The following is a 288358-nucleotide window of genomic DNA, read 5'->3' on the forward strand; positions in this document are numbered from 1 at the left end:
ACGGGAGTCCAGTCTTTACCTGTGACTCCAGGAGAAACACGGAGGGAATCTTCTTTATAACCCCCAGAAAAATTTCTCTGACATGCTTCCAAACTTTCTAGCCTCTTCAAATTTCTCTACATGTTCCTTCTTAACATGGTCTCCTAAAACTCCCTTTCTACTCCCTCAAACCTATCAACTTTTTTCTTTCTCTACTCCTTATTCTGTGCACTTTGCTTCTCCCACCAAGAATCTCGGCCCTTTTCACCGCAGAGTTCCTGTTGAAGACCCCTCCTACGGCCGAGGAGTTTACACAGTGCACGGAAGCACCCAGCTCAAGGATTAAGTAGATGCTAATAGCAAACTTGGGTTCTTCTTACACCCACATGGCTGCTGGTATCCCCCACGCCAGCGGGGCTTCCCCCATCTTGGTGTCTTTTGCCAGGTGTCTGCTCAGAAGCAGACCCTCCTCTGGAGTGTAAGGAAGGGTAGGGAGCAGGAGCAAATAGTTTTCCCTTTTGGGGGTGGACAGAAGAAGAGCTGGGCATACTCACAGGTGAATCACTTTGTACATAAAATTAAGTGTAGGGACACCTGGGTGACTTTGTCCTTAAGCATCCGACTCTTGATTTCCGGTTCAGGTCATGATTTCACGGTTCGTGAGTTTGAGCCCCAAATCGGGGTCTGTGCTAAGTGTGGAGCCTGCTTGAGATTCTCTCTTTCTCCCTCTCAAAAATAAATAAATAAACATTAAAAAAAAAAAACTGCTTGAGATTCTCTCTCTCTTTCTTTCTCTCTTCCAAAAATAAATAAACATGAAAAAAAAAACCTGCTTGAGATTCTCTCTCTCTTTCTTTCTCTCTTCCAAAAATAAATAAACATGAAAAAAAAACCTGCTTGAGATTCTCTCTCTCTTTCTTTCTCTCTTCCAAAAATAAATAAACATGAAAAAAAAAACCTGCTTGAGATTCTCTCTCTCTTTCTTTCTCTTTCAAAAATAAATAAATAAACATTAAAAAAAAACAACTAAGTATAGATTCCTTAAGCTCATACACTTTATATCATAAGGCCACATCAAACTTACAAATTCTATCTTAAACACTAAAAAGCGCTAAATTCAAATTTACACATCAATTTAATACGAAAATTAAAATCATTTTACTCAATCTAAGTTGCCACATCTCATCTATTAGTACATGATGGCTTTGAGTTTGTGATATATATATATATATATATATATATATATATAGTTCTGTGCTAGGTGATGGCTCAGTTTTGTCATTTGTCATCACTCTACTCAAACTACTGTTCTGCAAAATGATCTGATCGGTTCTTCAGTGCCCAAATGACGCTACTTGGCCTTGACAAGAGTGCTTCATTTACATAGAAGTCTGCTTCCGTTTTTTCTCAGCCTGTGATGATTTAAAGGGTACTGTTGGGGGCCAGCATAATTATGAACACAAACAGAAGCAAAGAAATGGAGACAGCCCTCATTTAGAAGGTGATCCAGGGGATCTCAAGTGTATGAAAATACTAATTTCTTAGATTAGCGTCAAAATGGGGGCGGGGAGCGTATTTTTCAATTTGTTATAGATTGTTATGATTTCTCGGAGGTCTTGAGACCCCATTGGAGAAACACAGCTCTAAGGGTATTGCTTGATGACTGTCTGTCCCAATATTCATATAACCACTCTCTTTCAGCCTTTTACATTATCACTTCCCCATAAGGGAAGCAACCAGCTCTTATCCACTTATGAGATCCAGCTTTTAGAAAGGAAGTCTATCTTAAATCTTCCCCAAAAGTTCTAAAATTCCAAGTGGCCTCTCCCTCCTGTTTCTGCACTCAAAGTATTTATTAAACTTAACAATTGGCAATCCATCACTAAAACCTTTTCTGTGTATTGCATTATCTACTGTTATTATTTAATGGGTGAATGTCTGGTCTCTACTAGATTTGATCTCCACTACAACTCCCAAAGAGCAGTAACCAGAATCTTTTTTTTATTTTTCAGTTTATTTTTTTATTTTGAAAGAGAGAGAGCCAGAGGAAGAGGAGGAGGAGGAGGGGAGAGAGAGAGAGAGAGAGAGAGAGAGAGTGAGAGAGAGAGAAAACACCAAGCAGGCTCCACGCTGTCAACACAGAGCCTACCATGGAGTTTAAACCCACAAATCATGAGATCGTGACCTGAGCTGAGATCAAGAGTCAGATGCTTAACCAACTGAGCCACCCGGGTGCCCACAATAACCAGAATCTTGTTTTGAAATTTATTTGGATCCTTACACTATGTGGAGACGTAATATTCATGCTGACTGATAAGAAAGGTTATCATTTTTATAATTTTGTGCTCTTTTTAAGACACCCACACAGGTCCTCCTGTGATGTTTATAATTCCTCTTGACTCTGCCAATAATAATCAGTCATTTACAGTGCGTCAGTTTGGATCTTCTGAGAAACAGATGCCAAAACAAGATGAGAGATGCAAGAGATTTATTGGAGGAAATGTCTGAAGGGAAACAAGCAAGAGAAGGCAGGGAGAGCCTTCAGCCCATGATAGAGGTCTGCCATCTGCAGAAAGAGAAGAAAGAAGGGATCGGGCAGGAAGAGCCTCAGAGAGAAACATGATTCTTAGAAAGTCTTAACCACCCACTGCCGGGGTAGCTCAGCTGGTAAAGTGTCAGACTCTTGATTTAGGCTCTGGTCATGATCTCACAGTTCATGGGATCAAGCTCCACATGGAGCTCTCTCTCTCTCTCCCTTTACCTCTCTCTCTCTCTCTCTCTCTCAAAATAAATAAACACCAAAAAGAGAAAAAGAAAATCTCATCTAGCCAATGAGGCATCCCCACACCAAATGTGAGCTGGCTCTGGCATCCCCACAGTGATCAGTGATTGCCTGGGAGCAGCTGGGGGAAGTGTGACCTCACGTCTTAGCAGGGATGAATCCGAGGGGACAATGGCTGACCTGTCAGTTCACTGTGTCTCCCACTGCAGATTCTCTGCAGAGATACTGGCGGGGGCACCTGGATGGCTCAGTCAGCTGAGCAGATGCTAACTCTTGATCTCAGTTCAGGTCTCGATCTCAGGGTAGTGAGTTCAAGGCCCATACTGGGTGTGAAGCCTAGTTTTTAAAAAGTACCCCCACGGCTGCTACGTATAGCTTATTGTGAGTGGTATATTTTGAAGTGTGGATGCCTCTGAGGATGTTCGCGTACAAACTCTTGCTCAGATATCTGCATTTTAAACTTGATGGCAAATTATGAGATAAACCTTGCATTGCACATGTGAGAGATTTGGACAGAGGAGGAATTAGGGGCCTCTGATAAACGCATAAGACTCTAAAGACTTCCAAGGAAGAAAGAAAACAGTCTCCCACCTTTCCCTTCCCAGTCCTGAAGCATCTCCTCATAAAGCTCTTCATTAAGTCAAAGTATGTCACATGACAGTCAGGTAACTCTTAACTAAACAGTGCCATTCCTACAGAGAATGAAGTTTGGGAATAGAGTATCCAACTTTTTCCCATACCAACCAATTTTACAGAGTAAGTTCCATGTCTCAACTCAGTCTTGCTGCACTGTTCGGGTACAACCACAATGTGTTCCCGATGGAGGGGGCACTCAACAACTTGAGAAAACTCAAACTTTCCGTTCGAGCCAGCCTCAAATAAAAGTAGGATGTCTCTGGAAAATTTATTTATGTGTGTGGTATGTATGTATGTAAGTATGTGTGGAGTCAGGCTACATTATAAATAATAAGCGTTTTTGAATAAATGCTTGAGAAAAATACATTAGAAATACGCGGGGTTTTTTTTGTTTTCTGTGGTGTGTATGTTTTCTGATCATAGCCCCAGGGGAGAAGGCGAGCCGTGTCTAAATCAGTTAGGCTGCTGTGAAAACACACCGTAGGCCGGATGGCTTAAACAATAAATACTTATTTCTCACAGTGCTAGAGTCTGGAAGTCTGAAATCGGGATGCCATCATGGTAGAGCTCTTGGTGAGGACGTCCTCCCTGGTTTCTAGACAACAGGCACCTTCTTGCTGTATCCTCACACAGCAGAGAAAGCGAGCTAGCTCTCTGGTCTCTTCTAAGGACAGTAATCCCGTCATGAGGGCCTCACGTAAACCTAATCACCTTCCAAACGTCCCATCTCCAAACACCATCACATTGGAGGTTAGAGTTTCAACACATAAACCTGAGGGGTGTGGGAGACAACATTCGGTCCATAGCAGGCGGGAACAACGGAAGAGAAGGGGCATGGAAATGTCTTAGTGTTCTTAAGGGTATCTTAGAGAAGAAGGCACACCTGAGGGGACGCCTTGTCTTCAGCCTCCGAATTGTCACAATTACTGAAGCTCACTCTGTTTTTGGTTTTGTTTGTTTGTTTGTTTGTTTTTTCTTTAACCTACAGGAGCCAAGGGTGTGAAGTAAATGAGCAAGGGAGACCTGAAGAAGCATTGCTGAATACATGTGGAGGGATGGACACTGTGACAAATTTGAGAGGACTTGGCCCATTTAAATAGGACAGTGGCAGTGTAGCTTCTGTCTCATGAGAATGTAGTTTTGCCATATCCCGTAGTGCTTAAAGGTGATAGAGTAGCGTAGGTTCTCATGTGATGTCTTCTTATGATTGAATGTTGGCTTAAAAAGATCTAGAAAACACTCTTTAGTCCAAACAAACAGGGCTACAAACCAGTCTTATTTCACAGGCCACTAAATATCAGCCTTTCCTCTGCTGTGATGACTTTCCCAAAGATATTTATAGTACAATGGCTTGGAAACATTTAAAGGGAAAAACTCTGGCAAGTTAAATTTTCAGACTAAAGAAAGGGGAAGATATTGGACACTGTGCCTCCTCGGTGCCCCCCAAATGTCAAAGGTACACTAGGCCCCGTTTCGACTACGTCCAAGACTAATTCTGATTAGAAAACACGGTCTAAATGAACACTTTGATTTTCTGCAAGAAGCACGTCCATCTTCTGTAATAATTTTATTTCGCAACACATACAAAAGCGCACAGTTGTTCTTTTGGTAAGTACTCCAATTTTATTTAAGAAGTAAACCTCTTGGCTTAGAGGAGCTTTTCCCCAGCTGATGTATTATAAGAATGACAAGCCTTCCGGGCTCACCTTGGACCTCACATTTGGCTGGTCATGGACTGCATGCGCTGTCAGTCACCACCCCTAATTTGAGAGCGACCAGTATAAAGGAAAAAAGTAATTATCTGTTCGGGGCCTGATTCTATTGCTTAACTGCTTGAATGGCTCCAGAAAATTCCACCGGGAACCACAGGCACAGAGTGCGAGAGCATCTCGTCTTTTCTGTTGAAAAGTTAAAATAGGGCATCTTATCACCATGGTTACAGAGTTCTGGGGGTAGTCCTGGTCCCTTACTAACCAAAAAGATCAGTTAAGTGACCAACAGGGAATCTGAACGGCGGCTGCACTGACATGCCGGTAACAGCAAAGGAGCCCACAGGCAACCTGAGGCATCTCGGAACTGACATGTGCCTTCACATATCAGGGGAAAAAGTCTTAAATGTGTTTTCCACTGTGTCTAAATGTAAATAGTGGTGGGAATTTGTGTGTGCTTTAGCAACGAATTCGAAGTTACAAGACTCATTATAAATAGATGGAAGGATAATTTGCATTAATACTCATTACGTGAATTTAAGATTAACAAAATTAAATTGAATCTGAGAGAAGCAAAATGTACAGTCTTCCCGAAAAAGTAGAAACGAAAACAAATGTGCCTATTCCGTTAACACCGAATATCGGGTGTTAGTGTTGGGTATCTTCTACGCAATAGACCTAGTGTTGGATGTGGTGGCTCATACAGCCATGAGAGGCAATATCCTCACTGCAAATTGCTCCTAAGCTAATCAGAGATTTGTGATGGAAAAATTATTAGCCAGCATAACAAGTGCTAGGTAAATGTTATCTATAAATTGTTAGAGGGCCCAAGAGGCAAGAATAATTGTTTGGGGGAATGCAGGGAAGCTTCCAAGTGGAAAGGGCATTGGGGCAGGTTGTAGATGGTGGGCAGGTGAGAGCCTGTGCAAAGGTCCAGCTATGAAAGGGCGCCACCTATAGGCAGTGACAGTAAGAACCCCGTTGCAACTAGAGTTCTGGAAGTCCATGAGGAGGGCAGGGGAAGTCATTTGAAGCCAGAATCGGCAAAGCCTTTCATACTAGATTTAATACTGTAGGCGACAAGGAGCCAGTTGGACTTTAGTCGGAAAGCAAGATGATCAGACTTGATCTCAAAAGTCTCCCCAGCCGCCATAGGGAGAACCAGAATAGTTACAAACCTATAGGAAATATAAAATGAGCATACTGCCCTGATGTGATGTGCCAGCTTTTGTGTTGTTCAAAGCATTCTTCTTTTATTATATATGTATTCGTAAGAAAAATTTCTGAAAATATACAGATCAATTTTACAGTAGACTGTATCCATATCCCCAAGGATTTTGTGTATCACATCTCATGTGATACCATTGTATAGTCTCTAATAAGAGAATGGGCTTAATTAATCACGTTTTCAGAATTCAGAGACCCAAAGATTTGTTCATTTGACTCTCATGCGTTTTGCATTTCAGAACTTTGAAACTATGTCCCTGCACAGAGCTCAAAGAAGTTTGGGATTATTTTAAAAACTGACAAAAGAAAAAAAAAATATCCACAGCATTCACTTGGAAAGAAATTAATTCTGGCATCCATAATGTATTCTTAGGAAAAAAATTGCAGAAAAAGAAAAGCTATGCTATAGAATAAAAAGAGGATAAATTCAACAACAACAAAAGGGACTCCTGTATTGTACCTCATTCCCTGGGTAACAGGAAATATTTCTTACCTTCCTCCTCTACCACCCTGACGAGTCATGAAATCCAGACACGAAACCTAGACATTTAATCACAGCTACATTCACCACTAATCATCAATAGACGCAATCCCGGTAGCTTGTGTCAACCATGGGAGCCCCGGGCAAAAAGAATCCTCAAGAGTAACAGGAATAAGACTTCACTCAGAGCCCTGTAATAATTTCCTGCTGAGTCCACAAGAGAAGGTAACTGAATTTAATTTGTGAAAAAAGACGACTGTGACCATATATCCAAGAAACGTGCTAATCATCCACATTATCTATTGTATCTATTGTAATAATACAATACCCCATACTCCCCATTTTACAGGTGAGAGAACAGCCCTAGAGAAACTAATGTTCCTTAAGTCACATAGCTGGTAAGTAGCCCAAATAGGATTGGACCCATGACTTCTTGATTCTAAAGCTGGTGCTCTCATTTGAGGAGAGCTACAAGGAGGAATTCAAGTGCCAGCTGAGTAAGACGAGTGAATTCCATAGTTTTTAGGAGACAGAGTCCCCCCTGTCTGGGCTGAAGGGTCCAGGAAGACTTCCTGGTGAGGGTGGCATTTGACCTGAGTCTTATGTACTGGACAAGTCAAAAGATGATGGAAACCCATTCCAGGTTTGAATTTAATAGCAAACGTGAAAAGATATAAATCTATAAGTGACATTAAGACATAAATTTGTACCTAATTATCCGCTCAGTAAACGTATTATGCACCCATTATACGTCAGATACAAATAGTGGAGATCGGGTGGTGAACAAGAAGGTTGTGTGAGGACAACTATGTTCCTTTAAAAAATTTTTTATTTTTTTATTTTTTTATTTTATTTTATTTTTTTATTTTTGGGACAGAGACAGAGCATGACCAGGGGAGGGTCAGAGAGAGGGAGACACAGAATCAGAAACAGGCTCCAGGCTCTGAGCCATCAGCCCAGAGCCCGACGCGGGGCTCGAACTCACGGACCGCGAGATCGTGACCTGGCTGAAGTCGGACGCTTAACCGACTGCGCCACCCAGGCGCCCCCCTTTAAAAATTGTTTTAAGCATCCCTGCCTTTCAGGGTTACTAGGTTAACTAATATAACTACAGCAAGGAGTTGGTAGAGAAGAAAAATAAGACAAGGCTGTCAATGCAATTTAGAGTGAAAGTTGTGGGATAACAAATTTGTAATTATGATGGCTCTTTTCATGTCACACCTCAATATAAAACAATTTTGATGTGGCTTACAAAGATACTATGGTAAACAGAATGAAATGTAAAACTCTGAGGAAATTGGGATGAAGAAAGAAACGTATAAAAAATAAGATGAAGTCGGAGTAAAGTCAGTCAAAAAGTTGAATACTTACTGGAAAGGGCTATACATTTGGCTTCATATTTTCTATACTTTCTAAACTCCCCCTCCCCAAATCATCAGTTATGATTCCATAAGACAAAACAACTATTCAATTAAAAAATGAAACTTAAGGGCACCTGGATGGCTCAGTAGGTTAAGCATCCGACTCTTGATATCAGCTCAGGTCACCATCTTGGCTCAGTTCATGATCTCGCTTTTGTGAGATCAAACCCCATGTTAGGCTCCATGCTCTGTGTGAAGCCTGTTTGGGATTTTCTCTCCTTCTCTCTGCTCCTCCCCAGCTCCCACACACACCCTCTCCCTCTCTCTCTCTCTCTCAAAATAAATAAGCATTAAAAAAAAATAATGAAATTTAATTTAATTTCTGATAGCAGGAATAAGACTAGCTAACCTTTATTGCTTATCATTTGCAATTAGAATATGGGGCTTAATTAATTTATATGTATTTTCTTGCTTGGTGATCATAAAAACTTCAGGCAATAGGTACTATCGTAGTCTGCATTTTATAGAGAAGAAACTATGCCTTAGGGAAATTAAATAAATTTCCCCAAAGCACCTAACCAATACGTGAGACTGGCAGTCTCGGGTCGAGCAAACTCTTTATTACCCCAGACCCAGGAACTGAACTGCTAGGTCATATCTGAAATAAGTTTTCCGCGTAAGTCATCAAGAAAATAGAGCAAGCAGTGAAGCACAGTGCATCTCATTTTTCAGTGAGCATATAAACCACCTGGGGATTTTAAGCTACAGATTTTGATTCCACAGATCTGGGGTGGGTCTTGGGGTTTCTAACCAGCTCTCCAGAGATATTCATGTCGTTGGTGCAGACCACACTGCGACTCGCAAAGCTGTAGCAAATAATATTTCTACAGGTTCCGGGGGGTTATATATTACAGCATCTCTCAAAGGAAATGGATGGCCTATAACCAAAGCATTTCAAGAAAAGCATCATTTTTAAAAAGCAAAATTAGGGGCGCCTTGGTGAATCAGTTGGTTAAGTGTCTGACCCTTGATGTCAGCTCAGGTCATGATCTCGTAATTCTTGGGGTCAAGCCACATGTCGGGCTCTGTGCTAACAGCATGGAGCCTACTTGGAATTCTCTCTCTCCCTCTCTCTCTCTGCCCCTCCCCTGCTTGTGCTCTCTCTCTCTCTCAAAATACATAAACATTAAAAAAAAAAAAAAAAAGCAAAATTATGCAAGGAATGTACTACTGGAACGGTTTGGCCTAACCAAGAAATTTAAAGTATCTACAGAAAAAAAAAAATGCGTATTCTATTAATAATATACCTTATGGTCATACTAGTCTGTATTTAGTTGCAACAAAACTGTAATGAATCCCTGCAACTAGAGACAGGTACTGATGACTAGATCTCAAGGAGATGGGTGTTCAGTGCTAATTACACATATGGCTCTGGTTTACTTCGAGAAAGCAAAAAGGGCCAAAGCAGAGGGAGGCTCAAAAGGGAAATGGCCTCAGATTTTCGGGCCTAGAAAACTGATTTTGGTAAAATAACTGCTACATGGCAACATCCAACATCAAGAACCTCTCTTTTTCAATTAACAAAGGATGGGAGAGAGCTTCTGAGACGACTGTTTCACAGCCTACCATTTTATAACAAAATTGCATCCGTTCAATTGCTATTTTGCTTTTAAGTTCAAACCTGTTGCCAAGGAAACGTCAATATCTAAGCACGTTCAAGGCAAATCTTTCTTCCTGTTTTTGAAGTGCATCAGTAGCAAGGTAACAGCAAGTTATAGCGTTTCACTAATCCAGGAGTTAGTTGGATTTAATCCCAATCACTGTAGCCTTGATAAATCAGGTGGACCTTCTCCTGCCTCCGTTTCTTTACCCATAAAGTGACTATGATTATACTGTTGTACTCTCTCACAACTTACTTCTGTGGCATAGTCCCTTTATCTAACGGACGCTTTGTCATCTTACGATGCGTGGTCAGGAATCTCCAGATTCAAAGGCTTCTGTGTGTTTACGCTGGGAAGGAAGGGGACTAAGAACCCGCATTTTCTCTTCAGGAACGCAAAGTCAATACTCAACTTGCCAAAAGGAACTAAAGCAATGTGAGAGCAGAAGGAAATGTTTATTGTTTTTCTTCCAAGTTTTACTTAAATTCCAGTTAGTTAACATACAGTTGCAGGTATAAGATTTAGTGATTCATGACTTCCTTACAAAACCCAGTGCTCATAACAAGTGTCCTCCTTAATGCCCATCACCCATCTAGCTCAACACCCTCCAGCAACCTTCAGTTTGTTCTCTGTAGTTTAGAGTCCGGTTTTTGGTGTGCCTCCCTCTTTCCCCCCACCCCCCATGTTCACCTGTTACATAGAATGAAGTTTTTAAAAATCCCATCCCTGCAACCATTACGTGGTTCAGGTTTCTCAGTTTCATGGCGCTTCAGAACTAAAAGCCAAGGAAAGCCTCAAGCTGAGGTGTGTCTAACAAGGTTCTTCTGGGTCACTGGTTCCTAGGTGGAAATTCTCATGAATGGACAGATTCAGGTAGCATGCCTCGGAAGCTTATGCAATTTGAAGGCTCTTTCTAGAAACAAATGCAAACTTGTGACTCCCAAAACAAGTACAAGTGTATCAAGGAATAAGAAAAGAAGTCACAACAAATAACGAATTGAAAACTGACAAACACTGTCAACATCCAGAAAAATAACGTAATTTTATTAACTTCCTGACACACCTTCTATTAGCCTTTTTTTTTTTTTACTGTTCTTTGCACTTCATGCCCTTTGAGCAACTTTTTGTATGACAATTATTTTATAATTTCCATAGAGAGAATGGACTTCAGTATCTCCGGAAGCAAGTTTGTTCAAAATATATCGATAGTGTAGAGAAGCCTCTTTCAACGTCACGGCTCCTTACTCATAACTTCATATAAATTTTTAAGATTGTGGTCAGTACTGGGAAGGCTTTTATCAAGTGTTTCAACATGTGAGTTCTAGGGCTTGGGGAAATTTTCTACCAGTTACATCGAGTTGAGTACCCAGCCACATGCCTCTGACGCTGGGTACAATGCACACATTCAGCAGCTTGACCACACCTCTGACCTCGCACCTAAGCAAATCACCGTGGGAGCTGCTTTTTCTAGAAGTCATTCCAACACCAAGACAGCTAGCGAGCAGTAACCCACTTGTGTAGAAGTGTGAGTCAAATGTATCCCATAAACCCAAACAAAACAGATTCCCAGACTCAACGTTCCCATCACTGAAACCCAAAAATGCCTCCAGTGCCCCCATGCCAGTTGATGGGAGGGCATGCGATAGAAAGCAAGTCAAAATGGGAGAAAGTGATCCTAGCCAACTGCAGTTAAAATATCTTATTGTGACTACAAAATATCTTCCTTTGACTCCCTGCTAGTGAGGCCCTGAAGCGTAAACAGCATTTGCTTCATTGTAAGTCCACTTCTGACAGAAAATGGCTCTTCTCTCATTTTCTCATGCCAGGCAACTTTAATATACTCACCATCAGTTTGGCACTTCGTGCAAAGAGTTGTGCCAGGTGCCTTTTTGTTTTTAAGTTTATTTATTTTGAGAGGGAGAGTGAGAGCATGAGCAGGGGATGGGGTACAGAAAGAGGGAGGGAGAGAAAGAATCCCAAGCAGGCTCCACACTGTCAGTGCGGAGCCTGATGCAGGGCTCGATCCCATGACCATGAGATCATGACCTGAACTGAAATCAAGAGTCAGACACTTAACCGACTGAGCCATCCAGGTGCCCCTGTGCTATGTGATGTTTTAAACATTAGTTCATGATGAGGCGCCTGGGTGGCTCAGTCAGTCAAGTATCTGACTTTGGCTCAGGTCATGATCTCGAAGGATCTCGCGGTCTGTGAGTTCGAGCCCCAAGTCAGGCTCTGTGCTGACACTTCAGAGCCTGGAGCCTGCTTCGGATTCTGTGTCTCCCTCTCTCTCTGCCCCTGCCCCGCTCATGCTCTGTCTCTCTCTCTCTCTCTCTCTGTCAACAATAAGTAAACATTAAAAAAAAAAAAAATTAGGTCTCTTGCTGCAGCAACGGGAGTGGGAGCACCAGTCGCCGGGCTCGAGGTGGAACTCCACAGATCCCTTTAAGAAAAGGGCAGACAAGCCAGACATGGGGGAAATCGCCAGCTTGGATAAGGCCAAGCTGAAGAAAAGGGAGACGCAGGAGAAGAACACCCTGCCGACCAAAGGGACCATTGAGCAGGAGAAGCGGAGCAAAATTTCCTAAGAACCTAAAGGATTCCCCACCCCCGTCATCTTTGAGACACCCTCGTCGTGGAGGAAGAAGAGCCACCTGCAAGGTGGACACGAGCGACAAGCTGCACCGTGAACCCGGGCCCTCCGTGCCGATGCCACCGGCCTGCGGGTCTCTGCGGCCACCGGCCCCAATCGGACTGCCAAATTCTCCAGTTTGCCCTGGGATATCATAGCAAATTATTTGTATGATTCGTGAAATTAAAACACAACTCGTGGCAAAAAAAAAAATTAAACATTAGCTGCTGTCACCCTCACAACAAACTGGGGGCCAGTTATTGCACAGCTGAGGAAACTTGGGCTCTGAAAGGTGAAGCCATTTTGTTCAAGGTTGCAAAACTAGCACAATCCTTGCCAAAGCCGGTACACGTGCAAGTGTGCGATCTTGTTTTCCTGAGAGAAAAGCATGAGCTTAAGGCAGAAGAACAAGAGGGTTTACTATGCTTTCTTTAGCACCAGCAAAACAAACAAAAAAACATGGAGAGATCTCAAAGTCTCATCAAGAAGTTCAAGTGCTGCGTCAATACCTTCTAGTAGTAAGTTGGACCCTAGGCTGAGAATCCAAACAATTCACTCAGGGGCACCAGGGTGGCTCAGTCGGTTCAGCGTCTGACCCTTGATTTCAACTCTGGTCAAGATCTCAGGGTTTGTGAGTGCCAGCGCCCCCCATCCCAGGAGACCCCACGTTGAGCTCCAGGTTGACAGTGGGGAGCCTGCTTGGGATTCTCTGTCTCTCTGCCTCTCTCTCTCTCTCAAAAATTAATAAGTAAACATTAATTTTTTTTTCAAAAAAATAGTTCATTCAGACATTAGTGCTGCCTTTGGGTAACTTGTGTAAACCATTCACCAACAGTTGAACTCCGTTTTTATCATATGCCAAATAACACTTTCCAGTAAATTTTAAAGTACCTTATTTTCATCTTTGAATCAAGATCCAATGAACCTTACTAAATAACATATATAAGGCCTGATTTGATATTTCTTACCAGAGCTGTCTATATAGATTGTACCCTAGAAGAATCTGGGTAAGTAAAGCATGATTATAATAAAATTATTCTGCTTAAACTACCGGTTATAATTCTCTTCGGTTTCCTGGCTAAGCTTACATCCATTATCCCAGGAAATCCTAGAGTGACGTCTTCCCACCAAAACCCTGGCTCTACTCAGACCACTGAAAGCCACTTACTCATTATTTAGGTTTGCAGTATTAGTCTATCCCAAATCCCTCTGAGAATGTGGCCGCACTAGAAAGTTCAACTCCAGAAGGGGCGCCTGGGTGGCGTAGTCGGTTAAGCGTCCGACTTCAGCCAGGTCACGATCTCACGGTCCGTGAGTTCGAGCCCCGAGTCGGGCTCTGGGCTGATGGCTCAGAGCCTGGAGCCTGTTTCCGATTCTGTGTCTCCCTCTCTCTCTGCCCCTCCCCCGTTCATGCTCTGCCTCTCTGTCCCAAAAATAAATAAACGTTGAAAAAAAAAAATGAAAATGAAAATGAAAGTTCAACTCCAGGAAACCGTAGAACGACTCTTTTGGGGGGGATCTTAAATGCAATACGTGCTGCGTTTATGACCCAACCTCCCTCCATCACAAACACTTTCCAACGGATGTGCTCCCCATGATTACTCATCAGAGAAATGCAAATTGAAACTACAATAAGATACCACTCTGCAGTGACCAGAAGAGCTTACATTTAAAGACTGACGTATCCAAATGTTGGCAAGGATGTGGAAAAAAACTGGAACTCTCAAAAACTGATGGTGGGAATGTAAAATGGCACAACCACATGGCAGAAATATTTGGTAGAACAAACTAAAGCTGAACCTACGTATACCATATATAGCCCAGCAACTCTATGCCTGGGAATGTATCCAAAAGAAATGAGTGCATATCCCCGCCGAAAGACATGTACATGGAGCACCTGGGTGGCTCAGTGGTTAAGCATCTGACTCTTGATTTCAGCTCAGGTCATGATCTCACGGTTCAAGAGTTCGAGCCCCACGTCGGGCTCTGCGCTGACAGCATGGAATAAAGTGAAATAAAGTGGTAATTTAAGTTATTGAAAAAGCCTAACTGCAATTAGAAACGCCATATAAGGACCCACTATAAAACCCCTTCAATTTTGACTTTCTTACTCCTTGAGGGCTAAATAAGGCATGACCTGTCCATCCATTGAACCGGTTGAAGCCAAACCCTTCATGCAAAAGGGTTGGGATTCATGCTGAGATTCCATCTCTCTCCCTTTTTCTGTGCCCCTCCTGTGTGCACTCTCTCTCTCTCTCAAAAGAAATAAGTAAACTTAAGAAATAAAAAGACATGTACAAGAATGTTCACAGGTATTCTTTTGTAATCGCCAAAGACTGCAAACAACCTAAATGCACACCAAAAGTAGAAAGGGTATATTGTGGTGTAACCACACTCTGGAATACTATGCAGAAAAGACAATGAACTAACTTCAACTGTAGGCAACAAGGATAAATTTCACAAACAAGCATGAGTGAAAGAATACAAATACAACAGGCTAAATAGGATAACTTTTATTTTTTTTTAATTTAATGTTTTTATTTATTTTTGAGAGAGAAAGAGAGAGAAAGAGAGACAGAGCACCAGCAGGGGAGGGGCAGAAAGAGAGGGAGACACAGAATCCAAAACAGGCTCCAGGCTCTGAGCTGTCAGCACAGAGTCTGACACAGGGCTCGAACCCACAAACCGTGAGATCATGACCTGAGCCGAAGTCAGGCACTTAATCTACTGAGCCACCCAGGCACCCCATGTATAGGACAGTTTTTATAACCAAATTCACACACACATATGACAACATTCACAAGCAGGCAAAACTAATCCATAGTGATAGATAACAGGAGAGTGGTTACTTGGGGGTATCGACTAGGAAGGAATATTGGAAATCAAAATCCTCCGAGTGGTGGCTATGTGATATATGTGCAAAATTCATTGAGTTACAGGCTTAAGATCTGTGTACCATAAATCTATACCCGGATGTAAAATATTTTTTTAGGGGCGCCTGGGTGGCTCAGTCAGTTGGGCGTCTGACTTCGGCTGAGGTCATGATCTCGCAGTTTGTGAGTTCGAGCCCCGCATCGGGCTCTGTGCTGACAGCTCGGAGCCTGGAGCCTGCTTCCACCTGAGGATCTGGGTGGGGAAAAACACACATTGTAAATCAATGCTGGGAGTGTCTGACCATAGCAAACTCCCTCCAGCAAAAGTTTCCACTTAAGAGCATAACAGACACACCTACTCCCCCTCAGGTTTCCCTCAGGAATCTGACACAAGACCTGACTAAAAATAAGTAGCAGACCATGGAACGTATGACCCACGAGGAATGATATGGCCACAGGCCACCCTTCATACGCTGGAAATGAGCCAATCAAAAAAGGGATGAGTAGGCATTTAGAGTCACCTAGCCAGGAAAGGCAGAACCTGAGAAGGAACAAGGGAGAAGGAAGAGGGAAGGTAGAGACCATATAAAACAAAGTCCCTTGCCAATTGTCGCAGGCATTCATTTTCGAATGCCCCATCTGTATAAAGAGAGTGTTCATACTATTCTTACTTTCTAATCTTATCTTATACTCTAGTAAGCTCTTGCCTGCTGCTCATATTATTTTGTGTCCACCTCTTCATTCTTTGAAGCGTCAAGAGAATGAATCCTGGGTACTGAGGTAAAAAAAAAAAAAAAAAAATTCTGCAACATTAGCATCCCAAAACACCTAAAATCAATGTTAGTTCGTTGGAGATATTTGCAGACGTCACCTAAAGGATTTTTTGTTTTGTTTTTAATAAAGACATTGAACATCATTTAGTGGTCATTCTAGGGTAGATTCACAATGGCAGGCTTTGGTTATCACGGTAAACAAGACTTTGAAACACTACTTTAAAATGCACTATAGAAAAGTGGTATCATTGTGAAGAGGCGCCTGGGTGGCTCCGTCGGTTGGGTGTCCGACTTCGGCTCAGGTCATGATCTCGCAGTCCGTGGATTCAAGCCCGCGTCGGGCTCTGTGCTGACAGCTCTGAGCCTGGAGCGTGTTTCAGATTCTGTGTCTCCCTCTCTCTCAGACCTTCCCCCATTCATACTCTGTCTCTCTCTGTCTCAAAAATGAATAAACGTTAAAAAATTTTTTTTTTTTAAATGCGTATTTACATGATGATCAAAATGATTGCCCTAGTATCACGCAAATGGCTATTCAAGGCTCAGGATACATTTTCCCAAGCTTTATCTCAAACAGCATCGACTGAAATGAAGACCATGTCCTCTGAGAAAATGTAAGAGACTTTAAAGTGGTTCTGGGGATGATGAACATCTTACCAACGTTTCAAGTGAATAATTGAGCTTATGGATTTTGGTTTTTCTATGTTGCAAAGTTTTTAATCGCTCCATAAAATATGAACGCAGAATAAAAATCAAAACAAAACAGTCTTGGACCATTTCATCTATATCCTTAAGTTTGAGCACTTGTGGGCAAAAACTGTTACTGAAAACCAACCTCCATGCTTTGGAGTCAAAATACAACGTAAAGAGTTTGAGATAAAAAGGAGCAATAGCTTTCTTGCTTTGCCAGGCAAAGGAGGCTGCAGCAGACTCTGTCCTTCCAAACCTGCAAGCCCTCCTTGAAGGAAAGGACTGCGGAGGGGGGAGCTTAGAGGGAAATACAGGCCCTAACCGTGTTTTTAACCAGAATCATACATGCTACCAGTCTCCTTCATCTTGTCTTTAGGGGGGTACCAGGTTGCTGACACAAAAGGCAAAGAAGGGGGTGGGGGGGAGAAGAGGATTGGGGAAGAGAGGGAAAAGGCTACTTTAAAAAAACAAGCTTTGCTGAAGCATTAGGGCAGCCATTTTGATTTTTGTTCAACTTTATGGTTTGAAGCAGTTTCATAAGAAGACTGCCTGAGATTCAGTCATCTTGCATATATATATGGACGGTATAAAGGCACTCAAACTTAAAAGTGAAAAAAGTATTTGAAAGACAGAGCTGAATCATTTTACTGAATTCTAGTTTGACACTCTTTTCATCCTCACATGTTTCTGATTTTGTATTCCCAGGAGAGAGTTGCGTTATAATCTAAATGCAATAAATAAAGGTAACTTTATTTATGGTTAAAAGTGCTATTTTGGAAGTTTAGGAATATGTGGCTCATGCTCAAAACAAAAAAAGAAAGAAAAAAGAAAAAGACACAGAAAATGTGGCTGAGTATTGATAAGCTAATGTAAGTTCTCACTATATACTAGTAATAAACCAAGTACCTGCTCTTAAGGAATCTTTGAAATTGTTAGGAAAAAGATTGGGGAGTGTAATGTTGTAGAATTAGTTAAGAAGTTCGAAATCCTATCCTGCCACTCACTCCATGACCCTGCACCTATTACTTAATCTCTACACCTTTATTTCCACATCTGTAAAATGGGAATGATAATAGTATGATAGGCAAAAATAAATAAATAAATTAGAGAGGGAAAGGATTAGGACCTGAGGTCCTGGAGTGAGGAAAGACATATTTTAGAACAATGCTGGGATTGGTGACTACAGCAAACACCCTCAGGTGTAAGGCTTCTCTTAAGAATGTAACAGGGCGCCTGGGTGGCTCAGTCAAGCATCTGACTCTTGATTTCAGCTCAGGTCATGATCTCACGGTTTGTGAGTTTGAGCCCCATGCCGGGCTCTGTGCTGAGAGTGCATAGCCTGCTTGGGATTCTCTCCCCCGCCTCTCTCTCTACCCCTCGGCCACTCACGCTGTCTCTGTCTCCCTCAAAATAAATAAATAAACTTAAAAAAAAAAAAAAAAAGAAATGTAGCAGACTTATTCCCCCTCAGGTATCCCTCAGGAATGTAACAAAAGACCTGACTAAAAATAAGTAGTAGACCGTAAAATGTATAACCCACAAGGTAGGATATGGCCACAGATCACCCCTCATACGATGGAAATGAGCCAATCGGGAATGGACGACCCAGCACCTAGAGCTACCAAGCCAAGGGGGGTAGGACCTGAGAAGGAACGAGAGGGAAGGGAAAGGAAGGGGGGCTACCAGAACCTGATAAAAGAAGGACCCTTGCCTCTCCAGCATTCACCTTCAAATTTCCCCTCTCTGTAAAGAGAGGTTTCCTACTATTCTTACTTTCTAATCTTACACTCTATTAAACTTTTGCCTGCTGCTCATTCTGTGTCCACCTCTACATTCTTCAAAGCAGCGAGACAACCATTCCCAGGTATTGAGGTAAAAAATCCTGCAACAATACTACCCACCTTCATAAGGCTTTTATAACTAGTAAATGCCAAAATACTTAAAAGCAGTTAGGATGAAACCTTACAACATGGCAGGTGCTCAATAAATGTGAGCTCTTATACTTTATCCTTTTGTCTTTTGTTGGCAATATTCACAGCCTTTTTATTCCCCCTCCCCCCCATAAAGGACTTTTTATAAAAAGTAGTACAAAAAGCAAATACAATAAAACACCCTAGAACCCTAATGCCACAGCAAATTGAAAGGTAGGGCCATGAAAACAAGTTTATTTTAAGCAGAACACCACATGTCAGAGATTAGGTGAATGACGAGTTCAGCTCCTTCAGTGATCTGTGGGTGCCAACTAACACCTCCATGAAGCCAGATCCCTGGTGACAGGTTTCTTCCTTCTTTCCCTCCCACCACTTCATATACTGCTCGCTGACTTGAAACTAAGCTGAGGTGAGCAGCGATGAAATCCAAATAAAATACTGCTCCATCCAGAAGAGGTCACACTTGGATCCCAGGAGAATACAAGCAACGCCTTGCTGAAAGGATTTAGGCTAATTGATAACACAGCAGCACAGGAAACTATAACTACAAGCCACTTGCACTGATAGCTGCACCAAGCCTTGCGAGGCCACAGTGAGTGAGGGAGAGTGAAGCATCCCCATCCAGGCAGGGCAAGCAGCACATGGGCTAAAAGACCCTCATTTTTTTAGTCGGCGAGAGCTTGCTTCTGGTCCAGATAACATTCTCCAGAAGTTCCTGGGCTTCTTGGACCCCCTGTCTTGCAGCAACGTTAAGGAGTATCTCTACATCCCTAAAAGAAGCAGTTATTTAGTACAAAGAAAAAGTAAAGCTTTTAACTTTAAGAAAAAGCAAACCAAAAGCACCTGCACATCCAGTGTTTAGGCTAAGGGCCTGGTTAACACCTGTTGGGACTCGTTCTAAGGCACTGAGGGAAACACGTGCCATTTCATCTGCGTTTTATCTTGAGTGTCTTCATAATCAAATCAAAGCCACCCACAGCAATCGTGTCACAACATTAGAGTCCAGCTGGATTTTTTTGCCCTGTTTAGAAGAGTTTTTCTAGCCAAGACTCTTAGGTAATGTCTGAGACCCCTCTCTTGCCAGAAAATTCTGTATTTTGGTTTGGAAATGGTAACTGGAGAGGGGCCCCTTTTGACATGCCTGCCCATCAGCTGTGAAACTACCAACCATCAGTCATAACAAGAACATACTGACTATACCATTTTGACTTGGCTGCTTCAAAAGGGTCATTTCAAAATTTCATTACCAATAATACATGCAACCGATATCCCTGAGCATTTTATCAATTCCCAAGGCTCACCCTACCCATCAGTGCCTCACTGAGACGCCCTCTTTCTGGACCTTGCCCACCCATCAGTCGGAGGTCGATTAAGGGATGGAATTTGGAGGAGGGGGTTGGTTGTACACATTTCTTGGTAATGGAATATATGTCAGTTACGTTAGTTAAAAAAAAAAGCTGAAAGTTTAATGGTTTATTTTTGGTGCCCTATCAAAATAGGGTCTTTTGGGGGTCTTTGCCTCAAAATAGCTGTATAATAACCATCCCAGTCTGTGAACTATTCACAAACATTAAGAACTTCTCCAGAGAGAATAGCAGTACTTCTCTTGATGACTGTGAGTAACCAAAAGAGGATTGGTACAATAGACACCAGAAGAATTGGTGCCCAGATAGAGCTATCTACCTTATATTCTTGCATGTTCCATTCTGTTTAAAAGAAAATGCTACAAGGCCGTAAACACGGTACATCCAGGGTATGGGAGATTGTAAGGACCATGAGATAATCTGGCCTTTCATCTCAAGCTCATAGAATGCCTTAACAGTATAATCAATGAATCTGTGCAAAGATTTGAATGTTGGATTCCCTGGCTTTGTGACTTTTATCATAACTCATAGCAATGTAAGCACATAAAAAGGCAAGAGTAGGAAGCGAACTATATATAAAAAGCTTTTGTCTGTCAATTGCAGGTAATATATGGGGGCAGGTTTAGGACGAATGACGTCTCAGCTAGAAGGGAAAAGACAGTTCATTTCATTACCCTACTTCCATGGACCCAGTCATGTTTTTCAGTTTTCCTACTGCAAGGTTAAAGGAAGCACGGGGATGGCCTTGCTCGGAGGCTTGTCTAAAAAAAGAAAGGAAGAGAAAAGGGGACTGGTGATATGGGCTGGAAAGGTAACGGGGAATGAGTATGCAATAAAAAAATGAAAAATGAAAAACAGTCCCTTGAAAAAGCATCTGCTTGGGCAGTGCCAATACAAATATGTAACCATTACTGGAAACCATCACTTCCATCTTATAGATCTAGATCAAATGTTAGTAAGTCTCTTTCATCAAAAATGTCTCTTATTTGAAACATGTACAGTACTTAAAAAAAAAAAAGTAAGAATATTTAAATCACTTATTTGCTCCAAACCCATTCAACAGCTTTTTCAAAGATCAAAATAATTATACTCTTATCTCCAAAATATACAGGAAATCAAAATACAGGAAAAAAACATCTGGGAATGTTGCGAATTCAGTACAATGTAAGCTGATCCTTAAGCACTATTTCCAATTGCTATAATATAAATGCAATATGCCAGTACTTTCCAATAGAAATTTCTCCAAAGATAGAAATGTTCTATATCTACTCTGTCCAATACAGTAGCTACTAGTCATGCGTGACTATTAAATACTTGAAATGTATAGTGCAACTGAAGAACTGAATTTTTAATTTTAATTCATTTAAATTAAAATGGCCACATGTGGCTGATAGTCACCATATTGGACAATACAGATTATATAATTATTACCTTCTTACCTTGCAGGGTTTTTTTTTCAAATTATTAGGATGGGGGCAGGGGGAAGGTGTCAGAAATACAATACAAGGAAATGTACAAAAGTTGGCTATTTTTAATGCATAAAAATTTTGGAAAATTAGTAGGAAAATAAATCCAAAGGAAAAATGGGCAGACAACATGAACAGGCAATTTGCAGAAAAAGAAATAAAAATTACAACAGACGTTTTTTAAAAATGTTCAACTTCACAATTGATAAAAATAAAAAAAATTTTAAATGAGACCTCTTATGGTGCTATTCAAGTTGGCAAAGATTAGCAAATGATCAAAAACAATATTGATAAGTCTATAAGTATATACTAGAGTGGACTTGGGCAATCTTTCAGAATAGTTTTACAATACATATAAAAGCTTTAGGAATGATAATTCTGATAATTCTGTTTTTAGTGATTTTTTTAAATTTTTGTTTTTTTGGTAAGGAAATCAGGTGTGCAAAAAGGTACGTATGAATGGCTCTTTCCAATGACAGTTTGTGATAGTAAGAAACTAGGAAAAGGGCTAAACATAAAATAGTGAAATCTTCAATTAATTAAGGAATATTATAAATACATTAATTGAAAAAAGTCTAGAAGAATACCCATCAAAATGTTTATAACATAGTTTTACTATGCTATATGATATAGGTGATTTTTGTTTTTCCAATGTTTTTCACATCAGGCATAAATTTATTTTTATAAGTTATAAACTATAAATTCTGTTTTAAAAGTATATGAGTGGAAATCTTGCTCTTGTAATGCTTTTCCCACCCCGTTCCTGGCAGGAGAAGCCATCACTGAAAGATGGAAAGGTTTTTCAAACTGGCCTTTAATTGTATGGTCCCAAGCAAGAAAGGACCTAGCTTCCAAAATGTTGTTTAGGGCAACTTTAATGTACTTACTTGTCACCCCCAGAAACTTGTTAAAGTGAAGTTTCTGCTTTAGTAGGGTTGGGTTAGGGCTTCAGATGCTGTATTTATAACAAGTGCCCACCGGGTGATGCCAAAGCTACAGGTGTGTGGCCTACACTCCCAGTACCAGGGGCTTCAGCCTCCTATAGTCAGTCACCAACCACATTTGGTGACTCTAGAGCCATGTCATTCTCCTCCTGATTCTCAAAGTTATTTGGCAGGTGAACTTTATCAGAACATCCAGTTTAAACTTTGTGGTGAAATGGGTTACTGAAATGACTTCCCATGCTGGTTCGTGTTTACTTTATAACCACTGTAGATTTCTAGAGTAGTGGTTTGATCTGGTCATACATTTACAGTCACTCGGGGCTTTTTCTGCTCACTTAAGTCAATCTGGAGCTAAGCCTCACTATGTTTCAAAGCTCCCCAGGGGATGGATTCTAATAAGTAGCCAACTTGGTCAACCACTATTCTAGAGAGAAGAAAGGAAACCTCTGAGATGCATGAGCTCATCGGTTCATGGGTAATGGCAAAGTCATAAATGTGTTCACTTTTCTCTAAGATAACCGAACATTTCTCAGGATCATGAGAGACTGCACTTCAGCATTATCTAATAGAAATATAATGCAAGTTGTGCATACTTTTGAATTTCCTGGTGACCATATTAAAAGTTCTCAAAGAAATAGGTAAAGTTAATTTAAACATTTTCTTTAACCCTGTCACACATTATCATTCAACATATAATCAATATAAAGAATTATTAATGAGATGATCTATATTCCTTTCTTCACATTAAATCTTGGGGATCCATTGTGTATTTTATATCTCCATTCAAACTAGCCACATTTTGTGCTCAATAATCTTTGTGGCTAGTGGATGCCATATTGGACAATACAGCTTAAAGAGTACCATAACAAACTTCTACTTTCAGATAAATTGAGACTGTATGAATTCAAAGCCAGTTCTCTATATTAAGTGACTCTTGCTTTGTACCTAACTTGTCCTTATTTTCTACCACAGTCTCCATATAAAATAGAGTTTCTAACATCTCAGAGCCAACTTATTTCCATTTTTTAACCTCTAGAGTGTGAGGTGGGGTGTTCAAGTGTATGTTTCCAAAGTTATTTTTGTTTTCTCAAACTGAAAATATAATAACATGGGATATTTTTCTTTGAGGATTCATCGGGCCAAGACTACGCAATCAAAATCAAGAAAGCTGCCTGTGAAAAATTTAGAACACTGAATATAAAACAGTTGAATAAAATTTGGACCAAAAAAATGGACTAAACAATAAGTAATATGTATTTCTACTTTTAAATTGCAAATTAATGTGTCTTTTACAGTCAAGAGCTCAAAATTTTAATAAGCAAGACAGTGCTAACATAGAACACTGTTAATAAAATTACTGGTGTTCTGAATCTTGACCTAGAAAGTTACATGTGCTCCAAGTTAGCTCTTTTAAAGTTAACCTAAATAGAACTACCCTATAACCCAGCAACTGCACTACCAGGCATTTATCCACAGGATACAGGTGTGCTGTTTCGAAGGGGCACATGCATCCCAGTGTTTACAGCTGCACTATCAACAATAGCTAAAGTATGGAAAGAGCCTAAATGCCCATCTATGGATGAATGGATAAAGAAGATGTGGTGTATATATACAATGGAGTATTACTCGGCAATCAAAAAGAATGAAATCTTGCCATTTGCAACTACGTGGATGGAACCGGAGGGTATTACACTAAGCAAAATTAGTCCGTCAGAGAAAGACAAATTTCATATGACTTCACTCATATAAGGAATTTCAGATACAAAACAGATGAACATAAGGGAGGGGGAGCAAAAATAATGTAAAAACAGGGAGAGGGACAAAACAGAAGAGACTCATAAATATGGAGAACAAACTGAGGGTTGCTGGAGGGGTTGTGGGGGGGGTGATGGGCTAAATGGGTAAAGGGCATTAAGGAATCTACTCGTGAAATCATTGTTGCACTATATGCTAACTAATTTAGATGTAAATTAAAAAGAAATGTAATTAATTAATTAAAAAAATAATAATAAAATAAAAAAACAATAAAGTTAACCTAGCATTTGCTTACATTGTGAAGACTATTTTTAAGTGCATCAGCCCCATCATCATGCTTCACTGCAAAGTGGAAAAAGTAGAGAAGGTACCAAGACTTTGACATTAAGAGAGTTTATATCTCCATCTTATTTATGTTCTAGGGAAAAAAGCAACAAAAATCATAAAGTTTTATATTTCAGCACTTCCTGAATAACTTGCAGTTTTGCTGTTGGTAGATATCATCTTTCTTACCTAAACCAATGCATTGCCATTTCTTCATCCTTCACCACACCAGCTCCTGGGTATAAAACCAAAAAGCAGGAAAAAAAAAGGGGGGGGGGGGGAGTCTGTTAACTGCTTGGTGCTAAAATCCTCTATAAACCTACAGATACAGAAATCCAATGAGCAAGTTGCCTCCCGCCCAGTCCCCAGGAAAATGAGCACCAGAGGAACAAAGAAGCTACCTTTCAGGTATCTCTGGCCAACAATAAGCTGGGCACTGGAATACCCGAAGCGTGCATAAACATGTGCCACATGGAAATGGAAGCTCTGGGAATACAGCCACATATAAAACAGAGAGATCATGGTTCCCATTATGACCAGGATCTGCAAAAAGAAAAAAAAAAAAGAGGAACAGGAAGAATAATGTGAGGATCTACTTCAGATATGGTTCAGACGTGGAAGCAATGAGTATATTCCATAAGAAAGGTATTTCAGGATGAGAGGCATATGATTTAAAGATAAGGTGTGCCCTTAGTAGGTCTCTGTTGGGAAAAAATATTTACTATCACTAGTGTTTTAACATGTTTTTAGTCATTCTGACAGTACATTCCTTGGGTGATGCAAGATAACTAGATTGGGTAATTAACTGGGATTGGATGCTGACCAATAGGATTTTGGCAATTTATAAAAGGGGAAAATGGAGGCAGAAACAAAAGAGGAAGAGAGAAAAAAAAGAATTAATGTTTGTTCTTTGGACAGAAACATGGTAGGGAGCTAAGATGGGGAGGGAGTTTCCTGACCTGCTCTACCACAGTCTGGGGAAGTCATAGCCTTGCTTTGTTCTTCTCATACCATCAGCTGCTTCTACAGAAATAGGAGACCTTCTGACCACACTTTCAGCTTCCTCCCTGAAAAGATCCAGGTAAGTCAGTAGCATCCAGAAGGCAAAGGAAGATGAGAATTACAGTTTGTTAGGGCTGCCATTACCAAAGTACAATAGAGTGGGTGGCTTACACAACAGAAATTTCTCTCCTCACAATCCAGATCAAGGTGTCAGCAGGGTTGCTTTCTTTAGATGACTGTCTTCTTCCTGTATCTTCACATCATCTTTCCTCTGTACATTTCTGTGGTCAAATTTCCTACTCTTATAAGGACATTGGTCATGTTGGATCAGGGTCCACCCTAATGACCTTATTTTAACTAAATTACCTCTCTGAAGATCCTGTATCAAATACAGTCATATTCTGAGGTACTGGGGGTTAGGACTTTAACATATGAATTTGGGATTGAGGGACACAATTCAGCCCATACCAGTAGCCTAAGTTGACAGTATAAGGATCCTTCCTAAAAGAACCAGTGAACTGGCAGGAACTTTGGAATCACCCTTCTCTAGCTTGAATGTGCTACTCACTTCTCTTCAAGAAGTCCTTCTAAGTGAGGTCCTTTCCCATTATGAGAAGCTGGTACCTCAGCAACGGATTCATGCCCAGAGAAAGTTTACATTGTCCAATAACCAAATCAGCACAGCCATGGCTATTTCCAGAGACAGAGCAAAATGCCGTCTGAGATGTCAATTCATGCAGGTTCGGTGGCTGACAGGAAACTGGGGAAGGAAGTGCAGCAAGACCACAAACTGCTCCCTAGACAGTTCAGGGGCCTTGGATCCATTCCCTGGTTGTCCTCAGCCAGCTTGTAAGGAGGAGTTCATACTCTGAAGAAAATGCAATGGGATTGACATCTTCCCTTTTGGGTGCGACCCTACTTCTAGGAGAAGATAGGAATGCAGCTTCTAACCTAAAAACCCAACTCTCAGTGGCTGGAATGAAAGGTAAAAATGAATTACTGATTCCTATACCAAGAACTGAACTTGAACACAGACTATTTTAACTCAAGTCTTTTGCCAAACAAATCAATCAGGAATTGAAAACTCGGAGAATAACAGAGGAGTTTCGCAGACTTTAATTCAGAATTATTATAAGTGCAAAACATGGATCAGTAAACATTTTTAATGGTCATACTGAAGATACAAGAGAGAAGAATATGATAACCTTACCGTAATACAATATGGGCAAAATTATAAGTTATAATTATAACTATTTAAATTTATATTATAAATATATGTTGCTTATAAATTATGTGTTACTCTAAATAATTTCCATAATATAACTTCAAATTTGATGATATATTTCCCTTCTCATTAGGGAATTGTTGGTTATTCACAACAATGAATGACAAAGTCTATGTCAATCTGTGTGTGTGTGTATGTGTGTGTGACATTAGTGGTGTTCTTTGTTGTTGGAGATGCGTTTTGTCTTTTCTGGGTGTTGTGAAGGAGGTATTTTATTTTAATTTTTTATCCTCTTATCAGGACATCCAAACTCATCTCTATTGATTCTTCTTCATGAACAGGTGGCCTTTCACATATTTCTGTATGTTATAATGTTTCACAAAAGATGAATGTTTTAAAACTCTTGAAATCCTTTTTGAAATTATTTTATTTATTCAGTATTTGTCTTGAAGGTGTCTGACATTATTCTAACCACTGTGGGTAAACTAATAAACAAAACAAGCAAAATTCACTGCCCTGTGGTAGCTTACATTATAACTGGACAAAAAAATGAGGAAACAGATAATAAATAAAACAAATAAGTAAAACATATGATATATTGAATGGTAATAAATGCCATAAAGAATAGGAGAGTAGAGAATAATTTGAGCTAAAGTTTACAAATTTTAAAAGGATGGGAGCACTGGCTCTTGATCTCAAGGTTGTGAGTTTGAGTCCCACGCTGTGTGTAGAGATTACTTAAAAAAATGTTAAGTTAAAAAATTGAAAATAAATAAAAGGACGAAGGACCTGGGTGTCTCAGTTGGTTGAGCATCCGACTCTTTTTTTTTAATTTCTACTTTTTTTTAAGTTTATCTATTTATTTCGAGACAAACAGAGATAGCACAAGTGAGGAAGGGGCAGAGAGAGAGAGAGAGAGAGAAGAAGACAGAGAATCCCAAGTAGGCTCCACATTGTCAGCGCAGAGCCTGATGCAAGACTAGAACCCACGAAACTGTGAGATCAGGACCCGAGCCAAAACCAAGAGTCAGATGCCTAACAGACTGAGACACCCAGGCGGCCCAACATCTGACTCTTGATTTCCACTCAGGTCATGATCCCAGGGTCTTAAGATCAGGCCCTGAGTGGAGCTCCATGCTGAGCATGAAGCCTGCTTAAGATTCTCTCTCTTTTTCTCTCTCTCCCTCTACCTCCTCCCCTGCTTGTGCTCATTCTCTCTCTTTCTAAAATATATATATATGTATATATATATATATATATATATATATATATGTGTGTGTGTGTGTGTGTATACACACCTGTATGTGTATATATACATATATATATGTAAAAGGATGAATAGAAAGGATGGGCAAAGAAAAGTAAAGAAGGGCTTATCTCAAAAAGACATGTGGTTGTGGCTTTGTCTAATAGAGTAAAACCCAAAGAATTTCAGAGCACCTGGCTCAGGGTGGCTCAGTAGGTTAAGCATCTGAAGCACTTAAGTACATATCAGCCCACAGCTTACAATCTCATAGCTTCATGGGTTCGAGTCCCCACTGGGCTCTGCACTGGCACTGTGGACCCTGCTTGGGATTCTCTCTCTCTTTCTCTCTCTGCCCCTCCCCCACTTGTACTGTCTCTGTCTCTCTCAAACTTAAAAACAACAACAACAACAACAACAACAACGAGTTTCACAGGAAACCCAGAAAGATTTGAGAGAATTATATCAGCAGAACACGTCCAGCCTTAACTTAAAGGGACAGATAGTACAAAATGAGAAGAGGTCATTGGATCCCCAAATTTCTACTTCCAGCAAGTGGATTAAGAAAAGTACTCAGCTGCAAACACATGCTACCTTTTATGAAGAAAGGAAGGGATAGAACAGAGAGTGGAGCCAACAGCTCAGAGGGTGGAACCAAAAGCCAAGAAGAATTATTCCCAGAACTTGAGACCCAATCAAAGAACTTTGAACCTTTGCCTGACTGGATTTCAGAACTGCTGTGGATTGAACACTCCTTTGTGACTCCCATTTTCCTCTAATTGAACTGATATGTCTAGGGCAGTTTTCCTAAGCCTGTCTTACCATTGTATGTTGGGTGTATGGAGTAAAATAACTTGTCTCTTTAGTCTCTCAGGTCACAGATAGAAAAAAAAAACTATATTCAAAGAGTTTAGATGCTGAGATTCTACGTGTTCAGGTAATACCATATTCAGATGAGAATTTGGGGCATCTGGGGAGAGGGCGAGGAATACATTTTGCACAGAAGTGGAAGATGAATTATTGGAGCCACTGAACAGAATGTGATAGACAAACTCTAAAATGGCTTCCAATGTTCACTGCCTACTGGTGTTGACATCTCATATAAGCCCTTCCCCTTGAGTACTGGCTGAATCTAGAGACTCACTTCTAGCCAATAGAATACAAGAGTAATAGGATGTCACCAGCTATGTCATTTGTAGGGCCTACTACAAAATGAACTCATAGAACCCTTGGTTCAAGAATTATTAGGAATATTCAGAAACCAGAGAATTAAGCCAAGTGTGGGCTTTTTTTTTTTTTTTCAAAGCACAGAGCTCTATGCAAATGCATAAGTCACACAACCATGAAGCCATCCCCTGATATCACCTCTGTGACTAGATTATAAAAAGACTGTGACAGGGCACCTGGGTGGCTCAACTAGTTCAGCGTCTGACTTCAGCTAAGGTCATGATCTTCAGCTAATGGTTTGTGAGTTCAAGCCCCATATCAGGCTCTCAGCTGTCAGCTCAGAGCCTGCTTCAGATCCTCTGTCCTGCTCTTTCTCTGCCTCTCTGCTGCTCATGCTCTCTCTCTCTCTCTCTCCCTCAAAAAAAAAAAAAAAGAAAAAAAAAAGACTGTGACATTTGTCCTTCCCTCTCTCTCTCTACCAGGACCTCAAAATATGACCTTCTTATTTGGAAACAGGGTATTTGCAGATATAATGAGTTAAGATGACATTATACTGGGTTAGGGGGGGCCCTAAACCTAATGACTGCTGGACTTATAAAAAGGCCACGTGAACACTCAGAGACATATAAGGAAGAATCCCATGTGACAATGGAAGCAGAAATTGGAGTGATGCATCTGCAAACCAGGGAACCCCAGATTACCAGACCCACCGGAAGCGAGGAGAAAGGTGTGGAACAGATTCTCCTTCCGAGGTTCCAGAAAGAACCAAACCTGCCAACAACTGGATTTTGGACTTCTGGCCCCCCAAACTGTGAGAGAATAAACTTCTGTTGTTTATCACCCAGTTATAGTACTTCACAAAGTTACAGTACTGTGCTATGAGAGCCCTGGAAAACAAGTATACCCTTCAAAGCAAACGCTACACAGGCTTACTGTCTATTATAAAAGATTTGAATTTCCAAACATCGGAGTCCCTGTGCCGTAATTCAACCCACTGCATGTGCAGGTATCACTTGACTCTCTTGGCATCACCCTGTGGGCATCGGGCTCAGAGAACTGTCACAAATGCTGAAGTTCTGGCTACTTCTATTGCTGTAATAAACCATCCTTTGTCTCTGAGCCAGCGGTCTCACATGTCCCACCAACATCCCTGAAACCATGGCAGGTGATTCGTTAGCTTCTGTGCAGGTAAAAATCTCAGACTCTTCATCGTTCGTGACAGGGCTGACAGGACTTGGTGAATCAGATATGAAGAGTTAGGTAAAGAGAAGAAGCAAAGATAACCTCAAGGCTCATGACCTGAGCAATAGGGTGAATAGTAGTTTTCTTTCCTGAGACGGGGCAGACTGTGGCAGAAAAAGGGATTTCATTCTTTGCATTCTGTGCCTTGATCATACCCCGAACTTACTGAAAATTCCATACAGTTAAATCAGCACCAGCCGTTCACCTAATTGTTCTAACACTCCGCTTAAATTTTTCTAGTTTTGTCTTCCAAACATCATGAGATATTTTGCTAAAATTCACAAACAACATATCTACATCATCGCTATTAATATCTATATCATAGCTGGGGCGCCTGGGCGGCTAGGTTGCTTAAACATCCTACTTCAGCTCAGGTCATGATCTCGCAGTTTGTGAGTTCAAGCCCCGTGTTGGGCTCTGTGCCAACAGCTCGGAGCCTGGAGCCTACTTCAGATTCTATGTCTCCCCCTCTCTCTACCCCTCCCCTGCTCACGCTCTGTGTCTCTCGATAATAAATAAACATGAAAAAAATGTTTTTTTAAATATCTATATCACAGCTATTGATTCCATTTAAAAAGACAATGAGGTTTGTTTGTAATTTTGTTTGGAAGCATTGCTGGCTCATAAGGATCATCACACTCCTTTTCCTGAGCATTTACGCCCATGTCTGTTACCACTCTTTCTGGCTCTCTGATCATGAAATATCAGATCAATACAATAGAAATTCACTTAGAGTTGCTGTGGGCGAGTGGCTAAGGCTTTCTTACCTTCAGCAACAGTGTTAGTTGTCAATGAGTCAAGGTAGTTTGAGATCCAGTAAGGATAGATCATGTTATATTCAAAAACTGGCAAGAACTGTGTGAATTCTCAAATATCCTGTTGAGGAGCGCCTGGATGGCTCAGCCAGTTAAGCATCTGACTCTCGATTTCAGCTCAGGTCATGCTCCTATGGTTCATAAATTCGAGCCCCGCGTCAGGCTCTGTATTATGAGTGAAGAGAGCCTGCTTGGGATTCTCTTGCTCTGTCTCTGCCCCTCCCTGCTCTCTCTCTCTCTCTCTCTCAAAATAAATAAACTTTTAAAAATATATATCTTGTTGGGATTTTCCAACTTCTCATCTTTTCTTTTCTTCCCATCTTTTTTCCCGTCCTTCCATTTTTGCCCACCATGGAGATGTCAGTGAACCCAGGTCCAAGTAAGACCGGTGTGGTAAGGAGGTGATATGCAGAGGAAGCTACTGAGTGGCTGGAAAATTTATTACAATGAGAAAACGAGTTAATTGTTAAGCATATAGGGAGATATATTGACGTTAATAAAGCCACATTTCTATCTGAGAAGGAATTTGCAACATATACAGAATCTTCAAGAAAGAACCCCAAGGCATAGGAGGAAAATAGGATGATTTCACCATGAAATCAAATTTAAAACACACACACGGGTAGATATAATTGGATATGTGTGTATACATCCATGCATGCATATATATATATATATATGTGTGTGTGTGTGTGTGTGTATATATATATATATATACACACACACACACACACACATATATACAATACACATAGATTTCTAACTTTCTTCACTGAAAAGTTCTAGATGCAATAACAGTTCAGTAACAATGATGATACTGAGAACCCAGACTTTTATTTCTAAATATTATCCTCTGCCAAAAGAAACCAAGGCTCCTTTAAGAAATGGCTCTTCCAGGGCTAGAGTATGGAATGAACAAAATGTGCCTGGAGCATCTTATCTCTGAAAGTAATGTTCAATGAATGATGGGGACATGTCAAGAGGATTCAGAAGCCAGCGTGAAAGAGCTCCCACAGGCTAAATCTGTGACAATTTCTGCATCACAATAACTAATGAGATTATCAGATTATAAACCATTAAATAAAACTGGAATCCATGAGTCTATCCTGAAACAAACAAAAAGAGGGAGAAGGGAAAGTTCTTCCTTACAGTGGAATGGAAATTACTAAATGTAAAATGAATGATGCAAATGAGGAATCACCATTTGACAGCCTTCAGTATGATGGTTGATTCAGATGGGAGTTATCAATGAATACTAAGGCTGATGTAGAAAACTTGATGAGAAACAAGACATGAGAGTAAAACCTTAGAAGCCCTGCCTCCAAATGTTGATTGATAATTAAAGGAGAATTGAGGAACTTACAGTGACAAGCTGGTAGACAAAAATGGGGGGGGAAACATTGTCGGGACAGTTGGCAAAATGTGAATGAAGTCACATTTCCATGGTAGTGTTCTATCAGTGTTAATTTTCTTTTGCTTTTACTTTTTTTTCTTTTCTTCTTTTTTTTTTTTTTTTTTGAGAGAGAGAGAGAGAGCACAAACAGGGGAAAGGCAGAGAGAGAGAGAGAGAGAGGGAGAATCCCAAGCAGTCCCCTTCTGTCAGAGTGGAGCCTAATGCAGGACTTAAACTCACAAACCAAGAGATCATGACCTGGGCCAAAACCAAGAGTTGGACACTTAACCGACTCAGCCACCCAGGTGCCCCAATATTGATTTTCTTATTGATCATTGTGTCTGTTGTTACATATTCCAATTTGGGGGTATAACTGGAGCATGTAGGGGATGATAGGCATCATGCTGAGTGGGGAGAGAAAGGAAAGAGAACAAATGAAGTGAAATGCTAATTGGCCACCCACACAGATGATGAAGATGTAAAAGTTGTTGGTCTGTTCTGGTAACATTAATGTACATTTGAAACTAGTTCAAAAAAATGTTTTTAACATAAAAAGCAATATCATATGTATACATTTATATACGTATATGGGATTATTAACCATATATATACATATATATATATGGTTAATAATCCCATCAGCGACCTTTTGTTTTTTATTTTTTTTTTAATGTTTTTTTTTTCTTTTTTTTGAGAGAGAGAGAGAGTGCGAGCAGGGGAAGGCAGAGAGAGAGGGAGACCCAGAATCCGAAGCAGGCTTCAGCCTCCGAGCTGTCAGCACAGAGCCCAATGTGGGGCTTAAACTCATGAACTATGAGATCATGACCTGAGCAGATGTCGGATGCTTAATGAACTGAACCACCCAGGCGCCCCCCATCAGTCACCTTTTTCTGTTTCTAGGTATATAATTCATTTGGACCAAAAAAATATATAGGTTAACCTAAGAGAATAATTAGGCCATTTTCCACAATCTGCAAACCCAAATGGCAATACTGATAAAGAAATAAAAACCCAATGGTCAATGTTTTGTCACTGTCATCTCCAAAATAAATGTATTACCATTTTTATTGTCTTTTCTAATCTTAAAAAGCCTCCATTTTCTTCTCATAAGAACAAAAACGTTACTTACTTATATTCCCCCTTTATTGTTTGAGCCTTGAGTTTTTACACATCCTTCTTTTATTGGGTTCATTGACAAATGCCCTATGTAAATATTAATCTTTTGAGAGAATGCTTTATCTTCTTTCTCTTTGGATCATTTTTTCAATTAAAAAAAAATGAGCCAGGCCCTATGCTAGATATTACAGAATGAACAAAAACAGATCAAAACCAAACAAGAATGAAAACATATATAACTTTTGGTATGGGAGAGAAACAGTTTATTGTGATTATTTTTAATGTTTATTCATTTCTTTTTTGAGAGAAAGAGAGAGAACAAGCTGGGAAGGGGCCAAGAGAGAGTGAGAGAGAAATCCCAAGCAGGCTCAGAGCTCTCAGCTCAGAGCCAGATGCAGGTCTAGAACTCACAAATTGTGAGATCGTGACCTAAGCCAAAACCAATCGTCGGACGCTTAACCAACTGAGCCACCCAGATGCCCTGGGAGATAAATACTTTAAACAAATAATAAAATATGCAAGGAAAAGTACAACTGAGGTTAGTACTAGCATGAAGAGGGAGTTTCATTTCTTCATTTTTCTGTATCCAAGAGCTACGGGTTCATTTTGGTAAGACGATGCTGGGGAGGGAGACAGAGGACAAATTATGAAAAGCTTTGCTCAAAGGCCACGTAAAGGATTTTTGTCTTCATTTTAAGAGCAATAAGAAAACTCTGGAATGTTAATAGGTATGTGGTACAGGGAGACGACGAGTTGGTGAGGAACATAACCACTTCTGAGTTTCAACAATATCACTCTGACTGCAGTATGGAACTACAGCTGCCAAAGCGAAGCACACAGGATGTTTCACTGGGGAGCGAGGAAAATATTTCAACTTGTTTTCATATATTGTATTAAAAACGTAAACTTTCCGGGGCGCCTGGGTGGCGCAGTCGGTTAAGCGTCCGACTTCAGCCAGGTCACGATCTCGCGGTCCCGGAGTTCGAGCCCCGCGTCGGGCTCTGGGCTGATGGCTCAGAGCCTGGAGCCTGTTTCCGATTCTGTGTCTCCCTCTCTCTCTGCCCTTCCCCCGTTCATGCTCTGTCTCTCTCTGTCCCAAAAATAAATAAACGTTGAAAAAAAATTTTTTAAAAACTTAAACTTTCCTGAGAGCCCAGGGATTCACTCAGTGTATATGTCTGGTGATCATATGTCACTTAGGGAACTTGAGGTAATGTGAGGAAGCATGACTATTCCCTGGGGTCTGTTCATGACTTGCACATACTGGCTGTGTTTCAGTTTGTGTATCAGGTCAAGTGTATTTATGGACAAAATGCTAGGTTAACTGAAATAAGCTTCATAAAGTGGACGCGATCTTAAAAAGATTCCTGTAAAAAAACCAAAAACCATGGAATGAAGTAAATACTAATGTCGTAAGTGTCTGTGACGAAGAAATTTCGTGGGTGTCTGACTTGCATGACTCCAGTCAATGGGCTAAGAGGACGAGGTTCCGATGTGTCGAGGAGGGAGGGTGCAGGGGTTCATGATTTTTGTTTGGATTGTATCTGGCTCAAAGACGTGCTGTAAAGCAGACTGTTGGATACGGGTGTTGAGAATTTTACAGATGTCTAGACTAAACATTGGAGCCACCTGAATAAAGGTGGTAATTTCAGCTATACAGACTTAATGACATAGTCACTTTAAGTAGCAAAATTTTAGTTTCTGAAAGCTTCATATCTTTTGTGATCTCTCTTCCTCTATCATCAATAATTAGAATTCTATATATATTCTAATGTTTTTAAAGTTATGCCTTCTAAAGTTAAGGGCAAATATTTCGTATCTGGGTTCTTAGAAGAGAAGTTCACAGTATTTTTTTTTTCCATGAGTAAATACATCAACAACTTTTTATAGGAGTTGTTTAAAAGAGCTATTTGAAATCAGCTGTTTCATCTTTTAAAGCATGTAATTTTCAAACATACAGAACATAAATTAGATTATTCATGCACCCACCGGCCATATATGGTTGGTTTATATTTTGCCATATTTGCTCCAGAGTTTTTGTTTTTGTTTTTGTTTTTTTTTAATAAAAGAAATACAACATTGTAGAAATAATGACACATCCACTCTCACCTCTTACCTGCTCTTTTCCTAGAGGTAACCACCAAGGCTGTGTTAAGGTTGCAACATTCTTTTTTTTTTTTAATTTTTTTAATGCTTTTATTTATTTTTTAGAGAGAGACAGAGAGAACACAAGCCAGGGAGAGGCAGAAAGAGAGGGAGACACAGAATCTGAGGCAGGCTCCAGGTTCCACGCTGTCAACACAGAGCCTGATGCAGGGCTCAAACTCATGAACTGTGAGATCGTGACCTGAGCTGAAGTCGGACCCTTAACTGACTGAGCCACCCAGACCCCCAGGTTGCAACATTCTAATGAATGTTTCTAGGCAAGAATGGGCTTAAGTTGGATATATCAACAGGGACAAATCTCAAAAATAAATGTTAAGGAGAATAAAAGGAAGCCTCAAGCTATTTCAGTGAAGATAATATTCAACTACAATAGTATTGCTAAAGCTAAAACATCAAATTGCTTTACTCTTGGTTGGAATTTGTTTTTAGCCAGTATAGTGTTTATATCAACAGTGATCAGGAGCCAGAGATTATTTTTAAATTGCAGTTTGTTTGAGAGAGATCTGCTAAGACACAAAATTCATTAAGGAGGAAACTAGTTTTAAATGGGTCCTTATGTGATGACAAGACTGGAATCAAGATTTCAGTCCCTGACTATGGCCAATTCTGTAAGTTTGAGGATGTAATTTGTGCTACACTCTGTGGTCACAAAGATAAACATATGACCCAGACCTTGCTCTCAAGCATTTCAAAGTGGTGGAGCAGAGATATAAGCAAATTGCAAAACAGCACGATGAGCTCCTTAATAAAGATGCAAAATGTACCAAATTCCAAGGATGAGAGGATGGTATCTAATTCTGCTTCGTGGATTTCTTCCAAAACTTCTGCCACTGATGCGACCAACATTTTTTGACCCAGAGAAGAGTAAACACTGTTCAACTCGTCCAAAATTAAATTCCCTATTTTCTGCCTCACAACTGACCCCCTTCTCATTTCCTCTGCATTCAGTCAGTTACTAGTCCCTCCTGATCAGACCCCTGGTGTCTCTCATGTGACACGTTATCCTCCCCGCTATCACAGACTTGACTTAGCCAGCACCATCTCACCCAGAGTTATTCAGCAGTCTTTAGCTCATCTCCAGGCCCTGCCTTGGGCCCCCCTGTCCATCTGTAAATGACAGCCAGTGGATTAGGTGATCCTCCTTTTCCTCCATAGCACTGCCTTGCAGTTGAAAAGCAGCAACACCCCTCTGTGAAACAGTTTCCCACATCTCTATCTTTTGAAGACAGCTTTGCCCTATTGATGGTCAATATTCACCTTTGTATTGTGAGGGGCATTTTTCTATGATGTGTTCATAACAAGGTTAATTTCAATAAAATGAATGATATCCACACAACAATTAAAAAACACACACCCACATTCTGTAAGTTCCACAAAGGAAACAGTGTTTTGTGTATTGTCATTTACTTTTGTATTCTGGGGCACCTGGGTGGTTCAGTCGGTTAAGCGTCCAACTCTCAGTTTTGGCTCAGGTCATGATCCCATGCTTTCGTGGATTCGAGCCCCGCATCGAGATTCTCTGTCTCCCTCTCTTTCTACCCCTCCCCTACTCACGCTGTCTCTGTCTCTCTCAAAATAAATAAATTTAAAAAACTTTAAAAAAAAATTTATTTTTGTATTCCTACTGCCTGGCTAACTGCCTCATATACTATGGTTCGTGTAATATTTGAATGAGTGAGTTTGAGTGGAGTATTCCTTGAACTGAATTTACAGAATTTACTGGTTATCTGTCTTTGTTCTTAGCTTCAATTCTTAAGAAAAACCAGTTTAGAACATTCAAGTACTTATTGAGAAATATAAAAACATGACATACATTGGTAATTTATAAAATGGAAATAGCTTGAGTTACTAAAAAACCAAACCAAACCAAACCAAAAACGCAAAAATAACCTGAGATAACAGTTTTGAATTCACCTTGGAGGTGCTGCAATGGCCGTTACTAATCCAAACTGACAATCAGACTCACAAGCCACCAATAGGCTTTAGTCTCACACCATGTTAGCTGAGCTTTGTAGAGGGAAATGGGACAGGAAATACAGTAAGTGCAGTCCCCGCATGTCATCAGGAGCCACCCACCATCCACAGCTCGTGGGGCGGCCACAGAGCACATGTGTGGTCACTGGCCACAGGGAAGCCACCCTCCGCTTCCCCGCTATCTTTTAAACTCTTCCAGTCAAATCATCCTGAGACCTGCATACCAACTCACAGAACCCCTAGCCCACATGCGGTTTGCACAGAGAAGGGTAAATAAAGCACAGGAGACACAACATTCCACAGTTTATCTTAACTCTGCAGTGGCCAAGGCAATCTTACCCAGAGAGAGGAGGCGGTCCTTCCTCTTGCATCAGCCCAATCCTGGTGTTAACCCTTTACTCACAGCCCATGATTTTTTCATGTCCTCAGTGCTGATAAATAACTCATCAGCAGGCAGGTAACTTGGGACGGAAAAAATAATCTTGAGTTAAACTGCAAGATAAAGAAGACCTGTGACTTCTCCAATTACATGTGTGTCTCCTACATTATCCTACATATTTATTCTTCTTGAGAGTGCTTAGCCAGTAGTAGTGGGAGAAATTCTGCAAATACTTCCTGAATGACAGACTTGGTCTTCAGGTTGGAAGAGGAAGCCCCCAGCAGTGCCTGTAATCCATGGGTGTGCCTGTGTTATCAGGCACATTTTCTCTGTGTCAGAAAATATTGGTCCTGGGTGGCTCAGTTGGTTAAGCATCCAACTCTTGGTTTTGGCTCAGGTTATGATCTCATGGTTCGTGAGTTCAAGTCCCACGTGACAGTGAGGAGCCTGCTTGGGATTCTCTCCTTCTCTCTGCCCCTCCTTCCCTCACTCGCGCACACTCTCTCTCAAAATAAATTTAAAAACTTTCAAAAAAAAAATACTGGTCCTGATTAACATGGGGGTGGGTGGGTATGTTGAAAACTACTGTTAGCTAAGAAAGAGCTACAATAATTAGTTATGGGAACATTAATTTTTTTTTGTTTATTTATTTATTTTGAAAGAGATCGAGCAAGCGAGGGGCAGAGAGTGGAGAGAGAGAGAATCCCAAGCAGGTTCTGCTCATGAACCTAACTCAACCATGAGATCACAACCTGAGCCAAAATCAAGAGTCAGACACTAAACCAACTGAGCCACCCAGGCACCCCGAGCATTAATTCTTAAATGTCCCTCAAATCAAAATTATATGGACAGAACGCTACAAAAATTGAGTCCAAACTAGAATGAAATTAGACTTTTCTTCTCTTCCCTATAAATTAAAAAGAAAATTCTAATGACTCTAGCGTTTTTTATTTTTTTTTTATTTTTTATTTTTTTTCAACGTTTATTTATTTTTGGGACAGAGAGAGACAGAGCATGAACGGGGGAGGGGCAGAGAGAGAGGGAGACACAGAATCGGAAACAGGCTCCAGGCTCTGAGCCATCAGCCCAGAGCCCGACGCGGGGCTCGAACTCACGGACCGCGAGATCGTGACCTGGCTGAAGTCGGACGCTCAACCGACTGCGCCACCCAGGCGCCCCATCTCTAGCGTTTTTTAAATCAGGTCAGTAGTAAAAAGGACATGTCTGGATTCTGTTCGTTGCATGTTTTATGGCCACAAGAGTGCCGCTAATATTTAAGAGAAGTTTTTTTATTTATTTTTTCTAATGTTTATTTATTTATTTTTGAGAAAAAGAGAGAGCAGTGGAGGGGTAGAGAGAGAGGGAGACAGAATCCCGAGCAGGCTCCATGCCATCAGCACAGAGCCAGATATGGGGCTCAAACCCACAAACCGTGAGATCATGACCTGAGCCCAAACCAAGAGTCAGACGCTTAACGAACTGAGCCACCCAGGTGCTCTAAGACCAGTTTAATCTTAGGGACAAGGTAGAGATTCCACACAAGTGATTGATTTTGTTTTCCTTTCTCTCCCTTGAGAATTGAAATAACTTCCCTATTCTAAACTGTGTGAATGCCTTTCTAGACTATTTAATAAGTATTTTGTCAGTCAGCCTCACAGAAATTTTCATGTGAGATCATTTCATATTTGAATTAAAAAAGGATAATCCTGTACCAATTGTCTGTTTAGTCACTGGCCTTTTATAATCTGGTTAGCAACTAGTTTTTAGGGAGTAGTTAGTTCTCTGCAAAACTTTAGCTTCTTCATGATTGTCAGACTGCGGTTATATATGGTGCAATAAAAATATATTTATGTTCTCTCCTAAAATATATTATGTCCTAAAACTTCACTAAATTGGCAGGAAGCCAATGAGAGATAGAGAGGGAGATACAGAGAACAAGAAGACAAAAAAATAAAAGAGAATTAGAGCACCTTTTCAGGAAATCTGACTTCCAAATAATAAGAGGTCCATGAAGAAATCAGAAAAAATGAAAAGAAAATGATCAAAAAATGATTCAAGAAAATCTTCTCAAACTGAAAAACAGTTTTCAGACTAAAAGGTCACAACATGAGGAAAGGTGTATAATACAATAAGGGAAGTAAAAACATAAACACATATCACTAAGAAACTTCACAACATTGGCTGTAGAAAATAAGACTTTAATAGCTTCCATGGGGGGATGGGAGAAAGGAAAAGAAAAGGAAAAAGATTTCACATACTAAGAAGCATGAATCAGAATATACCAATGTATAGTATCAAAACTATATTACCTAGAACACAGTAGAACAATCGCTCCAAATCTGAAGAATAAAGTATTTCAAATCTAGAATTCTACACCCAGTCTAACTGGAAAATATATCTGATGATAGAATTAGAATGTTTCCATTTGCAGATATGCAAAGGTCTCCAGGTTTGAGTGCTCCACAAGAATAGGAAAGTGAACTAAGAAGAAGGGGGGGTTCAGGGATCCAAGAATGAGGAATCTAGAACAGGAGGAAGGCAAAGGGAATTTCCAGGATGATGTGATGGGAAATCCCAGGAAGGCAGCGGGGAAGCAGGTGGCGAGGACAAAGAGCCCAAGAAAATGGGGCTTCAAGAAAATGGGGAAACTGGGGCGCCTGGGTGGCTCAGTCGGTTGGGCTTGGGCGTCTGACTTTGGCTCAGGTCATGATCTCATGGCATGTGAGTTTGCACCCCACGTCGGGCTCTGTGCCTAAGGCTTGCAGCCTGGGGCCTGCCTCCGATTCTGTGTCTCCCTCTCTGTCTCTTTCGCTCCCCCGCTCCCACTCTGTCTCTCTCTGTCTCTCAAAAATGAATAAATGTTAAAAAAAAAAGGGGGGGCGGAAACTGAGAGGTTACCCAAAGTGCTAGAATATATTAGGAGGTTGCTTTGTGAAGCAACACAGAATAAATTAGATATCAGCACATAGAAAACTAACAACAACAACAAAAAAAGGAATTGTGAGTACCTAGAAAACAAAGCTATAGAAGAAAGTAATTATAAGCATGATAATCATGAGGTTCAAAACAGGATACCCAAAATATGGCACCTTGGCCTATTCAATATTTTAAGCTGAAAGAGTTTGAGGAAACCGCAGAAGCAGGAAGATTTCTCTGATCTTCTCCCGTCCTTCTCCCCTGAAGCAGTTCATAAGACCCTCATCTGACAGCTACCCTCTCTCTACCCCCAGGAAAGGGTCATCCTTGTCTCTGAGACCCAGAATCCAAATGGAGAAGCTTGCTGAGTTTGTCCCAGGTGGCTACACTTAGCTCATAGTTTTTGTCCTGTTTGTCCGTGAAGTCCAACGCTTCATCAAAGCCTGCACAGAAACACTCAGATTCAGTAATTTTTTCAGGTTGTCATTTCCTTATGAAGATCCCCACGTCACGTGAAACTTTTATAGTAAGTACACGTGTATGCTTTTCTCCTGTTGTTGTTAGTTTGATTTTTCAGACTCGACCAAGGATCCTAAGAGGGCCAAGGAAAACGTTTTCCTCCCCTACACTATATTACTATTTAAATGGTCATAATAACGAAAACGGAATATTTAGCCAAAAATGAAGTTGTGGCTATACTAGAAAGAGGAGAGGAGAATTCTGTGTTTTTTTTTTTGTTTTTTTTTTGTTTTTTTTAATTTTTTTCAACGTTTATTTATTTTTGGGACAGAGAGAGACAGAGCATGAACAGGGGAGGGGCAGAGAGAGAGGGAGACACAGAATTGGAAGCAGGCTCCAGGCTCTGAGCCATCAGCCCAGAGCCTGACGCGGGGCTCGAACTCACGGACCACGAGATCGTGACCTGGCTGAAGCCGGACGCTTAACCGACTGCGCCACCCAGGCGCCCCGAGAATTCTGTGTTTGAGGGGAAAGAGAGCAGGGGTTAGAAATAGAGAATTGATCAATAGCACACAAATTGAACAAAATAGCATGAAATGAATGTTATTTAGAAAGATGGCAGTGGACACCAGGAAAAAGCCTAAACGTTGAAAGTGGTTTTCTCTGAGGGGCAATAATCAGGAGAAGGAAGGAGGCGAAGAGTGCTAGTATTAAATTACGGGCCTTATGAAATACTGGGCTTTTTCAACTACGTCTGCATATAGCTTTGAAGATTAAAATTTAGTTTAGAGGAGCACACGGGTGGCTCAGTCGGTTAGGTGACCGACTCTTGGTTGCTTAAGATCACTTATATAAATAAACTTTTTTTTTTTCAACGTTTATTTATTTTTGGGACAGAGAGAGACAGAGCATGAACGGGGGAGGGGCAGAGAGAGAGGGAGACACAGAATCGGAAACAGGCTCCAGGCTCTGAGCCATCAGCCCAGAGCCTGACGCGGGGCTCGAACTCCCAGACCGCGAGATCGTGACCTGGCTGAAGTCGGACGCTTAACCGACTGCGCCACCCAGGCGCCCCAAAACTTTAAAAGATTAGTTTAGAAAGTAGAAAAAAATATATGACTGCTTTATCATCAGACATCCAAATTTAATTTATAAATAAAGACAAATATAGATGGATGACCTAAGAAAATAAATATTAAACAGGTTTAGACACCCTTGTGACTTTCTGCTGAGGGTGTAGTAACTCATAGATGGCGATACTATTAGAATCCTTCCCAAGATGTGGCATTCCCATCTTGAATCCCATCGGTGGATAACTGTCCTGCCAAAACTCAACAGAGCTCCTAGAGGCAGAGTCCTATTTTTTTTTTAAGTTTACTTATTTATTTTGAGAGACAAAGAGTGCGGAGGAGGGGCAGACAGGGAGAGAGAGAGAATCCCAAGCACGGTCAGCACAGAATCTGATGTAGGGCTCAAACTCTCAAACTGCGAGAACTGCGAGATCATGACCAGAGTCGAAACCAAGAGTCCCATGCTCAACCGACCGAACCATCCAGGTGCCCCTGCAGAGTCCTATTTGCACCCAGTGTTCCACCTCTCCCGCTGCTAAATGGACCAATTTAGGTGTGAACAGGGAATAAAAACAGTGATGTCATTATTCCTTGTCACAATTGTTCCCATTTTAGCTCATATTTATAGCTCGAAGAACTAACACAGCACCAGCATTTAGTTAACTCTACTATACGTGCCAAAAAATGAAAAATAAAACGTTGGCATTGTAAGAGCCAAAGTGGGTATTTTAGGTATTTTGATGGGGACTTTCTGCTGTACCATCCTGGTAAGTCTTCAGTGGTCTCAAATTATAAATATTTTGGAGACATTATTGATTTTAAAGCACTTGGAACCCTGAAGATCTATTGTTGAATTATTAATAATCGGCATTTTCTACGGACAAAATAGCCATATAACTTTATCAGCACTCCGCACAAGAGGAAGATGTGCACCTTCTCCCGGTCTTTTTTTAGTCAGTGTATTTTCATGTGGCTGGCGATAATTCACCCAAAGTAGATAGGAAACCCTAGATATAACAACAAAAAAACCCGAGAGTGACATGTCTCCTTTCACAGTCCAAGGCCACCCGTATCATTCAACCTATGTAAGTAAATAATATTCATTTTATGTTTTTATTCGGACTCGGCTGTAATTAGGTGGCAATGAACTAATGAAACGGGGTGCATTAAGGGAGGACAGCATCCTGGGGGTGACTATTTAACTTGTCCCTAGAGAAAAGATCTCACTCCTAAAGCAGAATCAGGACCATTCCTGGTAATCTTCTTGTAATCTCCTTCCCTAGGGCATTAGTGTTGCTTGTTAGCACAGCGGTTACAATAGTTTTTGTTCAAGAATATTCTGTAAAACTGACTTCTACATTAATAAATCCCCTAGCTTCTTTTCCTTAGGAGTACATCATGACTTCTTCCTAGCTTCTTTGGTTTCTGGTGGGTGTGTGTGTGTGTGTGTGTGTGTGTGTGTAGCTGGAAGCTGAATTTCTTGCTCCCTGAAAGTGCTTCTCACTTCCTGTCTTTGGAGTGCTATGTCTGTTAGCCAGCAAGCAAGAGAAAAATGCAGAGAGATAGATGCAGCTGGAAGGAGTAATATAAATCAAGACTGGCCTCCTTAAAGGGCCCCAAGTTGTATTTCTAGCTGCAAGATCTAAAATAAGAATGAACTTGTACTTTTTCCTCTCCTGATTTGCCATCCCAAAATTGCTGACATATCCCCATCCACCACCTCTGCAGCCCCGTCCCCTTTATTTACTTGGGTTTTATATAATCCACTCTCTATTAACTTAACGTAAGAGCATATTAAAATATGAGGGGTCTGAAAATACTGATAGCAAACAGATCTGGTAGCAGATTTTTATTCTTTCCCCACAGAATTGCTTTAAAAAAAAAAAAAGCTCTAAATCTTCAGTACGAAGCTAATTTTCAAACGATGGACACCTTAAGTGAAATTGATGTGAGTCGTCCAATTTTCCAGCTAAGTTGGCATAAATTAAGCCGTGTTTATACAATTCCTAGAGGCAGGCTGAGAGGAGAGAAGAGAGAAGAGGGGGTGTGGGGGGAGGAAGAGGGGAGGAAAGAAGAGAGGGGAGGAGAGGAAAGAAAAATGTAAAGCTAGCAATCTGGTGTCAAATAATTATTCTCGCCATATTTTAATGAGGTGGTTTTTTTTTCCTCTTGCGAATTGCTTTTAAAGAAATTAACGGGTTAATTCAGGAATCCCAGACTCGTGTGTAATCTTGAATAAATCTTTCTTCCATATATTTTCCAAGAAAACTGACCTCCTTCGGTAATCTCTGAACTCCAGCGCGGTTCCTACTGCACGTGACTAGGACTTACAACTGGTAACATCCTGTCCATTTCCCCAGGTGCCTCCAGCCTGGGTCGCGGAATTTGAGCACCTACCTCCCATTTACTCCAAGAAGGCAGAGGAAGCGCCTTATACTTCCAGGGCGAATTGGCTTCCAAGGCAGAGGTGTCACTTGCCCGGGGTCTTCTTTTCTGCTTCTGAGGCATCCGGGGCTTCATCTCGTTCTTCTCAGGTTGGCTTCTCTGCTGGCCCGGGCTCCTCGGAAGGGTAGAGGACTTCCGCGTGCAGGGTTTGGCCCAGCGCGGACTCTCCAGGGGTCCTTCATTCTTCCCCTCCCCTCTCGCAACTTTTATCCCCTTTCATCCTCCCTCCAGGCCCAGGCTGTTCTCCGGGAGCCGCTTTTGCTTTTCTGATTTATGCCCGAGGTAAAGCAGCTGTCTTTTAAAGATAAGAACCGGAGAACAGAGATATCAAGCGCCCATAAAAAATAACATAGGAAAAGACAAAAAGCCCCATCCCTAAAAATAGCTTTGTCATTAGCTCTTTTTATGCTGAGCATCCAGATTTATTTCCCCTTGTCCCTCTGTTTGCACAGATCAAGTCAGTCAAACTACCTCACCTGAAGAAAAACATAGCTGTACAGAGGAAATCCTTGACTCCAGGCTATTTTTTTTTTCCAAAGTAGTACAATATAAAGGTGGTGAATTTGAATCTTCTTTATTTTTAGTAACTGTTAGAATTCCAGTTTTATAAAAAGGAAGTCTTTTTTTGGATGAAAAGACAGTATAGGACAAAAAGATGAATCAGAAGAAAATGAACTATGAAAACAAAGTAAAATGAAAAGCGAGGTAAGCTAGAAATCATGAGGCAAATGAAATAGGTGGATTATGTTGATCAAGTTAATTCATACGTCAGGCCCCACAAAATGAAGGCCACCCCAGTGGCCGGGCCTACAGCACACATCTAAGCTTAAGCCAGCCTGCACTTACAGAAAACACCTCACTGTCAAGGAAATCTAACACACACAAATCACAATCCTCCAATTTATCTTTATCTTACCCTAGCTCTTCTTACCCTAGGAGACAGGACCTGCTAGCCTTACAAGGAAATCCTGACCTCGTAGCCAATCAAGCCCTGTTTCTACCTTGCTGCTTGCTTGCTTGCTTGTTCTTTCTTTCTTTCTTTCTTTCTTTCTTTCTTTCTTTCTTTCTTTTCTTCCTTTCTTTCTGTCTTTCTGTCTTTCTGTCTTTTTTCTTCCTTCCTTCCTTCTTCCTTCCTTCCTTCCTTCCTTTCTTTTCTTTCTTTCTTTTTCTTTCTTCCTTCCTTCCTTCCTTCCTTTCTTTCTTTTCTTTCTTTATTTTCTTCCTTCCTTTCTTTCTTTCTTTTCTTTCTCTCTTCCTTCCTTTCTTTCTTTTCTTTCTTTCTAACCTCTCTTTCTCTTTCCTTTTTTTTTATACAGATGTAGGTTTAAAATTGATTATAAACCAGAGGAAGACACATTGCAAACATCAATTATTTTTACATTAATTGCATAAATTTCTAAGGTGATCTACTAGTTTTACTTACCTAAGCTTATTTGCACGACAGTAAAAATTGCATACAACAATAAGAGTGAAGCTTATAGTAGGAATTGCTTGGATAACATAGATCACTTTTTATAGGCAACTGTGTAAAGCACATTGTCTCTATTTAAGACTTTTAAGACATTTTGTTTTATTGCCCATCAAAATACATTTACAAATGGAAAGAATATTACAATTAACAGAATATATGATATAACCTTAATGGAAACTTCCAAAATTAATTACAACATGATGCCGCGGAGTCAGCAATTAATGAAGACTAAATTGTGTTGCACATTTTCCTTTCATTTTTTAAAACAATTATATAACAATGAGAATGAAAAGTTACAGTGAACTTTTATTTCCAAAATAAAAACCAATTTGAATTACAGCAATGCCATATAATACAAGGCATTTGTTGGCATATATCATCTTTAAACTGCATTCCACAGTCTATATAGTTCTTTTATAACATGCGATAGAGTAACAAACTCTTTCTCTTTTTCTGTTTCTTTAAAAAAAGAGGTGAGTTTCCAAAGATCGGTGTGGAGTGTTATAGAAGTAATTAAAGGAGGTAATAATAATCACAGAAGTTATAATGTTTGTTTGAGGCTCCAGAATAATAATTTTTAAAAAAATCACTGGTATCATGCTTAATGGTACAGACCTTGATATACCCCGTGAACACAGATTTTAATTTTTAATATCAAATAATCCTTGATGCTTCACCTGGAGCTGCCAGTTTGTAAAACAGAGTAAACATTTAGTGCATTCTGTGTTATCATTTCTCGACTTCCCTGTTTGTGCAAGTTTCTGAAGAGTCATTGGCCAAACAATGAACAGACGTTTTCTGAGCCACCTTGCTGCTTCTAAAGCCCTATGAAACTGGCTCTTTCCCCAAATCCCTCTGGAACAGCACTCTATTGCTTATGAGGTATTATATTCCCCAAATCCATGGAGTATATTCCTTGAAAAAAGGGCATCAAACTCATTATTAAGGTGTTTTAGTTTTGTCATTTGACAACATAGATCTTCCTCAACTTATAATGGGGTTACGTCCCAATAAACCCAATGTAAGTTGATAATATTGTTAAGTCAAAAATGCATTTAATACATCTAACCTATGGAACATGATAGCTTAGCCTGGCCTACCTTGAGCATGCTCAGAACACTTACATTAGCCTACAGTGGGCAAAATCATCTAACACAAAGCCTATTTTGCAATAAGGTGTTGACTATTTCATGTAATTTATTGAATACTATACAGAAAGTGAGAAAGAGAATGGTTACATAGATACAAATAATTGTAAATGTATTGGCTATTTACCCTCATGATCATGTAGCAGCCACCCCAAAACAGGCAGATGTAGAAGAGATACCATCTGGAGTGAGGATGGTCCTGGTAGGCTTTTTCTTGGATATTCCTCAAGGATAAAGTTACATCCCAAATGAACATTCAGCAAGAACTGGCCGCACTCCTCTATCTGTAGGATGTAATGAAGAGAAAGGTCAACACATTCTCTCCATAGGGGTTAAATACTCAGGCTTCAGTGTCAGATAGCCAGGGTTAAGACACTGACTGCTTACTGCGTACTATTTCATGATCTAAGACCTTGCTACTCAATATATGATCAGCAAGCCAACAATGTTGGCTTTCACCTGTGAGCTGGTTAAAGATACAGAATCTCAGGTCCTGTCTCAGACCTCCTGAATCAGAATTTGCACATTAACACTCCCAAGTCACTCTTTTGCTCATACAAGTTGGAGAAACACTGATCTAGGGTGAGTCACCTGATCTATGCGCGTCCCAGCTTCCTCATGTATAAAATGGGCACACTAGTACTTACTCTTAGCATTGTAGGGACTAAATGAGGAGTACATGTAGAGGGATAGCAAATGTCTCGTAACTATTAATAAAGACATATTATAAAATATGGCTCAGGGTTCTGAAATTGAATTCTATGCTCTAGTGCACACACAATTAAATGTAACGAAAGCTGGGTTTTAATTCTAAATGCTAACTGACTTTTATGACCATTTCTCCAAATGAAATAGTCATTTAAAATGAATGGTTTCAAAAGGGTCATCCATATTAATTGCCTAGCTAAGCAAGTCACTTTACTTTTCTGGAAGTCAGTTTCCTTATCTGAGTATAAGAGCAGTTAGTTCAGCTAAGGTCCTTTCTAATTCTAAATTTTTATTTTAAGGTATTTGCTATGAAAACTAATAGCCTTATCAGTGATTAATTTGGGATGCTACAAATTAGATGTAATATTGGTATATAAATCTCAGCCTTTCTTATTTATGAACATTTCAACTTTTTTTTAAAGTAGGTTTTACACCCAGCATGGACCCCAGTGTAGGACTTGAACTCACAACAGTGAGATCAAGACCCAAGCTGAGATCAGGAGTTGGATGCTTAACCAACTGAGCCACTAGGTGCCCCAAGTATTTCAACTTTGAAGAAAGAGAAAAGAACCAAAAAAGATGACCAGAGTAAGAGCCAAAACTTGAAGAAAGGACTGAAAGGAATCTTGTGGATCTCTGATTTCTTCTTTTCTATAGATATGCAATCTCTAGGGCTACTACAGTTAAATATGTTAAACCAGATATTTTAAAAATCACAATGCATAAGAATTATGTAAGCCTCTTGTTTAGAAATACGACTTCCTAGGACCCCATCTCTTGAGATTCTGATTCAGGAAGTCTAAAGGATGAAGCTCTGGAATTTGTATTTATAGCAGATACCCCAGGAAAGTATGACATGGGCAGACTACAATTTGAGAAATTCTGGCTAGGTGATTTTTCTTATGGCCGAACATAGCTTGATTATTGCATATTAGATCACATAATATAAACCTATTTGTTACTTGCAAATACTTATAAGCACTCCATACTGTTGTACACGGGGAAAACCGCTGACATTTGGGAAAGAGGCATATGAGTTTCAACTTTGATATAAGTTCTATATTGAGCATGATAAGCAGCAATTAAGCAAACAATTTAATGTCTGTTTCTCTTATGTTGTTAGTGGGGAGGAAAGTGGTTCTGTGTGGGTTCAGCCATCTGCCTGTGATCGGCCTAGCAAATCAGAACACTCCATTCTTCCTTGTCACTTTGATTGGCTCAGGAATTTGTAAGTAACCCAAGCCCAGCCAATGGGAAGCAGCCCTGGAACTTTTGCTGAAACCTTTGGGGAAAGAATTCTCTTTCTGAAGTAAGTAAACCTCCAGCTAAACATGATCTAGAGTCTGCTTTGCCATCACCAAAGAAAGGCTGGCTGAAAACGATACCTATGCAAAAGAAAACAACAGCAAGAGTTTAACTAAGAAAGACGATGACATTGTTTAGGGCTCTGAATTAGTCACACCTTAGAACGGCTCTTTCACTCTCTCTGACTCTGTCTGACCATGACAATTGTCATGTAGTTGGAGGTTTTCAACAAATGTTGACTAACCTGTTTGCTAATGAAACAAAAATCTTTAGTCACAGATGACAAGGCAAGGAGGTTATTCAAATGCATCACTGCAATGCTTTGGTAATTCATTTAAAAATACATAGCACATACATGCATGTGACTTTTTAAAATTTAATCTCCAGAGTAACCAAAAACATCTGTATGACTACTAGACATTAAAATTAGGCACTGTCCATAAATTATCATTCTTCTTTGTACAATCTGCCAAATAGTTCCCTTACTTGTAACCAAAAACCATTCAGCCTGAAGCATGAGTCACATCCTGATTGTCTGGTCCTAGTTTAAAATCTCAGTACTCAGAGCTCTCAGTTCTCTGGCTCCTTATTGTTTTTTGAGATCTGGGAACCCATTTCTTACCCTCAGCTCCTGCCTCTGGAAGAATCAGTGAGAATGAGGGGTTCGCTAAGTTGGCAGATTTGAAGTTTTCCTCTTTGTTGATATAAATTTTTAAAGATTAAAAGTATGGCTTCAAGTGAACAATCCTTATTCTTTTAACATGCTGCCATCATGTGGTTGCTTTGCTCATTCACATTCAAATATTTCACAAAGACTACAATGTTTATAGTGACTCCTTACTTTCAGCAAGGTGCAAAGGGGGAAGCCCCAAAGAAAATGAAAGTGAGTAGAATACATTCTTACTGTAAGCTTCGTGCACAGTATGGTAGGAATCATGTATGATCTGCCAAAGTTAGGAAATACAGGTGTCATTTGCCAAAATGCAAGACAGAATGTATAGGAACCTAAATAAGCTTAAACTAAGTGCAAAGGAGACCCAGAGGGGAGAGTCAACTATCTTAGACACCAGCCTATTTTTAAAATCTTAAGGCTGTAATTTTAATAAGGCTATTTAATAAAAGTTGGCAGTATTTGCTTATGCTCTTAATTCCTTGCAACATCTCATCAGTCATCTCCATTTTAATTCTAAGGTGCTTGCGACCAATAGAGAATTTGCCATATGTCTCAGTAACCTAAAAGCAAAGTGAGGTTCTCTGTTCATACTTTGTTACAAAAGTACCTTGGACTTATAGAGCTTTATAAAGTTTATGCTATTGGTTTTGAGTCCTGTGAGGTAGAGAAGGCAGATGGATAAGAGAAGATTCATCACAATTTTCTGAATCTAGCACATTTTTTACTACATTCTGTTTTATATATAGGTACTCAAAAAAATGTGGTTTCAACTGATTGGAAGAATCCATCTGAACACCCATGAGTCTTGAGATTTTTGTATATGATTTCTTGTAATCAAAGAAAAATGGAATGAAATTAGTAGGACTAAGTTCTGTTGCAATATTGTTAAATCGTTTCCAAGATAAATTGTAACACCTTAGAATTAGAGAAGAGAAAGAAGTTTAGCACCTTAGAATTTGAGAAGTGCTTTTTTTTTTAATGTTTATTTTTGAGAGAGAGACAGAGAGCACGAGTTGGGGAGGAGCAGAGAGAGGGAGACACAGAATCTGAAACAGGCTCCAGGCTCCAAGCTGTCAGCACAGAGTCCATCGCAGGGCTCGAACTCACAGACGGTGAGATCATGACCTGAACTGAAGTTGGATGCTCAACCGACTGAGCCACCCAGGTGCCTGAGAAGTTGTGCTTTTTAATTTTTCATGTTTTGTTGTTGTTGTTGTTGTTTTTAGAATAAGCTCTACACCCAACATGGGGCTTGAACTCACCACCCTGAGATCAAGAGTCACATGCTCCATCAACTGAGTCAGCCAGGTGCCACAAAGTTGTGCTTTTTTAAATTGCAAACAAACAAACAAAAAAGATTTTAGGGTTGTATATAGGACATATATGAACCAAATTCTACTTACATTTAATCGCCTAGATCATGCCTGCAAATTATTATTTTAAAATACTGCAAACATAGATTGTGTACCGAGACGTCTGCTCGAGCCTTCCCACATTTGGAAATGCCATTATCTCAGACTCCTGACCCCCAGCACTACTTTCTTCCCAAACTAGAAAGCAGTACAGCCAATAGAGTCTTTTACAGTCTTTTTTCCTCCTCTCCTAAACACAAATTTTATTAAGATTAGCAATAAGATTAATGATTGCACCCCCCTAGAAATTCATATGTTGAAATCCTAATCTGTAGTACCTCAGAACATGACCTTATTTGGAAATAGAAGTAAGCAAGTTAAAATGAGATCATTTGGATGGGCCCTAATCCAACATGACCCGTGCCCTTATAAAAATGATAAATGTGGACACAGAGACACGTATAGAGGGAAGACAGTTCGCAAACACGGGGAGAAGATGGCCATCTACAAGCCAAGGAGGGAAGCCCGAAACATCCCTTCCTCGCTGACCTGAGAAGAAGACAACTCCACTGGCACCTTGACCCTGGATTTATAGTCTTCTCAATGGTGGGACATTAAATTTCTGTTGTTGAAGCCACCCAGTCTGTGGCATTTTGTTACAGCAGCTCTAACAAACTAATACAATTAGCCTGGAGAAAAGAAGTTAAGTCACGTGTGTATCTTTGTGGCCAGGCCTGACTTAACTGTTGTAATTCTAGAAAATACAACAACAGTAAGTTGTTATTTTTATTCAGAAAGTGTTAGGGTGAAATCATTTTTGAGAAAAAGTAAGCATATGGAAAAAGCTCAGATAATTTAAAAATCAGAATAAAGGATGAAAAATTGGTAATTCCAGGCATAAATTTTGGCTTAGGCAGCTATTTCTCCAACTGCATTCTCCTATTTCCTGTCCCAGACAAGCACTGATCAGGCTATGTGAAGAGAGGACCAATTATTTTTTTTCTCCTTAACCCTCGGTATTGTAGGCCAAGAGAATAAATAGACTATTAGTCTTGATTCTCGAGTGGCAGTCTTTTGTTTATTTTTTTTTTTTAATTTTAATGTTCACTTATTTTTGAGAGACAGAGAGACAGACAGAGAGCAAGCAGGGGAGGGGCAGAGAGAGGAGACACAGAATCTGAAGCAGGCTCCAGGCTCCAAGCTGTCAGCACAGAGCCCGATGCGGGGCTCGAACTCATGAGCTGCGAGATCATGACCTGAGCTGAAGTTGGACACTTAACCGACTGTGCCATCAGGTGCCCCTCAAGTGGCAGTCTTCTAAAGATAACTGCCTAGAGAAGATTAGTTGGGAACTGCTGATGACAATTGTCCATCCTTTTGTCCATCCAGAATCTAAAAGCCCTTCCAATGATGGAGCCTCCCTATCTAACGAGGCAGAGCCTGCCTCCAACTCCGTACACTGGAAATGCCTGATACTGGTTTCCAAAGTGTTCCTGCAGGTAGGGGGTGAACGCCTCACCTGGGCCACAGACCAGACATAGCCTAGACTAATCAAATCAAATGCTATGGATTCAAAGAAGCAGGGACTGCTCTGAACCCACGGGGGAGAAGCCAATAGCAGTCACATCCAGTTTCTAAGGTAACAGGAGCAGCCGTGTTAGCAACAGCCCCTGGAGTCCACTAGCAGTAGGGATCAGGCCATAGGAAATAGCGCCCGACAACTGTGATGGGCTCGTGACTCTGTAACATGACTCTAACCACTACTCACGGATGACTAGCCTGGTTACCTGCCGGCTGGGGATTTTAGAGCTACCCCACTTGTCTTTAAAACCTCCATAGTTTCCATTGCTTCTAACTAAGAAAGACATAAAGAAGGTAAAAGGCATAAAAACATGCGCATTTTAAATTTATCTCTTTTTTGTTAGTGTTTATTTATCTTTAAGGGAGAGAGAGAGAGAGACTGAGCGCAAGCGTTGGGGGGGGGGGGTGTGCAAAGAGAGAGGGGGAGACCAGAATCTAAAACAGGCTCCAGTCTCCAAGCTGTCAGCACAGAGCCTGACCCTAGAACTAACAGCAAGATCATGACCTAAGTGAAAGTCGGATGCTTAACCGACTGAGCCACCCAGGCACCCCTATCTTTTAATAAATATATATTTTAGGGGCACCTGGGTGGCTCAGTCAATTAAGCCACTGACTTTAGCTCAGGTCATGATCTTGAGGTTCATGAGTTCGAGCCCTGTATCAGGCTCTGTGCTGACAGCTCGCCTAGAGCCTGCTTCAGATTCTGTCTCCCTCTCTCGCTTTCTCTCCTCTGCTTGCACTCTCTCTCAAAAATAAATAAACATTTTAAAAATGAAAAACAAATAGATATAGAATTTTGTAACTATTTTTTGTTGTTACACAATTGAGAAACAGATCACAAAACTTAACTCAGTAAATAGAAATACTGAGTGTATATCTAAATGTATATTTAAATTCTTTACGAATACTTGAGAGAGGAGAGGTAGAGGTAAATAGGAAAGGGAAGACAGAAAATGAAATGCAAAAGGAAACATGATGATTAAGAATTGCCGGGGCAGGGGCGCCTGGGTGGCTCGGTCGGTTAGGCGTCCGACTTCGGCTCAGGTCATGATCTCGCGGTCCGTGAGTTCGAGCCCCGCGTCGGGCTCTGTGCTGACAGCTCAGAGCCTGGAGCCTGTTTCAGATTCTGTGTCTCCCTCTCTCTGACCCTCCCCTGTTCATGCTCTGTCTCTCTCTGTCTCAAAAATAAATAAACGTTAAAAAAAAAAAATTAAAAAAAAAAAAAGAATTGCCGGGGCAGTGGGAGGGAGACACCTGGGTGGATCAGTCGGTTAAGTCTGACTTGGGCTCAGGTCATGATCTCACAGTTCGTGAGTTCGAGCCCCACATCGGGCTCTGTGCTGATAGTGCAGAGCCTGCCTGGGACTCTCTCTTCCTCTCTCTCTGCTCCTGTCCCACTCTCTCTCTGTCTTTCAAAATAAATAAACTTAAAAAAAAAAAAGAATTCCTCCAAATTTTTATTTTTATTTTCAGATTAAAAACCTTCTGTCCTGATTTTTGACCATTACTTGTTCCTTATTTTAGTTAAGTTTAAAAACCTGTGTCAAACTTATCTTTAGGATACGTAAATAGCAGCATTAATATCATTGGCAAATGATACTAGCAGATAACTTACAAAAATGGAAAGACAAATAGCCTTAAAACACGTGAAAAGATACTCAACTTCACTCACAATACAAGAATACAATTTAAATCAATAGTGAGATATTGTCTTTTACCTGTCAAGTTGGAAAACCCAAAAAGCCCATCATACATTGTGTTGGAATAAATGTCGAGAACAGGCCCTTTTATGTTGCTTGTGGGAATATAAGTTGGGACAGGCACTTTTGGGAAGGGAGAATCAGAAGTATCCATCAAGATCACACATACATCTGCCTTTTAACCCAGTAATTCCATCTCTAGGACTTGGTCCTGCAGGTCCTGCAGACATAAACAAAACCACAAAGGCAAAGGATATTAATTGCAACTGCGGTAGAGAACTAATCAGATAGATTCTGATACATCTAAATGAGGAAATACTACGAAGCTGTTAAAATTAATTGGGAAACTCTTCAAATGCTGCTACGGCAATCAGAGCCAAAGTTATTGGTAACTGGGGGGAAATGGTATATTACAGCAACCCTAGATGTCACCATAGGCCAGGAAGATTTGACAAAATCCAGAAATGGACTCATCCAAAGTCTAAGAACAGAGGAAGAAGGCTTATGCGTATCCAGGGAAGAAAGGAGAGAGGGATACAGGTTAGAGAGGGGAAGAAGGCTCTTGAATCCATAACCCATGGTTACACACCTGTGGTAGTCCTGGCTGTCTCCAGGAATCGGGGAGAAATAACTTTCAGACACAGAAAGCAAAGCAAGACTAAAGAGGATTGTCCCCAGGAGATGACAAAGTGGTGCTGTGCGTGCAAAGCCAGAGGGACACTGAAGCTGACATTTCAAGCTGAAAGGGCCTGAGATTTTATATGGAATCCATCCAACCCTTTAATTTTTACATATGAAGAAACTGAACCCTAGAAAAGTTGTGACCAGCCAAAAGTCCCACGACCTGAACATAGCAGAATTAGGATCGTAATCAGCATCTCCTAACTCCAAGGCCAGTGCGTTTTCTACATATAGGCATTCATTGCCTCCCTCCCCATAAATGAGCCTTTTATACAGCCACTTTTTCCATTTTCAGTACGAGAGAGATACGGTATGGAGGACTATTTTCTTCTTGTTCTGGCAATTGTAGAGTCAAGGCTGCTACAATTCTTGGTCTTTCAGTTTCGGATGACTTCGTAGGGTGGCCTCCCAAGAGGAGCAAAGTGAGCCCCAGCTGGGTTAATGCTGTGCTGTAGTCAAGGCCGTTTTTTTGAGTGTAAAGATCAGAAACCCATTTGAATTAGTTCAGGTACAAGAAGAGCCAATCCTGGGGGTACGGGAGCACTGTTCTTGGAGTTTATACATAGTCCAAGGACAGGAAAGAAGTTAGGATGGGTTTCATATGAAGTAGAAAGTTGGGAAGCAAAAATGTTTTCTACACTCTCACTTTTGCATCTGACAGGACAAAAATCTATAAAGAACGGACTCAGTTCTGCAGCTTTATTTTTAAAAGCCATTGTAGGAGGGGCGCCTGGGTGGCTCAATGGGTTAAGCGTCCAACTTCAACTCAGGTCACGATCTCGCGGTCCGTGAGTTCGAGCCCCGCGTCGGGCTCTGGGCTGATGGCTCAGAGCCTGGAGCCTGCTTCCGATTCTGTGTCTCCCTCTCTCTCTGCCCCTCCCCCGTTCATGCTCTGTCTCTCTCTGTCTCAAAAATAAATAAACGTTAAAAAAAAATTTTTTAAAGACATTATAGGAAAATGGAATGACTAAAATATGGCTTAAGCATCCGCTATTGTAAAAACAAGAAACAAAAACAAAACACTCTAATGTGAACTTAGAACATATTAACAGAAGCACAGGGCCTAGGATACAAAAAGTATTTTTTTCTGTATTATTCATACAGTATCTGGAATATTGTGCTCCATTCTAGGCACCATGAGAGAAATACAGAAACAAACAATATCAGTAGTCAGACTGGCAAAAATTCTGAAAACCTAGTCTAGAGGAAAGACGGCATCAAAAGGAATGGGATGCTCTTTTTAAATGCTTGAAACATTGCCTGAAACTAATATAACACAGTATGTTAACTATACTGGGATTAAAATTCTTCAAAATAAAAATAAGTAAAATTGGGGGCACGTTGGTTGGTTAAGCGTCCACCTCTTGATTCACAGTCAGGAGATCAAGCCCCGCGTCAGGCTCTGTGCTGACTGCTTGGAATTGTCCCTCTTCCTCTCTCTCTCTCTGCCCCTTCCCTTCTCTCTCTCTCTCTCTCTCTCTCTCTCTCTCTCTCTCAAAGTAAATGAATAAACATTTTAAAAAATATGGGGCGCCTGGGTGGCGCAGTCGGTTAAGCGTCCGACTTCAGCCAGGTCACGACCTCGCGGTCCGTGAGTTCGAGCTCCGCGTCAGGCTCTGGGCTGATGGCTCAGAGCCTGGAGCCTGTTTCCGATTCTGTGTCTCCCTCTCTCTCTGCCCCTCCCCCGTTCATGCTCTGTCTCTCTCTGTCCCAAAAATAAATAAACGTTGAAAAAAAAAAATTAAAAAAAAAAATAATAATAATAAATAGGTTACCACTATATTGTACACCTGAAATTAATATAAAAATTTATGTCAGCTATATGGAATTACAATGAAAAATAATTAAAATATTAATAGATATAGATAAATAAATGTTTGAGGAGCATTTACGTGGGGATATTGTGTGTGGCTGCGGGAAACCAGGACGGGCTAGTGAGAGGTGTGGAAATCGAATGATCTGTGGGGCCAGCATTCAATGAGAGGGAAGAGTCCAGAGCAAGCTGACTGCCATGGATGCCACCTGCTTGGCTGGGTCCTTTTAGCACATGGCCCAATTCAGGCAAAGAAAATATTTGTGGAAAACATTTTTTTTTCTTCAATTCAAAGGAGCTTTCTTGAATTCCATTGGGGAAAAGGTTTTACAACTGAGGTTACGTTTTTTTTAACAAACAGCAGAATGTTGGGACATGTTAGCACATCTTTGTAACCATTAAAATGTTAATATATGGATGGACAGGTTTACAAAACAGCAACTTTTTAAACTCTGCATTGGTATAGTGCTTGAACGCACAAAACGCTTTTCCACGAATTCTTTCATTTCATTCTTGAAACATCTCTACAAAATAAATATTACTATCCTCAGGAAACAAATGCAGAGAGGCAAAATCATTTGCCAAAGATCCTAGCAAATGAGGACGATGCTCAGGCAATACTTAGTTTTTCCATTCAGTGCAAACTCTAATGATCAAGATGGTTCCCTGGAGATTTTTTTTTTTATTCACTGCTTAGTAGAATGCTAAAAAAGAACAAACCACTCCATTTCAAGCTAGATATGCCTAGTCTTTCTATTCCCCAGAGAATTTTCAAATGACATTGCATTTATTGAAACAAATGAAACATACTTTATGCAACTTTTTAAAAAGTAGCATACTCACTTACCACGTTAAACAAAATTTCTGTAATATTGTGATTCTTTCCAATATTTTTTGAGAAAATGTTTCCTGTATACTCTACCGTTAGTCCCCAAATATGTGAATATTGGCATTATGCATTTGGACTGCTGATAGCAATGACATCACCAACTGTTGATTAGTTTTTTACTACCCTGGGCTGCAAGAATATGGGGACTGTACATCCAAGAAATAAAGAGGCATCATGATGAGCTCAAAGATCACGGGGGTGTACCTAGCACCTAGCATAATTCCTAGCAAGTATTAGTCACTTTATAATTATTCATTTAGTAAAAGGACTTTTTCTTTTCTTGTTTAAATTTTAGTTAGTTAACATACAGTGTGATATTGGTTTTAGTAGAATTCAGTGATTCATCACTTACATACAACACCCACTGCTGATCACAAGTGCCCTCCTTAATACCCATCACCCATCTATCCCATCCCCCACCCACCCCTCTCCATCAGCCTTCAATTTGTTCTCTATCATTAAGTCTCTTGTGGTCTGTTTCTCTTTCTCTTTCCCCACCCTTCCCAAATGTTCATCTGTTTTGTTTCTTAAATTCTACATATGAGTGAAATCATGTGGTATTTGTCTTTCTTTGATTAACTTATTTTGTTTAGCATAGTACGTTCTAGCTCCATTTACATTGTTGCAAATGGCAAGATTTCATTCTTTTTGACGGCTGAGTAATATTCCATTGTGTGTGTGTGTGTGTGTGTGTGTGTGTGTGTGTGTGTACACATGCCACATCTTCTTTATCCATTCACCTGTTGATGGACATTTGGGCTCTTTCCATAATTTGCCTATTGTTGGTAATGCTGCTATAAACATTGTGTGCATGTACCCCTTTGAATCTGTATTTTTTTATCCTTTGGGTAAATACCTAACAGTTCAATTGTTGGATTGTAGGGTAGTTCTATTTTTAGTTTTTGGAAGAATCTTCATGCTGTTTTCCAGAGTGGCTACACCAGTTTGCATCCCCATCAATAGTGCAAGAGGGTTCCCCTTTCTCTGGATCCACACCAACATTTGTTTCTTGTGTTGTTAATTTTCGCCATTCTGACAGGTATGAGGTGGTATCTCATCATCGTTTTGGTTTGTATTTTCCTGATGATGAGTGATGTTGAGCATCTTTTCATGTGTCTTACAGCCATGTCTTCTTTGGGAAAATGTCTATTCATGTCTTCTGCCCATTTCTTAACTGGGTTATTTATTTTTGGGGGTGTTGGGTTTGATAAGTTCTTTATAGATTTTGGATACTAACCCTTTATCTAAAATGTCATTTGCAAATATCTTCTCCCATCCCATCATTTACCTTTTAGCTCTGCTGATTATTTCCTTCATTGTGCAGAAGCTTTTCATCTTGATGAAGTCCCAATAGTTCATGCTTTTTTTTTGTTTGTTTGTTTCCCTTGATTCTGGCAATCTGCGGAGTAAGAAGTTGCTATGGCTGAGGTCTAAGAGGTTACTGCCTCTGTTCTCTTCTAGGATTTTGATGCTTTCCTGTCTCACATTTAGGTCTTTCATCCATTTTGAATTTATTTTTGTGTATGGTGTAAGAAAGTGGTCCACGTTCATTCTTCTGCATGTCGCTGTCCAGTTTCCCCGGCACCATTTGTTGAAGAGACTGTCTTTTTTGTAAAAGGACTTTTTCTAAGGAAAAAAAAATCAGACTTGAACACAGTCTGTACACCAATATTCATAACAGTGTTATTCAAAATAGCCAAAAGGGACAAACAACCCAATGTCCATCAACAGATGAATGGATAAACTGGAATATCCATATAATGAAATATTATTCAACCTTAAAAAAGAATGGAATTCTGACACATTACAACATGAATGAACCTTGAAGACACCATGCTAAGTGAAACAAGCCAAACACCAAAGAATAAGTATTGTACAATTCTACTTGTATGAGGTCTAGGGTAGGCGAATTCCTAGAGAGAGAAAGTAGAATAGTGGTTTGGAGGGGCCGATGGGACAGAGGAATGGAAAGCTATTGTTTAACAAGTACAGCATTTCACTTTGGGAAGATAAAGAAAATTCCAGAGGATGGATGGCAGTGATGGTTGCACAGAAATGTGAGTATACTTAATGCCATGTAACTATATACTTAAAAATGGTTGAAATGGCGAGCACCTGGGTGGCTCAGTCAGTTAAGCATTGACTTTGGCTCAGGTCATGATTTCACAGCCTGTGGGTTCAAGCCCTGTGGGGGGCTCTGTGCTGACAGCTCAGAGCCTGGAGCCTGCTTCAGATTCTGTCTCCCTCTCTCTCTGCCCCTCCCCCACTTGCACTCTGTCTCTCTCTCTCTCTCTCTTTCTCTCTCTTTCTCTCTCTCAAAAATAAAGATTAAAAAATGTTTTAAAAATTAAAAAAATGGTTAGAATGGTAAGTTTTATGTTATATACACTCTACCACAATTTTTAAAGTTAAAAAACACCAATTATTTACTTTAGTATTATGTAATTAGAAGTTATCCTACTATTCTACGCTGATGTCTTTGAGATTTAATGTAACTTAGATTTCTAAATAATATTTTCTTTAAAAAACCATTTGGACTGTAGGTTCCCAGTTGAGCATGTAAGAAACTTAGAGGTCATCCCTCTGTCCTAACAAAAGATACAAAGCTGAACAAACAAAAAAATCGACGACTTTTCTTGGATGTAGTAAAAAGCAAATGAGATCCCAGGGCAAACCTCTGTCCTCAGAACTGGAGAGACAGCAGGCAAATACAGGGAATCCCAACTTACCAGAGCAGAAGCCTTTGTGGGAACCAGTGCTGGGGTAGGAAAACCTGAACCATATTTGACTAATTGCTAGAGGTTGAGTATGGGCAATTTTGAGTGTTAAAGACTCCAGGGGGATGAAGTCATAGGGAAGCCCCCTTCCCCCTCAACCCTCCCCCCGTCCCCTGCCCACTATACATTTTTGTAAGTATTCCCTCTAGGAACTTGATCTTGTTCTCACAGTGACAACCAGAGAAAAATTCCCTCAAGCTTCAAGGAGGAGGAAGAGGAGGAGGAGGAAAGAAATCATTTTGAAATACAACATAGCACTTTTTCTTCTTAACATAATCTGCCTTCAGGAGAAACTATTTAACCAGAATCTTACCTGTTGGGGTTTTATCAGAGCTTAAACAAACTGAAGGAAAGGAGGTACCTGACTCTAACTCTATCCATCCTCTCCTACCAAAAATGGGAGGAAAAAAAACCCTGAAAAACACTTGTAAAGTTCACAGTACAGACACAGGCTCACTAAAAGCATAAGACCCAATCATAGGACAATAGAACATTTCCCTTATCCCAACACCTTGCCGCCATATTCTACTTTTTTAATTTTTTCAAGTTTATTTATTTTGAGAGAGAGAATGTGTGTGTGCACATGCAGGGGAAGGTCAGAGAGAGAGAGGGAGAAAGAGAATATCAAATGACCCATGCAGTCAGTGCAGAGCCCAGTGTGGGGCTCGAAATCACAAACCGTGAGATCATGACCTGATCTGAGATCAAGAGTCAGGTGCTTGACCAACGGAGCCACCCAGGCGCCCTGCTGCCAATAGTCTTAAAGGCCTATTTTAAGCATTTCCTTTTACCCAGTACATTATGCTCAGTGATTAAAAACAAACAAAAAAAAATTACAAGGCATGCTAACAAAAACACAAGTTGAAGCAATAGAGCCAACATCAGAATCAAAGATATGGCAAAGAAGTTGGAATCATCAGATGGGGATAATAACTAAATAAACAGTATTTTAAACAACAACAACAACGAGACACCATTCCCCGTGTATTAGAATGGCCAAAATCCAGAACTCTGACAATATCTAAATGCTTTCGAGCACCGGGCACTCTCATTCACCCCTGGTAGGAATGCAAAGTAGTGCAGCCATTTTGAAACACAGTTGTCTGTTTCTTACAAAACTAAACAAACTCACCCTATGATTCAGCAATTGCACTTTTTGGTATTTACCCAATATATAAGGCTGAATGAAACCTTACATCCACACAAAACTCTACACACAGATGTTTACAGCAGGTTTATTCATAATTGCCCAAACTTGGAAGCAGCTACGATGTCCTTCAGTAGGTGAATGGATAAATAAAGTGTGGTACATTCAACAAGAGTGTATTATTCAGCACTAAAAAGAAATGAGCTATCAAGGCATGAAAAGACATGGAGGAAACTCAGATGCACATTACCAAGTGAAAGAAGCCCATCTTTTCAGGCTCCGTGCAGTATGATTAGAAGGGAGGGAGGGATAAGTAGGTGGAGCACAGAGGATTTTAACAGCAGTGGAACTACTCTGTATGATACTGTACTTGTGGGTACATTATACATGTTTCTAAACCCATAACATGCATAATATCGAGAATGAACCCCGATGTAAACTATGCTCTTTGAGCAATAATGATGCATCAACGTAGGTTCGTCAGTTGTAACAAATGTGACATTATGCTATGGGATATTGATAATGGGGACAGCTATGCATGTGTAAGGGCAGAAGGGGTATATGGGAAATCTCTGGGCCTTCCTCTCAATTTTGCCGTGAACCTAAAATTCTCTTTAAAAAATTAAGTATACTAAAAAAATCAGTTGCATTTGAAATAACTTATTACTAGATAAGAAGTAGAAAGATTAGGGGTGCCTGGGTGGCTCAGTGGGTTGGGCATCCGACTTCGGCTCAGGTCATGATCTCACGGTTTGTGGGTTCGAGCCCTGCATTGGGCTCTGTGCTGACAGCTTGGAGCCTGGAGGCTGCTTCGGATTCTGTGTGTGTGTGTGTGTGTGTGTGTGTGTGTGTCTGCCCCCCCCCCCCCAAGGAATGGATAAACATTAAAAAAAAAAATTAAAGAAGTAGAAAGATTAGAGGCACCTGGGTGGCTTAGTCAGTTGCGTGTCTGACTTCAGCTCAGGTCATGATCTGCCAGTTCATGGGCCCAAGTCCCAAGTTGGGCTCTGTGTTGGCAGCTGGGAGCCTGGAGCCTGTTTCTCCCTCTCTCTCTGCCCCTCCCCCACTCATGCTATCTCCTTCTCTCTCAGAAATAAACATTTAAAAAAATTTTTAAAAAATGACAATGTGGATGGTAGACGTATGTGACATTGTTCATAGCCTTAAATAGATTGGCATAGGGGCACCTGAGTGGCTTAGTCAGTTGAGATCCGACTCTTGATTTTGGCTCAGATCATGATCCCAGGATCATGGGATCAAGTCCCAGGAAGGCCTCCAAGCTGAGCGTGGAGACTGCTGAAGATTCTTTCTCTCTCTCTCTCTCTCTCTCTCTGTCTCAAACTCTCTCTCTCTCTTCCCCTGCCTCTTTCCCCAGCTCATGCATGCTCTCTCTGTTAAGAAAATAAATAAATAAATTTGTATAGTTGGACAAATATAGCCAACAGAGGAAAACTAAAGAGAACAAGCAGTACAGAGACCAGTGCTTCTCAGCTGGTGCCACTCAAAGCCATGAACAGGTGTTCTCCACGTAAGGTAGTGCTTTGGTAACAATTCATCAGCAACTGCTCCTCTTTAACGTTCCTGTTCGCCACAAATGACATGTGCATTTTCTGCAGATTCTGCCAGCCAGCCATCTATTATCCACCCGTGACTTTGTGACTTGCTTTGGAGTAACAGTGAACACTAGGTTGTTGTCATGATCCTTAGCTTTCTTTGTCCAGAAGGTATCTTTGATGGGGTCCCTCCCAGCCTAAGCTTCCTGCTAAGGATTATCTTTTGCTATCTACCTTTCCTCGGTTACCTTAGCTACCTGTTGTTATTATATTTCATAGTATGTGTTTAATATTATTTGGCTTTAGTGCTCTGTCATTGCCATGACACTAAAATACATTTATTATTTTCATCTTATAATTGAATTTCTAAGTTGTGTTTTACTCATGTAAAAATAAAACATGCATTCAATATACTATTGTAATTCTGATGCCATTAAAAATTACTATTAAAAAATAAATAATTTCAGGGAAAAAAATGAGCTCTTCCCATCATGCCAGATCCAGGTTTTTCCATGGGTAAGTGAAATTTGCTATAGGCTAAGGATTGGCAAACACTTTCTATAAAGGGCCAGATAGTATCCTTTAGTACTAGATAGATAATAAATAGGTAGTATAGATAGAAAGTAAATATTAAAGGCTTTAGGTGCCATATGGTCTCTGTTATAACTACTCAGCTTTGCCTTTATGGCCAATCATATGCTGAGTTCCAAGACAACTTTATTTACAAAAACAGATTGTGGTCATAGTTTGCAGACCCTGCTATAGACAATACGAACCAATAGCAATTGGAGAATAAAACTCATATATTTAGACTATATATGGAAGGATAGACAATAAATAGTGTGTTCTAGGGAGGGGAAACCGAACGTGAGGCAAGACACAGGCATAGAATTGACCATTAGTAGAACAGGTAGGCACAGCGAAAGAATTCATTTAGGCCTGGGGATAGCAAAGTTGGAAGGTGTTTACATGAATGTTGTAAGTCATAGTGAACAGATTATTAATGGCCCTGAATGGCTATTTGAAGAATGTGGACATTATAGGTTACGAAATTATTATTTATGCCTTTATTTCATTTTAAGCATTATCAAAGGCTATGGCATCTATTTGAAATGTGTCACTGGACAACCTGCAAATCATAAGTAAAATCTCAAGAATTTCAATAGCGTCAGTGATGGGGAGTAGTAGCTGGAAACAGAAGCAGGTGATAATCGCAGTACAAAGACTTTCACACGCATTTTCATTTGATTTTCACAGCCCTGTGGGAGAATTAACTGTATAAAATCATGTATCAGTGTCCCTTTTATAAACTATCCAGCATAATAAGAAAGATATTTAGCTATATAGTATTAACACAACCCTATTAACTAAGGTAAGGCTGTGCGGTGACTCCACTGGACTGACCTGGAAGCTGAGACTCAGAATGATTGAGTTTTCCAAGGTCACAAGACCAATGCAGAGACCGTACTGGCAGTACGGGGTAGCAGCAAAGTTGGGTGGTATTTACATGAAGGTTAGAAGAGTCAAGAGTCAGGTCATTAGTGAGGTTTAAAAATAACTGCTGTTGTAATTAGCCGTGTGATCTTTGGAAAATGAGTCACTTATCCTTCTGAGTATGCTTTTTTTTTCTTTCTTTTTTTTTTTTTTTTTTGAGGTTGGGGGGGGGCGGGTAGGGGCAGAGAGAGAGGGAGAGAGAAAAACCCCAAGCAGGCTCCATGCTCAGGGAAAAGCCCCAAGGTGGGGCTCGATCTCACAACCGTGAGATCATGATCTGAGCTGACATCAAGTTGGAGTTCAATCAGCTGAGCCACCCAGGCACCCCTGAGTATTATTCTTTTAATTTATGAATTGCAGTTGGTAATGACGATATGACACTACCACAGTAGCTGTGAAAGTAAATTAAGATGATGTATGTCTTAGCTCTTCTAGGCTTTCTCTTTCTTCTCTCTTCACCTTTTCAACTTCTTTATTTTTTATTTTTTTTAAGTAGGCTTCATGCCCAGTGTGGGGCTTGACCTCATGATTCTGAGATCAAGAGTTGCATGCTCTACCTACTGAGCCAGCCAGGCCCCCCTCAACTTATTTGTACCCCAATAATCTGACAGGAATGTGGTCTATCACTTTCTAGTGGTACCTCTTGGGATCTCCTGGTGTAGTCCTTCTTTTTCAATTTCCGCTTATATCTAAATCAGCTTTGATATTCTTCAGTTCAACATCCCAAGTGAGGAAATACAATTGGTCTCAGGGGGAAAATGTGCCAAAAAGACCTTAAAGCCGAGCAGTCAGACTGACAAAATGAACTCCAAAAAAAAAACAAAACAAAACAAAAAAAAAACAAAAAAACAAGGGGAAGGGGCGCCTGGGTGGCTCAGTTACTTGAGCCTTGGACTCTTGATTTTGACTCAGATCATGAACCCAGGGTCGTGGGTCAATCCCCACAGAGGGCTCCTTACTGAGTGTACACCCTGCTTGGGATTCTCTCCCTCTCTCCCTCTGCCCCCTTCTGGAGCTCTCTCTCTCTCTCTCTCTCTCTCTCTCTCTCTCTCTCCCCCTCTCTCTCAAACCAAAAATAAATACATCAATTTATTTAAATAATAAATTAAGAAAATAAAATGAAAAGAAAACAGGGGGGAATTGTGGCTAGAGGTACAGGTTTCCCCCACTTTCTGAAGGCAGAACATTCCTAAAACCTTTCATAGGCTGCGATGGAGACGCCATTACCATTAATTTATATGGAAAACTTTTTCGGTGCTCCCAGACCATAAAAAACAACCTCTCTTAGGCTTTTATGATACCTTAGGACACGTGTTGCCAACAGATGCACAAGATAAATTGAGATAAAACACAGACGCTCACAGACACAGTTCAGGGTTGTGGTGGCTTCATAATGAGGTGCTTGAGTGTACTTTCCCCCAGAAGGACTTGGCGGGACCACCCTCACTGCTCAGGCTGCATATTGCCTCTGTGACGGCTGCTGTGAGATGAGCGCTGAATGCTATGTTCATGTTTTGCCTTTTTCTTAAAAACTAAAATCCTCTTCAAATTTCTTTTGGTTAGTGAAAACAGGGACTAATAGAGGTCTTCTGTAAAAACAAAAAGCAAAATAAAAATAAAAAACAAAACAACAACAACAACAAAACACAGCGGGGGTAAAGCAAACTTCCAAAGAGCGGGGAATACCTGTACTTATAGTGGAAGTACTAAAATATGAAATATTTTGTTATTGTTGTGATTCATATTCTAGGGTGCCTTCTAATGTTCCACACATTGAGAAAGACACGCTGTAGTGGGGAATTACCTCCTGGGAAATTCCAACGACCGATTTTTTTTAATGTAAATCTCAAATGGTAAATTAGTTACTTATGGACTTCATACTTCATTATTCAAATTTTCGACCAGTGGAGAGAAAACCACACCTTATTCTTAGACTTATGTGGGTGTTTTGTAAGTGAATATTTCATTTCTAATCAGCCATTTTTGCTCCATTGGGCAATTCCCAATGCAAAATACTTTATCCTTTAATGACTTACATAAACCTAAAGCTCTTTTTAGGAGATAAAAATCCCCTCTCGGAGCGCCTGGGTGGTTCATTTGGTTAAGTGTCAGCCTCTTGATTTCAGCTCAGGTCATGATCTCATGGTTCGTGAGTTCGAGCCCCACTGCACTGGACTCCATGCTGTCAGTGCAGGATTTGCTTGGGATTCTCTCTCTCCCTCTCTCTCTCTGTCCTTCCCCCTTCTCATGAGCTCTCTCTCTCTCTCTCAAAATAATTGAATAAAGTTAAAAAAAATCTTCTTTAAGATACAGAATGTTAGAGTTGGCAATCATCTTTGAGTTAATTTAGACCAACTGTCTTATTTCATAGATGACTAAACAGAAGGTCCTAAGAGATACAATGACTATCCCAAAGTCTAGAAGCTGGCTGGAGGCAATGACTGTGTAGAACCTTGAGTTTGGATTAGCTCTAGTACAAACAATAGCACTTTACTTTCCAATGATACTATATAAATGAAATGGAGTTTTCCCACATGTATACTTTCCAGGTAACTAAAATTTAAGCACTAACTAAATAATTGTCAGCCATTTTTTTAAGTGTCCTGATGTGTCCTAATTTGAAATGTCCTAATGTACTTTTCTGCCTTTAAAAACAAAGTAAATTGACCTTCACTTTGCTTTTTATGGATGACTCATTCAGCTTTATGAACATTAATTGCTGTGTTACTATATAAGGAAATCATAAGAGACTACTGAAATACAAAAAGGTTGATCAATAGTGATTATCTATGTCATAAATTTTTTTTAAAGTATGTTTACTTATTTTGAGAGGGAGAGAGAGTGAGCAGGGGAGGGGCAGAGAGAAAGGGAGAGAGAGAACTCCAAGCCAGCTCTGCACTGTCAGCACAGATCCCGACACGTGGCTCAAACTCACAAACTGCGAGTCCACGACATGAGCCGAAACCAAGAGTTGAACATTTAACCGACTGAGCCACCCAGGTGCCCAGTGATTATCTATGTCTTAGTAGAAACTCCATGAATATATGACAGTGGATTGCCTCTACGCTGTTGTCTCTTATTCTTTACTTGTTAGTAAACATTACTTTTCGGTGATTCAGTTTTTCCTCATCCTCCCTCACACCCCTACTTTTTCAGATGCATGATCTAAAGCTTCCTAAATCATAAACCTGATTTTACCTGAAAATGTCATTCCTGTGGCCTTAGGGCAACTTTAGTCCTCCTTTTTAGAGAAGAAGATTGGGGTTCATGGCAACTATTTTTCCCAGGCACTTCAAAAGACAAGTTGAAATCTGGTTCAAATCGAAGGCTAATTCCAGATTGGCGTGGGCTATGTTCTGAATGTTTATTTCCCTCCCAAATTCATGAAATCCTAATCCCTAAGGTAAATACAATTAGGAAGTGGAGACTTTGGGAGATGATTAGGTCGTGAAGGCAGGCCCTGGTGAGCGGGAATCACTCTCCTTGTAAAAGAGGCTCCAGAAAGATCATGGATTCCTTTCTACTATATGAGGAGGACACTGTGAGAAATCAGTGTTCACAGCCCAAAAGACAGTCTTCACCAAAACCTGATCGTGTGGGTGCCCTGACCATAGACTTCCAGCCCCCAGAACTGGGAGAAATAATGTTTGTTGTTTTGAGCCACCTAGGCTGTGTTCTGTTTTGTTTGTTGTTGTTGTTGTTGTTGTTTTATAGCAAATGAACTAAGACAGCATGGTACCATAACATACATGTATTATTTTTTGTTTATCAAAAAACAATTACTCAAATTTCTTTTCTCCATCCTCTTTCCTTCACTTGAACTTTCCCTTCCATTCCCCTTCCTCTTTCTGAACAATTCGGTCGAAAAGACATTAGGTGAAGAGATCGAGGCAGAAATCCACCTGAAGGGGCTGAACTGCATGAGGAGTCAGAGCCCACAAGGAACGAGAAGGGGACCCACACTGGGAACAGGGTCCAGTTCGTGGGGTCAGGGTATGAGAAGGGTCGGGAGGGCACCCATTCAGGGAAAGGGGCCTCGAGGGAGATGCCAGCTCCCAAGTGGAGAGAGAGAGGCCTCCATACAGGAATGGAACTTGGGTATGGAGACTTGGAGCCCAAAGGAGTGAGGATGGCATGCTTGAGTGAGAGCAAACTGGCATCAGGTGTCAAAGCCAGAGCTGGATAAGGAGGGCTTTCAAATGGAGTGGGATGGAGGGAGGAGTAGAGCCTGAGCAGGGTAAGGAGGTGTTATACAAGGGAAATGTGTGGGATGGAGTATCAGAGCTTGAGCAGAATGAGGATGACATTGACCTGGGGGGCAGCCTGTGCAGGGAATCAGAGCCTGAGAAGGATGTCCTTCCTCGGGGACAACTTGGAATGGGGATTCAGAGATGGAGTGGATTGAGAAGGGAGTCCACATGGGAGAAAGCCCAACTTGCAGTGTCAAGCAGAACAAAGAGGCCATTCATGCAAGGAAAGGCCCAATGCAGGGTGTTAGAGCCTAAGGGAAGCCGGGGGGGGGGGGGGGGGGGGGGAGTGGTGAGGAGATCATGCACACAAGCAGAGTGACCTGCAGTGGTGCATAAGAATAAGAGCCTGAGTGAGCAGGGGGCGCCTGGGTGACTCAGTGGATTGAGCGCCCGACTTCCACTCAGGTCATGATCTCAGGGTCCTTGAGTTCAAGCCCCACATCGGGCTCTGTGCTGACAGCTCAGAGCCTGGAGCCTGCTTCGGATTCTGTGTCTCCCTCTCTCTCTGCCCCTCCCCAGCTTGCTCTGTGTCTCTCTCTCAAAAAATAAATAAATAACTAAAAAATTAAAAAAAAAAAAAAAAAAAGAGCCCGAGTGAGGAAGGTGCACACACAGTGGGGAGGAAGGTACCCAGTGAAGGGAGTCAAAGCCTAGGCTCCAGGGTGGAATGGAGGAGCTCCTACACGGGGAAGGGCTGCAGCAGATTGACCAAATAAACATAAAAAGGGAGAAAACTATTAACTGACTGAATCTACCCTGTGTATAATGCATCTTTCAAGTAATATCTTCATTTATTAAAGTTTGTGAACTTCTGTGTAGAAGGGCACCAAGGGGCGCCTGGGTGGCTCAGTCGGTTGAACATCCGACTTCGGCTGGGGTCGTGATCTTGTGGTTCATGGGTTCGAGCCCCGCCGCAGGCTCTCTGCTGACAATTCGGAGCCTGGAGCCTGTTTTGGATTCTGTGTCTCCCCCTCGCTCTCTGCCCCTCCCCCACTTGTGCTGTCTCTCTCAAAAATAAATAAACATTAAAAAAATTTAGAAGCATATGGAAATAAATGTATGCTTAACTCATTGAAAAAAAGAAGAGAGAAAACTAGAATGGAAGCTCATAGTTTTCAATACTTAGAGATGGATGTGGAAATTAATTCAGTTGTAAATGTGTGCACACGTGTGCATACACACACATGTATACATATATCCTTACCTCTTAACCACTGATAAGGCTTTGAAGCAGTCACTATCCCCATCTTCATCCCTGCTCCCAATGTCAGTGATTTCAGGTCTCCCTGAAACCAATGTAACATTGTATGTTAACTATACTCAAGTTTAAAAATTTAAAAAAAAAAAAAAAAGCCTGGGAATCTTGTGCCCCCAAACAAGGGAATGTTCCAGAATGATAGGGACATGTCAAAAACACACCAGTATCAGCTTGAAAGGGCTCCTACCAGCCAAATCTGGGACCATTGAGAATGATAGGAATAGTGGTTAAAATTATAATGCACTGATTAAATGGGAAGTCACGGGTCAATGATTAGATAGATAGATAAATAGACAAGTAAATGAATAAATAGAAAGCTTAATGAGAAATAGAATGAGAAACAGTTTTGAAGTACCTCTCTACAAAACACATATTAATCACACAAAAAGAAAAGAAATAACTCTCAGAGGAGAAACCTGGCAGATTATACCTTAATCACGTTATTCAAGTTAATAGGATCAATAATGGGAAAAATTAAAATCATGAGCCATTAGATAGAATGCAATGAGAAGAAAAGAGCATTATTTCTATGATATTCTTACCGAAGGTGCAAAATCCGAACGTGCTCATGAGGGAAGATCAGACAAACTCAAACTGAGAGGCATTTTACAAAATAAGAATTTCAGGGTCATGAAAGTCAAAAAAAAGGCTGATGGATTACTCCAGACTGAGGATGAAAAAGACAAGGCACCTAAATGCAATCCACGATCCTGAACTGGAGCTGGCTGCGATAAAGGGCATAATTGGGACAAATGGAGAAGCTTGCATGGGGTCTATGCACCTGATGTGGACTTGATGGTAGCAATGTGAGAATGGCAATTTATTGATTTTGATGGTTATATTATGTTTATGTAGGAGAATGTCCGTGTTCATAAAGAATATACCCCAAAGTGTTTAGAGGATATGGATATCAGGTCAGGTACTTACTGTCCAATGGTTTAGGGAGGAAAAAGGAGTTGTTTGTATTGAACCTTTAACTTTGTGTAAGTTTGAGATTTTTTTTAATTTTTTTTAATTTTTTTTTTTTTTTTTTGAGACAGAGCACGAGCGGGGGAGGGGCAGAGAGAGAGGGAGACACAGAATCCAAAGCAGGCTCCAGGCTCTGAGCTGTCAGCACAGAGCCCCATCAGGAGCTTGAACCCATGAACCCTGAGATCATGACCTGAGCCGAAGTCGGACGCCCAACCGACTGAGCCACCCAGGCGCCCCGAGATTTTTTTTTTAAGTATGTGTTTGCATGACTCTTGATCTAGGGGTTGTGAGTTTGAGCACCGTGTCGTGTATAGAGATCACTTAAATAAATACAAGTTTTAAAATAAATAAATGTGTTTGTATTTTAATGCTTCTTTAATGATCCAAAGGTCATCTTCTCAGTGAGGTCCTCCGTGACAACCCTTTTAAAACTGCAACTTCGAACAGCACAACTTATTCCCCTACTCTGATTTTTCTTCACTGTACTATCCTCAAATATCAATATTTGTTCTATTCATTTGTTCTCTGTGTCCCCATACTCCATCCCATTACTAGAATGTGAGTTCCTTGAAGCAGGACTCTGTTTTTATTCACTCTTGCAAGTGAGTATCTAGTGGCTGTTATGTTGGGTACTCAATGGATACTTATTAAGTTACTGAATATAGTTGGTTATTCAAGGACAGGTTCTATTTTCACTCTGTAAATTGATGGCTCTTTGATCATCAAAACCCCCAAAGGCATTTTGTTACATTAAGTTTAGGTCCAAGTACGTTAAATAAGGTAAGGGGTTAAGAATTCTTAGAATTCAATTAATTGCCTCATCCCAACTTCTAATTAAAAAAAAAAAGTGAACATGAGTACATATCAATAAAGCAATAAAATAGATCTCACAAGTGGGTAATAAGATACATTGCTACATCTCACGCATTACTATGTGGTTCATTTAAAATCATTCTTCTCGCACATGGATGAAAAAATGCATAAAGAAAATGTGGTATACACATCCAATGGAAATATTACTCAGTCTTTAAAAAGGCGATCCTGTCATTTGCAGCAACAGTGATGAACCTGGAGGTCGTTTTGATAAGGAAAATAAGCCAGTGACAGAAGGACAAGTACTATTCAGTTCCACTTATATGAAGTATCTAAAACAGTTAAACTCATAGAAGCAGAGAGAAGAGCAATGATGGCCAGGGGCAGAGGGCAAGGGAAAATGAAGAGTTGCTAATCAATAGGTGTAAAGTTTCAGATAAGCAAGGTGAATTAAGATCTAGAGATCTGGTGCACAACATTGTGCTTATTGTATTGTACCCTCAAAATCAGTTAAGAGGGTAGATCTCAAGTTGAGTTTTTACAACAACAAAATAAAAATTTAAATGCCAAAAATATACATCTTGCTTATATTCAGATTTTGCATATAGTTGTCTTTATATATTAATTCCTGAATATTTTGCAACATAGTTGTCCATATATATGAATTCCTGAATATTAATTATTTCTTACTGTTCCATGGACCACTCTTCATTACATCAATATTTTGCCTGATATTTATGAATTTCACTTGTATTGAGAATGGCTGTTAAGTATATTATTGAGTCATAGGAAGGTGGCACCACCATACATATTTAAGCCTATCTTGAGTAAAGTTGTTCCAAAAAATGTCACTTAATTACAAATTAACATCAGTAATTTAAGGCAACTTGAAACCTTATTGGTGAATAGTTGTGTACTTTTAATTCACGGTCTGAAAAATCTGTAACGTTGTGAAGCATCAGCATTTCTCCCCTATCATACAACTTAAACTAGAGATTTGGCTTTGTTTCTTATGCCCTAGAAATATACTTCTTTGTTCAGAAATAGGGCTACTTGTATACAGCATTGCATATCTACAAAGCACGTCTGAAAACGGCAATGCAATAGTTTCTTGAATAACACAATATTGTTTCACAGGAATGCTTAGTGTCCACTTTTTTTTTTTTTTTTGCTTTTTTGTGTGTGTCCCTTTGTGGTTTCAGAAATATTCATAAACTAGCAGAAAATCATAATTGCTCATAGTAGCTGAAGAACTTTTTACAATATTATATAATTCATATTACAATTGAATATGTCAGTCTAAATATAGCATCAGTCAAGTGTGCTAGAAATTCTTTATGTTACTATACAGATTTAGATATTGCTTTAAGAGACAGTATGAATGGCAATATAGGTAATGGCAATGAAGTTTTAAACGTTTTGTTAAATCTTAGAGTAACAATAACTTACCACATATGAACCTACTATAATGCTGAAGATAATATTTAAAATTCACAATTCATTATTAAATCTAAGTATTGCTTTAAGAACTGTATTAAAGGGCACCTGGGTGGCTCAGTCCGTTAAGCATCTGACTTAGGCTCAGGTCATGATTTCGCTGTTCGTGAGTTCGAGTCCCATATTGGATAAGCTGGTGCCCCAGTTCAGATGAGCAGGAGCCCTGCTTCAGGTAAACACGAGCCCTGCTTCTCTCTCTCTCTCTCTCTCTCTCTCTCTCTCTCTTCCTCATGGGATTCCCTCTCTCTCGCTCTCCTTCTCTTTCTACCCCTCACTCACTTGTGCCCTCTTTCTCTCAAAAAGAAAAAAAAAAGAGAATTGTATTAAAAATCCAGATATTTTTGCCTCAGTTGAGTGAAGCTTTGCCCAATTTAAATTAATTCTGGGGGTGCATAGGTGGCTCAGTCAGTTAAATGTCTGACTCTTGGCTTCAGCTCAGGTCATGATCTCACCATTCATGAGTTCGAGCCCCACTTCAGGCTCTGTGCTGACAGCGTGGAGTCTGCTTGGGATTTCTCTCTCCCTTTCTCTCTGCCCCTCCATGGTTTGCTCTCTCTGTCTCTTTTTCAAAAGAAAATAAATATATTAAAAAAAACTAGTTCTAAAAACTATTGAAAAGTTTTAATGAATCAAGAAATGTTGTCTAATTTCGCATAATGTCAACAAGTATCAAATGAAAATCTTGATCATAACAGTGATTTTTCTAAATGAAAGGAAGAAAAACAATCCTTACAGAATAAATATAGTTTATTAATTCCATTTACCTTTATACGATCCAAACACCCCTGGTCCACTAACAGAAGGCCAGACATGACAACCATGATTAAAGTCAGTCATCCTTTACATTTTCTAACTTAGAGTTACATAAAAATAACCTAGCTCTTCACATTTAAAAATTTTTTCATTATACATGAAATTTTGTCATGTAGGAGGATAAAGCATATTTTATTTGACAATGCTGGCTTAATTTTCAGCATGTAAATATTCAGGGATATAGAATATGAACCTCCACAAATGCTAGGGCTGATGCATTAGAAGTCATTATGTTGGGTGCCTGGATGGCTCAGTCAGCTGAGCATCTGACTCTTGATTTGCACACAGGTCATGATACCAGGATCATGGGATCGAGCCCTGGGGCTCTGCACTGAGTGTGAAGCCTGCTCGGGATTCTCTCTCTCCCTCTGCCCCTTTCCCCAGCTTGTGCTCTTTCTCTTTCTAAAAAAAAAAACAAAAAACAAACAAAAACTCATGACATAAATGAATAAAGAAACAGTATCTTTATTGGGGCTTTATTATAATCTGATAAATATAACATATATAGATACCAGTAGAATTATTAAATATATCATGCCAGACTTCTATTATGAATTTAAAAGATTTTAACAGAACTATTATAAAATAGTAGGTTTATTATATTAGCAAAATTCAATTAAAATCTTAGGGATGTAAATTTAATAATTAAAGTTACATATTGACCATGCTTAGTCCCATTAAATAAATAAATCGGTGATAAAGATGACAGCTTTGATCCTGACACAGGTACTTTTGAGACTCCCCTATTCCTAAACTAGACCAACACTCCTAAGTGTGAATTATTCTTGACTGTTAGTAAAAACATATGTGAGACAGACTTTATTTAATAATTTCTTTCTTCCCCAAAGTATCTCTTCCATATCAAGCAAATTTTCCATGGCTTCCTTGCACTCAGGGAAAAAGGAAAAGAGATGTGTAAAGAATGTTTTATGAAGTTTGCCATATGGTTTGCTACTTAATCCATCCTCCTTCAGTTTACAGTGTTAAAGTGAGTTTGATTTGTAGGTTATAGTTTTTTCTAACAGCACTAAAGAGAAACACTTATCTATTAAGGTAAAAGACATTTCAACCATTTACTATCTTAAGTCATCTCTAGGCACAAATGATATGTTGAAGTGTGTGGAGACAACAGAGGGCTTAGGACCAAGCTCTGGGAAAATGCCATCCTGAAGTCAGGTAGATAAGAGGCAACAGAAGGAGAGGAGAAGAGCAATCTTGTGGTGTCCTGGAAATCAAGAAAAGACTATTTCCAACAAAGTGAGCCTGCTGTTAAGAAGAGAGAAGGCAGAAAACTGATTGTTGGTATTGGCAACATGACAAGTAACACCAACAAGACCATTTTTGCATGCCTGATGGGAATGAAAGCCAGATATAAGTGAGTTGAAAAGTGACTTGGAGGTTAAAAAAAAAAAAAAAGAAAGAAAACTATCTGCATAGTAAAGACTTATGAGAAGGTTTTCTGTGAAGGAGAAGCAAAGAAAATATGGCAGCTGGAAGGAGGCCTGGGGGAGGAAGAGGAACTCTCTCTTACCCACATCGGTAGCAAAGCAGAAATGGGTACGGTTGCATGAAGGGGTCACGTTTGACATTGGTAGAAAGAGCATGTTTTTATGAAATGGGGTCATAGTCTGAGATCGAGGGCATGGAGGTGGGCTAGGTTACTGATTCTTAAATTTAGCTGCAAGTTGGAGTCATCTGGTGAGTTTTAAATAGTGCTTATGCTTAGATCCCACCCCCAGAGATTCTGACTTAATTGGTATAGGGTGAAGCCAGGACATTATGAGTTTCCAAACCTCCCCAGGTAATTCTTATAGCAGCAAATTTTAAGAATTACCAGGTAAGGTTTTTGAAGATAGAGAAGGTATTAGGCATCAACTATTTGCATGAGTCCAGACTGCCTGTTGTATGGAAAACAAAAGAAACAGGAATCAGTTCTTGCTTTCAAGGAAACTACAAATCTGTAAGCTGTCCAGAAACCTCAAATCTGTTCAGGAAATATGAAAATGATTAAGGAATATTAGCAATTTTAAGCATATTTTTAAAAATTAGGGTACAGGGGCACCTGGGTGACAGTCGGTTAAGGGACTAACTCTTGATTTCAGCTCAGGTCATGATCTCACAGTCTGTGAGGTCGAGCTCTCGGCTCAGCGCCTGCTTGGGATTCTCTCTCTCCCTCTCTCTCTGCCCCTCCCCCACTCATGCTCTCTTGTTCTCTCAAAATAAATAAATAAACATTTAAGAAAATCAGGGTACAAATTGTATTCAATTGTGCAGAATAAGGAAAATAAGGGATCTATTTTAGAGGTGATGGCTCAGGGAAAGCTTATTAAACTACATTTTGAAGAAGTGAAGAACAAAAATTGAAAGGTGTTTGAAGGACATTTCAGATAGGGGAAGCCATATGAATAAAAGCAGGTGATCAAAGAAATTTGGGGAAAACACATATTCCTGGGTAATTGAGGGACAGGCATGGGAGTGAGAATTTTCACTACATAACTTATTTTTTTAACATTTAAATGTTGAAACATGTAAAAGTTTAACCTTCTCAAAAATAGATAGGTAGATAGATAGATAGATAGATAGATAAAATTGTTCATGGGAAAAAGATCAGTTGGGATTGGAAGACAATTAAGACTAGTGAAAAGTAAGGGTGAGGAGACAATGAAGAACCTGTTGATAAACGTACTGGAAATGCTGACAGTATTCATAGAACGTATGTTTTTTCTCTCATCTCACCTGAAAAGATGGAATATTTACAGCTTAACTAAACAAGGTCTAACATTATTGTCGTGAAGTGGGGCTTAGTAGGCACCAAGTAAAGAGACAATGTGGGAACTGTTTGTTGGGCTGATCTAATCCCTCTACTGATAGGAACGTTAGAATCTGATGAAATGTGTTTCTTAATGCTGTTTATTAGTGGGAAAAAACCATTTTTGCTGTTTCTTCTTGAAGTTCTTTGTGATCCTTAAGCCTTTATTTATTTAAAGAGATTTCATGTTCTTTCATGTGGCCCCTTTTTTCTGAACAGAGGATAGGGGAAAAATACGTTTTCTTCAGATCCTTTTCATGACTCAAATTATATCATAAGGACAACTTTTCATATTAATGCAGGATGTTTAAGTGCCTTACACAGTTTAGGAAAAGCTGCGTTCTGGGGCACAGCAACACTGAATATTGACTGCAAATTGAAATTATAAATTACTGAAAACAGGGACACCTGGGTGGCTCAGTTGGTTAAGCATCTGACCCTTGGTTTCGGCTCAGGTCATGATCTCACAGTCTGTGAGTTTGAGCCCTGCATCCGGCTCTGCACTGATAGTGTGGAGCCTGCTTCGGATTCTCTCTCTCTCTCTCTCTCTCTCTCTCTCTCTCTCTCTCTCTCTCTCTCTCCCTCCCCCACTCACATTGCTTCTGTCTCTCTCAAAATAAATAAATAAACTTAAAAATAATAATAATAAAAAAATAAATTACTGAAGACAATCTAAGTCACAATTAATGTTGTCTGTTGCTCCTCTGTATGGTACTAAATTTACCTGCATGTTTTTTAAGAGTTACAACTGTATTAGGTGCTGAAATAAAACACACACACACACACACACACACACACACACACACACACCTTGATATATTAAAGATAAGGCCTAAAACAGGAAAACTGAGGCAATGATCTGCATTGTAAAATTATTACTTCTTTTCTCTGGTATCTTTTAATAGAAATTTTCAGTTTGTTTATTTGATTTCTTTAAAAATCAGTATAGATGTTTCACTTTTGTAAAGTGAAAATGGTCATGTGAGATATTGCCAGGATTCTTTCTTTTTTTAATGTTTATTTATTTTTGAGACAGAGAGAGACAGAGCATGAACAGGGGAGGGTCAGAGAGAGAGGGAGACACAGAATCTGAAGCAGGCTCCAGGCTCCGAGCTGTCAGCACAGAGCCCGACGCGGGGCTCGAGCCCCCCGGGCGGCGAGATCATGACCTGAGCCAAAGCCGGATGCTTAACCGACTGAGCCGCCCAGGTGCCCCCAGGATTCATTCTTCATGCTAGTGATGTTTTATCTTGTTATGATGCTCTGGAGTTGAAAAAAATACCTCATGTAGTTCATGCAGTCTTTTTTTTTTTTTTAGGTTTATTTATTTTGCAGGAGAGAGAGACAACAGGAGTGAGGAGGGGTAGAGAGAGAGAGGGAGAGGGAGAATCCCAAGCAGGCTCCATGCTGTCAGCACAGAGCCTGATGCAGGCCTCAAACCCATGAACCGTGAGATCATGACCTGAGCTGAAATCAAGAGTTGGATGCATAACCAACTGAGCCACCCAGGCACCCTTCTCGTGCAATCTTTTTAGATAGACCTAGAAAAATGCAACACCCAGAGCGAGATTTGACAAAACATCTCTTAGCTAGAAAGTATCAGTGTCAGATCCCTGTTGTCTGAATTCAATTTCCCTCTTTTTCCCCTACTCTGCCTCATTGCTCCTTCTTTTTTGTGGCCCACATTGGTGCCCTGTGAACTCTTGCACAAATTCCCCTGCATGTTATTTTAGTAGAGCCAGAGCAAAACAAAATTAACAACAAAAACATTCATACAGATAAACTTATCTGTTAAATACAGCTAAGCTCAACTTCAAGAACATATCCTTTACACGGTAAAACCAGAGTGGCTGAGAAGCCAGCCTGGTTTGTTCAAATCAGATATAAGGGTTGCCCTTTATTACAAAATGTTTAAAGGGCAAAACTATGATGCAAAACATCGTTTGGGCCCCAAACAAGGAGCAAACTGCATGACTGCAAAGTTGATCATGTTTCCCTTTTCTACACAAAGATGTCATTTGTAGCACCTTCATTGCCATTGATTTATTTATTTATTTGTTTGTTTATTTTTATTTACTTACAGAGAAAGAGTACAAGTGGGGGAGGGGCACAGTGAGAGAGAGGTGGAGAGAGAGAATCCAAAGCAGGTTCCATGCTGCCAGCATGGAGTCAGACGTTGGGCTCAAATCCATGAACCATGAGATCATGACCCGAGCTGAAATCAAGAGTCAGATGCTTAACCAACTGAGCCACCCAGGCAGGAGCCCTTTGTTGGAACATTGTAAAGTAAATTCCAAAAATCATTTCCTCTTCCCTCTAGGTATTTGTGTGCATCCTTTAAAGTGATACTGTAGGGGCCATTTTCTTACATAACCAAATGCCATTATTTTTTTTCTTAAGATTTTATTTTTGAGTAATCAACTCCCAACCCCAATATCCAGAGTTGCACGCTGTACTGACTGAGCCAACCCGATGCCCCAAATGCCATTATTTTATCTGATAACTGTAATGCCCCCAATTTCGAATCCGAGGGACCACCAAGGAGCCCATACCGATGCAAATGCACGAGGGTTTATTTGCAAGCTCGAGCTTGGGCCCAAGTATACCCGACACAGCGGAGCAGGGACTTGGACCCCTAGGTTAAGAGGCGTCGCAGTTTTATAGGGGCCAGTGGCCAATGAGATTGTAACACATACAGAAAGTTGCATAGTCATGTCAGTCCACACGCAGGTGGCCAATTGAATTACAATTTACCCTATAGTAACTGTTTGAACTAGCCTATCACTCTGGTCAGAATTGGTGCGCAAGGTTGGCAGGCAAAAGGCGGGGTTTACATTCTTTGGCGGTTAGGGGTTCCGCATTCCTATATGGGCCGGTTTCCAGTAAGGGTGTGCTCAGCGCTTGACTAGGGTGTGGGAGTGTCTTAAGCAATAAGTAGGTCATGTGGGGGTTATACATGAGATGGTGGGTGCAGCACAAAATGGAGTTAGTCTTGCTCTGCTTGTCCAGGGGTAGGGGATTTTTGTTAAATTCCTTGGGTCCCACAATAACATTAACAATAATTCCTGAATATTATTTAATGCTAAGTTCATATTCAAATGTCCCCCATTATCTAAAAACTTAAAAAAAATTAAAAGACATCAGCTTTCAAAGTTCAACACATTTTATTGGTTTATTCTGAATCTTAATTGTTTGAAAAAATCTCTTAATCTAAAACAGCTTTCTTCTCCCTCTCTCAACCTCTCTCCTTTCTCCTTCATCTCTGATCAATGCTATTTTCTCATCGAGGAAACCAGGTCAATTTCCCACATCCTCCATGTGGCTGATGATTCCCTGCATTGCCTGTCTGTTGTCCTTTGATTTCCAGTGGCCTAAACACTTGAATAGATATGAAGTCAGGTACACAGCCCTGTCTATAAAATAGTCTTTCAAAAGAATATTCCAGGTAAGCTTAGAAAGAGTGTTACTTTCAATCTTCAGTGGAATATACTATAAAGACAAGATGGTTTTATCATACACTGATGTGAAGATTACAAAATAGAATTTTTTTCTATTATTTCTTCTGTGTTTATCAGCTGGAATTCTTTAGAAGTTTTTCCTCATCAGTTAGTTCAATATAAATGGAAATGTACTTCACAGTAGAACAATAAGATAAATGTTCACTTCCTCACCTTTAATTATCAAATCTTCAGAGTGATAAGTTGGTGCTATCCACACTTCCAGTGGCATCCAGAGTTTTCTCTCCTGTTTCTCTCTCCTTCCCTCATCCTGCCCTTTCTTTCTCCTTCCCCCTCTCCTCTCTCTGTCCTCTCTCCTCTCTCTTTTTTTTATCTTAAATTTGAACTTATTTCTTTTTCTAAATTTAATGTGTTTGACTCAAACTTGTGGTCGTTATTCTTTTGATGTTCAAATTACCCCATTTTGGCCAGTGGGAGGTTTTTCTAACTTTTTCCAGTGTTCTTTTTGCAGGGATCCACAGTCTTTGATAGTGTCCTTACTTTCTGGGACTATATAATCTCACAAGTTCATCATGTATATTTTCTGCTGTAGCTCTGGAATCAACTATTTCTCCAGAGATTCCTTTAAGTGGCAAATGGTATTTAGAAACCAAGATGTTGCCACTAGGGATGTTTACTGCTATTGGCTTGTCATTGCTTCTAAGGCTTTTCCTTGGACAGAGCTATCTTTTTTTTTTCAACGTTTATTTATTTTTGGGACAGAGAGAGACAGAGCATGAACGGGGGAGGGGCAGAGAGAGAGGGAGACACAGAATCGGAAACAGGCTCCAGGCTCTGAGCCATCAGCCCAGAGCCCGACGCGGGGCTCGAACTCACGGACCGGGATCGTGACCTGGCTGAAGTCGAACGCTTAACCGACTGCGCCACCCAGGTGCCCCATAGAGCTATCTTTTTTAAGAGGACGGGAAAATCCTAGGTTCTCACTGATATTCCCATTCAAATATAAGATCACAGGATCTTAATTTTATTGATTTTATATCTCTTTTTTTCTTATGCTAAACTATTTGTATTTAAGAAAAATTAACATACCTAATAATTTGCTTTATCCTGTAATATACATATAATAATTTTTAAAATATCAGTATTGATATAATTTCCAACATTAACTATTGAATTAAGTGTAAGACTTCTTGGTAGTTCTTTTTGTCTTTACAGTATATCTCACTAAAGATTAAAAGTAATATTATTTCTAAGTTTACTTGGACTAATTCTTTTCTATTAGAATATGGCATCAACTTAATATCCAGGTAGGTTTATTTAATTAAGTTTTCTTTCAATATTTATAGATTGCTAATTAGAGGGTTTTTTATTTTTAATTTTTTTAATGTTTATTTATTAGAGAGAGAGAGAGAGAGAGCACAAGTGGGAGAGAGGCAGAGTGAGAGGGAGACACAGACTCCAAAGCAGGCTCCAGGCTCTGAGCTGTCAGCACAGAGCCTGATGTGAGGCTTGAACTCACAAACTGCAAGATCATGACCTGAGCTGAAGTCAGATGCTCAACCGACTGAGCCAGCCAGGTACCCCTAGAGTTTTTTAAATTACATAAAAATATTTATAACACCCCACAGTAAAAATTGTGAAACAAGAAGTTTTGCTTCCAGTCTCCTCTTTTCTTTCCTCCCCCTTACTATAATGATTTTTATTAATTTTTGGTCTATCCATTCACCATTGATTCTTTTTGCAAATATGCAAACTTTTACACAAAACATACTAGATACTGTATTCTGCACTTATTTTTCCCTAGTATTTTTTAATTTATTTTTAATTTGTTTTTAATTTTTTAATATGAAATTTATTGTCAAATTGGTTTCCATACAACACCCAGTGCTCATCCATCTTAATTATATATTTAAAAGATCACTGTATTTCAGTGTATATTTTCCATATTCCTTTTTATAGCCCCATCTTGCTTCATTATGTTGATATACCAGTTTATTAATACATTCTCTGTTAACGATAATCTGGGTTATTTCCAATCTTTTGCTATTACAAACACTGCCACAACAAATAACCTTTGCATACGTTATTTTATATTTTTGCAAAGCACCCTCTTTTTTAAAAGTAAGGAATAATAAAAACAAGAATTCTTTAGTAAGGAATGCTTGCCAAAATTCCTTCTATTGTATAGTATCAGCAAATGAGACTAGCATTCTTTTTTTTTTTTTTAATTTTTTTTTTCAACGTTTATTTATTTTTGGGACAGAGAGAGACAAAGCTTGAACGGGGGAGGGGCAGAGAGAGAGGGAGACACAGAATCAGAAACAGGCTCCAGGCTCTGAGCCATCAGCCCAGAGCCCGACGCGGGGCTCAAACTCACGGACCGCGAGATCGTGACCTGGCTGAAGTTGGACGCTTAACCGACTGCGCCACCCAGGCGCCCCAATGAGACTAGCATTCTGATAATGATGGATCACACAGATAGAAGTCTCTTGAAGACATGTTGTTTACATGGATTGTTCTGTGGCCATAAACAAGGTGCATTACTTAATGAAGGCTAACTGCTGTAATAAACAAACAACAACATTGTGGTAGTGACAACACAATAAGAGTGTTGGTCTGATGCTTCTCCTTGGCAGGTGATTTTTTTGTGTGATCAATCTTGAGAATCTAAAATCCTCTCTTTCTTTGGAGTCTCTTGCTTTGTGTACAGTGCTCAAATGCGGAAAAAGAGAGGGAGAAGGCGCATTCACTTTTTAAAAGACATGATGTAGAAATGACACATCCCACTTTCACACACCTTGACAAGTATCCATCACATGCCCACCCCTCCTGGCAAGAGAGCCAGAGTTCTTGTGGAATGCTCAGTAAGAAGAAGTGGGTTTGGTGAAGGATGATCCAGTCTCCACCATTCTGGGCCCTGATTACCTACTTCATATACTTCAGTGGATTTACTCAAATGTATCCAAATCTAAAACCCGTATACAGATTATGTCAGAGAAAAGGCACTGTTTCCTTTCAAGATAGCCTTTTGAAGTGTGTGAAGCAAATGGAGCGAGGGAATTTGTGACAGGTGCAGTCTTACAAATGTCTATATTTTTACATGAGCTATCATTCAAGGCAAAAATCTCAGTACCCAAGGGTGTCTTCGGGAGATTTTGGCCACCTCCAAAATATGCAGTTTGAATAAAAATGTAGAAACTGCTTTGTAGAAGCAGTTTTAAATCATGCCCCCCAGTCTTTGAGACCGATCAGATTGCCACGGGCAAGCAACGAAGAGTAGATCCTCAATATCTCAGATCCTGTTCACCTGAAATTTTCAATATGTCATCGGAAATTGAACTATAGTTTGACTTGTCCATAAAGAATGGTCATGAAACAACTTAATAGAGAACATATGATGTCGACATTTTCAAATATATATTTTAAAAGTTCTTGAGCTTTGAGGGGCGCTTGGGTGGCTCAGTGGGTTGTGTGGGGCTCTGTGCTAACAGCTCAAAGCCTGGAGCCTGTTTCAGATTCTGTGTCTCCCTCGCTCTCTGCCCCTCCCCCACTCATGCCCTGTCTCTGTCTCTCTCAAAAATAAATAAACGTTAAAAAAAAAAAAAGTTCTTGAGCTTTGATACATTTACAAATAATGTTATCATAGAAATCTTTTTTTAAAGCAAATCTACTGGTATTTTTCCTTGGCAATATGTTTAGCAGCTACTTGGAGTGTTATATATATATATTCATACGTGAAAGTATTATAAATGTGTTATATATTTATACTTATATGTATTATATATGTATTTATCTTCAAGATACTGTGTTTATCTTCAAGTGCTCTATAATTCATAATATTCATTAATTTGAACAAACCCTTTTTGTAGATTAAAAGTTTTACTACATTACAAAATCAGTGATGTGAAACAGGGACTTCTACATTATAATAATATATAAGAACTCTGACTTGCCAGACTTTTCCCTCTCATGTATTTTGTAAAATTCCTGAATTGTCAGCTTATTTTGGAGAAAAAGTGACTCGTTTCATTTTTGAGAAGAATTAAGATGAGTACACTGTTTTAATTTTAAAACAGGAAATAAAAAAATCTAAACAAAGAGCCAGCATGTAAATTTCCATATCCTGTGGTGAAATATGATAAATGACCTGGACAGTTCTTGCCTAGAGTTGTTGGATTAATCTATTAATGGAGGAAGAGATCGTCTCAGACTGTTTCCTGCTGAGATTTTGAGCAATAGAGCTTACTGAAGAAATTAATGACTATTTCATGAAACATCAGGACACTACAAGACAGTGAAAACAGTGTTCAATTAGAAAGAATAACACTGATGTCTTAAAAGTTGTTTAGTTATCGAGTCTACATAGTTCGTTTAAGACAGAGAGATTCAAGGTATGTATGGTCAAAGGCACTAATTACGTTCTCTCCTGAGAAGTTTTTCACTCAGAATCTCCTTAAGGCAACTACAATAGCTAACAAGATGATTCTCAGATAGCTGTATGAGTTAGCTTTCCCTAGGTTGTACTGTGCTCATAAACAGTTTCAAACCGCTCCCGCTCTTCCCCAAATACCACACAAAACAAAGCTGGGAAAACCTAAGGGTGTGGAAAAAGCTTCAGCTGTTTCTCTGAGCCATTTCCGTCCAATTGAGAGGACTGTGGGGTCACACTTATCTCTACAAAGTTTTAACAATGGATGTCACAGCACCCCTTTCATATGGTTTTTGCCCTGGGGCTGAGTCTGTGGAGGGGTATGAAGTATAAATTTCATGGTTTTAGACTCCTCTTTTTTTGCACTGTTTCCCTTTCCTCCTCAGGATGAAGAAGGCATCTGGATTCCCTTTCATACTAAGATAGCTATATGGAATTTCAAACTTAGAGAATTTAGCCAATGGGCTTTTCTTAGTTATCATTGCCTTGTAACATTGGTCCTAAGAAATTTACATAGCAACCAGGAGTGTAGATAAAACCAGATTTAGTCTCAGAATCTCTAGCAACATCATCATTTTTGGTAAACAGAAGAGTAAAGATCCAAAACAGATTAATGGTCATTTCCTAGAGCTAGTGAGACACATGTGGAAATGTTTTGGACATCATCTTCTTAGACATTGTCACTATAGGGAATTTTCTAGTTTAGTAAGGAATCCTGCCTGGTGAGACTTCACACACACTTAAAGTCTTTGGGTCTTTTCCTTAGGTTGCTCTTTAGCTCTCAATTGTATTCACTTTTTCCTTGGTGTGGTTATCTGTGGTGTTAAATTAATTAAACAAGGAGGCCATTAGACTGAGGTGGCTCTATAGTCAAGGCAGCCTAAAATCGTAAGCCTGTAAATGCCTCAAGGTTATGAAATAGAGACTTAAGACAACCAATGAGACACCTGAGCTTTAAACTATCGCTAATCAAGTAATTTCCTTTCTTTGCTTCCACCCTGTATCTAAGTCTTTTTCCCCAGCTCCTGTCAGTGGAGGACCCCTGACTATTTTCTAGTTTGGGGTTGCTTGATTCCAATCAATTTTTGCTCCAATGAACTCTCAAACTTTTTAATGTGCCTCAGTTTATCTTTTAACAGTTCTGACATCACTACCAAACTTTTGTGTTAGGCATACTCCTTGGGATATATCTTTGAAACTTTTTCCTCTCACAGGCTCCTGCCCTTATTTCCAACATACCTACTTGAAAATTCCTCTTGAATTCTCTTAATGTAAACTTAAATATTTCATGACTTTCCTGACTTATCTCTTCTCCCCTCTGTCCATTCACATCCACCTTCTTGGCCTCCCCATTTATTTTATTTTTAATTTTTGAATTTTTATTTTAGGTAGGCTGCACACCCATCACAGGGCTCAAATCCAAGAGTCCAAGACCAAAAGTCACAGTCTCCACTGACTGACCCAGCCAGGCATCCCTCCCCATTTCTTTAGATGCTACTTTATATCCCAGACCACCAATCTAAAAACCTAGGTATCTTCTTTTAAGTCCTTTCATTTATTCATGTCCACCTCCCACCTTCCTAAATGTCATATCAGTTACTAAATTTTATTGATATTTTCTTTAAGATGTTTTACATCTTCTTTTGGTTACAGTATGATGCTGGTTTTAGGCTTTATACTTAAGTGACATATGTAATCTTTGCCAGGCGTCTAACAAAATTTTCCCTCTTATGATTTGCTTTATACGTCATGCCAGATTAGTATCATAAAAGCGGTGAACGCTGTATTTCCCCTTTTCAGAAGTATTCATTTTTATTTTTTATTTTATTTATTTTGAGAGAGAGAGAGAACGCGAGCATGAGCAGGGGAGGGTCAGAGAGAGGAGAGAAGGGATCTCAAGTAGGTTCCACACTGTCACTGCAGAGCCTGATGAGGGGCTCTGCCTCATGAACCGTGCGATTGTGACTTGAACCAGAATCAGGAGGACAGTTAACTAACTGAGCCACCCCGGCTCTTCCCTTCTCAGAAGTATTAACTGGTCTCTCAGTTCTGCAGGGTAAAGTCGGCTAGCTTTCTCCAAGATTTACGATGTTGACACATTATAATGGTTAAGATCAGGTTCAGCTGCAAGTGATAGACAATCCAAAGTGGTTCAGACAAAGTAGATGTAAAAGTTCAGAGAGATCCAGGGCAGGTTTGATACTCCATAGTGTCACTTGGTTTTTCTATCTCATTATTCCTCCATGTGTGACCTATATTCATGGTCCAAAATGGCTTTCCCAGCAGTTTTCATTCCAGTCAGCAAGAAGAAGAAAAAGGCTTGTCTTTTTTAAGCAAACTTCCTGGATGTTGTTCCTACTGCTGCTTATACTCTTTAGTGAAAACTCTTTTTATGGCCAAATATACTTATACTCTGATGAGCAAATGTCCCACTAAAAACTGGAAGTTCTATTCCTCAAGAAGATGGGAAAATAGATACAGGGATATGACCAGGAAGCTCCTCCACATCTACCTTCTAACTAACTGCTGCTTCCTTACACGAGCCTGCCAGCCTAGTTAAACTCTCCCCACGTCCATTGAAACAAACTCTTCAAAAACACTCCAGCCCGCAGTTGTCTCTGTCCTTTAAACTAGAGAAACTGTTGATTTGGCAGCCAATCAGGAACTTATTTTGTAACAGCCTTATTAACACAGTCCTAATGATTAGAGCATTGTTTAAATTTTCTACCTTGTCTGATCCTTTCAGCTAGACCGAGGGAAGAACCTAAGCCCTACATATCCTGTCTCCCAACTGCTATCAATTGGCATGTTGCCTGGCACGTAATACAACTTAATGACTGTGTTCTAGTTTACCTAACAGGCTGGCAGCACCAACCTAGAATATATCACTTCTATTCCTTTATTAGGGAGGGATTTTTCATCCTGTGTTATGATGTGCAGTATTTACAATTTAGCTGAAAGGATAGGTGTTATAAGATACTAATATAGGCAAAATCTTATTTGGGAAAACAAGATCAACACATAGAGTCCCTTCCTCTACCCAATAAATCTTAAAGACCAACAATAGATAATGAAAGGATATGAGAAAAAAAAAGATCTTCAATATTTTATTTTAAAAATAAAAAAACAAATTTTCAAACATTCTGAGGACTGTTAGGCATGGAAAACAAATTTAGGGCTGTATTAGAAGATGTATTGGGCCCCATGACCTTTGAATTGTTTTTTCTGAAATGGCAGTGGATTGGGGTAGAGTAGATTCAGATGATATTCTTTGTAACCTATGCCCTGTATTTATGAATTAAGAGTATGAAATCTGTGGTCATGGGAAGTGCATAACTGGACAATTGGGAATTTAAATCTATGGCCTTGGTTTCATTATTGCTGTAACACATAAGTTTCTCTTAATGTAATCATACTTATACGATGAATTTCGGGAGGATTACAGCCTTTGTTCCACAACTAATACATTCCTTCTTATATTCTTTATACTTCATGAAATCCTTTCATAGTTCTTTGAGGTTAGTTTATCTGATCCTATGAATCTTTATTTAATAAATGAAGAAACTGTGGCTTAGAGTTTAACTTACTTCAGGCTGTATAACAAATGAGTGGCTATCCAGACTCAATCTGTTTTTGTTTTCGTTCTCATTTCTTAACTCTAGGTCATTATGCTGTATTATATGACATTGGAACTCAGAGTCATTGAAGGCACATTCTTTTCTGGATGCCCTTGGTAGAGACCCAGGATTCTCATGTGGATTTCCTCAAGAGAAGAATTCTGCCATTATCTATCTAGACTAATATCTTTTGAAATAACTTGCAAGTCTGTTTGTATTTGCTTAAAAATAAGTGTTTACAGGGTGCCTGGGTGGCTCAGTCAATTAAGTGGTTAAGTGTCTGACTCTTGATTTTGGCTTAGCTCATGATCTCACGGTTGGTGAGACTGAGCGGGTGTCGGGCTCAGTGCTGACAGGGAGGAGCCTGCTTGGGATTCTCTCTCTCCCTCTCTGTGCCTTCCCTGCCCACATTCATTCTCTCTCTCAAAATAAATAAACTTAAAAAAAAATAGGTGTCTGGGGTGCCTGGGTGGCTCAGTCTGTTGGGTGTCCAAGTTTGGCTCAGGTCATGATCTTGCAGTCTGTGAGTCTGAGCCCCACGTCAAGTTCTGTGCTGACAGCTCAGAGCCTGGAACCTGCTTTGGATTCTGTTCAAACTTTCTGCACCCCCACTTGCTCTCTCTCTCTCTCTCTCTCAAAAATAAAATAAACATTAAAAAAAAGAAAAATGGGTTGTTTAAAGCAAGATGTATTTGAGAAATTTAAGATTCCCAAATGTGAGATTCTGAAATTTTCACCATAAAAAGAAAAACAACAACAGTAGTTAACATACATGCTAGTGTTTGACACGAGATAGTAACAGGTCATAGAAAGTTTGGCAGAGTTAGGATAGGGCCATTAAGGAGAGAGTCAATAATATTGGGACCATCTACTTCATGTTAGTTTGGATTTTCATGACAAAAGAGGACTTAAATAGCTAATTAGATATGGCATTGAACAAAAGAATTATATTGCTCTGGTATGTATATTATATATGAGTATTGGTATAATCACAAGTATAGGAGAGATAATCCAAGAATATTAACATATTTGCACCACACATTTTCCAGGGAAGCAAAAAGAGTAGGCAATCACAAAACTGCTGTGAAACTGAGGAAAGTGATATTATACTGTTACCCAGAGGAAGAGGAAAACTATGGAATGTATTAAACTAATTTTGGATTTTAGTTTGGAGGTTGGATGACTTGGTTGTGTCTACTTGGGCAGGCCTCAGGCTTGCTGCTTTCATTTCAAAGGAGGACAATGTACTAGACAGGAAAAAATATCTAGGAATCAAAGGTACTTTATTTCAGCCCTCCCCAGCTTCCAGTGTAGAAGATAATCTCATAGTTATTTTTTAAAATTTATTAGTTTTTAAAAATGTACATCCAAATTAGTTAACACATAGTGCAATAATGTTTTCAGGAGTAGAATCCAGGGATTCATCTCCTACGTATAAGATAAACTCACAGTTATGATTGAGTGCTTACTGTGTGACAAACACACGTTAGAAGGTACATTGCATACCCTCTCTAATCTTTCAACAACTATGTGAAAGATTTCTTTAAACTGTTTTTTTTTTTTTCAAATGTTTATTTTTGAGAGAGAGAGAGAGAGAGAATGAGCGGGGAGGGGTGGAGAGAAAGGGGGACAGGGGATCTGAAGCCAGCTCTGGGCTGACGGCAGAGAGCCCAATATAGGGCTCAAACTCACAAAATGTGGGATCATGACCTGAGCCAGTCAGATGCTTAACTGGCTGAGCCACCCAGGCATCCCAATACTATACCCTTTCCATAGAAGAACCAGAAGTTCCAAAGAGTAACTAAGATGACACAGTGAGAAAGAAGAGTAGAATTCATTTCTGCCTATTCCTGAGCTCATCCTATTAAACTCTATATGGTGAGGCAACAGTGAGTTCCTTTAGTTGAGCCTCATAACAAAGAGAACATATTCTCTAAACTAGAAAATGTACTAATGTTGGTTTGTGAGTTATGTATCAGAAAGGCTCAATGGAGGCTAGGTTAACCATCACATCAGGTTTTATAGCTTTTTATTATCATTATATCAGTGCAGTTGGGGAACTAATTAACTCTTGCTATTGATGACATCATTAACAATTCCTCAGTTCCAAGGGGGAGGAATACCTTAGTATCAAAATTGAGAACCTCTTCTCTAGAATATATCTGTCAGAAATTAGACAAGTCCTCTAATTTGATAAAATCTTTCAAACTGAAACCCAATCTAAAGTACGTAAGAATACAGAGTTCACAATTTCTTCACGTCGGAAATACTGTTAAAGTGTAATAACTGTAAATATGAAAGATTTAGATCACTACGAGTATCTGGAGATGTACACAGGTGTTATTAATCTATTAGTTGGAAGACTAAGTAGCTGGCATTACGATAGTACTCTGTGTACAGGACTATTTTTTAAGCCCACCATTTGCAATTGATTACATGGACCATCTGTAACTGTCTGTGAATCATGTTAGAAGTTACCCCACTGACATTTATCGAACATTTGTCATGTAGCAAAGTGTTTTGTATAGAAAAGTTGACACATAATGGCTTTCAGGTTTCACTAAATCAACTTCAGATTCCAGGCTATAGGTACAACCCATTGATGTGTAGTATCCAGAAAAATATGGCTTATGATTCGGTTAAAGAATACGGCCTCACTCCAAGCCCTCTGTGCGTAGACCAAAAGGTCTTTTGTTGACACCGAGGTGACTTTGCTCCTCCGTTTGTTCCCCTGGAAGTATCTCGTGGGGAGAGGGGGGGAGCTTCAAAAGTGGTGAGGAAAGAAAACGTGGGAGATACAGCTAAAAATGACGTGGGAGTAGCGGGTCGTGATCGGTCGGAGGCAGGGTATTTGCCCAGGGGGAAGAAACGCGAAATGTCTGTTGAGCTTCTGGTTCACGGAGGAGAGGGGGCTACTCTCGCTCGACGCGTACGCGCCACCTGTCAGACCAGAGGAGACGCTGGGGATAGAGAGGGGGTGGGGAAGAGGGTGCCCCGGGCCCCGGAAAAAGGCGGCCGGCGGGTCTCGTCCTTCGAAGCGCTCCAGTCCGGATGGTAGGGCGGTTAGGGAGGGGGAAAAGAAGGCGAGCTAGACCCGGAGGCCACAACGCGTAACCTGCGAGATCAGGTTGGGAGACTGGGGGCGCTACCCCGCGCCCCTCCCCTGAGCCTCTCAGCTCCTCCTCCCAGACACGTGACCACAGCCGGCGGGTCTCCTCGCTCCCGCTGGGTAGCTCGCTCTGTTTCTTCCCTCCCGCCGCCTTGCCCTTCTTCTCCTCGGTTCCCATCCCTCCGCCCTCCCCCCACCTCCTTCCCCACGCCCCAATAGCGACTCGAGCTGCGAAGTGCCCGCCCCTCCGCCCTATTCTTCGTTTGTTCATTGGCTGAGGCCTCAAGGACGCGTCCCGAGGGCGGGTGGCAGCCATTGGTGGGATGAGCAATCCGAGTTCCCGGATGAGGGAACATTCTGCAGTATAAAGGGAGCGGGGAAGGCGGGAGACAGCGCAGTTTGAATCGCGGTGCGACGAAGGAGTAGGCGGTGGGATCTCGCTGGCTATCTGACTAGTCTTTTCTCTGCCTTGCTTGTTTGAGCTTCAGCAGAATTCGAAATGGTAAACTTCGCGGAAGCGCTCGCAGACTCCGCGGGTTTTTGCCGATGGGAGAAAAACCCGTTACACACGGGAGATGGGGGTGAAGTGGCGACGGTTGGGAACGCGCGGAGACAGGATTTGGAAGAGCGGGGGGGAGGTGTTTTGTCGGCGGCGAGCGGAGCAGCCTCCGATCTCGCGGCGGGCGGCGACGGTTGGGTGGCGCGCGCAGCGCCGCTGGGGGCCGGCGGGCGGACGGAGGCGCGCGGCCGCGGCGGGCGCGCAGCGGGGGGCGGGCGGGCGGGGTCGCCCTTGCAGCGCGCGGCTGGCCGGAGACCCCGGCTGGGCACGGGGCCGCGCTCGCGCCTGGGCCGCGCCGCGGTGGGGGAGGGGCACGCCGCCCTGGTAATCCTATATTCCCCGTTCCTTCTTCGCTCGCGGGCGTGTGCGCGCCGCAGGCTGGCGGTAAGGCTGGGAAGGACTCCGGAAAGGCCAAGACAAAGGCGGTTTCCCGCTCGCAGAGAGCCGGCTTGCAGGTCAGTGGTGGTTCGTGCAGTCCGGGAGCCGTGGTGTTTTTCTTTACTCCTCTTTTCTTGTTTATCTTCGGTCTAGACGGGCGTTTCGTCTTTGCGTGGGTGATGCGGTGTCGCGACTTGGTTTGCCGATACGATAAATATCGAAGGGGGGGGCGATCACGTGTGTCGATGCTGGGGCGCGTTGCTGCACCAGCGTCCATACCCCTTGCTTTGGCGCGCGTGTAATATTACCATCTTGGACGCTAACATCTTTGTGCATTTATGTTTGTGTGCTTAAAATTAAGTTCCCGGTGGGCCGTATTCATCGACACCTGAAATCTAGGACGACCAGTCATGGACGTGTGGGCGCGACTGCCGCTGTGTACAGCGCAGCCATCCTGGAGTACCTCACCGCAGAGGTAAATGGGTGTACGCTTTATAATCTGGAAAAGGTTTGGGGGGGTTGGGGGTGGCGACGAGAGGGAAGGAGGAAAGTGATGCAAGAAAAACTCCCAGGCTCTAAACGCGGCAAGAAGCTTCTGAGAACGCTAGAGGGGGCTGGTGTTCATTACGAGAGCCTACTGAGCTTGGTTGAGTTTGCTGCTCTTGGAAATAAAATTGCGTGCCCCCTTTTCAAGTGTTGCCATTCAGGTAGGTAGTGGAGGAAGGCGACATTTGGTAGATGTATCTCCGTGAAGATTCGATTCTACCCCTTGGGCATTGGTCTTTAAGGAAAGCTAGAAGGAGATTGATCAGAATCTCCCTTGTAGGTACTTGAATTGGCAGGAAATGCATCAAAAGACTTGAAGGTAAAGCGTATTACTCCTCGTCACTTGCAACTTGCTATTCGTGGAGATGAGGAATTGGATTCTCTCATCAAGGCTACAATTGCTGGTGGTGGTATGTAAATACTAAATTTTATTCCTTTGGAGAAAACATTCTTCAGTTCTTAGTAGTAATTTCTAGTCCAGAAGTAATATTTTCACTGATCTTCAGTGTGGTTGCATCATGAAATTTGGTTTATGTATATAACTGAATGAGTTTTTACATACTTGAGCTGTACATGTAAAGACACCTTCAAAGTTAAATGTCAGACTGTCTTGTTTTTAAGTATGGTGTGGTTTTTAAAATGTGTATATTTAAAAAGTGGAATTAATCCCTGTCCCTTTCCTAGGTGTCATTCCACACATCCACAAATCTCTGATTGGGAAGAAAGGACAACAGAAGACTGTTTAAAGGATGCCTGGATTCCTTATTATCTCAGGACTCTAAATACTCTTAACAGCTGTCCAGTGTTGGTGATTCCAGTGGACTGTATCTCTGTGAAAAACACAATTTTGCCTTTTTGTAATTCTATTTGAGCAAGTTGGAAGTTTAATTAGCTTTCCAACCAACCAAATTTCTGCATTCGAGTCTTAACCATATTTAAGTGTTACTGTGGCTTCAAAGAAGCTATTGATTCTGAAGTAGTGGGTTTTGATTGAGTTGACTGTTTTTAAAAAACTGTTTGGATTTTAATTGTGATGCAGAAGTTATAGTAACAAACATTTGGTTTTGTACAGACATTATTTCCACTCCAGTGGATAAGCTCAATAAAGGTCATATCCCAAACTAGTTGCGTTTTAAATTTGCTTGATTGCAATAGGAATTCCTTTTCTTTTTTTTTTTTTTAGTAGGTATCTCATACAACAGTAACCTAAGCATATTTCTTTTCTTGAAATTGAACTTGTAGATCAACCAAGTCAGAAGACCCAAGTATAATTTTTTTTAATGTTATGTAATGAGCTATTAAAGTTTTTTAAAAAGCCAGAAGCTGGAATGGGCCAAGGTGCTGCTGCTTAGGCTAAGCTTGACCGTCCCAGTTCAGATTGGCTGTGCCTGCTTTATGTGATGTCATTTCCCTGGTGGGCTCTTGCTGTGGTGGATATGGGGAAGGAGAGGGCAGGTAAAGGAGGAAGTCCTGTGTCACAGCTACCTCCACAGAGCGAACTTTCAGTTTAGACTTTGAAACGTGTTTTCTTATGCTACAGTGTTTTGAAGTCTTACTTGAATTAAATTTTCAGTAGTTAACCCTTTGGGAGGCCATGCTATTCCCATTCTTAAGTATTTCTTTGTAAGTCCTGAGTTAGGTGTTTATTTGCATGCAAACAATAGCTTGAGTATTATTTTGGTTGAGTTGAATGGCTCATTTTGATACTTGCTTTGTGAGCAGTCCCTAATTCTTTTTTTTTTTTTTTCTTATTTGGAGGACATTACCAAGCAATAAGTGGTCCCTTTCCCCCCTTCAAAGAGACCAACATGACATGGTTCAGCATTTAACGAGGAAATGTCCTGAAAATGGGAGAGGGGAGAAAACCCAACAAGTAGTTTATTTCTCTGATGGTAACACATTAAAAAGGTGGCTCCCGCCTTGTTTGGGTCATAAAGGATGAGGATTTGGGCTTTTCACGAGAAAAATCTGCAAAAAGTACAAAGTGTCCACACCTTCTGGATGTACTGAGAGACAATTTAATGGAATATGGGTCAGAAAAATGGTGTGTAGCTGAAATAAAATAACCCGTGGTTAGGACCAAACGAGGCTCTGATGCGCTTCTAAACACCTGTGCCGGAAGCGCTGCATAGGGACTGGCAGCGCCGGTACTCACCTGACCGAAACCTCCCAAGGCTTAAGGGGGCCCAGAGGCGAGCCCTTCGATCCCTGGGAATTTTCCTGTAGGGAGCGTCCCCAGACCCTTCCGTCGCCCCGGCCGCCTGGAAGGCGTTTCCTGCCTCCGCCGGCCGCCCTGGGAGGTCAGGGGGCACGGCGCTGCCGAGGCGGGTGGCCGGGGCCCCTACCTCGGCGCAGTCCCCCGGCGGGCCGCGGGGCTGGTATCGCCCGCCTCCCCTCCCAACCCCGAAGTTGGTCGGCTCCGAGCCTGCCGGCGCAGCGCACGGACAGGCGAGTCCGCACCGACGTCCAGGCCCGGGAGCTCGGTCCGGGGGCCCGGAGGGATGCGACTCGCGTTGTAGCGGCCCGCGGGGGGCGGGGAGGCCGCCGTGAGGAGGCGGAGCCGAGAGCCCGCCAGTCCGCCGGGGCCGCCGCCACGGTCCTCTGCTCTCCTCCCCGCTCGCCACCGCACGCCCCCACCCCGGGCCGGCTCGCCTCCATCGCGGCCGCGGCTTCTGTCCTCCGTAGCTGCGCCGCCGGAGGAAACGGAAGAAAGCGCAAGCCATGGAGGGGAACCGGGATGAGGCGGAGAAATGTGTCGAGATCGCCCGGGAGGCCCTGAACGCCGGCAACCGCGAGAAGGCCCAGCGCTTCCTGCAGAAGGCGGAGAAGCTCTACCCACTGCCCTCGGCCCGCGGTGAGGCCCTCGGTGTCCCTTCCCTACCTGCCGGGTCCCCAGGCCGCCGTGTAGCCCGCCCCCGCCCCCACCATCGCCCCTCCGGGAACCGGCGGGGGGCCCCCGGCCTGCCAGATCCCGTCTCAAGGCCCCCAGGGGGAGCATCCCGACACACCCCCGCCCCTGCCCCGACTGTCCCGGGCCGGGCCGGGCCGGGCCGGGCCTGGGATGGGCTCCCGGAGATTCCCTCTGCACCAGCTTGCCTTCGAGATGCCGGCTCTCAGCTGACTGGCGAGTGTTGCCGGTACCCCGGTCCGTTTTGTAAAGACTAGCTTCATTCTCCTAGGAGATTTGTCCGTCTTACCTGAGTCGGGCGTTATATATGGATGTTTGGTTGTGTGGCCCCCCTGCCACTGCATCCTCACCCCCAGATAAGGCCTAGGCCCCTAATGAGGTGAGGAATGGGGAACTCTAGTGGCTAACGTACAGGTCTCGGTTCCACCACCTCTGGGGTAGAACACTGTTTCCAAAGCAAACATTTTGAATACCTGAGATGACACTGCTTTTCCCTAGTCGCGAGTTTCTTTAGAAGAGAGGAGCACAAATTTGGCAAGAATGATAGTCAGCAATGTTTTCCTAAATAGTATCTTATTTGGTAACACCATAATTCTCGATTAATGAGGCAAATCACTAAGGAATAGCGTACTGGACTGACTTTAGTTGAATTCGCTCTGTTCATGTCCTGCTCTGCAGGCTTTCAAGTAATAACAATAGCCAGCATTTATTGAGCACTTAAAAAGTGCCAGGACTTGTGCCTAGTGTTTTATATGAATTGTTTCATTTACTTCTCAATCCTATGTAGAGGTGAAATTCATTTGACCAGGTTTACCCATGTGTAAACAGACTTTTTGATGAATGAATGAGTGAATGAATGAATGAATGAAAGTATTTTAACCAAGGTCACAGAGTAATTAGTAGCAAAGTCATAATAGTACTTGAGGTTTCCAGCTGCAAAAATCCTTTAAATATTCTGCTCTATTTTCTTGCCAATAGGGTGCTGTTTCACTCGAGGTCCAAGGTATTTCCAGGTTAAAAAATTATTGATAAGTTCGAACTCGAGGCTGTTTTATTGTTTTCTCAATTTTTTTACATTGTTGAAGCCTTTGTATTCTTTGCTTTTCTCATTTTCTTTACGTTCCTGTTGAATACTGTACCAGGGAGGACAGGAAAAGGAAGTGAAAGAAAAAGGAATTAATATTTTTTTAAGTGTGGTAAAAATACATAATAAAAGTAAGTACCTAACCATTTTTGAGTATACAGTTCAGTAGTATTAACCATTTTCATACTGCTGTGTAACAGATCTCCAGAAGTTTTTCATCTTACAGAATTCTGTGCCAATGAAAACAACTCCCCGTTTTCTCTGCCTGCTAGCCCGTCACAACACCGTTCTTTATTTTTAAAACTTGACTACTTTAGATACCTTATATAAGTGAAATCATACAGTATTTGTCTTTTTTGACTGCCTTATTTCCCTTAGCATAATGTCCTTTGAATACATGTTGTAGCATGTGACATGATTTCCTTTTTTAAGGCTATATAATATTTCATTCACACACACACACACACACACACACACACACACACACCCGCATTTTCATTATCCATTCATCCGCCAATAGACATTTAGGGTGTTTTTATATCTTGGTGTTGTGAATAATGCTGCTGTGAATATATGGGGGGAAGTATCTCTCTTCAAGTTTTTCTTGTTTTCATTTCTTTCCGATATATACCCAGAAATGGGATTGCTTGATCATATTGGTAATTCTGTTTTTAATTTTTGGAAGAATTGCTATACGGTTTTCCGTAGCAGTTGCACCATTTTACATTCCCACCAGCAGTGAGCAAGAGTTCCAGTTTTTCTACATCGTCACCAAAATTTATTTTCTGTTTGTTTTTGATGTTATCCATCTTAAAAAGTGTGAGGTGATATCTCATTGTGGTTTTGATTTGCATTTCTTTAACGATTAGTGATGTTGAGCATGTTTTTATGTTTGTTGGCTTGTTTATATCATCTTGGAGAAATGTCTATTCAAGTCCTTTGCCTGTTTTTTAATTGGGTTATTTGTTTTGTTGTTGAGTTGTAGGAGTTCCTTATATATTCTGGATGTTAACCTCTTATCAGATGTATGATTCACACACTTTTTTCTCCCATTCTAGTAGGAAATCTTACTGTGTCCTTTGATGTACAGAAGTTAAGTTTGTTGTAGTCTCGTTTGTCTATTTTTGCTTTTATTGCCTGTGCTTTTGGTGTCGTATCCAAGAAATCATTTTCCAGAGTTAAAATTTTTGCATACCGTATGGATACATGATTTCATTTTAGTCATTATCTAGTCCTAGAGGGACAGTTTTGACATTAAGCAAGTAACCCTTAAGACAATACCTTGGCATTTGAAAGCCCATCTCCTCCACCTACTAGTTTGTAACGTTAATCTTGGGCAGGTAGGATAACCTCGCTAGCCTTTGGCTTTTTCATCTGCAAAATGGGACAATAATGTACCAATTTCATAGGGCTGTTGTGAGGATTAAAAGAGTTAATACACATGGAAAGCATTTGACAGTAACCTCTCAGGTGGTTCAGTATCATTTCTATTTAACAAATGTGAGGCTCTGAGAAGTTTTCAACTTTTAGCCTGTCATTTTTATATAACCAATTTGAGGTTTTTGTTATTTGTTGAATGCTTCATTGAGAAACTTTATTCTTTGAGTGTTTGTTGTCATTGTTGTTTTAAGTAAGCTCTCTGCCCAACTTAGGACTTGAGCTCACAAGCCTGAGATCAAGAGTTGCATAATCTACCAACTGAGCCAGCCAGGAGCCCCTATCAGATAAGCAATTTGAATCAGTCTGCTAAAGGATACTGTAAGATCTCAAAGGACAACACAATTTTTGCTCTCAAAAACATGAATATAGAAAAAATTAAGAAAAATAACAGTGAAAATTAGTGATACAATGCCTTGTAGAGACAGTATGTGATTACCAAGTAAAGTGATAGGTTACGGTTGTGGTGTAGTCTGAAAACCTTAGTTCAGATGCAGACTTTGCCTCTGACAGTTTTGTAACCTGGGACAAGTTACTTAGCATCTCTGAGCCTTGTTTAGTTATATGTGAAATGAAGATTTCATCACAGGGTCAATGTGAGCATTAGCTGAAATAAAGTTATGCACAAATACTTAGCAAAGTATATTTTACATAAAATGTTCTCAGAAGAGGTTTATTGGAATCATTTAAGAATTTAGGGGAGGGAAAGGTCTAGAACATTTGTGTAAGTCCTGAGAAAATATTTAATGTAGAAAGAAATTGAAGCTGTCAGTTAAAATGAAATTTTAAAGTGTTATCCCTGAATTTCCCTTTGCTCAACTACCGTGAAACTCTTATAACTCAGAGTTTTGACTACAGGTTTCTCTGGATGTGTTTTCATACTAAGATAGATAAAGGAAAACATTGCATTTTGACTTCTGTTATTCTTATACAGTGAATGGGAAAATGTGAGACTAAATTCTAAGTAAATTCCGAATTTTTATTCTCTACATTTTATTTTTGCCAGGTGAGCAGTCTGATTGATAAAACACTTTGAAAAATTGGCAAGAATTTTCCTTGAGGAAAAACTTGATCTTCAAATGGATCTAGGACATTATTGCTTTCTATGTTTTTCATTGAGGATATTATTTTATGGATCATTTATTGCAGTGGACTTCTAAGTGAATTGAATTTTATAAATATCCAAATATTTTCATACCGTGAATTTAATTTATGTTCGAAAGGATTGATATGTAATGACTACTACATAGGAAATGTACATATTCTGGAAAAATAATTTCAGCAGGCAGAAAAGTAAATTACATTTTAGTTTCTTAAGCTGTATATTTGTTGAATTATTGATATATTTGGACTTGCACAGAGGGATACAATCTCACTGTTTTAACGCTTTACATTGCTGTTTACTTAGCATTAACTTTAATGTTTCATACTAATCGGGGGGCAATTTTTAGTATAGATTTGTTTGAGGAGGGTTTTATTTGGAGAAAAGTATTTTGATTGTTTTTTAAGAATTTCTTAGTAATTTGAACCGAATGGTGGCCTGCAACTTCAAAAAAGGCCATCCTGTGTCCGCTTTAATGAGTGGATAGCTCATGTGTGATTTGCAACATCTCTCGGCACTATAACAATTAAAATAGTCCTCTGTTTTTCCCTCATGTGAGAGCTATGTGTATAGATTTTTCCTTTTTTTTGCTACATTATTTTAAAATTTAAATCTAATAAAAAATTCAAAGTTCTGTTCCTCTTTTGTCACTTAAAATAGTAAAATAAAGCTTTTTAAACTGTCATTACACATCTGGAGTATTAGCCAACCTATTCCTTTTAAGGCAATTCCATTTTCTTTCTATTTCTGACTTAATTAAAATTTAGTGACAAGTACAGATTATACATTCAGAACAATTATTTCAGTAACATTGAGTTAAGTGTTATAAAATGATTTCCAAATTTCAGCTAATAGCCAACTGTTTCAGACAGTATAGTTAAGGAAAGAATACTAGGTTTGGTTTTGAACCTTAATTTAATAGTTGTGTGACCTTCATATGTGACTGTCTTTTAGATCCTGAATTTCTTCATCTATAAAATGGGGATACATTTATCCTAACAAAAAGGATCTTACAGTATCCTTTAGCAGACTGATTCAAATTGCTTATCTTTATCATCTATAAATTGGGGATACATTTATCCTTACGGAGTCCACACTTCTTTGTAGCTGGGGAGACCATGAAAAATAAGACAAAAAGCCCTTGTCCTCTTAGAGCTTCCATTCTAGAGGAATGAAATATAAAGTATCTGCTGTACTAATAGCAGCTCAATTCCTGTCATTCTCCTTTTCTTTGTGGAAACTTAGTTATTTCATCTGTAATTTTCACAGGATTATTATAAGGATAGTATGTTATTAAGTGCTGTAAGAATGTCATGTATTATTACTATGGCAAAAGTATTTGGATACTGCCTCAGAGTCAACAGTATATTATTTATCTCTTTTCTGTCATTTTTAGTGACCTCGAGTACAAAATAATTGCTTTAAGTTAAGATTACTCTCCACTTATTTTTATTTTGGTTAAAAAAAATTTTTTTTAATGTTTATTTATTTTTGAGGCAGAGAGAGACAGAGCATGAACGGGGGAGAGTCAGAGAGAGAGGGAGACACAGAATCTGAAGCAGGCTCCAGGCTCTGAGCTGTCAGCACAGAGCCTGACACGGGGCTTGAACTCACAGACCATGAGATCATGACCTGAGCTGAAGTCGGATGCTTAACCAACTGAGCCACCCAGGCACCCCAAGATTATTCTTCATTTAGATTCAATTATTCATTCCATGCTTAGTTAACATGTGGTTCTCCCTGTGTTGCTGCATTCTTTCCTTGTGCTGTGCTGTGTATATAGCTGTCCTTTTCCTAGATTAAAAAGTCCTTTGCCATCAGGAACCATTTTAATCTTTATTTATTTAGTTTTTTACCTCCTCAGTACCTGATAGTGTTTGTTTGGGCATATATAAGCCATTATTTTCTGGAGTGATAACCTGTTTATTTAACTTTATTTCCTTCAATAAAGATGATTTGCTGAATAAGTAAATAAAAATCTTATAGCTGTAAGGCTTATCATGCTAATATATTCACAAATGAAGCTTTTCAATAATTGGGTAAGTGTGCAAAAATGTATACATAAAAATTGTCACTAGCAAAATTTGGAATGAGTATAAATGTTCATCAGTGGGAATTGATTAAATAAATCGCATTGCTCTCATATACTATGCACCTACTAAAAATGATAATATGCCTCAGTAATTTTCCACCCACTGATCCCTTCACCCTGCTTATTGGCCATAAATCCCCAGCAGTCTTTGCTGAATTTGGAGTTAAGCCTGATCACTCTCCTATTGCAGTAGTCCTGCATAAGACCTTAAAAAAAAAAAAAAAAAAGTGAACCAATATTTATTGCTATAAAATGAAACACAGGGATGCCTGTCAGTCTGTTAAGCGTCCAACTTGGGCTCAGGTCATGATCTCACGGTTTGTGAGTTCAAGCCCTGCCTCCGGCCCTGTGCTGATAGCTCAGAGCCTGCGGCCTGCTTCAGATTCTGTGTCTCCCTCTCTTTGCCCCTCCCCTGCGTTCGCTCACGCTCTCTGTGTCTCAAAAATATGTAGCAAAAAATAAAATGAAAAACATGATGTATTATAAATTAAATAAAGGTAAGCTATAAATGTAGATTATTCTAATTTTGTTTAAATAGGTATAAAAACTCGACAGTTAACTAGAGTAATTAGAGTTAAATATATCAGAATGGTTGAGTGATTTTTTTTGTGTGGGGTTTATAAGTGATTTTTACTTTGTTATGTCTTTTTTGATGAGCTGAGAAACATTACTTTTATAATCACAAAAGCTGTTTCTAGTTTGTGAAGAGGAGGGAAAACATCCATTTGTTTTTCAAATTATGTATTTTTATTTTTAGATTTAGCTAATTATGGACACTCTACATAACAGGTGTGCAGTAGAAACTTATGAAACACAAACATATCTTGGTTCTTCAATTTTGGATTATTTATGTAAACATTTTTAATATTGTTTATTTACTTTTTTACTTGTCTTTAATATGAAGTATACTTAAATTAAATGCAGATTCCATCAGGGGCACCTGGGTGACTCAATTGATTAAGCATCCGACTTCAGCTCAGGTCATGATCTCCCAGTTCATGAGTTCAAGCCCTGTGTCAGGCTCTGTGCTGATAGCTTGGAGCCTGGAGCCTGCTTCGGATTCTGTGTCTCCCTCTCTCTCTGTCCCTCCTCCTCTCAAACTCTGTCTCTCTCTCAAAAATAAACATTAAAAAAACTTTTAAAAACATGCAGGTTCCATCAAAACCCCAAAAGCAAAGCAATAGGTGTGGAAAGTGAAGGCATAAAATGATGTTGTATAGTTTTGAAAACAAAAGTGAATGTAGTCTGGTGCATGAGTACTGTATCTGCCCAACTAATTGCACATTATTGCAGATGAAATCTCATGTGATAGCTAAGAAAAATCAGATATGTTCTAAATTCTGACAGTATTTGAACTGAATCATCTTACCTTCTCTGGCATTGGTTCCAGAGATTATTAATACAGAAAACCTTACTGATTCCATTTTTAAGATGCCAAAAGTGGATATTGAGACCCAGAGGTAATGGGACTTGTCCAAATTTTCACTCTTTGGAGTCAAAGGATGTTGGGTGTGAGTGCATTTACACATGTAGCCATTGTTAAGCAGAGCCCCTATGCATGACATCGTAGAAAAATTTTCAGTATCATAAAACTGTTGAAAATAAAAAACAGTGGTGTGATCCTGCTTTAGCAATACTCAGCATCTATTAACATGGAAGGTGTCCAGAAACACACTGGAAGGGTATTTTTGTGCTAAGAAGGAAAGGGAATGTGCAGATAACGTCTAACTTGCATGCATAGGGACTTTGTGTCCACCTGTAAATACTAAACACATAAAACCATTTTCATATCTGGCTCCACAAGTTTTAAAAAATAATTTCTTCATTTATTAGCTCAACTATTTCTATAAAGAGATATTTCCCCTTACCTCTCTCAGGGTTACACAGTAGTGTAGTTCATACAGGAAAGACCAGATGAGTGCTTGATTGCTTTTATTAGTTTTCAAGAAAAGGAGTTGGTTCCCTTTGTTTTCTCCAAAAGCAGCTAATTGGCACAGTTGACCCTAGAACAACATGGGTTTGAACTGTGTGGACCCATTAATTAGATTTTTTTTGGATAAATATAGGATAGTACTGTAAATGTATTTTCTCTTCCTTAATTTTCTTAGTAATGTTTTTTCTCTGGCTTTTTTTTTTGTAAGAATAAAGTATATAGTACATACAACATACAACATATATATTACTTAATTATTTATGTTATCGGTGAGGCTTCCTTCCAACCAGTAGTAGGGTATTAGTAGTTACGTTTTCAGAGAGTCAAAGTTACACAGGGTTTTTTGTTTTTTTTTTTTTAAGTTTATTTATTTATTTTGAGAGAGAGAGAGCACAAGTGCAAGTGGGAGAGGGGCAGAGAGAGAGAATCCCAAGCAGGCTCCATGCTGTCAGTGCAGGGCCCGACTTGGGGTTCAAACTCACAAACCCAACCTAAAAATCGTGAAGTCATGGCCTGAGCTGAAATCAAGAGTCAGATGCTTAAATGACTGAGCCGATCAGGTGCCCCTATGCAGGTATTTTTAACTGCATGAGGATCGGTGCCCCTAACTGCTGGGTTGTTCAAGGGCCAGCTGTATTTCTTAGGTCTTTGGCCAGTAGGGAGCCCCTTTAGATTAGCTCCTGAGTATAGATTCCCAATAGTCTTTAATAGTTTTTATGCTGTTTGGTATAACAATGTTTCAGTCTCTTCTTATACTTTTTCTGTAATAGATCTGGAATCAGTTATATCTCCAAAAGCCCTTGTTTCTTTTAGTGGAAAATGGTGTTTCAACATTACAAGCTGGCACTAAGGATGCTGTAGCTACCAGACTGTTCAGTGTTTCTGGGCCATTTCAGTGTACAGACTAGGAAGTAACTTTTTTTTATTTTTAAATTTAATTTTATTTTTTTAAAATTTTTTTAACGTTTATTTATTTTTGAGACAGAGAGAGACAGAGCATGACCGGGGGAGGGTCAGAGAGAGAGGGAGACACAGAATCCGAAGCAGGCTCCAGGCTCTGAGCGGTCAGCACAGAGCCCGACGCAGGGCTCGAACTCACAGACTGCGAGATCATAACTTTTTTTTTAAACTAAAACAGCTTATGAGTTTATGCTGTTACTTGTCATTCAAATTAAGCACTTTGGCATGTTAAACTTCTCTAGACTGTATTTCTTTCTTTCTTTCTTTCTTTCTTTCTTTCTTTCTTTCTTTCTTTCTTTCTCTTTCTCTTTCTTTCTTCCTCCCTCCCTCCCCCCCTTCTTCCTTCCTTCCTTGCTTGCTTGCTTCCTTCCTTCCTTCCTTCCTTCCTTCCTTGTATTTCTACCTCTTTTCTTCCACATTGGTAATACTTGTTTTCAAGGCCATGGCAAATGATAGAATGTGTCATGATTATTTTTTTGTTTTTGGCTACATCATATATATAATAGTTTCAGAATAGCATTACCAACACTACTCCACTAATACAATTATTGAAGACAGGTAAATTGTTTTGCATATACTCTCCCCATTTTAAGTTTTTTTTTTTTTTTAATTTTGAAATAATTAAAAATTTCTAGAAAAGTCACAAGAGTATTATAGACTTCCCTTGTGTATTTCACCCAGGCTTCCTATTTGATAAAACTTAACTACGTTTGCTTTATCATGCCCTTCCTTTGTTCTTCCCAGCTATCTCCCCCCTCCCCATGCATATAGGCACAATTTGTTCTGACTATATTTTTTCCTGAACCAATTAAAAGTAAGTTGTGGACATGATGTCCTGTTACTCCTCAGTAATTCAATGTATATTTTCTAAGGCAAGGACACTCTTACATAACCACAGAATAACCATCAAATTAATGACTGAGCTACCCAAATGCCCCTGGTTAATGCTAATTTTGATCGCTTGTTTGAGTTGGTGATTGTCAGGTTTCTCTATTTGAAACTTCTCTTTCTTTTCCCCTTTGTAATTACTAAATATTTTATAGGAAAATACTTTGAAACTGTGTAAATGTCCTGTCCCCCAGCAAATTCTCACCAACTCCTTTTAGCATCCATTGATGAGTGTTTCCTTAGTGTCTTATGGTTGTCAAATGGTAGTTTTCTAATTCTGTCATTCTTTCTATAATTTATTAGTTGACATCAATTTTACTTATTAGTTTGGATTCATGGTTTCTTATTTAATCCATTACTATCATTTTTAATTTCGGCAGAAGGAACCCCTTCAAGCTGACTCCTGTGTCTTTTTGACATGTCTTCATCATTCCTTGAGCTTCCTTACTTTCTGGCACAAAAAAATTTTCAGGCTCACTTTTTATTTTATTGCCCTGGGAATCAGCTATTTCTCCAAGGAGCTCTAATTATTTTTAGTGGACAATGGTACTTGGAAACTAAGATATACACACTAGATAGACTCCTTGCTACAAAGGTGTCATTGCTTTTAGATCCTCTCAGTAGACAGAGGTAGGAAATACATGTTTGTATGAATATATCTACGTGCATGTAAATCTCTGTGTTATATGTGTTTGTATGTGGGCATATGCACATTTATAGTAATTTAATCTTTATTAATTTTGATATTTGTTTAAGACTCCCAAGCCTGCCTTTGCAGTCCACCAGAGTTCATTTTAGCCTTCTCCATTTCTATATTTGTAATTCCATTCTCTGACAGTGAGAAATGTGGCTCCTGTTATCTTCAGTATACTTATTTGTTCATTTTCCCCTATATCTAATGAGTTGCCTCCTTAACCCCTTTGGGGCAGGCCCTATCAATCTCAGCCATGTTTTTGGCTATACTTGCTTCTTGATTCCAATAAACTTCCTTTGTCCCGGCTTCAGCTGCCAAATGGTAGAGAAGGGAAGGGAAGAGAAGACCAATAATTTGTCTTTTCAAGTAAGAAAGCTGTTCAGTTGATTTTACTAGAATATATTTGGGTGTTGGTTATTTTGGGTCACATATTCTTGAATATGTGATTTGCCCTTTCAGTCAGTTAAGCATCCAACCCTGGATGCTGGCTCAGGTCCTAATATCACAGTTCGTGGGACTGAGCCCTGAGTTGGGCTCTGTTGCTGACAGCACAGAGCCTGCTTAGGATTCTCTCTCCTCCCCTCTCTCTTCCCCACTCACTCTTGCTCTCTGTCTCTCAAAATAAATAAATAAACATTAAAAAATAAAGTAAGATAAACTCTTACAGGCATAGAAACTCCAGTCACTGCAAACTCTCAAAACTAGTCAGTGAAAAATCTCATCCAGAGCAAAGCCATACTGAGAACCTGATGGGAACAGGACCCAACTGAAGAGAGCAGGGGCAATAGAAGAAATGAGTAATTCCAGATAAAGAGGGGAAAGAGAAAGGAGTGAAGAGATCTTATATAGCAAGGAGCCATATTTTCAAACATTACCCAAAAACTGGAGAAGGATCTCTGCGTATTTAGAAAAGCTAACTACCCCAACATAAAAATGACTTTAAAAAATGAGTATAAAAAAAGATAGAACTGAAACTTGATACAAAGGTATTGTGAGAAAAAAAAAGCAAATAGGAATAAAATAAATCTCTAAAGACAAAGAAAATACACCACAAAGACTTGCCAACAAAACAGGTAAACACTATACACCAGTACTTCAAAACAAGCTGAAAAGACTAAAAAGTTACAAACAATACGAAAGTACACCATAAATTAGAATTAGAACTGCCAAAATTATTCATTCAGAGCTTAGGTGATAAAACTCAGGAAAGAATAAGAATGAAAAGAAAAAAATCAATTCAAAAAAGAAGGCTAGAAGAAAAATTAATAAACTACACTTAATGTTGTGTAAGCAAAAGAGAGTATTAAAAGGAGGAAAAATTTTAAATTAAAAAAATAGAAAAAATGGCAAATACTGAAAACAGTTAAAGGACATCCAACAAACATATAATAGGAGTCCTGAGAAAAAGAAAAATAAAGCAAGGGAATAAAACCAATAAAACAATAATTAGAGAAAACGTTTCTGATAAAAAAAAATCTAAAACCATAAATGAAAGGCGCCCCATATGTCTGTAGGAGTTTAGTGTTGGTCCTGTCACTCATATGTTACTATAGTGAGCAAAACTCATTCTTTTTACATGCTTTCCTCAGTTTTGTCTTATGTGTTGTAATATAGAAAGTCCCTGTAGGTTATTTTGGAGTTCTTTTGTTCTGTGGACTAGCAAATGTCCTGTTAACACCAATGGCAAAACCCACATAGATCTTGTAGCTGTTGGTGGTTCGTCCCTCCCTTCTGGTATTTGGGGATTTTATGTATGAGGTTTTGATTTTGCTATCTAATTGCTCAGACTTTATGAGGGAATTGGCAGAGATTTAAAATTTTTAGCTGCTGTCACATCCTTCTTCCCAGAATTCTCACAAAATTTTTCACATTTAAAAGTTGTAAACCCCTAATCTCTAGACCATGCTGGCTTCTGCACTCAGTGTTAACATTATAATGCATTAAATACAAACTAAACTATGGTTAACAATTAACTATATAACATGTGTTACACTTATCTTGTTAGTAACTAATAGGTTGGTGTCTCAGAACTTTTTTGTATTGTCTAAAGCTAGATATTATAAAAACTGAATTTCTTATGTATTTACTCTTGAATGCATTAACTAGGGAAAAGATACGTTGAAAGAAGTACTCATATATAAAAAATATAAATAGGGGCACCTGGGTGGCTCAGTCGGTTAAGTGTCTGACTTCAGCTCAGGTCATGATCTCCCAGTTTGTGAGTTCGAGCCCCATGTTGGTCTCTGTGCTCATAGCTCAGAGCCTGGAGCCCGTTTCGGATTCTGTATCTTCTCTCTCTGCCCGTCACCCCACTCACACTCTATTTCTTCTTAAAAAAAATCTATCTATCTATCTACATAGATATATAGATATATATGTGTGTGTGTATATATATATATATATATATGAATAAAATAAAACATAAAACAACTATATGTTTGCAACTTGCCAACACTGATGGAATCTTTAAATATATATATATGTAATTTTATATAAATTTATATATATATGTATATAAATAAGACAGCTTTATTGAGATATAATTCACATATCCTACAATTAATTCATTTAAAGTATACCATTTCAGGGCTCCTGGGTGGCTCAGTTAAGTGTCTGACTCTTGGTTTCAGCTCAGGTCATGATCTCATGGTTCATGGGTTCGAGCCCTGTGTCAGGGTCTGCTCTGACAGTGCGGAGCCTGCTTGGGATTCTCTCTCTCCCTCTGTCTCTGTCCCTCCCATGCTCTCTTTCTCTTTCTCTCCTCTCATAATAAATAAATTTTAAAAACGTGTTATTAAAAAAAATAAGGTATACCATTCAGTGGGTTTTAGTACGTTCATAATTGTGCAGCCGTTACAGCAAACAATTTTAGAACAATTTTTCACCACGAAAAGAAACCCTGTACTCATTAGTAGTCAGTCCTCATTTCTTTCTTTTTTTTTTAATTTTTTTTTTTTTTAACATTTATTCATTTTTGAGAGTGAGAGAGACAGAGCATGAGCGGGGGAGGGGCAGAGAGAGAGGGAGACACAGAATCGGAAGCAGGCTCCAGGCTCTTAGCTGTCAGCACAGAGCCTGACGCGGGACTTGAACTCACAGACTATGAGATCATGACCTGAGCTGAAGTTGTACGCTTAACCAACTGAGCCACCCAGCCACCCCAGTCAGTCCTCATTTCTCCCTGATTCCACCCTTTTCTCCCCACTAGCCCTTGGCAATGACTAATCTACTTTCTATCTCTATACATTTGCCTATTCTATACATTTCATATAAATAAAATCATACAATATTTGTGACTGGCTTCTTTCACTTTCATCTATGTTGTAGCATATATCAGTACTTCATTTCTTTTTATTGCTGAATAATATTCCATTATATTGATGTATCGCATTTTATTTATCCATTCATCAATTAATGAACATTTGGATTATTTCCAATATTTTTCTATTATGAACAATGCTGTTATGAACATTTGTGAGCCAGTTTTTGTGTAGATGTATGTTTTTATTTCTCTTGGGTATACGTCTTTTGTAGAACGCATGATTTTGCATGATTTCATAAATAGGTTCTCCCTTTCTGTGGATTATCTTTTTACTTTATTGATAATGTTATTTGAAGGGATAGAGTTCTTAATTTTGATGAAGTCTGTTTTCTCTTGTTTTCCTTTTGTCACATGTACTTTTATCTAAAAATGTTTTGCCTGAATCAAGGTCATAAAGACATACTCCTATATTTTCTTCTGACAGTTCTATAGTTTTAGCCCTTACAGTTAGGTATGTGATCTATTTTAAGCTAATTTTTGTATATGGTGTGACAAAGGGATCCAAATTCATTTTTTTGCATGTGGACATTCAGTTGTCCCAACTCCATTTGTTAACCCACATGTTCTGATAAGTAGTATGTTCATTTTTGTTCAATTCTATTTTTTCATTTCTATTATGATTAATTCTTTGATACATGAGTTGTCTCAATTTTTTTTCTAACCCATTTGTGATTTTGCTGCTTAAATTTTTAAATTGATTTCTTACTTAAATGCATTGTGCTCATTCGATTGTGGAACATATGATTAATTCTTAAAAAATTCAAAGAGAAGTCATATAGAGAAAGACAGAGACCATATGTTTTCACTCTTATGTGGATCCTGAGAAACTTAACAGAAGACCATGGGGGAGGGGAAGGGAAAAAAAAGGAGGGAAGGAGGCAAACCATAAGAGACTCTTAAAAACTGAGAATAAACTGAGGGTTGATGGGGGGAGGGGAAAGTGGGTGATGGGCATTGAGGAGGGCACCTGTTGGGATGAGCACTGGGTGTTGTATGGAAACCAATTTGACAGTAAATTTCATATTAAAAAAATTCAAAGACAGTAACATGGTCTAAGTATATAATGTAGTCAATTTTTATTTTTTGTGTGCCTGTATAGAATGAATATTCACCAATTGTTGGAGATAATGTTATGTCTCCTAGCTCAAGCTTGACAAAGTAGATGTTTATATCATTTGTATCCTTGGTGATTTTTTTCATCTACCCTATGTCAGTTAATAACTGACATTGAATTGTGTTAAATTGTGTTAAACAGAAACATACTAAAATATTTTATCATCATGGTGGATTTCTGTTTCTTTTATTTTTTTCCCGTGTTTATTTAGTTTTAACTTATGGAAAGTTTCAAGCATACACAAAAGGAAAGAGAATAGTATAATCAATTCCTATTGCCCTCTCATCTTTAACCTTTATGAGTATATATGGCCAATGTATTTTCTCTGCCCTCTTATGTTCCTCCAGTACTTTAAAGCAAATCCTAGACATATCTATATTATTGTTTTATAGACTCAGTGTTTAGATTTTTTTCATACATTTACCACAGTATTTGCATGCCATTCCCTTTCACCTTTTCACCTATCTTGAAGCATTTTCCTTTTTTCCAAAATGTATACATTACAGTATCCTCTGGTGAAATCTTAGTGGTAAGTTTTATTAGTTTTTGTTTCTTTGAAAATGGTTGTAATCTTGCACATTTTCTAGAAAGTAAGTGCAGAATTCAAGTTTGACAGTTATTCACCCAGAACATTTTGAAGATACTCTTCCCATGTCTTTCAGCGGCCATTATTGTTGTTGAGAAATAAAGAGGAAGTCTATTTCTGTTTCTTTGTAGATAATTTCATTGGCTGCTGTAAAGACTATCTCTTTTTCTTTGGTATTCTGTAGTTTCACCATGATGTGACAAATGAAAGTATGTCATAAGGAATTAAGTGATAGTAGTTTTGAGTTTTTAGGTTTAATTTAGTAATATTCTGCTTCTAAGTGATGATTAGTGGTGTGTAAACAAGTACATAAAGGAATTAAAAAAAGAGCCTTACGTTAAATTCTTTCGGAGTACATGATTCTTAATTTGTCAGCTTTATAACTTTCTTCTCAAGATCATATGTATGTACATGATGTTACATGGCATAGTGTGCTTTATCTTTCCACAGCACTATTGGAAATAATTATGAAAAATGGAAGCACGGCTGGAAATAGCCCTCACTGCCGAAAACCATCAGGTTGTGGTGACCAAAACAAGCCTAATTGCACGAAGGACAGCATATCTGGTAGTGGTGAAAGTGGAAAAGGCTACACCAAAGATCAAGTAGATGGAGTTCTCAGGTAGGGATAAACGTGAATTATATCTCAACTATAATTGATACTAATGTAACTTTTAAATGTTGTAACACCTAAAAAAGTATGTGAACTATTATTCAGTGGAGGAACAAACATGGAGGAATTGAACTCTGGGTGTCTTATACTTTATTTTATTTTGTCACATCAGTCTGTAAAGTACCGACTCTATGGAAGGTTCCATCTTTTAAAGTAACTATAAGGCACAAAGTTGCTTCCAGGTATTTTTCTCTTGAGGAATATTATTTTTATTTTTTGACACAGCATAGTAGTTAGATAACTATATTGAAAGAGGATGAAGAATTGTTTTGTCTTATGTATGCATGAAAGCAGGGAATTTCATGAGAGGAAAATTGAGGACAATAGCAACAGCATTTTCAGTTTCCTACTTATATGAATGTAGAATAGTTTTCTTTCTATTTATATTCTTTCTTTAAGGGCATCTTTATACATAGGCAAACATCATAATGTCCTCTCCTTTTTTAAAAATTTTAAAAATTTTTTTTAATTTAATTTTTTAATTTAATTTTTTTTAATTTACATCCAAATTAGCATATAGTGCAACATTGATTTCAGGAGTAGATTCCTTAATGCCCCTTACCCATTTAGTCCATCCCCCCTCCCACACCCCCTCCAGTAACCCTCTGTTTGTTCTCCATATTTAAGAGTCTCTTATGTTTTGTCCCCTTCTCTGTTTTTATATTATATTTGTTTTCCTTCCCTTATGCTCATCTGTTTTGTCTCTTAAAGTCCTGATATGAGCGAAGTCATATAATATTTGTCTTTCTCTGACTAATTTCACTTAGCATAGTCCTGTCTAGTTCCATCCACGATAGTTGCAAATGGCAAGATTTCATTCTTTTTGATTGCCGAGTAATACTCCATTGTATATATATACCACTTCTTCTTTATCCATTCATCCATCGATTGACATTTGGGCTCTTTCCACACTTTGGCTATTGTCGACAGTGCTGCTGTAAACATTGGGGTGCATGTGCCCCTTCGAAACAGCACACCTGTATCCCTTGGATAAATGCCTAGTAGTGCAACTGCTGGGCCGCAGGGTAGTTCTATTTTTAGTTTTTTGAGGAACCTCCATACTGTTTTCCAGAGGGGCTGTACCAGCTTGCATTCCCATGTCCTATCCTTTTAATAGTTTTCTTACTCTAATTATTCTGCCTCAGTGTTTTTAGTTTTACCTCCTGATACTCTTCTATTTACAGAGAAGAATCAGAGTTGGAAAATTGTGAACTGGGTTTTGGGGCTCTGGCTTAACTGATTTTATAATTAGGAAAAGATTTTCTGGGAATAAAATGAACCTTTCAGTGTGAAACACTAGAGAAAATAATGTTTTGTTTTCTGCTACAGCTTAGGGATGCCATATTAATATTGTACTGATCTCACTCTCTAGGGAAAGTAAAATGTAAGAATGAAGGACTCTAAATCGTGATTAATCAGATAATTCACATGGAGAGCGAATTATAGTACAGTGAACTAGCTAAGTGAGGAGTAGGTAAAACAACTTAGATTGTCTTTCTCTTTACCTGTTTTCCATCTGTTTTTCTTCTAGTCTTATTTCCTGTTTTTCTCACCTTTTTTTCTCCATTGCTTTTTGGTTCATTCTTTTTTTTCTTACCGTAATTTAGAATTGAAGTCCTTTAAAATAAAATATCAATGTATTTATATTTTTCTTTTTTCCCCTCTATATTTAGATGCTAAAGCTTGATTGTAACATTTTATCTGAGTGTGACCACAGATGTTGGTGTTTGGTGGGAAAAAAAAGAAAAGAAAAAAGACTCCCTAATCATGGTAAAGCCGTTATGAACATGAATGGTAGTGAAGCACTTTTGGGGTATAAGTAATGTTGCTAACTACTTCTATAACTAGTATTGTGTCAGAGGTGGCTGCATAAGTGAGATTAAGTGGATGAATAACTGAGAGACTTCTTTTTGAATTTCTTCAAGAAGAACCTTTAAACAGTGTGCTGGGATGCATTCCGGGAAACCATATCTGTTTGAAAACAAATTGTATTTTCTTGTAGAATTTACTTTTGATTGGGAGGGTATGTTCTTAATGAAAGACCTAAATGAAGTTAATTGTATTATATGTGATTTCTATTTAGAATCATTTTTGTGATTTCTTTTAAAAGACTATAGAACCACTTACATGTTTTGAAATATCACCAAAAGAGAGTTGAAAGTTTGGGAGCATAGGAATCCCCTCATCTAGCACTATTCTTTAAGAATCTTTTTTCTTCATTTCCTCTGCTCTCAGTTGGAAAGGAAAAGAGGAGCAGTTCAAGTCATAGTAGAAATAAGAAAGGAAGAACAGTGCTTTGTTTTGCTGTCTCTTTGAGTATTTGGGCTGGGGACATTTTGAGAATGGAGGAATGAAAGATGATAGTGGGTACAGATACACATTGCATAGGGCCAGCATTGGAAAGATGCAAACACAATGTTGAGGAAGTTTCTGTCTGTTGGCTTCTATACTCTCTGTGAAATTGGAGATGAGGTTATCCTCTGGGAGTTAGGAGAAAAGAGATGAGATTGAAAGCTTGAGGAGAGTGGTACAAGGATGGAAAATTTACAGAGAAGAAAGGCAAAGGGAACAGAAGGGTCGCTGGTTAGCGTTGAGGCCCAGCCAAGTTTGAGACCATGAATTCTTATTGGGTGTAAGTGTTAGCTTAGTAGTATAGTTGTATTAGGGATTGTTTCTCTGGTCAATAATTTTATTATCCCTTTTTTTATTAAATGCAGTTTTTTTTTCCTTTGAGGACTAAATATGATTGGAACATTCTTTAGTAGAATCCCTAAGTTATTCAAAATACTTCAGTTGGTACCTTACATGAGTTGCTTAGCTGAATTATGTAACGCTTATTCATTACAGTAGCCCTTGTAAGTGTTGCTTTAGTAAGGTAACAAATCACCAGCCAACACTTACATGCTGTATGTTTTTGTTTTTTGTTTTACCTATACACAGGGGATTTTTTTCTGAAGAAAGCCATGTTATCTTGTGGTAGCACGATTATGCAAACAAGTTGCTCAGTGACAGTTTGGCTCAATGGGAGAAGCCATGCAATAATACTGCAGCCATTGCATAAGTACGAGCTAGCTTACAGTAAGACTGAAGAAAAAGTACATCACTTTGTAAAGCTAATATTCTGTGTCGCTAAACCCTGTTTGTTGTCTTTGAGTTGAAATCTATTGAAAAATTATCGAGAAGAAGTGTCATGGATCTAATGCGAAGAGGTTTTGAATTTCTCACTGAAGAAAAGCCCATCTTTTATTTTAAAAATTTACCAGATCAGTGTGAAAGCATTAACTAACTGGGTCATCTTTCTATTTATCAATTAGGAACGCTTGTGTTACAATTATTAAGTCATTTGAATTATGGGGATTTGATTAGGATTTGATTTAAGCTCTAGCTCTGTAGATGAAAAGAAATCATTTTGCTAAACTTATAAAATAAATAGTCCTTTGTCTCAGGGACGAACAGCTATTTCCCTAAACACCAGTTAAATTTGGAGTCTATTCAAATGATCAGCTATAACGTGAAAAAAATAATTGAGAGAGGACCGTCCTGCCCTACGCACTATGCTTTCATGCACGTAAAGGAAGATGTAAAGGCTGCACCAGACTGACTTCTCAGTTGTTGAGCTTGCAGTCAGATCTTTCTGGACTGGTTGTTCATATCTCCTTCCAGAGGAGGTAATAGATTACCTCTTCTTAATTTATTTTCTTGTTTATTTCTTTCTTTTTAAAAAAATTCTTTGGTGAAGATAGAGAAGAACGCTTGAAACTTTAAGCAAGGAGTGAACTATATATATATATAAAGTATGGCAAATGCATTGAGTTGGTGAAGGCACAATGATCAAAAATATAAATTGAAATAAATATATGAATGGTAATTCATTCATGTGTGAAATATTAAGTAAATGAGTGTATTTGGAGCCTTACTTGAAATAATGGAGTAGTCTGCAGCCTGTCCACTGGTGATGTCAACTTTATACCTCTCTGCTGGCTTCTCAGAAAATTTCTCTTGCTAACATGTGATGAAAAACTCAGTGCAAGGAGGATATAGTAGAACTAGCTACACTTAAGAATTAGTGAAATAAGGGGTACCTGGGTGGTTCAGTCAGTTAAGCGTCTGACTTCGGTTCAGGTCATGCTCTCACGGTTTGTGAGTTCAAGTCCCACGTCGGGTTCTGTGCTGACAGCTCAGAGCCTGGAGCCCTGCTTTGGGTTCTGTGTCTCCCTCTGTCTCTGCTCCTCCCCTGCTTGTGCTCTGTGTCTCTCTCTCCCAAAAATAAATAAACGTTAAAAAAAAATAGTGAAATAATTGTTTTTCTACCTCTTTTTGTGACAATTCTTAGCTTTAGACACATCTGCAGAAGATTGCGAATTCCATCCTAATTTTCCTACCCTATCCAGCAGTCTTCTCTTGGGCTGCCTTTTCCTATTGCCTAGCCTTTTATGCTCAGGAAATCTCAACAAAACAATTTTGGAGGGTTAGTCTGGCATATAATTTATCATCTTGTGCATGCAAACCAAGTAATAATGACTTTAGGATTGTTTAGTATTTTATCACTGCCTTTTGTTTTCTGCATTCACATAGTGTCTGTCATATTCTTGGCTCTATTCCTTGTCCCACAGTCTGTTCTCCTCTATTCCAAATTAACTTTTTTAAAAAATGTTTTATTTATTATTGACAGAGAGAGACAGAGCATGAGCGGGGGAGGGGCAGAGAGAGAGGGAGACACAGAATCCGAAGCAGGCTCCAGGCTCTGAGCCGTCAGCCCAGAGCCCAACGCGGGGCTCGAACTCGTGAACCACGAGATCGTGACCTGAGCTGAAGTCGGACGCTTAACCGACTGAGCCATCCAGGCACCCCCAAATTAACTTTTGACGCCAACTACATTATAGCACTTACCACCTTTGACCGTTAGATCCTAACCGTTTCTGCCTTCAAATTGGGCCATTCATCCATCCGTCCATCTATTATACATCCATTCACCACATATGGTGAACAAGACATAATCTTTGCCTTCAGGAGGTCTATAGTCTAGAAGAGGGCTCGGACCAGGTAGGTGCAGTACACTGTGGTAATTGCTGGGGTAGGGCTCAAGTCCAGAGGGTTTTGGGGAAGATACAGCAGGAGCACCAAACTGAGTCTTGAGGAATTGGAGTTCTTGAGAAAATGAAAAGCCAAGCTGAGGTCTGAAGCAGTTGTGGAAACTAACTAAGCGAGAAGCAGAGAAGGCACGTTCTGGGCACCAAAACCAACATTTGAAAATACCTGGGAGAGAAAAGTCTGTTTAAATACTGATAGGAAAAGCGGATAGAAAGGAAGAGGTGGGTTACTCAGGTGTCCGAAGGGTTCCTTTTCCTTACCGTGGTTCTGAGGGCAGAATTTTCAAGTCAGACGGACTAGGGTTTGAGTCCTTACTTGTGAGGCCTTTCCTCATCATCCTATTTAAAATAGCTGCCTTCTTGTCCATTCTCTAGTCCCCTTTGTCACTTTATTTTTCTCTATTTATCACCATACGATGTACTTTATATTTTACTTGTTTATTTGTTCATTGTTCATCCCTCTCCCAATTGTAAATTTAATGTGAATCGTGATTCTTTTGACTATTTTATTCACTACTGTAGCATCTGAAATAGTGTCTGCAGAAAGTAGTTGATCAGTAAATTTTTGTTGAACAAATAAACTCAGTTCCCCTCTATTACTTTGTTATATGACTTTTTGGCAACTTAACCATTCAAAGCCTTGATTTTCTCATTGGTTAAATAGGAATAACATCTAATGAGGAGGAAATGAAACAATTTATGTAAAATAGCCAGTATAATATGATTCTGCAATTCTCTGTGTGAAATCTTTGTGGACCAAATGTAGTTTGGAATTCAGAATTGTTCATATTTTAGGAAGATAGTAAGGAGCATATATTATACATTACATAGCAACACTTAACATCTAGTGAGCAGCCCAGAACCTAATAGTAACATTTCTACAGCAACATATTCACACCTAAATGGGATAAATGAAAACCCTATAGCAGCTTCACATCCAATCAGGTCAAATTTTGCCTCTGAAAGAGTTCAGTCAGGTTTCTGCATCAAATTGGTTATAGAATAACTTTCGTTTTTCAGAGCTTTATGGATTTTGGAACATGGATATGTGATTGTGGACCTGTGCCTGACACACAGTAGGTGTTCTATAAATGTCCCCTTTCATTTTTTTTCTGTCACATAGTTTCTAAACATATCTGGGAGAATGGGTTCTACAAAGGCAGGAAGCATTCTCTGTTTTATTCACAAATATATCTCAAGTGCCCAGAACACTGTCTGTGACATAATTGGTGCTCAATAAATATTGCTGGTTAAACAAAGGAAATATCATGTTTATGGAATAAAATGTTAATAATTATTATCAAAGTAGAAACATCCAATTTTAATTATTTTTATCATAAAGAAGACCGCAAAACAGATTTTTGTTGATGTGTGATTATAAATAGATTTCTATAATCTTATACAGTGTCTTCTCTCTTTTTTTTTTTTTACTTTGTTCATTTAACAAATGTTGAATGCTGTCATTATTATTTTTTTTAAGTTTATTTATTTTGAGAGAGAGAGAGAGAGGAGCATGTGTGAGGGAGGGGCAGCGAGAGAGGGAGAGAGAGAGAATCCCAAGCAGGATCTGTGCTGTCAGCACAGAGCCCAAAGTGGGGCTCCATCTCATGAGTCATGAGATCATGACCTGAGTTGAAATCAAGAGTCAGGTGCTTAATCAACTGAGCCACCCGGGTGCCCCTGAATGCGATCATTATAAAAGGAGGGCTAAGGCTCATTTATTCCAGAAATATTTACTGAGAACCTATCCTGTATCAAGCACTGTGATGGCTTATAGGTTCAGTAGTAAAATAAGATCGATCATGTCTCAGAACTTTAAGTCACTCTGCAGTTCTTTAGCTGCCAGTGAACAATTATTTCTTAGCTCTTTATCCTGTTGCTACTTCAGGCGACTCACACATGGAACACATCTAAAGTCATAAAGTACTCCACAGAAGACGTTTAAAATGTTACTGTATTCTAGTGAAGGAAAATTAGTAAGTTTGGGGGAGAATGTTAACATTTAAAAGTCTTAGTGTTCTCTGCTCCAGTCAGAGTATTTTATTTCTTCATATTCTTTAAAGACTCCGGGCTTAAATCTGTTAACACCTTTAGTTAGCTATGTCAGTAATCTTTAAAAGTATGCTCATCAGAATGAAAATTGGGTGTAACAGACATTTTTGAGTCCTATGATGTATATTATTATGAGGTTTTATCTTTCTTAGAGTGACACAGATGAGTTCTCTTTAGAATAGCCAAACTGAGTTAATTTGCATTGGTGTTGAAACCATAGAGTGCTTGTAATTGTTTTACATGCACTGAATTGTTGCTGTGATATTTGGTGAGGTCTGCATTATGTGACAATAGAACTCTTGGAATGCAGTGTGTATTAAATTAACCTTAGCTACGACATACTTGGGAAGAGTTTTGGAATTTCTTGGTGCACTTAAGAGTACTATAAAATTATTCTCACTCTCTCATTCTAGCCTCAGTGTGTGCTCTGTCCTTCATCCATGATTGTTACGGGCTTTGCTACTTCTCTGTAGTTGGGATAAAGCGCACCAAGGACATTCTCATGGCCAACTCTCCATAGGCTGGAACGAGGTTAAGGGAATGGTCTGTGGTCAGAAAAGAGAATGAAGCAATAACCTTTCACGGGATAAGCTATCATTTGATACTGAGGAAATAGTCCACAGACAGTTCTTCTTAGTATTCTAATAAGTAAAAAATTAGAGATATTTCCTGAAGTTCTTCCTTGAAATTTACATTATAACACACTCTCTTGTTCACAGCATAAACAAATGTAAAAATTACTATGAAGTGCTTGGAGTTACCAAAGATGCTGGTGATGAAGATTTGAAAAAAGCTTATAGAAAGCTTGCTTTGAAGTTTCATCCAGACAAAAACCATGCACCTGGAGCAACAGATGCTTTTAAAAGTAAAGTAAACCTTTTAAAGCAGTTTTACTAAGCTCTTTGTAGAATCCACTTTACAGTGTTTTAGAATATTAAATTCTGCCTTTAGACTGGTTCATTTAGAAGCCAGCTTAAGCAAGTGTCCTCAAAATCCTTTAAAACTTTATTATTAATTTGTTATACCAAGAGCCAAACAAATACGGTGTGGCTTCACAAAAGCAAAATGCCAGTTTGGGCGAAGTCCTAAGTAACTTTTCTAGATAATCATGCATGCTTTCTAGTTTACTACACTAGTGTGTGGTATACATAAGCTTCTAGTGCATTACCATCTGCTTCCAAGGGCACTGAAACAAAACATAGCTTTTGCGAGTTTTTAGGATAATAGAGACTGTCTAAAATTGGGAAATTGCTTGGAATTTCTGTTTGCCCAGTGTTGTTATATTTCTGTTAACTGGCCAATTTTTGCATTTTTTTTTGTATGTGGTTCTAACTATGGTGATTTTTTTTTTTTCTTTTTAAGAATTAGTTTCTTGGGGCACCTGGCTGGCTCAGTTGGTGGAGTATGCAACTGTTGATCTTGGGGTCATGAATCTGAGCCCCACGTTGGGCATAGAGCTTACTTTAAAAAAAAAAAGTCTTTTTCCTTTTGCTACTCATTCTTCCTCATTTTCTTAATATTATTTCAAGGTTTTTTGTTGTTGTTGCCAGTTTCATGAATGAATGTCACCTCATTTTATAATTTCGTATTTTGTTACATGAAATTTGTTCATAGTAGTTAACTTCTTTTTTTTTTTTTAAATTTTTTTTTTCAACGTTTTTATTTATTTTTGAGACAGAGAGAGACAGAGCATGAACGGGGGAGGGGCAGAGAGAGAGGGAGACACAGAATCGGAAACAGGCTCCAGGCTCTGAGTCATCAGCCCAGAGCCTGACGCGGGGCTCGACCTCACGGACGGTGAGATCATGACCTGGCTGAAGTCGGACGCTTAACCGACTGCGCCACCCAGGCGCCCCCATAGTAGTTAACTTCTAATTCATAAGAAAATGCTTAAATTTGTCATTGCCCCCAGGAGCCTGGTGGCTTGGTCGGTTAAGTGTCTGACTTCAGCTCAGGTCATGATTTTGCGGTTTGTAGGTTTGAGCCCCACGTCGGGCTCTGTGCTGACAGCTCAGAGCCTGGAGCCTGCTTTGGATTCTGTGTCTCTCTCTCTCTGCCCTTCCCTTGCTTGTGCTCTGCCTCTCTCTCTCTCTCTCTCTCAAAAATAAACAAACATAAAAAAAATTTTTTTTTAAATTTGTGATTGTTGTTCTTGAGAATGAGGCATTTTTACAGTCAGCATATCATGTTTGCAGTGAAACGCTGGGGTCTTGGAATAACAGGATGGAGACACTGATTTTTAAAATGCCCCTAAAACATAGATGATTCCATTGGTCTTTCACAAAATACTGTTGATATTATTTACAAAACAGTTTTGTTTCTTGAAGGAAGCTGCCAAGTCCAATGTATTTTGGCAACTAATATATTCCAATAAAAGCAGCTGCCAGAGTGGTGCCGGTAGAAGTAAAATATCCCTGTGACAGTGAGCACCTTCTCTGTTTTCTTTGGTTAAAAGTGGCATCTTGAGGGGCGCCTGGGTGGCTCAGTCGGTTAAGCGTCCGACTTCAGCCAGGTCACGATCTGACGGTCCGTGAGTTCGAGCCCCGCGTCGGGCTCTGGGCTGATGGCTCGGAGCCTGGAGCCTGTTTCCGATTCTGTGTCTCCCTCTCTCTCTGCCCCTCCCCCGTTCATGCTCTGTCTCTCTCTGTCCCAAAAATAAATAAACGTTAAAAAAAAAAACTTAAAAAAAAAATGGCATCTTGAAAATAGAGAACATGTTTCTCTACTCCAAAGCACTAACTTTAGCACATAATGTGGAAAAAAAAAATAATTTTTTTTCCACATTATGAATTAAAATCATTTAATTTAAAATTGTTGTTGTTGTTGTTTTCAGTTTTATTTAAGTAATCTCTACACCCAACATGGGGCTCAAACTCATGACTCTGAGATCAAGAGTCGCACGGTCTTCCAACTGAGCCAGCCAAGCACCCCAAATTGCTGGTGCTTTTAAATAGTGAAAGATATCTTGGCAGTGAGTTATTTGCATGTTTGTGATCTGCTAAGTGATTCCAGTTTTAATTCTTCATTAATATTAAAACTGTTAAACTGCTCGTTCCTCTCACTTCATATTGAAGTCGTGTTAGCATTATTAGTCTTGAAATAACAGCGAGTGGATCTACCAATATTTTTGCATGTTATGTTACATTTCGAAGAGGTGAGCAGCATAAACGTCACTCCAGCTAGACATTCGGAAGGAACTTGACAAAGGTGATTATACTTTGATGTGGTACATTTCAGAGTCTAATGCTCCGCTTTGCAAACTAGAAACTTAATATTTATCAACATGCTGGGAGGTGGTTCCTCTCTAGAGGAGAGGCTCACATTATTCAGTACACAGGAGGTTATCTGTAAATCAGAATGCCAATTTATTAATCCCAAAGAGGATCAGAATAGGGAATTGGTTGATGAGCGCGTTTTTCATTGAGTGGGTGGAAAACTAGGTTGTAATTCACAGATGCTTGGTGTGCAGAGGTAGTTAATTAGAAGACATTACGGCTAGTGTCATCATACAGAAATCATTTATTCAGCACCCAGGATCTTTTCATTATCTTCTGAATCCTCTTACTGTATTCTATTTTAAGTTTATTTATTTATTTTGAGAGAGAGAGCAGGGGAGGGGCAGGGAGAGAGAGGGAGAGAGAGAATCTCAAGCAGTCTCTGCACTGTCAGCACGGAGCCCAACGAAAGGCTCGATCTCATGGCCTGAGCCAAAACCAAGAGTCGGTCACTTAACAGACTGAGCCACACAGGCGCCCCTCATTTTATTTTATCTTTAACCAATTGATCCTAACTTCTGTTTTTGGGATACTAAGCTGTTTGTTTTAAGCAAATACTATAGTTTTTTCTTTTGTATGAAAGGTAAGTATAGATTGATCGCTCTGTAACTGCCAAAAGACATTTTACAGAAGACGGACACCATTTGCTTTTTATTTCCTTCAAGAATAAAAAAGAGGAGGTAATCAGTTTAGGGAATTAAATTAGAGAGAAGAGATATTTTCACTTGTGTGGGTCTTTTGTTTTGTTTTGTTTTGTTTTTTAAATAAGCTCAATGCCCAATGTGGGGCTTGAACTCACGATCAAGAGTCACACACTTTACTGGGTGAGCCAGCCAGGTTCCCCTTCATTTGTGTGTTTTGTAAAGCTTTAAAAATAAAAGATAGGCTGCTATCAAGGAGGATAGACTAAACGAACTCTTAAGTTCTTCACCGTTAGGATTGTAACTGAAGTTTCTCAAAGCAGGGAATATTTTGTTTACATCTAGAGAGTAAATTGCACAGTATATATGAACATACTTTAAAAAAATATTTGAATGAAATGGATCCCTTTCCTTCTGTCTGATGCGGATGTCTTCCAAAATATACCCCGTCTACTTTATCTTCAAAGACTCCCAAGTATTTCAGAGACCGTTTGAACAATACCTATACTGTATATATAGTTATACACCCTGACCAAGTAGAGTTTATTCCAAGAATGCAAGGCTGATGTTTGAAAAATCAGTCACTGTGACCCACTACATTAACAGGCTAAAGAAGAAAAATCTCATGATTGTATCAATCAGTGTGGGAAAAGCATTTGACAAATTTCACCACTCATTTGTGATAAATACTAACAGAAAAAAAGCCCTGACAGAATAAATAGGAATAGAAAGGCCTTGCGTCAAATTGATAAAAGAGCAACTACAGAAAACACTATACTTAATGGTAAAAGACTGAATGCTTCCCCCCAAGATTGAGAACAAAGCTAGAATGTTTCCTTTCACCACACTTATTCAGTATAGTGTTGGAAATTCTAGTCAGTGCATTAAGGTGAGAAAATAAAAGAGATAAATATTATAGGAAAGAGATAAAACTGTCCCTGTTTACAAATGATCTAATTATAAAAAATCTCAAGAATGTACCTCACCCCCAAATTTTTAGAGTCGATATATATATTCTGCAAGATTTTAGGATTTTTCTCTTTAGAAATATTTGGTACATTTCAGTATACTAGCAGTGAATATATAGATACAAATTAAAAATTCATTAAATTAGTAATCAGAAACTCCCAAAAAGAAATCAGATGCCTTTCCTGGAGAATCCTACAGAACTTTTAAAGAAAAATTTAAACTAATTCTACGGTCTCTTCCTGAAAATAGAATCAATGTAATCAAACACATACACACAAGAAATACTTAGGTGTAAATTTAACAAACCTTTTACAGGATTTTTATATTGAATGCTATTTAATACTAGTGAAAGAAATCAGAGAAATGTAAATAAATGGAACAATATATCATGTTCATGGATTGGAAGACAGCATAGTAAAGATGTCAGGTGTCATCAAATTGATATGCGTATTTAACACAGTTCCTGTCAAAATCCTAGGAAGCCTTTTTTTTTTTTTTTTTTTTTTTTTGTAGATTAAAGTAAGTTTGCTCTAGAACTCATATGGAAAGATAAAGAACCTGAATAAATAAGAACAATTTACTAAAAGAATGGAGTGGAGTCATCAGTTTATCTAATTTCAGGGCTAACTTTATAGCTACAGTGATCAAAAGAGTGTGGTATTGGCAGAGGGATAGATAAATAGATTAGTGGAACAGCATAGGAAGCCACGATATTGACCCATACAAATATACCTAACTGGCTTTTGACAAAGGTGCAAAAGCAATTTAACAGAGGAAGGATAGACTTTTCAGCAAATGGTTTTGGAGCAATTAGATATTCATAGTTGAAAAGAGTTAACTTTGACCTAAATCTTATGCTTTTTACAGGAATGAACTTGAAATAAATCATAAACCATAAAACGCTTTTTAACTCCTGGCAAAAATCATGGGAGCAAATCTTTAGGATCTTAGGCTAGACAATAATTTCTTATACTTAACACCAAAAGCACAGCTTATAAAAGGAAAAGTTGATAATTTGGATTTCATGATTTTTTTTTTTTTGAAGTTTGCTCTGTAGAGACCTTATGAAGGATGAAAAGACAAATACCAGGATGGGAGAAAATATTTGCCAAACACATATCTGGAAAAGACTACTATCTAAAATATATAAAGAACTCCTCAGACTCAAAAATTGAAAAACAGACAATTCAATAAAGAAAATGAGTAAAAGACATTTCACTGAAGATGACAAATGGAAAGATACAAATGGAAAATAAGCAATGAAAAGATATTTAACATCATTCATTAGCCTTTAGAGATAGTGTAAAGTAAAACCAAATGAGATATCACTGATGACTAAAATAAAAAATAGTGACGGGGCACCTCAGCGGCTCAGTTGGTTAAGCCGCCAACTTCGGCTCAGGTCATGATCTCATAGTTCGTGAGTTCAAGCCCCGCGTCTGGCTCTGTGATGACAGCTCTGAGCCTGGAGGCTACTTCAGATTCTGTGTCTCCCTCTCTCTCTGCGCTTCCCCCATTCGCTCTGTCTCTCTTTCTCTCTCTCTCTCTCTCTCTCAAAAATAAATAAAACGTTAAAGAAATTTAAAAAAAAAGCGACAACATGTTTGGTGTTAGATGTGGATGGGGAGAAACTGGATCACTCATACATGGTGGATGGGATGTAACATGACACAGTCATTCTGTAAAATGGTTAGTTTGGCAGGTTCTCAAAAAACTAAATATTCAGCGACCATACAACCCAGCAGTTGTGTTCCTGGACATTTATCCTAGAGAAATGAAAGTTTATGTTCACACGTAAACCTGTACATGAATGTAAATAGCAGTTTTATTCATAATACCAAAAACTAGAAACAACCCATTCAGTGGGTGAATGACGAAACAAACAGTGGGACATCCATACCATGAAGTACTACTCATCAATGAGAAGGAATGAACTGTAGTAGTCCCTTCTTACCTGCAGGGGTTATGTTCCAAGACCCCCAGTGGACTTTTGAAACCACAGATAGTACTGAACCCTATATATACTGTGTTTTTTTTTTCTATACATACATACCTGTGATAAAGTGTAATTTTATAAATTAGGCACAGTAAGATATTAACAACAATAACAATAAAATACAATTTTAACAACATACTATAATGAAAGTTACGTAAATGTGGTCTCTCTCTCTCTCTCTCTCTCTCTCTCTGTAAATATCTTATTGTACTACATTAACCCTTGTGATGATGTGAGGTGATGAAATGCCTACATGATAAGATGAAGTGAGATGAGTGAGGTAGGCATAGTGATGCAGCATCAGGCTACTATTGACATCTGATGATAAGTCAAAAGGAGGATCATCTGCTTCCACACCATGGTTGATTAAGGGTAACTGAAACCATGGATTGGAGGTAAAGGAGAGACTATGGTTTTGGCTTACCTAACAACCTGGATTGATCGCCAAAGAATTATGCTAATTGAGAAAAGCCAATCCCAAATGGTTTCATTCCATTTATATGCTGTATTATTTTTCTTATATAATATTCCTGAAATGCCAAAAATACAGAACTAGAGACTAGATTAGTGGTCGTTAGGGATTAAAGAGGGGATGGAAGGGAAGGAAATGGGTGTGGTTTTACAAGGGCAATGAGAGGATGCTAGTGGAAATGTCCGATATCCTGATTATGTCAGTATCGATATCCTATTTGTGATAGTACTTTAATTTTACAAGATATTGCTATTGGAGAAATTCGGTAGCAGGTACAGAGAATCTCTCTGTCTTATTTCTTACAACCTCATGTAAATTTAAAGTTACCTCAGAATAAAAGTTTGATAAGGGGCGCCTGGGTGGCTCAGTCAGTTAAACATCTGACTTTGGCTTAGGTCATAATCTCACGGTTCGTGAGTTCAAGCTCCACTTTGGGTGAGCTCTTGTCCCACTTTGGGTGAGCAGGAGCCCTACTTTGGGTTAACCCCACTTCTTTCTCTCTCTTTCTCTCTCTCTGGCCCTCATGGGATATTCTCTCTCTCTCTCTCTCTCTCTCCCTCCCTCCCTCCCTCCCTCCCCCCCTCCACTGTCTCTCTCTGCCTCTCATGGGATTCTCTTTCTCTCTCTCCCTCTCTCTCTGCCCCTCACTCACTTGAGCCCTCTTTCTCTAAGAAAAAAAAAAAAGAATAAAAGTTAAAGAGAAGAGAATATAGTGGAAGGTACCTTTGGTGAAGTAAGTGAGACTGGGGTAGAAATGTATTTTGTACAGCTTTTGAATACCAAAATAAATTTTGGGCTTAATTTTTTAGGTAATAAGGAACTGAAAAAAAAATTTTTTATTATGGGTATAGAACAAAGTAAATGAATAGAAAATTAGAATAGATAAATTGTCTTACATATACAATTACGGGTTATGACAGTATTTCACATAGATTTTCTAAAATAGCTTGCTGTTTGGAAATTACTTTTTTAAAAAACAAAACCTGTTTTAAAATAGGATTGAGATGCCAATATATCAATGATGTAAAAAGTAACAGCATTATGAAATTACTTGGAATAGTCTATTTGTATATAGACAGATATTATTGGAAGTACAACTGATATTACTGGAAGTACAACTTTGGCAGATATTGATAGATATGCTTCTCTTTTAGGTATGGTTTAATACCTTGGTGTTGTTTGTAAGTACATTGTTTGGATCTCTGATCATGCTTTCCCGTTAGAGCAACATTATAAATCGTGGCTGTATTTCTGAGTCATAGATCTATTTGAGAATCTAAAGAAAGGTTTGGATTATCTCCTTAGATAAATGGACCATCAAACTAATTTTTCATATACTGGGATTCACAGACCACCTGCAAGCTATCTCTGAATCCCAGGTTTTAGTTTTAGAATCTCTATAAGAAGAAAAGTTCCAGAGTATATGTGTATAATTAATTTCAGTGTGATATCTAATCATCCAAAAATAACTATCTAATGAGCATCTATCTATTTGCTTGCACAGTACCTATGGCAGCTGCCACATGGGATCCAAAAAGTGTTTTTAAAATACCCCATATTGCGAAAGGTTTACAATCAACTTTAAGAAGCAAGCTGTATTTATGAAATGATTATTAGAAGTGTCAGAATGAGAATAGGGTAATTCCTGCTTGGATCAAAGCATTACAGCTTTTGTAAATTACCTCAAAAAAGACATTTTTGTAACCAACATACCATTGCCTCTTTTGGACGTGGGAGTATGAGAAGGGAAATAGAATTCTTTATAAATACCACAAACTTAGTGAAGTGAGATAGGAACACTAGAGACCATCTGGATCCATTCAGAAGCAAATTCAGATTTTACAAGTGCACCATGGGGATACTGCAGTGAAAACACAGACATTGTCCATACCCTCATGGAGTTTCCAGTTTTAAGAGGAATAAATTGTTCATGAATAGAATGAAAAATAGCACATTGTGGGCTGGCATGTGCAACAGTGTAGGTTGCATAGAGTATACTTACTGCGCTAACAAACATTTTGACCTTGAACAAGTTTCTTAACCTTTTTGAGGCTCAGGAGGCTCATCTGTAATTTAGGGATAATAATGAATAATGTAATAAGATACTGTGTTCAAAGCCTGGCAGTTGGTCACTACTGTTACTATTATTGGTTTGAGTAGCTCTAATGAATGACTAAATTAGGATATTCAAAAGGAAGAGGTAGGATATTAGGGGATGGACCATTAGTAGTAAGAAAGCAGGATGTACATTCCTTTATATGCAAGATAGTAAGGAGACTTACCATCTCATAAAAATTTGAATGGGAGGTAATAATATGTGTAATGGCAGGCAATGTATAAGTCTTTTTAAAAAATGTATACAAAAATAAATTATTAACTGTTTTACTATTTCTTGATTAGCCCTAAGTAGGATTTGTTGTTTTTTTTTTTCTTTCTTGTCTGTATATATGGGGGGTTTTTTTTGTTTGTTTTTCGGTTAACATGGCAGTAGCTTTTATATGGGGAAGTCTTTTATAGTATAAAAACTTTGCTTACCAACTGTTACTCATTACCTTTTCAGAGATTGGAAATGCTTATGCTGTTTTAAGCAATCCAGAAAAACGAAAACAATATGACCTCACGGGCAATGAAGAACAAGCATGTAATCACCAGAACAATGGTAGATTTAATTTCCATAGAGGTTGTGAAGCTGATATAACTCCAGAAGACTTGTTTAATATATTCTTTGGTGGTGGATTTCCTTCAGGTATTTTAATGTTAGTTATAAATATTATATTTAATGAAGCTAGAGATTCTCACCTCCAATTAGGCTATGTAGAGATTTATCTGCTTTCTCCGCTACATTTCTTACAGTATTATGATCCTCCGATGACTTTTCATGAAGGTAGAAAAAAATGTTAGATTTATTACCTTCAATGTAAGTCTGACTTTTTTCTAGAACATGTTTTAATTTTTTTAAAAAAGAAATGAGTACAGATATTCTCTATTTTATATAAAGCTGAAGAAAGGATATATAAATAGGAGATCCAGTGGCAGTGTCTAATTAATTAAGTGCTATTACAATTACAGGAGGTATCATATACCCTAGATGACAATTTGACATTGGTTCTCTGAAGATCTTTGTAGACATTTCATTCATCGCATTATAAATTGCTAGTTCGGATATATGTAGAGGTACTTTTCATTGAAATATTAAAATGTTTGATTCATAAGTTATATATAAAGTAAGTGGGTTTTTAAAATTATTTTAAGATAGGGGCACCTGGGTGGCTCAGTCGGTTGGGCGTCCGACTTCGGCTCAGGTCACGATCTCGCGGTCCGTGAGTTCGAGCCCCGCGTCGGGCTCTGGGCTGATGGCTCAGAGCCTGGAGCCTGCTTCCGATTCTGTGTCTCCCTCTCTCTGCCCCTCCCCCGTTCATGCTCTGTCTCTCTCTGTCTCAAAAATAAATAAAAAACATTAAAAAAAATTTAAAAAAATAAAATAAAATAAAATTATTTTAAGATAGAAAAATAATTGGTTGAATTAGGCTATCAAAGTAAAATATTGTAGAAGTACTACTAAATGAATAGATTTTATGTACCAGCATAAGTTGTATTGAATGCTACTTTATTTACTATGAGTTGTGTGAGAATTAATGTTGTCTAACTGTATAGCTCCTGTAAGATAGTTAAAATTATAGCTCCAGTAATGTTGACATCATTTATTTAAGGTACTAAGTTAAACATTCTATTCAAAATTAGGAGAATCTTCATGAATGTAGCAATATAATTTGGCCTGATGGCCCTGCCTGAATATTATTGAGAAAGATTGTGGTCATTGACAGGGCATTTTGTAAAGCATCCTTTTTTTTTTTTTTTTTTTTTTTTTAATTTTTTTTTAAATGTTTATTTATTTTTGAGACAGAGAGAGACAGAGCATGAACAGGGGAGGGGCAGAGAGAGAGGGAGACACAGAATCTGAAACAGGCTCCAGGCTCTGAACTGTCAGCACAGAGCCCGACGCGGGGCTCGAACCCACAGACCGTGAGATCATGACCTGAGCCGAAGTCGGACGCTTAACCGACTGAGCCACCCAGGCGCCCCAAGCATCCTTGAAGGAAAGAGAATGTGTAAATGCAAATTAATGAATGAAAATACAACATATTTTGACATATTATGACATATAATTACAAAATACAACATATTTTGACATATTATGACATATAATTACTTCTCACAGAAAAGTTATCCAGACTAGTAATTTTGATGGTAAATATGTAGGAACAATCAAGAATCTTTCGGGTTAATAGTCAAGTTTCAGATAGTTGAGTTACAGTTCTTTTGCTTGTTATGACATAATTTACTTTGTCAGAGGTAGCTCTTTCTGATTGGTCACCTTATTTGAAAACAACCTGATTGTCTATCAGCAGGAGAATACTTGAATAAATTGTGGTTCACCTCTACCATATTCTATTATACAGCTGTTTGGTTTTTTTGTTTTTAATAAGTTCTAGCACTGTCTTGATTTCTAGAGGTATTTGTGATTCATTGATAAATGCAGAAAGCAGAGTTTGAGAGTAAGACCCAAGATTTGTAAAAACAACCAACCACAACAAAGTTCTCTATGGATGCAATATTAGGGAGGACTCTTATTTAGGTTTTCATAAAGAACTTCCGTCTCCAAGGAAGCAAAGTCTGGGAAGGATCATTGCTGTTTCTATCCACCCTTTTCTCACAGGAGGAAAGGGCAATAAGCATTCACTACTCAAACATGTATTATTTTAGTAACTTTTAAAAATTAAATAAAAATGTAAAAAATATATCATTTTTCTGATCACAGTTTCTCTCCTTAGTTTTACCTTGCTTTTAATTTTTTAGGTAGTGTGCATTCATTTTCAAATGGACGAGCTGGTTATAGCCATCAACATCAGCATCGACATAGTGGACATGAAAGAGAAGAAGAAAGAGGAGATGTATGTTTATGATATGATTAGAAATCTTCAAAATGGCACATTTCAGTTCAGAAAAGCAATTAGGGTTGTCTGAAAATAGGGCAAGTTGTTTTAAAAGGAAGTAATGAGTTTTCCCTTACCAGAGGTATTCAATAGAGACTAGGCAGTCCTTTAGGGATATTGCGGGAGCAGGGGTAGAAGTCAAGGTAAGAGGGTGGTGGGCAAAATGATACCTTGGAGTTTGGTGTTCTATGATTCTGATGAAGATACCCCTGCAGAGTGCATGCTTTGAAGAAAGCTTCTCGTTGTTGGTCCTAAAGAATTTAGAATTAATACTGAAAAACATAAGTTAGAAGTTACTTTCCTTGTTCTAATACAGTTATACCCAATTGCATATAGCACTTAAATTACATGAAGTGGAAAGGTGAATAGAAAGAACGCTGGACTAGAAATCAAAAGGCATGGGCCCCAGCTCTGACACTCGTCTGCTTCATGTACCACTCTGAAATTCAAGGGAAAAATAGTTCTGTAAGAGAGAGAACTTCTTCATCTGTTACATGAGATCAGTTTATATCAGTGTTTTCCAAATCAGGATATCTACAGATCTACATATCTGCATATCTCCACCTGGAAAGTGGTATTTTTAAGAATCACTCCAGGAAGCTGGTATGATCAGGCAGATTTGAAAGCACCGAGCCAGATGATGTCAAATGTCCTTTCTGCCTCTAAAAATATATGACAACTGTTGGATTATTGACAACTACAGTTATATTACAATTTGTTGTTTTTTGATGCTTTTTTATAGGGAGGTTTTTCTGTGTTTATCCAGCTGATGCCCATTATTGTATTGATCCTCGTGTCATTATTAAGCCAATTGATGGTCTCTAATCCTCCTTATTCCTTATATCCCAGATCGTAAGTAGCTAAGTGAAGTTTTACACACACAAAAAAAATGTTGTTTCTTATCTAGCTTCCTTTAAAGGGCCTTGTGCTCTCTTCAGCTTTTAAGTAATTTTCTATTGCTACAAGTGTACCAGATTTTAAAATTTCTAATTTAAAAAAACCGTTGCTGAAGTGATAAATTTGTATTGTCTTGTTAGTTTACATTTCTGTTCTATTGTGGATAAAGACAGAAGTACTGTATTTGAGCTTAATAGCAATTTATGTAGTAGGTAATATGTTGAGATCAAAGACAAAAAATAGTTTGAAAGACAAAAGTAGAATTATAATTGATGTTACATAGATTTGTATCATTGAGGGGTAAACCACTTCACTCTTTTGTTTATGAAATGTTAAGTAAATAAAAGCAGATATTACTTTTTTGGTATATGAGGTATTTTTCCACAATATACTTTATATAAGATCAGGACATAAAGGAAATTTAATGCAGCATCCGTTCTAGAAAACTTTAGTGTAATACAGTGAACATACAAGAAACTTGATAAAATCATATTGCCAGTGATTTTACGGTATTAAAAACAGATTGGTGTAAAAATAAGAAATAACTTTTTCTTTCTTCTAAATAAGATTTTAATTAACTAAAAATTGAAAGAACTTATAAGAACGTATATTAAAATAGGATTACTTTTTTATTACATGAATGGTGGTTTTAGGCAATTTGAAATAACGTAAACAAATGATTACTAATACTAACTTTTTAATTATTTTTAGTTGTTTTGTTAACTTGGTTTGTAGTAGCAGGATCAGAATGTATAATTTTAATTAAAAAAATAATGATCAAGCATTTCTTTTGCAGTGGATCAGGGCAAACTATAAAAATGCAGACAGAAAACTTGGGTGTCGTTTATTATGTCAACAAGGACTTTAAAAATGAATATAAAGGAATGTTATTACAAAAAGTAGAAAAGAGTGTGGAAGAAGATTATGTGACTAATATTCGAAATAATTGCTGGAAAGAAAGACAACAAAGTAAGTTCATGAAATGTTTAACATTTAAAAACTTATTCAGAGTCTTTGGAATTGATTATATTAGATTTCCCTACTACAGAAATGTTCTAGAATTGCCTGGCACGTAATTGGAGCTCAGTACTTGAATACAACAATACATTTTAGTGTACATGTGGCCTTATAATAGTATAAACATATAGTTCACATAGACAGCACTTAATAAATGGTGTGTATTGTTATCAGTAAATATTTGGTTGAATAAGTGAATAATTCCAAATTTCATTGTATTTAAGATGTTGTCAATTGTAACATGCATCATTATTTTATGTATCACTATAAAAGAAAAAATTCTGGTACATTTGTTATGTCATCGATTTTAATATGCATCCTGTTTCAGAGTGAAGTTTGAAACTCTTCATTAATTTAGCTTAAGCATTTAACACTTAAAGTATAATGAGTTTTGTTGACATTTTGTTTTATTCTGTACGTGAAGTCCTTGGGAACACTTAATCAATTTGTTTAGCCTTTTCCAGCCTCAGCTTCCTTAATTTAAGAAGCAGTTCCACCTATAAAAAGCTTGACCATAGGAATTTGCAGAGATGGTGCATGTGAATCTAGTATTGTTATGGTTATTGTTTTTCTGACTGTTACATATAATAATGTAGACCATATAAAGTAGACTTTGGGGTTAAACAGACTAAAGTTGAATCCCAGCTCTGTAATTTTTAGCTGAGTGATTAGGGCCAAATATTCTAACCTTCATGAATTTCCTCCCTCAGGTGTGAAATGGGTGATGCTGACTAGTGGGAAGAGGAACTAAGTGTCATTTATATAATACTTAGTTTCGGTCACTGTCCCAATATATATATTAATTATTTAATATATATATTAACTTATTTAATTTCCACAACACCACTGTGAAGTTATTATACCCATTTTATATATGACGAAGCTGAGACACAGAGAGATTTAGTAACTTGTCCAAGGTCATAGAGGTAGTCTGTGATTCAAACCAGTCAGTCCAGACACTGTGCTCCGTAATCTTCTCAATAATGCCCAACTTTATGGGTTTGTCATAAAAATTAAATCAGACAATAAAGTGTTTCACATGGAGTAAATGCCCAGAAAAATGGTAGCAGTTATCATCATCTCCCATCCAGTAGGGAAGAGTCGATAAAACATAACCTTTGTATACTTCCAAGAAAGTTCTTGTCTCTGACTTTGGAGTCCTCATCTATATAGTGGCAGTTAGAAGAGAAAGTGAAAGTTAGAAACCTTCTTGGTTTCCAAGTCTGAGTCTGTGAAATCCATCTGGTCTCAATGTGGAGAAGGTTATACTAGACTATTGGTTTTCAACTGGAAATGATTTGCCCCTGCTTCACAATATGTTTGGTAATGTCTGGAAACTTTGTGTGTGTCACTATGGGGTGGGGGTGGGAGACATTGCTGCTGGCATCCAACAGACTGAGGCCGTGGTCTGCTAAACATCCTGCAGTGCAGGGGACAGCCCCCACAACAGAGTTCTCTGGCCCAAACTATCGATATCACTGAGGCTGAGAAACTCCATTAGCGGAAGGTCTTAAGGACAGAGCACACCAAATTTTATTTATTTCATTTTATTTCACTTTTTGGTCTCTAGTGCCTTGCACAATCCTTGGCATATCTTGGCATATCGTAAATTTTTGATGGATATATGAATAATTGGATGAAAGATTAATGAATTCATAAGAATGAATGTACGAAAGACCTGTGTATTTTGTGTTAAAAGAGCGACTAGCACATTAGATCTATCACCTTTCAAATACGAATTCTAATCTTCAGCCACATATGGGTGATTTGGGGATTATGCATACTTAAATTCTGTTACCTTAAATAATTGGGAAATTGGCTGAATAAATAGAAAGAAGGAAGGAAAAGATATTCATGTTTGTGGAAGATAGTGTAATGTTATGGTAAGAGTGAAGGCTCTGAGACTGCCTTGCAAGATAAGATCCTGGCTCCACCAATATGTGACCCAGACCAAGTTACTTAACCTCTCTAAATCGTAATTATCTCATCATTAAAATGTGGACCATAACAGATCATATATGTTACACTTAACATAATATCTTGCATCTGTAAGTGTTCAATAGTGTTACTTATGGTATTTATAATCATTTTTTATTCTATCCATACTATGAACCAAGTGTTTTTGCTTGGCATACTTTAGTTTAATCTTTTAGTAATCTGGCAGGATTGGTATTAATGTTCACAGACTTTGAATCTGTTCTGTTTACCAAGTTGTCTGCAGCTATATTGTACACAGTTAACATGTGTGTCTTTTAAAGTTACTATCGGAAGGAAATTTTAACTAAAACCTGATTTTAGTAAGTCATTATTTACAAAACCACTTGGTGGCATTCAAGAATATCAGTGGAACAAGACAAAAAGACTAAAGACTTAAAGACTAAAAAGAAATGACAACTAAATACAATGTATGATCCTGGATTGGCTCCTGGGCGGGGAGGGGAGGAAATGGCTGTAGTGGACATCCTTGGGACGACAGGTGAAATTTGAGCTTGGACTATACATTAGATAAGAGGATTCTACTGTTGTTGAATTTCTGAATTTGAAAATTGCATTGTGGTTATGTAAGAGAATGCTCTTGTTAGGAGAAACATGCTGAAGTAATTAGGAATGAAAAGTCGTGACATCTGCACCTTATTCTCAAAAGGTTTTGTAAAGTAATAATCACCACCACAACAGTAACAGCCTTTATCATTGAGAGAGCTGAAGCAGATTTGACAAAAGGTGAAGAATTGGTCAATCAAGGTCTAAAGGGTTTTAGAGCGTTCGTTTCAGTACGCTTTAACGTGGGTTTGAAATTTTCAAAATGAGATTTAACAAATTTAAGTGAAGATGGAAGTGGGAGGAGCTCGGTATGACACTAATTAATCCATTGATTGAAAGTTTTACTTGTTGATTGGGATGAGCTCATCTTGTTTTATAAGTTGATGTCATCAAGAAGGTTGTTGGCCAATAGATTTCTTTTTACCAGAGTTTTTCTGTTCTGTAGTCACTTTTAACACTGTGTAATGTCTAGATTGGTAAAGTAGGTGTTTTATAAAACACAAGCAATAATTTGAAGTAATGGAAAGAATAAAAGGGTAGCGGTTTGGAGGTTTGGCTTGGAATCTAGACTCTGCTGTTGACTAGCCCTGTGAACTTTGTTTTATCTACCTCATCTGGGAAGAAACATCTGCGAAAGGATTTCACAAATGCTTCATTTGTAAATAAAAGGGATGGAGCGATTTTGACTGAGTTGTTAAATCCTAGCTGGATTGACGGAATAAAGATCTGTTCTGAAGATCTTTGCCAATAGAATACACTCTTACTGTGAGTATTATTTTGAGTGTGGTCCTGACTGATGTCTTTTACTTTGGCCATTGTTTTCCAGAAAGTAAGTGACTTTTTGCTGGGTCTTGTTACATTTTTTTCCTAAGTGCCCCCACCCTTTGGAAGTGTTAATAAACAGTGAAATGACTGAGAGTAACGGGAAGATAGCAAGGAATAGTTCCCGGAAGATCTCTCGGAAGATTCCCATTTGTTTTTTTTAGTAATGCTATCCACATACTGAAGAACATCTTAGTACTTATTTGCTAAATACCACTACTATGATTCTGTAGCAAGCTATTTTCTGTTACGTGTTCCTTCAGTAAGATTTTTTAAATTTAATTTTTTATTTTTTATTATATATTTTTTTAAGTTTATTTTTATTTATTTTGAGAGACAGAGAGCAAGCAGGGGAGGGGCACAGAAAGGGTGACAGAATTCCAAGCAGGCTCTGCACTGTCAGCGCAGAGCCTGATGTGGGGCTCAAACTCATGAACTGTGAGATCATGACCTGAGCCAAAATCAAGAGTCAGACGCTTAACCTACTGAGCCACCCAGGTGCCCCAAGATTTTTTTTTTTTTTAATTCAAGTGAACTCAGGACAAGATTTCAATTTTTTCTACTCAAGTCCTGGCATAATGAATTAATCTGAACCCTTAACAAGAGGTCACAGCAAAAACAACCACTAGCAGGATTGAATAGCATATGATATCTTCAGGATGAAAGGTCCAGACGATGCTTTAGAGCAGTAGTTTTTAAACCACTGGAGACAGGAGTGAGGGAAATGGTTGATAGGATTTTATTTTCATTTTCTTCCCAGAACAGCTCTGTGTTGGTTTACATGCTAGGCTTCCAAAGGCTTTTAGGAGGAATACTTGGATTTCTTTCTTAAAAAAAAAAAAAAAAAAAAAAAAAAAGTCAGTTAATAGAAATGTATTGAAGGGCTTCTATTAACCATCATTTCGGTTTAAATAACTAGGTGACCTAAATTAGTATCTACTTAGCAAAATGTTTTTGTTTGTTAACAGAAACAGATATGCAGTATGCCGCAAAAGTATACCGTGATGATCGTCTCCGAAGGAAGGCAGATGCCTTGAGCATGGACAACTGTAAAGAATTGGAGCGGCTGACCAGTATTTATAAAGGAGGATGAACTGGGATTGTGTTTATACCTTCTAGTGTACTCTTAATTTCTTCCGTAAGTAAGTTTAGTTTCATCATGAGAGCTAAAGAAAAAGATTGGATGTTAACAACGAAACTGAATGGTTGGTCCCTGAAATCTTGGACTGTTTGTGACCTACTGGCTCCTTTAAATAGTAAGGAACTGAAAACTAAAAGTAACATTTTCGTTATGCTTCTGCAGTTATTTTCACGTTAAAAGCTTACATTATTCCTAAATAAAATGTTGTGAGAAAGGATTATCACACCTGTGGCAGTTTCCAGTTTTAGTAGTTCTCCATGTTTCCTTTTGTCATGTAAATATTTCTGGAATGATCATTTTGTGTACATACGGGTTACTACATTTTTGTTTAAATTCTTTCAGCATTTAGCTCCATGAGACACTTTAGTTTAAACTGATAGAATAAATGTCCTATGAGAAAATTACGTTTTCCTTGTCAGATGTCGAATGTTGGTGGAGTTTAAGCAATGAAACTTTTGCAAAAAGAAAAGAAAAAACAAAAGCTGTTTAACTTTGTGTAAATCTTGTAGCATTATCAGCTTAGAGGGAATTGATATTTTTAATATTGCCATTATATTCCAGAATATATATTGAGATAAATGAACTGGTGTAGAGTATCAGTTTGCTATTTAGTTTTATGAATTGCTAAGCCATGCATAGAAATGAAATGCTATACTGATAGATTTTAAAGAAAATATGAGGAAATGGCTATGTAGATATTAAACAGAAAGGGTCTTCAACAGTAAATTGCACTTATGTCATTTGCAATTCCAATAATTATAAGCCCCTCAAAGGTTTATATATCTGTCATTGAAGGCTGCTAAGATTTATGAAGAAGAAGACCCACCTGTTTTGTCCCCCATGGAAATTTTAGTTTTTTCTTAGTTATCATTTAAGCAGGATCTCAAGTAAATGGGTTCTTCTACAAATGAGTAATAAAAAAAAAAAATACTACTAAAATGAAGCTTCGTGCCTTTTAACCTGATTGCCAACTCTTAAACATATAAGTAGATTACAGCACACTTATTTGATCAGAGCATGATCTGTTTGGCCATATGCAACAGTGAGCAGAAATACAGCAGCAGGTAGAATAGTGATTTATAGCAAGTTATCCTTACAAAATTCTGAGCTAAAAATCTATTCACCATTGAGTAATTCAATTAGTCTAATAGGAATAAGCTCTCTGTAATTCAATCCATAATATAAATTAGAAAAATAAGCTGGAAATTGAAGTTTTTGGTGCCTGTATATTGAGTATGAACCTATTTGATTTCTAGTCTAACAGCTGTAATATTTTAATGATTTTGCTTCATACTCAGTTAATGGAACACAAATGCATCTTTGGTAGTTTTTTTTTTTTGGTATGTGAGGGGATGCCAGTTAGAGTGGCAGTGTTCTTTTATTTAAAGATTTTTTTTCTGAATGTAGTTAATTTTATAGCACCTGTTGAATAAAACCGCTAAAATGATCATTCTTTTTAAAAATATTCTCTGATATCCCCTTTCCAGGTGAATCAGTAGAAATACCTGAATGAATTAGTGGGTTAAACGAAACAACATACTGTTCCAGGAAAACTGGACAGCTAAACCAGTTTTCTTTTAGAAATATTTAAAGAAATAAAATAATAGCAGTGCTAAAAGAAAATACAAATTTAAATATGTTCTTGAGCCTGTAGAGTGATTTTTTTAAAAAATAAGGTCATAGCATTCTAATTAACTTTGAAAGTTCATGTACATCAGAAAACTTACAAAAATTTAAGAGAAAAAATCTCATCCTTTTATTTTTCCAGCTTTAGTGGGAAATTTACACTATTGTGATTGATGCTAATGTGAACTGAACTCTTGTTGAGTGATTCTTTTTCCCTTAATCTCGGCTTTTTAAGGGGATTCATGTAGTTATCAAATGAAGTGAAGTTATATGTTATGGAGTCATGTGTGGCTTTTGGACAGTATTATATTTCAGTTGCATTGCTGCATTCCATCACATTTCATAAAATGTTTGGGGGAGTGTGTTTGAGAAAATAAAATTTTCAGACAACTGTGCGAAATACCTGATTGAGTGCCTGATAATTTAAGCCACGTATAAAGTATGCAAGGAAAGATTAAGTCCTTAATGTCGTCTATATTTTGGTGTAAAGACCCAACCAAGTGTCTTAGAATTTGGGGTTAATTCTACAAAGTAAGAGGATTTTAACTATCTTGAGATAGAGGATGTTCGTATTTTCTACTCTTCTGATAAAAATCTCAACTTTTACCATCTTATTTTTAGCTACATGAGCTTTGCAATTTCATTTGATAACTTGTACTATTCATTTTAATCATTGCCTCAAAGCTCTCAGTCTCTGAGTATTGCTTTACTAGCTGTTCTAACTTGTATTTGAGAAGTTTGGCCGCAACTATATTTATTAATGCTTTACATTTTTATCCCTTTTTACATACATACATATAAACATCATTGTCCTTGTAAGGATTTGGGGGAAAGTAAATAGTATCTTTTCTCCTCCTTTTTTGATTCCTTAGTTCCCAGATAGACTGGTGCTAGTCATTTATAAGCTTCAGAATTTATTTTGATCAAATCTGAGAATGTCATTCTCAATGAGAAAATTCAAGTTTTAATCCATCTAGTATGTAAAAATAATATATTTGGGGGACGGATTGCATTTGAATGCTTAAATAAGTATTTGTTTCATAATCATTGCATTTTTATTTATCATATACCCAGATTTGGTAGAATAAATCCTTAAGGCGTATGTATGCCAGTGCATTAAGCCACTCTGCTTTTGTGTCAGCTCAGGTGTTCACAAGAATAGGAATGTGGAGTTTCAGCCCTTCACTGTAATTGCACTTTTATGCTTAAGTTTTCTTCCTGTTAACTCTTCAGCTACACTAGTATGTAAAATAGTGTATAGTGAGAGAAATGATCACCCTCTTCATTTCTCTTTGTTGCTCTGTTGTAATAGTTGTAAATGCATCTGTTTTTTAATAACTGTGACATATTCTTAATAACGTATTCCCACATATTTCGTTAAAAATTAAATCCCCCGCTTGTGTTAAGACAGTGAAACGTTTTTTGATGTTGACTTGAGAACCAAATGAGCCATCTTTCCAGTTAAGTAAGTGTTACGGCAGAGGACCCTATAGTTCAAAAGGAGAATTTGTGCATTTATTTAGTTTCCCCAAATGAAGGTTCGGGACTACCCATGTTACTATCTGTCTTCATACTGAGTGTAGCAAACAGAAAGGGCATCGTAATCTTTTTTTTTTTTTTTTTTTTTTGTCTGAACAGAAAAAGTCCTGAAAATGAACAATAAATCTGAATTTTAATCTTTACTAAGTCGCCGAAAAACCGTGTCTGTTGGCCACGTTGCACAGTTGCCTAGTTAAAATCCATAACATCCTCTATCGACCAATGAAAAAGGAAAGAATAGTCTAACAACAACTTACAAAACATTTTTTGATTTTAATTTTTAAGTACAAAGAAAAAGTGAGTAGAGTGAGGATCTTCAAGGAATTCTTACACATCCCTTTAATAATCTGACAGGCAACACAGTCCTAGAATTCAGGCTTCCTTTTTGGTTTCCATTACTATTAAATAGACACTTTCATGTAAATGGAAACATTTTCCCTCAAAACATTAACTCAAAACAGACTCCTTATATTAAGGATTATATAACCGCGTGTTTTGTAAGTTCCCTGTGTGTAACTTTTTCCTGTTGGTATGTGATTCGTTCGCGTTTAATTTTATTATCTGCTGGTTTTGGGGCCAATGGACTTGTGAATATTCTGTGGACGTGTCCATGTATAGGTGTATATACATATATATATTTTTCCAGCTAATACCTCAAATGTGTGATTGTTTAATATATACCACACTATGTTTGCACAGAGCAGGGCTTCCAGTAGCCATGGATATTCTTATTTCTAACTTTGAAAATCATTCCACAGAATTTCATTGGTGTGAATTCTTTCTATTGATCCGTTTCAAATTTTAAACAGAGATTCCTGTTATAAGGCTCATACTTCAAATATAACTGTATGTTTCTGTATCTAGCAGTGGAAATATGTCAGGGTAAGAAGTGTTTCTTGAAGTGTCTAGTTTAGTAAGTTTTTATTAACAATTGGGACTACTGGTCACCGGGCTGTCTACTGACTGCACAGTGGTGACACCCGGCATGAATTTGAGCAAGTCTTACTCACTTTGGCACAGGAGTCAGGCCATTCCAATCTGATTCTACTATGCCATTTAAGAGTGCCACTAAAATAATAGAGGTTTTCGAGTGACACTGTAGTATTTTAAGCATCGATTTCAAAATGAATTGTTTTTTGAGTTGGCTGACCATACCAATGAGAAGAAAGAAACTCACTCATAAATGGTATTTTATAATTTATTTATATTAAGAAATGCTTCTTACCTCTTTTGGTTTTGGTTTTGTTTTTTGGATAGCTACATAAGACTTTTCCACTTAAAGTTTAAATCATGTGTTTTTTAAAGCTGCAGGTAGTTTTCAAGGTGTGATGGAATTTTAATGGAAGCCTTGTATAAGTTAAATGAAGTGATACTGGTAAAGGAGAGCTAACTTTATTTGTCTGTAGTGCATTCAAGATTATACAATTAGATTTAAAAATGAAACGTCTGATTTGTAAAATACTTACTGTTATATCAGACTTATAAAATAAAATTTTCTGTGTGAGAACTCTGTTAAAGAAAATGCACTTGATTTTTAATGAATGTTCTGCTGAATGATTTGTGATGAATTTTTGTCTTTCAGTCTCTGCAGTTTATCTCAATATATGAATAAAAAGAAGGTCTGTTCTCACTGTAAAGGATTTGTTTTTCTCATGTTCGATACTCTTAATATGCACTTTCTTTCATTCGTTCAACCATTCAACAAATGTCTGAATGCCTGCTGTATCCCAGGCGGTGAGCTGATTGCTGGGAATTAATCACCGAACAAGACAAACATCCTTATGGAGTGTATACCTAGCCAGGAAAATAAATGGCAAGTAAATAACTAATTATAATTATGATGAATAGTACAAAGAAAAGTCTAAGGTACAACGAGAGCATATGTCTAGAAGATGTAACCTACTCTGGGAGGGATGATTAGGGGAAGTTTCTCTGAGAAAGTGAGCTTGAGCTGAAGCCCAAAAGATGAGATAAGTAGTAGGAGTGAGGTGAATGCTAGAGATACAGTTCCAGTGGAGTGTGCTAAGTTGATAAAGCATAGAAACTTTATACCGGCGTGAAAACAAGCTTGCATGAGAACAAACTTGTATGATTATGGCATAGGAAAGGCAGGGTAAGGTAGGGAATTCAAATAGGATAGGGGCCAGGTTCCATAAGACCATATATAGATTATGATGATGATAATCGGACTTTATTAGAAAACCTTTGAGATTTTTAAGGAGGGAGTTACATAATGAGATTTGAGTTTTTAAAGTATCATTTTAGTTTTGTGCCAGGAAGACTGGAGGGCAAAAGTGAATGTAGGATTGGCAAAGGAGAGATAATCATGACTTGCACCAGAGTAGGAATACAGATAAATGAATGATTTTGAGAGAGATTCAGGAGATAGAATCAAGAGAATTATTTGTTTGATTGGATTTAGGATAAATAGAGGCAGCAATTAAAAACTTTCCAAAAAATTTGGCTGTGAAAGGGAGTAGAGAAGGATGTTAGCTGGAAGAGGATGTGGTTTCTTTTCTTTTTTAACATTTATTCATTTTTGAGAGACAGAGTGTGAGTGGGGAAGGGGCAGAGAGGGAGACACAGAATCTGAAGCCGGCTCCAGGCTCTGAGCTGTCAGCACAGAGCCTGGCGCAGGGCTGGAACTCAAAAGCTGTGAGATCGTGACCTGAGCCGAAGCCGGATGCTTAACCCACTGAGCCACCCGGGTGCCCTGAGGATGTGGTTTCTAAAGGAGGCTTCTGTGTTTTCAATTATTAATTATATGTGATCTTATTTATTACATGAGAGATCTGTTTTATTCTGTTGTTTTTCATTCTTCTGTAAAGGGGCAGGTAGAAAGTGAAAGAGTAAAGATAGAGAAAAGGGGATAGTTAGTAGTAAGTGCCCGATTCGTTCAGAAGATATTAGTCCACTGGCCAGATGGAAGAATTACTTTAGCTAAGAGACCACCAGCATTCTTTCAGAAAGGAATGCACAAAGGATGGGTGCAAAGGCAGGTAGGTTTGTAGTGTTGGTAGTAAGATGTCATGGCTTGCTTGCATTGGCTTGATGAATAGGCAGTTTCTCTGTATAAAGTGGGGGAGGGGAAAAGAAAAATAAACAGAGGCTTAGGAAGAAGACAGTGTGAAGGAATTGTCAGCTCACTAGTGAAAAAGTAGGATTTTTACAAATGCTGGGTCGGTGACAGAATTTATAGTCCATTAAGTCATGTGTATTTTCTCCAGCCTAACCCAGCAGCCTAGGCATAGGCCTGGAGAATACAATTCGTTAAACTCATCCAAATTTGGGGTTCTGGCAGGCAGGAAAGAAGGTAGGAGAGTTTAAGATGTTGACAAGTGAGGGGTTCAGTGATTGCCTATTGTATGCAAGGCAGAGATGAGTGGAATTAGTGCTTACTTAAGTGACTGCTGAAATCCAGGGTGTGATGACAATGAGTGGTAGTAGAAAAGAGAAGGTTATTACACATGATCTTGCAATTGTGTTCTCAATGGGCCAAATCCCAAACCATAGCCAGAATCAAAATTAGCAAGACATTTTCCAAGTTGGCCAATCTAAGTGATAACATTTTCATTTTTGTATGTTGGAGAATCGGAAAGACTCTCCTCATGAGTTTGAATGCCAACTAGAATTTTCACATAAATACTGGAACCAACCTAAACCAAAATGATTGGTAATTTTTCATAGGAAAGGATTAAAAAAATTGAGGGGTGCCTGGATGGCTCAGTCAGTTAAGCATCTAACTCTTGATTTAGGCTCAGGTCATGATCTCAGTTTTGTGAGTTTGAACCCTACATTGGGCTCTGTGCTGACAGCACGGGACCTGCTTGAGAGTCTCCCTCTCTCTCTCTCTCTGCCCCTCCCCTGCTCGCACTCTCTTTCTCAAAAATAAATTTAAAAAAATGTAAAAAAAAAAAAAATCAAGATATCTCTGCCATATACAAAAGCTAAGAGAAACTTAAGCTAAAAATAAGCAGAAACAAAGGCTTTTGATACAACCAATAAAGTTAGAACTTCAACAACATGTGCATGTTTAGCTATTTAATAATATATGCTAGTACCCTCTCCAGTATGCTGTGTACTAGAAAATTCGGTTAACATAAACATTTTGGGCGTTCATATATACAGTTTCTACTAGTTTCTTCCTAAACCTCAGGGATCATCTGGTACACCCCACTTTGGAGATCTAGTACATAGTGCTGATAATCTTTTAGGCCAGTAAATATTTCCCCTAATCCTGTATCAGCAGCAGTGAGTAAATTCAAACACATCAATCTGAGTATGTAAGGAACTCTCCCTTTGACTGCCGTAATTTGGAAATCACCACACTTGGAAATTAGAAATCTTGTTAGTTCTTTCAATTTGAGGACATGGTGGTATTTGGAGAGCTTAGAAAGCTGTGTTCTCCATTTTTGTCACCCAAAAAGAAAAACAGCAGTGTTTCCCAGGTCAGCTATCATTTATTGAGGTCGTTAGGTTGGAAAATGTCAACATGAAAAGTAGTACTTGCAGAATTCAAAAGAACTTGCTACAGTTCATTTGTTTTAATGTTTATTTATTTCTTTTGAGAGAAGTGAGAGTCAATGGAGGAGGGGCAGAGAGAGAAAGAACTCCAAGCAGGCTCTGCATCGTCAGCATGAGCTGGACCCAAGGCTTGAACTGACGAGGCAGATCAAGACCTTAGCTGAAATCAAGAGCCAGACTTGTAACCGACTGAGTCACTCAGGTGCCCTGAGGGTTCATATTTTAATTAGCCTCTAAACTTGGGGGCAGGGGCACCTGAGTGGCTCAGTTGGTTATGCATCAGACTCTTTGATTTCGACTGAGGTCAGGATCTTGAGATTCGTGGGTTCGAGCCCTGCGTCAGGCTCTGTGCTGACAGCTCAGAGCCTGGAGTCTGCTTCAGATTCTGTCTCCCTTTCTTTCTGCCCCTCCTCTGCTTGCACTGTCTCTCAAAAATAAACATAAAAAAATAAACTTCGGGGCAAATGGTGAGGGTCAGGAGTGGGTAAGTTTTAGTCAGGATCAGGATTAATACTTCTTTTTTTAAAAAAAGTTTAATTTATTTTGAGAAAGAGAGAAAGCACGTGTGTGAGCAGGTGGGGTGGAGAGAGGGTGAGAGAGAATCCTAAATGGGCACCATGCTGTCAGTGCAGAGTCCGACACGGGGCTGGATCTCAGGAAACATGAGATAAAGACCTGAGCCGAAATCGAAAGTCAGATGCTTAACTGATTGAGCCACCCAGGCACTCCAATAGTTTGTTTCAATCACTGTTATTCAACAAATACTGAATGAGTGCCTACAGAGTGCAAGACATTTAGGCATTGTTAGAAACTAATGACCCAGCTTTTTAAACATTATAGTCTCAATTGGGGAAACAAACCAACACTATGACACATAATTATTCACAAATATCAATTATTCTTGGTAACATATAATAGCATTCAAGAGAATGTGATCTGTGAGAAGATATTATCGGAAAACAATATTTAAATAGCTAAAGTAGAAAGTGAAGGGGTTCAGAACATTTCACCCCAAAATATACTTTGGGTATATTGATTATTTTGAGCTGAATCCCTAAGAAAACAGATGCACCAGGGGTTCTTTGACTTCTCCCTTTTTACCAAAAAGCAGGTCATAAAATTTCCTGTGAGAAAGGGGACCTTCTTCTACCAGGAAGAGAACATTCTTATCACCAGAGGTGAGACTGATGCCAAAATGGACCTGTACAAACAAGTCTACTAAAATAATCCTTATCTTCCATTAGTTTCACTCATATACATTGTAGTCACTGTCCCACAATTTACCATCCCTTACCCAAGCCCCCCTTTTTTGGTCACATCCCTACAATTTATTGCTCTTTATATAAAAAGGTATATAAAATTTGGGCCTAATGGCTTCTTTGGATCTTCATTTCCTTTTGAATACTCCCATATAAACATAAAGCTATTAATTAAATGTGTTATGTTTTTCATCTGTTCATCAGTTTTGCACCCAGCCATAGCACCTAAGAGGTAGAAGGTAAGTTTTTCCTCCCCTACAAGAGAAACAAGCATTTGAGATTAAAGGACCCTCAAAACCAGTGTGGAGAAATAATAACCAGTGATGGAAGGACGGGGTAATTAATTTTGCTGGAGTATAGGACTCACATTAGAATGCATTCAGAAGTAAAAGAGAGTATGTTTGTGTCAGATTAAAGACTGTCAACTTTATCATTGTCTGCAGTGGTACATCAATACAGGTTTTTTGAGCAGCAGTAATATACATTGTTTTGGGAAGGTTTATCTGGCTATTATTAGGTGGCTATTAATATAGTCTTGCTAAAGAAAGTAAGGGTTTGAATGAAGAACTGGAAAAAATGTAGATGCAAAAATCACTGTTGGGAAAGACAAGCTGACATAAGGAACAAAATGGAAACAATACACACACGTTAGGAAAAAAAGGTTTATTGGAGAAGTTTTTGGAGCTTCTGAGTCAGAACTGACAATAAGACATGCATGTAGAAATATCCAACAACCCACAAGCAGCTGAAAATGTGAACCTAGAACTCTTGACCAAAGGTACAGACTTAGGACTCACATTCTCGGGAACCTGGAAAGAAAAAAAATAAAGACAAGCTTTACATGTCATCATCTAGAGAGGAAACTAGAGTGGGTGAGGATCTAAAATAAGTAATGCAGAATCCCAGAAGCTAAGAGATCCAAGGGTTTAAATAAGAAAAAGGAAGTGATCTTCAACCATGTGAGTTGCTGTGGAACTGTCAAGTTCACCTGTAATGATGAGGAGATGTCATCCGTAACATCTGGGAACTCTGCAGTCTGCCATTTCGTCCTCAAGAATAACTAGGAAATAAGCATCCGACTCTCCACCACGTCTTGGCCTGGAGTTAATTCCTTCTGCACTCCACTTTCAGGGGCTGGAGTTGAAGATGAGTTGTCCACCAGTTCTGACAGTCTTCATTTTCTTACCACCCACCGTAGGTTTTTGTTAAATGTGCAAACAAGCAAGACACCAAACAAAAAATAATACGGGCATCCTTAAAAGGCGCAGAAGGCTGTCCAATGTCTGCATTGCTGAAGGACTCCAGAAAGCCCACAGCTCCTGTATTCAATCTAGACAAGACCTTTTGTAAGAGCACGTGGGTGGCACCCAGGAAGAGCCAAGGCAGATTAGGGCACTGGGGTCAGAAACCTATTAACCTGGGACTTCTAATCACAGTCATCGGGCCTGCTGTTCAGTGTGCAAACACCACCCCCTTCAAATTTTTTCACCTACAAGAAAAGGTTTTTAAGGTAACAGACCTGGAACAACTAACGAAACTTACGCACCCTCTCCACACAACAATGTCCCCTTGCACGCATTTTTCTGGGGGGCTTTTAGTGCCGAAAGGTCTAGTACCGACGCTTTTTCCACCACTTTGGATCCCGACGCCCCCAGCTCTGCGCAAGCGCAGGGAGCAGCCCGCAGGGCGGGGCGGGGAGGCGCGGGGAGGGGCCGAGTGGGTCGGACGCAAAAGCCCCAGGCGCGCTCCGGAGCCACTGCGCTTCCCCGGAAATCTCGTGTCATCGGGCCTCGGAGGCGTAGGAAGTGCTTCCTGGAGCACGGCAGAGGTCACAAATCATGTGACGACGGCTTTTGGAGGAGACTGTTTTTGAAGCTGTCCCTGAATTTGCAGCTGAGAGAACACGGCAACCCAGCAAACCAGGTAACTCGAGCCGCTCTGCTCGTTATTCAGCCAGGGCCCGCAGCTGGCGCGGGCGGTGTGACGCCAGGGAAGGAGAGGACTCCTCTCCCCCATTCCTTTGGGCCTAGATCTTGGCGGGTAGAGGGTGGAGTGGGCTGAGAGGTAGGGCATCCCGGCTGCCGCCTGGGAATTTGGGAACTCCCGACTTAGCTCAGCTTGCCTGGTGCGGGTCCTGGAGCCGGGGGTTCTTGCCTGGCTTTGATGGGAGCTGACCCCGCTTATCAGGTCGGAGGTGGGAAGCAGTCTTGAGGGGAGAATCACCAGGAGTTTCTCTTCCAGGAGTGGAGATTGATCCTGCGGGAGAAAGGGGTTCATCATGGCGGATGTGAGTTCCCACACAAGAGGAAGGGGAGGGTGGGGAGTTTGGTGGAGGCCTACTGGGTGGGGAGAAGTAAAGCTTCCCAAGTAGAAATGTTTCCTTTTACAGCCCACCCCGCCCAAGTATTTTCTGTAGACTCTGGAACGAGTAACTACTATAAATAGATTTGCGGGGGGGGGGGGTGTCCTGAGTTTCTGTCCACATGGGGATCGAAGACACTAAGGTGTCTGAAGCTTAGGAAATTGTATTCTTCCCACTCCCCAGGCCTCCGGGCCTGAGAGGCTCTGAATACCATTTGAATTTGTAAATGATGTTTTGCTGCCTTGAATCTCCGCCCCCTCCCCCGCCCCCCCAGTAAGTGGTCATGATGTTTCTAGATTCATTGGAGCAATTTGAGATGATTTCTGATACCCCTTTGGCACAGCAATAGAACCCAAGTTCTAAGTTTAGGAAACTTAATTGTACTAGTTATTAGAAACAACAGGGAATTAATACTACTAATGTTTATGTCTGTAATTTACATCCTGTTATTTTACTTACATACATGCTGGACATTCTTCTAAACATTGAATATAATATACTCATTTAATTCTTGCAACAACTTTTGTGCAGTAGGCACTATTGTCCTTGGGTTCTAGATTAGGATGCTGAGACATAGAAAGATAAAGTAACTTGCCCCAGGTTACACAGCTGGTAAGTTGTAGGGCCAGGATACCAACCCAGGCCGTCTGACTCCAGAGTTTATGCTCTTAAACATAACACTGAATGATCATTCAACATTATTATGAATGTGGTTTTTCTTTTTAGGTTGCAAGATTATGTGTTTCAATATTTAGGAACTTTGTATGCCTTTATCACTCCATTTTTGGGTGTCTCCCATTGTGTTTTTGAGACCTTATTCTTCAGGCATACTCAAATCACTGTATATCTGTTGAGTGTTGCCTTGCAAAGGTTGTTGTGAAAAAGGCTGTGGGTGAAATAAAGATGACTAAGGTATAATTCCTTAAGGGTTTTTAAAATTAAAAAAGTAGAGTAGGCAAGTGATCATAAATGTATATACATTGTTATGTGAAACTTCAAAGGAGAGTGGGATTACATCTCGTTTGTGTTTATCAGGAAAGCTTATTTGAAGTATTTGGTAGAGATTAGCTCTAAATGATGAGAAGCAGGGTTTTTTTGTTTGTTTGTTTGTTTGTTTTTAAGTAAGATTGATAGAGAATACCATTAGAGTGCATAGTGTAAGCAAAGTTTCAGAGATAGGAAAGAGAAAGATTTTTGTGGAGGAGCTGTGAGTAGTCCACTTTGGGACTGAGGATATGTACAAGGGAGTGGTAGGAAGCAGGACTGTAAAATTAGGTGTGGACTGTATTGTAGAGAGGCTCAAATGTTAAAGGAATTTGTACAGAATTTGTTAAACAGTGGAGAGCCATTCAGACGTTGGTTCTCAACCTTGGCTGCACAGGGAATCATCTGGGAAGCACCTCTAACCCAAGTAGAGGAGAATAATATGGTTATTGGCATTGTGTAGAACCGTGTGGGATAGAAATGGGAGACCAGCAGCATACCAGTTGGGAGGCAAGTCATAAATAATAAAATAAACCTAGAGTGTAATGTCAGTTGAAAAGGAGAGGAAGAGATCATTAAAAAAATTTTTTTTTAAAGTTTATTATTTATTTGAGAGACAGTGAGCAGGGGAGGGGCAGAGAGAAGGAGAGAGAGAGAATCCCAAGCAGGCTCCTCGCTGTCAGCACAGAGCCTGAAGGGGGACTTGAATCCACGAACCATAAGATCGTGACCTGAGCCGAAATCAAGAGTCAGACGCTTAACCAACTGAGCCACCCAGGCGCTCCGAGATCATTTTAAAAACATTTGACTTCACAAATCATTTAGAAGTGACAAAGGTGAGGTTAGGGTTAAATATTATTCTGTGTTTCAACCTGAATAATAGGTTTGGTAGTGCCGTTAGTGGAAATGAGATTGAGGAAATCTGGATTTCACATGAAACATGAGTGGAGTTTTAGTGTGTGTGTTTAAGATAAGAGCAGAGGTAAGGTGGTGATGATAACATGAAATGAACATTCAGGTTTAGAGAATAGTAGGGATTAGAGTTTCAAAACAACAGGTACCTGATTTACTTATGAGGACCTCATAACTGATACCTGGATTGTCAGTGAAATTCCCCAGGTGAGAGGGTATAATGAGAGGAAATAAAAGTCTTTTATTTCTTTTTATTTTTTTTTAATGTTTATTTTATTTTTGAGAGATAGAGCATGAGCGGGGGAGGGACAGAGAGAGAGGGAGACACAGAATTTCAAGCGGGCTCCAGGCCCTGAGCTGTCAGCACAGAGCCCGACCCGGGGCTTGAACCGTGAACCGTGATATCATGACCTGAGCGGAAGTTGGACACTCAACCTACTGAGTCACTCAGGCACCCCATCTTTTATTTCTTTAGTCCTGGTTATGTTTCATGCTTAACACTTGACACGTGTTGTTATTTATGTTTACTCATGAAAAGGGACTGAGTTCCAGAGAAGTTAATTTACCCAGGATTGTTACTGCTGCTTGACCTTTTGGCTAAGATCAAGTGTAGTATCTGTTCTTACCAGCTTAATTTACCCAGGATTGTTAAAGCGATGTTAGAAAGTTTATCTGTGGACATGGAAAGATGTTCATAATATATTTCCAAGTGAACATGACAATAGCAACAGGATGTAAAACTGTATGAAAAGTATGATCTAATTTAACAGCTAATGTGTATTTACTATATGTGTATTTTTCTAGATATGCTTATAAGGTTACACGTATCTTCTCAATAAATTTTAACAGCCTTACAACATAGGTTCATGATTATTACCCCTCCTCAACAAATAATGAAACTGGGGCTTAGAGAAAAAGGTTAGATAACTTGTTCCAAGTCATAGAACTAGTGTCAAAATCAGAAAGAAAAAAAAACCCACAAGCAAGAGAAAAAGGTTAGATAACTTGTTCCAAGTCATAGAACTAGTGTCAAAATCAGAAAGAAAAAAAAAACCCACAAGCAAGAAGGATTATGAATGATGACTTAAAGTACCTGAAAAGTGGATAGCTTAAGTATCTAGAGAAACGGTACAAGGCACATTATTGTAAGATAATTTTATATTCTCTTTCAGGACCTGAAGCGATTCCTGTATAAAAAATTACCAAGGTAAAAAATTACTCATTTGATATTAAATAAATTTTGCATAATATATGATTGATTATGTAGCGATTTGTTTCTTTTAGACTAATAGTATGGTCCTATTATGCTATTATTTACCATTTCAAATAATGCTAGGTAGCACAAGAACTGTCCTTTGAATTTGCAGATGAATACCTTGAGGCCTAGAGAAGTTAATGTGACTTTCAGAGGTTAACTAGCTAGTGAATGCCAGAGGGCTGTTGAATGGATTGTGCTTTGAAGTAGTTAGAGCAATTTTAAGGAGCAAAAAACCCTGAGAGCTTGGGTTTCCTGTAGTATTACTTTTAAGAGCTACTTGCTGAGTCGGAGTAGCTGGAAAATGCTAGACGTAGGCAGCACTTCATACTTGGAAAAGTCACAAGGCTTTCCTTTGCCTGCACCCAGTCCGTTTGATGTACCACTATCAATTAGGCTCTCTGTTGAGACCGGCAAACTTCCTTTTAGGTATTTCTGTGATTCAAAGGACTTTGTCCCTTTAATTGAATTAAAATTCACATTTAGTTCCGTGTAAAATAATACATTAAGGACCTAAGAGAGAGGAATATAACTCAAGACACTCATTTTCACATTCCAGAATAATTAAATAACCTTTGAGGTGTAATGTAGCAGAATACGTGGTGAGATCCTTATGTTACTTCTTTTTTTATTCTCCAAATGTTTGAATTTAAAAAGTTTTAGATGCCAGTTTATTATTTCTGTCAGTAGATAAACAAAAGGAAAAAATCTCTTGTTTGGAGTTTTGCCTGAATTGTTTGTTGTGATTTGTCTATCGTGCCTTTACTGTGATTACAGACTAGTAGAAATTAATGGTATTATCTCGTGGGTTTGATTTATGTATATTTTTCTGTATTCAGGAAGACAATACTATTGAAGTGTTAAGTAATTGTTACCTTTGATTTCATGTTAATGCAGTACTTAAGTTCATTTTTACTCTCTTCCTTGCAGCACTTGCAAACTAGAAAGACAGGTGCTGCTTCTGTTCTCAACATAATGATTAGCAGGCGGTCCTAGCCTTGCACGGTAGTGCAGGGCCATAAAAGTGACCATACAGGCTGAGACAGTGTTGTTTTTTTGTTTTGTTTTGTCTTGTTTTTTTTTAATTTATTTTGAAAGAGAGACAGTACAAGTGGGGGAGGGGCAGAGAGCGAGAGGGAGAGAGAGAATCCCAAGCAGGTCCACACAGTCAGTAGAGAGCCTGATGCGGGGCTCGAACTGACAATCATGACCTGAGCTGAAGCCAAGAGTCAAGACACTTAACTGACTTAGCCACACAAGCGCCCCCGCCTTCCACCCCACTGAATAGTGCTTACTTCTTCGCATAAACATTAAAATATATGAAAGGTATAACCTTAAGGTAAGGAACAGGCATCTTTTCGGTACCTTGCCAAATTGGCACACTCCTTTCTAAGTTTGGATCAGCTGGCAACAGTTTTGTCCTTTGTACTATTGATGCTATGCAAAGTTTTTTTTTTGCCAGTGTCACTTCCTCTGGGATAGTTTCATCGGTTTCATCACAACCACTTTCCTAATTTATGTCAGTAAGTGCACTTTCACAAAGTTCCTCTGGCTGTACATCTTGCGCACAAGAATGAAAGTGGCAGCATTCTTCCAGCCAGTTACTTCTAGAACTGTGTACTTTCTATCTGAATTTCACCGCCAGCATTGTCACTTCTCCTCCCTTTGCTATATTTCATCTTTATTAGCCAGTTCCCTATTTCAGTTCTTTTTTTTTTTTAAGTTAGTTTATTTTGAGGGAGAGAAAGAGCGGGGGAGGGGCAGAGAGAGAGGGAGAGAATCCCAAGCAGGCTCTACACTGACAGCATAGAGCAGGGCAGGGGCAGAAGGAGAGGGAGACACAGAATCTGAAGCAGGCTCCAGGCTGTCAGCACAGCACAGAGCCCCATGTGGGGCTCAAACCCACGAACCGTGAGATCATGACCTGAGCCGAAACCAAGATTTGGACACTTAACCAATTGAGCCTCCCAGGCACTCCCTTTTTTTTTTCTTTCTTTCTTTTTAATGTCACATGCTTTATTTTTAGAAGACACAGGGAGATCACAAAACTCCATGCTCTACTGTCTCTGCATACACTGAGTAACAGATGTTCAGTGACCAATCACCAGCACACTCTGAAAGAAGTGATGTGACTGGTTACTGACATAATGTGCATCTGTTATTTACAAAGTTATTCACATAGTGATTTGTGTGAAGTGTTAGTGAGGTTTGTACTTTATGCAGTTATTCAGTTAATAGACCATACTCCCTGAAATTTGGCCCAGGGGGATAGTGTTAGTTAATTCACCTGTGGTAACTAAAATGTGTCCATACTGAAACCTTACAAAATAATGGCCTTCTGTTCTTATCTGTGTCTACTTTGTTGGAAGTTCAGCATATTGAAAGCATGCTAAAGTTGACCTGGGGGGCGGGCGGGGAAGTATCACGCTGGCAACACAATATAGGAGCAGAAGCATAGTAGGTATTTGTATAAAGGGCATTTGTAAAAGTCTAATGAAAATCTTTCCGTAGTGAAAGAAAAAGGATTGGGACCGTGTGTTTTGTTTTGTCCCCCATAATGACCAGAGCCAGTTAACCAAGGCACTTAATGGAATATGTTTTTATTCATTTTAAAATTCCCTCCTAAATATAGTTCTTGAATTTATATTTTAAAAGTCTAATTGTGACCCAAAGCAGGCTCAGGCTTTATGATAATCACAACTTTTTTGTGTTTTGAAATAACCAAATGTTTCATTATTACATGAATAAAACAAAGTATGATGTTTGGTTACTAATGCAACATTTCCTTTTTTGGAGTAAAAATGTTTGATTAAGGTTTAGATGTCTGCAGAATATTTCATAATTAAGTCCTTCGAGAAGTGTAGTGTGCCTGGGCCACCTGGGTGGCTCAGTTGGTTAGGCGTCCGACTTTGGCTCAAGTCATGATCTCCTGGTTTGTGACTTCAAGCCCAGTGTCAGGCTGTGTGCTGACAGCTCAGAGCCTGGATCCTGCTTCGGATTCTGTGTCTCCCCCTCTCTCCGCCCCTCCCCCGCTTGTGCTCTGACTCTCTCTGTCTCTCAATAATAAATGAACGTTAAAAAAAATTTTTTTAGAAGTGTAGTGTGCCTATTAATGCATCATACTTATTTTCAACTATTGCTAAAGTCTATTCATGTTATTCTTTGTTCACTATGTGTACAATTGGAAACACCTTTTATATTTGTAACCTGATTTCTTTGAGTATTTTAAGTGTGTGAGAAATTTTTCTACTCTGTTGGGCATTATCTCTGTGAATTTAAAATCCATTAAAAAGAAAGTCGTTTTATTTCTGCTTCCTCTTTTGTTGCATTAGTTGGCATGTAAGTTAATTACCTTGAAAATAGGAGAAAAGAAACCACCTGTGGTGGGGGTGCCTGGGTGGCTCAGTCAGTTAAGCCTTGGACTTTAGCTCAGGTCATGACCTCACAGCTCCACATAGGGCTCTCTGCTGTCAGGGCAGAATTCTGCTGTAGATCCTCTGGCTCTCCCCCACTCATGCACGCTTGCACTCTCTCTGTCAAAAATAAATAAATATTTAAGAAAAAAAAAGAAACTACCTATGATGACACAGATACTTCTAAACATTGTTTTGTAGTTCTCTTTACATGCTTTTAATTTGCTTATTTTTTGAGTAGACAATATATTCAAGATTCGAAAGTTAACTGGAGGACATAGTGAGAAGTTTCCTATACCTGCCCCCCAGCTACACAGTTAACCCTCTCAGAGCCACCCATCACCTTCAAAGATACTTTATGCACCTGCAAACAAACGTACATATAAGCACATACATATTTACACATACACAGAGGTCTTAGTTGAGGCTGTTATAACAAAATACCACATAGATTGGATTTCCTGTAAATAACCAAAATTTATTTCTCACGGTTCTGGAGCCTGGAAGTCCAAGATTAAGGTGCCAGCATGGTTGGATTCTGGTGAAGGCCCTTTCCTGAGTTGCAGATTGCAGACTTCCCATATCTTCATGTGGTAGGACAAGCTAGCTCTCTAGCCTTCAATAAGAGCACTCTTCCCATTTATGAGAGTTCCAGCTCCATGGCCTGACTACCTCCCAAAAGCCCCATCTCCAAATACCATCACACTGGGAATAGAGTTTCAGCATGTGAATTTTGGGGGTGACACAAACATTCAGTGTATTGCAAACATATACATACGTGTCATTAACATAATTTGTTGCTTCCTGTATACACTGTTTAAAACTGTTTTTTCATTTAATGATGTACCTTTGAGTTCAGTCCTTCCCGGTACATTTAAAGAGCTGTTTCTTTGTCCTGAATGGCTGCAGAGTATTCCATTGTATATGTGTCATAATTTATTTAACTTGTCCTTCTTGACGACAGGTTTCCGACCTTTTCCTATTTCAACTGATGTTGCTATTGAAAAATGTACAGACTAGTTTCTGTGTGTGCAAATATCTGTGGTATATATTTTTATGTAACTTAGTTTTTAACTAAGAAGAATTTGTTTTATACGTTAACTTCATAGAGCACATTTTAATCCGTAGGTAATTTCAGGATTGAATGATAATAAAAAAATAATACCAGTGAATGTTTATACACAGTTTTTCCATCATTCCTGTTTTTAACATGAGGTTCATAAATGGTGGTATTTATAATATTTTCTCAAATTTTAACACTTCTCTGACTTGTTGCCAGTGTGATCTTTAAAATTTAATTTCAGGGGCGCCTGGGTGGCTCAGTTGGTTAAGCATCCAACTTCAGCTCAGGTCACGATCTCACGGTGTGTGAATTCAAGCCCTATGTCAGGCTCCGCGTGAACAGCTCAGAGCCTGGAGCTTGCTTCAGATTCTGTGTCCCTCTCTGTCTGCCCTCCCCCACTCGTGCTCTCTCTTTCTCACTCTCTGTCAAAAATAAACATTAAAAAATTTAATTTCAGTATCTTAATACAAATATTTCTCATTGCTAAGTTAAAACATTAAGGTTAACACAATAAGGAATGGATAATGTGGATTATAGTAGGAGCACTGAACATTTGTGAGTAGCAGTCTTCGGATATTATAAGATAGGTATAGGGCTAAAAGTTGGAGAATGTTTTCTCATTTTAATTTTTAACACTTTAGTTTGTGCTCTAGGAATTCTCTAATGATTTATTACTTAAACTACAGTAATAAATTGTCAGTGTGCACAAATGACACTCTGATGTTAATTGATAATCATGTTTTTGAATGTTAACTATGTACTAGCTTCTACTTTACATGCATGGTTTTATTAAATTTTATGATAGCCAAATAAGTACAGTTATTCCCATTTTCATATTGTTAATGGAGGCTCACAGAGGTTTCATAGCTGTCCCCCAGTAGCACAAATAGTAAATGTAGAGGAGCCTAGACTGAACTATATGGTTATAGTCTGGACCATTTCTCCACTGTTTCTTACGTAGGCATAGCTGAAAAGATTTCTATGTGATTTTCATTTCCATCCTGTTCCTTCAGCCTGAATGATGAGCTTTCTGCCCCTCATCTCTCGACTAGTGCCTTAACATCTCAGCTTAATCACCTGTCTCAGGGAAGCCTTCCCTGACCCACTTGCCTAATCAACCCACCTTTTATAGACTCTCATACCCCACGGATATCTTAATGGCACTTGATACCATTGTCGTTTAACATTTGTTAGCATGAGATTATTTGATTGACAGTCTCCCTCCTAGACTGTAAGCTTTGTGAAAGCAGTGACTATTTCTGTATCATGGTATCATAAATATCAAGTGCCCCAAATACTAGGCTCTTGATATTGAGGGAGAGAAAGAGAAAAATCTTTTTGTCACTGTAGCCACTACTCCTGATAAACGCCGTCATACTTTCATAAACAGTGAAAGGATAATTAGCAATTTTAACGGAGAGTTACATTGTTTTAGATCTTTATCAGTAAATTACATAAAGTTTTAAGATTATAAGCATGTCAATAATACTGTCATTCAATTTATTCAGTACCCTTATTCAGATATATAAGTGCTTATGAGATCAATAACGGAGTTTACATAGTTTTTCAGAAATATACATGAAAATCCCCATAATGACTTTGAGGTACATGTTTTGAGAAGATGAAATGTTTCATAATATTTTAACTTTTTTTTTTTGTTTGTTTCTAGTGTTGAAGGGCTCCATGCTATCGTTGTGTCAGATAGAGATGGAGTGCCTGTTATTAAAGGTAAAACTGTGCACCCCACCAGTGTCACATTTGCTTTTGAGTAAAAACGTATTTATGCCTCAGTAGTGCAGAAGGCAAGCATAGAAAAGGTATTGCAATACTTTCAGGAGATGGTGGTTGGGGGGCGGAAATGTTTGCTTTGGAATGCTGAAGGCTGGGTTGGAGCTTATGACTTAACTCTATGTTGAATATATTGTGTTACCATCCAGAGTTTAAGCATGGGTTTATCACAAGCCCAGTTTTTTCTTGAAGACATTTGTAGTATAATGTAAACCGTTGGTAAATGTAAGTGCTGAGACCGTGCACATATGCAGCGGGATATATTATACGTACACACTACCCCCAACACTTTTTAATCAGTGTTGCTAGTGGTTTGGGGATAAACTTCATACATTTGAATCAACATACATTGATTGTTTTCTTTACTCTTTGTGGATTTTCTGCCTTTTTACTGGAAATAAAATATTGTTTAAACTTTTACCTTCACAATTATGTTATTTAACCAGACTTTAACAAGACTTGTTCACCTAAGGAAGAGCTTGTTAACAACAACAACAAAAAAAAACCCAGCAAATGTTTTGCCTATTTTTCAGCTTTTTAAAAAAGTATATATGATGTCACTGAGTCAGTATGTATTAAGACTATTTTTACTACTTCTTATCAGATGGATGGTCATAGTTCATAGGGATGCTATAATAGCCTTACCAAAGAAAGATTAAATAATGTTCTGTATATTGTTTGCAATTTATTTTCCACCCGAGGTTATTATATATGTCAGATAATTTTAGACTTTAGAAAGAAATTTTAAAAATCACCTAATTTTAGTTCTTTTGTTTTGTAAACAAAGATGGTCAAGGGCAAAGTTGCACATGAGTCAGTGAGAAGATAATAATAGAACCCATTATCTTCTGATGTGTGGGTCAGTGTGCTTTCTAACCCACCATAAAACATAGGGGTCATGGGCAAATAAGGCACCTGCCTGTTTCTTTACTCAGTTCTGTAGCAAGAGCTTTAAACGAAATCAAAATAATCTCGGATTTTCCAGCTCTCATGTTCTTTCTTAGGATCTCTGTGTTAAAGCCTTAAGCTCTGAACTTACTGATACAACTGACTTCATTCAGGCCTTTAAATGAATGAAAGAAACTTGAAACCGATGACCAGCTGCAAATTGTCAATATCTATAAGTGATACTGCTATGGGTTTTATGAAAGCAAAGATTTTTTTTGAAGCTTTTTTGACTATTCTAGCTTGGCTCTTGGTTAGCCAGAATATCCAGTTTATTAGTAAACATACTGATTAATCTGTGTTTTAAAGTAGAAATTAAGAAAATACAGACGTTTTTAGTATTCTTTAAAAAAACTTGCGAGAATCAGCATTTCTGCCTTTAGCTATTGGTCACTCAATTTCTGACTGAGAAATTTATCTCGCCTAAATTGTAAGACCCGATTAGTGACAGGATTTTCAATATTGTGAAGCATAAAAGCCCTTGTGCTTGATATTTTTACTGATTTATGTTTAAAAAAACAAAGTGCAGTGAACTTCTCTGTATCCTGTCCACTGCATAATTTTTATGTAAATCATTTGTATTTCCAGTGGCCAATGATAATGCTCCGGAACATGCTTTGAGACCTGGTTTCTTATCTACTTTTGCCCTGGCAACAGATCAAGGGAGCAAACTTGGACTTTCAAAAAATAAAAGTATCATCTGTTACTATAACACCTACCAGGTAGGTTCATAATTATTGAATGGCTTGCTGCTTTCAACTATTATTATGTCTGTTATATAAAATAGCTTATGTTACTCTAAATTTTAGTTTTGAAATGGATGCCATTAGCCTTCAAATTGGTTATGTTGAATTGTAGTAGTTTTCTTTACAGTTTACATCAGGAATTAATTAATATGGAAAAGTAATTAAAACTTTTATTAATAAAGTACATTATCCTAAAAAAGGAAGTCAGGCCACTGTTACCTCCAGTAGATGGTGCCCTTAGCTTAACAAATATGATTTCTCAAATGACATACTTTTTGTGTTATTGTGACAGATAAAAAATTTTCCTTTTTTGGTCACATGATAAGTTATTTGTTAACTGCTGCTAATTCCTTCATTTGATTTGGAATATGTATATATAATATGTGAGGTTATTAGGAAAGAATTTAGTTGCTACATACCTCTTGATCTCTGGCTGCGTTTTCTTCTTTAGAGTAAATTAGTAGCTTCTCCTTTAGAGCAGAGTTTCCCAGGGTATGATTCATGTGCTGCTTGATGTTACACAAGTGACATTTTTTATTTTAGAAGTTAACATATTTTAATGTGTAATAGGCAAAAGACGACCAACCCTTTTGACCTTTAATTTCACCAATAAGGATTAGGTTAAAGCTAATTTTAGGGGGGTTTTTTGGTGTTTTGTTTTGTCTTGAGAGAGAGAGACAGAGCACACGCACGCGCATGCTCAAGTGAGTGAGGGGCAGAGAGAATCCCATGAGGGGCACTGAGAGAAAGAGAAGCGGGGCTCCTAAAGTGTGGCTTGAGCTCACGAACCAAGAGATCAGGGCCTGAGCTGAAGTCAGATGTTTAACCAACCGACTGAGTACCCCAGGCACCCAGAAACTAAGTTTTTTTTAAACAATAGTCGATTTAAACTTAATTTAAATTAGTTTAAGTTAGGGGCACCTGGGGGGCTTAGTCGGTTGAGTGTCCGACTTCGGCTCAGGTCATGATCTTACAGTTTGTGGGTTGGAGCCCCGCGTCTGGCTGACAGCTCAGAGCCTGGACCCTGCTTCAGATTCTGTGTCTCCTTCTCTCTCTGCCCCTCCCCCGCTCACACTTTGTCTCACTCTGTTTCTCAAAAATAAATAAATGTAAAAAAAAAATTAATTTAAATTAATAGTGGTACACAGGAAGCAGAAAAATCTTGATAGTATAGCTACTTAAATGAGAAATACTGACTTTATTTGGCCGTTTAATTATCAGATATTTGTGGAGCCCCTGCTATGTAATAATTGACATGCTGCTGGGTGTTTAAAGACAGATGAGGATGACACAGTCCCACTTGAAAGACTTAGGCTAAGTAATATTAATATGTCTCAGAGATAATCGGAAGTCTTTTACGGAAATACTTGTTTTCAGCTCTTTCATATTACGTGATGTTACATAGTATCTTACACGTTGGTCATTTAAAAACTTTTGAAAGATGGTCGCCTGGGTGGCTCAGTCGGTTAAGCGGTCGACTTCGGCTCAGGTCATGATCTCACAGTTCATGACTTCAAGCCCTGCGTCAGGCTCTGTGCTGACAGCTCAGAGCCTGGAGCCTGTTTCGGATTCTGTGTCTCCCTCTGTCTCTGCCCCTCCCCTGCTCATGCTCTGTCTCTCTCTGTCTCAAAAATAAATAAAAAAACATTTAAAAAATTAAATAAAAAAAGATAGTAATTGGTCAGGTAATTTAAAAAAATGAGGTTAAACAAAATAATCCTATAAAATATGCATATATACTGTCATGAAGTGTATATTTATTTATACTGTCATTAAATAAATACCTCAGTTGAATCCATCACAAAGATTAGGGACTCCTGGGTGGCTGGGTGGCTCAGTCAGTTAAGCAATTGACTTCAGCTCAGGTCATGGTCTCACGGTCCGTGAGTTTCAGCCCCGCATCGGGCTCTGTGCTGACAGCTCGGAGCCTGGAGCCTGCTTCGGATTCTGTGTCTCCCTCTCTGTCTCTGTCCCTCCCCTGCTCACACTCTGTCTCTGTCTGTCTCTTAAAAATAGATAAATGTTAAATATAAATAAATAAAAATTTTTGAAAGATTAAAATGTCTTGTTTGAGTAGCATCCTTTTTTTTTTTTTTAAGTTTATTTAATTATTTTTGAGAGCGAGAGAGCACAAGTGGGAGGGGGGCAGAGGGAGAGAGGGAGACACAGAATCCAAAGCAGGCTCCAGGTTCTGTGCTGACAGCAGAGAGCCTGACACAGGGCTTGAACTCACGAACCGTGAGTCCGATGCTTAACTGACTGAGCCCCAGGTGCCCCTTGAATAACATCTTAATTTAGAGCTTACTTTCTTTTTAGGTGGTTCAATTCAATCGTTTACCTTTGGTGGTGAGTTTCATAGCCAGCAGCAATGCCAATACAGGTGTGTATTAAATTAAATTAATAATAGCTTTTAATTTCTTTTTTTTTTAATCTTTTTTAATGTTTATTTTTGACAGAGAGAGACAGAGCATGAGTGGGGGAGGGGCAGACAGGGAGGCACAGAATCTGAAGCAGGTTCCAGGCTCTGAACTGTCAGCACAGAGCCCAATGCAGGGCTCGAACTCACAGACCACAAGATCATGACCTGAGCCGAAGTTGGACGCTCAGCCGACTAAGCCACCCAGCTTAGCTTTTAATTTCTTAAAACATCTTATCTGAGCAGTCTAACATGATAAGAATAGTAGATTTAGAATCAGAAAACATGAATTCGTGGCCCAGCTCCACTGTCTGTTCCTTGATCTCCAGAAAAGTAACCTTTCTGGATTCTGTTTACTCTAGCTGTGTAATGGAGCTGATATCTGCTTTAACTGTCTTATGGGGTTATTTTCTAGTTCAGATGAGAAATTGTATGGGTAAGTAATTCTATAAAATAAAAAGGAAAATTAAACGTTATCTTCACCTCTTGAATGCAACATCTTGTTCACATTAAAACAGCCTAAAACAAAAAGAGAATGAATGGTGAAGATAACCAAACAAAATACATAATAAAATGGTCAGAGATGAGTTCAATTCCATGTAGACCAATCTATTAGAGTTTGTAAAATCTTGAACAATAGTGGGCAAGATTAATGTGATTGAGAATTTTTTTTTGTAAGTATATGCTTTCTTTATTTCTATTCCAATATTATTCATAGATTTTTTTTAATTTTATTTAAATACAAGTTAGTTAACATAGTGTAATAATGATTTCAGACATAGAATTTAGTGATTCGTCACTTATATATAGCACCCAGTACTCATCCCCACAAGTGCCCTCCTTCATGCCCGTCACCCATTTAGCCCATCCCCTCCCCCTTTACCCCTCCAGCCACCCTCAGTTTGTTCTCTTTATTTAAGAGTCTCTCATGGTTTGCCTCCCTCTCTGTTTTTATCTTACTTTATTTTTCCTTCCTTTCCTCTATGTTCGTCTGTTTTGTTTCTTAAATTCCACATATGAGTGGAATCATAGCATATTTAATTACGATTGAGAATTTAAAGAGCGTGACTAGGATGAACATATATATGTTCTTTGTGAAGGTTGAAGAATTAGAGAACAAATACTAGGAAGCTGTACATTTTATAGTAGATCGTAAGATCCCATTATATCCAGTAGCCTTCACTGGGCATTTATGTATAAAATAATGATTGTATTCTGTAATTTATTAACTCATTTTTGGGTAAAGTGGGATTTTTTTTTTTAGTATTGTCTCCTTTAGATTTGACTGCTTTTTAGAACTGTTATTTGAGCAAATACAAATATTTGTTATATTTCCAAGTTGTTTGAGTAAGTTCTATTTCCAGCTGTGTCACTGAAACCTGTCTTTACATTCCTCATCTTAAAGTGAGGGGTTAAGATTGGATGATCTACAATGTCTCTTCCATTTCTAAATGTTTTGAAGGCATAAAATGCTATATGTGAAAACACTTTGTAAATTATATAGGATGGTAGTGGTGTCGATATTTTAAATATATTAAACCTCAGTTGTGATAAATCACCATCATGTACTAAGTCATCAGTTACAAATTTTGATAATGTACAGAAATATATTTTAGTCCCTAGAACATTTTTTGAGAATCCCAGATGCTTTTATTTTATTTTATTTTTTAATTTTTTAATGTTTGCTTATTTTTGAGAGAGAGAGTACATGAGCAGGGGATGAGCAGAGAGAGAGAGGGAGACAATGTGAAACAGGCTCCAGGTTCTGTCAATACAGAGCCTGACTTGGGACTCAAATGCACGAACTGCAAGATCATGACCCGAGCTGAAGTTGGATGCTCAACCAACTGAGCCACCCAGGTGCCCCACAGATGCTTTTATTTTTATTTTTTTTCTTGTCAATATTATTTTAGAGAGAAAGAGAGCGTGGGGTAGGGGCACAGAGAGAGGAGGAGAGAGAGAATCTCAAGCAGGCTCTGCCAGTGCAGGGCTCTGTCCCACAACTTTGGGATCATGACCTGAGCCAAAACCAAGACCCTGATGCTCAATTGACTGAGCTTAGAATCTCAGATGTTTTTAATATTCTGCAAAATAGAGGAAGATTTTTGAGCATAAAACAAGCAGTGTAAGATACATAGCTTTTCACTCTGGTAAACTAAGGAGAAGCTAGATATGCTAATTTCTAGACTACTTTGTCTCCCAGATTCATCACTAAATTTTAAACATGGAAGTGTATGTTTTCTCCTTATACCATTCATCTTTAAAATTCATTCTTTCACTTGACTTACCCACTTATGCTTTAGCTTTGCTGAATTTATAAAATAAATTTCTAATTATTTTTTTGCTTAAGGTTGAAGCAGTCTGTCTACCTGTATTTTGATAAAGTCCATTAAAATTTGTTCAGGAAAAAAGTGTAGCTTTTTAAGTAAAAATCTTGTATCATTCCTGAATCTGTACAGGTTTTGAAATAGTAAAGTATAAATTAAAGTTTTCCTTTCAAAACTGTAACGGAGTTACAGTACATATAGTTCATTTTATATCTTCTTATACATAAAAATATTTTTTGTTTATTTACTTTAATGATGAAAATAAACTTCTTAATATGGGGTTTTGATCATTTAGAATTACAATATTTTGCTTTGGTTATGGGGATTAAACTAGATCTTGTTTGCTTTTTAGTAACTAAATTTTGACAGGAAATTTAAGTCAAAGACTTTCAGGAATATTTTTCTGATGTTCTAATTTTTTTAATCTCTGTTTTAGGACTCATTGTCAGCCTAGAAAAGGAACTTGCTCCATTATTCGAAGAACTGAGACAAGTTGTGGAAGTTTCTTAATCTGGCAGTGGTTTTGATGTACACCTGATTTTCATTATAACAGACACAGTATCAATCCAGCAATCTTTAGACACAACAATACTTATATCCATATACTCAAGAAAGGGCCCCTTTCCCACCTTCTTCCACTAAAGAAAGAGCCTATAGATACAATTTATGGACAGATTGATTGTTATCTTCTCTTGTGTAGGGTCTTAATTTAGTGAGATCTGGGGATAGCACAGAAATGGTTCAATACATCACAGCTCCCATGGAGTTAGTCCAGTCACCAGATATGCATGAGATTCTATTCATTGGGTCAGAATCAAAATGGTACTTTGATCCACTGGAGCCATTAAGTGCTCCCTATTGTATAATATGCCCAGGCCTGCAGAATGAAGCAGACCCTTTTTATTGTGAATAATACTGAGGACATATTTTTCTTTATATTGTTTTATTTCTTTGCATTGAGTGTGAGGAAGATAAAATGGCTTAGTAAAAGTAATAAAATCCGTACAATCACTAACTTTTCTATGTATATATTATTTTGCAATATAGATGAATATTACTAACTGATTTGATTCTTCTCAGAGGGTGCTGCTCTTTAATGAAAATGAAAATGATAGCTAATGTTTTTTTTTCCTCCACTCTGCTTCCTATAACCAATCAGTGTTTTAATGTTTGTGTGGTCTTTATAAAATTTAAAAGTGATTCATTATTGAATTGTTTCCAGTATTGGTGTGTATGTAAACATGGTAGTGCAGCCACTTTTTTTCATACATGAGTATAAATAAAATAGTATTTTTTAAAGTATATAGTTTGAGCACTAAATAGGTTTCTTTAAGAATATAGTTCACCGAATGCACTCTTTCAACGACATGAATAAGTAGTGAGTGTTTCTTACAGACATCGGTTTGGAGACTGTTTTCCGCACCATATAATGTCAATTGGAAAGTACACTGTATTCATGAGCCTAATTTAATCTCTACAAAAGAAGTATCTTGGTTCTGGAATAAGCCATTTATATTCAGGAATGCAGTTCATCATTCAGAGTTGGTAGTTCCTTCCTAGGTAGGTTCTTTGACAATCAGAGTTCAGTTCACACGCATCGAGCACCAGTTACTGTGCAGCGTTTCCCAGAGCTGCCACGCTGCGGCATTCTAAGGAATACGATTCATATTTCTGTGCTCCAGGGGTGCCTTGCACGTGGAGTGTGTGAATACTCTCCCTTGGGTTGTGCAGTGAATGGTCAGCCAGACACTGGCTGCTTGCTCCTTCTTCCTGTCCCCCTCCTTCCCTCCTATTTCTTCCTCCCTCCCTCCCTCCGTTCCTCTTTCTGTACAAATATGAAACTAAATTGTGGTACCTTCCTTTAAAGAACTTAAAAGCTCAGTAAATACAAACAGGTACGTACAGGAAGAGCTGTCATGAAGCTATACAGGAGGCTGTAGAAACCCAGAAGGGGAGAATTTAAATGGGACTTGAGCAACAGCATTTATGTGGAAGTAAGCAGGAGGGTAAGTTTTACCTGCAGGAAGCTATAAATAGTTAAGAAAACCTAGTAAAGCATTAGATGCACCCATTAAAATCTAGAATTCCCATCATCTGGACTATTGTTTAATAGTGTCCAGGAGATTGTTGCTAATGCAATGATGCTTAAACAAGAAGACGGTCGATTATAAATGAGGTAGCCAGAACTTTTAATTTCAGGTAATAATAATTATATACCTAAAAATCCCAGGAAAGGAAACTACAATAATAAATGGAGCTATTTCTAACCTTTGCATGATGACTGCTACTACTATTAAAATTTGTTTGAAGAAGATAGATAAATTGTTCTAGAAAAGTGAAAATCACTAAGAAATGTTTGAAAAGGTAATGTGAAGCTAAACTGTTTTTAAAAGGTAGTATAGGGGCGTCTGGTTGGCTCAGTCGGTTGAGCATCCGACTTCAGCTCAGGTCACGATCTCGCGGTCCGTGAGTTCGAGCCCCGCATCAGGCTCTGGGCTGATGGCTCAGAGCCTGGAGCCTGCTTCCAATTCTGTGTCTCCCTCTCTGCCCGTCCCCCGTTCATGCTCTGTCTCTGTCTCAAAAATAAATAAATGTAAAAAAAAAAAAAAAAATAGTATAAACTCAATTAGGTGTACTTTAGACAGATCAATGGAACAAACTAACCCAGAAACAGACTTCAGTACGTACATACAAGAACTTAAAACATTATGAATTTGACATAAGTCCGTGGGAAAAGGATTACTCAGTAAGTAGGACAGGCAATTTTAAAAAAAATATTTGAGAGCGCATGAGCCAGGGGAGGGGCAAAGAGGGAGAGAGAAAGAATCCCAAGCAGGTTCCAAGCTCAGCACAGAGCCTGACACAGGGTTGGTGATCTCACAACTGTGAGATCATGACCTGAGGCGAAATAAAGATTCCAACACTCAACCCACTAGGTTATAGGACTTTTTGGTAATCTGTCAAACTTCCAAATGCACATAACCTTTGGCCTAGTTTATTAGGATTCTCCAGAGAAACAGAACCAGTAGGATATATACCTTTTAGTATAAGTATGTATTATGACTTTTAAATATAAAAGACTTACTATGAGGAATTGCCTTTCATAATTCTAGAAGCCGAGAAGTACCATGATCTGCAAGCTAGAGAACCAGGGGGAGCCACTGGTGTAAATCCACTGAGGGCAGAAGATAAGATGTCCCAACTCATGGGTGAGGCAAACAAAGGGGCAAATTCCTCCTTTCTCCAGCTTTTGTTTTATTCAGACTCTCCGTGAGTTGGTTGAACCCCACCCTCACTGCAGAGGGCAATCCACTTAGTCCACAGATGGAGTGGTATGGAAACATCCTCGAAGACACGAAATGTTTAATTTGAGCACCCTGTGACCAGTCAAGATGATTAGAAGAAATTGTCCTCCCACCCAGCAATTCCATTTCTAGAAATTTCTACTGATACAAAAGGGGCATGTGCAAGATTATATATTTATAAGTGTATTCATTGCACCTTGGTAATGACAAAGGATTGGAAACAACCTGAATGACTCCTCATAGACAGGGTGATCCTATGTTCTGGGCTTAACATACCAGTTATACCTGCTGGTGTTGGTGTCATTAACGCTCCTTTCATCTGTCAAGTGTCCCACTTTAGGTAAGAAATTATTTGGTCACCCTAATTGTAGAGGATTGGTTACATTAATGACTACATTTGCCCAATGAAAAAAAGAATGGAGCAGTTCTTTAGTTACTGGGATAGAAATCCACGACATGACGTTCAGTGACAAAAGCATGGTGTGAGATTGCATGGTATGCTGCAGTTTATATATAAGAAGAAAAATACACGCATGTGTTCATGTTTGGTTGCATATGGTAGACTTGTCTCTGAAGATACACAGAAGAACCTGGTGGCAATAGTAGACTAGGCACCTGGGGGACAGGGAGCCCACGACTGAGCCTTTTTACTGTAAACTTCATTGGTGGTTTCTGAATTTTTAAATTCAAACACAATAAAATTTAAGTATTCCAGCGAACACAATTTATAATAATATGGTGATGGGGTATTTGGGGAAGAAAATTGTGTCAATCAGGGATTGCCAGAGAAACAGAAGTAGTAAGCTATATATGTATTAAATTGATTTCAAGGAGTGGGTTTATGTGATTGTGGGAACTGGCTGGTCCAGAATCTGTAGGGCAGGTTAGAAGGCTGGGAAAGCTGTGGCAGGAGCTGAGCCTGCAGTCTTTTTTTTTTTTTTTTTTAAACAAAGGCAAATTGCCACGTGCAACGCCTCATTTGGATGTGTCTGGAGTCTTGGAAGCTTGGCTACCCTACGTTCTGCTCCAGGTGAACCTTGAGAGCTTGTTTGGAGGTTCTAGCAGGGGAGTGCAGCTACTCGTATACCCTTGACCAAAGAACGGTCCTCCTCTATCGGGGAAGGTCCTCCGCCTCGATGGAGCACTCAGCTTTCGGAGGGACGCACATGGGAGTGGTGAGGAAGGAAGGGGACACCCGCCTCGCCAGGCAGATCAGCCGAATCAACCCTGGCGATCAGTGGGGTGACAGATGTCGCAGCCAGATCACCCTCACATCTGAGGCTGCAGTCTTAAGGCAGAATTTCCACTTGGAAACCTCAGTTTTGCTCTTAAGGCTTTTTTTTTTTTTTTTTTAATGTTTATTTTTGAGAGAGAGTGAGTGGGGGAGGGACAGATAGAGAGGGAGACACAGAATCTGAAGCAGGTTCCAGGCTCTGAGCTGTCAGCACAGCCGGGTGCAGGGCTCGAAGTCATGAACCGTGAGATCATGACCTGAGCCGAAGTCGGACGCTTAAGTAACTGAGCCACCCAGGCACCCCAAGGCTAACCTTTAACTGATTGATGAAGTCCCTCGTATTATCGAGGATAACTCTTATTTAAATTCAGTGGATTATAGATGGGTGTGAAGCACAGCTACAAAATACATAACATGTAGGTTCATGGTCTATTGAATAACTGGGTCCTCCAGCCTCGCTAGGCTGACACACAGAATAACATTCACAGTCTACCCTTGTCAGCTTGGCATCGTGTACATCTTCCTAAAGCATCCTTAATCTCCACATAAAGTACTTCTAACATCAAACAACTAACCCACATACAGAAAACATGTTAACTCTCCCCAGAAGAGGATGCGATGTTCTTGGGTCATGCTCACTTCTCTCCTTCATATACTATAGCTTAAATGCTGTGATGTAAGGTTAACCATTTTTAATATATCTTATGGTAGGTAATAAGAGGATACCAGAGGGAAGAAAAAAGATGTGCTTACTATGTGTGTATTTATAATATGTACATATTTGTTTATGTACACACAAAACAAGGAAGAAAGGTAATCAGAGTCTTTGTTTTTCCCACTGGGTATGTAGTTGTAGCTGGTATTTAGAACTGCTTTTTATTACCCATTCCATACTCCCTCTCCCTCAGCAAGCTGGTCGTGGCTGTGCCTGGTGGGGTGGCCCAAACATTTATTCCTGAAGAGTCCAGGCCATTGGCTGTCCTCCCTGAATTGAATTGTAGTTTTCCATTGACTGTAGTCACAGGACTTGGTGGTACTGAGATCCCTTAGAGGATCCCCTGTATTTGGAACATACTATTACCTCCATTGTGCAGTAGCAGCCCCGTTTCCCCCAGGGAATCAGGATCCGTCATTCCAGCCGGTACGGTAATTCCCTTCATCTGTTGAATCAGAGATAGGAGCCCAAAGTAGCTGGTAGCAGTCTTAATGTCCAGCGTGTTAGAATCATTGTGTCGCCCGGTGCAAGCATTCCTCCCTTTGGAACAAATGCCTCTAAACTAGCACAGCGCAAGAACATGGGGACTTTGCCCCAGCTGGGCTGTAACCGAGTCTTCAAAGGCCATTCTGCCACTCTGTCAGGCCTGCGACTTTAGGATGTTGGGGAACATGGTAAAGGCAACAAGTTCCATCAGCAAGATGAGCAGTATATTGCCTCCGGAATCCAAAGAGGTCCATTAGGTATTGTGCCTTTGGTTGGCTGCAAAAGGGGCCAGATGCAACAAGGTATCCTTTACCTTAGGAAAGATATTTGAGGGGGGCCGGGGTGGCTCACTCGATTGAGCATCCGACTTCGGCTAAGGTCATGATCTCACAGCTCGTGAGTTCGAGCGTCGTGTCAGGCTCTGTACTGACAGCTCGGAGCCTGCAGCCTGCTTCAGATTCTGTGCCTCCCTCTCTCTCTGCCCCAACCCACTCACATTCTGTCTCTGCCTCAAAAATAAATAAACATCCAAAAAAAAAAATTTTTTTTTTTTTAAAAAAGAAAAGATACCTGACCTGTCCACACCACCGGACCCCTAGAGTTTCAGTGATGTGGAAAGCCCCTGAATTTATTTCCCACCCTCAAACAAATGTCTTACCAAAAAGTCTAGAGTCGTTACTACTTCTTGCTCCTTAGGTCCAATCAGCCTAATGTCATCAGCGCAGTGGACCCATGTGATGTCTTAGGAGCAGTGTGATCAGGGTTGGTGTGGACTAAATTATGACATGGGGCTGAACTGGTAAACCTCTGAGGTAGGGTAGTGAAAGGTGTATTGGTGGCCGTGCCGGATACAGCAGGCTGCTTCTGGCAGTCTTTACTAATAGCTATCAGGAAAAATACATTTGCCAGATCAATAGCTGCGCATCAGAGACCAGGGGATTTGTTAATTTCCTCAAGAAATGGAATCACATCTGGAACAGTAGCTGTGATCGTAGTCACCACCTGATTAATTTTGTGATAATCCACTGTCATTCTCTAGGATCCATCTATTTTCTGCACGGGTCCCCCGGGTGGGCTGCATGGGGATGATGGTGGCACTAATCTCTGAAACCCCTCCCCAAATATTGTTTCTGGTTTACAATCTTCCAGAATAGAGACGGTTCCAGTGACTTACATTTGTCCTTTCCGACTATAGTAGCCCTCACAACGCAGCTCAGAAAACCAGGCTGTGTATCTTGCCAGTTACTGAGTAAGTCTACACCAATTAAGCATTCTAGAAGTGGAGAAATAACCACAGGCTCAGGAACTCACTGGCCACGCTTCTCTGGTTTCATCCTCGTGGCTTCTGTGGAAAATCCAGTTCCTCTCAGATGTCTTCCAAGTGTCTCTGGGGTTCCCCATAGAGCACTTCCCATACGCTCCTGAAACCAGTTTTTGCAGGCATCTGCCAATTTCATTCTCTGGGATGAGCTCAACCCCTGGCCCCTGCCGCTGTGCTGAGTGCCTAGACACACTGTGGAAGACTTAAGGGCATGGTCTTCACAGCTATAAATGTGACCCAACACACTATCCCAATGTCTTCCCCTTAAGACCCTAGTGAGAACGCTCCTTTGTGGCTTGCTGTGGGCGTAACAGACAAGAATGTGCTCAGAATCACCCCTCCCCTATGGCGAGTGTCCATAATCCATCAATAAGACGTTTGCACCACAACCTTCTCTTCCCTCGGGTGCATTCTTTCTCGAGAAGGCTCTTGGCTCCTTTTATCTGCCAGTTCACTAGACCAGAGCGACTAGAAATGTGGTCCACAAACTGGGCTATTAACGCCTGTGAGCGGCACGTGACAAGTACAAAAGTAAGAGAGTAAGTGTTGAGAGTCAGTGTTTAAACAACAGCAATGAGGCGGAACCAACTTCATGTCTGTTGTTTTTGATAATAAGAACTTGAGGTTGTGCTATTTGTAGTTTGAGTTCGTGTCTCTAACGACTTATTTTTATTGGATTTTACAAAATCTCAGTCGGTGATAGATCAGAAATTTAAAAAAAGAAAAAGAAAGCCTGGTCCTTCACGGCACATGACTTGAGGAAACTGCGGGGCATCATGCCCAGACGGCCTGAGTCCAAAGTGATTGAGTGTAGGCTCTAGCCTGGAATCTGCTATGAAGCATACTTGGCTCGGAGGAGTCTGGCAAAAATACGGGTTTGTTGCAACCGACCTGAAGTAGTGGAGGGGAAGGGAAGTAGGATCGATGTTAACGCCATACTGTTCTCTTGCTCTTTGCCTGAAATAGGGACACAGCCTGACTCTCTGACCTGTGCGTGGCGAATGGGAGGGGCAAAGATGGAAGCACCCACATCATGTGGGTGGGAAGAGAAGGGCTGTGGCCCACTGAGTGTTCTGATTCCTAGTGGCTCTGTCATAGCGGACAGGTTGCCCTCAGAGGCATACCCTGGGGGTGACTCCGCTAGTCCAGAGGGAACAGTGTTGCTGTGGGGCAAGATTTTCCTAGGTGGCGTTCTGAGAATACCTGCTAATACTTTGGCTGTGTCTTAAGTGGCACTTCCTTTAGGATAAACACATACCTGGTAGTGGAAGGGACCTGATGCAGACACCCCGCTGGCTGTTCTCCCAGACGGCCCCACTCCCATCTGCTGTTGGCATAAACCATCCTCCCTTATCTTGGATTTGAAGAAATAGCAGGCTCCTGGCAGGGGGCAAAATCGTGACCCCTTTTCAGGGCTGCTGAGAGCAGGTAAAGCATCTAGTGGAGTACAAATGCATAGTATGTTATGTTATAGGTGAGCTTGACCTCTTCATGTCCAAACCCTCCAAAAAATGACTGTATCCCCGCTGAAGTATACTCTCCATCATGTAGCTTTGTGTGCCTCATGCGCAGAATTTGTGTTACTTAGTTCTATACGTGATCATGGATGTATGTGTGTGTGTGTGTGTGTGCGTGTGTGTGTGTGTGTGTGTGTGTGTACTTTTTAAGTTTTTAAATTTATTTTGAGAGAGAGAGAGCAAGTAGGTGAGCACGAGCAGGGGAGAAGCAGAAAGGGAGAGAGAGACAATCCCAGGCAGGCTTGGAGCTGTCAGCACAGAGACTGATGTGGGGCTTGGATCCACAAACTGTGAGATCAAGACCTGAGCCAAAACCAACGGTCGGACACTTAACCAACTGAGCCACCCAAGTGCCCCGTATTTTTATTTTTTTAATTTTTAAAATTTTTAAAAAATGTTTCTTTTTATTTTTGAGAGAGAGACAGACAGACAGAGCATGAGTCAGGGAGGGGCAGAGAAAGAGGGAGACACAGAATCTGAAGCAGGCTCCAGACTTTGAGCCATCAGCACAGAGCCTGACGGAGGGCTTGAACCCACAAACTGTGAGATCATGACCTGAGCCGAAGTCGGACACACAACCGACTGAGCCACCCAGGCGCCCCCCACCTTTTTTTTTTTTAATTTTATTTATTTTCGGAGAGAGAGCACAAGCAGGGGAGGGGCAGAGAGAGAGGGAGACACAGAATCTGTAGCAGGCTCAAGGCTCTGAGCTGTCAACACAGAGCCCGATGCAGGGCTCAAGACCATGAACTATGAGATCATGACTTGAGCTGAAATCCAGAGTCAGATGCTTCACCAACTGAGCCTCTCAGGTGCCCCTGTATGTATTTATTTATTATCTTTCCCATATTAACTAAGAACTCCTTCAAGACCGAGAGTATTTCTTCAACTCCAAATTCTTCATAGCACACAGTCTAACAGAAGTGGATTCTTCATTGCCATTTATGACATTAATCAGTTGTATTTCCTTTTAAATTACAGATAAAATATATTTTAATAGCAAAATATTACAGGCACAGCAAAATGCTCTTTTTAATAAACTTAACCAAAGAATATAAATAAACAGGACATAGTTTACAAAAAGTAGGAACAACATTACCTACACAAAGAAAAACTTGGTTCTGAGAAAATAAAACATGAACCGCACATCTCAGTGAAGATTCATTTGCAACTGCTTACTTTGTGAACTTGACATAATACATTTTTTTTTTAATTTTTTTTTCAATGTTTATTTATTTTTGGGACAGAGAGAGACAGAGCATGAACGGGGGAGGGGCAGAGAAAGAGGGAGACACAGCATCGGAAACAGGCTCCGAGCCATCAGCCCAGAGCCTGACGCGGGGCTCGAACTCACGGACCGCGAGATCGTGACCTGGCTGAAATCGGACGCTTACCCGACTGCGCCACCCAGGCGCCCCGACATAATACATTTTTAAGTTGCCATTTGCTTTATCTCATATGATACAAACATAACAAAATACATGAAAAACCTTGTTGAAATACACAAAAATGGAATGTAATCTCTGAGTCCCAGATGTTTTGAGTAACAGAAGCAACTTTTTCGTCAAGGTACGCATTTGGAACTGCAAAAGCAGTGTTACGACATCGCTTCGCACCATATACCATAATCTCTTGTATTTGGGGTCTCCCTCCACTTTTCTGTCCCTTTAAACGTCTATCTAAAAAAAAAAAAAAAAAAAAAAAAAAAGCAGTATTCATAAAGATAAGAGAAGGGGTTAGAATCTGTTTGAGCTCTGGATGCCAGTATCTCGTTACCCTATTTCAATCCTCTTTTTGTAGTTCGAAAATGCGCTGTAACACATCATTGTTCGTTTCCTGCGGACTTAGTGTTGCTCCTTCATGTGGCCACAGAAGTTGCTCTTGAATAAGGCGAGAGTGCTCAGCTATCTCAGTGCCAGGGAATTCTGACTTGCCCCAGGCCGACACCGGCAGCTCGCCCTGGGGAAGGGACTGTCCCAACACACTCGGCTTCACAAGTCTCTCAGTCTGTTCGCAGAGATGTTGCATGAAGAGAACCCAGCGCTTACAAATACTCTGTTATTGTTCTAGTTATAATACTGATAACACGGATTGTTATTAAGCTACCAGTAACCGGCTCTTTTATTACCTTTCCTCAAGTTAGGCTTTCCTACTCTTTAAAACATTTTCCCCAAAATGATTACCTTCCTTTTTCTTTCTCATCCTACTTAATAGCCGGTAGGACATGTACTTCTCACGGGCTTATCATTAGAAGGGAAGGAAGGACCCACTAGATGCCTGAGCCTGTTCTGAAGAGAAAAGAAATTTCCCATTTTGGTTTTGTTTGGTTTTCTGTATAAAGAAAGAACAAAAACAAAAAACAGAACCAGCGCTGCCCCCATCCTCAATCTTCGGTGTTTGTTATTTCTAGGCACTTTCTGTAGAAGCAGTCAAAGCACATAGCTGTTCCCTTCCTGGTTGATAGCACAACCTGGATGTCGGAGGAGCTGACTGTGATGCAGAATGGGATGCCATGCGGCTTGGGGACCGCAATGAGAGAACACAAAACCCCTTTGTCTTCTACATTTCCTAAAAGTGAGCACGCCTGGGTTGGTGGTTTCATCGGCTTCCATCAGAACGATGACAGCTTTGGTATTCTCACGGAGGTGACAACATCCTGAAGGGCAAGCAGTTACCCACAAGTCAGCAAATGTGGTGGGTTCCGAAAGGTCCAAATCTGCATGTGCTTTTGGTTTGTTTTGAAAGAAAAAGCCTTAGTCAGCTTTCGTCTGAAGCCTGCTGTGGATCACAACATCAGGGTCCATTCCGCCCTGCGCGCTTGGGCAGGGAAGGCCTATTTAAAGATAAACGACCGAGATCGGATTGTGCCTTCCCCTTGGTCGAGCTGCTTTCTTATTTGAGACTGTAATAGAGCATACACACATACATATTTACTGGTGAGCAATTTTATGATAACGAACTTAGCAAATATTAAATAAGACATGCTGGTTAGTAAGGACACATTGCATCTGTAAGTTAATGAACACGTGACACCCCTACCCCCCACCGAATTTCAGTATGGCTTTCCGTACTTTTTGCAGGATAAATATTGAAAAGTAGTTGCTAAAACATGTACAAATTGGGAACTGGCCTAATAGTTACGGTAATTCATAAAATGAAATACTATTCAATGAATCAAAATGAATACTTAGATCTAAATTTATTAATAGGGAAAAATGTTTATGACACATTGCCAGTGGAGTATGTATGTAAAGAGTGATTAAATTTTGATTTTTAAATATTTGCACAGGGAGAAGTCTGAAAGTGTGTGAGTTTGATGTACTTTTACTTTAATTTTTCTATAATAATGATGTGTCACTTGCATAATTACAGAATACAAAGAATAAAAAATTGATTATCTGAGCAAATGTTTCATGTGGCAAAGTAGTTCCCCACTGAGTATCAAATACATTGGAACTATCTAAAAATGAATGGGGTGGGGGGGCGAGACTGGGTGACTCAATCAGTTAAGTGTCTGACTCTTGATTTTGGCTCAGGTCATGATTTCTCGGTTTGTGTGTTCGAACCCTGCATCAGGCTCTGTACTGACAGCACTCAGCCTGTTTGGGATTATCTCCTTCTCTCTGTCCCTCCCCTGCTTGTTCTCTTATTTCTCTGTCTCTCAAAATAAATGAACATTTCAAAAATGTTTTTAAATAATAAAAAATAAAAATGAGTGGTATACTTATTTGGATTTCAAACTGAAAATACAACCAAAAGCAAAAGTCCCAGCATCTACAAAAGAATATTCAACAAGTTTCTTCATAAAAAAAAAAAAAAAGAAAATAAGAAAAGTTGTTGATGTTTGAAAACATCAAGGGATTCAGGATGGTATTTATAGAAAATTTTAGAAAGCTGTAAGGACATGTTCTTGACTAACAACTCAGTAAGTTGCAAACACATATACAAAAAATGTATGAGACTGGTGAATTTTTATTCATTTTTTTTATTAAAAAAAATTTTTTTTTTCAACGTTTATTTATTTTTGGGACAGAGAGAGACAGAGCATGAATGGGGGAGGGGGCAGAGAGAGAGGGAGACACAGAATCGGAAACAGGCTCCAGGCTCTGAGCCATCAGCCCAGAGCCCGATGCGGGGCTCGAACTCACAGACCGCGAGATCGTGACCTGGCTGAAGTCGGACCCTTAACCGACTGCGCCACCCAGGCGCCCCTGACTGGTGAATTTTTATAAGCACCTTGTAAGAAAGCAGATAAACCACATTTCATGCTTGATCTTCACAAAGACTGGAAGCTAAGGGAAGTTCCTCTAGCAATCAATCTTCCTTCTCAATTTATTTATTTTTTTTTTAATTTTTTTTTTAACGTTTATTTATTTTTGAGACAGAGAGAGACAGAGCATGAACAGGGGAGGAGCAGAGAGAGAGGGAGACACAGAATCTGAAACAGGCTCCAGGCTCTGAGCTGTCAGCACAGAGCCCGACGCGGGGCTCGAACTCACAGACCGTGAGATCATGACCTGAGCCGGAGTCGGACGCTTAACCGACCAAGCCACCCAGGCGCCCCTTCCTTCTCTATTTAAAAGGAATTTCTATTATAGAAATATGGCGGCTTTCCTCTGTCTGACCTTCCAGTCCCACATGTCCTCCAGGCAAAATTGGACCAGGCCACCCACTCAAAGGAAGACTAATCTTGAGGGCGAGAGGCTAAGGCTCCAGGGCTGAGACCCCAGGGTAGCCCTGTCCTTTCTCTTTTACCCCCATCTCCATGCCTTCTGTGACTCACAAGAAGTCTGCCAGTGGACACCCCATTCGTTCTTGGAGATAGTCTGACACTTTCAATAGAAATATGTTTGAAGTTGTCAACATGTTATTTCTGAGTACTAGACATCAAGAGGACTTGTATAACTCACCAGTTTCCAGCGTAATATCTTGATCCACTCGTCAGCTTCCACTCCTGTCTTTGCACAGAGATAAAATGTCCTGAATGGAAACACTAAGCTGAGAAGATGAAAGAAAAACGTAAGATACTCCAGGTGGTTGGTTGAATGTATTAGCTGAACAGTAATTAGAATATTCAACAGGAAAAAATAATCAACAAAGAGCAACTTGAAGAACTGATAAATACAGAGTGATTCCTGCCAGCAAAGGGCAGAAATGTGGAGGAAGCTGTGGGTTCATAGTATTATTACTGGTCAGTTTATATTTTCTAATGAGAAGTCAAAACAGAAAAAAAAAACATGTCCAGGACACCCCCATATCCTTTTGTAGGGTTATGTCTCAGACTGAATACAGCACTTGTGTGTTTATTCAGCTGATGTGTTAAATGACTCCGAACGCGTGCTATGATTCAAAGAATCAGCAAGACGGGTAAGAGTTTGCTGAAGAAACCCATTTGTGTTGGCCTGATTCAGTGAGAAATAAGCTGCTTTGTTGGATGTAGGTACTTTTAACTAATTAGGACAGGAAAAAAAAAAAGATAATAAATCTCAACTATTCATTTTGCCCACTGTGTCATGAGTTCATCTCTGCTTAGAAGAAGACCAACTTTCCTACTGGCATGAAAACTTATTCTAGGAATATGGTAGCTCTTCGTTGACTGTCTCTCTTTGGCTATCTAGTCAAATCTTTTGATTAAAAAGATCAGCCCTAACTTACATCTTGCCCATACTTCCCGTCCTTATACTTGAGATGCGAAACACTAAGAATCCTTTTTTCTTCTCTCGTGAGAAAAAATTTTAAAAAGCCTTCCGCTCTAAGTCAGAAGGGTTTCTATATCCTAAAGCCAAAGCAGCATATCTTGTTTGTATCAGTGATTAACGTTGAATAGACAAGAAGTAAGTCCCTGTGTATAGAAGGTAAACCTTGATGTGAGGCCCGGTTGGGTGGTGAGGGGATAATGGTGGTACTATATAGAACTGGTTTCTGGAATTGTCATTGTTCGTTACTCCCTGTGAGAGACATTATTAATTGCCTATTAATGCAGATAATTTTTCCTTTCTTCTTGCTAACAGAACCCCAGGCAATAAATTATAATTAGCTGGAGCCAATTATGATCATACTAGTTTTCTCGCTTTCCCTGCTGCTGCGGATGGCCATGGGACCCAGCCTTGGCCAATGAGATAGGAGGGGAAATCTGATAGATTTCCGAGAAAATGCCTGCTTTCCTGATAAAAAGGGACAGGTATGGGTGATCCCATCCCTACATCCTTCTTCATGACTGACATGAAAATGTGAGGCCTAAAGCTGGAGTAGTTATCTTGGACACTAAAGTAGCAAATGAATTGCTCAAGGTCAAGAGTAATGTAGGGACATTGGCTCCCATCTTGTCACGTTAGCTGCCTGCCTCCTGATATTTTGTTATATAACCAATAACCCCACCCCCCACCCCCCCACCCCCCCGCTGCTGGCTCGTATGGTACCTTTAAGTGAATTTTTCTTAAAAAAAATTTTTTTTTAATATTTATTTTTGACAGACACAGAGCATGAGTCGGGGAGGGGCAGAGAGAGAGAGGGAGACACAGAATCCGAAGCAGGCTCCAGGCTCTGAGCTGTCAGCACAGAGCCCAATGTGGGGCTCGAACTCACAAGCCGTGAGATCATGACCTGAGCTGAAGTTGGTTGCTCAACCAACTGAGCCACCCAGGCACCCCCCTTTAAGTGAATTTTTAAAAGATATCCATTACTGGTAGATGTTACAGAATTAACGTTCATTTTCTTGGATGTGTAATGGTGACACTGTTATTCTTAGGGAGTACATGCCCAGGTATATATAGATAAAGTGCCATGATGTCTCCAACTTACTTTCAATTTGTTCAGGAAAAAAAGTGAATGGAGAGAGATATAGCAGGTAATGGCAAAATACTTATAATGCATCTAACTGAAAGGTATGTGGGTATGTTTGAAAAACACTAAGGTTGATGGAAAATAAAGCACTCCTTTTTCAAGACACGTCTCCTAGTCAGAGAATTGTCATGATGCACTGATTAGGTTAGAACGAAACACTTTTGTGTTATCTGCCAGAAATAGTCATAATAATACAAATCACCCATTGTTGCAGTCAACAAAGTTAAAATTTTAAATGAGTAAAAAACTCCAAAGGAATAAAGCTGAGATGTTGGTGGCATTCTGTTACGTATATACTTATGCAGTGTACAACGTAAACAGTTATGCTGCCGGACCTGCTTATTGGTTTAAGTCACTTTAAATGAGGTATTATGTCACGCTCAGCTGTAGCATTCCTAACATACATACGCCGTGTGTTAGTTACATCCATGCCCCTCAGATCAAGACTTTTGTACATACAGGGTTTTTTTATTCCTCAGCTAAAGTAATTGTCTGCCAAGAAGACGTTTAAAATCATTTCCTTACAAGACAACTTACCAAAAACAGTTTACTCTTTCCTGTGAATAATCAAATTGTACAGCTGAACATTCTGTTAAGTCTAGGATCCGAATTGGTTCTGGTGACTTCAAAAAAGAAAAAGAAAGCAACTTATATGTCATCACAATAAAACACACAAATTTGTCCATCATTTATCCCCCTAAAAATCTTCCATTCATTATATGCCCTTGTCGATTTTACTTTCATTAAGGGGACCGATCATAGAGAACCTTCCTGAAGGGAAGTCATAACCCCTGGTTTGGGGATTTGCTATTCATGAAAACTGGACGTTAGGAAGAGATTGTCTTTATCAATTTATTTTATTTATTTATTTAAAAATTTTTTAAATGTTTATTTATTTTTGAGACAGAAAATGAGTGGGGGAGGGGCAGAGAGAGGGACACACAGATTCCAAAGCAGGCTCCAGGGCTCTGAGCTGTCAGCACAGAGCCCCACGGGGGGCTCGAACTCATCAACCGTGAGATCATGACCTGAGCCGAAGTCAGATGCTCAACCCACTGAGCCACCCAGGTGCTCCTTTATCAATTTAAATTTAGTGGAGATGGATTTTTTTAAATTATTTTATTTTATTAATAATTTATTTGTTTTTAATTTACATCCAAGTTAGTTAGCATATGGTGCCACAATGATTTCAGGAGTAGATTCCTTAATGCCCCTTACCCATTTAGCCTATCCCTCCTCCCACAACCCCTCCAGTAACCCTCTGTTTGTTCTCCATATTTAAGAGTCTCTTATGTTTTGTCCCCCTCCCTGTTTTTGTATTATTTTTGCTTCCCTTCCCTTGTGTTCATCTGTTTTTGTCTCTTAAAGTCCTCATATGAGTGAAGCCATATATTTGTCTTATTGGAGATGGATTTTAAACACAGAAGGGAGTCATATTTTTCTTTCATGTTTTTAAACGTCTACTTTCTCGGAAATTTGGTGTAGGGAAAGTGAGAAGAAATAAAATAATTTCAAACTGGCTTCATGAAATGGGCATGGGAAATGGACATATTTTATACTAAAGGGAGAAACTGCTGCAGACAAAGCTAACACACCCCAGCAAGACAACAAACCCATTGCCCTAAACAAGGGAATGATGTGCCTTGGGAAGCTGGTTTAGCAGTTCAAAAGATCCGTTTCTGGGACACACATCTCATCCTTGCGGAAGAACTCTGCCTAAGGCACAAGGCTGGCTCTGTCAGTGGAGCATGCAGCTCTTGATCTCGGGGTTGTGAGTTTGAACCCCGAGGGTTCATGTTGGGGGTAAAGATTACTTAAAAAGAAAACAACTCTCATATCAGGAATCAAGAACACACATTTCCAATCACTTATTGGCGTTTCAGGTACTCATAAAGAAAATCTCAGGGATTTCAAAGGCAGATGTTCTTTGCATCTAGAGAGCTGATTTTTAAAGGGCATTATGTTTCTCACCATCTGGTCTTTGAAGTATTTCAGCTCATTCCTGTGCAACGTGAACCATCTTGTTTTCCAGGTCTGAGAAAAAAATAATTAAAACATGCAGGTTTTGAATATAGGAATGCAATCTTGGAACTGGATCGTTTCCTTTAATTTCAATAGTATCTAAAAGATTAGATCCAATAAAATATTGTTGTGGTAAGTCATTTCTGAAGAAAAGTTTCAAAAAATCTACAAAAACTAAAGTGATTTCATGCTTTAAGTTCATAATGAAGATAGAGATATTGACATACTTAAATAAGAAGAAATGGTCTATCATAAATATCCAAGGTTATTTATAACAAACTACTAAATGTCTGTCTTATTAACTCTATAATAAGAATATATACCATTTTGTGAGCACCTACTATGCTACATACTATCCTTGGATGTTCGTATATATTATAGCCAATCCTTATATGATGCCAATATTCTTGTTTAACAAATACACAAATTGAAGTTTAGGAACCTCAAACCACATAATTTTCTAAGACTTGCCTAAGAATTCCACGGTATTGATGGCAGGAACTGGTGTTTCCCACCTCCTCCTTCTTACGTACCGACAGAACCCTCATCTCGGGTGGCAATGTGTCCAGTTAAAAGAGGTAACAGAGAACTTAAAAACAGATATGCTGTGAATATAAATACTTCTTATCCTTAGAAAGCATCCAGTCTAGTAGGGACACAAATAAATAAATACTTAGGTTGAACTCAAGCAGGCCAGTACCCATGAGAGAGGTTAAGTGCCCCGACTCTTAAAATAGGGAAGAGTAGACCTATTCCATGAAGGCCATCTTGGTACAATGACGTAAATGGAGGGACAGTTGGATACCCCACACTAGTAAAGTTCTAAACTGTGTTTCCTTTGGGATTTTATAACGTAGTTACGTTAATGCCAGTGATATTTTTGGCCTACTTTTGGGTAAACATTTTATACAATTTTCACTTCTTTGCTAAAAAAAATGAAAAAGAAGAATGTTCTAGAGTCAACTTGCTACTTTCATCCTTCATCCTCTATTGTTCCATTAAAAGGACTGTAAGTTTTGGGGAGTATTAACTGTAGGCCTACTCTCACACATTTGACTTTGCCAAAGACAGTCAAGTGAGTTTCCAGAATTTTGACCAATATTAGTCATAAAGATCAACTCTTGAAACAGAAATATTTTAACTGGGTCAAAATGAGTGGGCAAGCATGTTTTAAAAGAATGTCAACGTGGGAATTGAGTCTGCTGACATGCTCTCTTTCTCTGTGGCTGGCTCCAGGCAGAAACCCATTTCCTTACCTTGACCAGGCCCCCCTGTTTGGTGAGGTAACCCTCTTTGGTGCCCAGCTGAAAAAGAGAGAAGCACCAAGTAAAGCTCAGATCTATCACAACGTGATTTTTGTCTATTTCTGCCCTATTTTAAAAAGGAACACAAGTTTGCCATTGATCTTTGAGTAATCGCCTTCTTGAACATCCTCCCTGTGTGGGGAGAAACTGTTTGCAGACTGGATCTTCTGGGGGAATCCTATAGCAACAGACAACAAGTGAGAGACTCTCTTCTAACTTGAGTTAGCAATTTGCAAATATAAGCCACATCACATCACTTGTGAAAGTCGGGGTTGGCAAAGTGTGTCATGTGAAACCCATTGCTTTGATTGTTGCACGGCTATTACGCACCCAGGCACACACCCGTGGATTGATGTTGGGTCAATACATTTGGGAAACGCTGGACTAAGGAGAGACATTTCTTTACTTCCCCGAGTCTGTATGATGCTAATATGCCTTGTGAATTTTAAGAGGGAACAGTAGAGGTAGCATTTCCATATTTATCTTATCACGTGATCCTCTGCTATCCTAGCATCCCTTTTTCACAGACCATCTCTCGAGGCCTCCGTTCAGTGGAAAGAAATTTCGGGAATGCAGATTTATTGACACTTGAAGTGACAATGAATCATTTCTTCACTCATGTAGCATTGATTCAAGGGTAACTATCACACACATAGCTAGCACCTATAAAATGTAAGGAATGGTGGGGAACAGTGCAAATAGAAATATGCCTAAAACAAGGACCCTAAGGTGAAGATTTTGTAACTTCATAAATTTCTGAAGAAACCAAATTCCTTATAGGGTATTTTGTTCTATTATGATGTCACAATGTATCTTATATTAGTAAGATAACAGAATAAAGAGAGAAAAATGTGGCAGAAGCAAAGGGAACAGAAATTTTAGAAGGAAGGAGTCATTAAAAAGAGGATGAATCCCATAGCAGGGAAGCTAAGGAAGCTGACATTTTATTATTATACTTTTTAAGTTTATTTATTTATTTTGAGAGAGAGAGAGAGCGAGCAAGGGAGGGGCAGAGAGACAGTGAAAGAGAGAATCCCAAGAAGGCTCCACACTGGCAGATGTGGGGCTCGAACCCATGAATTGTGAGATCATGACCTGAGCTGAAATCAAGATTCCGATGCTTAACTGACTGAGCCACCCAGGCACCCCAGGAAGCTAACATTTTATTGTATTATAGTGTATTGTATTAAAAATTTTTTTAATGTGTCCTTAGTTTTGAGAGAGAGACAGAGACAGAGACAGAGACAGAGTGTGAGTGGGGTAGGGGCAGAGAGCGAGGGAGACACAGAATCGGAAGCAGGCTCCAGGCTCTGAGCTGTCAGCACAGAGCCCAATGCGGGGCTTGAACCCATGACCCATGAGATCATGACCTGAGCTGAAGTCGGACGCTTAACCAACTGTGCCACCCAAGAGCCCCAGAGAGCTAACATTTTAGATAGGACCTATTCTATGTCAGGCTCTTGAAATATATTATCTCACTTAATCTCCATCAGCAGAACCAATTGGTATTTCACATTTCCCAGAGCCAAAACAGAACTGCTTCTTCCCATCTGCCAAACCCGTCCCCCCTGCCAACTTGGCCATATGAGTAAAGTGCAGGAGGCCTACTCTGTGACTCCTTCACATACCACATTCAACCTGTTGCAAGTCTCGTCTCTTCTACCTTCAAAACACACCCTGAAGTTCACCAGTTCTTATCCCCGCTCTCGGTTTCCACTGCCACCGTCTCTCCCTGGACTGCGCCAACAGCCCCCCTAACTGGGCACCTCGCCCCAACTTTGCAACACATTCCACTTTGCACTTAGTGGTGAGAATGAGCGTCTTAAAATTTTAAAACTTAAATTACATTGCTCAAAACCCGTATCATTTCTCCTTGACACTTAGAACAAAAATAAAGTATTTATTTTCTCTACAAGGCCTTTCCTATTGTTAATACAGCTGACATTTTGGACGTGATAATTCTCCCCTATGTGTGGTGGCACATTTAGCCTCCATGGCCCCTGCCTTTGCTGGGAAACAAGTCTTCAGGGGTTCTCATGTTTCCGTATGTCTTATGAGCAAGGCACCAGCCCTTTGTCCCAGAGCTATTTTTTTTTTATTTAATTTTTTTTTCAATGTTTATTTATTTTTGGGACAGAAAGAGACAGAGCATGAACGGGGGAGGGGCAGAGAGAGAGGGAGACACAGAATCGGAAACAGGCTCCAGGCTCTGAGCCATCAGCCCAGAGCCTGATGCGGGGCTCGAACTCCCGGACCGCGAGATCGTGACCTGGCTGAAGTCGGACGCTTAACCGACTGCGCCACCCAGGCGCCCCTGTCCCAGAGCTATTTTTAAGGCATGCTTGTAGAACAAACAACCTTAGTGCAAGTGGGGGAGGGGCAGAGAGAGGAGGGAGGAGGAAGGAGAGAACCCCAAACAGGCTCTGCAGTGTCGGCCCAGAGCCCAATGAGGCTCGAACTCACCAACCTCGAGATCAGGACCTGAGCCGAAGTCGGACGCGTCACTGACTGAGCCACCCAGGCGCTCCTGAGCAAATGACTTTGGAAGATAGAAATACTGTTTCCCTCCAGAGGAAAGGCAGACGCACAGAAGTCTGGCATGAGGCTGTGGAGCTTTGTTAGTCTGCAAGCAGGGTGGGTGAAGTCTAAGGCTCTTCTCAGTTCTTGACACCCACTGATGCCAGGAGGGCCCCAAAGCACCGTGAATTTCCAAACACTCAGCTGGGCAGCAGGCCCCTTAAGAACCCCACTGCTGTAGGCGATCAACCCCTCCTTCCCTCAATAATCTCATCTTCCACCACTTGCCCTCTCGCTCACTTCATGCCAATCATTCTGATCTTGCCAGTCTGCAAAGCACCTCCGTTTAGTCCCCACCTCAGGGCTTTTGTACTGTTCTCTCTGCCTGCGACACCGGAAAACGTTGGTAACTTTCTGCCTGTATTGATGCACAATAAGCTTCATGGATTTGTCATTCCGCAGTGTGGGTGCAGCCGCACTCCACCAATCAGTCACCACTGTTTTAAAAACCCCATTGTACAGAACGTTCTGTGTATAGTCATACTGAGATGCTTGGGCAGGGGAATCCATCCCATACTCGGAGTGAGCAAAGAAGGTAAGCAATGAGGCTTTCAGAATTTGGTTCAAAGAGGTCTATTTCTACCTAAGGGAGCTACATCCCATGCTCGCGCCAGCTCTACAGATCAGGTCCTGCAATTTACTGTTGATAAAGAACACACGTAGTAGAGTATGGTGCAGCTGACCCTGAGCAGGGATCTCGGTGAGGGGTGGGGGGAGGGCGGGCGTAGCAGCAGGGATCTCGGTGGGGGAGGGGGGGTGTAGCTGAGGAGAATATGAAGTTACATGGACTGGACAAATGAAAGAGATGTGAGGTGATTGGTAAGGCGGTAAGGATGCATAAAGACGAAGTCAGGGAGGGGTGGGTTGGCTGGAAAACGATTAGAAGTTGAGTCTTTTTCTGTTTTTTTTTAATGTTTATTCATTTTTGAAAGATAGAGACAGAGCACAAGCAGGGGAGGGGTGGAGAGAAAGGGGGACAGAGAATCTGAAGCAGGCTCCAGGCTCTGAGCTGTCAGCACCAGAGCCCGACGCAGGGCTCGAACTCGCGAACCGTGAGATCATGACCTGAGCCAAAGTCAGATGCTCAACCGGCTGAGCCACCCAGGCACCCCAAGAGTGAGTCTTCATTTGGCCTTCGGTCTGTTCTGACTTGGGACTATTCATTGTCTTGCTTTCCTAAATGTTGCTGGTTCTGAGGTTTGATACTTCCTCTTCCAACTCTAACAAAGCTAAAATACCCCTTTCACCCAATTCCCACAATGCTTACTTTCAAGGAGACGTAGCAGAGTAGCAAAAAATGTAACGTGCGCCTGGGAACCAGGCTAGGCTACAGAGCTCCAATGACAAGCTCGGATTCTCGTCCTGAGAAGTGTCAGACCGCGGGGACGGCAGACACATGCACAAGTGGTTATTAGCCTCCAGCGTGATGATGGCAGGATCAAAGTGAACAGTGGGTGCTCAGAGCACAAAAGGGTACATTTTCACCAAAGCTAGGAAGTGCCCAGGAAGGCTTCCTGAGAGACACCAATCTCTGATGAGCCTTGAAGGGTGAGGGCACAGCAGTGGTGTTCACAGTGTACCTGAGGCAGGGAGAGGAGAAGGAGCAGAGCCAGAGGGATGCACATGACCGTGAGTGTGAGAGGAGCAGAGGTGAGGCCAGAAGGATGAACAGGGCCAGGTGGGAGGGGAAGACAGCGGCCACCACCCAAGGTTAAGCAGGGAGGTCAAGTGACAGATCCGCTTTTCAAGAAAGATCTCTTTGGTGGCAGGGTAGGAAAAGTTCTGCAGAGGCAAAGAGGCCACACGTTTGTCATTTGTAGCCTAATACCTTCAAGGGATGATTTTTTTCAAGTGTCATAGTTGCTGTCTAGAGTTGGTTCTCCATATTTCATTTTTTGTCTTCTTTATTATCCACACAAATCCTGATGTCTTATCCCGGGAGTATTTGGCAAGCAAGGCAGAGAGGGAGAGTGTGAGAGCTCTGAGCACAGGGCAGGGAAGCAGTTCTGGGAGGATTCCTTGCAGGCTCACGGCTCATAGAGCAAACAGAAATGGACTTGAGGAACAGTGAGTTGCACTGACATTGAACAAAGGCCCACATTGCAAAGGAGCGTGAATGTTGGGGCGCCCGGTGGCTCAGTTGGTTAAGCGCCCGATTTTGGCTCAGGTCATGATCTCACGGTTTGTGAGTTCGAGCCCCATGTCACGTCAGGCTCTGTGCTGACAGCTCAGAGCCTGGAGCCTGCTTCCGATTCTGTGTCTCCCTCTCGCTCTCTGCCCCTCCCCCACTCATATTCTGTCTCTCCCTCAAAAATAAATAAACATTAAAAGAAATTAAAAAAAGAAGTGCAAATATTTTCTGTCTGTCCGTCCGTCCATACCCTTCATTCAGGAGGGAAAAAAAAGAATAGGAAAAAAATAACATCCTGAGGTTTTATAGTCAAAGTGGGGAATATTGTTCCTCTGCAGACCATTGAGATGTAAAAAAATTTTTTCTTCCTTTTTTTAATGTTTTTATTTAATTTGTTTTTTTGAGAGAGAGAGAGAGAGAGAGAGAGAGAGAGAGAGAGGAGGTGCAGAGACAGAGGGGGACAGAGGATCTGAAGCAGGCTCTGTGCTGACTGCAGACAGCCTAGTGCGAGGCTTGAACTCATGCACCACAGATCATGACCTGAGCTGACTAAGACACCCAGGTGCCCCCGCCCCCCAAATTTTCTTAATATAAGAAACTTGTGGCAGAATAACAGTTTAGCCAACTATGTGAACATCTACATCTCTCGCCCATTCTACCAAGAACTTGTTTAGCTAAGTAAAGGGAAGAATTTAAGTGCTATTTTCTTCTTTTTTTATTTTTAGTGTTTATTTATTTTTGAGAGAGAGAAGGAGAGAGACGACAAGGGGAGAGGGGCAGAGAGAGAGCAAGACACAGAATCTAAAGCAGGCTCTAGGCTCTGAGCTGTCAGCACTGAGCCCAATAGGGGGCCCAAACCCACAAACTGTAAGATCATGACTTGAGCTGAAGTTGGACACTTAACTGACTGAGCCACCCAGGCACCCCTAGGTGCCATTTTCAAGGTACTTAGAATCCTCACTATGGCAATGTATTTTTTGATGATTTGCCAGATGGACCAGATGAACTGAGTCATGGGCTTCAAACCTTATGTTTCTTTCCAGGTTTTACATCACAAGTTAGAATTTTTATGTGAACAAACATCCTTTTAAAACTATCTAACTCAGTGCACCCGGGTGGCTCAGTCAGTTAAGCCTTCGACTTAGGCTCAGGTCATGATCTCACCGTACATGAGTTTGAGCCCCACATCAGGCTCTGTGCTTATAGTGTGGAGCCTGCTTGGGATTCTCTCTCCCTCTCTCTCTGCCCCTCCCTGGCTTATACTCTCTCTCTCGCAAAAATAAACATTTAAAAAATATAGAAAACCTTTGAACTCTTACTGCATATTACCACGTTTAGACAGTGAAAGCGCTGTGGTCAGATGGAGGGCCACTTACAGAGGGTGCAGTGGGCACGAGGTCACTTTCCGTTCTTCCCGTCTGCATTGCTGTGTGAACCCGGACAGATTCATAAATGGATGGTTCCTCCACTTTCCTTGGATAGGGATGTTTCAGAACAATCAGAGTGCCTGGACGAAGATAAAAGAACCTCATCAAAGAGGAGCCCCAGAAAGAAGGTCCAAATGCTAAATGACCAGATAACGTGTCTAGATTTCAGTCTCTTGTTTTTCACCTATTCGCTCATTCATTTCTCGACGTTTATCAAGTACCAACTATATGCCAGGCACTTAAGCTGGAGGCTGAAGACATAAAGCATGATGCGATGGTTTCTGTCCTCGTAGTGCTCAGACCGAACTAGCACGGGATGGCACTTAACGGGTAGTCATGTGCATGAACAGGGTGACGAGGCCAGCGTCAGAGATGTGGGCAAAGCATACCGGTGGTGCCCGGGGCCCCCGAAGACCCCTCCTTTGGAACACTTTGGAAAAGATTTCGTAGAGGAGACAACATGGATCCGGACCTGAAGCTACAACTGGAAGTTTTCCAGGTAGGCTTTATAAAAACCATGAGAGCAAAACCCAACAAACGCACGGAGGCATGGGAGGATTCAGTCCATAGACCTTATTTCTCACTCGTTTCAGAACAAGCCTTCTAACAGATCAGTGGATCTCAAACAACTGGACTCGTTGCATTTTCCCCACTGTCTCCTGCCACCCAATTAACAAAATAAACTACGTGAAGCTTTCGCTTTCCTCCAGTGAACATGACCTGACCTGGCTTATGTGTGATTGCCTTCACTTCCATCTGGAGGAGGGGATTGGGCAGCACAAGGGCTCCAAAAGGGGCCAGTCTTTGGGGCCTTGGGCATGGCACATTGAAGCTGAGAGCCCACCTGACACCATGTTTCTGACCTTCCCCCCTCTACACCCTTCCCTGCCCCAATCAACCAGCGAACAGGAACTAGATACTTTACAAAATGAGTAAGTTAAGGTTTTCTTTCCCCCTTTGCTATGGCTTCTTGCTTTTTATTTCACTGGGTCTTATAAAGGCAGGACGGAGATTGTACCCGACATGGGCAGAGATGTAAAGAATACAGTAATTCATTCAACAAATATTTCTTGAGCTCTACTATGGGCAAGACACTTGTCCAGGCAGCGGGACTACAGCAGCACACAAAGAAGATAGAGCACTTGATCCTCTGCTAGGGGAGGAGAAGAAAAAATGAAAAGAAGTATGTCAGGGGAGAGAAGTGTTATGGAAACCCTAATAGAGCAAGGTACAGGCATAGTGGGGGATGAGGGTGGCATCAGGAGAAGGTGGTATTTTAAAGGGTGGTCAGAAAGGCCTCTTGGAAAAGGTACTTCAACAGATTATAGAAAGTATGGACCTTGAATTAGAGTGAGAGAGAGAGAGAGAGAGAGAGAGACGAGGAAAGAGAAAGACCACCTCTGCAGTTAAAAAGCACTTGATAGGGGCGCCTGGGTGGCGCAGTCGGTTAAGCATCGGACTTCAGCCAGGTCACGATCTCACGGTCTGTGAGTTCGAGCCCCGCGTCGGGCTCTGGGCTGATGGCTCAGAGCCTGGAGCCTGTTTCCGATTCTGTGTCTCCCTCTCTCTCTGCCCCTCCCCCGTTCATGCTCTGTCTCTCTCTGTCCCAAAAATAAATAAACGTTGAAAAAAAAAATTATAAAAAAAAAAAAAAAAAAGCACTTGATAACAATAACAGACCTACAAACAAAGCCCAACCATTCCACGGAACTCGAGCATGCCCAACGAACTGACTGCAAACACACAACCATGGCCTCTGATACTGCGCCCACGTGGCGCCCTGCTAGCACTTGAAAAGGAACCCTGAGAGAAGCCAGGAGAGGGTCCTTGACCTTGGCCCCAGAAAAGAATGAGACTCTGGCCTCCTCCTTCTTGAGCATCCAGTTCACACCCATAGCGTTGGGATCACAGCGAAAACTGGCCTTCACAGCTATCTGAAGCCCTGGTCCCACTCTTGCACATCGTCAGTGCTCTCCTGTCAACGTGACCCTTTCATGAGAACAGATCCAGTCATATCAGGACAAGAGGCCGGTTACGGTTTGACAGTCATAAGGAAAGCAGAGACGCGTGAACCAAGAGCAGCCGTTGTGCAGGCTCAGGGGCCGTGTGACACAATCACAACGTGCCAGATGCTTGCAGAATGTGCGGTTGGCTCCATGGTGACCCCCCACCCCCCAGAGAACCACCCCCGGTGATGCGCCAAGCAGTCACCATGGCATCATGGAAAGAGCCACCCCTGCCACTCAGTGCCTGTTGACCTTTGGACGGTCATTCTAGCTTCTGTTTCCTCCCCGGACACAAGGGAAGAATTACCTTGTCTTTACAAGGCTCTTTGAAGCACCAAATAAAGAACTGTTTGTGAAAAGGATAGTGAAAAAGAAAATGTTAGATATTATTATGCTTTGATATAGAGTAGTTGTAAACTGTTAAGTGAAAATCTAACGATTGCGTCTTTGGGAGCATGAATTTTTAAATGTTGAGTTTACAAAGACCCATGTGTGACATTGTGCTGAGAGTAAAAATGGCAGAGTCTAGGAGCCACTGATGGAAGCTCCAAGATGTACTGGTGCCTCCTAAACCCTTCCATCTGATCGTGGAGGAGAGGGGACTGGATCCCAGTGTTCAAAGCAGCTCGCAAGTTAGAAAAAAAGTGAAATCTTATGCTTTCTCCCCTTTCCATGCATTTTTCTAAGCTTATTGATTTATTTTGAGAAAGAGCGGGATAGAGGCAGAGGGAGAGAGGGAGAATCCCAAGGCTCTACATCATCAGCACTGAGCCCAAACTGTGAGATGATGACCTGAGCTGAAATCAAAGACTCAGATACTTAACCACCTGAGCCACCCAGGCGCCCCTACTTTTCCATGTTTAATATGAAAATACTGTTTTATAAGGATCCAAACTACATCTATAACCCCACTTAAAAAAATTTAATGTTTATTTTTGAGAGAGAGAGAGAAACAGAGAGCGAGAGAGAGAGAGAGGGAGACACAGAATCCGAAGTAGGCTCCAGGCTCTGAGTTGTCACCACAGAGCCCATCAGGGGGCTCAAACCCACAAACCACGAGATCATGACCTGAAGTCAGACGCTTAACCAATTGAGCCACCTACGTCCCCCAATATGAAAATAATTTTTTAAATGATGCTTTAGAAAGATGTATCTAGCCAATTTTTTTTCTGGCACGTACCCAAGTATACTACCTGTAGTGGTTTCCTATTGCTTCTGTAAGAAATCACCACGTAGCGATTTAACACAACTCAAAATTATTACTTTACGGTTTTAGAGGTCAGAAGTCTGCAATGCGTCTCATAATCTTAAATCAAGGTATTGGCAGGACTGCTTTCCTTCCGGAAACGCTCTGGGGGAGAATCCATTCCCTGTTTTTTCTAGCTTCTAGAAACTGCCTGCATTCCTTGCCTGGTGGCCACATTCCTCCATCTTCAAAGCCAGTAACAGTGCATTAAGGCCTGCTCACACTGCCATGTCTCTGGGTCTCCCTCTTGTGCCTCCGTCTTTCACTTATAAGGATCCTTATGATTACAATGGACACACCATTGTAATCGCACACCTCCCCATCCAAAGTCAGCTGACTTGTACTCTTAATTCCATCTGCAATCTTAATTCCCTCATGCCACATAACATAACATATTCACAGGTCCAGGGAGAGACATGGGCATCTTTGGGTGGGCCATTAGCTTGCCTACCATAGTACAGTGCCCAGGAGATAAGCATAGCCTTGGGGGCCAGTTGTGCTATAGTGTAAGATCTGTGTGCAAGGAATGCTGCCTGAGTCGCAATGCTATAACCACTTGGTATTATGAAGCCATTGCCTTTTCAACAGGTGCATTTCCCCACCCTGTGAGTCTCTTTAGAGCAGTGCCAAATTTACCTTTGCAATCCCACTTCCTGGTAGAGATGCTGACATAATGAAAGCTTGATGAGTGAGTAGATAAATGGATGCCACAGTAATTCAGGGTTAAGTCAGAGAAGAGCCTGGGAGGAACCAGCCTCCCAGGTCTACGATTACCCCAGCTTCGGGCAAGGCCGGCTTCGGCCACAAGGCCAAGTACAGCTGTCCAAATCTCCACTAGGGGGAACCAAATTCTATTTCGAAAACCTCTTCTAAATTTTCACCAACAAAAGCTAAACTAAGGGAAATGATATGGAGTCAACAGGAAAGTACAATTGACTATACATCGACTTTAACTAGTAAGACCATGAAGGAGGCTGGATTGAATGGTGGAATGAAGAAAATGGCAAAGCACTTATAAAATGACAACTTCCACTGATAAACATCCAGCCCCCTGAAAGGTCTTAGCTGACCAGTCTGCCCAAGAGAAAACAATAATATATAGAGCTTCCTGGCACGGCTGCTGGGCTAAGAGTGATTTCCCCTTCCGTAGACACTGCCCCATCCTTGTACGCCAATGTAGATCCCCACAGACCCTGGGCCTCCCCCACAAACACCTCACTCAGGCTGCACTCACGGGACTTACTTCCGGGGATCTGCTTAGTGATTTCTCTGGAGAGAAGGCCCACCAGCTTCAGTTTCTGAACTACATGAAGGAGACTGCTCTTTCCTGCCTTTGGCATAAAACCTGGTCTCAGAAACACTCGGTGGAGGCCCACTTTTGGGGTGATCAGAGCAGGACCAAGGCAGTCATGTCAGTTTGCTGAAAGCTTCAGCGGTGCCGTGATCATGGGGCTGATTCGTTATTGTCTCTTGCTGTTCAGTCTGCTTTTAAATTCTGGGAGAGAATACCAATCCTTACCAGCACCACCCCCAAGGAAAATCCATTTATTTCCCTGTATTCTCCTCCCTCCATTTTTTTTTTTTTTTTTTAAATTCAGCTAGCCAAGGTTGGTTGCAATCAAAAGAAACTTGAATATGTAGCCACCACAGACTGATTGTATTTCCACCTAAGGTCCAAGGTAGTGCCTTGGCCCCATAAGAGAGAAACTTGGGTTTAGTGATATTCAGGGCAAATTAATTCCAGGATTTGGTTGGAAGATTCAGATAAAAAGCAACAGGAGGCAGGGGCTGGTGGAGGGAGGAGAGAGGAAGCTGTACAGCCCAGCTCTTGGAAACCTGGCTGCAAGTTTCACTTCAGTTTCTGAACTACATGAAGGAGATAGTTGTTTCCTGCCTTTGATATGAAACCTGGTTTCAGAAACACTCGGTGGAGGTACATTTTTGAGGTGATCAGAGCAGGGCCAAGGCCAGCATTTCAGTTTGCATTGGCTGAACTGTAACTTACAGGACACCCACTCTGTCTGTGATACGGTGAGACTGCATTGGAGGACTCCTTATCTTGTATCCCACAGCGCTTCAGAAACACAGAACAGTTTTCAAGCCTCAGGCATTGGTTCGATATCTGAAGTGGAGTGTAGCACAAGAGCACATCTAGCTCTGAACAGGGTAACTTCTATTTAGAATATTTCTTTTAGGCACTAAAGCTTGTGCTTGCCCATCCGGTTTCCAACTAGATTGTAAGATGTCGGAGGATGAGGTTGATACCTGATTCATCACTGCATCATCAGTAGCTAGTAGTCCTCAGCTCGTGGCTGGCGCCCAATACATATTTGTTGAATTAAATTCAAATAAGACTACATCCACTCATGCTTCGTTATTGCCCTCAGGTTCAGAAAACAAGCTAGGCAACTGGTGTGTGCATGGCGGATTTCTCTGTCATCTCTTGCCGGTGGGAAGCGGCTTTCTAGAGGGAGTGACAGGAATACTCAAGCTCTTTCTCCTTTCTTCTTTGCAACCTACCCTGCAAATGAACTTTAACCCATCATTAAGATGATGCTGGTCAAACTACGTTTGCTTACATACACAGGGGCTTTAATAGCCCCTTTCCAGTCTCACAGGGAGAACTACACAGAGGGAGGAGAAGTAGATCATCTGGCCAGGTCAGAAGATTCTGTTAAAATGTCCAAGTCAAGTCAGGTCGCTCTTTGCGGAGCCGTCACTTTATCTGATCCTTTATCTGAATCCTCTGCGGAGCTGGCTTAAAACTTGAAGATGACATAAACACTTGATAAATACAAATGTAATTAATTGCCCCCAACTAACTCTTCATGGTATACCAAAGAATATGCAGCTCTTGCGGACAATATGATGGGATTACCATAACGGTGCTTTGTTAAAAAACAATAAACAACAATAATTTATGCCAAGCTAAAAATGATTTTTATAGCCTTTCATACCCAATCTCATTCAATCCTCAATAGCAAGTCAGGAACTATTAAGGTATGAACTGTTAGGTCACCAGCTCTGATCTGTAAGGTGATGAAACTGAATCTCAGGGAGGTTACATCATTTTCCCAAGGACATACAGCTGGTGAATGAATGGCAGAGGCTGGAGCTGAACTAGAAGTTCACGTGTTTACTCATTATGGAGTAATGGAAACTCTCTACGGCCTGTGAAATGTACTTTATTGTCGGCGCAAGGGTGTACATGGAAATCAAAATTCGAACAAGCAGATCCTTGAGGAGGTAGCCTGAGGAAAGGAGATGAGAGTTTTTGCCTCAACGTTTCTCATCAGGCCTTGGTTTCTCCATTTGTAAAGGAAAAATGAAACGGTCTGTGGGATCCCTTCCCATTCTAATATCCTGTAAATCTAGTTACACACACAAGCCTAATGCAGGGGCAAGAGATACTAGGACGCTTAGTAACCAAGGGTGTGTCCTGTTTCCTGCCAAGCACACTGCCCGTTTAAAGTACTTTATTTCTGACATCATTGCGTCTTTGTGTCTCATTTTCCTTTTCTTCCACATTCTCATTTAACCTTTACGTTTTATTTACTTTTTTATAATGTCACTTCTTTTTTTTTTTTTTTTGATGTTTATTAGTTTGGGGAGAGAGCACAAGGGAGAAGGGGCAGAGGGGTGGGGAGACAGGATCCGAGCGGGCTCCACTCTGACAGCAGAGAGCCGGATGCGGGGCTTGAACTCACAAACTGTGAGGTCATGACCTGAGCCGAAGCTGGATGCTCAACCAACCGAGCCACCCAGGCACCCCAAACTTTACATTTTCTTTTACTGTATCATATTTACATAGGCTGTCTTATATCTCTTCCGGAGAGACATAAATGCGATGGGCCTATGTATGTTTTTTAGTCAGCCTTTTATGTTTTAAGATGTCCTCCAAGATAATTTCCCAAGTGGCAATTCATGTAAATAGCATAGGAACAGCGGTAAATACGAAGACAGAAGTTCAGATTGATTCACGTTCTTTTTTTTTATTTTTAAAAAAAAATTTTTTTTTTCAACGTTTATTTATTTTTTTTGGGACAGAGAGAGACAGAGCATGAACGGGGGAGGGGCAGAGAGAGAGGGAGACACAGAATCAGAAACAGGCTCCAGGCTCTGAGCCATCAGCCCAGAGCCCGACGCGGGGCTCGAACTCACGGACCGCGAGATCGTGACCTGGCTGAAGTCGGACGCTTAACCGACTGCGCCACCCAGGCGCCCCTGATTCACGTTCTTTAGAACAATGCCTTTATATCACATACCGAAAATATTGTTACAGACCTTAAAGAAGAGACTGGGGGATAGCTCTGCCCTGTCCTACAAACATCCTACTGTGTCGTTGTGGCAAAGATCTTCCTGTCCAAACCCACTCAAGGTCACACTGTGTTGTGGCAATGTCGTGCTGTTGTGTCACTGGTAGACCAGCGTCAGGACAGAGTGAGGTGAATGGAAAGCCCCTGTGGTTTAGAACCAGGTTGGCTTGGATTTCACTCTCAGCTCTGATGTTTTCTGGCCTGTGCCACGCTGGCCAAATAACTTCACATGTCTAAGTTTTCAATTCCTCATCTAAAAATGGGAGCACTTTCACATTACCATGGATGGTTCAGGAGATTCAATAACTTGATATCTGCGAAAACATCCAACGGCACGCTCAGAACTCAGTGAGTACTCCATACGTGTTGTTTCCGTATTCCCTTCCCTGCCTGCCTTTTCCTTTTGCAAACACACCTTATGACAAACTGAGAAAACTTGCTTTTTTGGCAAGCAGAAACTAAAGGAGTGATGCTTGGCTGTGGTTTGGCAGAATTCTGAGTTGTCATCGATTATTTTCAGAAATGGCACACAATTCTCAAACTACACTGAATTTTAACAAAATTATTTTAAAATGCCACCTGGGTAAAAAGGCTGGTGTTACAAAATAAATTAATAATAAAGACAGCAGTTATCAAGAGGTTGGGAATCCCCACATCAAAACAAAAAGAGAAGTGGAAATCTGACATTTAAGAAAGAACCAGATGGGATCTTCAAAACCGAGAACAGATTATTATAAAGGGTAAGTACAAACATAACTTGATTCGTGTCATTCTTTTTCATGCTGGGTGGGTGCTTAAAGTCACAACACAGTAATTCCTATAACAAATTGTATATGGCAATTTCATATACAGAAGTATTCTAATAGAAACACAAGGTAATAGGAAAGGTAATTTTTGTTCTAATAATATTAAGACATTTAAGGATAAAGATAAATGCTCTCTATGTTCAAAGAATATATATGTATGAAACCTAGCTGATTATAAGAGGGTACAGTAAAAATTAATAATGGCCCAAATGTATCCATGCTAATAAAAAAGGCTCAAATTTCCAAGTCTATTTGAGTTGAACTTAGAAGCCATGTGCAAGTAGGAAGAAAAGTTTTATATTGCAGCTTATCATAACGAATGAAAGTCAAATTCTGGGGCGCCTGCGTGGCTCAGTTGGTTAAGCGTCCGACTTCGGCTCAGGTCATGATCTCATGGTTTGTGAGTATGAGCCCTGTGTTTGGATCTGTGCTGACAGCTCGAAGCCTGGAGCCCACTTTGGATTCTGTGTTTCAGTCTCTCTATGCCCCTCCCCCACTTGCGTTCTGTCTCTCTCTGTCTCTCAAAAATAAATGTACCAAAAAAAAAAGGCAAATTCTGAATTTAAGCATTACTGAGCATACATACAACACAAAGCATCATTTTAAATTATGCTTTGCATAAACTTTGGAGCCATCCAGGTCATGATTTATGGTTCCTGAGATCGAGCCCCACAAAAAGCCCCTGATTGAGCTCTGGACTGACAGCCCTTTTGGAGCCTGCTAGGGATTCTCTCTGTCCCTCCCTGGCTCATGCATGCATTCATGCTCTCCCTCAAAAATAAATAAATAAACATTAAAACAAAACTTTGGAAGTAAAAACTAATTGTCAGAAGTTCACTGGTTGATGTGTTCTCATTCAAGCTGCAATGCAGGCTTTGGTAATGAGATAAAGGGAAACCAACATGAAATTATGAAATGCTGTGAAAATTATTACCATTCATTCTTGTACCTACTGGGACATATGATCAGGGTACAAAAATGACAAATATCTCTCTTCTTAAAGGGTTTACATACTAATGCAAAGAGGTGGTTTTTTTTTTATTTTTTGCAAAGATTTTTTAAAAAAGTGAATTATACAGGGGTCCTGGGTGGCTGAGTCGGTTAAGCCTCCGACTTAGGTCAGGCTCAGGTCATGATCTTGAGGTTCACGAGTTAGAGCCCTACATCAGGCTCTGTGCCACCAGCTCAGAGTCTGGAGCCTGCTTGGGATTCTGTGTCTCCTTCTCTCTCTGCCCCTCCCCCACTCGCACTCTGTCTCTCTCTCCCTCTCAAAAATAAATGAACAATGGGGCGCCTGGGTGGCACAGTCGGTTAAGCGTCCGACTTCAGCCAGGTCACGATCTCACGGTCCGTGAGTTCGAGCCCCGCGTCGGGCTCTGGGCTGATGGCTCAGAGCCTGGAGCCTGTTTCTGATTCTGTGTCTCCCTCTCTCTGCCCCTCCCCCGTTCATGCTCTGTCTCTCTCTGTCCCCAAAATAAATAAACGTTGAAAAAAAAAAATTAAAAAAAAATAAATGAACATTAAACAAAAATTTTTTAAAAAGTGAATTAAACACAATGTTAGAAGACAAAAGATCCACTGAGGAAAGTAAAGGAAGAGAGCATGTTGAATGTAACCATGATATTTACTTGGGAAATGACTGGGATTTGGCAATCAGAAATATCTAACGATATTCTGCTGATGGCTGTTAATAAGGAGCAATTAGAGTGAACAGAAACTTTCATGGAGATTGGAAAGGTTAAATGCAGATTATAGCAAGGGATAAGGAAATTATAACCATAGAATATTCAGGTTGTCAGGAGGCTTTCAGCGCTTGCTTAGGAAATCTTCCTTCTTCAGATTAAGGAAACAGAAATCCTGAGAAGTTGAGGAGTAGAGAAAAGGAATAGAATAGGAAAGAAGAGATCTTAAAATAGTATTCTTCCCTTTAGGTTAACACTTTTACGTATCCCAAATACAAATATTTTCTTATGACCCAGAACCGAGTGTTCTGGGTTTCCCTCTACACGATATTTAACTGCAAGGTGAAGTCGGGTAAAGCTATTGGTTATTTGGAGGTCCTGCCCATTGCCTTCAGATGCAGTGCCATCCCTGTCAGTGGGTAAGTGTGGGAAAGTCTCTTTTAAATAAACTCACTCTCTAGGCACTGCAAGGTGCTGCTGGCCTGACGGGGGTCTGGGCTAAAAGGAGTGGCCTGAAATCCCCCGTTCTAGTCCTTTCCATTCTAGGATCTGGAGGTAAGAACCCTGGCTGGCCTCATCCATTGTGCAGACAAATGCTTCCCCTGGTAACCTTTAATTGGATGAAAACTTTAAGAGTTTGCACTTCTCTGATGCAGACCAAGAAATCATCAGACTGGAGGCCTCCTGATCACTGCTGCTCAACACCAGGAGCCAATACTCAAATGAACAAGAAGGGGCCTATTTTTAGAAGGTGGCATTCTGGTTTCCATTCACTGTTGTTCACAGGTCATAGTGCTGATTGTGGCTTCTGAAAATCTGCTGGGTTTAAGAGTCATCATGACTTCAGCACGTTATCTTGTTTCCTGAGGCCTATTACTCCCAGAGGGGCAACATTGGAACACTTGTTTGTCATGGGTTTTTCCCCTTGTTCCCAGCTTCAGTGGCTTTGCTTCATCTGGCTGGGACAGATAAGAGGAATATTTCAGAGTTGGTGATATCTAACTCAAGGCCTGGAAGCTAGGAAGCCAAGTATATGTCCATAAGCATCAAGAGCCTGTAGCAAGGGATTCAAATAATAGCAAATTTCCTGTTGGATAATGAATGGCACAGAGAAGATGCAGCAGAGAGGATAAAAATCTTAGTTTCCTGAGTTTTATTGTAAAAAATGATTATAGAAATGATAACGATACAACAAACTTTAGCTTTGGATAAAACTACCTTAGGAATCAGGATTACAAATCTTCACTCTCCCAAAGGATTAATAGTAAAACTTCTTTAGTTAGATTACTGTATTTGCAGGGAAATTTAACATTGTCTTAAATTCAATGTCAAGGAGCCTTTACTTTGAAGAAGACTTAGGTGATCCTCTTCCCTGGAGATTGGACCTGTGCCAGAAAGGTTCACCCAGAAACCACTGCATTCACTTTGACCTTAAAGGTTTTTGAAACCTTTTGGTGGATAGAATGTATACCTGTTCCGTAACTTGGAGAAAGTCCAGGAAGGAGCACAGAGAATGATCAAATGGGTTAAATATAGAGTCTAGGAGGAGAGTTCAAAAGAAGGAAGCTGACGTTGCTTGGAGGAAGAAAAAAGGCTGGAAGATAACACTTATCATGTCTTTGAAGTGACAAAGAGTTCCCACTCATAATCATCATCCATCCACCCATCCATCCATCGCCCAAAGTGTCATGCACTGTATCAGGACCTGGGGGACATAGAGAAGGACACAAATAGGGGTAGACAAAACAAAGTGTTTAGTTTCAAAATCTCAATTTCTCGTGATCAAGAAGTGAATAAAGTCGAGCATAGAGTGGGAAACAAGTAGGAGGTAAGTTTGAAGTGAAGGGATTTGAGAAGCTAAAATGCTTGCCATAGCCAAAGTAGCAATGGAAATAAATAACGCATGCCCACTTGTCATTTGTTTATGTGAACTACTGCTGGTAGAGTAGTTTTCAGGGCCGATTGGAAGAATTTCCACCAGAAAAAAAATTATAGCTTCAGTTTTGCAGTTTGGAATATTCTAGTATAGGTCTTATGCGGTCAGTATAAAGTAAGGCAACTACTCTGTGGTTTCCACTGTGCTTTTCATCTACACTTGATACTGTGTGATTCATATCAGGGTCTATCCAGGCCACAGAAACAGCAGAGAAGGAAAGACTGGAGAGGCATCTCTACAACCACACTGAAGTTAACAAAAAGTCCACTGGCCATGTTTACCAAGAAAGCAAGTATAAACACATTCATGGTAAGATAGCTGTACTGTTAAGTCTTGAGTTCCTCTTCGGCTACACATTCTGGAATCACCCAACTTTTGATTACCCAAGAATTACCATCGTTTAGGCCACATAAAATTGTGATTCTGTATCACAAGTATAGGGGTGATCTTTTGCTTACTTTAATCGGTACGGAAAAACAAGTTAGATAATTCAGATACCCGGGTAGTGTGTCTTTTGTTTTTTCACTTGAATATTCTAGTTGGACTTTAACCATTCAAACAGGGAAATTCAAAATTTTCCATCCATATTTAAGTCCAGTGTAAAGACTTACAAAAACCAAGAGAAACAGAATTTTATGATGTAATAAAGGCATTGTTCAAAAGGGCAATTTCCAGGGGCGCCTGGGTGGCGCAGTCGGTTAAGCGTCCGACTTCAGCCAGGTCACGATCTCGCGGTCCGTGAGTTCGAGCCCCGCGTCGGGCTCTGGGCTGATGGCTCAGAACCTGGAGCCTGTTTCCGTTTCTGTGTCTCCCTCTCTCTCTGCCCCTCCCCCGTTCATGCTCTGTCTCTCTCTGTCCCAAAAAATAAATAAACGTTGAAAAAAAATTAAAAAAAAAAAAGAGCAATTTCCAGTCAATATTTTTTAACATTCCGTGATATTTGTGAACATTGAAGTATGAATTCTGTTTTAAAAAATGCTCAACATTATCTTTTATGGGTGGTCCCAATATGTAAACTGTCCATGTCTAAAATTATGAGGAATCAGAAAGTTGTTCTAGCCTTTCTTTTTTCTTTGTTTACTATATATATTATTGTAAAATGAATAGACTATTTTCTTAAGTTGTGTACTTTAAATCAATCCATTATTATATCACATTCTAAAAAAACTGTCTACTTTGTTCAAAGCACATTGTTTTCTCGTAAAGGTAATACAGATATATAGATACAGATATAGATTAAATTTATTAATGTAGCATATGGCACAGCAATTGGAAAAAATTGTTTCTAACCGTATCTAATCGCATATCGTATGTACATAACCCAAGAGAAGTGACAACTATTTAATGAAATCCCCCTTTTCCTTCCTCCATCCTGAAACAATGTCTCATAGGTCAAGTATCTATCTGTTCGTGGCTTACCTGTCTCACTTCCAATCAAAGGCTGATTTGCAAAATGCTTGACAAAATCCTTCAGACATGAGAATTCATTAAAGCCAAATTTAAATGAATATCCAGTGTATTCAACATGAAAGTGTTTGACAGAGTCTTTGGCTCTGAAAGGGAAAAAGAAATGCTTTAGGTTATTTAAGAAATGAATTATCTTGTTTTGAAGGGAAATATAACATCAGGCATGAGCATCATCATGAAACCCTTCTAAAAACTGAGAATTACAACACAATTATTGAAAGCACTGGTATTAAAAGAATTTTTTAAGTGTATTTAATTACTTTTAGAGGGAGACAGAGAGACAAAGATCGCATGACCAGGGGAGGTGTAGAGAGAGAGAAGCTCAAGCAGACGCCACGCTGTCAGCGCAGAACCAGACGCGGAGCTCGAACTCAAGAAACTGTGAGATTGACCTGAGCAGAAATCAATAGTCGGGCGCTTTGAGCTATCCAGGTGCCCCTAAATAGATAAGTAGTATTTGACTCCTGCTATTCCTCTCCTCTCTGTGTAAGTCCTGCTCCAACGTTAGCACGCATCAGAAATTGGAATCACCTGGAGGGCTCGTTAAAACCCAGATTTCTGGGCCTTGCCCCCTGAATTCCTGATTTGGTAGGTCCAGGGTGTGGGGCCCAAGAATTTGCATCCCTAACATGTTCTCTGGGGATGCCGCCAGTCTGGGGACCACACCCTGAGGACTGCTTCTCCGATCCAACCGGACCTACAATTCTCCTCACAGTTTCCGCTATTGTCCCTGAGCTCTTGCAGCCCCCTTCACCAGCAACATCGCCCCCTTTGTTTCTGAACAAGTGTCAGCCCAAAGACACCTGCTGGGTCAAGTACGCCATGATACTCACAACATGAGTTACTTGCTTTTCTCCCCTAGACAGTCCACACACTCATCTGGCTCCTTTCCCATCATTCACTGCACTCTTCCTTGTCGTGAGCTACTTGAATAGCATCCTACTGTCCTGTGAGCTGCACTTCCTGAGGGCAAAGCCTGAATCTTCCACAACACTTATCAAAGAGCTTGGCATAGAGTGGATGCTCTTAGATATTTATTATTAACGGAGTGAACAAATGAATGAGTAAAAAAAGGCATTCTTTTGAGCTGGTTTGTGGTTCCTGTCACCTCTGTTGGTGATTTTTTAAAAAGATGATTTATTTATTTTGAGACACAGAGGGAGAGAGCAAGGAGGGGCAGAGAGAGGCGGGGAGAGAGAATCCCAAGCAGGTTCTGTGCTATCCGCACAGAGCCCAACGTGGGGCTTGAGCTCATGAACTGTGAGATCATGACCTGAGCGGAGGCCAAGAGTCCAACACTCAACTGACTGAGTCACCCAGGTGCCCCCCCATGGTTATTTTTTTTTACATTTTTATATAGATGTGATATATATGTGCCACCTAATTGGAAGAAGTTTCTGATCTAACCATTCCGATGAGAAATATATTGATGACAAGTTAGCATTCTTTGATCTAATAATTCCACATGTTTGTTGGAGATCGGGGGAAGATCTTTGCATTAAAGGATTTGCAGCCTGACCCCTTGATAAATTTTTCACCTTTGCTGTCGATCAGAGAAAGTAACATTCCTGCTTCCACCCATGCACAAATTCATGTCTGATTAATAATTTTTCCAAAATGTTATTTAGAAAAAATTTAAAGCAAAATAGAGCAGAGTGACATGAAAACTATTAATAAAGGTGGTTTTTAAAAATCTGTGACCCTCTTACTTACCTCCTCACCCTCTCACCTATTTCTTCCACTCCCCTTAAAATAGGCTTATAGACGTGCCCTGGATGGAAGTGTTCCAACAGGACCCCAAGATTCTCAGCCCCTGGACTACATACACTTTCCACCATTTATTCAATAAATGCTAATATAGATGCTACTATGAAGGGATTTTGCAGGTAATAGAGGCTCCAAATTAGCTGACCTTAAAATAGGGACATTCTCTGGGTGGGCCTGACCTAATCACATGAAAGTCTTGGTAAAAGCAAAAGGGTTTCTTTGGCTGGTCACAGAAGAGGGGGACTCACTCTAGATGGTCTAGAAGAAAGCAAACATCCATGCTCTGAACTGCCTGTGGGGGCCCCTTGGCAGGAAATGGTCGGTGGATTCCAGAAGCCGACAGCGATCCCTGGCCAATAGCTAGATGGCAAGTGGGGAGCTCAGTCCTATAGCAACAAGGACATGAGTGAAAAGCGCTGAAGAAGAAAGAAGAGACTGAAGGAAGAGCATGTGAAGGCCCAGATGAACCACAGCCTCAGCCAGCACTTTAATTTTGGCATGGTCGGAGCCCAAGCAGAGAATCCAGAGAACTCACTGGGACTTCTGACATACAGAAACTGTGAGATAATCAGTTTATGTTGTTTAACGCCACTACATTTTAGGTAATTTGTTATGTGGCGTAGAAAATATGTAGGTCCAGAAGCCCAAAGAGAAGATAAAAAAATATGGTGATTCTTCTCTTTTGAGCTCATAGAAGCCTGCCATCAATTATTTAGGGAAATACTTTTATAGCCAGTTTTTCCCCCTCTCAGAAGTAGAGGAGACTTTCAAAAACAAAACAGGGGCACTTGGCTGTCTTAGTCAGTTAAGCCTCTGACTTCAGTTCAGGTCATGATCTCATGGTTTGTGAGTTCGAGCCCTGCGTCGGGCTCTGTGCTGACAGCTCAGAGCCTGGAGCCTGCTTTGGATTCTGTGTCTCCCTCTCTCTCTGCCCCTCTCCCGCTCATGTGCTCTCTCTCAAAATAAACATTAAAAAAAAAATTAAACAAACAAAACAAAAGAAACTACTGCTAAACTAGATGAAAAAGAGGATTCAGAGAGAAAAGAGTGTAAGTGTTGCTCCTGAGTTAGTGACAAGGAGGCCTAGACCATGTGGAGCAGAAAAGAATAGAGAAAACCTCCTTATGCCAGATCAGCGTGAAAGACGAACGGAGAAGGGACTATTTTCAGGGGTATATGGAGGCGCCATCAGAACAGTAATAAAACAGTCACAGTTTGAGATTAATGAGTGGGTGGCTGAGAGCGACTTCATGGACTCCTCACATTCCCAGTCTAAGCCGAGGCCAACTCCCTGCAAACCCAGAATGACTTGCTACAGGCCCTCAGACGCCAAGGGAACAGATGCTGTCCTGATCATCACCTGGCGAGGCCATCTTCCCTGATACGGAGGCCAACCAGGAGGAAGCAGGGGAGGAGAAAGACCAGAGAAGGACTGGGCCATCACCGGTTTGTGTTGGTAAGGACCAGATTAGTTTTACTAACATTCAGGGGAAGTGGAGCCTTGAGAAAGGTCAGTCCATTTACAGAAAAAACTTAAAATTTGCCTCACTGCCTGCTTGAGTTTGTGATGAAAGTTGCACGGCCACAAATCATTCTGATTTTCCAGAGGAAGCAATGAATATTAACAGGGCGCTGGGCCAGGTTTTAGGGATTTGGATTCCGGTGCTGTTTCTATTGCTGATTTATTGGGTGAAAGGACACTTTACCATTTTAGGTTTCAGTTTTTCCATCAGTCAAGCAAGACATTAAACGATTCGTAAAGTATCCTTCGGCTCTAACATTTTCTTCTTCCCTGCCAAGGGAAGGAGGAAGAATGTTTTTTTTACAGTCTACCATTCAGAGCTTGGAATCCTTAGACCTGCAGGTCTAACAGAAATTGAGAGAATTTTATCTGGTGACATGAGAATTTTGCTATCTGGCAATTTGAGTGTGATGATAAAGCAACGCCCATGTAAGGAAGAGATGGGGCGAGATTGAATTCATAGTTCTTAGACATCCTACCTCACAGAGAGAGAGTACAGCCCGGTCCTTTCGTTGCTGTCCCTCAGAAGGTAGCTTCCGTCGCATCCATTGGAGAGGAGAAGGGCCTCGGCCGCATGGCGTGTGAGGTTACCATGGTACCACCTAGGAAGGAGAGAACCACACTTGCACTCAGGACAAACCACAGGTGACTTTTCCTTCATTGGGTTTTCCCCTCAAGGATGACGTCAACAATATTCTCCACCGTAGGTAGCCCAAAGACCAAAGTCTCAGCCCAAACGTCAGGACAAGGAACTCTTTGGGCCAGGCTGAGGGGAGAGTAGAGAGAAGTGGATCATGGCAGTGTTATGGGTCGAATGGTGTCCTGAAGATTCATATGTTGAAGTCCTAATTCCCGGGACTTCAGAATGTGACCTTATTTGGAGCTAGCATCTCGTCTTTAGCAAGTTATAAAGAGGTCATGTAGGGTGGGCCCTAATCTAACATGACCGGTGTCCTCTTATAAAAGGGGCATATTTGGAGACGGACTTGCACACAGGGACAGTGCCATGTAAATGTGGCCACCTACAAGGCAAGAAGAAAAGGCCAGAACAGGTCCCTGCCTTACAACCCTTGGAAGGAACCCATACTATGGACACCTGGATTTCTGGCTTCTATCCTGCACAACTTTACTGTTGTTTAAACTGCTCATTTTGTGGCACTTTGTCATGGTGGTCCTAGCAAACAAACACCCTGTCACTGCGTAAACAAATCCTTTTCAAAGTCCAAGTCAAAAATAACCAGAAGAATAAGATTTGGCCATGGGCGTGTAGGTGGCTCAGTCTGTTAAGGGCCTGACTTCAGCTCAGGTCCTGATCCCACGGTGATTGGTGGGTCTGATACCTGCGTGGGGCTCTGTGCTGACAGCTCGGAGCCTGGAGCCTGCTTCAGATTCTGTGTCTCCCTCTCTCTCTGGCCCTCCCCTCCTCGTGTGCTCTCTCTCAAAAATAAACATTAAAAAAAAAAAAAAAGAATAAGATTTGGCCAAATTTCTCTCTTTCTTTGATCCCTCCCTCACATACTCTCTTTTGCAAGTATGGTACTACTTTCTGCAGTGTGGAAAACCACTGGCTATTATTACACTGGAGTCCACTGAAATGACTGAAATGAAGTTGAAAGCAAGGAATTCCGATGTCTTACACATGACGCATGAGCCCCATCAGATGTTGTTTCAAACTGACAAATACCTGAAGAGCTAGAGAAGTCCCAAGGAGATGAAAAAAAATTTTGTTTTAGAAAAGGTAGCATATATCCATGGTAGAAGAAAAAAAAAAAAATTCCAAACCGTTCCAAAGAAGGGTTAGTAAAAATAGAGCCTTGTCCTCACCCTTAGTCTCCAGTCTCCCTGTTCGCTCCCACAGAGGACACCAATGTCAACCATTTTCCTGTGTTTGCTCCTCAGAGCCATCCTTTGCATCTAAAGGCATCTAGTATGTTCCGCCACCTCCTAATTCTATGACAATAAGAGCTTGCTAGGCACACAGTTCTGCACCTGTCTCCTTTCTCCTAATGACAGCTCTTTCACATTTTTTTAACGACTTGGTAGAGGCAGCCCAGTGTGGTGAATTCAGATTGTGGTCTCCAGAGTCAGTTTGCCTGAGTCCTACCCGGGTGTTAACCCCTACCAGCTGTGCAACCTTGGGCAAGTTACATAACCAGTCTGAGCCTCAGTTTCCTCACCTCTGAAACAGGATTAATAACAGCCATATCTCATGGGCCAATTATAAGTGCTGCTCCCATTAACACACATGAAATGGTCAGAACAGGCCTGGCAAACAGCAGATCTCAGCACACATTAGTTGTTACACGAAACCGTGGGGACTCACAAAGCCATGGATTGCGATACATCCTCTCTGGTGCGATTTTCTTGTTGCTCAAATATAATTTTTCATTACTTTGAATTTATTTTGGCTAACAGAGAGCTAGGTACTGGGGGAAGCGGCTGCCGCCAGGGACCCACACCTCTGGGCAGTGGAGAGGAAGGGGACACGGGCGACTATACAGACGACGCCGATTACGTCAGTGAACCGAGAGCTACTGAAGAGGTATGTATAATGTACAGGAGCCTCAAGGGAGAGCCCTATTCTGAGGGTGAGGGAGCCTGCTGTCATGAACCACGCTGGCATCTACTGTGACATCCCTACCGCATGTCACTTCAGCCTGATAATAAAAAGCACACGTAAGACCAAGAAGGAAGCTTCTTCTACCTAGGTCTCCAAGCTATCTGTTTTCTAAATCTGCATTTCCTAATGTATGTTTCTTTAGCATATTTCCTCTGTGGGAGCACAGAGGCCTCCGTCCTATGTTAGAAGTGTATCTACTAGCTCAAAGCAATTGCAAGGCGAAACATTAAAAAAAATATCTTTTTTATTCTTTATTTATTTTTGAGAGAGAGATAGAGAGACAGAGTGCGATCAGGGGAGGAACAGAGAGAGAGGGAGACACACAGTCAGAAGCAGGCTCCAGGCTCTGAGGTGTCAGCACAGAGCCAGACGGGGCTCCAACTCACGAACCGCAAGTTCATGACCTGCGCGCAAGTCGGACTCTCAACTGACTGAGCCACCCAGGTGCCCTAGGACAAACTTTTTATAAGCAAACCCACTAAGTTAATTATGGGTAAAGCAGTCCCGTTCATTGAGCTAATTTGCTGACAAGTTCAAATCTTCTCATTACAAAATCCTTTCAAAGGACAATTGGAACCTGAAATTAATACATTATATGCCAGTTATACCTCAATGAAAAACAGAATAATTGGAGGAATTAAAAATGAAGCTATAAAAAACTTCAGGTTTGGCTACAGCCAAAATTCTAATTCTTTTAATGTTCTTGTTTTTGTTTCTTTAATGTTTATTTTTGAGAGATAGACAGAGCACGAGCAGGGGAGGAGCAGAGAGAGAGAGGGAGACACAGAATCCGAAGCAGACTCCAGGCTCCGAGCTGTCAGCACAGAGCCCAATGCTGTGCTAGAACTCACGGACCATGAGATCATTACCTGAGCCAAAGTCAGATGCTTAACTGACTGAGCCACCGATGACCTTAGCCAAAGTCGGACGCTTAACTGACTGAGCCACCCAGGTGCCCCAAGGTCACATGTTCTTAAATGCATTTATGCCAATAATTAATTTCTGGATGAACATTTTAGTGTAGGATTCAGCTTGAACCAATAGATCACTTATTTGGATCTGACGTAACAAAACTGGATTAACAAAAGTCTAAAATATAAAAGATTTGGACATTCCTTCGGGTTATTTTCAGTGAGATCTGAAGTCTGTGTTTAAAACATTTACAGAATTCTTCTGATAACTACAGCTGGGAGGCAGTTTTTACTAAGAACTTTTTAATGGTAATCTTTTAAGTACTACTATGTATCATAAACACATAAGAATACTTGAGTATAAAGCAAGGAGGATCACACCATGTTCTAATCTGACACATCCTCAGCACGTGTTAATTTGTGGGTGGCCAGCTTGGTTGAGTCAATATTGCCATGTGGTGGGTTTTAGGAGTCCTGGGCCTGGGCTAATCCAAGATAGGGACTTCCAGGCAGCCTCCTATCACTTCATGATGTCCATTGAGCAATGGGATCCTCAGCCCCCCAAGAGCTCTTCCACAAATATCTGACCTTCCTCTTTTAGTTGAGCTAAGTATTCCTTTCCGAGAAATTTCGATGAGCATATCTTCCAGGGAAGTGACTCAAGAGCCAAATAACGTTACACGTCCTTTATAGGAATATGACCACTTTTGGTAAGGATTGTTCAAGACCATGTCCACGAAGAGCTAAAGGTTGAAAACAGTAGAGTTGGTAGTTTTCTCATAGTCAACCTTCTCTACCTTCTATCGTTCAGATCTTTATTAAGCTTCAAATCTGCACAGAGCATTGCATAAGGCATTGCACGAGGAAGGTCAGAGGGACCACAAATGGGAGAGCCCCAGTCTAGTCTCCATTAATTATTCAAGAGGATAAGACAAGTACTGTGCAAACTACGTTCAAGAGAATGGTTGCAGGAAGAAAGATCAAGGCCGTTGTTTAAAGGAGCCAATATCTGAGTAGACCCTAAAGGACACATAAGTTACTTTTTAACTTGTGTGTTATTTTTTCTGATTATATTTTTTTAATTTTTTTTTCAACGATTATTTATTTTTGGGACAGCGAGAGACAGAGCATGAACGGGGGAGGGGCAGAGAGAGAGGGAGACACAGAATCGGAAACAGGCTCCAGGCTCTGAGCCATCAGCCCAGAGCCCAACGCAGGGCTCGAACTCACGGACCGCGAGATCGTGACCTGAGCTGAAGTCGGACGCTTAACCGACTGCCCCACCCAGGCGCCCCTATTTTTTCTGATTATAAAGCACATGTAATAAAAATTAAAATATGTACACATACAGAAGAGAAAGTGAAAGTCTTTCACAAAAGAGGAAATGGGTATTTCAAATAGTCTCAATACTAGTCAGAGAAATGCAAACTAAGACAAGAATGTGATATTTTCTTTATTCACCAGATTGGTTAAAATTGAAGAATTAGAGAGTATTAAGTCTTGAAGAATCCAGGGCAATGGATATTATCGCCTACTGTTGGTAAGGGTATACGGTGGAGGGCAATCTAGCACATGTGAACCAAACATGGACATGTGGCCAGTGATGGCCGTTCCAGCATCTGCCTCGTGAAATACACAGAAGCAGAAGGAAGTATGAACAAAGGTGTTTACTGCAGACTTGTTTGTGAGAGTAAAACTTTGGAACCATGCTAAATATCTACCAATGGCGAAATGACAAAGTTGAGAGGGCTCGTAGAATACAAGACGTAAAAAAGTTAACCGGAAGAGAAAAGGTGTGGAGAGCATTTCATTGCCAAATGATGAGGGCAAGCAATCAGGTGCTTTAGTACTTTGTCAAGAGGGTGAAGGGGGTGCCCGGAATGCTTAACTCCCAAAAAAGAATACCGCAGTCCTGAAACAACTGAAAACTGTCCTGCTCAGGAGCCAGGGGCACCCTCACTAAGACTCACCGAGGATTTTGTGGACATACACGCATGAAGACTGATAGATCCCAAAACATGTCATTAAGTTAAAAGCACCAGTGGTGGTTAAAAGCACAGTATGGGGGGCGCCTGGGTGGCTCAGTTGGTTAAGCGTCAGACTTCAGCTCAGGTCACGATCTCGCGGTCCGTGAGTTCGAGCCCCACGTTGGGCTCTGGGCTGATGGCTAAGAGCCTGGAGCCTGTTTCCGATTCTGTGTCTCCCTCTCTCTCTGCCCCTCCCCCGTTCATGCTCTGTCTCTCGCTGTCCCAAAAATAAATAATCGTTGAAAAAAAAAAAAGCACAGTATGATATACCACGTATTTAGAAAAAAATCTCTCCCCTCCACCCAAACAACACAGCACACATATGTTCATGTGGAAAGATATGTAAAAGCACAAAATAAAAGCCTGAAGAAACTACACCCCAAACTCAAATCCTGGAAGGCACCAGGAGTGCTGTTAAGGGAGACTTTAGCTCAATCAAATTTTCCTAATGTGGCATGTTCTGATGAAAAAAATAACAACAAAATGGATTCAGGTATCAACTGGGAAATGAACATTTGAAACAGTGAGAAACAGTTCACTTCTTCCTTCACGCAACCTGCAGAGATAGCCCTGCTACTAATTTGTTTTATTCTTTCATTTATTCAGTTGAACACTGGAACTGACCTAGCACTTGGGTGGGGAGAGAGACAGAGGGAAGGGAACTTTTTCTCCATTTAAAGGCTGGTGAGATTTGGAGTGTCAATCGTTCAGGGAGCTGTTGCATGGGAAAGGAATAAGAACAGCAGTGCAGACCTAGAAACAAGAGAATGGCAGGTGTATCTAGCATCAGAGCACCACTTGGTGGAGTGAAGGACTCAGGTTGTGTGCCAGCAAGAGGCAGTCAGGTGTGGTGAGACGAAGACAGGAGGTTGGCTGCGTGACGCAGCGCGCTGGATATTGACAGGTCCTTGGCTGACAGCTACAGAGATTCTTATGGCTTAATAGGCACATCTGACAGCTCATTACATAGAGTCCCAACTGCATGGAACTGTGTTCCAACCAAGTTCCTATAATTGGAACTGTGCTTAAAATTCTTTTTTGTTGTTATTCTGATTCTTAGAGGGAAGAGTCAGATCATAAGAGCTTGGAGCTTGCAAAATATGGAATTCTGTTTAAGAAAATTCATACCAAATTACAAAAAAATAAGAAAGGTAATTATTCAGGGGCACCCGGGTGGCTCAGTCGGGTAAGCACCCGACTTCAGCTCAGGTTGTGATCTCACAGTTTCGTGAGTGCAAGCCCCACATTGGGCTCTGTGCTGACAGTGCAGAGCCTGCTTTGGATCCTCTGCCTCCCTCTCTCTGTCTGCAAGTGGGGCACTTGCACACGCACACATGTGTGCTCTCTCACTTGCACACGCACACACGTGTGCTTTCTCTCTCTCAGAAATAAACATTAAAAAAGTGTGTTGTTTAATTTAAAAAAAGAAAAGTAATTATTTAGAATGAGAAATCACAAAAAAAGTAGAAACTCAAAAAGCTGACAAATATCACAAACATCACAAAACCAAGAAAAATAGCCTATTGTCCTTAATTGTATCACATAGCTTTGTACTTTTGTCCCCTATATTTTTGGTTGTATTGTCTTTGATTATTTCTTCATATGATAAGTTTTTGATAATATAATCTTCTAGAGAGAGAATAAAACAAAAATTCAGTCTTTCATCTAGAATATTCTTTAAGACTATTGATAGCATTGAAAAATTATTTTCAGGTTTATTGGTAATGAAGTTTTTGTAATTGTTGGCCAATTCCGGGACCTCTATCAAATTTCTTTCGAATATGAGCTCTAAGATTCCAGGGCATTTTACATTTTCATGTACAGGAACTAATCTTAAATATTCTTTGAGTTGATGACATTTATTAACTATATCACTGCCAGGGAGGGGCCCTGAAGCTGAAGCCTCATTGGCTTCATAGTAAACTTATTTCTAGTGATTATAAAAGTCACTTATGCTTTTAATCTCTAAAACATTAAGCAATTAGGAATGTTTAGCTTAGTAAATAAAAGCCACGTATAATCTGCCACCACAACCATCAGGTTGGTTTGTAATTCTTTCTTTTAAAACTCTTTTGTGCGGTGTATAAAGTTCTAAACCCTAACAAGACTCTTATCCAACCTATGTTGCATATTGTTAATGACAGGGAACCCACTACTCTATGGGCAAGCTCTTTCCGCACTGCCATGGTTGATGGCCAGAAAACTTGCCTACGTTGAATCGCTGTTTCCTGCAGTCTAGCTTTCCACAGATGGTCCCAGGGCTACTTCTTGGAGTTATATACATGATACTTACATAAACAGTTAAAAGCATTTAGATTGTCTTGTTTACTCTTTCCATGATCTTCAACTTCTCTTTTTATGACAGGCTTTCAGTCCCTCTATCATTCAAGGACCTTAACTTCTTTGAATACCTCCCAAATTTTAAAAATGTATCCTCAAGGTGTGGTATCTAGGTGACTTAGTCGGTTAAGCGTCCGACTTCAGCTCAGGTCATTATCTCACACCTCGTGTGTTCAAGCCTCGTGTCGGGCTCTGTGCTGACAGCTCAGAGTCTGGAGCCTGCTTTGGATTCTGTGTTTCCCTCTCTCTCTCCACCTCTCCCCAGCCTGTGAGCTCTCTCTCTCTCTCTCTCTCTCTCTTTAAAATAAACATTAAAAAAAATAAAAATCTATCTTCAAGGTAAGATCTGAGGTGTAAAACATGTGGACCCGAAGGATCCCGAAGGATCCCGAAGGATCTCCCTTATTCTAGCTGCTGGGTACACAGTAAGGCAACCTGGGATTGCATTAGTTTCTTGACAATTGCATCATGCTGCTGATTCATGCTGAACCTATTGTTGATTACAACTCCCAAGTAAGTCATTTTCCTCTGGTGTTCTGTCACCTCCTCTCCTGCTGCCTTAAGAGGTGATGGCTTTAGAATGAAGTGCAGTAAGAAACCGTTCTACTACTGGGAAATGCCAACTGAAAAGAAATGCTAATAAGCAGCTAACTTGGATGACAAACGTCTAGATAGTATCAGTGAGAATTTTGTTGAGGGGAGACCATGCCTTTGTCTCCAGTCATTTCCTTAGCTTGTCTGTCTGCTGCAGCTTCCAACTTGTTAGCTATGTGACCCCACACAAGCAGCAACTTTAATTTTCCCAGCAGGCAAGGTGACTAATAACAATGCCACAGAACGGAAACCCTCTTATTTTCATATGTTGGAACATGGCCTTCTTTTACAAAGTTTTTTTTTTTTTTTTTTTTTTTTATGATTCTGTAACTTTTGCAGGAGAGAGAAAGGCGCAAGATTTGCTAATTATACAACATGTTATAAATATGCTAGGTGTTGTGCTCAGTGTGGGCATAGTTGGGAATAAGGTTCATCTTCCTGAAACAAAAAATTCAAAAAAAAAATTCTTTTAGTCTCATTTTTTTCTGAAGAAGTGAAAAAGAGCAAGAAACTACTATTTATGACATACATTCAAGTAATGTTATAGTCTCCTTTTCCCCCGAGGCCCACACATTGCTGTAATTATATCTCAGGCTAATGGAGGGAACAGACCAGAGACTCACCAAGCTTCAAAAGAATATTTGCACTGGGTTTATGAGGTTACCAAAACCAGCAGTTGACTTTGAAGGAAACAGTGGTATTATCCCTTCCATGATATAGTAACAAATTAGGAAACACCCACCCTCTAAAGAATTTTCATAGCTGCTTCTCAGTGAACTACAGGAAGTAAATTGAACCACAGAGAAGGGCAGACGAGCTAGATCCAAAAGGCTGCTCCTCAAGTCAGCTTCTTCTCCCATTCCAGTGCGGTGCCCCTTTGTGCTAGAACCTTCTGGGAAATTGCCTCAGTATTATTGGAGACTTCATAGTTTTTATCCCTTTGGGTTTTATTGCCTTAATTTAATTTGCTGATATGAGTTGATATTTCACTTTGCTCTATCCTTTAGAGGAGAAGCTTTCAAACTTTTTCAATCAGCCCACAGTATAAAATACATTTTTATCTCTCTCTCTCTTTCTCTCTCTAAACAGACACATGCATGCACGCACACACATTATAGCATACACACACACACACACAAAGTATTATAGGAAACAATACTATTCTTCTGTAGGATACTTACTATTTACTATTTTCTTTCCTCTAGTTCTAAAAAATATTTTAAATGTTTATTTATTTATTTTTGGAGAGAGAGAGAGAGACAGAGAGCATGCACACAAGAGGGGGAGGAACAGAGAGACAATCCCAAGCAGGCCCCTCGTAGTCAGTGCAGAGCCTGACGTGGGGCTCGATCTCATGAACTGTGAGATGACCTGAGCCGGAATCAAGAGTCCGATGCTTAACCAACTGAGCCATCCAGGTGCCCCTTCTCCATTTATTTTAAAACCAACATTGATCGTGAGCCACTAAATTGACTTTATGAACACTAACGGGTAGGGCCTGGTGTTTGAAAAACAATGCGAAGCCTTGCTACTCAGTGCCCTGCAATCTTGCTAGAAATGTACGTTGTCAGTCCCCCTACAACTGTTGAGTTATAATCTGTATTTATCAAGAGCTCCATATGATTGATATGCAGTTTAGAGTTTGAGAAGCACAGGGTTCAGGATTCTTGGTCCCAAAATCTTTGTTTCAGTAACTTCGATGGTTTGAGTTCACGGTGTGTCTATCTAAAGAGGAGTACAAAGAGGGCAAAGAAAGTCCTAAGTGGCTTTAAAATACCAATGGGGAGGAAAAGAGAAGGATTTGCTGCTCTCCTGGTCAGAAAATTCCCAAATAGCTGCAATCTTAGAGATATGGCCAATAAATGGTATAGGAGGGGGGAGCTCACGAGGGGCTGGCATATCAAGGAAAGCTTCATGGAGGAGGAAGATCATGAATTGGAGCTTCAGGAATAACTTTAGGTTTCACTAAATAGTGAGAAAAAAGGTCATTTCAATTGGAGAAATGGCATAAGCAAAGGCACTGTGGTTGACACTTGCATGGCGTATATAGGAAACAGAATGCCTAGTTGGCACAGAGGTTTTATGTTGGGGAGTAATGCAAAATAACACTGGAAGGACACGTGGACACAGAAAGTGATCTTGCATGTCACAACATGAGCCACACAACCATTTAGATTATATGGTTCTTGGTGAGAAAATTTCTTAGTAACCCACCTCTACAGATTCTTCATATATTTAATGACTTATTCTTCCCCTTCCTGGCAAAGGGAAGTGACACAGAACCTAGACCTGTCCCATCAGAGTTACAAAGAAAACATGTATTTCAATCTAAAGCAAGAACAGAGACTCCTGTTTGTGTCACAGCAGCTAATAGTCCTTGGAGTCGAACAGCCGATAAAAACACTCTTTAGAGAATTTTCACTTTTTTCTTTGTTTTCAAAATGATTCTCACTTTTCAATGACATGGACACCCTTTGCACCCTCTAGACAGAAGACAGCAAATGTGTGGTTTATGATGCCACTCCCCTTTTTAAAGGCCATGGATAATATAGCTACTTGATCTGTTTTCTTCCTTGCTAAGGCGATACTGGGCCTCGGAATCCTTCAGAATGTAACAGGGATAGAATATAAGATGACACTGTTGGGCAATCTTACTCTAAGCAATCTTCACTTGGGTTCATCTGTCCTTAGCACCTGAGTTGTTCTACAGGATCGCTTGGCTGTTGATTTCCTTCACGTTCAGTTGGGCATATGGTTGGTGCTAAATACTGTGACTTTGTGAAAAATAAAGCTCTTGGCCCCATGTGCCATCAGAAATCATGGGTTTAGGCTAGGCAAATGCCTTGTTAGCTCAAGAGCTCTCAGTGCTGCAATTTATATGAGAATCAGGCTGTGACAATATCGGGGACAAGACAGTGTTGTCCATATAAATATATTAAGTTCCATATTCACAAATGCGAGCTGATTTTTCCATTGATCGTGGCAACAGACTTTGTCCAAGCAGAGGGAGCCGAACAGGCCCTGCAAAGTTTTTGAATGCTCTAATGAGGCCTAAGAGAGGCATGAGTGTGATGCATAGGTTAGGCCGAAAATAAACTCACCACAGTCCTTCCACTGAAGAGGTTTCTGTCATGGAACAGTTTGTCTGTGGCTTTTCATATTGCCATTCTACATGCCCACATTTACATATGCTAATGGCAGAGCGAAAAGGTGAGGCCAGCTGCCCCAGGCATTAGGAGGCATACCTGAGTGATCACAGAGGCAGGGCTCTGGCTCTCTGGTCAAACAAGGAATTGAAGGTGGGACCCAAGGATGTTTTTCTTTCTGGTAGGAGTCAAGGCTCAGCTAAAGGAAAACAGGGCTGAAAGGAAACAGAGAATTCTGTGGGAGTCGGAGATCAGGGCAAACCTGTTCTTGAAGGAGTCTGAGGAGCGAGGCAGGCAGTTCTGAGAGATGGAAACACAGAGACAGAGACAGAGACTCAGATACTTGGAGACACAGACTGGTGCAAAGAGTCAGGGACACAACAAGAAAGAGATGTGGACAGAGAGAGAGAGAGAGAAGATAGGCAAAACTCAGAGCCAGAGAAAGGCACAGGGGCTCACCCAGATAGCAGAAGCACAGAGGGCAGCGGCTTAGGGAACACATAACAGATGGGAGCAGAGTATTCAGGAGACAGAGGCCGGGAGACCAAAGAGAGAAGGACACAGACACTTCAAGAGAGACCCGTGGAGCCTGACTTGTAGGTGAAATGACTCATCAGGGAGGTTAAGGACCAGCAGAGACCAGAGGGGCAGTGCCGTGGACTGGGGCGGGGGGGCATATCATTTCAGCACGGGTCCTTTGGTGCAATCCCCAGGTCAGCCAACACAGGTGGAGGAATGGTTGCAAGACAAAAAGGGTGTCATTGTTTCCCTAGGGGTCACAGCTTAGTGATTGTTTGACTTGGACAGGGATCCAAACCTCAGAGACTGACCAGTACAAATACTTCGTGGATAAGAACTTCAAGCAGCTTGGAATAGCTGGGTGGGGATCCATACCAGAGGTTTCTCAGGAGGGCTCATCTCTGAGTGGAGTCAAACTTGACTTTGCACTTATGCTCATTACTCTTGAAGCCTGTACTGCATAAAATGCAGGTAGTTGTCATTGGACAATTGCTGCTGGCAACAAGGTTGTTGCTGGCAACCTGCCATTGCGGGCTGGTCCAGGAGATAGCGAGGGCCACTTTTAGCAAGTCACAGCTACAGGAAAGAGCCCCAGACTTTTGGGGGGATGAAAAAATATAGACAGATACTTGTTTCATTAGTTATATCTTCCGTATTCCATGGTTCAGACGATGCCTGTCACCAATGTCAATTTGTCCCACTGGTAAAAACTTTTGGGTATAAGGGGACAGATGGAGTCTGAGAGTAATAAATGCAAATATGTCATCAGGGTGGTGCGGTAGAGTGCTGAAGTCAGGGACCTTGAATTATGGTCTTGGTCCATACGGTCCATATGGTCCATATGGTCTATGGACCTTGACTCAACTTGAAGCAACTCAAACATTCGGACGCCCACTCTTCGCCAAGTGGTGGGCTGGGCTGGAGCAGGCAAGGGGCCCCCCTGCTCCTGAGGAGCTCACCGTCAAAGAGTTTACTGTGCTCGGCCGAGAGAAGGGCAACAAACCTCTTACCGCCTTAGGACTGACATTTGCGAAACGCTTCTATTATCTGGAGAATCAACCCAAGACATAGACTCTACTGGTGGTGAGTCAGAACCATAAAAGCAATAACATGAATCCTAGACAACGTTAGAAATGTATGGTGGTAAAGTAAACAAAGAATGAATTAAAAGACACTTGGGACATTAAGGTTTTCAAAATTCCTTTGATGTTACTTCGAAAAATGATGCAAAAGCAGAAGTCGTTCTTCTTCGGATGTGAATCACTCACTATGCTTAGTTCCGTGGAATTACTGGCTTTCACCTCTGTTCCTTTCTTGCCATTCCCAGGTGATCACTCTGGTTCCTCATTCACCAACCTGTAAACTCCCTCACTAATTTGTTTTCTTGGCTCTGGACCCATTGCCACCTACCACGCTCAACTTCCAGATTAAGCTAAAAACAAAACATGATGACCATATAATTCCACGTTCCTATAAGCATTCAATAACTCTATACTGTCAAGCGGAATTTGACTGAAGTCCAAACTCTTAACCTATGTAAAGTCTTCTGGAATTCGGACCAACCTAAATATTCAAGCTTTAATAGAGGGAAACAGGCTGGGCTGGGGAAAAACCAAGAACATGCTTTGACACAGACTAAGAAGTAGATAATGGAAAAATATCCTACCAGAAAGCAAGAGAAAAATTATATATGTGGTATGGCCACAATTCAATGTGTGTGTGTGTGTGTGTGTGTGTGTGTGTGTTTACAGAAAAATATTTTAAAAGACTGGCGATAAGTTGAACAGTATGTTATTCTGAGTGGTTGTACATGGCTGAATTTGGGTGCTTTCATTTCTCAAATTTTCAACAATTAATACAGATTTTTTTTAACTGTTTATAATGAATAACTTCAGAAAGTAGAAAAATAGGGGTGCCTGGCTGGCTCAGTAAGTTAAACATCTGACTCTTGTTTTGAGCTCAGGTCTGGATTTCATGATTTGGGAGTTCGAGCCCCGCATGGGCTCCGTGCTGACAGTGCAGAGCCTGCTTGGGATATTCTCTCTCTCCCTCTCTCTCTGCCCCTCCCCTGCACATGTTGTGTGTGTGTGTCTCTCTCTCAAAATAAATAAATAAACTTTGTTAAAAAAATAAAGGAGAAAAATAGCATAAAGTAGTGAAGAAAGTAATACACATATTTTAATAGTACCCATATTTTAGGTAGAATAAATTTCAAACTTTTGCCATATATTCTTTATGTATTTTTGGATGAACATTTTTATTTTTTATTTTTTCTTCCAAATTTTTATTTAGGCTTACACATATTACACATATAGTGTAATATTGGTTTCAGGAGTAGAATTTAGTGATTCATCACTTACATACAACACCCATTGCTTTTGGATGAACATTTTTTTACAAATATAATTTATTGTCAAATTAGCTTACATACAACACCCAATGCTCATCCCGACAAGTGCCCTCCTCGATGCCCATTTTCCCCCTCCCCCACCCCTCCCTGGATGAACATTTTTAAAGTTAATTACAGATATCATGACACTTTAATCCCAGGTAGTTCATTCAGCATGTGTCTCTAAAAAGTAATATTTTCTTATCTAACCATACTTTTATTTTTATTATTATTTTTAAATAAATTTATTTAAAAAAATTTTTTATGTTTATTTATCTTTGAGAGAGAGAGAGAGAGAGAGCACGGCAGAGGAGGGGCAGAGAGAGGGAGACACAGAATCTGAAGCAGGCTCTAGGCTCTGAGCTGTCAGCACAGAGCCGGACGCGGGGCTCGAACTCAAGAACCGTGAAATTATGACCTGAGCTGAAGTCAGATGCCTCACTGACAGAGCCACCCAGGCACCCCTAACCATACTTTTATAAAAACAAATTAGCTTATTGCTCTTATGCTTTTTATTTTTTTATTTAGTTTTTGAAAGCTTTAAAAATTTTAATTACTTATTATTATTTTAAAGTTTATTTATTTATTTTGAGAGAGAGAGACAGAGCATGTGAATGAGGGAGGGGCAGAGAGAAAGGGTGAGAGAGAGAGAATCCCAAGCAGGCTCCACACTGCCAGCACAGAGCCTGATGCGGGGCTCGAACCCACACACTGTGAGATCATGACCTGAGCTGGAGTTGGTTGCTTAACTGACTGAGCCACCCAGGCACCCTGCTCTTATGCTCTTTAAAGTTATAAATATTTGTAAACAAAAATGTCTGAAAACAGATAATGGGGGCAGGCACTGGCAGGTGGGTGCTCAAGGAGAACATGTGGCCACAGAGACTCTAGAGAGGAAGCAAGGAGCATGATTAAGTCTTGACTACGTGGACTGTGCTGGTTTCAGACAGGTCTGTATCAGGGAGTAGGAGCCAGAAGTGGAATTTACCAAGGGAAGTGGTAGGAGTGAGACATTAATGCAGGTTTTGTTTTGTTTTGTTTTGTTTTAAACAGCTAAGGCTATGGTTATGACACTAGAAACCAGAAGAGGAAAGGCAGGTGGGTGCCTTCTCTGAGAATGAGGCAGACAGACGGTGGGGACTCCGAGAGGCAGATCCCAGAACCTACTGAATGAGCACTCATTAACTGCTGGGTCCCAGGGACGAGAGGCTCTGAGTCATGTGGGCTTCTTTTATTTCCTGAACACCCATGTGTTTTGCCACTTTTACCCCTTTACTCATCTGTTCTGACTTCAACTGACAAATGTCTATCAGTTCCAAAGCCATCTTCTTCACAACCAGTGATCTCCTTCCTGCCTGCCATATGCTGTGTGCTTCATCTAGACACAGTCATGGCCCTCAGCACCCCTGCCTGTGTTCCAACTGTCCATGTAGGTGCATTCTCTGTCCTTTGTGCTGTAAACTCCCCGATGTGACAGCTGTGTCTTCTCAAGCTCAGTGTCCCCACATTATGCAAGGCATAATGTCCTCATTCAGTAGATGGATCTATGAATGGATGGAGGAGCGAATGAATGAAACAAAGTGACTCCACTCAGTGCGGAGAAGGTTTGTGGACAGATTTCCACACGTAAGTAGAAGGAAGTCACCATCACCCAGGGAGGAACAGAAAACACAACAACTGAAGAGGAAATTCATTTGAGTCAAGGAGAGACTGAACTATACAGTAGTTACATACTCTCATACAGCCATGAGAGAATCACCTTCCATTTTTAGAATCCAAGATCACAGAGTTACGCACAGAAGAGGCGCAAGGTTTATTGCTCTACTTGGTATCACATCTCTGTAAACAGATTCCTTTATTTTATTTTATTTAAATTTTTTAATGTTTAGTTTTGAGAGAGAGAGAGAGAGAGAGAAACAGAGTGTGAGCAGGGAAGGGGCAGAGAGAGAGGGAGACACAGAATCCTAAGCAGGCTCCAGGCTCCGAGCTGTCAGCACAGAGCCCGACGCAGGGCTCGAACTGTGAACCGAGAGATCATTACCTGACCTGAAGTCTGATGCTTAACTGAGTGAGCCACCCAGGCGCCCTGTAAACAGATTCTTTTAAAACTTTGACTTTACTACACTTTTCTTAGCCTACTCTATTTGACTAGCTCTGAAAAATGGAACCTACACAATATTTAATAAATTTTTGATTAATTAGGGTGTTGGCCTGGCTTATTATGTGAAGAATGTGAAAGAATAATGTCTGTTTTTTCAATTAAATTAATTTTTTTTTAAATTTTAGAGAGAGAGAACACATGAGCAGGGGAGGGGGAGAGGGAGACACACACATACACACACACACACACACACACACTCACACACACACACAGAATCCCAATCAGGCTCCTTGCTGTCAGTACAGAGTCCGACATGGGGCTCAATCCCATGACCCTGGGATCATGACCTGAGCTGAAATCAAGAGCGGACGCTCATCTGACTGAGCTACCCAGTCTCCCTAGAAAAACGTCTTTTAGTGATCACATCTGCTGGTTATAATAATCACGGAACTTTCTTTTTGTCTCCGAGTTCATCTGGCACTAACAAATAGCGCTAATGTAGCAAGAAGAGAAAAGTTCGATAGAAATCAGGAAATTGCGTCACTGGACAGGCAATCTCCTGGATGTAAAGGTTTATGAGCATGTAAGCTTGTGCATGGTGATAAAAGCTGTCCCTCACGCTCCTCATTTGTAAATGGAGGTGATATTAGTTAATAGTACCCACTTCCCAGTGACGTGTCAATTTTATAAATCACACACGCAAACGGTTTAACACACTGCCCGGCACACGGTGAGCATCCAATAACTACTAATTGTCGTGATTAGAACACATGGCTGTTTTGATCAGTGGAAAGAGCATCAGCTTTGGGGTAAGCTCGCGGGCATGTCCCGCAGCTGTACCGCTATGAGGTCTGTGACCTGCATAGTTCACCTACCTTGTCTGAACTCACTCTCCCTCTCTATAAAATGAGTATAATCATACCACATCGAAAGTGTTACTGGGAAAGCTAAATGACATAGTGCACATAAGAGGTATATGGTGCTGGCACATAGCACGTGGTCAGAAAATAACGCGTATCCCAACAGATTCTCTGGGACCTCACGCAGTCTGAGTTTTCTGCTTGCGAGTCTCCTTGGATAGCAAATTAGAACGCCAAGACCGTCTGAAGACCAGAGCCAGTGTATGCAAAATGTCTGCCTCATAAAGAGGACTTATTTTGCTTATTATTGTCTGTTCCCTGAGTCAGCAAACCACCACCTGAGGGCCAAATCCTGCCAGGGTACATGTTTCTGTATTTCCTGCCAGGGTACGTGTTTTTGTGTAGACTAAGAGACAAGAGTGGTTTTGCATTTTTAAATGGTTGGAGGGAAAAATAGAGAAATATTTTGTGACTCATGAAAATAATATGAAATTCAAATTTCAGTGTCCATAAATAATATTTCTTGAACGCCGTACTGTCACGGTCACTTGTCTGCGTGTTATCTACGGCTGTTTTTGCATGACAGTGGCAGATGTGAATAGCTGTGGCAGAAATCATAAAACCTGCAAAGCCTGAATAATTTGTGATCTGGCTCTTCACAAACAAAGTTTGCTGACCCCTGATCTCTTCTAACCTTCTCTTACATGTACGGAGGTAGAGAAATGAGAAACTTCCTTATTTTTTTCAACAGCCAGAACTTAGAATCTAGCTTTTTGACTCTGGCCAATACAGCTACACGCTGCGGCTTTCTCTTAAAATTTGAGATTTGGGAAAGTATATAAAAAGAGAACATTTATCATATTTCTCACTTGAAGGAATACGTCTGACTAGATAATCTGAATATTTAATTTAAAAAGTCCTAATATATTTTTGTTTTATAGTATCCTTTTTGTGTCTGTAGTTACACAGTTGATGAAGGCTTACCCATTCACAATATATATACTGTTCCTACATTGTCCTCCAGGGACCTTTGTTGTGATCAAAGAACGTCTGGAACTTCAAATTATTAACTAACCAGCAATTTTATACTAGTTGGTGATTTCGGTGATCTCGCTTGTATTCGTTGCTTGTTTCATTCCCCCACTGCTTCATTTAGAAAGCACAAACAGCCTGACTCTGTTCCCAGCCCCTCTTCCTTATTGCTGACCATTCTCCATACCCCCGGCCCCTCCCTTCCTGCCCACCTGCCGCCTCCTCCCCCAATCCCTCACCCCCAAAGCGTAAGTGAATCTGAGCAACAATCACAGACGGTTTTATTTCCCCTTTGTTTTGGACACATGAACACATTGAGGATTAAAGAAAATAAATGTTTTAGATTGACGCTCTATAAATGAGACACAGAAATGCATCTGAGTTGCTTGACTTAGGTACTTTAGGAAAGAATAAACCTGTGCTCTGAGTGAGCCATGTGTGTCCTAGAAAAAGGCAAGTGATGGATTTGCTGCAGTTCAGGGTTTAATTTTCAGAACTTAGATATTGCAGAGCCTGAATAAAAATAGGGACCAAAGAATAAGGATGTATGAGATCTCTCTAACCACCCAAAATACCAACATAAGAATCTACCTAACTACTCAAATAATACATTTAAAATAATTTTAAAATGAAGTCATTAAAACCGGCCACCTATTATCTATCAATTACATTATATCATTTTGTTTTTATGGAGCTTTTAGAAAAACTGAACTAACCAGAAGTTTTAGTACAGATCATACCTAACCAGTGACTTCAAGTTTCAAAGAAAAAGTTTCGTTTATATTCAGAATTCTGCCAAGGACAACAGGTCATTTTCAAGCTTTCTTAGATATCATCACCTATAAAAGGTGTATCAGCGATGCCCTGGAAGGATAAGTATGGACTTTCTCAAGTCCATTATGAAAGGTTCAGGAATTTTCCAAGCAGGTTGTTAAACCCTTGGCAATTGGAAATTGCCCATGGTAGAAGGATTTACAAAGGGGAAATAGGAAGACTCTAGAAATCACCCCTCATCCAAGTGGTATATCAGCAGTATATTTAAATATTTAAAGTATATTTAAATAAACCATGCTCCTGAAAGTTCTTCTTAGGGCGGAAGAAGATGTTCTAAAATTAATTTATGGTGATATTTATACCACTCTTTTGTAAAACACACCTCAATAAAATTGTTAAGCAAAATGCCTCCAAACCAACAAACAAGAAGTCAGCATTTATGAATGGATTTAAGATTCAGGTGCTTACCCAACAAATGAGAAATAAGGCCACACTTTTTTCAGCACTTCTGATGGATTTATATTCTATGCAGTGACTCCCAACCTTGGCCTCTCTCTGGAACCACTTAGGGAGTGTCAAAAAAAACCTGCTCACTCCCAAGATACTAATGGCATTTGTCTGGCCTGTGGCCTGTACAGGAACTTTTAAAAACTCTTTGTGTGACTCTAGTGGACAATTAAGGTTGAAGAACCACAACTGTAGAGCAATTTTCCTAGGTAATTGTAGCTTATCTGTTGTTACAGAAATCATCCTCAGATGTTTAGTAATTTCCAGGCCTTCTGAAATACAGAAGTCTGGACATAACTGTATCTGTTTTGGGTGTTTCTGGGTTGTGTTGAGAATGTGTTCATTCTTTGAACAAGGAGGGAAGGCACAATTCTGTTTTCCTTGTGGGTTTTACCCGCAGTCACTTCCTGCTATGGGCATATGGTGAAGAGAAGAGACGTTGGCTAGCTCATCGCTGTCATCCAGGGAGGTGACAATGTCATTCAAGCACAGAATGTGGGCTCGGGTCGTTTAATTGAATTGAGTATCTCCTTTGTCTCTCTTCTCTTCTGGAACTTCCTACCCATCGTGGGCTGGGAATATTGATAATGAAGCATGTAAAGAAGTACACTTTAATAATTTAATAAGGCCAGGAGTGAGATCCCAAGGGTCTGGCTTTAGTGCCTGGACTTTGTGACACCCATTTGGATGCTCAGGGGCATTTTACCCTTTCTCTTTGGAGATTCAACCTAGAAGAACAGTGACATCCTGAAACGCTGAATTCCCAATAGAGGGAGTTTACTTTCTAGAAAATTCTAGCTGTTCTATCTGATTTATCTTGTGAAGGGAGAGTTCAATGAGGAGACCTCCATTTTAAAATCTAAAGACAGGACTTCTTGAGAACTTTTACAGTAACACCACACAAACAGATACGATCTCTGCAGCCTTAATGCAGAGAGATTTCATCCCTGTCTCAGTCTTTCTCTGGTTAAGAATGTAGGCTTCTGCAGGTTGAAATCCCAACTTTGCCAAGTGTTGACGTGTATGTAGGCAATGTTTTCAAGCCCTCTGGTACCATTTTTCTTCCTTTGTGTGATGGAGATGGTAACAGTTTCTAGGTCAGTGGGTTGCTGTGGAGATAATGCTGTTTATTAAGACAGGTGCTGGGCTCGCCTCTCGTGAAGCCCAGGTGTCAAAATCAGCCTCTTGAGGACATTTCTGATGCTTTAGGGTAAAGGCCCAGTTTTTCTAGGAAACCCCCTACACCTCTTGCATAATACTTGCTCCTTTTATTAACTATCCCCATGAGTTGTCTCATCTGGTCCCTTCTGACAGGACTGTGATGTCTCCATCTCCCTAAACTTACAACTTGTTAGAGGCAGAAATGCTATCCTCTTCCTGACTTGTTTGTATTTAAAAGCCTCAGCGCTGTGCCTGCAGACATGAATACATACAAGAACTCACAGACGCAGTGTCAGGAGAGAGAAACACAGATGGGACATTGCAGACACTTCCTCATTCTTTGTCTTTTGAAAAAGTCCCTCTCCCATGCAGTAGGCTGGGCTTTCTGTTTACCTTCCTAGCAATACAGCTTCGAGCTCAAAACTCTGGAACAGCACTTTCATTCATAAAGCAGACCCATATCAAGGAAATCAAGCAACACCAACTTCTGCATCTCAATCCTGTCCCAAATCTCAAAGAATGTCCGACATTTGATTTGTGTCTCATTCTCTCCACCTACCTGTTTTCAGATCTGGGAAAAGACTGTATGCTTTTGGCCCCAAGCAGAAAGATTCCTAACAGACACAAATGAGTGAAGTGGAAGGGACAGAAGATGTAGATGGCAGCGTGCTAAAGATAATCAATCGAAGTGAGCATTTGGGTGGGAGTTGGGAGCCCACGCTCACCCAAGAAGTACTTTGAGAGGAAGACCTGCTTTCTTACCCCAAGTCCTGGAGCAGCTCTGCTTCTCCGTCTGATCTGCTCCACAGATCTGAAGGATCCTGGGCGCTCATCTTCCCTTCTAGAGATTCTGCTCTGCCCATTCGCGCTCCTCACGTCTCCTGAGCCTCTGCCAGGTGCTATGGGAAGGCAGAGAGAGATGAGTTCCAACTGCTTCTCACTGTCTCCTCCTCTGAGGGAGAAGCCTGCTGTGGTTGAGCCTCCAACCAGCAAGGAAGTGAAACTTGGTTACTCCTCCCACTGACACTCACCACCCTGGCCCTGAGGCACGGGCAGGAGTGTTCTGTCAGCCAGGAAGTATGCAAACTTAGGTAGCTACCTCTGAGGACACCCACACATGCAGTTTCTGTCAAAGGGAATAAAGATAAAGTCATGCCAGCTGGGATTGGCCTATCAATTCTAACTTTTTTCGTGAGGTCAAGCATAGTTTCTTCTTGGTGCTATTAACCTTGTAGAAGAGGGTGCAAGCACCCCCACCTTCTGTCACACACACACACACACACACACACACACACACAAACACAAGGGACTCCAGGGAAGCTTCTATCTCAGGAACCCCTCACAGCGGATAAAGAAATCAGAGTCAAACCACTAGATTTGATCCTGAAGTCTGGTTTTTAGCATCTTCTCAATATTTCTGCCTCAATCACCCAAGCTTTCCAACGCGCCCATGACTGTTTTCTCTGAGAAGGAAGGGTTGGGTGAGAAGATAGGAAAAGTTGTAGAGGCCAGCCTGGTGCCCAACTAACGGGCATGGTGGAACTCCCGCTTCCTTCACTGGGCTTCCTTTCAGCTGGTATTGCTTTGTGTCCCAGTTCATGAGAGAATCCTGGGTGCCTGAAAGTGCCAAAGGGAAACTACTATAACTCTGAATCCTTGGGAATCGGACAAAGTGCAGTAATAAATGGACCAAGAACATGTATTGTTTCCTGCCTTCTCTCTCTATGTACCTGCAGGAGAGAATGTTCTTCTGGATTCTCTCCCTTCTCTCTCTCTCTCTCTCTCTTTCTCTCTCTCTCTCTCTCTCTCACACACACACACACACACACACACACACACACACACCTGACTCACTCAGGAGTCACCGGGGTGCTTTATTACTTGTTTCTCCCAATGTGGTCTGAAGACCAGCAATGCTCACGTCACCAGGGGCTTGTTACCATGCAGAATTTCCGTTCCATCCTTCTGAACCAGCATGTGCATTTAAATAAGATTCCCAAGGTGACTCCCGTGCCCCTGGAAGTTTGAGGAGACTGCCGTATAGGATACCAAGACAGCAGAGCTGTTCCTAAAGGGGAGGATCTGCCCGTGGCATCATTTCATCTCTCCTTAAAGTTCTTCCCTACTATCTCCGTCTGTCAGTGATTTGCAAGGCCCGGGCTTACTCTGAGTGCGTGGGAGAAATTCCTGCCTGTCTAAAGACAGCCTGGGGGAGACTAAGCTCTGCTAACGCACAGCATACTGATTGCACGTGAACATTTAAAATTCTTTTTGCTACAGCTTGCCCAGAAGGGAGCACTGGGTCCACTTGCAGCAGATGCCAGTCCTGGCCTGGGAGGTGACGCACGTACACACGGCAGAGATAAGGGGCAGCTGGGCAGAGATTTCCTGTTCTCTTTCTACAGCTTTTTGTTCAGTGTTTCAGTAGCTATTTTGTTCCCATTTCAGCAAATTTTGTTTTGCTTTGCTTTTTACTTAACCTCTCCCCCCCCCCTTTTTTTTTTCAGGAAAGTAGCAAAAATTTACTAAGATCACCCTCTTCCCTTTCAATCTTCCTGCCCTTCTCCTTTTCTCATTCTGCTATCCCATCTGTGACCCTCTCCTTTTCTTTTTTTTAATGTTTATTTATATTTGATACAGAGAAAGAGCGTGAACGGGGGAGGAGGGTCAGAGAGAGGAGACACAGAATCTGAAGCAGGCTCCAGGCTCCGAGCTGCCAGCACAGAGCTGGACGCGGGGCTCGAACTCACGGACCGCGAGACCATGACCTGAGCCGAAGTCGAGCCACCCAGGCGCCCCTGTGACCCTCTCGTTTTTTAAAAAATATTTCTTTAAGATTTACTTATTTATTTTGAGAGAGAAAGTGAGCGCGAGCACGAGCGGGGGAGGGGCAGAGTAAAAGGAGAGAGATAATCTCAGTCTCCATGCTCAGCGAGGAGCCCAATGTGGGGTTCAGTCTCACGCACCATGAGATCATGCCCTGAGCAAAAATCAAGAGTCCACACTTAACCGACAGAGCCACCCAGGCGCTCCTGTGACCCTCTCCTTTGAAGTCGTTGTTTCTGTCACTTATTCCATTTTCCCCAGGCTCCCACCCTTCCCCACTGGCCCCCTGCTCCACTCTCCACACATTCAGGATTACAGTGGCACCAGTTGCTAGAGCATTACCAGATGGTTTCAACAAAATTCTGGGTATTCATAACAAATATTTCATAATATATTTTAAGTTCGATTTTTTAGGTATTACATATTCATTTTTAAATTAAAGGAACTGCAGTTCTTGCCTCATATCACATAATTTACTTTTTACTTATTTCTTATTTATTTATTTATTTTCTTAAATTTACATCCAAGTTAGTTAGCATATAGTGCAACAATGACTTCGGGAGTAGATTCCTTAGTGCCCCTTACCGACTTAGCCCCCCCCCACAACCCCTCCCGTAACCCTCTGTCTGTTCTCCATATTTATGAGTCTCTTCTGTTTTGTCCCCTTCCCTGTTTTTATATTATTTTTGCTTCCCTTCCCTTATGTTCATCTGTTTTGTATCTTAAATTTCTCACATGAGTGAAGTCATATGATATTTGTCTTTCTCTGACTGACTCATTTTGCTTAGCATAATACCCTTGAGGTCCATCCACATAGTTGCAAATGACTTTTTACTTATTTCAATGGTGCTGGTTCAAGGCACTGAATTCTTTCCATACAGGTTTTGAACACAGAAATGGATACAAACTATCAAGTTGTTTTAACAATTCTAGAACATCTTATGCTTTGTTGGAAAAAATTTTATTTATCAAGACATTTTGAGCCTTTGGGGCACCTTGGTGCCTCAGTCAGTTGAGCGTCTATCTGACTTTGGCTCAGGTCATGATCTCACAGTATGTGAGTTCGAGCCCCGCATCTGGCTCAGTGCTGTCAGTGCAGATCCTGCTTCAAAATCTCTGTCCCCCTTTCTCTCCCCCTTCCCGCTCACATTCTCTTTCTCTCAAAAATAAGTAAACACTTAAAAAAAAAAAAAGAAATCTTGGGCCTCTATTGGAATGACTATCATATCCAAATCATTGAGAGCTATTGTGTCCAGAGTTGAATTTCCTTATTAGGAGAATGGGCTTCTAACATTTGAGACTCTTCTAAAAAATCCTTTTTGATCTTTTCCTAATGTATTTCTGAAGCTTAACTATCACAATGTCTGCTTTTCACCTGGTTACCTGGAAATGGCAATTCTATTTATTCTCTTCACAGAAAGAACCATCTTTCGGCTTCCTTGGTCAACTGTTTGTTATTAAATAAGCATGATCTCCTCCTCTCCATCGTTTATGTTGGTGGGAAATAAAGGATACATTCTGGAAAGGGAAACCATGGCTTGGGATTATCACGTACTGAGGTTACCATAACTTGGGGTAGAGGAAGCCTAACTTTGTTTTCCACTGTCTGCTCTCCCAACCCATGAAAAAGAAAAAGAATCATGATTTCATAGTAAATTAAGGCACAGAAACAGCAGAGAAAGAAAGAACTGACCATGTTTTTTAGCTGCAGGCCAGCTCTCCAAAGGAAAGCTCCAAAGGAAAGGCTTCCATCTCTCCTCTTAATTCTGTGGTGGGCTCCGAGCTGCCATATTGCTTTTAAAAATATGCCAATTTAGGGGCGCCTGGGTGGCTCAGTTGGTTAAGCATCCAACTCTTGCTTTTGGCTCAGGTCATGAACTAAGGGTCGTGGGTTTGAGCCCCACATTGGGCTCTGTGCTGATAGTGTAGAGCCTGCTTGGATTCTCTCTCTCTCTCTCTCTCTCTCTCTCTCCATCCCTCCCCCAATCATGCACTCTCTTTCTCTCTCAAAATACATAAATACACTAAAAAAATGCCAGTTTAGTTTGGCTTGAAGCCACCACCTCTGTGTTTTCTGCCACAATTATTTGATCACTTAATCCAGTATCAAAGGCTAAGGTAACTGGGTTGTCTTGAATTAATTGAGACTTTATTTCATTTTTGTCTCATCTCCATAAGCAGTCCTAGCTTCTTTGTTGAATAAGGAGGCTGTCTGGATATGGGTATAAGTCACCAACTTCAGGGTGTAAAATTTACTTCAACCTTCCCAAACTTTCCCTGTTCCTCTTTCTTATTTACCCTCTTCTCTATCATTTTCTCACTTTTCATTTTCAGTAGTTAATCTTGAACTCCATTCCCAACCCTCTTTATCTAATGTGAAATATTTGTTCCTTTCACCAAGCCAGTGATGTGGTTTAATTCCTTCATATCATCTTCCAGTGTGTGAAAATTCTATAGAAGTAGTATAGCAGTGCAGTTGACAAAACCCATCTCAGGGAAGGTGGAGAATCAAGACTCCCCTGCAGTGGTGGGAAATCCTTGTCTTGCACTGAGGCTCCTTAGGAATCACACTGCCATATGTCATTCAGGATAAGCTCCATTCTTTCACAACTTCTCAAGGGCCGTATGTGCCCTCACCCACTGTAATCCACAGTACAGCAAAAGTCACAGGCTCCATCAGGGCCATAGGAAGAGCATGCCAAGGATCAAGTTGATGGATGCTGTGGACTTTATCTCCATTCCTACCCATATTTTCAGCTGCTGTGTTATTGGAGCAGGGACAGGGTATCCCCCAGATTATACAACATACACATTTGGCACTCTACTCTCTTCAACCTAGCTTTCCCATCCTCCTTGCTTCTCCTTGAACCTGCTCATTTTTGCCTCAGGGCCTTATACCAGCTTTTCCCTTTTCCTGATTTTCTTTCCCTCTAGATGTCATGTGGTTTCCTCCTGCACTTCACTCAGGTGTTTTGTTCAAAGGTCACCTTCTCAGAAGGAGCTTCCTTAGCCACCATATTCAAATGTTTCTCCTCTTGCCCCTGGCCTGTCCTTCCAATTTCCATACTCTGCCATATTGTTTGTCAAAACACTTAATGTTGGTTGTTAATATACTGAAGTACTTCCATCCGAGTTTATAAATAACCACTGCCCTGAACCCCTGATTGTCCTCCAGTCCTCTTGGCCACCCCTGTTCCCAGATGCCTGAGACCTTCCCACCACCCAACAAATGAAGGGCACCTCTGGGACTCTGTTCTAGTACAATTTAGCAATACAATTCAGCAATTCCCAATACAATTTAGCAATTTTTAGTAAATTTAAAGAATTGCGTGGCTGTCATCACAATTCAATTTGGGCATGTTTTCAACACCCCAAAAGATTCCTTGTATTCATTTGCAATCTATATATTTTGGATACCACTTCTGTTTAGCTCTACCTGATGGATTACATAGAATTTTTGCTTACTTCTGTGACAAATCAATTATATGGCATATAAAGTTATATGTTATATATATTTCTATCTCTTACCCAACATTTTTTTTTTCTCTTTTTCAAATTTTTATTTAAATTCTAGTTAGTTAACTTACAGGGAAATATTGGTTTCAGGAGTAGAATTCAGTGATTCATCACTTACATACAACACCCAGTGCTCATCACAAGTGACCTCCTTAATATCTGTCATCCATCTAGCCCATCCCCCACCCACCTCCTTCCATCAACCCTCAGTTTGTTCTCTACTCATTAAGAGTCTCTGATGGTTGGTTTCCCCCTTTTTCTCTCCCCCCCTTTATATTCATCTGTTTTGTTTCTTAAATTCCACATATGAGTAAAATAATGGTATTTGTCTTTCTCTGACTGACTTATTTCATTTAGTGTAATACACTCTAGCTCCATCCATGTTGTTGCAAATGGCAAGATTTCATTCTTTTTGATGGCCGAGTAATACTCCATTGTATATATATACCACATCTTCTTTATCCATTCATCCGTCAATGGATATTTGGGCTCTTCCCATAGTTTGGCTATTGTTGACAATGCTTTATAAACATAGGGGTGCATGTACCTCTTCGAATCTTTATTTTTGTATCCTTTGGGTAAGTATCTAGTAGTGCAATTGCTGGGTCATAGGGTAGTTCTATTTTTAAATTTTTGAGGACCCTCTATACTGTTTTCAGAGTAGCTGCACCAGTTTGCATTCCCACTGACAGTGCAAGAGGGTTCCCCTTTCTCCACTTCCTTGTCAACATCTGTTGTTTCTTGTGTTGTTCATTTTAGCCATTCTGAGAGGTATGAGGTCATATCTCATTGTGGTTTTGATTGAGTTTCCCTGATGATGAATGAGCATCTTTTCATGTGTCTGTTAGGCATCTGAATGTTTTCTTTGGAAAATGTCTATTCGTGTCTTCTGCCCATTCCTTAATTGGATTGTTTTTTGGGTGCTTAGTTTGATAAGTTTTTTATAGATTTTGGCTACTAACCCTTTACCAGATATGTCATTTGCACATGTCTTCTCCCATTTCATGGGCTGCCTTTTAGTTTTGTTGATTGTTTCCTTCATGGTGCAGACACTTTTAATCTTGATGAGGTCCCAATAGTTCATTTTTGTTTTTGCTTCCCTTGTTTCTGGTGATGGGTCTAGTAAGAAGCTATGGCTGAGGTCACTGAGGTTGCTGCCTGTGTTCTCCTCTAGGATTTTGATGGTTTCCTGTTTCACATTTAGGTCTTTCATCCACTTTGAATTTATTTTTGTGCATGGTGCAAGAAAGTATCTCTTACCCAACACGATCTCCTGCAATGTGATCCTGTCACTCTCCCTGGTCTACCTCAAGCACAATTTTTTCTCACTCCAAGAACATCATAAAAACGATGATGTCATAAATCCATTAAAGGCAGCTATATAAAGTCCCCTACTGAGGAGAGCAGTAGTGGGATCAAAAGCCAGCCCTTTCCTGTTTCTGTGCACTTTACTGAACTGCCTCCACAGAGTCAGGGGAGCACGGGGGAGCCATGTACACTTCATAGGGCAGCCTCATGGAGGACATGGCTAAATGGTCTCTGCGCTACCCTTGGTACAAAAGATAGAGCAAGAGAACAGGAGGGGACTTGGTCTTCAGCACACATGAGGTGGTTTCTGGGAACTCCCAGAAATAACAGGAAGCTGTGAGTGATAAAGGGCTGAGGTCCTGCTTCTTCTAAGAGGAGCCTAAGCAAAGTGAGTGGAAGTCAAGGAACATTCACCTGGGATACTGAGGCACCCTTCCTCTGTGTCTACCATGTATTCTGTGCCCAAGCCCATCCCTGGCATTTAATCAGTTCTGCATATGTACAGGAAGCCAGGCTCACGGTTTCTTTGGTGACATTTGCCAAGAGGCAATGTTGAAACAACTGAAGCTTTGTCCTGGAATAAGAAATACAATCACCTCAGTGGTTATAGAAGATCAGCTTTCTTCCTGATGGCAGCAGGTTATATTAGTCTTTTTCAGAGGATGAAATAACTAATATAACTGGATCAAGATTTAGAAATATTCGAGAGGCTCCTGAAATTCTAGAAAGAGAAAGATGCGACCAACAAGAGGAAGCTTAACCAGGTTGCATTAAAATAATAATACTAATAATACTAATAATGGGTCGCCGGGCTTCATTGTTCCCAGAGTGGCAGCGTCTTTGTCTTCCTCTCTGCACTGCGTCCATGGCCTTCTGAAGGCGCTGCGCAGCGACTCCTACGTGGAGCTGAGCCAGTACCGGGACCCGCCCTTTCGGGGTGACGTTGAAGAACAGGAAAACTTCCGAGGTGACAATGAAGAACAGGAAAAATGACGGAAGAAGAGCCGTAGGTTGTATGTTGACAGTCTTTCCTTTTACTCAACTGAAGAACAAATCTGTGAACTTTTCAGCAAAAATGACATGAAGAAAACCACTATGGGCCTGGATAAGCTGAAGAAGACAGCATGTGGGTTCTGCTTTGTGGAATACTATTCAAGAGCAGAGGCAGAAATGCCATGAGGTATATGAACGGAACTCATCAGGACGAGCGGATCATTCCCAAAGACTGGGACGCAGGCTTTAAGGAGGGCAGGCAGTATGGCCGTGGTTGTTCTGGGGGCCAGGTCCCAGATGCGTAACGGCAGGACTGGGGCGCTGGGAGAGCAGGCTATGGAAAACTGGCCCCGAAGCAGTGAGTGGTGAGAGCCCCGTCGTGGAAACGCACTCCCATGGCCCGCTGAATTTGCCACGCGTTTCCCAAGGTCTGCACACCTGCTCTCTTGTACCATGCTTTGATCAAGGTCTTCACTGAGCTGGAAGTCTTTTCCTGACTTTCCTTTGAAAACTACTAAAGTACAGTATTCAAAAGAATGCCTTGAATTCTGTAGTGTTAGAATCTTGGCGCTCTGTCAGGTTACCAGGTCAGAATTTATGTTTCACGGCAACAGATTTTATCTAAGATGTTGATCTGTCCGCCCAAAACATCACACTTCTTTTAGGAAGGTGGAAATTTTTTTTTTAATGGGTAGTAGGTTCATGGTCTACCTTGGGGCCTGGAATTATTACTTAAAATTTTTTAAGTTTGTAGGAGATAAAATGTAATAAATGGGGCTTTGCTACGTTGTACAGCTTTGCCCTAAATTAATTAGAAGTGTGACAACTGAAAAAAAAAATAATGTATGTATAAATTACAATGAGTTTCCATAATCACTTTCTTTTAGATATCATGAATGTATGTTAATTAGGCAGTTTTCATCATTCTTGCTATTTTTTTAATATATGAGAAAGTTGGGGCTCAGAAACAACAAAGAGCATGCTCCAGGAGCATGGATTCTAGGACACAGCTCCAGAAACAGAATTTGTGTGTATTGTCAGTCAGTGTCCAGGTGAGGAAAAAAGAAAACATTCTGGATATTTCATCCAGGAAGGGATATAATGCAGGGAACTGGCTACAAAGAGGTTGGAAGAATAAGAGGAGATCATGAAGCTGTGACTTCCTTTGATGATCCGGGCACACAAGTCTGCATTGCTGAGCATGGGAGGGAGACTGCCACTGCTGGTCTCCAGGACCCCAGGGGACACACCTCTGTTGATGCAGCTGAAAACTGGCTCTATTGCTTCCGAGGCTCCCAAATGCCACCACCGCTGCTGGCTGTACTGCCTAAAGCAGAAAGCTAAAAAACAAAAAAAGATTTCTTCCTTTCTCTAGTCTCCCAAGAGACAGATTCTTTCTAAAAGACAGCTGGCAAGGGAATCAATGAGATGCAGTTTGTGGGCTCCCAGCTCCTGTGATAAAAGGGGAGCAGAGGTCAGGAATGGAAGAGACGCATGCTATTCTCGTTCTGTGTTCTTTCCTCTGTAGCTTGCTTTCTCCTGTGTTAGTTAGGGTATGCTAAATTACTACTTCCAGTGGACTCAACATTTAATACTTCGGCGCATAGGAAGTTTAGTTCTTTTTTTTTTTTTTTTTCAACGTTTTATTTTATTTTTTTTGGGACAGAGAGAGACAGAGCATGAACGGGGGAGGGGCAGAGAGAGAGGGAGACACAGAATCGGAAACAGGCTCCAGGCTCCGAGCCATCAGCCCAGAGCCTGATGCGGGGCTCGAACTCACGGACCGCGAGATCGTGACCTGGCTGAAGTCGGACGCTTAACCGATTGCGCCACCCAGGCGCCCCGGAAGTTTAGTTCTTATTCACGAAACTGTCCAGTGAGGGTATTCAAGTCAGCGGGGGCAGCCCCCCTCCCCCACCTCATAGTCATTTACATACCAGGACATCAGTCATTGTGCTGTCTTTAACACATGGATTTCAAAGTTGTTCTCAGTTTCCCAAATCCGGTCAACATGGAGGAGCAGTTGAGGGAGCTTTTTAGGGGTTGGACCAATAACAGAAACATATAACCTCTCCTATTCCACTGAAGGTGACTTATCCTGTGGCTCTACCCAGCTGCAGCAGAGCCTGGAATTGAAATCTAGCTGCGTGCCAAATAGAGGAGAGTGCTGTTTGTTTGTTTTTTTGTTTTTGCTTTTTGCTTTGCTAGTGTATCTGCCACGCCGCTCATGAATGTAAAGATCTGCTTTCAGGGTCTTCAAATCAATCCTTTGAGCACAGAATAAAGAGACCTGGCTTGAGAAAAGTCATTTAAAAAAAAGATTGGGAGTTTAGGTAGCTTTCTTACTTGTGAAACATCCATGAAATCGTGCAGGAAAGTAGATAGATAGATAGATAGGTAGATGATAGACAGATGATAGATAAAGGATTAAGGATGCTTTAAGCAACACTAACAGAGACAGCACCATAGTCAGTGGAGGTCAAAGTCCTGCCCCATCCTCCTGGTGAAACCACAGCTTGATTCCCGTATTCTTTCCTGTCCACCACTCCAGTGGACTCCAATAAACTAAAATGTGACCAAATAGGATGATGAAACAGTTGGTCAGTCTGGGAAGAAAAACACAGAGGAGACTGTGATGGTTATCTGTAAGGATATAGAGGGCCGTAGAAAGGAAAGGATGCCTTTTTAGTGTGCGTGTGCCTCCAAAAGGCAGCACTTGGTCGGTGGGGTCAAGGTTACATGGCAGCAGAAAAACTTTTCAGTATGAGACTTGCCCAGGCAGGCAAACTTATAAAAAATTGTGCTTCTTTGTGCATTTTTTAATAAAAAATAAGTTCCAAAGCCTGGCTATCTGTACAAGCAAAGGGCTTGAAGAGGAATTCATAAATGAGAAAATGCAAATGCAAAATCTTACTTGTAATCAAAGGAGTGTAAGTTGTATTAGCAATGGGATACATTTTTGCTTATCAAATTCGCAAACAAATGAAAATAAACAGCCCCCTCTCTCTCTAACCCAACCACCTGATAATGCTGGCTGTCAGTGAGATCTAGTGTGATCAGCGTTTTCATGCACTGCTGTTGGTATGCAAACTAGCCAGTTAGCAGTATAATTTCTAAGATTTTCGTAAGAAGTGCTTAATCTTTGATCCAGTAATTCCATTTCCAGGAATATTAACCACTATACTTAGACAAATGCAATAATAGTATGGTAATCTTTACCATGACATTATCTTATAAGAGTGACAGGCAGGAAACAGCTTAAATGAGTAACACTAACAGAATAGTTTAAAAATGTTTAGCACAGCCCTCTATGGTGAATTATTATGCAGCCTTTAAAAATGTGATTGACAGTCTTTAGTATGGATATACAAATGATCTGAATCATGTAAAGAAAAAATTGATAAGAGGGGGACAGGCGGGAAACATGCTTTGGTAGGCTGGAAGCAGCTCTGAATAATGAAATCATGCACAAATTTTGAAATGCTTGTTTATATTGTTTTTATAGTTATAAAATATCACTTTGATAGTTAGGAGATAAAAAGAAGATTTATTAAAAAAAAAAAAAAAGGCGTATGCTGTAAGTCATGTAATATTACATCAGAGGCCAGATCCTGTAGAAAGCATGGGAGTTGGTGGGGTGGGGCAGGGTGGAGAAGTGAAGGCGGTCTGCTCCTGCCTGGATGAGTATTTTATCATTGACATTGTTTGGAACCGCTGGTCGCTGGTGATAATAAAAACAGACTGACTTCTCCTCAAGTTGATTCTTTTTTTTTTTTTTTTTCAATTTTATAGGCTATTCTTGGGGTTAGATTGCTCCCAGCCCTTTCTCTCACTTGCCTTTGTAGCTACTAGTGAAGGGATTCTTATATGGGGAGGAAATGACTTGTAAGCTTCCTTTTAACTTAGAGTTACTGTGACTTTTTGGAAACAATCATGCAGGATTGCTGAAGCTTTTCTGCACATGCGGAGTACACGTTATACTTTGTGTTGAAGTTGGGGGATCATGTACGTTTAACAAAACACCTCTTATCACAGTGAATCAACAGTGTTTGTACATTATTTCAAATAATTTTAAGAAAGCACATGGACATGTGCTTTAAGAAGAGTGCTTTGGGGGCGCCTGGGTGGCGCAGTCGGTTAAGCGTCCGACTTCAGCCAGGTCACGATCTCGCGGTCTGTGAGTTCGAGCCCCGCGTCGGGCTCTGGGCTGATGGCTCAGAGCCTGGAGCCTGTTTCCGATTCTGTGTCTCCCTCTCTCTCTGCCCCTCCCCCGTTCGTGCTCTGTCTCTCTCTGTCCCCAAAATAAATAAAAAACGTTGAAAAAAATTAAAAAAAAAAAAAAAAAGAAGAGTGCTTTGTTTTACATGTCTCCTAATTTCCTAGAACTGCAGGATGGCTTTCTTATCAAGTAATTCAAACAGATTAAGTGATATTATGTGCCCTTCCGCAAAGCCTTTACGTCAGCACTCATTTTACCATTTTAAGACACTGTATCTTAAAAATATGCAAACATCTGCATTGGAGGTTGAGTGTGACAGGTGCTGTTTGTGCCAGCAAAGGGAGGCACCATCTGTATGGAAAGGTCATGCTTAATCGTCTTGGCACTGATTTCTGAATAATGAAAGCATGGACTGAAATGAAACCTCGAACACACCAGCTTTTGTTTTTAAGTTTGCAAAAATAGCTGCTAACTCAACAAAATGAAACTATGTCGGGTTACACACTTTTGAACCTTGTGGGCTTTATTCAAATCCTTTATGCCTTCTTTGCCAACTTCATTTGAAAAGACTGCTTTACTAACCCACAGGTGCAAATGGCAAGCAGCAAAAATTGCTTGACCAACTCAGTTGAGCTATTTCGGAGACACTCCATTTTCCCAGAAGGCTCCAGGATAGAATCAGGTTATGAAAATTGGGTCAGTCTTGAAATCGCCCATAATCATGTGGGGTGGGAGGGCCGGAACAGGGTGAATGGAGCCACTCAGCTAAAGTTTAAAAATGTTTTGGTCCACAGTGGGGTGGCAATTAAGAAACAGGCGAAGTCTTGGAACTTTTCATGGAGATCATCTTAGAGACAATCTATTCCAGCTCTTCTGTTTAACAGGTTGAACAAATGAGTTGGAAAATAATAAAATATTTGCCTAAGGTACCACAGCTGGTCAGTGTTTGAGCTGGGTGAATCCGATTTAGCCCCACTGTTCTTTCCCTTACTTATGCCAAAGATACAAAAATCAGCAAAACTTAGTGCTTTTTTTTTTTAAATCACAAAGTGTTTTCTAAGATAGAATTAAATTGATAGGAAACTTGAACCTCAAATATATATTATTTGCCCATTTGGAGCCTGAGTGAAATAAAGATAAACTCCCGGAGAATGAAAACCATGATTTACATGTCCTTGTATAACTGTCTTTGAAACTATGTTAACAAGTAAATATTTCTTAAAATAGCTTTAGAAGCGATGAAAGTTGACATGGTGGAAAATACAACTCTACTGCAGTCACCTGGTGGTGATTACCAAATCACCACCAGCTAGTAAACTAGCTCTGCAGTCAGGGCACCTGCTGTAGCCCTCTCCCCTACTTCCAGGAGGCACGACTTCTGTGATGAGGATATACTGCCACTAGGTGGCAGTCATACCGCATTGGTTTGGGGGCTCTGACTTCTCTGGAGTAGAGATTAAATCCATTGCTTTTCTTCCTCCTTTCTATAAAAGTTTAGCTCTTTATTAAAAAAGTAGAATGTAAGCAATATTACCCAACACCACATTTACAGAAGATACATTAAACACGAAACCATTAAATGATTTAGATATAATTCGTTATCTGTCTCATCAAGTTTTAAGCAGTTCAATTCTTTTTTTTTTTTTCTTTTTTTTTAAATTTTTTTTCAACGTTTTTTATTTATTTTTGGGACAGAGAGAGACAGAGCATGAACGGGGGAGGGGCAGAGAGAGAGGGAGACACAGAATCAGAAACAGGCTCCAGGCTCTGAGCCAGCAGCCCAGAGCCCGACGCGGGGCTCGAACTCACAGACCGCAAGATCGTGACCTGGCTGAAGTCGGACGCCTAACCGACTGCGCCACCCAGGCGCCCCTAAGCAGTTCAATTCTTAATCCAGCTAGCTGTCCTTTCCTTTAAAGATTTGAGACCTCACCAAAAGGATTTGAATGAGTAAAAAGTAATTTGAATCTAAAACTTCGACTTTTATACCTAAAAAAAATGATTCTTTGGTTCCTGCAATATTTGAAGCACTTATTTTTCCCACCCATTTAGTAAATATAAATCTTCAAAGCATTTTATTTTTTCATTTAAAATAAGGAATGTAGGTACTATTAAACTGCTAAAGTAGCATCTTTTCTTTTCTTTTTTTTAAAATATATGAAACTTATTGTCAAATTGGTTTCCATACAACACCCAATGCTCATCCCAAAAGGTGCCCTCTTCAAATTTTTTTTTTTCAACGTTTATTTATTTTTGGGACAGAGAGAGACAGAGCATGAACGGGGGAGGGGCAGAGAAAGAGGGAGACACAGAATTGGAAACAGGCTCCAGGCTCCGAGCCATCAGCCCAGAGCCCGACGCGGGGCTCGAACTCACAGACCGTGAGATCGTGACCTGGCTGAAGTCGGACGCTTAACCGACTGAGCCACCCAGGCGCCCCATAAGGTGCCCTCTTCAATACCCATCACCCACCCTCCCCTCCCTCCCATCCCCCATCAGCCCTCAGTTCTCATTTTTTAAGAGTCTCTTATTAAAGTAGCATCTTTTCATTGTAATGGTGACTAGGAACAGTGAGACAGCTTTAGGTCCTCGGTCTCACAGTGAAAGCAGCTTGAGAGTGGCTCCCTGTTTACCGGGAACATGATTTGGCCACAGCAACAATTTTAAGGTAGGTTAAGTTTGTCACTGCTCCTTCCGTGCGCACAGGTCTGAGGTTCTTCTGTTAATCATATATAGATGGAGTCTTTGGTATTTCAAACATTTTAATGATAGTAAAGAGAAGTTTCCCTTAAAATGTAAGTGTGTTTTGCGGTCTGTATAAAAGGGACTATTACCAAGGTTAATTTTTTCCAGAAGGTTAAGTAGAGAGATGAAGCAGGAGGAAGGGCAGAATTATGAGGAATGAGGAGAGAGTTTTAGGGGGAAAAAATGGAGTCAGAGAAACTAAAAAAGAGGAACCTGACTACGCTGGTAAATAAATAGGCAACTCTTTTTTTTTTTTTTAAATTTTTTTCAACGTTTATTTATTTTTGGGACAGAGAGAGACAGAGCATGAACGGGGGAGGGGCAGAGAGAGAGGGAGACACAGAATCGGAAACAGGCTCCAGGCTCTGAGCCATCAGCCCAGAGCCTGACGTGGGGCTCGAACTCCCGGACCGTGAGATCGTGACCTGGCTGAAGTCGGACGCTTAACCGACTGAGCCACCCAGGCGCCCCAATAGGCGACTCTTAAAGCCACAATATGCCTGAAGCAAAAAGGATGAACCTACCTCTGAAGGGAATTTAAGAATCCAAAGGCTATGGGGGCATCTGGGTGGCTCTGTTAGGCATCTGACTTCGGCTCAGGTCATGATCTCATGGTTCGTGGGTCCCAGCCCTGCATCGGGCTCTGTGCTGATAGCTTGGAACCTGGAGCCTGCTTCGGATTCTGTGTCTCCCTCTCTCTTTGCCCCTCCCCTGCTCATGCTTTGTCTCTCTCTGCCTCAAAAATAAAATAAATATAAATGTTAAAAAAAAAAAGAATCCAAAGGCTATGGAGGGGCAGAAATTAATGACTCTGGAGGATAGGGAACTTGGAGTTAGCACCCTGGAGCAGGGATTCTCCAGTGTTGCCCATGGTGCACCAGGACAAAGTCTCAACTGAGCTCAGGGCCAAGGAATCTGCATCTTTGACTGTCACCCCAAGTGATTCTCATGGCCTCCAAAGGTTGAGGACTATTGGAGATGGTGGCAGAGCCAGCAGACCACGAGTGGTGTGGTGATAGATTTTCAGGCTTCTAGATGAATAAGTGCTTTAAGCCTGAATGAAGAAAACCAAGCATCTAGTGACCCAACTAGATATACATGTTTGTACCAGTCAACACCCCTGCATAAAAGAAGGCTCAGTCATTCCTTTGAAGCATCTGTGTAAGTTGGCAGGCACTGGGCTGGGTAGGCAGAACAAGGAGAACTTCCAGAAACAGGAAAGGTGACTTTTCATGCTCCTGTGGTAGCAGCTAAGTAAACTCAAGTTCTCTTGTCCCTGTGTCTCTCAGCTACAGCTCAGCAGAGGCTCAGCTTTGCAGATGTCAGGACTTGGTGGCTCCCAGTGTAGACCCTTTAAGTGTGCTCCACAGACAAAATCTTCTTGGGGGTTATAGGTTCCTCAATATCACTGGTGACTCTGGGAGGGAATTAGAACTTAGGGCTCAGGGGTGCCTGCTTGGCTCAGTCGGTTGAGTGTCCGACTTTGGCTCTGGTCAGGATCTCGCAGTTTGTGAGTTCGAGCTCCGTGTCGGGCTCTGTGCTGACACCTCAGAGCCTGGAGCCTGTTTCTGATTCTGTGTCTCCCTCTCTCTGCCCCTTCCCTGCTCATGCTCTGTCTCTCTCTGTCTCTCAAAAATGAATAAATGTTAAAAAAATTTTTTTTTTAAAAAGGGTTCAGACACATACGTGTCTGACAGACAAGGGGCAGAGGGCAAAGGGATGGAAGCTGGATTTCAGAGAGCGGCAAAGGGGGTCCTCAGGGCTAAGTGCAGGTAGGCAGCAGTGGCTTTTCCTGACTTCAATTCAAACTAATCTCCCTAACCTTCCAGAACCTTTCTGTCCTGGCAGGAAAGGACACAGTTACACTCACTAGCAAAATTGTTCCCGAGTCCCTACTGGGAGCACTCATGTGTTTAATGTAAAAAGTAATTGCTCGAACCTCCCTCATCCCATATTCTGTGGGAAATCAATGATGTCCCCAAGGTTTCTAGAATTTTGGGGACTTACACGTCCATAGTTACTGTTCTCCACTTCTTGTTTCCCCTGAAATCTAGGTCACTTAGCCAGCTGATGTGGTGTGCCTTCACAGGTGAGGTAATATCTCAACTCACCACATCACCTGACCACAGGCTAGACACGGTCTCTGAAGCTCAGCTCTCTTGCCAAGAAGTCAGAGACAGCAGATTTTGCTGAAGTCTTGCTTGGAGAAATGGAGGGGGGCCGGCGTTAGAGCACAGCTCAGAAAGAAACTTCACACGAAACAGCAGACTGTGTGCTGAATTTCTTCTCCCATCTCTCTACAGAGCATTACCTGGGGATCCACTTTGCTCTCTGGCCACTACCTCCCACCGTCTTGCATGGGACCCCCTCTTTTCCCATCCTTTCCGTTCCTGCCCCCCTCTTCAGAAAAGAGGTGGCCACTCTAAGGGAAATGTTCTCACCTGAGATAGAGATAAATATTAGAGCCTAGTAAGCAGATGGCAAAGAACTCCAGGTAACAGCAGACCAGAGTGCAGCTGCTGTGGGCCGTGGAGGTCTGAAAGATGTCCTCTTCTTCTGAGCATGGTTGGACACGATGTCTGTAGCAGGGTGAGCATATGTGAGCTACTCCCTTCCTCTTCTGGGAATGTCTAGACGGACACAAGAAGGGGGATGACTGAGACCTAGTCACCGGCAGGTGGAGTGTATTGATCCAGCGGGGGTAGGAATAAACTAGCAAAGTGACTTGGCCTAGGATTGACAGAATGATGGGCCCCGGAGACGTTCCGGTGAATCTATCAAGGAATAGCTTCTTGCGTCCTCGCATCCTCTTTCAACATCCAGCAATGGTCCATTGTCTTTCTAATGTGCAAACCAAAATTAAATAAATCTACATTAAGATCTGAGTCAGTGCTTCTTAAACTTTAATGTGCACGTACATCATCTGGGGACCTTGTTAAAATGCAGATTCTGATTCGGTAGGTCTAGGGTAGGGGCTGGAGTCTTCATTTATAACAAGTAGGATGTCAGTAGGTGATGTTGATGCTGCTGGTCCATTGGCCGCACTTTGAGAAGCAAAGGTATAAACAACTTGATGTTTCCACTAACTTTCTCCTTGCCCTCGCTTTTGCAAATAATGACAAAAAACAGACACTTGGAGGGGAAGAGACAATTCTTAGCCCACAAGGCTAGACGTGCATGGTGGATTGTAGACTGTGTGGTAAAGCAGGTGGAAGGGGGGTAAAGTAGCTATCCTGAGACTCCTCAGTGGATATCCTTAACAAGAACATTTACTTTATCCTCATTGGACCAGCCTAGGAACAAAACATATAAATACCCTACTCCAAAGCCTCTCCTTTTTTTTTTTAATTTTTTTTAAATGTTTATTTATTTTTGACAGAGAGAGACAGAGAATGAGCAAGGGAGGGGCAGAGAGAGAGGGAGACACAGAATCCGAAGCAGGCTCCCGGCTCTGAGCTGTCAGCACAGAGCACAATGTGGGGCTCGACTCACAGACCACGAGATCATGACCTAAGCCGAAGTCCAACGCTCAACTGACTGAGCCACTCAGGCGCCCCAGCAAAGCCTCTCCTTCTAAGGGCCTTGACCTCAAGTTCTCTCCTCATTGCCACTCCCTGACCAGTCAGTGACTCTGTCTTATGTAGTGGCACACCATGGCTTTAGCAGGGAGTTTTTAGATTCCACACTTGAGCTTTCGGCTATAGAATGAAAGGCTTGCACCATTTTGGGGGGGACTCATTGGTTCCCCTAAGTCAGCTTGGAAAGGCAGCCAACTTCACCATATTTAAGAGTGCTATGTCACCCTCCTTTAACCAGGCCCCCTCTAAGAGCCCAGTAAGATACAACAATGTATTGCAGCAAACCTTTGTCTCAGGGTTATTTGTTGTAGCATTAGCTGCTGCGGCAGCTGCACCCAGCACCACAGTGACATGCACGTTTAATCCCCGCCAGCCTGTCAGTCCCCCATCCAGCTCTCCTTTTATACAACACTTTGCACAGCAACTCCCCAAAGAGTTATAATTAGACTTTTCAAAGCACATAAACAAAATTCAAGCCTCATAAGTCTATCCGCCCAGCCTCAGGGAAACTAAAAGTTGCAGAGAGAAACCTCTTTTTAAAAAAGAGTTTGTAGGAAGAAAAAACAAAAGAGTAGTCTTGGATGGAGACAAAACCAGTTAAACAGAGAAGGAGCTAACCAGTGGCCCAAAAAACAAAACAAAACGAAACGAAAACCCCAAAACACCTGCTTATCTATTGAAGATTATAGTTAAATACAGAAATTTCGGTGGAGAGAGTGGCTTTCATGAGATGGGAAACTCAGCTTGTAGGTTGTGTCTTTGGAGAAATCCCTCAGCAGTAAATGGTTCTACATGCATCCAACAGTTAATCGCTAAGAGTTCATTGAACTCTAGCTAGTTTTAAGACTGGGGGGGGGGTGCGCAGGGAATAAGAGAGGTGCCCATATGGCCCCTGCTTCTGAGGAAGGGGAAAACACATAGGAAAATATGGAAGACCACTAATGGTGAATGCCTTAATAAGCAGCCAGTTTGGAATAGCTGGACTACCATAGTGGAATGCCGCCTTCATGTACAAACCTTCTAGCAAGGAAGCAAATTGATATGACTTTAAATTGAGAGTCAAAGAAAAAAGTTTGGAGACATCTGAAATGCCAGTTAAGACGAATCTTCCCTCTCTGTTTCTGGTAGTGATAACATACGCTAATCTATGTGAGTTATCCCATGGAAACAATGCCATTTGCAAAACCAACCCTGTCCCCAATACTCTTTATCAAATGCCAAATCATGTTTTACAAAAGTATTTTACTTATTTATTTTAAAGATTTAATTTTTAAGTAATTTCTACACCCAACGTGGGGCTCGAACTCACAACCCTAGGATCAAGAGTCGCATGCTCTACCGACGGAGCCAGCCAGGAGCTCTTCCAGAAGTGTTTTGGATGCAATAAAAGCAACTATGGTTGCCTGATCATTCCGGATGATCATTTCAATGCTAAGCAAGATCCTCTAAGTGTGTACTGAGGATGTCCTGTGTCGGGTCCTTTGATGACTACCCTACACCATTCCCTCATCTGTTCTCACAGCCTTTGTTGGAAGGCCTGGTGTTATTATTTCTGAGGTAGAAACAAATAACCTGAGGTCTGTGCATGGACGCGACAGTAAGAAATGAAACCTCGATTCAACTGCCAGACGTACGTTGTTCCAAAACCCTTGCTAACACCCAGTCTCTTCTACCACCCCTACTGCACCCGGGAAGGTGGGGTTCCCTGGAGAGTGAAGGGACCTTGCTGGCCCATATGTTGGTCTCACTACTCCCACCACAGGACTAGCACCTCTGGGCGGCGCACAGACAACTCTGAAGGTGAGGCAGACGAAGCAGTGGCCTTATCCTCAGACCCAGGCAGCGAGGAACCACACTTTGACAGACACATTTCTCAGGCTTTCACAAAACAAAAAATAATATGGTACAGAACAAATTAAACAGGGGTCTGTAAGAAATTTTGTCTGAAAAAGAAGAAAGAAGATCAACTTTCAGGATCATCCCTTAGCAACTCATGGGCTACACCTCTGATTTCCCAAGAAGGAACACCTCTTCTTTCTAGTCCTCACCACAGCCTCTTTTCATCCTTAACTTAAAAATGATAATACAGTCAACATTTGGAGCTAGACTCATTAAGGATTTATTTTTAGGAGAGATTAAAAGAGATTAAAAGAACTACGTAACACACCTGTGGCAATTAAGGATGCCAGAGTGGTCTTGTGTAAGCCCCTAAAGCGGGCACCCTGAGCGCTGGCTGTCTTCCAGTTTGGGTGACTATATTTAGCCCTCCTAAAATTTCTCCCCTGCAACTGAGCCCGAGGCCACATTTTCATTTCCTGACTTTGCATGTGGGATGACCCATTTCTTTAGAGGCCTTACCTTATGAAACTGGCTCTGTCATTGCTCTGTAGGGATTTTCAGAGTGCAGGTCATTCAATCCTTGAGACTCAGCCCGACCATCTATAGGACGGAGTGATTCGTGGACACCTGCCATGAAAAATATCTCGTTACTGGAAATGACTCTGGAAGTCTGGAGCACTACATGTCATCAGTGTCTTCCAGCCATAGAGGATGGGAAATAACATGTGCACATGGTATTTTTCCACCGAGCGTAGGACCCGGTGGAGCTGTCAGATTTAGACAAGGTTTAGCATGAGAGGCCATGGGTTGGGAATGAGCCAGCGGGAGGCCTGGGGCAGAGAGAACCTAACTTGAGATGGTGCCCAAGGCTCTGAGAAAGAGTCTGTACTTTCTATTCCCACTGCCATACTGACTCTGCATCATGAGAATTTGCATCGTGGCCAACTGTAATTACCTAAAATCATTCAAATTAGCGGCAAGAAGGCATTTTTACAAAGAACGCTATTGTTTGTTTTCCCCTTGCTTGGAAAGTTTTTACCTTGAAAATATTTGGTTTTAGGACCAAAAACAGAGGCGAAACTCGGTCTTGCTAAAACATCTTCTTTGTTATATATTTGCTCATTTTCTTTTGTGAGAGAAACAGCCACACATACACACACAAAACCATGTCAGCTTCGTGGAAACCACCTAAAAATCAGAGAGTCACAGTGAATTTCCTAAGCATATTTTTCCTTCCAGATGATGCTTTCCTCTTCCTCAAACTGTAAGGTGATGATATAGTACAAGAATCAAGATCTATTTTTGGAGGAAGATTGTCTCTTAAGTGGCAAATTTATGCAAGTTTTCTTCTGTTAGTAGAGGCAAACCTCAAACACACGCACACGCACACACACACGTGTGTGTGTGTATATCCACAAACTCACAATTGCTCATGAACCCTAGGCTATGAATACTCTTTGGCAGGTAACAAGTCTCAAAAACTGTCAGTTGGGTCAACACACTGTTGAAGTATAACTATGAATGAACATATCAAAATTCCCTGGGCCACAACATTTGCTTTATATATATATATATTTTGTCATTCACGAATGTATTTTTGAAAATTATGTCTCACAAGTGTTTTAGAGCATAAAAGCAAACGTTTTGATCTAAATTACTCAAGATGATCTAGATGCTAGGCAAGATCACTTGAACATATTAGTTCCAATGATCTGAATCTTTTTAAGGTTTTCAATCACGAAAGACGTTAATAATTATTCTGGAAGTACATGAGGGCATTAGTTTTACTTTCAGAGTAATTGGAAACTCTGCAGCACATTTTCCACCTAACAGTTTCACTGTCGGTTAGTCATGAAAAAGCTTTTTGGACAAAGGGCTGGCTGCCTCCTCTGTTCCTGAGGCAAGGCAGGCTGCCCAGTACGGAGGTACGCTCTTGAGGTGCCGCCTCTTTGTAGCTCCCGAGATCACAAATGAAGTCCTTTCTCTTCAGAATCTTTGGGAAGGATGATGCTCCAGGATTGGATTCAGGAAGGCATAAGCCATTGTAATAGACCAAAAGCAATTGCTTATGTAAATTAGGGACTTAATAGATAAAATTAAAATAAATCATCCTCATCCTATACCATCAGATGAAAGGCCTTGTCTCCCCCTCAAAAGACAAGGTTCTTGGGGCACCTGAGTGGCTCAGTTGGCTGAGCATCCGACTTCAGCTCAGGTCATGATCTCACAGCTCGTGAGTTCGAGCCCTGCGCCAGGCTCTGCGCTGACAGCTCGGAGCCTGGAGCCTGCTTCAGATTCTGTGTCTCCCTCTCTCTCTCTGCCCCTCCCCCACTCATACCATGTCTCTCTCTGTCTGTCAAAAATAAATAAACATTAAAAAAAAGAAAAATTTAAAAGAAAGGTTCTGGCCTTCATAGCTCTGTTACAAGATTTCCCCTAATGTTTATTTCAATGCTGATGAAGTGTTCTAGAAGAGATTCAATCTCTGAGAGAATTTTCTATCTTGGCTTCAGCGTGGAAGACTCAATAGAACTGAAACTTATGTTTCTCCAATAGTTAACTGACAAAGAAACAAATGAAGAAAAACAAACAAAAGATTACCCTAAATGTTCACAAATATCTGAAACAGCAGTCATCACCTCTGTCAACTGCTATGAGAGAACACCAAGTGAGCATTCCTAATTACAGTGAGGCGATCTCTACATTAATGACCACCAGGCAGCTGAACATCAAATGTGTCCCCAGTCTCTTTCATCATGAACTGGTTCCTGTTTCCTCTTTCTCATTTGAAAGTATCTCTATTCTTGCAGCTAATGGATTTGATCCTTTGTCAGTCTTAATCTACTCAAACTGATTGTGTTCTGGGAAGATCGAAAAGGTCTGTAAGTTTAAGTTTCTTTGTGAACAGAAATAAGTTCAAGTCCTATTCCATGAGATGGGATGCACATAGAAAGTATGGTAGAAGATGACATGTGAACACCAACTCCAGCTAAAGTTGGAGCCCACCTCCATTCTTCCTTGTACCTCAGCCAGCTTACTGAATCTGCCCCGTTTGGTCATTCTCACTATCTCTGGACCAGGTCAGGCCTCTGTCATCTCATTCTAGAAATATGGTGACTGCTGGTCCTCACTGGCATTTTTTTATCTTCAGTCCATCCATCACATTCCTGATAGTACAAGTAGAGGAGGGAAAAATTATTTTCTTTCCACCCATCGTAGGTGTATTGGCTGGGGCCTATAAACTGGACTGACAAAAGACAGACTAACAAGGGAAAAACGAACACGTTTATCAACAAGTGCATTGTGCACACACATGGGAGCTTCCAGTGGTGAGTAACTCAAAGGGGTGGTTAGAACTTGGGCTTATAAAGCCTAACAAAGACAGCAGTTTTTTTCAGAGAAGTGACAAGACAAAGGAAAAAGACTTTGAGCCTCTAGAGGTGGCAAATTGTGGGAAGGCAAATATATGGGGGAACAAATGATACCTAAGGACTAGTTTTAACAAGGTTTGTTTTATAGATTCCTTTTGTATAGATTTCTCTGGGCCAATAAAGGTCTAGAGTTGTCTCCAGTGTTAACTTCTGTCCTTTCTAGTACAGAAGGGAAGGGGACACCTTTACAAATTTATGCCCTGCTTTTAGACAAATGGCACGGTGGTGGTGCTAAGGAGCTATTCTATCAATTTCTTCTCCATTGCATTCCACTCAAAATAATCCTTATGCCAAAAGAATATATTTTAGGCGGCATATCTTGCCACCCTTCACATACTAATAATTACATGTGGTCATGCTATATCCTCTTGCTCAAAACTTTGAGTAACTCTTTATTATTCATACACAGAGAAAAAATCATATCTCCTTAGCCTGCCATTGAACTTCCCCATCATCTGGCTTCAACCTACCTTTTAAAACATATTTTTCATTATATCCCTCCAACTACCCTGGGTTCCTGATCATTTTCCAAATATATCATACATTTTCATATTTTTTTTCCTTTGTTTACACTCCTCTGTTGTTGAATATTTCTTTTCCCAATAAGAATACGTCTGTTCTTGAAAACACAAGTCAAAAAATACCTCTGAGGAGTCTTCGCAGAAACTTTCCCTCAAAATTAATTGCTCCTTGCCCTGCCTCCCCTTGGCATAGTCTGTATCCCTGATGGCTTCAGACTTACTCTACCCCACTGAGCTACTACTGGAGGAGAGTTCACACTGTTTGAGGACATAAATTGCCTCATTCATCTCTGTGTTTCCCTTCTTCACTCAAACATCTGGCAGAGAGCCTTTCACAGAGTAAGCACTCAGTAAACATGTTTAGGCAAATAGAAAAGGCAATAGCACAGAAATAAGAATGAATAAGTTGCACCTTTGCCTAATGTACTTAAAGTTAAATGGGAGCTCAGAGAGACTTGGGAGGTTTTAGCAGCCACTGAGCCTGGAACAAACAGCCTGGAGTCACTTTCTCCAGGTTCTAAGCTCAGCAGTGTTATGCTCGTATAACTTCATGATCCTTTCAGGACAAAATGTCAGGCTCAGATGTAGCCATTGACTGTGACAGTTAATTAAGTACAGGTGTCCTCAAAAGCCATCTGTAAAGAAGGTGATCTTGGGCCTGCTGCATGCTCACTAATCCCTGGGGCTGTGGAGGAGCACAGTGTCATTTTAAATCAGTTTGGCTAGCAGCGGCTTTGTTTAGACACCTGCTCCTCCTCAGTAACCAAAGGTAACTGATATCTGTGTGCTTGTACGTGCCCAGACAGGCTTCCAGTCCCAAACAGTCAACTAAAATTATCCTTCTTGAGGGATCTATTTGAATCTGACATTTGCTCATTTATATTCTTCAAAATGTAGTGGAGAAACCAAGGGACTACTCACTTATTATTCTGGGAAGAGACTTCCACATGCTTTCTCACCTGGTACACATGGACTTCAGTCTCGGGGTGCTTTCAGAGCCCCGTGGGGGCCAGGCAATCATGCATTTTGGAGGAAGAGAGGAAAAGGCCGGAGGATGAAGATTTTTATCCTCCACTTAGAATTCCTCAGGAACGATGTCCATGCTTTTGCTTATGTTATTTCTCTTGACTGTGGCGTCCCCCTTCCTACTCTTGACTACGGTGACCCCCCTTCCTAACCCTAATCTTATTGTCCTCTAAATTTCAGCCTGACATACTGCTTCTTTCCTGAGGCTTTTCTTGATTTCTTCAGACCACACTACTCTCCTTTCTCTGAACCACTCCTGCCCTTCTGATCAACACTACCCAATTTGCATTTTTTGGCCTCTCACTGTTTTAAAGATGCTAATTTGATTTTCTCTACCAGAAGGCAAGCATTTTTAGGGCTGACACTATGCATCTCTTTTGCCTCCCACCATGGCCTCACTTGGCAAATACTTCTTGCAAGCCATTGAAATCAAGTTGAAGAATAAGATGTAATTGAAGCTTCAACGGTTAGGGCAGTCTCTTGATAACCCTGATTCCTAGAAATCTTTTAGAAACTAAAAAGCAGACTGGATTGCTGCTTAAAAACATATCTCCTTAAACTCCAAAAATATTCCAACAAGGAATCTTACACCAATGACAGCTTAAGTCCTCTGTGGTCAGTGCCTTACCCAGCATGAACAAAATTCATAGAATCTTGATGGAAGGGACTTTAAGGAAGGCCTGGTTTCTAATCTTGTGAGTCACATGGTAGGCAGGAAAACAGCAGTCCTGTTCAAAAGAAGGCCAGGATTAGCTCAGGGGCTTACTGGGGACAGAAGTGGTTAGAAGCTACAATTTGCTCCATTGGATGTTTAAAATCACTCTGAAACTTTTCTAGGCCATATTTTGAAAAACACAGGGTCTATAACTCTGTTTTGTCAGGTTTAGATTATGGTTCTGTTTTTGAAAATTAAGAAATCTATGGGCGTCTGGGTGTCTCAGTCAGTTGAGTGTCCGACTTTGGCTCAGGTCATGATCCTGTGGTTCATGGGTTCAACCCCAGCCTCGGACTCTGTGCTGAAAGCTCAGAGCCTGGAGCCTGATTTGGATTCTGTGTCTCCCTCTCCCTCTCCCTCCCCTGCTCTCTCTCTCTCTCTCTCTCTCAAAAATAAATAAACATTAAAAAAAGAAAAGAAATCTATTACTCTTTATCTTTAGCATCCTGTTAAAGTTACAGTGGTTTTAATATTGCTCGGGATTTCTTCCTCAAGTAGAAAGCAGGAATCCATAGCTTTCCTAGGAAAGCAGACATTGTACATTTGCTGTAACAGGGCACTGAGCATTTGGTTATTAATTCCATAGAGATAAACTGAAGGGATATTATTGGAATAATTCAAATGCTATGCAGTAAGAATAGATGTAAGGAGTAATAGAGAGGAACCATTGTAAATGGGTGTGGGAGGAACTTTGTAACAGCAAAGAAATTAGATTTATTAGATTTACTTTATCAGGGAAAAAGTATGATAAGAAGAGTCATTGGCAGTTATGGAGAAAAAAAGGCCTCTCATTCTCCTTCAAGACTGTTTAGGATTTTTAAGCGGTATTGTACCATGGTTAAATGTGGCATGGTAAGTTGATAATAATATCACCAAGGCTTTTTGTTTAGGAAGAAGGAAGACTTCTAACTGGTATAAAGAATTTCTTCATTCATTAATTCCTTTATTCATTCAAGAGCTCTTTATTGAGCATCACTGATGTGTCAGGCACAATAGCTAAAGGAATGGACACAACAGTCAATCCTTGCTCCCATTGGAATTTACATTTGAATAGGGTGGCAGACAATATTAAAAGATAAAGTAAAATATATCCTGTGTTAGATAGTAATAGGGACTAAGGAGAATAAGAATTCAGGCAAGGGGATAGTAGGGTGTGGGAGGGTTGCACTTTTACATTAAATGGCTAGGAAAGGCCTCACTGAAAATATTGTACCTGAGGAAAGGCCTGAAGGAAGTGAGGAGTGAGAGCCAGGTGGTTATCCTGGGAAGAACATTTGGCAGAAGGCCAGCAGTGAAAAGACCCTGGGGCAGAGCCAGAATCTAGTGCCTGAGGCACGTCAGGCCAACAGGCTGCCATGGCCAGAGCAAGAGTGAGGGGAGCATCGCAGGAGAGGGTGTAAGGCAGGCAGCAGGGAGAACAGATCAGTTCAGGGCAGTAGAAGAACTTTGGTTTTGGGGAGTTTTCACAGAGAAGAGGCATGATTTGATTTAGGTTCATTCTGGCTGCTATGTTGAACATAGACTGAAGGAGGATGTAACAGTCTGCTTGGGCTGCCATAACAAAATACCACACACTGGTTGGCCCACACAACAGAAATGTATTTTCTCTCAGTTCTGGAAACCAGAAGTCTGAAACTAAGAATGACAGCAGGTTTGGTTTCTTCAGAGGGCCATGAGGAAAGAATTTGTTGGAAGCTTCTTTTGTTTTGTAGATGGCTGTCTTCTCCCTGTATAATAAGGGTTATATTACTTCGTATTAAAGGTAGTATTAAAAAATACAAATTGTTATATGATCATATCAATAGATGATGAAAAAGCACTTGACAAAATTCAACAGCCATTTATGATAAAAAAAAAAAGTCTCTAAACAAAGTGGGTATAGAGGGAACACACCTCAACATAATAAAGGCCGTATAAGACAAACTCACAGCTAACATTATACTCAATGCTGAAAAGCTGAAAGCTTTTCCACTAAGACAGGAACAAGACAAGTATGTCTATTCTCACCACTTTTATTTACCACAGTACTGGAAGTTCCAGCCACACCAGCCAGACAAGAAGAAGAAATAAACGGCATCCAAATTGGTAAGAAAGAATTAAAACTGTCACTATTTGCAGATGGCATGAGGTTATATAGAAAAAGAAAATTGTTAAGTCCACCAAAAATGATTAGAACTAATAAATAAATTCAGTAAAGTTGTAGGATACAAAATTAATATACAGAAATCTGTTTTCTATACACTAATAACAAACTATCAGAAAAAGAAATTAAAAAGATAATCTCATTTACTATTGCATCAAAAAGAATACAATACCTAGGAATAAATCTAACCAATTAGATGAAAGACCTGTACTCTGAAAATTATGAGACTTTGATGAAAGAAATTGAAGAAGACACACATAAATGGAAAGATATGCCATATTCATGGATTGGAAGGATTAATATTGTTAAGATGTCCACACTACAATCTACAAATTGTCCAATCTACAATCTACAAACAAAGCAATCTACAAATTCAGTGCAACCCAATGGCATTTTTATTTTTATTTTTTTACTGTTTATTTATTTTGAGAGAGACAGTGTGTGAGTGGAGGAGGGGCAGAGAGAGATGGAGCCACAGAATCCGAAGCAGGCTTCAGGCTCTGAGCTGTCAGCACAGACTCATGGAGTGTGAGATCACGACCTGAGCTGAAGTCAGACACTTAACCAACTAAACCACCCAGGCGCCCCTCCAATGGCATTTTAAAAAATAAAACTAGAATAAATAGTCCTAAAATTTTTATAGAACCATAAAAGACCCTGAACAGCCAAAGCAATCTTGAGAAAGAACAAAGCTGGATGTATCATACTCACAGATTTCAAGATCTAGTACAAAACAGTATGTACTGGCACAAAAACAGACACATAGATCAATGAAACAGGACAGAGAGTCCAGAAATAAACCCATGTTTATATGGTCAATGAATCTATAACAAAAAGGGCAAGAATATACAATGGGGAAAAGAGAGTCAGCAACGGTGCTGGGAAAACTGGACAGCTACATGCAAAAGAATGAAATTAGACCATTTTCATACACCATACACAAAACCAACTCAAAATGGATTAAAGACTGACATGTAAGACCTAAAAGCATAAAACTCCTCAAAGGAAACAGGCAGTGAACTCTTGGACACCTTAGAAATGTTTTTGGATCTGTCTCCTCAGGCAAGAGCAACAAAAGTAAAAATAAACAATTGGGACTGCATCAAATTAAGAAGCTTTTGCACAGTAAAGGAACATCAATAAAACTAAAAGATAACCTACTGAATGGAAGAAATTTTCAAATGATACATCTGATAAGGAATTAATATCCAAAATATATAAAGAATGCATACAACTCAATACCAAAAAGCAAACATCCAATTACAAAATGGGGAGAGGACCTGAATAGACATTTTTCCAAGGAAGGCATAGACATGGCCAATAGATGCATGGGAAGATGATCAACATTGGCACATCAGGGAAATGCAAGTCAAACCCACAATGAGATATCACCTTACCCCAGTCAGAATGGCTAGTACCGAAAAGACAAAAAATAAAAAGTGTTGGTGAGGATGTGGAGAAAAGGAAACTCTTGTGTACTATAGGTGGGACTGTAAGTTGGTACAGCCACTGTGAAAAACAGTATGGAGTTTCCTCAAAAAATTAAAAATAGAAACACCTTTTGACCCATAATTCCACTTCTGAGTACTTATCTGAAGAGAATAAAAACATTAATTCGAGGAGATACATGCACCCCTATGTTTGTTGCACTATTTACAGTAGTCAAGATATGGAAACAACCTAATTTTCATGGATAGATGAATGAATAAAGAAGATGTAATATATATGCATACATACCCACCGTGAAATATTATTCAACCAAAAAAATCTTGCCATTTGCTACAATATGAATGGATCTAGAGGCTATTGCTAAGTGAAGTAAGTAAGAAAGAAAAAGACAGACACAGTATTATTTCACTGATATGTGAAACCTAAAAAGAAAACCAAATGAACAAGCAAAACAAAATAGAAACAGACTCATAAATACAGAGAACAACAGGTAGTTGCCAGAGGAAGGGGGTGGAGGGATGGGTAAAATAGGTGAACGGGGCTTAGGAGGTATAAACATCCTATAAAATAAAGAAGTCATGGGGATATAAGTATGGCATAGGGAATACAGTCAATAATACTGTAATAATTTTGTGCGGTGACAATGGTAACTAGACTTATGGTGATCATTGCATAATGCATATAAATGTCAAATCATATTGGTGTACACCTGAAACTAATATAAAATTGTATGTTAACTATACCTCAATAAAAAAAAGTTAGAAATGAAATATTTCTTAAAAAATGGTATAAGAAATAAGGAAAAGAGGGGCGCCTGGGTGGCTCAGTTGGTTGAGCGTCCAACTTCGGCTCAGGTTATGATCTCACTCACAGTCTGTGAGTTCGAGCCCCGCATCGGGCTCTGTGCTGATGGCTCAGAGCCTGGAGCCTGCTTCCAATTCTGTGTCTCCCTCTCTCTCTGCCCCTTCCCTGCTCATGTTCTATCTCTCTCTGTCTCAAAAATAAAAAAAATAAAAAGAAATAAGGAAAAGAAATTCTATGACATTTGCAAAAGGAGGAGGAAAGTAAAGATAAAATGGGTAAGAAGGCACAAGACAGCCTTAGAAGAGAGGTCCCAAACTGGAGGCCCAAGAACAAAGGGCCATATTGATTGCCATCCTTGAAACATTAGAAACTATAATTTAAAAATATAACTTTCTGTCTTGTCTTTAAAAATCTGATGATCTGGAACATGTGATGGCATTCCCCCATGAAAATGTTACACTAACTCTAAGCCCCTGAGCCCTCAGCCAGCTGGTCTCAATCACTCTTGGATGTGGGGCTTCCACCCTCTATTTTGTGCATGGACGCAGCCTCACCATCAGCTCTATCCATGTGCCTTTGGAGATATTAAGGTCCAGGATCAGTTGTGACTTCCATTTAACTTACACCATTGTGTATCCGACACGTGGTTTGTCTTGCTCCATTTTGTTACCTGTTCGGGGCCTGCAGGCATTTGAATTCACCTCAATTTATAAAAACTCTTGAGGAGTAAGAGTGAAGAACATAAGAACAACAGATTTTCCAGCGGAAGTTGGAACCCAAATCTCTGTGTGGTAATGAGAAAAGGCAATAGTCCTTGAAGTCAGAGAAACCATCATTACTATAAGCTTTTGGGAAATTAATTAACCTCCTTAGGACTCAGTTTCCTCCTCTGTAGATGGAGATAAACAATACCACCTTCGAAGTTTCTAAGATAATGCATGAAAAAAGATGGTGGACCAAGGCAAGCCTTCAGTAAATTGTAGATAGAATTATTCTCTAATACCTCATTTCTCAATTGTAAAGTAAGGACGGCACCACATGCCTCACAGCTGTCTTGTGAAGGTTAGACAAACATTTGAAAAAGCATCTCCTCTTTCCTGGTTCAAGAGCCAATCAATATACATTAGTTTTCCTTCTAAAACAAATGTAAAAAAGAATTTTATTTTAGGGTATAATATTTGTCTTGATTATGATATAACAGGATCTAACTATGTTGCAGAAAGCATTCAAACATGATCAGGAATAATAAACAAGTGAAAGGACACCGAATACGTAGAATCAACTTGCATGGATACGAGGACTGAAAAGCACAGCAGTAAACAGTCAGGAATATTCTTCCAAAAAGAGTAATCACCAGTAGAATTTGTGGCATTTAAGTGCCTTAGAAGAATAGAGATTATGAGAGATGCTGTACTTCCTTTCCTAATCCTGGTATGCTAATAGGAAAAATTATATTCTCAAAAAAAAAAATGGTAATTTGGGCAAAAGGAATAAGAGATGAAAAAATATTGTAAATGAAGAAAAAAATGTTGGGAAAAGAAGATACAAAAATATGAATGGCAATATAACAAAATATCAGAGGATGGATTCTGGATTCTGGAGTTGGAATACCAGCTTCATCACTTATTAGCTGTGTGGCCTTACGCAAGTTACTTCACTGTGTTTCAGTTTCTTCCTTCTTCTGTACCTTATTTCCACCTTTACAATGGTAATAAGGGGGCGCCTGGGTGGCTCAGCTGGTTAAGCATCCTACTCTTGATTTCACTTTAGGTCACGATCTCATGGTTATGAGATTGAGTCCCAGATTGGGCTCCATGCTGACAGCATAGAGCCTGCTTGGCATTCTTACGCTCCTTCTCTCTCTGCCCCTCCCCTACTTGTGCTCTCCACATAAATAAGTCAATAAATAAACATTAAAAAATAAAATAGTTATAAAGATAGTAGCTATCTCAGTAAATGGTTGTGTACAGTAAGTGAGTTAGCTTAATATATGTAAAGTGCTTAGAACGGTGCCTGGGGGGCACCTGGGTGGCGCAGTCCGTTAAGCGTCCGACTTCAGCTCAGGTCACGATCTTGCAGTCCGTGAGTTTGAGCCCCGCGTCAGGCTCTGCGCTGATGGCTCAGAGCCTGGAGCCTGTTTCCGTTTCTGTGTCTCCTTCTCTCTCTGCCCCTCCCCCCTTCATGCTCTGTCTCTCTCTGTCTCAAAAATAAATAAACGTTAAAAAAAAATAAAAAAAAAATAGAATGGTGCCTGGAACATCATAAGTACTACATAAATGTAAGCTTTTATTATTATAAGAGGCAAGATCCATGGAGAAAATGCTGATTGAATTTTCTAAATATCAGAGACTGGCGGTATATGTTATAAATATGTCAAAATTCTCTCAAGTAAAAGAGGCAATGGTGACTCTGACGGAGAAAGTTCTAAAAACAAATATTTTCTCCATTCCCAACCACAGAAGTAAAAAAAAATAAATAAATAAACAGCAAGTCAAAGATAACTGTGGAAATATAATAGAGCTGTTAAGAAAAAAAAAGCAAATAGTCAAGAAAGAGTAGTCTCCTACGGAAAATTTCTGTGACTTATTTTGTCCTTAAGTGGTAGTGTTCATGGTGGCGTTGTGGGGGACACTGACGGGGAAATTTTGGATAAGAAAGTTGTATAATTTTGTGAAGTGATTTCTAAAAAATGTATGTAAGTAATCCATGTCTATTATATAGAAATTTAAAAATACACATAAGGTGAAATAAAAATAGCAACAACAAAATCACCCCTAATCCTAGTATGGTAGGCACACTAATGGCCCCACAGATGTCCGCATCCCAGTCCTGGAACCTGTGACTATGTCAGATTACATGGCAAAGGGGAATTAAAGGTGCAGATGGAATTAAGTTTGCTAATCAACTGGCTTGGAGGTAGGAAGAGTCTTATCATTTATTCTTATAGGCCCAATGTAATCATAAAGTTCCTTAAAGTAGAAGAGAAAGTCTAAAGACAAAACCAGAGAGATGGCTGGCAGTGGGAGAAGACCCTGGCCTCATGTGCTGTCTTTGAAGACGGAGGAAGGGTCTATAAGCCAAGGGCCACTGGTGGTCTCTAGAAGCCGGGAAGGGCAAGGAAATGCATTCTACTCTGAAGCCTCCAGAAAAGAACACAGCTTCTGACATCTTGGTTTTAGCCCAGTGAGACTCATTTTGGACGTCTGAACTATGGAACTGTAAGATGATGAATGTGTATTTTCAAGTCACTGTGTGTGGTAACTTGTTACAACAGCCAAAGAAAACTACTACATATGTGTTAACATGTTAAGTCATATTTTTGTGTGTATGTATATTTTTTACCTAGCTAAAATTTTGAAAGTGGAGTTTCCTTTTCAAGGGACTGCTTTGGAAGCAGGAAAAGTAAAGAGAGAAGGGAAATAACACAGGTTGGATTTTAATCAATGGTCAAAAATGAAAGCAGCTAGTGTCATAATAGTTGACACCTGAAGATGGCCTGAGTCAGCCATGGTCCACCTAGGAAAATGCTGTAAATGGCACCCACAGGCCAGGCAACAGGGCCACCAGGATAACCCCAGTCTTCAGAATCACATTTGCTGAACCAGTGGCTAATAAATTGGATGGGTCATGCCAATGTGCCAGCTTGCAAAAACAGTCACTCTACAAGTGACTGGATATGGCTGAGGCTAAAGATGCAAGAATCATCTTATATGGTATGATACTTTTGCCCTCCAGTTCACTGTCCTCCTGGCCCACCTGCCTGACCAGCCACCATTTCTACCCCCGGGTCTATGTGCATCAATGCCAAAGCACAGAGGAGTTCTTCCTTTTTTTGCTTCAATTCCCTTTTGGGTCTCTCAGTCCACTTGGTTTTAGCAGGAGCACTAGACAGCAGGATTCCATCTCTAATCTCAGTCTGGTTACTATGTAGATATCATGGTCCCTTCTTAGGGTGTTTCTCCTCCTCCTCGTCCTCCTCCTCCTGCTCCTGCTCCTCCTCCTCCTTCTTCTCTCTCTCTCTCTCTCTGTCTGTCTCTCTCTCTCTCTTTTTAATCTCTCCTTAAGGTTGGACCCTCCTTTCCAGTACTGCACCATTTTTAAAGCCAGATTCTGACATATTCAAACAGTAACTACAGCATCTCTTTCAACCCTAGATTTTATTTGCCTCTTGGACAGTGAACTTTTAGGTCCCCTTTCACACAAGGCCTAGGATCCCATGGGATGCCAAGAGCCTTGGGTACAGACATGACCCAGCTCAATCATATAAGGACAGGGGCAGTCAATTTCATTTAAGCAAAGTGAAATTAGACACTGGAAGCTGCTAACATTTTAAACACTGTTCTAAGAGGTTTTGAAGTAAACGTTCTGCAAAGCTGCCAAGGATTGCACAGGGCGCAGCACTGATGGTGCAGAGGTACAAAAAAGCAGCAGAGAAATAACAAATGTGCCAAAGGAGGAGTGTGGGAAAATATTTATTATGTTCAGGACTACAGAAAAAAGCTGATCAGGTGAATGTAATTCTCTCCTTAAGATCATCCATGGCATAATGTGCTAGAGAAGATGCTGATAATGTGACCTTCATTCATCCTCGTCCTCAGCAGGTGGGAATGCCAATCCAATGACCAGCAAAAAGAGAAGAAATGAGGGTCTCAGAAAATGTATTTAAAAGACAAGCTTGTGAAGGTTAAATGGTGATTAGAAGATGTGACCAGTGCTCAGTTATAACTTAAAAAACTGACATCCCTCTGGCAGTAGATTTTAAAAAGTACAACAAAGGAGCAGTGCAACAATAGCTAATTGTTGAGTATTTAGGACCCGCTTACACTTAGGACCTGTAAAACACTGAGCACATGTGTAATTTTATTTAATGTACTTATTTAAGCAGCCCTATGACATTGGGTAGACAGAGTTCTAACAATAGAATATGGCAGAAGTGATGGTGTGTCACCAACCAATCCCCTGATTGGGTTACGATATGTGGCAAAGGCCAGGTGATTATGTTGCATTATTTAAGACTCCCATTTGGCACACTGGAGCTAGAAACTCTACTTTCAGGCTTAAAGAAATAAGTGGCCACACTGGAGAAGCTATGTGTCAAGGAACTTCACATGACCTCTTGTACCCGAGGGCAGCCCCCAGCCAACAGCCAAGGAGAAGCTGGGGTCCTCAGTCCTGATCCTGCAAGAAAATTAATTCTTCCAAGAAACTAAGGATGTTTAGAAGCAGATTCTTCCCCAGCTGAGCCTCCAGATGAAAATACAGCTTAGCTGATGGCTTGACTGTGGCCTGGTGACCCCCTGGACAGAGGACCTGGCTAAGCTGTACTTGGACTCCTGACCCACAGAAGCTACGGACAATAGTGTGTGTTGTTTCAAGCTACTAAGTTTATGGTAATTCAGTACATGGAACTAGGAAGTTAATATAGATGTATTGTCCTTCACCCTACCTGTAAGGAAAATGAAATCTAGAAGTTCATCACATGCACCAGATCTCACTACTAGAAAGTGGTAAGGTTGGTGTTCAAGTATGGTGGGTCTCTTGCATTGCTGGGTGTCTACGTGCTGTGCTGGACTGCCTCCCCAAAGCTAGGAGTTCAGAAAATAAAGGTGCTTCAATCTGTTAGAGATGTCAGAGTGAAGGATGGTTTAGAGGGTCTTGATTTGTCATTCAGAGGGGATGAGGACAACAGGAGATAAACAGAATAAAAGTTAAAATGTGGAAAAAATATCTTGGGGAGGGAAGGGACCGGATCAAAAAGTCTTCAGAAAACAGGATAAAACTAGTCACGTGGTCCCTGATGCCAAGCCTCTTTCCCGTTGGCCAAGTTTGGCTGGGCCACCAGGACAGCAATCTATGGAGGGGATCTTATTTTGACCCTGAGGTAGAAAACAGTATGGTGTATGTTTCCATGCACAGGCCACCAGAAGATAGAGCTCTTTTATTTCTAAGACAAGAGGTGACAACAAAAGAAAAAAAAAAAACAAGTTTTCCCAGTTCTCAAAAAAGTTGTAGGACGTGTGTGTTAATCTAGTTTTGCTAACAGAGAAAAGCCCCTCTGTAAAAGGATGCTATGGTGACACTTCACTAGAGAAGCCTTTCTTGACCATCGTAAGTGGTCCTAGCTCTTTTTTTTTTTAATGTTTATTTATTTTTGAGAGAGCACAAGCAGGGAAGGGGTAGAGAGAGGGGGATAGAGGATCCGAATCAGGCTCTGCACCAACAGCAGCAAGACTGATGAGGGGCTCGAACTCAAAAACCTCAAGATCATGACCTGAGCCGAAGTCTCAGCTGAAGCCTCTCAACAGACTGAGCCACCAGGCGTCCTAAGTCCTAGTTCTTTTATTCTCCTCAGTGATCTTTGTTTATTTCCTTCCTGTCACTTCCAACAATTGAAACAATATTTGTTAACTTTTTTATTGCTCCATGAGAACTGGGATGATGTCTGTTTTGTTCATCATTGGATGCGTAGAGATGATGCACCTGTGCCTAGCACATACTAGAAGTTCAACACACAAGTATTTGTGAGATGAAAGGATGAAATGAAATAGACACAGCTGTTTCATATAATATAAAGAAATAAAGAAGATCTTTAGAAAGGAGTGGACTGAGGATGAAGCATGAGCTCAGGGAATCAATGGGCTCAGACAGCACTAACACATGGGAGTAACGCATGGAAAATTCACAGAGCCCCCTGCTGGCTATAGGCAATGAAGCAGGCAGGGCCAATAGCAACCTTCCAAAGGTTGCTATTGCTATTTGGTGGTAGCAACTACCAAAGATGGAGGAGGCTGGAGGAAAGACAATAATAATGCTGGGTCTTTGAATCCTCTGAATAAAAATTGGTTAGGTATGGGCTAATTGAAGGAGGAAAGGAACCTCACAAACTTGCATATTGATCCAGTGGAAATGTGTACGTCAGAGACATGTAAAGATCCAGAAGAAGAGCCAATTAGAAAGATGGGACATGTTCTTAAAAAAGAAGATTCTAATAGTTGAAAGGAAAATAATGAAAACATGAGGAGATTGCAGTTATAGAAAATGGCTGTCATATACTCATAAAAAATTCTTGGCAACTGGAAGTATACAAATACTGTAGTTAAATAATTTTTGGTATTCCAATTTACATATTTAAATACATTTTTTCATATAAATCTGTAAAATGATGTGCATAGTATAACTTCAAAAGCATTATATAAATTTAGGCAATGTTTTTTTCTTTTAAATCCCAGCAGTGATGAAAATCGGTCACTAAAGTGAGCATCCCCTTGGGGAGATAAAAGCACCCTTGCAGCTGAGCCTTTAGGTATGGGATTCTTTTTCTCACAGAAACACTCTAAGTGAAGCAACAAAATGTTCAGGAGAGGAGATGTTCTGTAGAAGCAAGGTAGAGTAAGATAAAATACCAGTTGTCAACATACTGTTTGCATTGTTTCCCCTGAATCTTGCTTCTATTAATATTTTCCTTTTTTTTTCCCTGTACCAACTTTTGTAACTTAGTGTTCAGTTCTTTCCCTGATGTACTCCATAACTATTCAAGAAAGAGTTAATATTTATGAAACTAGTAAAATAGTGAGCAACTATATAAATATTTGATAAATAAATGCATGATACTAAAATATCCACCCTCAAGATAAGAATTTATCCCCATATGCTTTTCTTCATTTTACTTGAGATCAACATGGCTAACGGTAAGAAATGGAACTGATGAGTTACAAAACCAGTGGAGTATGTTAAGAGGGTTGGTAAGCTTGTAAATAAAAGAGTTAACTGTCTCATTTTCTTACAAAGACCTCCTTTATTCGATGCTCCTCCTTCACACTTCTCTTCCCCACCTCATGTGTCCAGACAAAGTCTTAACTAAACACAGCGGGAACTTTATTCTGATATTCTTAAACACTGTAGTTCTTTTTATCTATAAAAATAACCTCTTCCTTTTCATTAGTGGCTGGTCACTTCTCCCTTGTTGTTCTTAAAAGAAACATGACAAATAAGTGTTTATTATTCATGCCTCTATATTCATTTTATCACTCTAGAAAAACAGGATATGGATTGGAGAAAATGGAGGCTCTTCAATACTGCTTTGTCATCAGCAGATGAACCGAGATCAAGTCTCTTCACCGCCAGACCTCTGACTACATGAAAATCCTTCTGGAGAGCCGTGGGAAAAATTTCCCTTCCCAGTTGGTGCTGTCTGAACTACATTTAGAACTCTGCAATGTGTGCCTCCTGCCTTGTGTTTCTCCTCTCTGCCCAAGTGTGGGAGCTGGACTCCAGCGAGGGGGAGGACCCAGAGGCAGGACTATGGCGCGTGCACCTGCTGGAACGACTGGTCCCTGTGCTTCCCTCCCTGCCCCTCCCACCTCACGTCCACCTGTCCACTTCTGCAGCTCCGGGCACCTTTCTGCGCCAGCTCGTTTCTGGTCCCACTTACATGGCATCTGCTGATGGGAGTGATGTGTAAAAGGAGTGAGATGTAAGGAAGGGGAAGGAGCTACACGTGGCGGGGGGGGGGGGGGGCGGTGTAATAAGGTTGTGTAGTGTGACCTGGAACAGCAGGTGTTACACCTCTGTGAACCACCATACTGGCTCCACCTTGGAGAACTAACATCTCAACCCGTGCTCCTTACTGTAGGAAAGAGGATACCCTACTTCACGTTTTAACATAAAATGTTAAATTAGGGAAGAATTAAGTTCATCGAATTAGGCAAGAAAAAGTAGTAGAATAATCAGTAATATAGACAAAGGGAGTTCATTTCTAAGATAATAGCAACAAAGAAATACTAAAAACTGTATTTTGCTGGATGGTGAAAGGAAGTTCAGTAAAAGAGCTATTCGTTTGCTGTTCTTACGAGAATTATTGTGGGTGGGCAATGCATCCAGTTCATTGTTTGGCATGTTAATTGCTAATTCTGCCTTTTTTTTTTTTTTTAATTAGGACAGTGGGAGCTTTGATCCCAAGATGGGTTCTAGCCTGAACAGCTTGTCAGATGTTTTTAAGTTCTCTGGACTTCCGCTTTCTCGTTTGTGAACTAAAGGGTTTAGTCTAGATCAGGGGTCAGTAAACTGTTTTCTGTAAAGGGCTAGATAGTAAATATTTTAGGCTCTGGTGGTCGACACAGTCCCTGCCACAACTCAACTCTGCTACCAAAGCATGAATGCAGTCAGACAATAAGAAATAGAATGTGTGTAGCTGTGTTCCAATATAGCTTGATTCACAAAAGTAGGCATGTGGCCCGTGAGACTTGGTTTTCTGACCCCTGATCCAGATCAATCACTTCCCAAGTGTTCCTCAGAGATCTCTGGGGGCTGTCTTAAGAGAAGGAGGAGGAGGAGGGAGTCTGAGCAAGCGGGGCTCTGTGACTCTTGCCCCCATTTCAACTGGGGCAACTCTTTCATATTTACAAATAAGTTTTTTTTAATGTTTACTTTTGAGAGAGAAAGAAACAGAACACAAGCAGGGGAGGGGCAAAGAGAGAGGGAGACGCAGAATCCGAAGCAGGTTCCAGGCTCTGAGCTGTCAGCACAGAGCCCAATGTGGGCTCGAACTTGCGAACCGTGAGACCGTGACCTGAGCTGAAAGTTGGATGCTTACCCGACTGAGCCACCCAGGCACCCCACAAATAAGATTATTTCTAAAGCTTCTTCAGCTGAAAAGCATGTAAAGAAAACATCAGCTCTCTAAAGTTCCCTTGACAATTGTGTGCCTCTAAGTAGTGTCAGCTGCTCTTATGCTTTGGACCTCCCGTTCCCACCCTGCTGATGATCTGATGGTCCCCAGATTTCTCGTTCCAGTTCAGAGTCCTCCTGGATTAGCCTCCTATATTCACTTTCCTTCCAGATAACTATCTCTGTTGGAATGTTCCACAGGCACCTCCTAATCTATGCATCCAAAATGTAACTCATTATGTTCACCCCAGTCCGGCTCCTTTTCTCTTTCTTCATTTGAGTTAATGGCTCCACATTCCCTCTGGTGACACAAACCAGAAACCTGAGCCTTTCTTCTCTCTCTTCTACTCCACTGAAAACCTGACAGATTTTATCTTGTGATTACCTTTTCCAATCGTTCTATGCATTAGTACCTCGGTCTTAGTTCAGGCCTCCACTAGCTCTAATCTGGGCTATTACCTGATGAGAAAAAATGAGAGGGAGAAACGACTTGAGGAGTAACCTGGCTTGGGCCACCCACAGACAAGTCACCTCATCTGTGACACAGATCTGTACTTTAGACAGAAACTCACCTCATTAAAATTCATCAGTTTCTACCCCATGCAAGATAAAGCACATGTTGTTCAACCTGGAATTAATACAAAGTTGTCTGTAACTGACCCTTACTGATAGGAGGAACCATACGAAATTGCCACTTCTGTAGGTCAAAATGATTGACTCTAGGAATGTGTTATGGTTCACCTAAAACTCTGACCTAACCTACTGTCATTTTCTCACTCACACTTCACATATAAGGGTAAATTCCTTTGCTGGAATGCACATGCCCATCATCCCCACTGGCCTGATCAATTCATATACAACTTTCACATCTTAGTTCTGGTGGACATTTTGTCCAGATCTTCTCAAAATGGCCGACTGGTAAAAGGTTCCCTCTCCATGTTTCCATAGCAACTTGTGCAAAGGCCAATGAAAGCACTTAACCTTCGGGTTGAAATGATCCGTTCATGCTCCAGTCTCCCCAGGAGACCTTCAGGTCTTTGAGGACACCTTTGTTTCCCCTCTTCCTGGCATGACGCATTCTATTTGTTGAACTGAATGGAATGGAACGAGACTAGCAATTTCTTAACAAATACTGATCACTAATAAATTGAACTGACTTCGGATTTCATGATTGTGTTTGAGTTTCAGAAGTGTTTGGGGATTTGAACCTGACTTGTGTTTTCATATGCTAATAAATGTGATTTGAGGCATGAAGCATTAATTAAATGAACAGATAGTTTTGAGAATTGGAGGATAGAAAAAGCCAAAGGCTAGTACTTTTATCCACAATATTTATATCACAGTAAGTGATTTGAATAAAGGATTTCTGGAGTTCTATTGTGGGAGAAAAGCATTCTTATAGTATAAATAATGCAAACTTTCATTTCCAAGTTCTCTGAATGTGCAAATTGCTTTTTTCTGTATCTCCTCTTTACATACAGGTTTGCATTAATGAAGACGAGATATTTCAGCTCCCCTCTCCTAAAAATACATTGTAGGCAAATAGTAATATTAGTTTAGATCAAAAATAATTCCCAATCATAATTATAGCAGCTCAGCTGTGGACCTATATGCAGTGTGGGAACAGACATATATATTGGGCTGTTGGCAGAGGTAAGCAAAATTATTCATGCCAGGATAGAATGTTCCCAAATAAAGCTTTCCTGCCTGGTGGAGAAGTAGACAACAAACCAGACAGCAGACGCACCTGCTAATTGGTCACATAGTTATGCCAAGCTCCGAGACAAGAAAGCCCAAGGAAGAAGGCAGTAATTCGTCAGCATATTCATTGTGGGGTCCTGGACCTGCCACACTGAAGGCTAGAAACAAGGCTCCACAAATTTGAAGAAGTGCAATGAAACATCAAAAAATAGCAGATTTAAACAAAGGGCAAATATTGAACACCTCTCCTAGGTACTGTGCCTGAAGGGGGGCTCTCACAGATTAAGCCTCACTGTGGCACCCTTCCCTTTTCTTGGCATGCCAGTTGCAAACATTAGGCCATCTTGCTCCCGTGTCAGGAGCCGTGTCCCTAGCACAGCACCAGGCATAGCAATTCGTAAAGGTTTTGCAATAGTTAAAACTCTCTTGCACAGGCAGACAAAGAAATGAAGACCAGGATGGGAGGAAGAGGCCCTGTGTCAAAGCTCCAGGAGAACATCCAGGTTGCAACATATCCTGTGTTCAGAGAGGGCTTCATGTTCTGGATATTGAAGCCACATGTGCGGAGGATGCATTTAGGATTTCACGGCTCTTATCGTGATCAGTGTAAAATCCAACTATAGTGGGTGCTGTTTTTCCCCTCTTCTTCCTCTTCTTCCTCTCTTGTTTCAGAGTTGTGTGACTCAGCAGAGGAAGCAAGATGACCTTTTTAAACTCAGTTGTATAGACTCTGGATTTACTACCACATCTGGTTCCATATCCATAAGGAAATCATATATATCCCCATTTTCCTTGTGCTTTCGCTTGGAGTTTCTTGAGTGTCTGGCTTATCTCCTATCTTCTTGTGTGGCTCTCACTCATCATTCTTGCAATGATCTCACACGGCTTCTCCTAAGCCTGGACCATAACCTTTTTTCTAGTTGTTTTTCAGATATTCTGTGCCTTTTCTAATGATAGTGGTAGTGATGATGATGATGACGATGATGATGATGATGATGATGATGATATGTGTTTAGCCAGTCTTACTGAACAGGTATTATATGCCCCACATTACTTTGAAGAATTTACATATGTCATTTACTCATTATCTGATTTTTATTCTCTGTATAATTCAATGAGTTAGATATTATCATCTCTATCTTTTATTTTTTCTTTTCTTTTCTTTAGGAAGTCTTGTATTTTGAGAGAGACAGAGAGAGAGAGAGAGAAAGAGAGAGCATAAGCATGGGAAGTGCAGAGGAAGAGAGGGAGAGAATCTTACACAGGCTGCATGATCATCATGGAGTCTGATGCAGGGCTCAATCTCACAACCATGAGAGCATGACATGAGTTGAAATCAGGAGTTGGGCACTTAACCAACTGAGCCACCCAGGGACCCCATGTTTTAGATGAATAAATGGTTGGCAAGAGACAGGATTGATCACTTCTGGTTGTCATATAGTCAGTAACTAGCAAAGCTTCATTTAATTCGTGTTCTGTTTGACCTCAAAGATCAAGCTCCTTGTACTTGACAACTTTTGTTGCAAGTAGTTGCATATGGTTCTCTACTATCATCTCTTTCAGTTCCTTTATTTCTGAGTTGGCTTCTTGACTTTTCTTTCAAAGTATCCTACATATTTCATTTAGTACTTTTTTACGACTATTTCCAAATTTGCCTTTCTGTTCCAACTCTCCTTCATTGAACACCACTACCTAGCATTCTCAGAGAGTGTTCTCAGAATATTTTTTCCAGATGTTTATAGAAAGACAAAGCATCTGATCATTTTTCTCAAACCCTCACTAACTGAGATGTTTTCTATAACTCCGGACGCCCACATAACTTGTCCTGTTCCCTAATTATATAATCATTATGCCAGATTTCAATCTTTTCTGTAACAATGTACTAAGGAAATACAAATATTAGGTCTTTGAATTTTCTTGAACTATATCTTCTGAAGAAATTCATTTGATACCTCTGACTGATTCATTAGGGAAGTTTTCAAATTGTTGCAGAAGGAATATCAAGAGAGATAAAGAGTTAATATTCCTCTTCTGGCGCCTAAACATAATTTTGCAATAACAATTCTGGAAGGTAGTCATTTTAGAAAGAGAAAATTGTAACATTCCAATGTCCTCACCTTTAGCATATCGTGAATCAGGCCTGGTGCACCTCTTCGTAAAGATTTATGAAAGGAAAGCGCTGATCTGACAGAAAAAAGAATAAAGGAAAGATTTCGTTCATCTGGGGATGGGCTGTAAGAGAAGAAGGGAGATGCAGATGGTGACAGGGAAGGAACCACCTGGAGGAATCCTACTCGCCTGAGCATGCTGGAGAAAGGGTACAAGGTGCTAAGAGAAGCCAGATTTGCGATGTCGTCCAGGAAGATTCAGAGAGATAGTGGAGAGGTACCAGCAGGAGTGAGCTTGAGAGATTATACCTTTAGGGGCACCTGGGTGGCTCAGTCAGTTAAACGTCCCACTTCAGCTCAGGTCATGATCTCATGGTTTGTGAGTTGGAGCCCCACATCAGGCTCTGTGCAGACAGCTCACAGTCTAGAGCCTCTTCAGATTCTGTGTCTCCCTCTCTTTCTGTGCCTCCCTCACTCACACTCTGTCTCTCAAAAGTGAAATAAGCCATGCAGAGAAAGACAGCTACCATATGTTTTCACTCTTATGTGGATCCTTAGAAACTTAACAGAAACCCATGGGGGAGGGGAAGGAAAAAAAAAAAGAGGTTAGAGTGGGAGAGAGCCAAAGCATAAGAGACTCTTAAAAACTGAGAACAAACTGAGGGTTGATGGGGGATGGGAGGGAGGGGAGAGTGGGTGATGGGTATTGAGGAGGGCACCTTTTGGGATGAGCACTGGGTGTTGTATGGAAACCAATTTGACAATAAATTTCATATATTGAAAAAAATGTATAAATGTTAAAAAATTAAAAAAATAATAAGGTAAAATAGTCAAACTCATAGGAGCAGAAAGTAGAAGGGCTTAGGCAGGGGATGGAGAGTTACTGTCCATATAAAACTTTATATAAAGTATAAAATTTCAGTTATGCAAGATGAGTAAGTTCTAGAGATCTGCTGTATAGCACTGAGTTTACAGTTAACAATGCCATATTGTACACTTAAAAATTTGCTAAAAGGATAGATCTCATGTTGTCTGTTATTAAACATATATATATATATATATATATATATATATATATATATATATTTAAGATTTTTTAAAGTAATCCCTACACCCAACATGGGGCTCAAACTTACAACCCCGAGATCAAAATGCTCTACTGAATGAGCCAGCCACGCACCCCATGTTATCTGTTCTTAACACAATTAAAAAAAAGAGGTAAAGCTTCAGTTTACACAGAATTTTCATGGGGTGCAAATGTGCCCAGGTGCTGACTTAGAGGAGCACAGTGTTTCTTAGAGCATCATTGGTGAGCAAAGTCTGGTGTTGGGAAAAGGAGGCCTCTGAGAATGGACAACCCAATGACCAAAGACCATGTAGTCATTAGTAGTGGATATTTATCCACTTATCTGATTTATCCACAAGTCAAATTGGACTCATTTTATCTCTCTATTCACCAGTCCAAGGAGCAGCTGGGACCAGCCACTCTGCAACAGAGCTTGGCAAGATCTAGAGGATTCTTCATGAATTCTTGCCCTCCCCACCAGCCCTGTAACCAAGAAGTCACAGGAGCCAGTGCTCTCTCCCATACATATGAGGCTATCTTGAAAAGGATCAAGGAAAAGAAAAGATGTTCGATAGACTAAGCAATTCTAATTATGAAACCAACTCAGTCTCATTATAGGAAAAAAAAAACCCAGAATACATGCACAAAAAGAAGGAAACAACAATATTCATAATCCCATATAATCATAGATAACAGCTTTTGACATCTTGGAGCAGATCCTTTACAATGTAATATACTAATCTATACCTCCCAATCTCTCTCTGTCCTTACTCTCCCCCTCCTCCTCTTTCTCTCTCTCTCTCTCCCTGACATTTACTACTCATGTGACCTTGAGAACATTCATCATTTGTAAAGTGAAGGTAGTAGCAATGTTAATATCTACTTCATAGAACTGCATTAGGATTAAATATGAAGATGCATATGAATGTTAGTGCAAAGTAAATATTCAACACATTTTAGCCATTTGTTTTTCTTACAAAAATGGGCATAAGATACAATTTTAAAAGAATATATAGAGAATATCTCTTTATTTCAATACATAATTTTTGTATGACATCACTCTGAAGAGTTGAAAAGTACTCAAGGCTGGACCAAAGTTGATTTAACCGACCCTCTATTGTTGAGCATTTAGGTTATTTCTGACTTTTCATTGCTACAAATTGTTCTCATACAAATATTCTTGGAGGTACATATTTAAAACAAATCTTTATCTGTTTCTTTAGATTAATTTTCCAGAAGTTCAGTTTCTTGGTTAAAGGACAGGCCAATTTTGAAACTTTGAATACATATTTCCAGATTGCTTTCCAGTAAGGCTGACCTCAAAATTATGGTGCCTTGTAACAAATTCAGCAAAAACATGTCCAATTTCACATCCTTTTCCATCCTTAGCAATGCAACTACAATTCACGGCAAGATAAAATTCTGCTGTGAATCAAAGAAACTCCACCTGGAACAAGAGGTCTGACATTTATGTTTCCAGATAGAGTGAAATCTGAGACAAGCAGGGAAGGAGGTTCTCCATTTACCCCCATGGTCTTTGTGGCTGATAGCCAAATGTCAGATGAAACAGACACACTGTCTTTTCTTTGTAAGTCATTCTGTAAACGCTCTTGTTTGGACAGTAACTGCATTTTAATTGGCTAGCATTCTATATCATTATGTTACATTCCTAACTGAAAATGACATAAAAAAAATCTTATTACCCTAAAAACCCCTCCGGTCTTGAGTTTAGCTTTCACCCCCGCATGGATCATTGTGGCTATGACTTCCTTAGGGATTACTCACAGGAGCAAGAACAGTCTGCTTCGTGCATGGAAAGACTGAAAGCCACTAATCTACAGAACTTAATTTAGAAACAACCTGCAAAAGATAGTTAGCAACTAATGAAGGTTAACTGAACCCTCCCTGGGGATGGTTCTCCTGGCTTAGCTATAACTGTGCAAAGCCTTTCTTTTGCATCTGTTACACCCAGGAGGCCAGAGAGGGAAAGAAGACCAACATGAGACAAATAGAGTCAGCTCTTCTGCCTCATTCCTACTGCCCTACTTAGGAAAGGAGTTCAGTTCAGCCTCAGAAACTAACACACACTTTCTCAGATGTTCATGGTCATTCTCTCTAGATGAGAGCTCCATGGTACAGTAATTAACCAGATTCAATTGCTTTAGTTGTCTTATCACAAACCCTAATGTGCTAACATATTGAGCTATCAAATAACGATGGTCTCTCGGTCATTTGATTGAGATGTTTTAAAGAAATTTCAATACTAGATTTCTTTTGCAGTATTAGGTGTGACTTGATAGTATTAACATTCTTAAATGAGTTAATTAGTTCAACAAGTTCTTTTCCTTTCCAGGTTTGTTTGTTTTTGAGAAATAATTGACATATATCACTGTATAAGTTTAAGATGTCCAGCATGATAGCTTGATTTACAGGTAGTATGAAATTATCACCACTATAGATTCAGCTTACATATTCATCTTTTCATATAGATACAATAAAAAGAAAAGAAAGAAAAAAAGAAAAAAGGAAAAAATTCTTTTTGTGATGAGAACTCATAGGATTTACTCTCTTAATAACTTTCCTATATATCATGCAGCAGTGTTACCTACAGTCATCATGTGGTACATTAAATCCCTAGCACTTAATTATCTTAAAACCAGAAGTTTCTACCTTTCGACTACCTTCTTCTCTCCCCACTCCCCGCCCTCTGGCAAGCAACCACAAGTCTAATCTCTTTTTTATGAGTTTGATTTTTTGTTTTTGACTTTGTTTTGTTTTTGTTTTGTTTTGTTTTAGATTCCGTATGGTAGTGAGATCATATGGTATTTGTTTTCTCTGATATATTTTCCTTAGCACAATGCCTTCAAGGTTATTACAAGTGGTAGGATTTCCTTGTTTTTTTAATGGCTGAGTAATATTCCACTGCATAATTTATCTATTCATCCACTGATGGACAATTAAGTTGTTCCTATGTCCTGGCTACTGTAAATAACACTGCTACAAACATGGAGGTGCAGATAGCTTTTCAAGTTTCATTTTCTTTGGATATATTCCCAGAAGTGGAATTGCTGGATCATATGATAGTTCTATCTTTAATTTTTTCAGGATACTTCATCTTGTTTCCATAGTGGCTGCACCAATTTACCTTCCCACCAATGGTGTACAAGTGTTCTCTTTTCTCCACATCCTGCCAGCATTTATTATTTTTTTTTCATGATAGCTATTCTAATAGGCGTGAGGTGATACCTCTTTATGGTTTTAATTTGCATTTCCTAACGGCTAGTGATGAGCATCTTTGAATATCCTTGTTGGGCTATTGTATATCTTCCTTAGAGAAATGTCTATTCAGATCCTTTGCCCATTTTTAAATTGGGTTACTTGGCTTTTTTTTGCTATTGGGTTGTATGAGTTCTTTATATATTTTGGAAATTAACCCCTTATCAGATATATAATTTGCAAATATTTTTTTCCTACTCTGTAGGTTGTTTTTGCATTTTGTTGATGGCTTCTTTTCCCATGTAGAAGTTTTTTAATGTGGTCCTAAGTGTTTATTTTTAATTTTGTTGCTTGTACTTTAGGTGTCATATCCAAAAAATTATTACCAAGACCTATGTCAAGGAACTTTATTCCTATTTTTTTCCCCCTAGGAGTTTAGGTTTTACATTTAAGTCTTTAATCCATTTTCAGCTAATTCTTGTAAGTGGTGTAAGACCTGGGTCCAGTTTCATTCATTTACATGACAATATGCAATCATTCCAGCACCATTTATTGAAAAGACTGTCTTTTCTCCATTGATTATTCTTGGCTCCTTTGCCAAATATTAGTTGACCAAAAATGCTTGGGTTTCTTCCTGGCTCTCAGTTCTGCTCCAGTGGGCTATTTGTCTGTTTTTATGCTAGTACTATACTGTTTTGATGACTGTGGCTTTTATAGTATAGCTTGAAATCAGGAAGTATGATGTCTCCTGCTTCGGTCTTCTTTCTCAGGATTGCTTTGGCTCTTCAAGGTCTTTTTGTGGTTCCATATGCATTTCAGGATTGTTTGTCTACTTGTGTAAAAAATGCCGTTAGAATCTTAATATAAATTGCACTGGATCTGTAGATGGCTTTGGTAGTGTTGATGTTTTAATAGTATTGATTCTTTCAACCCATGAATATAGGGTACTTTTCCATTTCTTCAATTTATTTCATCAATGTCTTATAGTTTTCAGAGTAGAGATCTTTCACTTCTTTAGTTAAATATATTCCTAAGCATTTTATTGGTGCTGATGATATTGTAAATGCAATTAATTTCTTTTTCTTTTTCAGAAAATTTGTTGTTAGTGTAGAGAAACACTACCGATTTTTATATTAATTTTGTATCCTGCAACCACACTAAATTTATTCATTAGATCTAGCAGTTTTCTTGTGGAGTCTCTAAGATTTTCTATATATAAAATCATGTCATCTTCAAATAGAGACAATTTTCTGATTCTGATGCCTTTTATTTCCCTATCTTGACTGATTGCTTAGCTAGGACTTCTAGTACTATGTTGAATAGGAGTGGTGAGAGTGGGTACCCAATCTTACCCAATCTATGAATATGATGTATTATAGTAATTGATTTGCATATGTTGAACCATTCTTGCATCCCAGGGATAAATCCCACTTGATTGTGGTATATAATGCTTTTAAAGTACTGTTCAATTCAGTGTGGAGTATTTTATTGAGAATTTTTACAACCATATTCATCAAGGATATTGTCCTGAAGTTTTGTTTTGTAGTAGTATCCTTTTCTGACTTTGATATCAGGATAATACTGGCTTTGTAAAATAAGTTTGGGAGTGTTCCCTCCTCCTTAATTTATTGTAAGCATTTGAGAAAGATTGGTGTTAATTCTTCTTTAAATGTTTGCTAAACTTCACCAGTAAAACTGTCTGGTCTTGGGCTTTTCTTCATTGGGAGATTTTTTAATTACTGCTTTGATCTTCCAACTAATAATTGGGTTATTCAGATTTTCTATTTCTTCCTGATTCAGTCTTGGAAAGTTGTATGCTTCTACGAATTTTTCAAGGTTGTTCAGTTTGTTGCATATAGTTGTTCATAGTAGCCTCTTATGATCCGTTGAATTTCTGCGTAATTAGTTGTAATGTTTCCTTTTTAATTTGTTTTGTTGACTTGGGAACTTTCTCTTTTTCCCTTGGTTAGTCTAGCTCAGGGTTTGTCAATTAAAAAAATACTTTCAAAGAAACAACTCTTAGTTTGGTTAATCTTTTCTATTTTTTTCTATTCTGTATTTCATTTATTTCTGCTTTAATTTTTATTGTTTTTTTTTCTGCTAACTTTGGGCTTGGTTTGTTTTTCTTTCTCTAGTGTCTTAAGATATAGAGTTAGGTTGTTTATTTAGGATTCTTCTTGCTTCTTAATGTAGGTGTTTATTGCTATGAACTTCCCTCTTAGAATTGTTTTTGTTGCATGCCACAAGTTCCGGTATGTTTTGTTTCCATTTTCACTTATTTCAAGAAACATTTGGGGCGCCTGGGTGGCTCAGTCGGTTGAGCGTCCGACTTCGGCTCGGGTCATGATATCACGGTTTGTGAGTTCCAGCCCCACGTCAGGCTCTGTGCTGGCAGCTCAGAGCCTGGAGCCTGCTTCAAATTCTATGTCTCCCTCTCTCTCTGCTCCTCCCTGGCTCATGCTTTGTCTCTCTCTCCTTCAAAAATAAATAAAAACATTTAAAAAAAAAATTTTTTTTAAAAGAAACATTTTTATTTCCTCTTGAGTTTCTTCTTTGCTCCATTGGTTGTTCAGAAGACTGTCATTTAATTTCCATGTGCTCATGAATATTCCAGTTTTCCTCTTGTTGATTTCTGGTTTTATGCCATGGTGGTCAGAGAAGATACTTGGTATGATTTCAATCTTCCTGAGTTTGCTGAGACTTGTTTTGTGGCCTAACATATGGTCTATCCTAGAAAATGTTTCATGTGCATTTGGGAAGAATGTGTATTCTGCTGTTGTTGGATAGAATATTCTGTATAGATCTGTTAGATCCATTTGGTCTAGAGTGCTGTTTAAATTCGCTGTTTCCATATTGATTCTCTGTCTAGATGATCTCTCCATTGGTGAGGGTGAAGCAGTAAAGTCCTTAACTATTATTGTATTGCAATTTATTTGTCCTTTTAGTTCTGTTAGTTTTTGCTTTATATATGTAGGTGCTTCCATATTGGGTGCATAAATATTTATGATTGTTGTCTCTTCTTGATGTATTGCCCCTTTATCATTACATAATTATTTTCTTCGTCTCCTTTTATCCTTTTCAATTTAAAGTCTATTTTGTCTGAAATAAGTACAGCTTTATGGGGATTACTATTTGCTCAAAATGTCTTTTCCATCCCTTCACTCTCAGTGTATATGTGTCTTTGAGGCTAAAATGAGTCTCTTATAAGCAGCATATTATTGTATCTTGCTTTTTTAAATCCACTCAGCCATTCTATGTCTTTTAATTGGAGAATGTAATCCTTTTATGTTTAAAATAATTATCTATAGGTAAGAACTTACTATTGCCATTTTGTTAATTGTTTTCTGGTTGTTTTGTAGATCCATTGTTTCTCATTTCTTATCCTGCTATCTTTTCTTGTTTTTTGTTTTTTGTTTTTTGGGTTTTTTTTTGATGTCTTTTAGTATGAGTGTGCTTTTATTTCTTTATCCTGTTCTTTTGTGTAATTACTATAGGATTTTCCTTTGTAGCCACCATGAGGCTTACAGAAAATCTTAAATATATAACACCTTTTTAAAAACTGATTGCAATTAACTTCAATAAAATTAGTAAACTTCACATTGCTACTTCTTTCCCTCATATATTTTCTTTCTTTCTTTCTTTCTTTCTTTCTTTCTTTCTTTCTTATTTGAGAGAAAGAGAGTGTGTGAGCAGGGGAGAAGGGCAGAGGGAGAATCTTAAGCAGGCTCCTCACTCAGCAAGGAGCCTGATGTGGGGCTCTGTCCCATGACTCTGGGATCATGACCTGAGCCGAAATCAAGAGTCAGACGCTCAACCAACTGAGCTACCCAGGCACCCCGTTCCTTTCACATTTTAAATGATTGCTGTTATAATTCACATGTTTTTATACTGTGTTACTAATAACATACTATTATAGTTTTGGTTATTTTTACCACATTTTTTTTAACTTTTAAACTAGAGTTGTAAGTGAATTATGTAAGTAATTGTGAATTACTATGTTGTTATTTTTACTACATTTTTTTTAACTTTTAAACTAGAGTTGTAAGTGAATTATGTAAGTAATTGTGAATTACTATGTTGTGAATTACTATGTGAATTACTATATATTTACTATTACCAGTGATATTTACACTACCTCTTTATGCTTTAACGGTGTTAATTAGCATTCTTTTACTTCCACTCAAAGAACTTCCTTTAGTATACCTTGTAAGGCAGCTCTGATGGCAATAAACTCTCTCAGCTTTTTTGTTTGGGAACATTTTTATCATTTCTGAAGGACAACTTTGCCAAGTAGAGACTTCTTCGTTGACAGTTTCAATGTTTTAAATATGTCATCCCTTTCTCTCCTGCCCTGAAAAGTTTCTGTTAAGAAAATTGCAACTAGTCTTATGGGGGTTCCCTTGTATGTAACTTCTCTCTTTTCTCTTGCTGCTCTTAAAATTCTTTGTCTTTGCCTTTTGACAATTTAATTACAATGTGTATAATGGATCTGGATGTTCATTTTTCTCCCCAAGTTCAGGAAGTTTTCAACCATTAATGCTTTAAATATACTTTCTGTTCCCTTTTCTTTCTTTTCTCCTTGTGAAATTCCCATAATGCAAATAGTGTTTCTTTTCATTGTGTCCTAAAATTCCCATAGGCTTTATTTACTTTTAAAAAAATTCTTTTCCTTTTTGCTCCTCTGGATAATTTCTAATACTTTATATTCCAGATCACTGATCTGCTTTTGCAATTCTCTATTGAATTCTTCAGTTATTGAATTATTCAACTCTAAGATGTCTGTGATTTTGTTTGTTTTTTGATAGTTGCTACTTCCTTGTCAAATTTCTCATTTTGTTCATGCATTGTTTTCCTAATTTTGTTTAGTTTTTTTTCCTAATTTTGTTTAGTTATCTGTGTTTTCTTGTAGTTCACTAAAATTTCTGAACTCTGAGGAACTCCTGAGGAGTTTTCGAACTCCTTCTTAGAAGTTTTCTGAGAAAAATTCCCAAACTCTGAGGGTTATTCTGAATTTTTTGTCTGACAGTTTGTAGATCTCTATTTTCTTTTTTTTTTTTTTAGGTGAGTTATTTGAGCTTTATAATTTTCCCTTGGTGGTGTCATATTTACCTGAATTTTTGTGATCCTGATTCTTTTTTTTTTAATTAAAAAAAATTTTTTAATGTTTATTTGGTTTTGAGAGAAGGAGAGACAGTGTGAGTGGGGGAGGGGCAGAGAGAGACAGGGAGACACAGAATCCGAAGTAGGCTCCAGGTTCTGAGCTGTCAGCACAGAGCCCCATATGGGGCTCAGGCCCACAAACCAGGAGATCATGACCTGAGCCGAAGTTGTATGCTTAACCAGCTGAGCCACCCAGGCGCCCTGTGATCCTTGATTCTTTGTGTTGGTATCTGTGCATTTGGGTAACTGGGTTCCTTCCCCAGACTTTACAGGTTCACTTTGGCATAGAAAGTTCTTTCACAGTCAGCTCAGTTTGGGTTTCTGGGTGTATTTGCTGGTAATGTCCTTGGACAGGTGGGAGCTGCTATTATGGGCTATTTTGGGGTAAGGCAACTGTTTGAGCTCTGTGGATAGGGGTGGGGGGAGCCACAGGCTGAGAACAGCTGGATAGGACTGCTGGCTTGATTCCTGCCCAAGTGAGTTGTAGGATGGGCTCTGCAGTTGCCTGGATTCTCTGGTCAGGCTTACTAGATGGTTGGGACTGGGTACTATATTCAGTTATAGATGGGGGTTATCCATTAGCTTTCATGCCGTGGGACCACAGAGTTCAGGACCTGTATAGCTCATTGTTTGGGAGCTTAAATCAGGCCCTAGTGTGCACTGAACTCCCTGGTCAGATGAGGTCACTAGTTTTGCTCTGCACATAGGAAAGCCAAGGGCTGTGCTCTCTGTTCAAGTGCCACTGTACATAGTGCTGTTGAATGGGCTATACAGCTCTGTGTGCTATGGTGAGTTTCCCTGATTGGGCAGACTGAAGGCTGTATTCAATGATGAACGGGGATATGAATTAGATTTTCTATTTGGGTGCAGCAGGAGAAGTAACTCTAAAGCTGGTAAAGTTCATTATTTGCTGCCTTAACTCAAGCCAACCCACATTCCAAGTTCCCCAACTGAAGAGGCTCACTGGCTTTGTTCTGCAATCTACCAGTTTTGCTACTCACCTCAGTTCCAGTGCTGCTGGGTTACACTGCTTCCAGGAGATGTCTCCAACCCTTCTGATTGGATAGAGCCAGAAGACGCTGACCACAATGGGTGGAGCTATGTCTCAGTTTCCTGGCACAGGCAAGAGGAGGAAGGGACACTCTGGGCTACTCTCAATTTCCGTTTCTCCAGTCGGTAGAAGTCAGGAACTACTTTTACCCTTGGCTACAAATTAATCCCCCTACCTGTGCATGCCACAAAACGCTCCACTCCTGGTACTGGCCTTGTTCCGGACACGATTAGGCTTGCCTACTGCCTTGTAGCTTGTACAGGGCTGTGCCACACTACTTCCAGAAGTATTCACCCGTCCTTCTGGTCATCTGGGGCTGGAAGACCTTCGGTCTGGGATTGGTGATTTACAGCCTCCTCATTCAATATCTGAGGAAAATGAGGCCCAGAGAGGTGAAGTGGGCAGGTCACACAGATGACTGAGGAGCAGAATAAAATAAGCAGTAAGATTGTGGGTTTTAAATATCTCCGATCATATTTAAAAATTTAGTTGAATTTAACATAAGGTACAATGTTAAAGTATCACCATGAGTATGTACACATATGTGCTTGGAATATACCTAAGAGTGAACTAGCTGAGTCAGAATATTCATATGGTGCAGAAGCTCAGCTTTAGTAGACGCTGCTAGTTTTCCAAGGTGGTTGTACCAATTTACACCTCCACCAGCGGGCCTCTACAACCTTGCCAACACTCCGGATTGTCTGTTACATTTTAGTTTTTCTGATGAACACATCATATATCTCATTATGTATTTGATTTGCATTTACCCAGTGACAAATGCAATTGAGCACCTTTTCATATGTTTATTAGCCATTTGTACATTCTTTTGTGTGAAATGCCAGTTCAAATTCCTGCTTAATTAAAAAAAAAAAAACTTATGATGCTTTAAAGTCACACTACTGAATTGGAAGTCACTTGAACAACGTATGTCATTAGTGGCAATTTACGTTTTGTTAGCTTACCCAGCACACACATGCCCAGCAAAGACAGCGTGAGAAGCCAGGGGGTGTGGTCTGCTTGGTCCCAAGCAAAGTTGTGTTATAAGCACCGTTTGCCTTTGCTCTCCTTTCACCTCACCCATTGGGTTCCCACCTTCCAACTTGTCTGTGCTAACACGGCTCCATTGACAATTCCTCTCCATCACCCCCATCTTATTCTGTATCCTGGATGGGAAGGTGCATTGGAAAGTACAGCTCTTAGGTCTTCTTTTGTACTTTGTGTATATCAGTACATTTGTGAGGTTGTTTTTTTTTTTAATGTTTATTTATTTTTGAGAGAGAGACAGAACGTGAGCAGGGGGATGGCAGCAAGAGAGGGAGACACAGAATCCAAAGCAGGCTCCAGGCTCTGAGCTGTCAGCACAGAGCCTGATGCAGGGCTCAAACTCAGGAACTGTGAGATCACGACCTGGGCAGAAGTTGGATGCTTAACCGACTGAGCCACCCAGGTGCCCCCGTTTGTGAGTTTTTAATGCACAAAAGTAGCCCTAGAGATGAATCTGAGAGTGGGACAAAAGATAATTGAATTGAATTGGGAGTGAGAAAAATCCAAATTGGAGCAGGAATTGATTCAGTCCTTGAAGGAATGCTTAAGGAGGAGAAATAAGAGGGGGATTCAGAATCCAGCAGGATGATGTGGCCACTGAGAAATTCCCAACAGGGTTTAAATGATCTTTTAAATTAAATTATTATTTTTTTTTACTTTAATCTTCTGGGAAAAAAACATTTATATGGTTCATAAATCAGAACAATATGTTCAGTGAAATGCCTTAGTCCAGCTCTTGCCCCCATCTACCCCATTCCACCCTCCCCCACCCCCAGGTAATTTCTGTTTTAGTTTTTAGGGTATCTTTCCAGTGTTTATGCAAATACAGACCAAAATTAATTTATGTTTTTATTTTCTAACTTCCCAAAATATCTTAATAGTCATTTCTAAAATTCAATCTAAATAATTTGAGATGTGAAACAAATTTTCAAAATTTAGCAAAGTCTGCTCCATACAACAGTCTTGTTTATAGATGTGGTTGTGTGTGTGTGTGTGTGTGTGTGTGTGTGTGTGTTTGTGAGTGTGAAGGAACAAGACCAATTTCTACATTTCTACATCTGGGTTGACTTGATGTGGAACAGTAATGTGTGGGACAGAGAGAAAAATCCATACACTGAATTAATTCAGCAGGAGAAAAATGAAGCCAGAGGTGATTGTGAGATCATAAACCCACCAGGAATTGATAGAAATCTTGGGAAGGGTGGTGGATTTTCCACCGACTGTGTCGTGATGGTTGGAGCCTATCTTATTTAGGCTTTAAAGGACAGAGTGGATTCAGTGAATACCTGAATTACACACTATTGCCTTCAACTATGAAATAAGCCTTTAATTAATTATTAACTGGTAGGCTGGGACTTAATGATAAAGGATCTCATTGCTAAGCTGAAAAGCTTAGATATCTTCTTAAGACCTAAATGAGGGGTCATTGAAGGTTTTCCAACATGGAATGACATAATCAGAATTGTATTGCTAAACATTTGATTTGGCAGTCCTCAAATTAACAATACTATTCCCAAGTTTGGGAATACCCATTAAAGGTATATTCATTACCTATTGCTGCATAATAAATTATCCCAAAATGTAACAGCTTAAAACAACAAGCATTTATTATCTCCGTTTCTGTAGATGAGAAATTTGGGCGTAGTTATTGTAGCATTCAGCTATTCACAGGCTATTAGACTGGGAACCTCAGCTCCTCCAAGTCATTGGCCACAGGCCTCCCTCACTTCCTTGTCAAGTGAAGCTTTCCATAGGGTAGCTCATTACATGGCAGCCAGCTTCCATCAGAGCCAGCAAGTGAGAAAGCAAGAAAGGGCAAGTAGACAGCCTGTGAAGAAGGCTATGTGAAGATAAACTCAGGATTGTAGTCATGCATCCATCTACAGCTGGAAAAGAAGAATGCACAACAGATCCTTCCCTAGTGCCTCAGAGAGACCATGGCCCTGCTGATACCTTGATTTTGGACTTCTGACCTCCAGAACAGTGAGGCCATAAATTTCCTTGTTTTAAACCAGAAAGCAGGGAAGGGAAGGGAAGGGAAAGCAAGGGAGAGGAAGGGAGAAAAAGAAAGGGCAAGCAAGATGGAAACCAGAGTCTCTTTGTAACCTAATCTCAGGAGTGATATCCCATCACATGTGCCATATTCTATTCACTGTGCTTATTCTGCTCATTCAAAGCAAGTTACCAAGCCCAGTCCTTACACAAGGGTGTAAATAAATAGGTGGGATTCACTGGGAGCCATTTTAGAGGTTATTTCAACCTAGTAAGCTAGAAGTAGTGAGGCATTGCAGTAGGTGGTTCCTGTCAGGCTTTAGATAGGGGAATGGTGTGAAAATGAAGATGGAATTAGAATTGCCAGGACTTGCAAACAGATTGGATGGGTAGGATGAATGGAAGAAAGGCGTCAAGCCCGGCTGATTGGGATGATTGCCAAGGGAGTCACAGAGAGAAAGCACATGAGGAGAGGCAGATTTGGGAGAGACGTCAGTTAACAAGAATAGGTTTTAGCAAACTCGGCATTAAAGAATTAAGAGAGAAAGAACGGAGAATTCTTTTGGTTCCATTGACTTGAAGCAGCTGGTGTAGGGGCAAGAACATATGGGCTGGAGTTAGACAGATCTGGGTTCAAATAGCAACTCTCCCCAATACTTATAAGTCCCGTGCCCCTGGGCAAACTACTCTGATTCTCCGTTTCTCTTCTGTTAATGTTCAGGTCAATGCCTACCTCTCCTGGTTGTTTTTAGAGCTGTATGAGATAGCCTCTCTAAAATTCCTACCAAAGGGTGGTGCTCAATAAATAGTGCTGAGTATAGTTATCCTCCATGTTTTCAAAAGTAGATATGAAAATATCCTTTGTCACTGTCTCCTTGCAACCATCAGATAACCAACCCCATTATATGACACTACTTTGTTAGCTTCAACAACTGCCATGAAGTTTACTTCTATATATCTTTATGGGTCCAAACCATTTTATACGTGTAGGTTTTTATGTACATTTCTTGTGCCACTCAAATATCCCCCAAATGTGGTTACCTAAGCATTTATACTTGGATGTCACTAGCTGACTATGCCTTACATGCATAAAATTAATGTGTTGCTTTCTTCCCCTCTTTCTTTCTGAGTCCTACTTCAATGTCAAGGTACAATGTTATTTTTAACAGACTCTCCTTTTATTGCATAGAAGGACCGTATAGTGGGTTTAAACAACACAAGACACAAAACAAAAACTAGACTACATCTGAAGGGCTGGGTTTGAATCCTGATTTTCTTTTTTATTAGTCATGAAAACTTTGCACCTCCAGCTTCCTCTGTAACAAAAATGGGGGACGGTATGATCTGCTTTATACCCCTACAGAGGAAATGGCCTAGGATTCCAGAGGTGGAATTGGCCATCATCCTTGTCTTCCCTGTAACAGCTCAAAGGCAAAAAACTTGTAACACAAATGTCAATCATCACCTTCACTACCACCCAACCAATGTTGCCAATACTGTTTCTAACTTCTTCCTATTTTAATGTTTTCAAGTAATTATACTACGTTTGAAAGTTCCAGGATAGGCAGAAAGTAATGTTGAAGTATTTTGAAGATCAGTTGAGGCAGAAATCGACGTTGATGTAAATCTTCTTTTTGGTTGTACCATAAATCTGAAGCACTGCAAAAATCCACAAGGCTTGGAATTTCACATGTAAATTTTGCTAAGCTTGTTTTTCAGGCAATATTGGTATGCTTTTGCAGTCCATAATCGTTTACATTAGTTGAGTATTCAG

The 288358-nt window shown here is 40.2% G+C and overlaps 5 protein-coding genes, 1 long non-coding RNA gene and 2 pseudogenes across 7 annotated transcripts; 6 read left to right on the forward strand and 2 right to left on the reverse strand.

Annotated features, from left to right (window-relative positions):
* Window positions 1–12218: 12218 nt before the first annotated feature.
* Window positions 12219–12681, forward strand: LOC122468160 (thymosin beta-10-like). The gene has a single exon (XM_043554583.1). The coding sequence runs from the start codon at window positions 12308–12310 to the stop codon at window positions 12422–12424; it is 117 nt and encodes a 38-aa protein (XP_043410518.1). The 5' UTR covers window positions 12219–12307; the 3' UTR covers window positions 12425–12681.
* Window positions 12682–92828: 80147 nt separating this feature from the next.
* Window positions 92829–95121, forward strand: LOC122478177 (histone H2A.Z). The gene is made up of 5 exons (XM_043571723.1): window positions 92829–93016; window positions 93451–93528; window positions 93813–93926; window positions 94278–94407; window positions 94682–95121. The coding sequence occupies exons 1-5, from the start codon at window positions 93014–93016 to the stop codon at window positions 94741–94743; spliced, it is 387 nt and encodes a 128-aa protein (XP_043427658.1). The 5' UTR covers window positions 92829–93013; the 3' UTR covers window positions 94744–95121.
* A 1286-nt stretch (window positions 95122–96407) lies between these two features.
* Window positions 96408–143499, forward strand: DNAJB14 (DnaJ heat shock protein family (Hsp40) member B14). 2 transcript variants are annotated; one of them, XM_043571721.1, is made up of 8 exons: window positions 96408–96851; window positions 112568–112739; window positions 120652–120797; window positions 129846–130031; window positions 132143–132237; window positions 133022–133131; window positions 133973–134145; window positions 138525–143499. In XM_043571721.1, exons 1-8 carry the CDS (start codon window positions 96719–96721, stop codon window positions 138647–138649), a joined length of 1140 nt encoding a protein of 379 aa, XP_043427656.1. In that variant the 5' UTR covers window positions 96408–96718; the 3' UTR covers window positions 138650–143499. The 2 variants fall into 2 exon arrangements, with proteins under 2 accessions (XP_043427656.1, XP_043427657.1); XM_043571722.1 differs by lacking the exon at window positions 112568–112739 and having other exon boundaries at window positions 96748–96851.
* Window positions 143500–148293: 4794 nt separating this feature from the next.
* On the reverse strand, window positions 148294–149459 carry LOC122478224. Its single transcript, XR_006295923.1, has 2 exons — window positions 148634–149459; window positions 148294–148454 (listed from the first exon to the last, which is right to left on the reverse strand). It is a non-coding gene; the product is annotated as an uncharacterized LOC122478224 (long non-coding RNA).
* On the forward strand, window positions 149452–167158 carry LAMTOR3 (late endosomal/lysosomal adaptor, MAPK and MTOR activator 3). Its single transcript, XM_043571725.1, has 7 exons — window positions 149452–149568; window positions 149887–149932; window positions 153076–153110; window positions 159304–159362; window positions 160956–161089; window positions 163430–163493; window positions 166293–167158. Exons 2-7 carry the CDS (start codon window positions 149924–149926, stop codon window positions 166364–166366), a joined length of 375 nt encoding a protein of 124 aa, XP_043427660.1. The 5' UTR covers window positions 149452–149568; window positions 149887–149923; the 3' UTR covers window positions 166367–167158.
* LOC122479314 lies at window positions 152481–152657 on the forward strand (annotated as a pseudogene).
* Window positions 167159–176096: 8938 nt separating the features above from the next.
* On the reverse strand, window positions 176097–229460 carry DAPP1 (dual adaptor of phosphotyrosine and 3-phosphoinositides 1). Its single transcript, XM_043571724.1, has 9 exons — window positions 229230–229460; window positions 207966–208088; window positions 204150–204283; window positions 190688–190818; window positions 184556–184603; window positions 183249–183311; window positions 181815–181900; window positions 179345–179432; window positions 176097–177336 (listed from the first exon to the last, which is right to left on the reverse strand). The coding sequence occupies exons 1-9, from the start codon at window positions 229328–229330 to the stop codon at window positions 177268–177270; spliced, it is 843 nt and encodes a 280-aa protein (XP_043427659.1). The 5' UTR covers window positions 229331–229460; the 3' UTR covers window positions 176097–177267.
* Window positions 229461–233988: 4528 nt separating this feature from the next.
* On the forward strand, window positions 233989–237495 carry LOC122469126 (annotated as a pseudogene).
* Window positions 237496–288358: the final 50863 nt, after the last annotated feature.

Source organism: Prionailurus bengalensis, chromosome B1 (assembly GCF_016509475.1).
Source record: "Prionailurus bengalensis isolate Pbe53 chromosome B1, Fcat_Pben_1.1_paternal_pri, whole genome shotgun sequence".
Taxonomy (NCBI): Eukaryota; Metazoa; Chordata; class Mammalia; order Carnivora; family Felidae; genus Prionailurus; species Prionailurus bengalensis.

Excerpts from the sequence above, each read along its gene's own strand:
- LOC122468160 (XM_043554583.1), top strand. The coding sequence starts at position 12,308 with ATGGGGGAAATCGCCAGCTTGGATAAGGCCAAGCTGAAGAAAAGGGAG.
- LOC122478177 (XM_043571723.1), top strand. Across the intron at positions 93,927-94,277 it reads TGGAGTACCTCACCGCAGAG|GTACTTGAATTGGCAGGAAA; the intron begins GTAAATGGGTGT and ends TCTCCCTTGTAG. Across the intron at positions 94,408-94,681 it reads GGCTACAATTGCTGGTGGTG|GTGTCATTCCACACATCCAC; the intron begins GTATGTAAATAC and ends TCCCTTTCCTAG.
- DNAJB14 (XM_043571721.1), top strand. The coding sequence starts at position 96,719 with ATGGAGGGGAACCGGGATGAGGCGGAGAAATGTGTCGAGATCGCCCGG. Across the intron at positions 132,238-133,021 it reads GAGAAGAAGAAAGAGGAGAT|GGAGGTTTTTCTGTGTTTAT; the intron begins GTATGTTTATGA and ends GCTTTTTTATAG. Across the intron at positions 134,146-138,524 it reads CTGGAAAGAAAGACAACAAA|AAACAGATATGCAGTATGCC; the intron begins GTAAGTTCATGA and ends GTTTGTTAACAG.
- LAMTOR3 (XM_043571725.1), top strand. Across the intron at positions 161,090-163,429 it reads GTTACTATAACACCTACCAG|GTGGTTCAATTCAATCGTTT; the intron begins GTAGGTTCATAA and ends CTTTCTTTTTAG. Across the intron at positions 163,494-166,292 it reads CAGCAGCAATGCCAATACAG|GACTCATTGTCAGCCTAGAA; the intron begins GTGTGTATTAAA and ends TCTCTGTTTTAG.
- DAPP1 (XM_043571724.1), bottom strand. The coding sequence starts at position 229,330 with ATGGGCAGAGCAGAATCTCTAGAAGGGAAGATGAGCGCCCAGGATCCT. Across the intron at positions 204,284-207,965 it reads CTGTACTCTCTCTCTGTGAG|AGCCAAAGACTCTGTCAAAC; the intron begins GTAGGATGTCTA and ends TTTCCCTTTCAG. Across the intron at positions 179,433-181,814 it reads GAAAGAGTAAACTGTTTTTG|CTTAGTGTTTCCATTCAGGA; the intron begins GTAAGTTGTCTT and ends TCATCTTCTCAG.